This window comes from Boleophthalmus pectinirostris, unplaced genomic scaffold (genome assembly GCF_026225935.1).
Source record: "Boleophthalmus pectinirostris isolate CB_2022bp ecotype Guang Dong unplaced genomic scaffold, ASM2622593v1 HiC_scaffold_3, whole genome shotgun sequence".
Classification (NCBI taxonomy): domain Eukaryota; kingdom Metazoa; phylum Chordata; class Actinopteri; order Gobiiformes; family Gobiidae; genus Boleophthalmus; species Boleophthalmus pectinirostris.
Window position 1 is genome coordinate 32,027,144 of NW_026571299.1, and position 257,500 is coordinate 32,284,643.

The following is a 257,500-nucleotide window of genomic DNA, read 5'->3' on the forward strand; positions in this document are numbered from 1 at the left end:
GCTTTCCTAGGGGTTGTCCACTCCCATTCTCTCTACTGGGACTAGCTTAAGCTTACAACAACTACTGTAAGCTGCGTTGACTGTTTTTTCTCCACGACACTGCTCTCTTTTCCTTCATGTATATTTGGTAAGTGACCGCGTGTAGTTGAGTTTTATTTTTACGCACTGGACATCTAGATTACGTGCGTACCAACACCACACCGTCTTGGGAGAACTTTTAGCCAAACAAACGAGAAACGCAGTTGATGGTAAGATCGCCTCCACATACAAGACATTGGCAACATTTGTAACGTAATTCGTACAGTTTGGGGTGTCCAGAAAGCGTGTAGTTTGTTTGGCTAAACTTAAACCAGCGTGTTAGCATCATTAGAGAAAGTTTAAACGGCTAGTGTCTGGAAAATGGACTGGTCCGTATGAGTCATGCTTTCCAGTTCTCATCAGATTTCAACTGTGACCACTTTAATCTTTTGTGCCTTTTCAGATGTTCACCATGAACTGGCTGTATTCAATATGTAAAAGGGCCAAATTCAGGTAAGCGAAATTGTTCCCGTATTACTAGCACCGGTGGAGAAATAACAGGCGAAGAGTTTATGTAAACTAGATTGATTCCATTGAATTTGTATTATTAAATGATAATTAGGCTATATATTTGCATATCTTTTTTTAACAGAAGAATTAAAAATAGAATATTTCTGTTTTTTAATAGAATATTTTATGAATTTGCAATTTCAGGAAATATATTTGGCTACAGAATCACCATGAAATTATTATTTATTATAGATTAGGTTGTAGTAGAGTTGTTTCTTAGCAGTAAAACTAGTGGAAAGTATAGCTAGGAAAACCTTGAGTTTTTTAGACCAACTTCTAATTGCACAACAAGTTGAGATCCCTTCTTACTGTTTAACGGATTACACGTGCTATTTATCATAATTTCCTGGGAACATATTTTGTGTTAATAATTTAGCTTGTTTTTTGCAGCCACAAGAAGTGTTTGTGTTTCTTACCTTTCTTGGTCTGCGTCCTCTACTTCACTGTGTCGTCATTAAGGTAACCAAAAATCTTGTACACTAATGGTTTGAAAAATGATTCTTGTTTCTGTTCCAGATATTTGCAGAACCTGTAATTTTGTTTTATTGTTCTGTTAAGGGTAGTGATTGGAATTATTCCGATGGAGAAAATGTACCTTGAGGAGTGCAAAGATGCTCTCTATGGACAACCTCGTAGATGCTACCCTGAGTTTGCAGTAAGTGAGACCTCTGCAACACGCTTTCATTCTTCAGATTCCTTCTTAATATAATCACAAGATGCACAGTCTGCTTATCCCAACTGTGTTAGTCATAGGCTCACAAAAATAACATTAGCTCTAATAGAAGCAACGTAGGGAGTGCAGGGGTTGGTTAGGGTGACATAAGTATTCATATGGTTAGAATAGTGATATATTGCGTGTGTATCTTCTAGAATAATATAATCAATACTTGTAGCGATTTTTATCAACTTGCTGATTGTTAAAAGTCAGTGTCACCACAGTCACTGGTAAACATTCCAACCACCCCAGTGTGATCTCACTGCAAAGTATCAAAACAGGTTGGGCTTATCACAGTCTGTTTATGTCCACAACTAAATATTAAATAAATAAAATGTCTTTTCAGATCCAGAGGTGACGTCCAAACCTGCACTACGTGGAAAGCTCCAATCATTTGGGAAGGCATGTTTGAAGCATACCTTTACGACAAGGCTCATAAAAGGAAGAAGTCATCTGTGGCTGTCACTGTGTTCGCTGTTGGAAAGTGAGTAATATAGGTCAATGTTTAATTTAACCACAGGGCCTGCTGGTAAACCTTGAAACATAGAATGCATGCATACCGTATGCACATTTGTTTTTAGCTTGATTTTAAAGGAAACATACTTAAATGATGAAAACACCCCAAATTACAACCTGCGTGTAACCAAATGATCTCTAAAAAATGCACACACCTCCACCGTTTTTGTTTGCTTGTGTTTCAGATTCAAATTTGAAGTTGTGAGGCTCTGATTCCACTAGCACTGGATTACCTGTGTTTTTGTCAGTCCATGATTCGGTTAAAAATATAAAGTTAAGATTAAAAGAAGAAATAAGATCATTAGTTAAAAAGGATTTGTTACATAAAGATCTGACATTTAGCACAGCGTGTTTCTGATTACTTTCAGTAGGACAAGATGTTATCTTCTTACACGGAATGTGAACTAAATTTCTCTGACTTGCATTGCCTGTATTGTTTTACATAGATTGCTGAACAGTTTGTCTCTGTATCTCTAATAAATTCATTGTCTCATTTTAGGTACCTTGAAGCCTACCTGGAGACCTTCCTGTACTCCTCAGAACAGCACTTCATGTTGGGGCTCCCTGTCACCTACTATGTCTTCACGGACATGCCTGAAAAGGTCCCACACATTGTACTCGGCCCCAAACGGCATTTAAAAATCCTCAGTGTTCACCGTCATTCCCGCTGGCAGGATATTTCCATGATGAGAATGAAAACAATATCTGACATCATCCAGACAGAAATCCGCTACAATTTTACCCATGTTTTTTGCTTTGATGTTGATCAAAAGTTCACTGGGAGATTCGGTTCGGAGGCGCTGGGCGATTCTGTGGCTCTCATCCACGCGTACTACTACCGATTGCCCAAATCCATGTATACCTATGACCGCAATCCCAACTCAAAAGCTTACATGGAGACTGGAGATTTCTACTATCATGCTGCTGTCTTTGGAGGTACATGGAAAAACGTTAAAGCTGTTACTGATGCGTGTTACAAGGGCATCATGGAGGACAAAGAGAACAATGTAGAGGCACTATGGCATGATGAAAGCCATCTTAATAAGTATTTTTGGCTGAATAAACCAAGTAGACTGCTCTCCCCTGAATACTGCTGGGATGACAGTATTGGATACAGGACTGACATACGAGTGAAGAGGCTACTATGGGCACCTAAAGACTACGAAAACCTCAGGACAAATAATTAAATGTAAGAATGAGAAAAGTATTTTGCACTTTATGGACACTCACTGCTACTTATCAGGGGCATTGCTACTGTTTACTATTGTGTAGCTGGAAACTATCTATTAAGGGACACGAAGTGCGTAATAATGGGACATTAATGGGACAGTATATAACTTTTCCATCTGAGGGCCAGCCAACTGCTCATCACCATGGAAATGTTAGAGAATGTTCCACAACATGACATCTTCATGGGTACAAGCAGGTGAAGTAACGGGTAGGATCTGTGGTGAGGTGAGCCCGGTGACAGATGACGTAAAACTGACTTGCAAGGTCAGTAGGTGTACTGCTATACTGTGCAAGATTCCAGAGAACAATATGTTATCTTTGTGGAGACAAGCAACTGGCAGTTACGCCAGACCAGAAAAGCTACCTTTACAGGAAGTTGTGTATTTCTTCACTGTGCACTTCAAAAATATTTCACAAAAACAAAAAATGAAGAAGTAAGGTGACAAAAACATTGGTGTCTTGTCTGACAGAATACTGAATGTGCAAATTTCTGTATTTTCTGTTAAAATACAATCCAAATTATGTAACTGCTCAGTGAAGAAGTAACATTATGATAAAAAACATATTGTGCAAGTAAAACTGTCTTACTGCTCGTCTTTGGTACTGGTAAGTAACAAAGAACTGGATTATAGTAAAGCACACATTTTGGAACAGAACAATGCCTCAAAAATCTGTTACTAGTTCAGATTTTTTTAGGGGCAGGCCAAATATTTATGTTTTTTAACAGAGATTATATTTCTAATTTCTTCTTTTAAAATCAAGAATCAGTTCAAAATAAAAATGTAAGAATTTTTACTTCACTTGAAAGAAGACTGGAATTACTAAACTACAAGGTTAGCAAGTTTTGTAGAATAGACAGCAGCATCTGTCAGTGGCTAATGGTTAAATATGTTGCAAAATTCTTACAAATTCTTTATAGTTATCTCATATCGCTACATAAACATAGTCAATCTTTAGTCGAGACACTTGGCAGAAGAATAAAAAGACAAAAAAGTAAAACAAATCTAAAATGCACAGGTGCACATTGTAGCTTTTTTGGTGGAGGCTTTGTCACCCACTTGTCTCATTAAAACATTATTGCTTAACCTGGAATGTTCCACAGTATCGTACAACTGTATCTATCTTTCATGTATTCATATTACTGGTATTATTACTGCCAACACTTGGTTTGGTGGAGTCTTCATGGTAGTTTTATTCAATTTTATAAAATATCCCAGGAAAAGGAAGACTTGCTTAGTGAATCATGTGTTGCCAATTGATATTTTGCAGTGACGTCAGGCAGACGGTGTTCTACATGTATTGTATATCTCTGGTGAAATGTTCAGCAATAACCATGGTGACACAATGTAACAATAGCAAACACAGACAAAAAAGTGTTACAATTGTCAAAAAAAACAAAAACAAAGGCCTACAAAATGGATTTAAACAGCACATTTTCAGGAGCCTGTAATCATACATGGTTCTGTATGGTCAGATTGCGTTAAAACAGAGTTCAGATTAAAAGTTAACTTGAGTAACAGAGCTTCAGATAGAGTAGTATGTTCAAATAGCAACACACCCCCAGGGAATGCTGATGATACCTGCTGCAAAGTACCAATAGAAATTTACAGTAGTATAATAATGAAACATATTGTTGTTGCCAAATTGCCACAGTGGCCCTTGAGTGAAACCCAAATCCACTCTTCCTTTCAATTCCTTTCTTTGTTGCACTTATACTTGCACTGTAGTAGTACCAAGAAGTAATCTGCATAATTTATTTGCCAAATATTCTCTGCGTCTGCAACTGCATATGTGTTTGTTGAATACCTCAGGTAAAATAAACAAATGCACTGAGTCACACAATGTTGAGTTTTACAGAGATCTTTTGAAATAATTTTTGTTCCTACTTTTCTGTCCTAAATAGTGTTTTTGTTGATAACTATGTTGTGTGTGTTCAAAGGAATCATGTTTTTTTCTGTGCATATGACAAATTAGACTACTAATGGAACCAACAGTTGAAGACATACATAGCGGTATTATGTTTTATAAGTTATAGCTACATCTTAATTTCTACACAAATTGCCACTTAACCTCAGGTACTATCCCACCAAACCAAAAAATATGATAATCTGTCAAATGCACTTTAAGGATGTTTCAGTAATTTTCAATATTTGTTCTTGTTGTGGATGGTTTTAATGTCTATTATAAAAAGTGCACGGATTTAAATAAAATTGTCAGTAAAATTCACAAATAACTTGTCACTGTTGTCGAAAAAAATAGAGAGAGAGACAGAGACAGACAGAGACAGATACACTACCAGTTTGGATACACCACCTCACTCATTGTTCTTTATTTTTACAACAAATATATGAAATACGGTATATGGAATTATGTAGTAAAAAAAAGTTGAATAACTAGTAAATATTTTTTGACAAAGCATAATTTTTTAAAAAGAATAGTAGTTTTTTATCTTTGCTACATAATTCCATATATCTTACTTCATATATTTGATATATTCTGTATGTAGATAAAATGTAGAAAGTAAAAAAAAACTTGATTGAGAGGTGTGTACAAATTTTTTTGACTGGTAGCGTATTTCTCTGGGTTCTCTGCTTTTAATGATTATGTAACATGCAGCCAAATCCTCAACGCTTCATTGACCTTCTATTTCAGTTTTAACTCACTACACCACTCTGAACAAATTGGGAAGCACTGACACTGGAGCTGCTTAGAAAGAGTATCTGTGCTAAATATTGTGGGACATCTCAATATTGTATCAAATATAAAATGAAAGGGTAGAGTCTGTCTCTACTTTATACCAAATGTTTATTACTCTCCTGGAAGATGCCTAGTCAGGCATGAAGACAAGATGGGTAAGTGTAAAAAAAAGTCATACTGTGGAACACTCTAAACTAATCAGTAACATCTCCAGTGTGACAATCATTTTGATTTTGTCTCTTAAGAACAGGTGTATGAAGTGAGTTCCTATGTGCTCTATTATTGACTCTTCTGGTAAGTAAACACCCATAGATGTTTTTCTGGTGAAACAGGTTCCACTTTTTCTTGACTGCAGCCCTCCAATTCCTGTTTATCCATTCCTGAAAATATGTTTTTGATGTTACTAAACCAAAGTGAACAGAGGCAACATTAACTTATAATAAGTGAATAATTAATTACTAAATTAATTACTAAACTGGCATCAATGTAGGATTACACTGTGTCTGTTAAGTGTTATATAACAGAATTACTAAATAAGGACTATGTTAGATTTTTTATTTTGGAGCGGAGATACGCATTGCTATTAGCTGCGTGTGCCTGCTGGCGTTTGTGAGCACTCCAGAGATGGGAGAGAGATGTGCCGTGAGAGAGAGTGAGAGAGAGGGCAAAAGAGCTACAGAGACATCTCAAATCAAGTTATTATTTTAATGTTTAAGCTGCTGATACCACTGCAAAACATGGGACATTTCAGCACAGTATTGAAGTTTGACATCCTCTCAGACTAAGAAAACAGTCAGCTCAATAAAATAATAAAGACCTCTTTTTTTTTTTTTTTTTTTTTATAATTATAAAATTCTTAGGGATTGTGCAATCAAAACTGCACATAGGCTCAGGGAATGTGCAATTAAAACTACACATAGGCTTAAGGAATGTGCAATCAAAACTGCACATAGGCTGAGGGAATGTGCAATAATTAAATCTGCACATAGGCTAAGGGAATGTGCAATTAAAACTGCACGTAGGCTTAGGGAATGTGCAATAATAGAAAAGAAGAATGCAAGGACTTGCCTGTTAAGAATAGTTTAAAGGTCCTGTTGGTGCATCACTCCTGGTCACACTTGGTCTCATATTTACTTTGTTCTATGGTGTTTGTTTAAGTGCTGCTTTGTGTTGTGTTGTCCTGTTTTTTGATAAAGCATGTATCCCCTGTCCCAAGACAAATTTCTCCCATGGGAGACAATAAAGGATTATTTTATTTTATCTTAATTTTAAGGGGGGGTGCTGAAAATATTTTAGGGTCTAGATTCGCCCCTGGCTTAGATTAAGTCTAACTTCAGTAACAGAGCTTCTGACAGACTAATGCTTTCAGTTCGTTTCACACTCCCAGGGAATATTGATGACATCAGCTGCAAAGTGTCAATACTGGAGGTTTTATATTTTAAATTACAGGAAAATAAAATAGAACGGTATTTAAAAATTATGAAAATGGTTATATACAAGTTTTAAAAGAAACAAGATTTAATAAAAATAAATAAACATTTTATACATCATCTTTACAAGTACGTATACAATAGTGTTGCTGATTTTCACACATTTTCATTGCTCGCTTGCAGTCTTCCTCAGCTTGGTCATGTGACTTTGCTCTGAAACTGTCACTTATGAAACTAAAACCTGGTCTGACTTTTCCCTGAATAATTTTAGAAAGCTCTCTAGATTAGAACTAGTAAAACACCACATGGTAACATTAAACAAACTGTGTGTTTTCTGTTAAAAATTACATTCTATAGTAACTGTTAAAAATAAATAGTGCTTTTAATCAATGGGTATCACAATTAATGCGACATATCAAGCTTTTTCACAAGTAATAAAATCCAGTTCAAATTTTTAGTGAAGGACACTGGGGCATGTTGTTGCACTTTTTTCTTTCCTGTCTTTGTCTCTGAAATCGAATGATAGAAATGTATCTGTACCAAAGGAAAGCGCAATATGTCACACACACAGTTCAAAAACAGGCTTGGATGGCTGTGAAAAGATGCCATACATTTTCTTTATTATGAGAATTGTATTTTCTAGCATAGGATTTAAAATAATTGTTTGTACCAAATCTACCAAATCCTGTAAAGTGTGTTTTAGTGCTCATTTCTCTGTTGTAAAATGCATTCAGTGTGACTAGAGAAATCTGATTGTTTATAGGTGAACATTATCCATTGATTTGGGTGATGTTTGTTTTTACAAACAACTTGCCCCATTATGATTGTGACAACTTGCCTCAAAAAGTCCCCAAGTGCACTTCTCTGGGCTGTGGCTAAACTCACCTTTATCTAATCCATTGACCTGATTATTACATAAAAGTTACATTTGTTAATAAATATTTAATATGTATTTGCTACTGCTGCTTTTGAAAAACAGCTACACATGCAGGGTGAAAACTTAACCAGTGTGTCAACATGCCCCGGTCTCCCTTACTGTCATAACATAACACAAACACTTAGAAATTTGTAGGATTTCGTTTTAGTGCCATAAAAGACAATAAATTGTTTGTAAAGCAGGGGCTTTTTTTGTTTGTTTGTTTTCTTTTTAACCATTCTTGTATTTATTTTTTTATGTATTGGATGTAGACAATTGAAAATAAGTTGATTGTCTTATGAGTCAGTGGTGTTGAGGACAAAGTGACCGTTGGTCGAGGTTCAGGTTGAGATTGAGGTAGCACAGTTCACCAGGTCGAGCTAAACCAGAGCGGCGGCGACCAAGTCTCTGCACCCGACAGGAAACTACACGTTTCACACGTCACATCTGGTAACTTCAAACTGCAGCGAAGGAAATATCAAAGTGAGAAAAGCTCATTCAAAATAACTTTGTAAACATTCATTAAGTTATTTGAAATGCATCTAATGCTGAATAAATTTAAAAGGTGCACCATGTAACTTTTTGGTGGAGTGTAAGCCACCTGATTTTCTCCATGGTGATGTTGCTTTGTTGAGAATTTTACACAGTTATCTCAGGCAAGTTACTGGTCAGATATGTGGAGAGGTGACTGTGCACAGTCAGAATGGAAGTATTTGAATGTGAATATATGTACATAACCAGCACACTTTTCAGCACACTTTTTCATTTATGTTGCTTTTTGATTCTCACTGATGGAATGATGTGGACACATATGGAATTTAACAAACAAAATTAAACTCAAAATAAGTCAAAACTTATTTTAAAAAATAAAATAATGAAAATAGCCACTGTTGGGCATTTATTGGCCCTGATTTTGACTGGTAGTGTATGTATTTTTGAGAAGTTGGGTACCGACTTTTCTCAAATAAAGAAAATACATTCCAGGCAACACAACAATAACTCCACAGAAACAAGAAAGTGGATCTCTCACCAGAAATGTTGCATAAAGCACCTTTAAATCAGAATCACATTTACAACATCAACATTTTGGCATAAGACAGTATTAAAAGGTAACCTGTTTTTAAATAAAGACATTACTTAATTCCTTATCCAATTCACCCATTCATTGTTTAAATAATGTAAACAAAAGAAGAGCTGTTATGGCAGTTTTAGGTGCATTTAAAGATTAATATTGCGTAACTAAACTTTTCACAAATAAGATTATCAGATACATTTAAAAAAATGTAAAAACATGACAGAATCTCTGATCTGAAAAAGTACCTCACACATGTAAATTCTTTAACAGCTTCATTTGACCAATCCTTTGTGTTACTGGCGTCATCTATTTGCAGCATTGGGTCTGGACCTTGGTGGCCAGGAGCGCCTACCTGGAGGATCAGACTTACCTGGAGGTTTGTGCAGGAAGTTGAGTTAGTATCTTTTGAAGATCACAGGTATTCTTCAGCTCCTAATGGAAACCAAATGTGTCTAGTTTACGACATATCACAATATAATCAATAATCAAATATCAATATTTTGGAACATTTCAATGGAAATAGATAAGTTTTATACCATACTGTTTAATAATATAGGCAAAGGAACAACATTCCCATGGAAAAAGTAGGAGAAAGCTACTCCAGAACAAGTAGGAGTAAGGTTTGTGGATATGCAAGCCCACTCAGATAAAAAAAAAAAAAACAATTTAGTACAATAAAAATATCCATTGTTTCACATTGTCCACCTGTTTATATAATCAAATAAGAGCTAATTAAACACATGAATAAATTATGACAAATAAATAAATATATTTGCTCAACAGTCCTGCCCACTCTGAAGTCCACTCCGGGTCTAGAAGAAAATATTCCATTCATTTTTCCTATAGACTTTTCGGAAAATTTCACTATCAAGACTTCAAAGACATTGCGCAGGCTAACCAGCTACATGATAACTAATATCCATAACTCGGTTGCTTTAAGTCCAAAAAGCAGATTCACAATGCAAGATTCAGCGAAATTTTAATAACCTGATAGTTTATTATGTTTCAGAAACAGATTTTAAATCAAATTACTGGTTTTGTGATCATTGGTTACCACAAAGCTGATTATGCTTGAACAAGTTTTTGAACTTTTGATTTTGATTTACATTTTTTTTTCTGAAAGTTTATGGGTAAAATTAATGAGAAATGTACTTCCAGAACCGGAAATGGATGGTCACTGCTTACCTCAGCTGCTCTCAGAGACTTGATGGTCCGTAGTGAGCGTTCCATCGACATGATCTGATTGGACAAGTCGACTACTCTGTTTTGTAGTGTTCTGTTCTCTATTTCCAGAAGATCGGTCCTAAATTTGACAAAATACGACTTAAAGATATGCATGACATAGTCCTAATGTAGGTCAAATACTGACTGTTACCTATTTTGAAGTGCAAAGTGGACGTGTTTCTTATTGTTGTTGAGCTCTTCGTTCAGCTCCTGCACCAGTCGCCTCCTCTCAATAAGGAGTTTATCATTTTCCATCATTACATTCATATTGAATTCCTTTTCCTGTTAAGAGAGTTTATATTTGTGTAATTTGAGGCCAATCTGTATCCAGGGAGTATTTTGAAGTACACTATAAAATACACTTTTAGATGTAAAAGTACTAAAACCAATATTCTAAATATAAGTAGTAAGCAGTGTTTTAGACACAACTTAGGTTTCACTAATGATATTATCAGGTAAATCAAACAAACTCACAAATGTGTAAACTTATTAAATGAAAGTGAAAATTCATTAATATAATGAGTTATGTTAATAACCCATCTTTCCTCATATGTGTTAGTAGTATATGTAGTATGGATGTGTTCTTGGATTCAAGAGTGATGAAAAAAGATCTCTGTTACTATAGCAATTAACAATTCAAAACACAATGTTCTTTTGAATTGTGAAAAGTCCTCAAACAAACAGAAAGCTGTCTAGGTGCCATTTTAAGTACTTTTCTAACTACAGAATATTTAATATTGAAATGTTACTTGCTGTGGCAACAGTGATCATTTTCTCATACTCTGAAAGCCATGGATACAGTATATTGTTGTTATACAAGTATTACCATGGTTAAAGCATGTGAGCACAGGGACAACTCTCTCTCTAACTCCTCCATCTTCTCATCCCGCCATTTCATCTCATCTTTCAGTTTAAGTTTAACAGAACGCACTTTGAGTTGAAGTCTTTCCTGCATCTCCTGGTATTTCCTGAAACAGACACATTTTTAAGACACATCATAAAAATATATGAGCACTGATTTCTTCATAAAGTTAATTTTTACTTTCGTTCTTGGTCGAAGGATTTCAGAGTTTCACAGATCTCTTTCTTCAGTAATTTACACATATCTTTGGAGCATATTGAATCACAATTGTCCTGCTAAAAAGTAACATATTACATTAAAGACGCACTGTGTAACTTTTCAGGTGAAGGGTCCATCACCTGCTTGTCTCCTTGAAGATGTTATTACTCCACAAATGTTTCACAGAATGCCATTAACTATCTAGCAGTTAGCGCCACCAGACCAACTTGCACTTCAGATCTGTGGAAAATGGACCCACTCACAGAGGAAAGAAAGCAATAAAATCACATCTAACTGAATACATGCAAAACAGATTTCAGTTTTAATGTCATACTATGGAACATTCAGGGCACATAACATCTCCATGGAGAAATGCATGAAGCAGACCTTCCACCAGAAAAGTCACAGTCCAAGTATGTTTCTATAAAATAGTTTGTTTACCTTGTCTACTTCATTTTGATGGTTTTCTGGTGACTGCTGATAATTGGCTGACCCATCCAGCTGCCTGTGAATGATGTTAAATCCACAAATGATCAGATATATGAGACTGACAAAAGTTTATAAAACTTGTACACAGTGAAATGGAAGTAATTATTTTTTTCATGAATTTGATCTGATACAGTTCTGTGCTGTGTTTAAAAGCAACATTTCAATCAAAGAATATTTTTTAGATTTTATTTGTAATTATAATTGTATAAATGTATTCTTGAATTTGTATTTATGTCGCATACATTTATAGCTTTAATTTCTATAGCTGGTCTTTGCTACTGGATGAATTTGAATCTTGACATTCATGAAAAATGTGGTATGTAAAAATATATACCAGTTACCATTTAATATCAACATTTAAGACATTAATTATGTAATTGTGATGGCATTACATGTATTTAATTCTTATTCATCTATTTTTTGTAATTGGTCTTTGCATGGTTTCTTTCTGCTATGTCTTGCATGTGTGTTTGACTTACATTTCCAGGTGCTTGTTATCCCTTTGACAATTTTCCAACTCCAGCTTCAGAGCCTCTATCTAAAACACAGAAATACCCTTAAAGACTGTGAAAAACTAAATGCTTTTCATATTATAAATCATTCATACAAAGCAAAGGAGAAATTCTATACTGTCAGTTGGACAAAAGTTTTTGATCAAATACGCTTCACAGCTCATCCAAGCTGCTTCCTCAGTTCAGAACTGAACATTTTGTATTGAATATGGTGAATCTCCTCGTTTTCAAATGGATGTGACTGACAGGTAGATTAGCCAATCAGGGACATACACGGTCTGTCCGTATCGAAAAAAAATAAAGGAAAAAAATTTCGGCAGGATCAGTGAGTGAAGCACATTACATGACCAATGACCAATTTGTTTCACATGCGTCACTGAAAAATCTGATTGCCCCATCACATTTGATCACACTTGAGATGCAGCAGAAGGAGTGGGGACCAGACTGATATGAATCTGTATAAAAATACAAACGGACATTGTTCTGGACTGGCCAGGAAAGTATCGCTGTAGCCCCTACCTCTGATTCTTGTTCCAGTAATCGTTCCATCTGAGAATCAATTTGTCCTTGTAACTTTATGTTTACTTCATTGTTTCGATTCACTTCAGCTTCTAGGACCTGGATAGAGTAAGATAAAGCAACACAGTGTAACCTTATTAAAAGAGCAAGCAAGAAAATCTACATTTTTTATTCTTTTCAAATATATTTAACAAACTAAGATACTACTAACTTTACTACTCACTTTATTTAACGCTCTGGCCTCCCCAGCTTTAGCCTGCTGTTCCTCTAGAGCAATATGCAACTTCTCCACCTCTGTTTCAAGAACTGTGACCTAGAAAAGCAATACAATAGTTCAGTGTACATTCTAACAGAAAGATCAGAAAATAGTGTAATATGGGCCCTTTAATGTAGCCCTTACCTCTTCAGGCTTTGAAGGTGGGTCAGTCTGAACCTGCACTGTTTGAAACTTCTTCTGGAAAAATAATTTATGATGAGAGATATTGTGAGAAAGAAATATAGGAACATTCAGATATTTTTTTAACCACCAGCTCCCCCTTCTGTTGCGAGCCTCCCTCTGCCTCTAAGGTCTGCACTCTGTTTCGTAAACGCTGGATCTGACAGTCCAGACGGTCGTTCGTCTCTTTGGCTTTTCTCAGACCCTTCATCTCTGCAGGAAGACAGAATAACATTATATTTAGGACAAACATTTATATAGTTTCAGCCTTTAAATGTAAGCATGCTGTCTTCCTTTTCAAGATTATATGGATCCTATAATTAAATGTAGTTCAAATGTTTCATATAAATCCAATATACTGAACCAGCTCTAAATTTTTTCACATCAACCAAATACCACCTAAGTTTACATGCAAGTATTGCACATAAATAACATCAAAACTGAAACTAAACTTGGAACTGGATCTGATCAGTATATTAATATTACAAATTACAATTATACAAAACAAACTAAGGGTTACCATATTTCTTGATTTGTTCAACTTCCTGTCTCAGTTCATCCACTTCGTGCTTTGCAGCTTGCAGTTCAGGCTCTGAATTGACAAAGAATAGTTTTGCTAATATATTTTTAAATGGTTACTTTTTTCTATTTATTTTAGTTGGCATAATACTAAACACAATGCTAAATGTGATCCGTGGGTACATTTACACAATTAGGCCATGACTATGTGTAATCAAAAGTTATATTTTTTATAAAATTCGACTTTACTTGAACACAGTATCGAACACATTACAATATATTCATTAAGACAAAAATATTGGTAATTAAAATCTGAATAATTAAAGTGCCAAAACAGCAACTTAAATATAGATAGATTACTGTATTGGCTTTGTCACTATTTTGTCTCTAAACTCACAGTTGGGTATTTAGTTTTTCACAGATATGTAATCAGAAGCCAGTCAATATGTTTGTAATGGTATTTGCTCACCATAGGCCCTCTGAATCTTTTGCGCAGACTCCAGCTCATTTGTCAAACGCCGGATTTCATTGTGCGCCATGGCCAGTCGCTTGGATCCCTCCTCCAAATCTCGTTCGAGTCGATAACACTCTTTCTGGAAACTGTTTGTTTGTTCTGTCAAATGTCTAGACTCAGCCTAAAAATAAAAACACAAAAAAGTTACTAGAAAAGATAAACAACTTTGCCTCAAATATAGGTTTAATTTGTTACCTTTACATTTGACTTGCTAAATAGTTATGTTTTGAGCTAATACCCTACTTTCTGTTAGTAACATAGTTTTTACTGTCAAGTCTACTGCAAGAAATCAAGCTGGTGTGTAGATGCATTCAAATAAAAATATAGATTGCACCTTTGATGGCTATGGTGCTACTTTTGAATATGGATTTAGTCCCATCTAGTGGTCAGGTATCAGACTTGCACTTACATTTCCTCTGTTGCTGTGTGGACTAAAATAGAAAGTTGAATCAAAGTAAATTATTGTTTATACTAACATTAAGCCAAGTTTCCTTTTTAATTAGTCACTATGGAAACAGGTCTAATCTGTATTTTGACTATACATGTAATACATTAGTTATCATATGAATTCTACAGTTTACAATCTACAAAACATGAAACTAAATCCCTATAAATGTGTTTTTAGCATGTGTTCTTGAAAAAATATTAAAATATAGATTACATACTTACAGGAATAAGCAGATATTTCTGATTTTTATGGAGTCCCAAGAGCTTTTTCCAAGGGCTTTGGCTGTGGCGCAGTGCCCGCTTGTGGGTAGTCTAGAATAAGTTGATTCACACAATGAATTAACTTACAACTTTCACTATATCACTTAACCACAGTAAAGTATATTCAAACACAACCTCAAGACACTATATCAGGACTAAATCAAGGCCACAGAAAAGTTACAAATGCATCCATCCTTCAATACCGCTGGAGTTACCTGTCAGTAGAAGTGGGTGATAACAGCTGAGCTAGGTTTGTTTAGAACTACTTTAGCTGGAGGATTTTGCCTGATGTGCTTGCTATTTAACCTCAACTATTACCAGTTAATTTAACCACATCATGCTTACAAATAAGGTTTGTAAGGTCAACATAACTAGTGTAAAACTGTGACAAAGACAGACAAATAGAGCTTGAAATTATTAAACTATAATTGTACACTCACCTGTCCTGTGCTGGAGGTGCAGCTCTGTCCCCCTGTCCCATTGTGAGCAGCAGTGTTTGGCCCCCTTGAAGTCTCCAGCAGTGAGGCCCTCTCCACCAGGAGGTAAGCCACCTGTTCACTGGGGCTGCTGTGGATCAGCTCTGTCAGGCCCTGATCATACAGCATCTTAGCCACTTCACTGATCTGCAAATCTGTCCAAAAAATGTGAAAGTTTTCACTTCGAGTAAGTTTAGACTTGTCCTGATAACCTTAATAAATAATTTCATATTCCCACTCACCTTGCAGAGACACCAGCCTCTGAAGTTGCTCTCTGAGCTGGTCATTCTCCTCTTGAATCTCTTGAGCCAAAACATCTTTATGTCCAGTAAAGACCCGAATCTGCTCCAAGGATTTACGAACCTTAAACACACAAGTATAACAATAATATGATCCGAATTAAAGATACTTGATCTAAACAGAACATTAGATGACAGCTCTTACTTTGAATAGGAGTTTTTATTTCATCTTTAGTATGCATGGAATGTTGTATGTGTAAATATGCACACACAGCAAATCCTAACTTGGTTAAAGATCAGTTGAAAGAAGCCAACGCACATCCTGATTCCATGCTACAATGTTATTATTATTATTATTTTTTTTATTATTATTTCAATTGTATTATATTTTATTTTCTCTTGGACTGGAGTATTGGTGATAGACAGTTTGGTTCCTTACACATATTTGACAAATTTTTCATGATGGAGCATGTCTTTGTCTTTGTATTCTCTCTAAAATGTATTTACACTGAAAATATAAAACACAAAAAAGGAATATCTAATTGATCTAAAAAAAAATCCTCACCTCTAATATTTCTGCAGCGTATTGTGATCGTTGTGAGTCCAGTTTCCTGTTGAGACTGTTGAGGTTTCCCTGAGCGTGCTGCAGAGCCCTCCACAGATAACACAGCTGTTCATCTGCTGAGGCTCCAGGACTCAGACCCTGTTCACAAAGCCACGAGGCAATCTGAGACAGCTCCTCCTGCACTCAAAACAAAGGCCAAACAAAGATTAACTTTAAAGAGCCCAAATTATGCTATTTTCTGAGCTATGTTATAATGTTGTTTCCTCATCACAAACATACCTGGAGTTGTGTTTTGTTTCATTCACACATGTATGATAATACACAAGCCCTGTGTATTTAAGATGAATACTTCTCTCAAACAGCAAACACTGCTCCGTCTTGTGATGTCATGTTGTCATAGAGGAAGTACTTCCCTGTGTTTTTAAACTCCATACTGGAATCATATGGATAATATCTGCCTTGGAATTGCCAATTTCTATTGAACAAAAGGAGGATGTTAACTTGAAAAGTATCAGTACTTGACATCACAAGGTGGAACAGAGCATTTTGGAGATGCAGACAGGATTATTCAAATGTGTGACTGAAAACCCTCCAGATATTTTCTGAGGAGGTAACAAAATCATAACATAGCTACATATAAACTCACAACAGATCTGCAAAATATAGGACCATTCATATGTGGATGGGCAAACTGTTACACTGATAGCAACAAATTTTGTTTATGTTCTGTATAGCTTTGGGTAATTTTCAGAGTTGCACACACCTCACATCAAAATTGGGAATAAACTAAACTTGGAACTAAATTTGGACAAATCCAGGACAGGATTAGAATAGGACCAGACCAAATCTACACCAGGACTAAACCATGACAAGAAAAACTATAGATTATCAGATATCAGGGCCAGTCAGTGGTATTGTAGTAGTATAAGTATTGTAACTTTAACTGATTTCAACAACTTACTTACTATTTTACTGTATTGCACAATTCAGACAGAGTAACCCAGTCCTCTAAAATATACTTTCATTTGTTAAACGGGTTTGTGGTTGTGTTGTGAAAGCCAAGTTCTGAACAGGAGGGCGGTCCAAATTTAGAGCTGAATTTCTTAGTGTTTTGGACCACTTTTTTTTGTCTTGCTGCAATACAGAGCTGTAGTCTATCCCGTGCTTAAAAGTGTCTCTACTCTTTCTAAAATACAAATGAGCCTATGTAGTATAGTGCCGCTATCAGTTTAACTTACTACACTGTTCTCAAGCTCTGAACATGTTTTACAATAGTTGTAATTAAGAATATGGTGCGTAATGCGATTTGCCTTTGATAACTTTCAACACCCAGAACTTTAAAACTATTAACATGTACTTATTTTGGGATATTCATTTAGAACATTAGCATACCTCGGCTTGCTCCATGAGTCGTTCGTATTCTGCAACTGTGCTCACGCTTCAGCCTCCACCGTGCGTAAAAGTTGTTGTCGTTAAACATCGGTAAATAGTCAACACCATCGTAACGTCGCCTACATGTGATTCGTCTTCTTACTTCGTCAGATAAAATTGTTAAAATAGTCAGTCCCGTGTCGTACTGTGCAGGGTCAGTATTTACGAAAGTCCAAAAGTTGCTGTGCAGATTTTCCAGTCTTGCGGTTCTGGGAGTGGTGATGAACAGGGACATCTGGACTTGGTTTGGAAAGTAACGGGACGTAATCTCCAAGTTTAAAGGACTGTTGTACTGGAGGCTTTAGCAAGTCCGTTCAATACAGAAATCATTTGTTTTTAATATTACTGTTTTACGAATTGAATAAATTTATGCATAGATACCATCAACTAATGAACTACAATTTCAACATTAAGGGCAGATTTTATTTTTATTTTTTTTTAAATTAAACAAATGCTTTCAGCGTACTTTAGCACCCCATAATTTATTTTAGACCAGAGACTTGTTTCCATGCCCATCGGACTATGAAGAGGAAGGGCATCTGATACAAAAGCATCTGATACAAAAGTGGTAGTTGTGAGGTAATTTTACATATTATGGTTTGATCTTAATCTCTGTATAAGGCTGATGACTCTTCAACATTAGCATTTCAGTTTTATGCAGTACTCTGGGTCCATGGTGTTATGTCTTGTGTGGTCTGAGGTCCCCCTCCCTCGCTCTTAAAGTGGTCACTAATCTGTTTCCTGTATTCCCCTTCTCTGTACTGGCTGTTCTCTGGTGGAGGTCTGAATACCAGGCTGATAGACATGATGAATGGTACGATGTACTGACTCTGAATTCATTTTTACATAGATAGCTTTGCCAAGCATCCTCATACCACTACTACTCCACTATATAAAATTAGGGGTTGATATCAACAGAATTATTGCCTAAATTTTTGGGGAGTATTCTAATAATAATAGTCAGAAACTATTTATGCAATCCAACAAAAATGCTAGAATGTATCTGTGTTTAGCTGTTCATGAGTTTTTTACTGTTTATTAGTGGTGGAAAGTTTGCCTGGAAATCCAAAAGGATATTTCTCTGTATTTGTTATACAGCTCCATATCAGCCACTGGTACAGCGATGAGTCTGGATTCGTCCAGGCATGTGGACAATGACTGTATATTATCATTTGTCATAGGCCACTTGTAATAATAACAAACATTCAGAAATGAAGTAGTAGTAATGATTTGGCGACAGTAGCTCGATTGGTAGACTGACTTGTTCTGAAGGTTGGTGGTTCGAATCCTACTCTTGAAATAAAACACCATTGGTTGAGCGGTCAGATCCACCAACCTGTGGGTTGGTGGTGCGATTCCAGCTCCCACAGATGAATGTTGTTGTGTCCTTGGGGAAGACACTTAACCCGCTTCACCCCCAGTGTCTGCGTATGAGTGTGTGTGTATGAATGGGTGAGTGGTTCCTTGGTGTAAAGCTCTTTGAGTGCCTTGAAAATGGTATATAAAATGTGAACATTTACAAGTAACATTTATCTTTATTAATATGAACTATTCATCTACGATGAACTACTTTCTTGCGTAATGTACATACATATGCCTGTTCAAAAAAATGTCTAGTCAGTGAGTCTGAGTTTTACTTAGTCAACTTGAGTAAGAATATTTTGAAGTTACAGTGTTTTTCCTTGAGCACATGTTATAGCCTCCCAGATGTAAAATGATATGCAGTCGTAGTAAGTTGCGTATATTTGGTCAGCGCAGAGGAATGCCTGTGTTAGTTTTGATTTGGAGCAGGCCATAGATTTTCACTGGGAGAGGGAGCAGGCGGGGTGCAGGCGAGGCAGGAGAGGGGAGGAAGTGGGTGTCATGAACTCCTCCTACATCATATCTGACTGCACATTCCTGCTCCTTTTCTTCACAACTTCTCCAAGATTTAAACCCAAAACGTGTAAGAGGTTTAAGCAAGAAGAAGGAAAGAAAGGACCAGTGAGACGTTTCAGGGTGAGAACTTGCTAAATCACTTTACATCTTCTAATTAAGAAACATGGTTAAATGAGCTTAATGCAATTAACATGGCAAAACAGTATTATTAGTTGTCTATAGTGTTGAATATTTCATACTTTGTAAACCTATTTAGCAGTAGTAGTAACAGTAGTAATAGCAGTAGTCGTAGTAATAGCAGCCTCAACAGTTTTATGTAATAGTAGTAATGTCATGTAATGTCATCTATACATTATGAATGAACCATGCCTTTATTGTTACAAAACTGCAAAAAAAATTACTTGCTCTAATACATGTATATAATTTATCATGCATATTTTTAATGGCTTTTCTCCTATATTATAAATGATAGCCTGCAGTGGCTTTTAGTTGCCGGTAATGTTGTTTTATATTCCCTGGAGATCATCTTGTTTAGGTTTTGATAAATGAGCAGAGATGGCCAGCTCTGATTTTGAGACGCCTAATGATTGTAGACATAGTTTCTCATGAACATACCAAGTCCATACCATTTCACAGCCACTAAAACTAACCTGGAAAATGTTAAAGGTCCTATATTACTCAAAAAATACTTTTGTTAGCTTTAAGCCATGTTATAATGTTGTTACCTCATCAAAAACACACCTGAAGTTCTGTTTTATTTCATTTATACATGTTTGACTAACCGTTTATTATTAGTATGTCTACATCTCCAAAGCTCAAAATGCTCTGTTCCACCTTGTGATGTCATAAGCCAGTAGTTTACAAGTTAATATCTACATTTTACGTTTTGTCTAATAGAAATAGGAAAGCTGTATGGAGTTTTAAAACACAGTAGAGCACTTCCTGGTAATACAGGAAGTGACATCACAAGGTGGAACAGAGTGTTTTCAGTTTGAGAGAAGAACACAGCCAAAATATGCAGAATTTGTGTGTTAAACATGTGTGAATGAAACAAAAAGCAACTCCTGGTATGTTTTTGAAGAGGAAACAACATAAGACAAATCAGAAAATAGCATAATACGGGCCCTTTAATGTAGATGCTTTGTTATTTAATGCAATGTATGTACTATCATTTAAGACTTGTGGCATAAAACTCACTAGAAGAGGGTCTGCAATTAGGCGACTTAATTTGCAGCATAACTATGGATCAAAGTAGCAGAATACCCTGGTAGGAAAGCTCATTATGCCATTGCATAATGAGCGTGCAAGAAATCTTATTTACACCAACTCCGTCACGTCTTCCATCCGAGACCCATGCATCTCCCGCAACAGTTAGAATGCATGAAAAGCTCAAGCTAAAAGTTGAAAATGATAAATTGTTTTACTGATACTAAACACAGTGTATCATTTTTATCCAAGTATTTCATATATTTCATATATTTAACTATAACATACATGATTTGTTATTTTACAATTTGTTAATTGTAAACCGCAATATTAATCTAACTCTGCATATCAATAGAAACATGCCCATTGATTTAATTTTCAAAACTGCGGATCTGAAAAAAAAAAAAAAAAAGATAAATTGGAGTACATAGCATTGCATGTTTTGAGAATGTGATATTTTTGTTTTAACAGAACAGCACTGAACCTCCTGACCCTGTGGCAGCCATGGTCCTCCTCCTCATCTGTATCACTGTTCTGCATCTCTCCTCATTGGCCATGCTTCTCATTTCGACATTGGAAAAAGTGAGCTATAAATAAAGATAGATAGGTGCAGATAGATTTTGTAAACTTACATTTGACTTGTTTCCACAGTCCTGGTGGGTTTGGGATGACTCGGAAATTTCAGATCTCTGGTACAACTGTTTCCAAGACAACGCTACAAAAACTTGGCTGTGTGCTGCCACCAATGAGAACGGTAAATATATTATTGTAATACAGTCTTGTTGAAGTTAGTTGGGTGTCATCTTATCTTTAACACCACACTGTAGAACATTCATCTTAACGTTCTAGAAAAGTTACATAGTGTACCTTTAACATAATGAATTTGAAAATCCCACTTACAGACATTCAGACTTTTTCTCTTGGCCTGTTTTTCTAAAAGCTATAGCAATATGAATTTGACAGCTGGGTCATGTTAGCACACTTAGGTTAGATTTATTAAAAGAGATTTTTTTCCACTCAATGCTCAATCAAATCAGATAAGATTTAAATACATAACTTTTAACAGAATATCTTAAAACGTGGGTTACAGAAATTTAAGTTCAGTACCATAACAGGCAAGAGAGTAAAAAGAAAGCACCAAATTTTAAATCCAAATTTGGTCTTGTTTTGTCATACTTTTGTTACTTTTAGTTGAGCCCGTTTTGTACATTTTATATAATGTCTAAATTACCCAGTGCATTTTAACTTGACTGAACTTTCCATTGTCCACTGAGGTCATTGCTGTATCTCATACCAGATCATTACCACAACATTCAACAATATTGTCACACTTATTCCTGATATTGTACAGCTCTAATGACCGTACAATCACTCTGTGCCAGAATACATGTTTTATTTAGTCTACCCTCTCCTCCGCCCTCTCCTCCATGCCTCCCCTGCCTGTCCCATGCCCCGACCTCCTCACCCCTACTTCCCACCCCTCAGATTGGCTCCAGTCCGTGCAGGCGCTCATGGTCCTCTCAGTGGTCTTCTCGTCCATCTCTTTCCTGGTGTTTCTGGGACAGCTCTTTGCCTTGTCCAAAGGAGGACTCTTCTATTTCACCGGGTTCTGCCAAGCTTTTGCAGGTCATATTTTCGGGTTCTTTATTCTTTCAGATATATTATGGATTGTAGAATATAGCATTTCTTTACTGTTTAATTCTCAGAGTGTCTGGGTAAATGAACCTTTAAGCAAAATACTTTTCTTTAAATACAGGTAGCATATATCATACAGTGAATGTTCTGCTTACAAAGTTTGCGAATGCCATTATATCTTTGGGAAAATTGTATTCTTTCTGCTTACTCCTGTCACAATTTGTGGACTGATAAAAAAAGTACTCATGTTTTTGTAGTAATGTCCTGGGTACTACTCTAAAAGTGAACTCAAGACAAGTAATAGTTTTTTGATATCATCAATTTTTAACGACCAATGATTTTGATTCTCTAAATCATAATGTGTTTTGCTTCTTAAATATTTGAACGCTCCAATCTTTATTTATATGGGACATTTTATGGGACATTTTAATACCAAAAAATCTAAAGTCTCAAAAGTAGACAGTATCAGATGACAATGTTGAGCAATAAAAAAAAAAAAAGAAAAAAAAATGCAGAAAATTTTGATCAGTATTAAAATTATTAATATTCATATTTCCATTTTGCAGGTTTCACAGATTTTGCTGCTTGCCTGATTTTTACGTTCCACAGAAAGGAGATTTTATCCGACTCCAGAGATCCGAGCTCAGGGCGTTTTGGATACTGCTTTATTCTGGCCTGGGTCTGTGTGCCTCTGCTGCTACTGAGCGGAGTCCTCTATGTCCATCTACGCAAGAAACATTGAGACAAGACACTGTTTTACATCAAATTAGAAATACAAAATAATATTACAAGAATATAAAACCAAAACCAAAACAACACACTTGAAATTTGGCAGTAGGATTTGAACATGTAGGCTTATATTTGACCTCTGTTATTGCTGAAGAAAGCCTGAAAGAAAATCACTGCACACTAGGAATGACAAAATTTTAATATATGTGTAACATCACTTGTATTCTGTCTGGACTATTTTTTGTTTATCTTTCCTTACATTGTGTTTTTGCTTATTCATATATGTCCTATATGAGTCATGCAGTACATAATTTTAAACTGCTTTTACACATTCAGATATATTTTAAATAAAACAATATTTAAAAAGCACTCATAAATTTAGCCCTGTATATTTAAAATTTCTACGTAGTCTTTTTTATAGTAGGCTACACTTCAAGAACTGGGACATCCTTGGGCCATATGTCAGACAGCATGAAAGTAAAAGTGATAATACGTAGGGTACGATATTTACACAATATACACAGTGTTGGGGAGTAACGGATTACATGTACCGCCGTTACGTAATCAGAGTACAAATTATGAGTAACTGTATTCCGTTACAGTTACTGTTTCAATGAGTGGTAATTGGATTACAGTTACTTTGCTGAAATAAGTGGATTACAAGGCGGTATTTTCCTGTTTTCACATTTTGTGCTACATCCCATTTATTTATTTTTTTATTTCGGTAATTTCACTCATTGCTGGAAACCCAAACAGAACGCGCGCAATAAGAGCGATGTAAACGTCATGTTAAAGTTGGCGGTGTCAGTCACACAGTGGAAGCAGCAGTGCATTGGTAAAAACACATTTGTGTCTTGGAAATTCTTCTCCCGATGTGAGATATATTATATAAAAAAACAAATATAAAATCGCCTACAACTTAAATGTGAAACAGGAGCTACTGGCACTGGTGAAAACAACCTGCATAGACTCATAATATCTGCACTACTGTCCTATACTGACCTGCCACATGAGGGGACGTGCACACAAACACACACAAACACACACCTTCATCATCGTCATCAACCTGAGAACCCGCGGACCACGTCTCCTTCCGTAGTTACAGCGCGGACACCGCCGTCTCGTGCGCCGCGTGTGGACCGTGTTTTCTCGCGTAAACCGCGCTTCCTCCTGTGCGCCTCTAAACCAGAACTAACACCAGGACTAAACCAGAACTAATCCAGGACTAAACCAGGACTAAAGCAGGACTGAACCAGGTTTAAACTAGGACTAAACCACGACTAAACCAGAACTAAAGACCTGGTCTAGACCTGGTCTAAACCAGGTCTAAAATCAGGAGTAAACCAGGTCTAAAACCAGGACTAAACCAGGACTAAACCAGGTCTAAACAACATGACACCTAACAGTAGGTTGACATAATTTAAGGTGATCTCATATAAAAAAATCATTTCTCTATCAATAATATTTTTTAATCTGGTGAAGGAAAAGCTTATCTTGTTACTGTCTTTTAACAGACAAAACCTCTTATATTAAGATATCCTGGTCTTTGTTTCTCTACAGCAAACAGTTGCTTATTCATGGAGACTTGGGCTCAGACAATTTGAAGACAACAAACAAGAATTTTCAGGATGTGGTTGCTACATTCATGTCGTTTAAAAAAACATGACAATATCAAGTAATCCAAAGTAATCAGATTACGTTACTCACTTTAAGTAATTTAATGGATTACGTTACAAACTACATTTTGGGATGTGTAATCTGTAATCTGTAGGGGATTACATTTTAAAAGTAACCTTCCCAAAACACTGAATATACATGATGGTACAGTATTTATTGCGATATTTTGTGGAGGCTAACAAAATTGTGAATATGCTACTTTGTCCTTTTAAAATGCCTTGACAAGGCTTAATCCAAAGAACTAATATTTAAAAGTCCTTAGAACTGTTATTTCTTCCTGTAGTTTGTGCCAAAACGGAGCAAAGGATCACGGTCGATGTAGTTCTCTCAGTTTTTTTTTTTTTTTTTTTTTTTTTTAGGTATTGGTGCAACATAACAATGAATTTAAGAAAAGAAACTTGTGATTTGATATACTGTGATGGCCCACAGTATTACTGAGAGACTTCTGACGATATGATATCACGATATTTTGGTTATTGGTACACTCCTAAAAATAAGCATACAGTACTTCATCATTTTGTAGTCCATATTGAATTAAAACTGTCTAAAATTTGGTGGCCAGTAGGGGGCACCCAAGCTGTACTGAGAAGTTCAACAATTCCACTGATGACCTGTTAAAAGGTGAGACATATGGGAGGAAATCATGTTAAATAAAATGTTGGAGTGATTGCAACATACAATTTTTAGTAGGTAATAGTTTTCCTTTGTAGTACCTAAAGTGCAAAAAAACATAAATTCAATGACAAATAAAGCATGTTTTAATGTAATTGTAGCTAATGCTAAAGCTAAGCTAAATCATTATATAGGCTATAATGTAAACCATAATGTATCCGTTTTTTTCCCCTGTAGATTTTGTTTTTGTTTTCTTTCTTCCTGTGCAGTTTAAGTGAACAATAAATAACATGTAATTCAGAAGGTAAGTGCCCAAACTTATCACAAGTGCTGCTCTTATCACAAACTAGCAATAAAGTTTTCTCTATGACCAAATCATATAGAATTAAGCAAATAGTTTCACAGTGCAAATACTTAACAACCATTCTGAAATGTTATCAAAGAGTCCACATTAGGATCCCGGGAGAATGCCTACTCTACTGCATGTGTGGGAACCTGAAGATTAACCAAAGAGGTGTCTGGGGAGTTGGAAGTCTTGGAGCTTCTGAACCAGCCTCAGAAGACAAAGAAGGTGGATGACATTAAGAATCTCATCATTTTGCAGGTAATAGGATACTATACTGTCTGTGTTTTGTTTGTTATGCAGCGGATTATCCAACTTTGTTAAGGCTAAACCTGTTTTAACATTTGCATTCAGGTGAGGTGGGTAAAGTAGCCAAAAAGTCAAGTCAACTCAAGTAAGAATAATGCTTTTTCACAATAATATGACTCAAGTGGAAGTACAAAGTATTGGTCCAAGAAGTTACTAATGTAAAAGTTAGAATTGTCCAGGGAACTATTACTCAAGTAAGAGGAATTATTAGTAAATGTCAGGATAAAACATTAAATTTATATTTTTGAAATTAATCTAATATAAACCTGTACAAATTGTGATATTAAAGGATAGACCATGAAAATGCACTGACGTTTAAATTAATATTGTCAACATAAAGTTTTTATTTATATTGATTTACTCACAGTGGGAAGAGTAACTAAAACTTTTATTCAAGGAGAAGTACTCTAGTAATATATTTTACATTGTAAAATATATTACTCAAGTAAGAGTAGAATTATAGTGTTGAAAAACAACTTTAAAAAGTACAATTTACTTTGTACAAGTAAATGTAACTGAGTATGACCGTCCTCTGAGTGCAAATATAGAGATGGAAGATGGAAAAGATGGAAGTTTTTAGTAGTTTTATGGTAGAATTTACTGACAAAATGCAGTTGTTAAGATGAAGTTTATGGTTATTATCTCTGTAATTACTGGACCAAAATCCAGTATCTACTTGAACCAAAAATGGGCACAAAGTTCAGTGTGTTTATTTCTTACTATGCTCTAAAGTAAAGCTAACCTGAAGCCACAATATTAATATAGTAAATTTGTGGGATTAGTTACTAACAAAACCAATAGGTTCAATATTTTGAAGATATTTGAAGATATTTTCTTCAATGATTATGTAAAGCTGAATTGACTCTTGCTATGTATCTGAATTTTCCAAATCAAATTAAGCATGAATGTAACCTATTGATTTTGCAGATAATATTTTGTTTATTATAACCAGAGATGTAATTATTGAATTGGTGACTCAATATTTTTGTTGTGAATGACACTGAGTGAATGATTGTCTGTCAGTGGAGCTGTCCGCTCTGTGAGTAAGCCCTAGGGGAGTGTACATACGGCCCATAGTTGTAGTCTCACCCTCATATGTAGTCTATGTGTAATTACCGAAAGATGAGCAATACATGAATGAGCCCAAATTAGCAAACAGAAAGTCACTGAACTTTGCACTACATTGTAATTTGGCAGATGTTTTTTTCTTTTATTATTATTTTTAGGTTGCTTAGTTTGTTAAGATTATAATTTTGTTATTATTGATGTTTAATTACAGACAATTATTTACTTCTCTATATCTAAACATCATTATTAAAAACTGTGCTCACAGTTTAATCTCTTCACTTGGTAGAAAGCCAGTATTAAAAATAAGTTTCTCATTAACACTGAGATACTGACACTGAACAATCATTTAAATAGGACAAAGTCAGACCATTCCTGAATCAATATTTGAAATAGTACCAAGAACCAATAATTTACAGTATCAATGAAAATTACACACAAACAAAAAAATCTGTATTTATTTTAGAACTGAAATATGAATTTGAAATGTATTATCATAACACTTATCATAACACTCTTATCACTATCAGGTATTAATGTGATTGCTATCAATAATATGTCCAATAGAGGTCTTGAAACCAGACAGGAGACTTGTTTTTACTGCTAATGTGCTGATAAGAAAAGCTCACTTGTAACTGATGGTTTCTTGACAGTATGATGTCACTTCTGTGCCTCCGAAATGACAAAGGTGTGTCTGTAATCCACAACTAAGGTTATGGCATTTTACTATTTACTTGGACCCAACTTTTAGGTCAGAATTGCAAGGAACAAATATCAGATGAACTAGTAATTTGAATGTGAGTTAACATGGTTTACTTTACATGTACTTAAAACATAACCTGTCAAATGGACATACCTTTTTACATAAGTTTTCATGGAACTCAACACCAGGGTAGGGTTTGGCAATTCAGAGAGAAATTCTAGTTTCATTTTTTTCTGACAAGCATTATGATTGCGATTGTTTTAATAATAAAATTCTGTTCAAAATTCACATTTTTAAAAGCCCTACTGAAGAGCTGACAAAAACACTGAACTGACAAACTAATAGAAGAATCACATTTTAGAACATGTTTGTACAGGTCTAAAGTACATTACATAATCCAGAATAAGAACAGATTGTTGTTTATGTCGGACATCATTCAAATTACGATTTTGCAGCCCTATGCCAGCAAACTACAGGCCTTCACTTAGCATTGGAGACAATTTAATACATACACTTGACAACATTAGTCCTGTTGTGTTGTACGTTTGGTGACCTGTCTGTTGGGTAAATATTAGTTTTTTGTATTGTATTGTTTTTGTATTTGGTTTTACCGTTCTTAACTGCCACTCTGCCACTTACTGTTACTCCCTTTGTTAGTCTTGTTTCACATTCCTACTAACCATATACAGTGGGTCTCTTTTTTATTAAAGGTCCTATATTACATGAAGTTGATTCTTTTGAGCTTTAAGACATGTTAGAATGGTGTTACCTCCTTAAAAACATTACCCGGAGTTGTGTTTTGTTTCACACATGTTTCAGTAAACCTTTATTAATAGTCTACATCTTTACATCTCCAAAGCTCACAATGTTCTGTTCTACCTTGTGATGATGTCATGAAGCGGTGGTTTTCAAGTTAACAGCTACCTTTTACATTTTATTTAGTAGAGCTTGAAATTCCAGAGCTGAAATCAACCAAATGATTCCAGTGAAGGTGTCTGGAGTTTAAAACCACAGTGAAGCACTGTATTACCACATGACATCACAAGGTGGAACTGAGTGTTTTCTGTTTGAGAGAAGAACTCAGCCTAAATATGCAGGGTTTGTCTGAATGCATCCATACAATAACTCCAGGTATGTTTTTGACGAGGAAACAAAATTATAATATAGTGTTATGAAATTGCATTGTACCCCTATCAAAAAAACAACAACACAAAACATAATTTTCCAACATGTTTATTTATGTTATATTAGTGTATTAATTTTCAAGTTCAACTGTTAAATTTTTCAACCAGCATTATAGTTACACGTAGTAGTAGTAGTAGTAGTAGTAGTAAAAGTGAGTAGTTTTAGTAGTGGTAATTGTAATAGTAGTAGTGGTACCCTATCACTTGAGAGTTGTAGATGTATTTGAGTTTATGTAAGTGGTTGGAGTAGCACTAGCCCATAACTTGAACCAATTTAGATCAGTACTCACACAACTGCATTGTTGGGAACTTTTACTTATACTTGCACAACAGCTCAACATTAATTTTACTTGACTTCACACATACTTTAGGTCCCATTTTGAGTACTGCGTCCACCTCCAAATATAGTAGGTAAATAGCAAGTAGTAACGTTATAGCACTTGTAATGAAACTTGCCTGGGCACGTAAATACATTCAAGCACAATATAATCTAATACAAATGGGTAGGATTTTGATTATAGGAGGAACAATGTGGCTAAGAGAGTCTCTTTACAGTCACTAATCTGTCAGTCTAGAGAATGTGTGGAATCTAGAAGAAGGAGTGGAGAGTCACTCAAATGTCATAGTTGGGAGGGAACTGCTATGCACCTGTACAATCCTCATAGAGGAGGCATGCTGTCTGGCCGGTGAGTTTCACAACACTGATCGCTGAATTCTAAAGGCTTTCATTGTTTTTTTCTTTGAATATTTTTGGGGTTTTTTTGTTTTTAGAAGTCAGGAAGAAGTCTACGCTTTTGGACTTTGGACAGAAGAATTGTAATTCTTTATCAGGACAAAGCGGAGATATGGGAACATGGAAGATAAGCAAAATGTCCGCAGCTCTGCAAAAAATACATTTGTAAGGTAATGAAAGGAAGTCATATTTGCCTAACAGTGTGGTTCATGTTTGTAAATAGTATCTTATTTGTTTTACACAAATAAAAATAGCCCTTTAACCACTAGTATATTAAAATAGTCTTTTAAGCATAATACGAATTGAAAATCTAAAATCTTAAAGCCATATGGCATCCACTGTAATAATGTTGTCAAAATGAATATACAAGGCCTTTACCAGTTGGTATTTTAGTGACTGTTGGGGATCCCAGAAAGGAAGAAAGAAATCAGATATGTATGATATTATACTACACAAAATTGTGTTAGTGTGTTAGCAACTTCAACTGAAACTAGTATTTTTTAGCCAAACATATTCACACTACAACCAACTGTTGAATGGGAGATAAAATATTTCTGACGATATTTTAGATTCATGATCATTTTTTTAATGTACATTTTTGTTTATGTATATTTACTCATATGTTTATTCTTGGGTGTTCAACACTGAGGATGCTAAAACAATTAACAGATTTGCCTCTAAAGGTGAATTCTGTAACTTTTCTGATAAATAGTCCTCTATTGTGTCCCCATGGAGATAGTACTGTTTGGCTACATTGTTTTACAGTATGGAATTAAACGACAAGGAGACATGCTTCATCAGAAAGAATACAGAGTACAACTTTAATTGTAGACCCAATTCCAATCTACTGTTTTGTGGTTGAATTCTGACCTGCGAAGTGTAACATAATATTTTGTCGTCTTCTCATCATTTATTTATTTGGGTTTTTTTTGTTTTTGTTTTTTTTTACAGTGTAGCACTTTGAGTCTTGTGGGTCTTGTGATGGTGCCTGTTCAGAGACCTCCTTATATCTAATCTTGCAAAGCCAAACTTAACCATGTCAAACTCCCAGGAGCAAAGTCTTGATGAGGATGTTATCTTCCTCCCTGTGACCGAAACGTGTTCGGGCTTTTTACACTCCGAAACTGAACGCTTGGCTTTGGAGAGACTTTTAAACGCAGGACCTGAAGCGTTCTATAGCACCGTGGGATCTGAACATTCAAGCTGCTTTTTATCATCTGAAGAAGTTACTGATCTGACAAATTGGGTCCAGGACTACCACTTGACTCCACCGCCAAAGGAGGAACTTTGGGATAATGGACCAGACCTGGGTTTTGAGGGTTATTCGTCCACGTATTACCCAGTACATTCGGACCTACCCGCCCCGGGCCTGGCCCTGGGGTGGCCCGAGAGGACCCCCTGGGGACAAGAGGACAGTGTCAAAGTCTACACCAGCCCCCCAGCAGAAGGAGAGCCGTCTGTCAGAGAACTCATACGACAACATCTGCAGACAGCAACTCAAGTATGTGCTTCTGAGTGGTTTCTTTTTTAAAATTTATATTTTATTCAAATTTATATTAATTTGTATTAATAAAATTTTACAGAATAATAATAACATTTATAACGCCTCAGCACTGAACTATGGTGTAACATGGACTGTATATATAAATGGACTTAGCTAACAGTCTAGTCAGCGTGTTCCAAATAGGAAGTTCGCATTGTGGACTCCTCTGTCTCCTAATGACCCTGGCTCCCATTGACTTACATCAGAATATTGTGGCCCCTCTCTCTGTAACTGCTGCTGTGAGCCTTGTCATTTTACATTAACCCGCTATACATGACCCTGGTGTTTTTTCCCTCTGTTTTGTCAGTTAAAAAATTCTGTTCATAAAATAGAGCCTGGCTCCAAATTCACCCCTGTAACCATGAGCATTGTGAGCTTCATTTGAGTGGAGCTGAATGCTATGGGTGACGTCACACTCACTAGTCCACACTAGTCCACTTCTTTATACAGTCTATGGGGTGTAAAGGCTCATCTATCAGTTGATCTCTCACCAGGGCATGAACAGTCTTCTCTATTTTGTCTAGTGTACTGTATCCGCCCTTTTCCAAATCTTAATGAATTTGTCCACTTGCAGCCTAACACAATGCAGTCATGTTCTCCAAATTATATATACTGAGTATACTTGTTACATGGAAATGTTTTTGCTTTGTCTGGAATGTTCCACAGCATTAAACATACTTATCTCAATGCAGCTGATGCCACCAGGACAAATTACAGGTTTAGTCTGTGGTGAGATGACCCCGTTCCAGTAAAAATACATGCATCACCATCTAGCTGAATACATGCAAAATGTTTGAGTTAAATAGCATACTTTGGAACAGAGGCAAAGTTTTAACATATACAGTATTTGTACTATTTAAATGTGACCACTAACTTCTATCTAATGAAAACTTGAAACTAACTGAAATAAGTGTAGCACTGGATGATTTCGGGTTAAAAGTAGTATGTGATTTATCTAACAAATACTGTAAGCTACATTTATATTATATTGTTTAGAATCAAGACTGCTTGATTTAAACGTGTACAGGAGTATTAACAAGAACTGGAATATGAACTTCCACCCTAATCACCAAATTCATTTCATAAGAAGTTTGTTGAACTAAAGGAGCCTACAGGGTTAGCAGGTTTTGTACATAACAAATAGCAGGAAGATAATTCAATGTTCATAGTAGTCAATTAGTTTGTCATGGCTGATTGTGTTACTATTGGCAGGAATATACTGAAGCTTAGTCTGCAATAACAAGTTGAGCTTGACAGTATAAGAAAAAAAAGTATGTAAAAAAAAGTAAAGGTAGTTTCTATCTGCAGTGCCCATGCAAACCAAACCTGTCAAACCATATATTTTCCCATTCTTTTGTTTTAAAACATCACACTCCACACTTAAAGTTACTCAAATATCACTAATTACAAGCTAATATATTATTTTGATCAGTCACTCTGACACTTTTTCTTGGGTACTTCTTGAGTTCTTGTTATAACACCAGTTTCAATATATGTGCATCCTAACTGAATAACTATTTGATTTGAAGAAAGCAAATTAATACCCTTAGCCTTTCATTTAGTTTTCACTGTGATATTGAAATTGGTATTTAGTGATGTGACATTTTGAAGACTTTTGCCCATTCATGAGATGTAATATTTTGATTTGAATTGTTAATTGCTATGGGAACAGACTTAATTTTTCATGAGTCTGAAAACCGTGGATAGATGTTCCAGCTCTGTGGTATTGAAGTATAATGTTTGATGTTGTGTTGCAGATGATCGCCATAGTAACAGACAGACTGACAGACTGCACTGTGATTGGGGACCTGCACAATGCTGCCTCTCGTGGGGTCGCCGTTTACATCATTTTAAACCAGAGGTCCACTCACGAAAGCACTTTGCTCCGGCTCAGGCATCCGGTAAGCCCAGACCACTCATGCAGAGAAGTGGGGAGGTTAGCAAAAGCAAAAGCATAGATAGTACTGCTGTGGAAATAAAATTAGATCAGATTAGATTCAATGTCATACAGGTAGGGATGTAACCATAATTACTATATCAGTTTATCGTTCAGTACCTGATAGATGGAACAATAGTATTTGTCTTGGTTACTTTTTCTTTGTGCCAGTAGGGAACTTTTTTGTATTTTTCTGTACTATGATAAAATAGGAGCTGTAGAGGGTTGACTAAATAACTTTTATATTATATTGTACATTATAGAAAACTAACTACAAAAGTGTCTCATCTGTTATTTATTTATCACAGTTAATATTTTTAGAATAGTTTTTTGGGGATAACCTTGCTTTAGGGTTTTTGTGTCAATGGCATAAATTAGTTACAATATTATCATTTATTGTCTATATTTTCTTCACCAATATATCACACTTTAAAGTTTCTTATTGTGTCAGGCCTGACATAGAACAAGGATGTTATGTAACAGTTTGATATGCCAAACATGAGGTAACATGTTGTGATTCAATCAATCATTTAATCAATATCATTTTATTTATCCCCAAAGGGCAATTGAAGCACACTGAGTAGTAAAATGCAATAATAATAAAAAACTCAAACAAAGTCTCATTGCAGCTCAACAGATTGAGTTATCTGATCCATTGTTAGAACAGTTTGAGGAGAAGAGAGCCCTCAGAACAAAACTGTCATAAAATGGGATATGGGACTCCATCTGGGTCCATCAGTATAGGACCCAGAAACATGAACACTTAACACACTGTGGTAGTAGTATTGTCCATTCAAGTCTGGTCATGCTTCCATGATGACGTTGGCCATAGAACTATCTCATGGAAAATAATATATAATTATATGAATTACCAATAGATTATTTGGTGTAAGGGTATGACATGACAGCTGTCTCATTCATCACAGAGATTTAGATCTGAGTGATACCATGAAACAAGTAAATGTAAAAAAAATGAAAATAATTCTTCACAACATATTTTAAAAGATATTTAGTGAAAATCAAAGTACAAAAGTACAAAATTGAATAATACTGTTATCCACTTTACCCCAAGAACCCTAAGAAGACAATTTGCTAGCAGATGTTGGCTCAGAATGTCTCTTGATGATTAAACCTTTATTTAATCAAAGCTGTTCTGTTACTTGGTTGATATAAAGTGATTTAGTTATTTAACCAAACTGTCAAACCAGTGTATAAGTACATTCTGCTGTATTGCGTTCAGCATAATTTTAAGTTAAGATATAAGAAACACAACATTCTTTCTTTTCACTGTTACTGAGCATTAAAATATTTTCTTCAAATAATAATAAAGTATAAGTTACATTTAATTTATTCAAAGTACTACTACTAACCAGTCTGCTCCTATGAACAACACACACACTCACACCGCTTTCATACTAGGCAATGTGGGTGAAGAGTCCTAAGGACACAATGGCACTTTTGCCACTGGTGCCACACTGTGGAACACTCTCCCATCCAAACACTAACCAAGCCCTGCCTTGCTTAACTTCTGAGATCTGACGTAATCAGACATTGACAAGGAGGCTTGGCCTACTCAGGTACATTGCTACGTATCTCCTTCCTACCCACCTGCGCAAATGCACAAGCCCTGCCCACAACTGTACACACCTAGCAGCAACGTCTGTTTATCCTCTGGATAAATAAATAATCTTAACAGCTGATTCACAGCTCGGGTCAATAATCTTATGTAATCCTCACCGGCACGAAACTAGGCACAGGTTAAATCAGTCCTGGTATCTCAGCGGTGCAAATGTGGCATTTTCTCACAAAGCAATGCAGTGCACGTTACAGCTAAACAGGTTACGCAACATTCACAGCTTTCCCTTTGGTTTTAGCAGTTAAGAAAGAGAGAAGTCTGCAGGTTATGGCACATTGTAACTTCACATAGTACAACCTCTCCTGCCTTGGGGTGACAAAAAAGTTTCTAGTTTTGAATGGTTTTGAAATTACTGTAGACAAATGCAAGGAAAACAAGCACCTTCCCTCTAATTCACACAAACCTTCCAAGAGTTCTATTAAAAATGATACATGTTGGATTTTCAACTCACATAGTATTTTATTATAAACATACTGCCTATTGCCCCCCCACTATTAACCTTATAAAGCAGAACTGGGCATATTGTGGCCCGTGTGCTTGGCCTGTCTTTATTAATCTTAGATCTTTAGATCTTTATTAATTATAGCATAGTAATAGTTTACAGTAGCCTGTATTTTACCAAAAGTTTGCTTCTGAGCATTTGTTACACTGTTGATCATGCTGGCCTGGCCTTCTGCAACATGCCTTGATTGAAATAAGGTCCCGAGGAAAAATAACTGCACACCCTCTTCTAAAGATAAATACATTCAAATGAGCTATCGGTTTCATTTATGATTGAGCCACATCATATTGCTATTGAAAAAATGCATTAACCTGATCCTGTTTGTGCCCCTGACAGAACATGCAGGTGCGATTGCTCGGAGGGAAGAGTTTCTGCTCAAGGGCGGGCCGAATGGTGGTGGGAGAAATGAAAGACAAGTTTGTCCTGGTGGATTTACAGACTGTGATTCATGGCAGCTACAGGTCAGTTTAGACACGACATCACGCTTCCTTTGTTGTCTTACTCTACACTCAGCACTATACACTGAAGGGCAATGAACATTCATCATGAAACCATCAAACTATTTACTCACTCATTTATACACTAATCTTCACAGGCGGGTCAGGGGTTTAGCTCAAGGATATAACAGCAGAATCGAACAGCTGACTATACGGCTAGTGGACAAGTGCTGTACTAACCGAGCTACTGACGCTGGTGGCAGAAAATTTTAAGTGAAAAAACACATAGCACACTCAGATGGCTGATGTCCAAAAGCTTTTTTTAATTTAAATGACATTTGTCAGATCACTTCTCTTGCTTTGGACCACAGTATACAAAATGGTTGCCCAGGTGCTCATATCCTCCTCCAAGACATGGGAGGTCCCACAGTGAGGTCACCCAGTGAGATCTGAAAAATATATTTTGGTTATGATGCATGTTTGAAGCTATTAGGTTGATTAATTGTGAAAAAAGTCCAAAGTCTGGTATTTAAAAACAAATAAATATGGCAACAAGAAGTGATATGATAACAGAAACATTTTCAAATCATCTGAATTTTAAATCAGTGTTTGGTATATGACCAGACCGTTGCTGTTTCAGACTATGCTTTAAGACTATTTCTGACATAAAAGTAAAAATATATAGTTAGCAAAAATACCTGGTTGACTTTAGTACACAATGCCATTGTGGCCTCAAGTAAAACATTTCACCCTACTTTGCTCTTAAGCTGACAATCCCTTGTTCATGTTGTACAGCCTCACGTGGTCAGACGCCCACCTACACCGCCAGCTCGTCACTGTCCTCACCGGCTCTGTAATCGACTCATTTGACCAGGAATTTAGGATCCTCTTTGCTGCTTCCTCCCCTGTGCCAGAACCAAGGAGAAGTTCTGTTAGTCAAATAACCAACCATGTTAACAACTTTACGGACATGTGGTTCCCAAAACATCTCCCGTTCGTGGATGCGGAGATAATCAACCCGCCATCACCCCCTGGTGATAGCATGCTGGACTGGGATGCAATGGGGGTGGTAACAGGAGGGAGCAGTGTCCCGAACAGTCCACTAGAACAACATGAAGATGTGTTTTTGATAAACACAGATAAACAAGAACCATTGAATAATGTGATGATGGACAAAAATACCAAAGCCATGGATCCATTTTTTAGCAATAAACACATTGACGTTGGCAAAAAGAGGTAAGGAACAAAATCAAATCTGTTTATTTTATTGTAGATTTTATAAGACTGATTTACAAAAAGTGGACAAAGCTTGATTTTAAAAAAAAAGCAAATTAAAGGCCTGCCGTGTCAACAATGACAATTTAAAATATTATTAACTGCAATGCTGTTAGTATCTTTATCTTCCATTTATTTAAAGGGGCCATTTTTGACCTGTTATAATGTTGTTTCCTCATCACAAATATACCTGGAGTTGTGTTTTGCTTCATTCACACATGTTTTACACACAAACCCTGCTTATTGAAGCTGCGTTCTTCTCTCAAAACACTCTGCTCCACCTTGTGATGTCATGCGGTTATATAGGAAATACTTGGCTGCATAGGCTTCAAGAGCTTCATACACCTTCAGTAGAATCGTTTGGATAATTTTAGCCTGGATTTAGCAATCTTTACTCAACTAAAGGTAAAAGGTAGCTGTTTAACTACTACATCACAAGGTGCAGAGCATTTTGCATTTTGCGCTCTGTAAATGTAAACAGATTAATAATAAAGGAACCCTCATGCATGTGTGAATGAAACAAAATACAACTTCAGGTATGTTTTTGAGGAGGTAACATTATAACATGGCTTTAAACTCATGAGAGTCAATTTTGTGTAATATAGGACCCATAAGTAATATTTACAGCGGTCTGGTAGCCGTTTGGGCATTTCATGATATTGTATGTTACTTAGGCCAATGTACATTCAAATGTCATGTTAAAATTGGCCAACATCTAATTGACTGCATTTATTTTCTATTTTCTTCTTTCTATTTTCTATTTACAACCATTATGCATATGTAGCTTTTGGTATTCATTGTTTATGTACTTTCCAGGTTAAGTGAACCTCCACCTCCTATGTCTCCTGCACCTCCTATAAATCCTCCACCTCCTGCACCTCCTAAACCTCCTGCACCTCCTGCACCTCCTAAAACTCCTGCACCTCCTGCACCTCCTATAACTCCTGCACCTCCTGCACCTCCTAAAACTCCTGCACCTCCTATAACTCCTGCACCTCCTATAACTCCTGCAGCTTCTGCACCTCCTATAACTCCTGCACCTCCTGTACCTCCTATATCTCCTGTTACCAAATATGTCTCACAATTAATGGAATCTTACGGGTAAGTCAGACATAATTAACAAATCTTTTATTATTAATGTGGCATTGTTAAAATTTGTGCACTTCCTTTTCAGCGTAACAAAGCCTACACTGAAAGAGCGTCTTCCCAATCCAGAGATAAGAATAGAGCCATGGTAATCTCTCTGGAATATGTTAAAAACTGAGATAATATTGAAATTAATTACTCATAATAAGTTGAAATTTCTTGCAGGATAGAGCCTATGGTGGAAAAAACTGTTGCAAGACAAATTTCTCAAGAGCATACAAAATTCGATAAATACTTAAAAAGGCCTGAGAAGGAGCCAGAGCCATTACACAATGTTAATGCAGTTTCCCACATAAAAAGACGACAAGATATAAAAGAAGAAATTACTGTGAAAGAGGAAAAGAGTGACAGCAAAGATGAATCTTTTAAAATGGAAAACATGCCATCCTCAAGAGTAAGTGTTTTGAATTTTAGACAGCACAATATTAGTATAGTAAGTTAGTTATAGTAATATAAGTAGTATTAACACAAAAATATTTTGTTATGTATTTAAATAATACATTTTATTCTTGCATTTAAACAACAATCAATGTATTCTTCACACCATTTGAAGAAACAAAACAATTATCCCTACACAAAATATTGCTTTGAGGATTGAAATTATATTGATAGTCCCTATTTTTTTCTCTTTGTAGAAACCTGTGATTTTAAGGCTGCCCCACAGTGAAGACACCAGCTCTCTCAGTGACATCATGAAGAGGATGAAGCAAAAGCAGAGCACCTATGAGCAAACAAGGGAGCACACAAGGGAGCACCCAAGGGAGCAAACAAGGGAGCACCCAAGGGAGCACCCAAGGGAGCACCCAAGGGAGCACCCAAGGGAACACCCAAGGGAGCACCCAAGGGACCACCTAAGGGACCACCCAAGGGACCACCCAAGGGACCACCCAAGGGACCACACAAGGGACCACACAAGGGATCCCCCATGGGAGCGCTCCAAGACGGCCTTCTCGGAGCTAAACAGGTCCTTGATGGAGCTGAATGTTCCAGGCCAGGAGCAGGATGAGAAAACCACCCCAGTGCCTCGGTTCAGGGCAGGGGTAAGCGTACATTAAGTAACAGAGAGATGTAAGGTAACAGTTGGGTAAGTTTGGGCACAATTATACTGCCAAGTTGGAAGATTGTGGTCAATTGTAAAAGAGAAAAAATACAGAATTTTCAAAGAAGCTATAGGATTGGGATGCCTTCTCTATGCTTTCTGGTAGAGGGTCTGCACTAGCGGACACAAGGAAAACAGGTGATGCCAACAGACTGTTACTGTTGAGCCTGCTCATAGTAAGCACACATGATTTTCAAGATGTATATAGGCCTGTATAATTGTGATAAATAATTTGTAATTCAGTGAATGCAAAATAGAGGTGTTTATTGCTGTACTGTGCAACACCCAGACAAAACAATAACATTTACATGAAGACAAGTAGGTTGCAGATCCCCCAACAAAAAAGATGAAAAACACACTATGGGATTATGGACAAATAAACATAAAATTGCTCAACTGTTACCTAAAATCTGCACTCATTTGTTTTTTCATGCAACTTTTTGATGGTTAAAGATAGTGAACAGCATTTGCTTTCCTCCCTACTGTGTCTCTCCCCAGGCATTGGATGTGGAGTTGGTGACCCCGGCTTTAGCTCTTATGCAGAAGAGGAACGACTATATTCGGAGCTCCCTCTACAGGCCTCCTCTGAACTTCCAGCTCAGAGAGAGACCACGCAGCTATGCCTTCAGTCCAGACTGGAAGGGCTCCCTGTCTGAACTGGAGACAAGGAGCGAAGGACATTGAAATATACTGTTACCTTTTAAAATGTGTTTTCATGAAAATATGGTTGCTACTTTTGGTGAATGAAGTGACCCATGCAGTGTTAATACCTACTATAAAGATAAAGCATAGTAAATACTGGGATTTTATTATGGGATGTTGAAGTAGTTTATAAGCTTTATCTGTAAATAATATATATATATATATATATATATATATATATATATATATATATATATATATATATATATATATATATATATATATATATATATATATATATATATATATATATATATATATATATATACATATGGCTGCTATACTTATTTTCTATTGTTTGCCTATTTATTTTCGATATAGGCTCTTACAAACTTTCACTGAGGGAAAAAAGACATTCATTCTCATCCAGTTGATGACATAAACTGTATGTAATAATTAACTCAAATGCATAGTGTAATGTATTGGTAAATTGTAAATGAATGCATTTATTTCACTTTGAGACAGATTTAATATGCATCAAATGGTTTATTTTTGTTTCAACATCTTTAGATCAGCGGCCTGTGTTTACATGCACACCCATCTGATCATTATCTGATTTCTGGAGATTATTTGAATGTCTAGTGAAAACTTATAACTGTGTCTAATATGAGTAATCTGATTTCTTTTATTGTGATTGTTCACCTTTGAGCAGGTTTTGACAATTATGCAAAAAAATAAAAGAATAAATACAATAAAATAAAAGTGCAAACTAATGTGGCAAAGAGGCTAATGAAATTTATTTTGTGCACATAAACCTGTATCATAAATAAAATCTAATTTTGTCATCAGATTATTTTATTCTGTGTAAATATACCCATTGTTAGACTAGTATTTCTAAACAATTTATTTTACAGACACTTCAGGGGACGCCAATTGACGATAATAAAAGTGTATGTCCTTTTATAAAGAAACCATTTTATTTCTATAAACATGTTGGAAGGTTTTGTTGCCGCTAGTGGGCAGTAGGCAGTTTTCATCACCCGAAACGAAGCGAAGAAGAAACTCGGAAACACATGGCGACATCAGCTGAGCTAGAAGACTCTTTTTAATCTAAATTGTATTTACTCTTAGGGTTTGATCCAAGCCACACATACTTAATCTCTTACGGTTATTTTAAGAGAAAATCAGTGGAACATTATTTCAACATGGTTCGTGCGCAAAGGTAAGTTTGGCAATTATGGCAACAAAACTACATGGGAGTCAAGTCAAATCCACACGTGTGTTTCCATTGACTTCCTAAAATAAAAACATTAAATTAAGGTGAAGCTGTAATGGTTGTTTTGTACTGATAGAGCTAAACCCACTGGGAAACCAAAGAAAAGACCGCAATACGATGAAGACGACCCAGAGGCGTACAGAGACATGCCTGTCCCTGATAAGGTAGATTTATGTACTGACTGTATAGGCTACTGTGTGTGAACTTTTTGTTGTTATTAGCTTTGAACTGTTGTTGTTTTGCCCTATATTTTACATGTTTAATAATGATTACATGAAGTCTACCTCTAAATATACATATAGGATCTATTTTCTCCGAATACTGGGTTTTTACAGTTTTCTGTTATACGGGGAAAAATGCATTTCGGCTTATATATTGTTTCTTTTTCTAGAAATCATCCAATTACATAAAGGACAAAATTGATGAGTTTCACGATGAAAAGATTGCAGTAAGTATGCAGTACATTTAATGATATTTAATTAATAGCCTGTAGTTTTGTAATGCTGGTGGTGATTTTATGTTTGTAGAGTCTTCTGGCCCGAGGAGTGCAGATGGACAGTGAAGAAGAAGAGCTGGATGATGAGGTTGGTGAATTTGGCACTTACTATTTCATGGGAGCTTTCAGAAGCTTAAAAAGGTTTTAAGGGAAATATTCTTAAACTATTCAATAAATCATTGCCCCAAAATAGTGGGCGATATTGACAAAAAATACTATAAAGACATTTTTTTTAGGTCATTTTAATTTGAATTATTCTGTCTTAAATGTTGAGACTCAAGAATTAGAGAAACCTGAATGGGCTGTAAAATGAATCACAGAGAATTATCATTTTGTATTATTGTAGTTCTTTTGTATCTTTTCATTATACACTTATTTATTAGATATTCTAATTTTGCATATGATCTAAAATTTTGCAGGACGAGGTGATGCCTTTGGATGATTCCGAGGAGGAAGAAGATGTGGAGGAAGAAGGGACAGACATGGAGAGTGACCTGGAGGAGAAGAAAGAGGAAGGTAATGCTATGTACCTGTATGTATTTTTTGTGCACATCGAAATGAAATAATGGGCACAACATTATTGATATTTCTTTGGGTTTAGAGGTGGCCCTTCAAATTATATCTTGTATTTTTTTTCCCCTCAGATCTTCCAGATGAAATGGCTTGGGGCAAAAAGAAGAAAATGTTTTACGACTCTGACTATGTGACTACCAGTAAGCATCTTCTATTTTTATTTTTGTGATTACAGGTTTAAAACGGTGTTGATTTTAGTTGACAATAGTAATTTTATTTATTTAATGATGTTTGTTTACAGAGGGGAAAAAACCTGAAGAGTTGGAAGAAGAGGAAAAAGAGGAGGAAGAGGAAGCCATCAAAATCCAAAAACGTTTAGCTGCAAATCTGAGTGAGGAGGATTATGACTTGAACTTTTTCCAGGTAATCTTTATTACATGCAACACATACTTTTTGATGATAGTCAGTTACATTGTTTATTAAAGTGATTGTAATGTTTTAGGAGTTTGCGGTTGAAGAGAAGGACGAGGAGGGGGAAGTTAAAACAGAGGAAAAGATTGTTAAAGATTTAAAAGAGATGTCCCAAAAAGAAAAGATGAAACTGCTGAAGAAAGAGTCCCCAGAATTACTTGAACTCATTCAGGATTTCAAGAAGAAGGTGACAAAAAATAATTTATGTACCATAATAATTATTTGGCAGCAAAAAATATGACTTGCTTTAAATGTCTTTTTTTTTGTTTGTTTGTTTTTCTTTTAATTGCAGCTTACTGAATTGAAAGATGAAATACAGCCGCTTGTTCAAATGGTAACCAATGGAAAGATCCCACCAGGAAAAGTAGGTTGATTTTTATTTTTTTGAGTTATGCAAATTAAGAAAATCTTTTATGAACTCATTGTACCAAATTTGATTTCTTATTTTAAAGGGTGCAGAATACCTCAAGACAAAACAGCAGCTATATTTAAAGTGAGTCACAGATAATACTAAATGTTCCTGTTTATTTTTTGTGCTCACAACCAATTAATTTAATGTACTTTTTTGTTTTAGCTATTGCACAAATATCAGTTTCTACTTGGTATTGAAAGCAAAAAGGATACCTGCTCATAACCATCCAGTGATTGAAAGACTTCTCACCTACAGAAATGTAAGGCACTCCCTACAAAACAATAATTAACATTATTGCCAGAGTGTTCTTATAAAATTCATGTTTTCTTATTTTGCAGCTTATCAATGAACTCAGTACAGTAGATGCCCGACTTGCTCCACAGTTTCAAAAGCTGCTGGCTGGAGAGGAAAGTCTGGGCGGTCAGAAAACAGATGGCAAGAAGACTAGTAAGAAAGAAAAGGTAATATTCATGAACACTTTTTCTACCAATATTAATATTTTTTACATCATTTCTCTGTAACTGTCAATAATGTAATGCATTATAGTTCCAATTGCTTCACCTCATAATTATGTATAATTGTTGCCACGTTTAGTCATCACTCGCCCTAGACAGATTTTGACTATTTTGTTCCTAAGCAACGTTGACTCTGGCTAAAAATGCAACAAAATTAACTTAACAAAACAATATAATGCAAGAGTTGTAATGAGAAAAAATTAATAATTGCAATTTTTTCACATGTTAGTTAAATAATCCATGTCCAAAATTACCAGTACTACTTATACCGCTTTTTTTGTTGTTTCCAGAATCTTGAAGAGGTTGGCTCTGCAGACATGGAGGACTCAGACTCTGAACTGGACGAAGAAGCAGCTTTACAGTTTTACAAAGGCATCGAGCAGAGACTGAAACTCAAGAGGAAAGGCAAAACTCCAGAGACCGAGGAGTGAGTTGAGAAATGAGATAGATTTTGATATTGTTTAGAAGTTTAGCATTTAATTGTTCTAACTTTTTCTCTTTTTTTTAACAGAATGGGTGAAAATGAAGACGAGGAGGAAGATGAAGATGCCAAGAGACGAATTACTTATCAGGTAAGTTGCAAAAATTAAAATTTTAAATTTTAATCAGTAAACAGTTCCAATTTACATAGGCATTTTTACCTACCCTGCCATCTACACGTCTATTGATTGTTTAATGTCATCTGAAATCCAGCAATAGCATTTGTATATTTTGCATACAAAAATAATTTTGATAGTATACTTGACCATGTATTACACAACTAAATTCTTTCTTGTTTTAAACCTATAGATGGCCAAGAACAAGGGGCTAACTCCAAAGAGGAAGAAGATTGACCGCAATCCAAGAGTCAAACATAGAGAGAAGTTTAGACGGGCCAAGATCCGCAGAAAGGGACAGGTTTGTAGTTCCCACGGTTAAGTTAAATTTGACATTTTAAAATTTTTATTTTTAATCCTAAATTTCAATGACGTCCTACCAGGTCCGAGAAGTGCGCACTGAGGATAAGCGCTACAGTGGAGAGGCGTCTGGTATCCGCGCTGGAGTCAAGAAGAGCGTCAAACTCAAAGTCTAAAACTAAATGTAAACTGTATCAACGTTATTGTCAGTGTATTGTTAGAGTTTCAACAGGTTGTATAATAAATTCACTAAGTCTTGTTGTAGTCTTATTTATTCTATATTATCAAACATAAGATTGTTTACAGTCATAAAGATAAGGTTCTTCTCACATTTACAAGAAAGTAATCTTTAAAAAGGCATCTGTTAAGTTTATTTACTGTATGCAGTAGGAAAGGCAAAAATGTATTTAACTTACAGGTAAAGACAAGCCAAAGCCTGGGTAAAGCAAAGGGTACATAAACAAACTGGACATTTTATTAATTATGCCAGTTGCATAATATATTAATAAGAAGAAGATTGTTGAAGTCTGTTAGAAGAAAGTGGAGAGGATGTGATAGTAACAGAAATCTGTATCTCTGATTAATTCTTGTGGGCTTATCAAATTTAATGAGGTCAGAATTTAACCATTCATTTACAGATCAAAATCATCACTTTGCTCTTCATATGCCCTAAGTGCAATTGCTACTTTCACACCTGTATCTTAATCCCTTTATCCCTAGATACAATGCCTGAGTGCCATGTTCTATTTTAATTGTTGGATTAAAATCAGAAGAAGAGGTGTATCTAATAATATGGCCAGTGAATTTACATTTTATACCAACATGCAGTTCTTTTGGCCCCTCAGACTTTTTCCTGGTCTATAAATCTTTTGTGTGCCAATGTCAAGTTACTCACTATCCTCTCCTCAATCTCAATGTTGTTTTTCACATCTTCATCTGATAAAAGGAGCTCCACCTGAGTGTCCCTGGTTACCACAACGACGTACCCCCTCCGGGAGTCCAGCACATTGGCCACTACAGCCTGGTGCCTGTATGTGTCTAGGGCCCTTTTGGCTTTGTCCAGGAGAATGGAGGCGTCGGTCTCCAGTTTAAAGGAAATGACGAAAGCTTGAGGGGCCCAGTCCTTAACCAGTGGAGACAAGATCTTAGGGACCATGTTTAAACTGAGCTGTAGGAGAAGAAGATGAATGTAAATACATTGGTATGATATTTGATTATTTACTGGATCCGTGACTCTGAGGTGGGTATGTTGTACTCAGATAAAATTACTTTGATGTTGCATCACTTAAGCAGAAGTAAACAGTAGTGATTTGAACAATTACTCAAGAATAAAGCTTTAATTACTATTTTCTAAGTAGCTATGAGTAAAGTATAACATGCTGCTGAGTTTTACATACTGTATTATTTGCCATTGTAAAGACGATAGTTCTCTCTCTGGTAATAATATTGTACATTCTTTAATATTAAAATGTATTTACCTGTAGTGGCCCATTTGAAGACTGAATTTTGTGTTCAGGCATCTCTGATGCTGGGATATAGAAATCAGAAACTGCAGCAGCCAAATAAAACATGGCCTTGGAACCTGGAATAAAAAAAAAAACATTTTGGTTAATTTTGGGGTAGGATGATTGCCACCCATAGACTGTATATACAGTGTATAGACTGTATAATGTATTTATACAGTCTAAGGTGCCACCAGGTCACTACTATTTCAATTTAAACTAAATCGCAAACAAAAATAGAACTGTCAATTGGGCAAATGTTTTTAATATTGCATTTTCTTATGTAGTAGAGCCTGATCAGATGAACAGTTACAAAAACAGAAAATAAATCAAAGTAAATATGCCTTACCTATAGAGCTGAGGGCCTGTGCTGCAGCTTTGAGGAGATGCAGGTACTCTGACAGTGCGCTGAACTCTATGGGCAGAAGTAGTCTGCTTTCTTTCACTTCCTGATAACGTTTTAGCACTTTGGCAATATTGGGAAGCACCACCTGACTGACCACCACCTCCCCTCCTTGACCCCCCTTGAGCTGCAGTGCATCCAGCATGTTTATGGTTGAGAACATTCGGGTATATGGGTACAAAGAGCGGTGCCTGTGTAGGAAAATAACTGCATATCCAGCTTCTATGAAGTACTCTGCAGAAGATGCTCCTCTCCGCCCACTGCTGAAATTGTCCAGAAATCGGACAGTGCGGGACTCGAGAGGGACTTTGGTGCCCCCTGATGTTATCACAACCACCCTGCGACCCTCTGAGGCATGGTAATGGGCAAACTCAGTCATTCGTTCCTTCACTTCCTCAGCATGGGCGGGCACAGCAAACTCCTCAGCTAGTTTACCATCTATGTTTGGTTCTGCCATTGCCTAAAATCAGAAACAGTCATAAGGAAGAGGTGAGAATCAATTGTGCTAGTTATAGGTTTTGAAGGTACACTATGTAACTTTTGTGATCAAGGATATGCCACGACCATGTCTCAGAAGTGCTATTGCCTTGCACAGAATATTCTGTTCTGCAGTAATCCATTAAACTGATCTAGCTACATAAAGACAAGCAGGTGACGTCACCTGACCAAGGTTAAGATCTGCTCAGAGGCACAGCCGTTCACAGTAAGAATGCTTTCAAGGTTTTTTTTTTTTTTTTTTTTTTGCAATAGAACATGACTGAGGAAACTTCTAGGCAAAGCACCAACATCTCAGAGGAGACAAGCAGGTGGCAGACCCTCCATCAGAAAAATTACAAAGTGCACCTTTAAATAATAAATGTTTACTTCACAATAGATAGATCATATTTTCCAAGCTACCTCTTCATTGGTGAGCATATAAAAATACTGTCATAGAGTCAAGCAGTTTTGGAAAGTATGACTTAAATTCTTGCAGCAGTCTCTCTTATTTTTAGATTAAAAAAAAATTCACCATCACATTCATTTGGGCTCAAATGTTGAAACTACTGTGATAAACATTATATCACACATTTAACATTGTAAATTAGCCTTCGTTATTATTAACCAAGTGCAGAATAAAATTACACCTTAGTTCCACGATATTATATTAGATTTACATTTACAGATCCACTTTACCTTTGATTTAGTGTAGTGCAAAAACATGTGGTGAATGTAAACAAACCATGCGTATAACGTTACTCACTGATTGTCACACGTTTCCAGCAATATATCGAGATCAAATGCAATAAAAGGTAAAAAGCTGAGAACAAGTTTATCAGAATCAATCCACAAAAGCCACTACTAAGCTACTTTAGTCTCCTAAAAATTTCTGTCAAATTTTGTTCCAGTGTGTACTTCCTGGTTTTTGGACTTCTTCTGTGTTTCTGTGTCTGTGGTTCAGTGACCAAAGAGCGCCCACTAATGGTGCAACAAATAACTTACTTTTAACAAAGATTGGGTGTACTTTGTATGGATCTATTAAAATAACTTTGCTCCTAAATTCTACCTGGAAAAATACTTTCAATAAGCAAAAGAAATCAAAATAGACAAAATATGCAGTTTACACGTTATTTTTTAAAAGATTGGATATATGGTCACAAGTTCACATCACTATTTTAAATCCATATAGAAGAAGTGTTGAATAGTCCTTTGGATGTGCTTTGCTAAGGATGATTTCATAATAACCACTTCATCATTAGTATGTCTCTAAATAATAAATAAATAATAAATGTAAATTAAATACAGTTGTATTTAATGTCCACCAATAAGGGGCGCCGTTGCACTATACTATATTGATCGGGGTAAGCGACTGTTCTGCTGATAGTAGTACTGCACCCTCATCCCTCTGGACCCAAACCAATAGATCCATGACGACCTAAACTCATGCAAATATTCAACATTACAAATTATACACTTTTTGGATTTAAAAATAAATGAGATATACTAATACACACATTTTATAGGTCCTCTAGTTTGTGGTCCCACATGAATTTGTGGAATGTCCATCAGTATTTGGGTTGAATAGGTTATGTATGTATTTATTATATTTATTATATTTAGTCTATATATTTATTCACAGTAAAGTTACTTTTTGCAGAAGGCGACAAACTTTAGGAGACGCTCAGGTGAAAAATCATTAAATTGCCTACTTTATCTCTACTTAAGAATAAATCTTTTGAATTTGCACATAAACGTACACAAAAAAAGGGCTGACATACAGTCAATTTCACAGTATTTTTGAAACTTCAATATGTGTAATGTAGTTTCATACACATGAGTTATATTATGTGCAGATTCAAAATGACTTTTTAAAATTTTCCACACGGAAAATTGTTTGCATACATAAAACAGAATGAATATATTTTTTCTGGTCTTCTGAAATACTGACGGTCTAATATCAAAGTTAACCAGACTTTGGGAAGCGACCCAGAGTCCTAGTTTCTGTTGCGGCAGGGCCAGAGGTGCTGAGAGGGAAACAGAGGGAAACCTTTGGCGTGCGTCGTCCTTAGTGTATGAAAGTAGTTCCGGGCACTTAACCCAAACGAGGGAGAGTCCCGGATGTTGGCTGGGCCGCCGCCGAGAGAAAGGCGAAGTGAAGGCGGAGTGAGGCAGTGAGGAGCACGGCCACGGCACCAGCGGCACCAGCGGCAGCAGCAGCAGCAGCAGCAGCAGCAACAGCACCGCGGGAGGGCGAGCACACCGGCGAATCTGCGCGCAGCCTGGACCCTATCACCCCCGCCAGGGACACTCCAAGGAAACCTCCGCCGAGAAGCAGCTGGAATGAAGGGGAGGGGGCAAGCACTCTGAGAAAACTACCGTGAGGGATTTTTTTTACTCGGAGCCAGCGTCACGGCAGCAGCTTTCACCCAGAGTAAGTGCGCTACGCGGGCATGAAGTTGCACTAAGGGCCGTGAAATGGACGACTTTGACGGGGAAGTGAGTGCTACTGAAGTTGTGGGGATTGAGCCCCTGAAATAGGCCGTGGCGCACTGCTTTGCGCGCACTGACGGCTCTGGGGACATTTGAGCCAAGCGGTGTTTCCTTGTGCTCTGTATGTAGTCTGTGTGCGCTGGGGTTGCTGTGTAAAGTTGACAGCTGTGTTCTTGGTTAGCCTGCTAGCCCCGTGCCTGTGGAGCAACCGGTGACACCTGACAGGGCAACTTTGACAGCTAACTAGCCAGTTTTTTAGCCAGCTAACTTTAGCCGTGCGCTGGCCAGGGCTTCCCTTCTTGGATAGGACCAAGTATGAAGGTTTGTTTTGGCTTTGTAGCGTGGATATATTGACCAATCCCGCCCTTAAAGGCTATGGTTAGCTAGCTGTTTGGTATTTGAGACGTAGTGGCCAGCATGGAGTTTGTGTGTCATTTGGCTTTTCCTACGTGCGCGCTGGAGGTATTTTGACTGGCACAGCTGTTGCAGTGTGTTCGCTCGACTGTCAATCGCCCCGTTTCTCGAGCGCCTAGTAAATTCCTCTTTAAAATAACGATTCCGCCTATGCAAAAACAGAATAAGAAGGCGTGTGTGTACGACATGTGGACCGTCGGATTCAACAAGTGCTAAGCATGTTTGGTTAATTTGCTCTCGCATCATTGGTAGATTCTGGAGGTGTATGTTCCGTGCCCTGAAATGAGATGACACAAGCGGGTTTTTGTCATGAAGTATTTGCATCTCATCTTTGTTTGTACAACATATTAACAACTGAGTACTGTTAATGCTTTCGTAGTTGTGGCATTTGCAGACATTGCTCGTCACCCATACTACAGACCTAATTTGACGTACCAACTTAACGCATGGATTCAATATTATGGCACTTTTGAGTAGATTACTCCCCAGAACAACACTAGACCACGCTCGAACTCACAACATGCCCATAGCTTTAGTCAGCACCCACAATCAAAAGGTCGACCTGGTTTGGTCCTTAATCACTCATCCTTTAAATAGCTGGCATTCACTGGGCTGTCGGGATGAGGCTATTTGCTGCAACATAGCGGGCTAAAGATACTCCTGACCAATATCTATTTGTAGAGTTACTCAGTTTATAGAATATTTTAGACTGGAATGCACAATGATACAGCAAACGTAAACACGAAATAAAATTGTACATAATAATGCACATAATTGATTTTTAAAAGTCTATCTCAATTTACATGTAAAGCATTTCTTAACAGTATATTATGTTTACTTGTTAATGTCTAATGTTTTTTATATTTAACCTCCCCATAACACAATTTTTGGTCTTGACAAACCCTAATTAGTGCCTTTTTAATGTATCAAATCATATGCAATTGAACATCATTTGTACACTGTGGTTGTGTATTTTACAGTGGTGGTAACTTTTAGCTGTTTGTGGCTTCGCTGTTGAGGAATTGGCCTTGTGTGCACTGCAGCTGAGGCACCACAGATTGCATGCACAAATCTCAATCAGGGCACAATCAGTTCCTGTTTGTAGACAAGGGACATGCAGAAGTTTTATTAAAGTGGTAAATTCAAGTCGAAGTTTAAGATGTGATGACTCATTTAGTTTTGCACCTGAAAATGCCCTACACGATGTTTTATTGTGGTTTGAATAGATTAGATGATTAGATACATTTTTAATGGAATAAATTAAGGACAATTCTGTAAAAGTTAAGTAGTGTTGTCACAATATTAATTTCAAAATTGAAAATAATTAAAAGCACACTTTATTAAATCATAGTATTTTCTTTTATATTTCCATGTTGTCTTGTATCTGTGTAATCCCTCAGTTGTCCAGGTAGGTTTCATAATGGTCCATGAGCATATACTAGTCATATGCTTGAACTGTATCAGAACAAGATCATTCTAAAACTATTCAGGAAAGGTTCTTTCTATCCTGTGAGTGTGGCTTTTTTTAGTATCAATACCTGCTCAAATGAGTATCTAGTTTTGATAAAAATGAGTACCAAAAGCATTACACCTTTACTTTACTATTAGATTTTTCATTAAAACCTCCGCACTCTTTCATTGTGAGACAGGATCAGTGCCTTGGCAGAGGTCTTTGCTCTATTCATGATTCTTGTTTTCATTTTTCCTCTTTGTTGCCATTTGTATAATTTATTTTTTTGTTATTATTTAAAAACCTGCCTTTTTCACCGAGCAGTTACTTAGTGCCTCTCTTTTGTTAAACAGGGTGGTGAATGAACTAAACGGGAGCGAAGATTACACATCTGCTTATTCTCACAGAAAGCATTTACAAAGTGTGAATGGGAGGATGTGATACAGAAGTCTTTAATGGTGGTTTTTAGCCTGCAGTGCTCTTTGTGAAGTCTATTGCTTAATGTTTTCAAAGCATGACACCTTCTCTTCCAAGGTCTCCACGTGCTGAGTGTGTGTGAATGTCTGGTGGCAAATAACGTATTGTACTCTGTAGAAAATAGTTCACTTTTATATCTGTAACGCAGTGTTTACAATAAGTGCTACCACAAATCAGTTGGACCAAAGTGACGTGGTTTAACCCCTCTCTATGAAAACAAGCAAGTACAAGAAAAGTTATGTTGTTACAAAATGTATGTTGTACAGTTTGTACTCTGAAAACTTTCATTATAAATTATTGATTTAAAAATATCTATAGGATACAGCAGTAAACGGATCTAGTTTAAAGCCCCAGTATGTAATTTTCTGGTGGTGGAAAGCAAACTACATGATTCTGTGGAAATAGAAAGTTCAAACCATATTCTCTGTGGATATGTTTTAAGCCATACTGTGGAATATTATAGCCAAAGGAATGATGAATGCAGTTAACAAATCATAAAAGCTGCTTTCAAATTTCCTCAACAAACAACCAAATCTCTTGTTTTATTTTGCATAAAAACTACTAACACTGTAGTTTAGATCTGTACAAACATGTTCTATGGGTGATTCTTGTATTATCTTGTCAATTAGTTAAATTTCCAATATTATACTTTATTATACTATACCTGTCATTACTATGTCAGCAAATGACAAATCATAATTCCATTGTAATCATCATATTATCAGCAAGGCAGCGGCTGAGGGTCAAGAATGAATTTTGAGCAAACCTTTAATACCTGTGTCTCATTTTGTATTCAGCGTGTGGCCCTGTGGCGAGTCCAGTCTCTCCCAGAGCCTCTTTAATTTGTCCCTTTCTTGAAGTGATTATTCAAATGGTAGCCGTGGAGATGCAGTTATCGGACTCCTGTGGTCGTTGGGCCTGTGGCAACATGAATGTACATCGAAAAACCCTTTACCCCCTCCCACCCCCCCACTAGTCATTATACTGTGGAGTTGGATAAGGCCCAACAGGTAACAGGGCAACCAGGTTTTAGCCGAAGGGCAGGACATCATTGTTCTGAAGGGATAGCAGGTGGATCGAATTTGTGAGCATAGCAAGTTGACCTGTGATTTTGGGTGTGCTATGGTAAACCTCAGTTTTTGAAGATGTACAAGATGTCCTTTTGTGCTTTTGTGCTGGTCTTAAAATATGGAAAACCAAAACTAGTTAATTTTTCAACAGTTTGTAGTCGACCAAAGTTAGTCCTCACTTCCCAAAAGCCTTCCTAGTATCCTAATTGTTCACTGCAATGAGCCTTTTTCAGAACTTACAGAGACCAGAACAGCGTTTTGCCATCACAGTAACCCTATCAACATCTAGCATGCTAATAGCACACTAAAATGTTTTATAATTAGATGCAGACAGCATAGTCAGCAATCTTAATTTAACCATACTCTCACAATCTATCTACTGGGGCATTTTTATGAAAAGAATCAAGTACAATCCCTTTAATCATTTATTGCTAGTAGAGTAAACTATTAGTCATTTTTAAAATGCCAGAAAAAAATCAATATTTGATGAGAGTTTTTTAATTGGTCAAAGTTTGTTACTGCCAGTCTAGCCTGAGATCCCCGGGTTACGTAGAATGTGAAGCACTAAGGTGTGTGAGTAATTAGTTCGTACCATTGTTGAATAAATAATTGTGGAAAGACTGATCATACATCATTTTGGAACATCATAACTAGGCTGAGTGCTATTCAAGTCCTGCCCATGCAACTCAGTAATTCCTTAAGTCTTCAGTCTAACTAAAAAGTTGTTATAATTGTTTTATATATAACAATTGAACAGACAGACACAATAAGACTGATTGATTGCTGAGAAGTTTCTGTAACAACTGTTCAAGTGTTTTGCATTACTACTATACTGTACTCCTTTTTAATAATAAACTTGAATGGACTAAATTAGCCTAAATCTGTGGAAAATTTGTAAATGGTCATATTTTTATATAGTGCTTTCCCACCTTTAAGACACTCAAAGCACTTTAAATCAAGGAACCAGTCATCCATTCACGCACACATTCAAACACCACCATGCTCATACACTGGGGGTGATGGAAGAAATGTCATGCTCAAGGACACAATAACAGCATTCATCTGTGGTGGCTGGAATCGCACCACCAACCTGTGTGTCAGTGGATCTGACCGCTCAACCAATGATGTTTATGTCAAGAGTAGGGCTGTGTAATTAATTTTCAAATGTCTAACAGTCTTTATGAATGGACCTAAAATTGGACTAAACCAGAACATTTCTCTCTCCTCTGCTCTCTATGCTCCCTCAGTGCTGCTCCACAAAAAACCTATGTAGTATGTCAAACCTTAGCCTTGGTCTTTTTTTATTATTTTCTGCTGTGCATCTTAGTGAATGCAGATGAACCTTACAGACCTATTCATCGTCTGGAAATGCCTCCCTGATTCCAATTTGAGCTGTGTTTGGCGTCACATAGTGCTAGGCCCCTCTGCCATGTTAAGGCCTCTTTATGTGCCCGATCAGAAGGGGATAATTGCACTTAAGTGAACCTCATTTAGAGCCGGCCGGAGCAATTACTGTAAGCGCACTTCCAGGCATTCTTCTGCCTTGGCTGTCATTGATTCACGGTGTCTTCCATATCAAACCGTGAATAGGATGACATTGGTGCACCATCATGGGACTGACAGATCCTTGGACGGAGTTTAATTAGTTTTTTTCCTCCCTAGAACGAGGCACTATTTTCAGAAAATAATTAAGAATGACAAATAGAAATTAATTTATTTTGAATCATTAAAGGTGCACTGTGTAATTTTTCTGGTGGATACATCACCTGCTTGTCTCTATGGAGATCTTATTACTTTGTCTAGAAAGTTCCACAGTTTAGCATTGTGTGTCTTCATGGAGATTAGCAGGAGGCACCAACAGGCCAAGTTATAGGTCAGATCTCTGGAGAGGAGACTTGCTTTAAGTAAGGGTGTATGTTTTTCAAGGCATTTTTGAACAATAAAACACCTGTAATGAAATACATGCAAAACAGACAAGTTTAATGCCCAACTGTGTAGGGCTGGGAATCATTAAGAAGTTGCCGATATGATACATGTCTCGATACAGAGGCCATGAGACAATACATATCTTGATACAGTGAGCTTTTGATTCAATATGATAAATTTCAAGTTATTTCAATGTGGTTCAATAAAAAATATGGCTAAATCATCATGGCTGTCACACTAAAAATCTTTGTTAAACCACTTCTTGTGCAAACTTAATATGAAACACACCCATTTTAATTATCAGAATAGTGAATATGTCAAATGTGTTGCATAAATGAGTTTCCTTCCTCTAAACAAGCAACAAAACTGTAGTACTATAATCAAATAATTTTGTAAAATAAAAAAAAAATACTCTTGGCAATATATTGCGATATAAACTATACCATATGTCGATATTTTTGCACACCCCTAATACTGTGGAACATTCCAAGCTAAACAACTGCTCCATAGACAAAAGCAGATTATGGACCCCCTACCAGAAAAATTCCATAGTGCACCTTTAAAAGAATGCTGTCAGTGTGGTTGATGGTGGGAAAATACATTTCTTCAGGCAAAACTCCACTGCTCCATGCACTGTTTGTCACTTTGTCTCTGCTCTTCAGATAGGGCTGGACGATATGCCAAAAATATTCATACCACAAAGTTCACTCTTCACTGTGTTACATTCACTTGGAATATAACAGGGACTGGCCAATAAGGACGACGAGTGGGCGTACAGCTGCATTAAACAAAAGCAGTGAATCATTATATGACCAAACTAGCATATTTTAAACAGGTGTATTTGAAAATAAAGTCCTTCACTCGCTTCAACCTTTTTTGTTTTTCTGTCAAGCCCCTTTATCAAACCATAATTAAAAAAGACAATCACAACCTCATTCTCTTAGGCAGGCGTCAAGGTGGTTTAAGGTGAAAAAGGAAGCATTTCCCCAGGCGAATCCCCTGGAGCCTGAAGGAGATGTTTTATCATTAATGTTATTCTGGAGCTCAAATTTAGAGTTTTCGCTCAGCTGGGTGCTTTAATCTATTTTTTGCTGTAAATTAATGAATTTTTAAAGAGGCGCTTGCTACATACGGCTAGATGCGGGGAAAGCAACAGCCACGGTTCGGTTTTCAAATCAACTTCCATAAAACCACCCCCCCTTTCTCCTTCTCTCCTCCTTCCCTCCCTCTTTCTCTATCGTTCCCTCTCTCTTGCGAATTTAGCTTTTCATTTCTTATTCAGCGGCTTCTTTCGCTTGCCCTATACCTCATGCTATACGTCGATTGTGTTGAACTTGTGTGTACACTTGAGATTTACATACATGGATTAGTAAAGAGTTCTGATGTTTAATCCATTTGGCTTGTTGCCGTACAGATATTTTCTCATATGTGCTACTAAAGTCCTAATCTATTTATTGCTTATATTAAGGAGCTCGCAAACTAATACTAAAATTAGCAGTGCATTTTGAGAAATTCTGTCAAAATTTTGACAAAGTGAAATCATTACTATATACAGTAGTACACCCTTTTTTGTATATCACACTGCAAGTTTATGCTCTTTCATTTTTAATCATCACATCCTCTTTACAAGGGTTGTACCGGTAAGATTAGTTTAGTCCCAGTACACATATGTAAAAGCAGCTCAAAGTGAGACCACTGTGTGCTGTAATTTTAAGCGTCCTATATTACGCAAAATTGACTCTTGTGAGCATTAAGCTTCAAAAACGTACCTGGAGTTGTGTTTTTTAGGGACATAACAATAACCGAAATATTGTGATATCGTCAAAGTTCTCACAATAATATCATGGACCATCACAATATATCGAGTTACAAGTCTCTTTGCTTAAATGAAGAGTTATGGTGCAGCAATAGCTAAAAAAAAAAGACAGAGGGAACTACATAGACCACGATCCTTTGCTCCATTTCAGTGTAGACTACAAGAAGAAATAACAGTTCTAAGCACTTTTAAATCTTAGTTCTTTGGAAGAGGAAAAAGGAGCATATTAACAGTTTTGTTTTCCTCCACAAAATATTGCAATAAATATTGTACAGCTAGATGCATATCATGAAAATATCGTACAGAGAGCTTTGGATATTGTTATGTCCCTAATCGTGAGGCTCCCCACCATATCGTAAGCTTTCACACGATATCGCAACAAATATCGTACCATGAGGTTCATACCGTGAGGATATCTTATCGTGAGACTTGGATATCATTACACCTGTAGAGTTTTTTTCATTGACACATTGACTAATCTTTTATTATTAATCGATCTATGTCTCCAAAATGCTCTTTTTCAAGTTAACAGCTACTTTTTACCTTTTTGTTCAGTAGAGATTGGAAATTCCTGGACTGAAATAATCCAAATGGCTGTAGTGAAGGTGTATGGAGTTCAAAAAGACAGCGGAGCACTTCCTGTATTACCACATGACATCACAAGTGGAGTGTTTTTTGTTTGAAAGAAGAACTGCAGGGTTTGTGTGTTAAACATGTGAATGAAACAAACCACAACTCTGTGTGAGTATGTTTGTGATGAGGAAATGATATTATAACATAGATCAGAACATAGTGTAACACCGGCCCTTTTAAAGCATTTTTATCGCCCGTGAATCAGAAAGTACTGCTGGTGTGCTGTTAGCATGCTAGTTGCTGTTATCTTGCAGAAAAACATGCTTACAAACTCATCATGGTGAATCATTAGGATGCTAAGAATGAGTTAGGAAGGTGAGAAATAAGTTTGTATGGCTGCAAACTATTTAAAATGCATCTAGTTTGGTTTTTCATGTTTTTTTAAAGACTGGTATAGCGTCTCGAAACTGCTTCAAAAACGACAATCGCAATATTATCCATTTTTTAACGTCTTCCCACTTCTTCTCTCATTCTGACTAATATAGGTCCCTCTGTGTCTCTACAGGGAAACTGCTGTGTACCTAAAACTCCAGAGTTCAGAAAGTGAAGGGGAAAAATGTGCGAGGCGGGGGGTAGGTTCCTCTGACTCATACCATCCTCTTGCGGTAGCATAAAGGCCAATAAATCGTCAGAGCAGCCTGTTGAAAGTTGACTTGATCGCACGCCTGAATATTTTCATTTGTGAAAAAATAATAGTGCGGTTGCATGTGATATATGTGGTGTTTTCAAGCCATAACTTTGCCGTAGTAAATTGTAATGAGAGACTTCACTTTAAGCACTTAATGTGTTGCTTAGTGAGGAGCAGCCATAGAAATAAAGTCAAAATATGGAGCGTGATTTCACTTGTGCTAATGAGAGCTACAGTTTGTATTGCTGCTTTGGAAGTTAGAGTCAACTAAAGATATTGCAGGCTTTGACCATTTTTAACTGTTTTCCTGGATCCATGCTTGAGGAAAGACATCTGAGGCATTTTTTCTCTAAATTGTGCTTTTGATACTAAACCAAGGTTCCGATACCACAGTGAGGATAAAACAATATTTTCCTGGACAACAGAATGCAATTGAACTATTCAGGAAATATCCAATTTTGTCCAGTGTATGTGATTTGTTTATTTTTCATCTTTTATCTTTTTATACTAGCTTTACTATTGTATTGTAGCCTGTTATTTTTTTCTACAATCATTGGTAAAGTTCAACTCGGAATAAGTAGAAGTTGTATTAAAATTTATTGAATTATGTATGATTTGCATGTCCCGAGCCTGCTTCTGCCATTATATGTCATATCAGAACTAACACTGGATTTTTGATGTGACAATGACATGATATTTGTTGCTTCTATGTTGGTGTCTCATTTGTGCAAACCAAGACAGACTAACAAATTGGTCTACAAGTTGCAAACTTTTATGCAAATTAATGAAGTTTAAAGTTTATAGGCTTGCAAATCAGGCTCTTTTATTGCTAACCTACGGCTTGCAGCTATTTTTAACAACACTTAAATCACACTCGATGAGCTCCCTAACATTAAAACTGCCTAGACACTTACAATGACAAGTTACATATCAATATGACAATAGGCAGGTGAGATTACTCAGAAAAAATCTAAACTGAAAAAGTACACTAAACGTTTTCTATTTTATCTTTTTTTTTTTTTTTTTTTAGCCTCTTAAAATATATTTTTTGTTACCTGACAATGAGACTAAATCATTTAATTTAATCTAATATTTCATAGAGGGCTTAATATTTCTTATAGTGTAATGCCTCAGGAGTCCAGGAGTGGTTCAGTGTAGAGGAGGTTTCAACTGTCAACGGTCATCTGGACACTGTTTTTTGCAACAACAGTGTTCAGATGAGCGCCAAATGAAACTTTACTCTTTACTCTACTCTTATATTATAACCACAAAATTAACAACTTCTTCATAATGGATTAAATGGATGATGCCTAGTTATGCCATTATCCATTTTGAATAGATCCTTTATCACTACTTCTCTTTATTGTCACTCACATATTGTCACGTTAAATCATTACAGCTATTAATGTCTAGACTTGTCACGATAACAGATTTTGAAATTTGATATATTGCTGAGGTAAATAAGATGATAAATGATAATATTGAAACTAATTTATGCCACAAAAGCAATTCTAAATGTACAATATTATTTAAAAAATCATGAGCTGCAATAAATAAATGGAACACTTTCGTACTTTGTTTGCATCTGTAATGAATTTGAAGTTATTAATTCAACCCTTTATGGCTTAAATCTTATCATAGCCCAAAATAAAAAAAAACAAAAACGTTCCATTAGTGCAAAGAAAATGTACACACAAAATAAATAGTCACCCGCAAAAAAAATACTGTCCCAGCTTTCATATATTGAACAGTAAGGCAATATTGTAATGATCATAACAGACCTATTACCAGCCCATTGATTTTTACTTGCCATCATAACCCTGAGACATTTGACCAGCCCTGCACTGGCCAACAGGACCTTTGCCTTTTAGCTTCTCCTTTTGTTGGCGTCTGCAGACAGTGGCGGTGTGGGCTGCTCCAGAAATAGCAGCGCTCACGTAGAATTTGTCGGCTGTGTGTGATGTGGTGCGTGAGGCTCATGATCCGCTCGGGCCAAAGCCAACTTCTGCAGATGTGGTTTGGGTTGGAGCAGTGGGCTTTGATGGATCTCTTCAACTCTGATTCTTTTTTTTTTCACTCTTTCTACAAACCTCTCATCTGCTCCTCGCTGTCCTTTTGCAGATTCAGCACAAACATAGATCCCACTGACTAATTTGTCTGTTGTCAAGCCTGAAGAAAGGCTTTTGCAAGTAATTTGGGGAGTCTATACTCGTATATCTTATAGTAAGTCAATTATGGTGTAATGTCTTTAACTGGTGTTTCCCATGCAAGTTTTGTTTCTACCAAATGTTAACTGTTAATCTATTGCTGAAAAGGGGTGTAACAATATGGAAGACTCACGATATGATATCATCACGGTATGAACCTCACAAGTACAATATTTATTTCTATATTGTGGGAAAGCTCAAGATATGGTGGGCTTAAGCTATTACGATATTATACATAATAACAAGACTGACATTATAAAATGCTTTGACCATTGTCATTTGGTATAACATTTATTGTCATATTCCTATCAATGCCATTTTGAACAGCTTTGAAGTTGAAGTACAAAATCCAAGTAACAGCTAAACAATTGTAATAAAACTGTAGTCTGGCGCCTTGCAGAGTAAGTCTGACAGAAGTTGACCACATCAGCGCACACGTTTTTTTCAGTGCTTATGCAAATTAGCCATGTGACTTTAAGTTTTGTTTGTTTTACGGAAATGCACAAAGCTGCTTTAAACACATTATTACTCAATGTATATTCCAGTCCTCCTCATAGGAAATAAAAAACAAACTTAAATGCAATGGCATTTTATATTTCAGTTCCAATTTAGCCACAAACCTTTTAAACCCAACGCCGTCCACCACGGAAAATGGATGCAAATCACTCGCTATATATTCTGTGATGTATTTCGTTATTTCTTGAGTGCTGTTGTGAGGCAGTGATGTTGTAAATGCTTCACGTATAGTTTTTTTGTCTTGACTTGATTTTCTGAAGGTGTACCGCATAGTGCATTGGCAGTCTTTGCATACTATCTGTTGTTTGTCTGTCACCTTTTCTCCTTTCTCATTTCGTGTCACAACAAACCCAAAATGCTTTTAGACCTCAGACTTAAAAGCAGCTGGTACGTTCACAACAGGCGCACTGGCTGATGACGCGGCCTCAAAGGATTATGGTCCATGTAGTTAACTGTGCTTTGCGCCACCGGAGCGGACAGAAAATTCTTATTTTTGCCTAAAGACACACAGTTTAACACCGTGATGAGACCACAACGTTATTTATGGTAATTTTACTACGACAATATCATTATATCGCCAATATGGTTACACCCCTATTGCTGAGTATTTATAGAATATTTATAGTTTTGTTTTGTTTTTTTATCTCTTTTTTCAAAACTTGTGTCTGCTTCAGTGTTTAATAGTGAATGCAGGAACTCAGTGGTTAGAGCCTCTGCCAACAAACTCGAAGGTTTAGCTCCAACCTGGACTATTTATCAATGTGGTATAAAGTGAGGTCCCCAAATGGAACTTTGTCCTCTGCATTTGACTCACCTGTCAGTGCTACCAGGACAACTTCCAGATCTTGAGCTGACAGGGTTGGTTAGGACCAGTGTTGGGAGTAACGCATTATAAAAGTAATGTATTACAGTTGATTTTTGCTGTAACGCAGTAATGTAAGGCATTACAGGGGAAACATTTTTTATATTTTACTTGGTACAAATGTGAGGAACGTGCGTTACAATGCTTTTTTAACCTGGATTGAAGTGGTGGGTTTTTCTTCATAGAAATTCGCTAAAATCAGCAGCGGGCGAAAGGACCGACCCAGAACTCTACGCTGTTTAGATCTGGTTTAGACCTGGGTCACTTCTGGTTTAGACCTGGTTTACAGTCGTCCCTCGCTCTAACGCGGTTCACTTTTCACGGTCTCGCTGTTTCAGTACAGAATGTGTTCAGCTGCCAAATTTAAATACATGTTCAATCTGTATCAGTGTGATTCTGAAGTGCTGTATTTCTGCAAGTTTTCTCTCCGACAAAATCCACAACGTCGACGAAACGTTCTGCACTGACAAAGGCTCCTGCACTCGCACCCAAAAGACAGAGGACGATGCAAACCATCGCACAAAAAGTTGGACTTCTGGACACGTTGAAGGAAGGTAGAAGTTACGCGCTGTAACAGAATCTTGCACCGGGTCTTGTACCCGCAAATAGTTGCTGAAATCAGGGCTGCGAGCCCGAGCGGCAGGGTGTCCATAAAGAGCGATCGGGCGACAGCCGCTCTTACCTCCATGAGGTGTGGAGCAGAGCCGCTCCTTTCTCCTGCGGTCACCTTCGAGCCCGTCCCGACAGCGAGTCCTGTTTTAGTCCTAGTTCAGTTCTGGTTTAGTCCTCCTCTTCAGTCCTGGAATCAGTCTGAGGTTAGTCCTGTTATAGTCCTGGTTTAGTCCTGGTTCAGCTCTGGTTTAGTCCTCGTTTAGACCTGGTTTAGTCCTGGTTCAGTCCATATACAACTCAAAAGTTCAGCTTTTTTGCAGTTATTTTGGTGAGAGTAACTTAAAGTAATGCAATAGTAATGTAATGCCTTACATTTTAAATACAGTAATATTGTAATGTAACGAATTACTTTGAAATGACAGTAATAAGTAATAAATAACACATTACAGTTTTAAAGTAACTTGCCCAACAGTGGTCAGGACTACCTTATCTGGCAGTGATTAGTGGTGGTCAGAGGGGCTATTGGTGCAGATTGAATCATAAGTCTACCACCAGGGTTAATCATTTTATCTATATCATATATTTCCTCAACACAATATTATTAGTCCAGTTGACCAAATAATATTGTTTTGAGTATTTTAAAAGCTGCATAAGTAAAAACTTAATTTGGCATAGTATTTAAATGCAACATTATAAATTCTCTTTTCTACAACTTCGACTCACAAACACAGCTCCTGTCCAAACGCCTTAATCAAGCTACACCATGTTGTGAAGGGGGATGTTGAAACTTTAGAAAACTTAAAGTGGAGACCTTTCTTTCACTTTACGGACTGAAGAACTCCTATCATATTCAAAACCAGCTCCTCATGGCCCATTATGTGTGCATACGTTTTTGGACAGACTTGAATGTTGTGCCTGCTGCTACACTGTGCCATTCTCGCCACGGCTCTTCACAAACAACAAGTCTGCAGAGAATTCCCAAGAATGCTTCTCGTTACCCAGATGAGTCACACTTCCTCTGGCCCACATGCCTGTCCCTCCCTCCGGCTGCATGAATGAGAGGAGGGACAGGCCAGCGGGGCGGGGCTTTGGCCTTAAGGGGGCGCTGTCTCTGACACTTTTTTTTACAAGACTTACAAGAGTATAGTAAAAAAAAAAGATTTAGTGTGTCACCCAGCTGTGAGATGCATGACTGGCTAAAAAAATTGAATATAACTAAATTTGTTGATGTTTTATTTGCTTATTTAGACTAAATTAACAATATAAATAATGAATAATGAAGGCGCTATAACAGATTTTTACTTAAAAACGTGAAAAACAGAACTAGTTTGCTTTTCAAACTGTTTGCAATGGTCCAAAGTTATTCCTCAGTTTCCCAATGGAGTCCTAGCATCCTAATTATTCGCTGCGATGAGTAGGTGCGTTTCCAAACATTCAGAGGCCGGATCGGAGTTTGCTGTCACGGTAATGCTAACAACAAGTAGCATGCTGACTGCACACCAAAAGCCCTAAAAGTAGTTTGGATATTGTTAACAAATTACATTTTCACTACATTTCTGCATTATATTTTTGCTTGGTTAAGCTTCATATTAAACCACATACATTTTTAATTACATTACTAATTAGGGCTGGGTATCATTCAGAAGTTGCCGATACAATACATACCTTGATACAGAGGCCATGATACGATACATAACTCGATACAGTGAGCTTACGATTCGATATGATTCAATATGATATATTCCAAATCAATTCGATATGATGTAATAAAAAATAAAGGCTAAATCATGGCTGTGATACCAAAAGTCTTTGTTAAACCACTTCTTGTGTGAAGTTCATATGAAACACAAACATTTCAATCATCAGAACAGTGAAAATGTCAAATGTGTTGCATAAACGAGTTTCCCTCCACTAAACAAGCAACAAAACTGTAGTGCTGTAATAAAATTATTTCATAAAATATACCAAAAAATACTACATCTATACAGCAGCCGACTATATAGACATTGTATAATCATGTTAAACAATGCAATATATGGATATTTCAATATTTTTGCCCTCCCTTTTTACTATATTGTCTCCAAATTGAAAGGTGTGGTGTAACTGAAACAAATACTTCACCACCACCTTTTCGAAAATGAATAGCTGGGGCATTTCCCACTGAACTATAGGATTGAATTTAATGCAACTGGGCAGATGCATAACCAGTAAAGTGTAGACTCAGCATTAGTTACAGTATGCTGCCAACATTGGATCGTGCGCTTCAGTTTGCCAATAAATTTTATCTTTCCTTAGAATAAAATGATTTTGATTGCTCTGTGAAGTGTTTTTTTCCCTTTTGCTAAATGATTTTGAAAATTCACCTCGACTGACACTGGTTGAACAGGTTGGAAACAAAATACAGTTGCAATTTGAGAGTGACAGAGGAAGATGGGAGGAAAATGAATGAATGAGCTGCTCACTGTTATAAGACGTGAGATCTGTGTAACCTCAGGTGCTGTTGGGCTTGTTAACACGTTTTATTAGAGAAACGGTTGTGGGAGAATTGGATTATCCTGATGAATAGGACTGACTTTATCATTAGGCAACATCTCTCTCCGCTTTCTCTCTCTACCCCTCTCTCTTTCTTAATCTACTTTCTCTCACCCTTTCTCTTCATCCTTGTCCCTCTCTCTTTCTCTCCTCTTTCTCCCTCCTCCCCCTCCTTCTCCCCTCTCTCCCTCCTTTTTCTATCTCTCACCCAGTCTCTCTCACCCTTTTCCTCCATCCCTTCCCTCTCTCTTTCTCCCCTATCTTTTTCAATCCTCCCCCTTCTCTTTTCTCTCCTCCACTCTCTTTCTCACTCTCTCTCTCTCCCTCCACCCCTCCTTACTTCCCCCTCTCCCTTCATACCTGCTCATCTTGGTCCCGAGCCAGAATCCATGACTCACGGGAGACTCTCTGACCTACTTTTCACGTCTTCTAGGAGTGCCAGCCCAGTTTTATTATTTGTCAAACAATACCGTGAATCGAAATCTGTCAATTAAAATGTGCTTAAAAGTGCGAGGAGGCTTTCTTCTTGTATTTCAGGGGCAACTATTAAAACTCTTAATAGAGTTGTAAAAAGTAACACCTTTGGACAGTATCAAGTTTAAAGTCTAAACTTTTGAAATAGAAAAATGATGGCCTGTAGCCTAACCAAAGTTTTGGCTGGCTCAATAATGGGATACTCTCATTGGCTGTTGAGGTGTAAAGGCTTATTCATTACCAATAAAGTTTAAGTTTTGCTTGCATTTGTTTGTTATTTCAAGATAACTTTTTACTGAACTGTTACTGAAACTTAAAGAAATAGCACTCTGTGAAAATATATAGTTTGGATCTTGTTTGTTTTCAGAATTTGAAAATCAAGTCTGCCACTGTGAGATAAGTTTGGGAGCAATGCTTTGATGGCAGTAGTTGCAATAGTTGGTCTCTAAGATTACTGTTTTAAAGCTACCATTTGTGTTTAATTGGTTGACCTTGCCCTGTTTCTCAGTATTCTCACACTTCACCACTAGATGCTATCTATGTTACTTCTGTCTGATGGTGTGCCAGCTTTGGTCTGGCAGAAGTCCAGAGAGCACAGGTGAGTCTGAAGCAAGGCCAGGTGAGGGAGAATAAATTTAAGAATGATAGCTTTAAAGGTGCACAACTTTTCTGATGGAAGATACAGCAGCTGTTTGCCAATGATATGATATTCCTTTGTGTGGAATTTTCCACAGTATGGCATTAAACATATCTATCTAACAATTATTCCATTACAATTTTGTTTGTAGTTTTACTCAGAAATGAAAAACATGAATTCTTATGAACGAGTTCACTTCACCACAAATAGTCTTGGCCTCCTGTTGCCACTGTCTAGATAGAGAGATTTATGTTTAAGTTTATTGCTATACTGTGGAATTTTCTGAAGCAGTTACATCTCCATGGAGACAAGCAGGTCAAATACCTTCCAATAGAAATACAACTTCTGATGTTTTTTTTAATGTTATTTTTCAACATAACCAACAAAAGTTTTAAGTCAGCATGTCCGCCCCCTCAGTTGAATCTCTTATTATCTCATTATTTTCCATCTTATTAGTGAACTTAAGGGCCACTATCATCAGCTATCATTAAACATAACTCACTTAAGCACTGCCATAATCCTATACTATGTTCCTACTCTTCCACCCACATTCCCGCTTTATCCAGGTAGGGTGCGATTAGCTGCTCTGTGTCGACAAAGCATTACACCATGAATCAGTGAAAGTCGCCCCGAGGCCTGGTCCCTGTGTTTTGGTAATGACGCTGTGTTGACGCAACAGTGGATCCGCGTTTGCACAGTTGTACTTTAATATCATAAGGATTAGGGCTGAGTTATAAAAAGTTTGAGGACACAAGCTGTCTCTAATGCCTGGTTTGGAGATGGCTAAAAAACAGCCAGCGAGGACAAAGGGTGTGGGATACTTTTGGTGGAAATGAATGTTTATTGAATTTTTTCAGTTTTTTGATTGGTAAATGAAAGGATTGAGCAGAGTACTGTCCTATGTTGTTACCTGAACCAGGAAGTGTGCTGTTAGCTTGCTAGTAATTGATGGTAATAGGTCTGGTCTCTGAAAGTCGTAAAACACGCAATAACTGATCGTGATGAAAATAGTTCTGTTTTTAAATTTAGTTAGTGAAACTTAAGTACATCGCCATTATTAAATTGAGATAGATTAGCCTCAGTTGTCTTACTACGTGCTGTAACATTTCAGGTATAAGATGCAAGCGTTTGAACACACAACTCTTTCTCTTATTCTTGTTGCCTTATATTTGAACTAAAAACGCATAGAATTATGGAAAGCCGTGTGATCTCTGCCAGGTTTTGATTCAGAAAAGGTGTCTATTTGCTGTAATGCGCTGTAGTTCAACGACTCTGCCTGCTTTAATGGTTAATTGCGTCTTTTTGGTGGCGTTTTCTTTCATTGCCACGAGCTTCACAAGTTCAATAGCATGTCTTTTTCCTGCTCTTTTTTTTCCCCTCCTCCTTCTCCCTACAAGACTGTGAAGCTTTGATATGTCAGTTTTGTTTTAGTCTGCCGCCTCCGTCTTGACACGATTGGCCCAGACCTCACAGAGACCCCCCCGGCTGCTCGCCTCGGGGTGCGTGTCACTCGTTTATCCAACTTCCTCGACTTCCACCACCAAACTCCCTCCTCTTATTAAGATTCACAAGGCAAGTGTGAAAAGGCTTAGTACCAGGGGGTCGGGCCTGTACCGGCGGGGGGTACGGCACTGACTCTAATGACTTAATGTGCACTGTACTGATACATGGACACATTCCAACAAAGAGGAAAACTAGTACAGCTATTAACAATTTGTTTTTCATTGGGTTTGAGTAAAGTATTTAATCACAAAAGTGCCTATCAAATTAGAAGTGTATTTTTAAAGGTGCATTGTGTAGTGGAGGGTTTGTCAGATGTTTTTTTCTCTATGGAGATGTTATTTACCAAATGTTGTTACCAAATCAGACCAAGCTGCAGGTCAGATCTGCGGAGAGGCAGCCCTGCACACATGCCTGTTTTTGTAGGTATTTTTGAGCTATAAAGCCACCTGTAATTGAATAAATGTAAGGTAGAGCTGTTTAATGCCATACTGTGGAACATTCCAAGCAGAGCAATGACATATCCAGATAAACAAGCAGGTGACAGACCCCAAACCAAAAGTTACTATACCCGATTTTCAAACCAGAAAAGAAGCAAGTTGGTATTTATCTAAATTGCTAGCGTTCACTTGCCTACATTTTTCCACTTCTTTAGAACTGCTTTTTTCAGGGCGATGAAGCAAAGCTGGGGTTGACGCGCAATTTCTTCTAGTGACTCAACTGATGGAACTGTGGTAACTTAAGCTGTACCAACCTCTACTAACACAAGCCACATTCATGCATGGGTAAAGTGAGTAAAGTGTCTTGCTCAAGAACACTGTAATAGACTCATCGGGAATCGAACTCTGACCCATTTAGAACTGGTGCATGCGTTTGCATAAGGTTTGATTTCATTTGATCGGTCACTCATTTGTAAAGGTTAGCTTGGTGATTTCACATTCAAGCTTATGTGACAGTTTATGAAGTAAATGCTGAAAATTTGTCTCAGAAAGCATTTCCTTTTAACCAACACAGAAATGCGATGCAATTTCACGATCCGAGATTAAATCCTTAGTTTAACAGACCAGTAAATTGTACAGTTTTTCTTTTCGTTATGATTTAAATGTTGGCTGTTCACTCCATCCTTGTGGGGGGTGAGGTAAAGCATTTGGAGGCGATACATCTTCTCTGCATGCGCCCACAGCTCCAACTGATACTGTCTTTTTGTACAAGTCCAGTTAAAGAAGGTCTTAACTGACGCTCGGACAAAGATGCTCTTAATTGGAGAATAACAAATTATGAAGCCTTTGGTAACGCTGATTGCTGCCTGGGTTTATTCCTGATAATCCTCATTTAGTCGTCAGAAATGATTGCCTATTCCAGCGTTTTATCTTGTCTCCTCTTGAAAGAATCTTGTCACGTTTTAAAAAGGGCCCAGTGGTGGTTTCGTCGACCACCGCAATGCCATTCAATTTTTTCATTTTGTTTTATCGCAGTTTGGCTTTCACAAAAAAAAAAAAAAATTCAATACTTATTTTTATTTTTTTTACACTAATGGCACACCTACATTACTCCCTGTACAGTTGAGAGGAATTTAATGTGCTTTTCTTTAATAAATTGAAGCTTCCTGGAAAGTTTCTTGGAGTGTTTGGTGCCAGTGAACGTTCAGAGCGGGTTGGTTACATAGAACAGAAACCTGAACTAATGCTCTAATATTTTAACTAGAGATGTAGAAAATTAATCCATCGTGTGTGTATCATTTCACAATCTTTATTCTTTATCAAACATTGCTTCATAATTAATCATATTCCTAGTAATCCTGATATCTCACAGGAATTTCCTACAAGTGTACTTTGAAACTTATCTAGTGGAAGGTGCGGTTGTCTCCATAGAGATGCTACTGCTTTGCCCGGAATGTTCCATAGTAGGCTTTGTAGTAAACATTGTTCGTGGTTATGTAATTACAGGTGTTTTTGTTGCTTTCTTGCAGCGAGCAAGATCGTATCTTCTCACATCTGACGTGTAACTTGGCCTGGTGATGTCACATACTTGTTTCCATATAGTTGGATAACATTGATGCCTCACAAAAAGCAATAACATATCCTCAGAAAGAAGCAAGTTGGTGTAAAAGTTATGGTGCATATTAATGATAACTGTTTACATTTTCTTTGCATCCCACTTGAAATTTAGTAGTGCGTATTTATTTTTTCATATCAACAGATTGCCGTCTTCCGCTTTCTACAGAATGTCAAGTCACAGGCCAAAATGTATAAGACCAAACCTAATTGTCCCTGCAGCCAGTGTCTCTCCTCAGCTCCGCACATGTAAACGAACGGGGTCAGTGAGGGCAGACGATTCCACAGTGAACTCTCACACTGACAATCAGAGCCTCTTTGTGTTCCACCAAAAATCCAAACAATTTAATATTGCGTCATTTTGATCCGAAATTCAAGACTTAAAATCCGCTCCACCAATTTGTGCTGGTTCGTTCTCAATAGTTCAGATTTGCTTTAGAAGTTTGTATAGCAGCATCAACAAAACAAACCCCAACTAATAGAAACTGATGCTTGTGATTCTTAGACAAACTTTATTGATCCACAAGGGAAATTATTTGGACACAGTAGCTCACACATTATACATACAATACAATATAATAACAAAAAGCAAAAATTTTATTGGTTAAATAAATTCAAAATAAATAGCAAAAATGACAAATGGGTCAAATAAGGCATAGTTATATAAATGGATATGATTCTTGTGTATTATTAGCACCATGGATATAATGGTATGTTTTCATTTTTATATATGGGTGTATTCTAGTTTCAGGTATTAATACACATGCTTCCTTGGTGTGTCATTGTAGTTGCACATTAATCAGGAAATGATAAATGTAACAAACGCAGCACCTTCAGTCTGGAACAATGCAACTGTAGCAAAACCCAGTGGTTATATTTATCTGAGCTTTTCTAAATGACCTCATTTCAACAGGAAAGATGTTGGCAGTTTAGTTTATGGTAAGGACCACTTTTTGCATAGTTGTAGAAATTAGGAAATACTATTACATGTTTCATATTACATCTAATATGAAACATGCAATATTTTTGTTTTATTCATATTGCTTTTAAAATAGATATATTTTTCATGCAGTTTTTTTTCTCTAGCTGTTGTGTCCAGGTAGTTTCCCTCATCAATGAAGTTTGTATAATTCTACAATTTTATGTAGAATTTGATTACAGCAATCCAGTACATGTTCAGTAACAATGTTTAATCTTGCTTTCGGCCATACGATCCATTTTCTTCTTTTTTATTTCCCCAATAGGTCATCTTTCCCAAAACAGAAGAATTACCCAAACTTTCAAACCAGTATTGGCCAAGTTCTGCTTTTAAATGGTCTTATTTTTGTCGGTGAGCCTTGATATGACTCACCGCTGACTATTAAGACCAAGCAGGACTTTCCCAGTATTTCTTAACTCGGATGACTTTATCAAACATTAAGAACACTCAGAGAATCAGTTGTAACATTTGACCTTGAATTTCAACAATTTTGGAGAGTTATTGTGTCTGTAACACACTGGTCATGCGACAAAGCCCATAGGACAGTGCATCATTGTGCTTTTTAAAAAAACATTTTTTACCTTTTCCCATTTATCTGAATTCCAAAATTTTAAATTGATTGCAGTCCTCCAGAAATGGGCATGTAAATGTTTTTAACTCAAATTAGTATATTGTAGCAAGAAATTGTGACAGTGGCAGATTCCTTTTGCATGCAGTAAGATTAAGATTTTTTTTCATCCCCTCCTAGTATTTTGTGTTCATATTCTCATTATTGCATTTTTGCATATACATATGTTGGTACTATTCTGTATGCCTACATGTTTTTTCCCATTATTTTAACAAAAGTGAAAAGTGAACCCATGAGCTTTTTCTAACTGGACACTGGACACTTTCTGGACACTTGGACAGTCCAGTGTATGTGCTGCTTCTCACTGGCCGTGACTCACGTTGTAGGGCACATGACGCACCACTTTCACTCTGACTCATCTGGACAAAGCACCTCGACCCACAGCCAGTACCAAACATGGCCGCCATCATCTCTGTGGTCTGGCCTATCCTCCTGTTTTCTCTCCGCTGCAGTTAGGATTGGTGCAAGTCCAATTTAAGTGATATGAGTCAGGCCGAGAGCCGAGTTACTGTGATTCTTGACCAATAAATCCAAGGTCAGATGAGACTTGACCTGGTCGAGAAATTGAAGTCATTTTTTGTGTGGGTGTTTTCGAAGTAAAGGAGACTGGATTCCAACTTAACTTTTCCTAAATAATTTACTAAAACAATTGCCACATTCTAATGCAAAAGATATGTTTTGAGAGGTTAATAGCTGGCATCACAGTAAGGTTGAGGAGACTTATTTAGATTATGTCTGTTGCAAGTACAGGTGTAGCCACTACACTCTGACTAATACAGGAAATCTTTGAGCTGCTGGTTTGTGCTGGTTTCTCTGCTCATGCATCAGTTAAAGTAATATGTGAGAACCGTGCATGCTGGGTAAAAAAACTGCAACACTCAGAAGCCTGATTTTATGCATTGCCGCCCATTACACCATCTGAGCAAGGGGAAGACTTTGTTACAGTGCTTAATATAACAAATGTAAAATTATTTTCATTTACATCCTTTACCTGCAAAAAGTGAAACTATTGATTTTGAGTTTAATGCAATTTAATGGCAATTACGATGTCAACAACAGTCGGCAGGGTTTAAAATTCCAACCCATTACAATTTCTCAAACTCTCCATATTAAATCCACATAGCAACAGATTTCAACATTTAGCCTTATTATGGTGCATTATTATTTGCAATGATGAGAAACTGATGAGCTAACATAGATTGACAATGACATTAATTTGAAAAATGCTCGCCCATCTCGGCTCGACGGGTGTCACAGAAAATGGAGATGAATGACACAGTGGAGGAGCGCTGATTGGAGCAGGTATACGAGGAAGCGCTATGCTAGGTTGACTTTTATTCTTATTTATTCGCCTCCTCGTATAGATCTATATTTAAATAGATACAGCATGCATTCTCTTCCAGGGGAGGATCTTTTGTGGCTGCCGTAGTTCTCTGCTTGTTTGCGAGGCTTCTGTCTGGACGTTTCATGTGCTCTCTTGCGCTCCTACACAGACATGCAAATCCACTGTAATGACTGCGTGTGCTGGAGATGGGGTTAGGGAGGGGGTGATGGAGGGAGGAAGAGGAGAGGAAGAGGGAGGAGGGAGGGGGAGGATACCAGGAATTTAAAGTGGAAAAGGTGAGACGCTGCAGCAGATAGAGCACTGTGCAAGACTTTACCAGCTTTGGTAGAAGAGGGTTGTGTTACAAGTGTAGGAGATGCAAGTTTTTTCTATCAAGTTGTTCTTTAGCGTGCAAAGTACAGACAGGAAGTATCTTTTTAATTTTCCTCATTACAACCACAAGACCAAATTGCGCTGCTTTACATCTGCTTTATAGTTGCAGATAATATTGTGTCTGCATTTGACCCATTCTTCTGTGCAGCTGGAGCAAAATGTCAGGAGCAGCAGTAGGGACCCATCTCCAATTCTTAAGCCAGGTTTGTTCGGGACTACCTTAGCTGAAAGTGTGACCTATTTTGGCAGAAAGCTCAAAATGCTGTGTACCATTTTTAGCTTGTTATACTCCTTTGCTTTTAAAATTGGAGTAGATTTTTTGTCCCTATATAGTGATTATTGTAAAAACAGCACTTTGTGTCAAAATCAGACTGCGGCATGCTTTCTTTACCGAAAAAGATGTTCTAAAGATGTGTACCTAACTATGTGATTTGTTAGTCTTTCACAATTTCAAAGTCAGGTACACCCTAGCTATTTTGGTCTGTTAATAACCTGTATTTAAACTCCAATATAAAAGACATCATCATCTTTTTGTCTTGGTCTAGTGATTTACATTGGATTAATATATTCGTTTTATAATCCAGTTTAATTCCATCTTTGAGCTTTATGTAGCTGGTGTTAAAGATGCAATGACAAAGTTAAAGGTCTGTTGTGATGTGAAGTGGCTGTTAACCCCTGATCGATCAGCACAGCTCATCAGGACTCCTCAGTGCTTTACATTATTGAGCAGTGACAGGGCCCAAGCATCCCTCCATTGACCGCAGACCTAATTCTTTATGAGTGAATAAAATCACATTTGCAAAGCTATTGGAAACTTTACTGCAGAGAAATGGACTTTGCGACACACTTGATGGAGTACAGCTCTGATGCAGGGGTTTTCAGAATGCAAACCAAATATAAACTATAAAAAAACGTAGATGGCAAAATATCTAGAACAGTGTGTCCCACAGACTTTGACTAAGGAAGCTGTTGCTTGATTCATTTGTTCTTTCGTAATTGGTGATTTTGGAGTAAAAATGTCACATTTTCTTTTGTTTTTGTGCAAAAAGACTGAATAAATAATCCAAACCAGTCAAATCAAATAGAAAATATTGCTTATATAATGGTCCATGGAGATGATGCTGAGCAGGACACTTCACCAACCTTGCCTGAGTGAATGGTTGGTGGATGAAGACACTGAAAGTACAGAATGTTAGCCACATCTGTTCATCTTAAAAAAAAAAAAGGTGTTTAATGAATAATGCATACACACGGTAATTGTAAAGGGACTTGTGAGAACTGTAAAGGACCACAGCCTTTTTATTAGTATTACTTGAACAATACAGACACTTGAATGAAATGGAATTGAGGTGCATTGCAGGTATGTGGGTGGAGTACATTCTATCTAAATTAGATCCTGACCCATATGTTTTTACCTGTTTAGTATCCAGAGAAACCTATTTCTGATAAGCTCTGCAGATATTTGTGGACCGATTTGTGGGACTGATTTTGATTTATTTTACACAAATTGTTATTTAAATTAACTTAAAACTCACCCAGATCCCTTTTTACCACAAACATTTAAGAGAGCAATGTAGTCACATTTTGTGCAATTGTCTCTTTGCATGAAAGTGTTTTAAAATAAAGCTTTATGTGTACTCTGTAAACTGTCGTCTGCGTAGGTTGATGGCCACGTTGCCTCTGCAGCTGCCCTGCACCAGATTGAGAGAGGAGCCACTCTAAGACCCTCTGTTAAAAGCGCTCTTGGAGCAGGCTTTTAATGTGAATCAGAATTCTCCTGTCATGTTCACGTCAGCCCAGGTGCACCACTTTCAGAGCGACAGCTCTTTTACGTCGACCTCACTAGTGACTAGAGTGAAAATTACCTTAGTCCCTACATTCCCTCCTGTTGTGATGTTATTGCATGTTGCAATATTCCATATAGTGGTCTACAGACCTGCCCTTTCTCCAGCTGACAGTGTAGTTGTGTATTGACTTGAGATCAGTGTGGCTGCTGCTCTGTGAATAGCTCATTTACCGCTGTTTAAACCACTGTGGACTAAATGTGTCTATGATTACTGTTCACTTGAGGCCCAACAATGAAGCAATCAGCAACTATTGTGCCAGGCCTGACCTACACATGTACCAATGAAGTGCTCTGAAAGGGCTATTCTTGTGACCAATACTATTCTTTTCCACAGAATGCCACCAAGCCCCTGTAACTTCCCTCTTTGTTTTTGAGTTCCCCATTGAAAGGATCAGTTGTCCAAGAGGGAAATGGTTAGAATGCTCTCTGTTACATTCATTGTAAGTACAATCATTGAGTAGTACCTTTTACTTGAAGTAAATAATGTTCTATTTTATGTATGCATGCATGTATGCTTAATTAAGTTTCTGCATAAGGTTTGTATTGTTTTTTAAATTATACTTTTATAATCTGTCTGATTTTATAAACAGACAGCAATGGAAAATAGTTTTAAAATCCTATAAATGTACTGATGTACTTAAGTTACATACTAGTACTACTGCAACTGATGGATATATATTGGTTACTATATAGGTAGGTATATGTCCAATATTGAAAATGTTGCTAATATTTGGCACCAATATTTTTTCTAAGCTGCCATAGTCTGAAAAGAACAAACTGGGACATAGGCACACAGATTAACTAATGACTTAAAATGTAAATGGAAGAGCAATCAGACTAAAAATATGGCTCTATGTTTACACAGTCATGCAACAAATGATAGGTTTTGGATAGATGCATTTAGCTTTATTTGTAGAAGTTAATTTGTGAAGTTTTCTAGAACAGAACAGAACTTACTATGGATTTTGAAATTTTAATATTGGTATTGGTAAATATTAGTTCTCCATCCAAGCAGCAAGACATGACTCATACTTTGATGTCTACACAAGATCCACCATGCCTAAATACTACTACTGCAGACTCTACTCTTACTCAAGCCCATAGTCCAGTTTGTACTTCTTCTTTCGCTGTGTGTTTTGACAGTGACTGGAGGGAGTTCCTGGTTGGCGTGGAAGTGGGTGTGGCTGAGCGTCAGAGGAGATCCTCAGGGCATTTGAGGACACAGCGGCCTTTACTGTTTCTCAGTAACAGGTCAATGATTGTTCACAACTGCTGTCATGTGTGCTGGCCGCTATTCAAGAAAGACCAGAAAGCCAGTAGTTTTAAGAAATTGGGCTTTTATACAGTAAACCCATCTATAAAATGGGAGGAACTTGTGTAATGGGAAGTATAACAAGTAAATGATGTTTAACGGTTGTAATTCGCTGGATGTCTTTTCTCACTTTTTATCCCTATTTCATACTTCCAGTAAATCCACATGGTAAAAAACAGTATATATTGCAGTAGGGCGTGGCGATATAGCAAAAATATTTACAGATATATATTTTTGCTCTATATCTCGAAATTTGATATATGTCTTTATCTGTAGAGGAAAAATATCCCCCCAAAAACTACTGCAAAAACAAAGTGCCACATTCCACAAGGTCTTTTTTTATTGAAGTGCAAAAAGGTAGGCAGTTCATGTAGGAACAAAGTGCTTCTGCGACATAAAAAAATAAAAAAATCCCTGTATCCAAAAAATAATAATTTAACTGTAAAATAGAGGAAGAAATAATATATTTTGCCTCCTTTTCATTCAAAAATAAAACAACTCAGCTCAGGCTCATCTTTGCAGCATCTCTGTTTCTTATTTTAATAGATCCATGTTACTAACCAACGGTAAGGAACTATGAGGTATCCCACAATTCACTGCACACCTCAAACCCAACGTTTCCAAATAGCATTATACAAGTTACACATCATTAGTTATACACAAGTTATAGCAGATTCTTTATTTAAATCTTCTGCAAAAATAAACTTTAAACTTTGCGCACATTTGTTTACTTTTACAGAAATGAAACATAAAACCACATGGCTAATTCGCATAAACTATAAGCGCTGGAAAAACACAGCTCCCTCCTTGGACGAGCTGGGTTGAGCAAGCATAGCACAGAGAAGGCAAACAAGTGAGGCGGCAAAATCAGAATTAAATATAAGTATTATATTGATAAAATCCATTTCGTTTTTAAAAATATCTTGATATATTGGAATATAGTTGTTGGTTGTAGCTGTAGGGAGATTAATTCTACTTATTATAGGTAGCCAAGCTGTGAAATGGCTAGACTAACAATTTAATAAGGTACAAATTTAGACCTTAAACTCACCTTTTTAAGATAATGAAAATGTTACACTCCGATGCATTAAAGTTCTCCATGACAGACATTTTTGTTTGTATAATCTCAGCACTCTGTTGTAATCACAAAAGAAACAAATTACATCAGCCACAATTAGATTAATCACAAAATCACATCATGGCTTAAATATGTTCAGGTTTTCACATGTCGTCAATGAGATAATGACATAAGGAGAATAAAAAGGAAGTTCAACACCTCCTCCAGAGTAGAGCAACGCAAGCTACTGAGGCAGTCGGAGTAAAAGGTGCAAATGTGAAATACTAAAGTAGAGAGAGATTGTCTGATAGATTGGGCTGATATTTGCACTTTGTAACTTCTCAGACATCAACCTCAAATCTCAGTAATCTCAAGCATAACTCTTCATTTGAATAGTTAGAGGGCTCTGCACTAAAAGTGACTATACTGCTCTCTTATCCACTTGCTAATTAAACATGGTTATGGAGGAGTTTGGAGTCAATTCAGATTATATCATTTGGGGCTGATAAGCAAAATCGGCCCTGAAATAACCCATGACGATCGATCTCTATCCTAAAGTATTTGAAATTGCATTGTTTTTATTCAAAATAGAAAATCAATACCGCACTTGTCATATCCCTTTTTTTTTGTTTTTATTTTGCATGACTGATAAATAATAAAATTTTTATGGGATTGTGTCGTTTGTAGTTAGATTGGACATGAATTCATTTACAATCACAATTATCGTACAGTTCCACGTACTGCTATCTTGGTAACGATTTTAAGAAGTAACTAAAGCTACCTTCTTCCTCTGAGGATTCACACTGATTGGTTAAATCCACCTGTCACTCAATGAGGCTGACCAATAGCATGAAGGAAATGTAGTTGGCGCTTGTCCTCTGTTTTAGCATTTCTGTAACTGAAAGAAAATATGCCATGATTTATCCAGTCACAATCATTTACATGATAGTTTTTTTATATTATTTTATAGTGTTAGATTGCCCTGGGAAAGGCTCCGGTCACCTGATCCACAGTTTAAACAGGCTGTTCTTGTACTCACCTTGGAGTTTTTGGCAATTACGGCTTGTACTGTTTTACTAAGGGTGTATTTTTAGATCACGCTGAAAGAATCACTCAGATCTCCAAGTCTCCATCGCATGCTCTTCTCATTATCTTTGTAAATCCTCTTATGTGATGACTTTTGGTGCCTTTCTATAGCCGCTTTGAATCAATTTCTTTCCACAAGGTATTTTTTGGCGTATAGAGCTTAAAGCAACAATGAGTGATACTGCTACCTGCCCCCCCAAACACACCCAGATAAATAGCAACATTGTCTCCTGGAAACCAAATTAATTGAAATTATGTGGAACGGAGCAAGGTGAGACGAACAGGTACAGGCACCAGAATCTCTCCCACTCACGCGCACTCTCATTCCCAATATTTTTCCAACAATTCCACGTTTTAGTTTCTTAAGCTCTTGGATATAGAAGTATAATGACGAAATGCTAACTTTATAGTTGGAGTAATCTGAAGTATGCTTAAAGGTGCATAATGTAATATTTCTTGTGGGGGCGGTTCCTGCCATCTGCTTGTCTGCTTGTTGTTGCTTTGCTTGGATTGTTTCACAGTATGGCTTTAAAGCAGACCTATTATGCAAAATCAACTTTTTAGAGCTTTTAGCCATGTTACAGTTGTTTCCCCTCACCATTTATTCTCCCAAAGTTGTTTTTGGAGTGATTCGTGCATGTTTGAGCAATCTTTAATCTCATTCTCAATATGCCATATTGCTCAGCATTCCCATTTTCACCGCCACCGGCATACGACCACTTCTCTGTACTTACTTTGTTCTCTAGTTTTATTTTCTTAATCGGTGATACGCCCAGGATTCGGCAGCTTTCCATATAGTCATTTTGGTACAGATTAAAAAAACAAAATCTGCTGCTCGCGAGGGCTCACACTCTTTGCTCTGATGACGTTTACGACGTCAGCTCCCATTTGGCACCACAGTTTGGATCACATAAGTCAGCAGACTTGTTTCTTTTAGATTATTTTAGATGAATATTGTGATTTAAAATGTGCAAATTATAATATAATGATCAACGGGTGTCATAGAGTATAGCTATATAGCAGACACAAACAGAATACAATACAATTACAAGTTTTTTATTTTTTGTAAGTATCTTGAAAAACATGAATTTTTCCATTGAGCAAAGCTGCCTCTCCACAGATCTGACCTGTAACTTTACCTGGTGGCGCCATATGCTTGTTTCCATGGAGATATGTTCATGATTTTTGTGAAGGGTAGCAGCTGATTGAACTCAGTGTTTTGTGAAAGTGGTAAAACACTTCATGAAGGTGAACCTTTTTGCAGGTATGTGACCTTCAGATGATTGTTTTGCTTATCTGCCATCATTTGAGCACTTTACCTGACTGGAATGCTGGATTTAAAAATGTGTCTTTATTGTTTTAGTATCGATTGCCTGATCATGAATATAATCAAGTACAGTATGTTTGATAACAATGACCACATCTTCTTTTACAGTCACGTAAAAAATACAGACATTGTTATGAAAACTTATTAATCAGTATGGAAATTATATGGATGGATAAATAAATAAATAAATATCATGGTATTTTACATAAAACATTCAATTCAAAGGTTTGCTATGTGATTTAATATTATATTATAAATACATTTGAACACAGTCAATACAGTAAGCGCACCAAGTCTTCAGCTCAGCTTTAAAATAAACCACAGAATGTCAGACAAAACATGAATAATACTTTCACTTTCATGCCAAATGGTTGGACAGACTTCCTCTCATAGAACCGTTGTATTGCTTGCCACTTCCCTTTTTACCATTTTCTCTTTCTGAAATGCTCGTCTCTGTAAGCGTCTAGTACAGTAACACTGCGGTTGATGTATTGTTTTAGTGAAAACGTCAGTTAACATTCACAATAATCATATATGCAAAAGTTATGACTACGCATGAAATTTCCCTTTTGACTATTTTGTCATCACTCCCTCACAAACTCTGTCTGCTGTTGTGCAACCTCCATTATCACGTAGGAGAAAGGTTATGTATTTATGGCAGATGGGCTGACCTGAAGCAATAAATATTATCTTGTTATGTCATTGACCGCGTTTTATTACTGTCATATTTTAACTTTTTTCTGTTGATACCAAACTTTATTTTTTAATAGCAGGAAGCGGGATACGTGTAACTTGCCTGTTGTGGCTGTTGATATTTGGTAGCCATTTTTGAAACAGGGCTTGTATGTAAACCAGTGAAATAGGACACAAGAGTCAAAGAGCAGCGCTTCAACAACTTAATGATGTGGAGGCGCCCGGCTCCGTCAGGCAGTAAACCCGCTAATATGCTGTTAATTATTTCTGAGAGATTGAATATTGATTAAAACGCAAAATGGTTTTAATTATAACGCCAGCTCTAGTGCAGATGAGGAGAATTTTTAGAGGTTACGCGAGAGGAGCGGATAACGGATGTAGAAAGATACTTTGAGAATATGGGCTTAGATTTTTATATATATATATATACAGTCCCTGACAAAAGTCTTGTCGCTTATCCATTTTGTAGAAACAAAAGCTTATAACCTGACTTTAAATTAATCGATTGGTTTTAGAAATGTCTCATATGAAAGCCTACACCCTCCCAAATTATGCTCAATATACTAAAATAAATTTGCTTTACTGAAGAAAGATTGATCATTTAATGAACACAGAAAGGTCAGATTTTGACAAGACAAAAGTCCTGTCGCCTTGTCATATGATGCACCCAATCCTAGATTACAGCCTCACCTGTGGTCAGTTACTGATCAATCAATTAGTGGGTGTGTATAAAAAGAACCCCAGCACACCAGACCTTCACATCAACTGCAACTTGACCTCTGACAACATGCCTAAGATCCACCCTGAGACCAAAGAGTTAATTATCAAGAGGCTGAAGACCAGATCCACTGCTGAGGTGGTGACACCTTCAATGTGTCTCAGCGTCAAGTACAAAGAATAAGAAAAAGATCTGAAATGACTGGAGATGTTTTTGACAAGCCCAGGTCCGGCAGACCCCGCAAGACAACTGCTCGGGAGGACAGTTTGTTGATTCGAAAATCCAAGGCCCCTTTTCCACTGCAGCAGACTCCACCAGGCCTGGTCACCTCAAGTCCCTGTGTCAACCACAACAGTTTGTAGAATTCTGTCTCGAAATGGCCTCCATGGTCAAATCAGTGCACAGAAACCAGCACTAAACAAAAGGCAATAAAAAAAACGTGTGGCGTTTGCCAAGGCCCACAGCCTGCTAAAAGGATGGACACTGGAAAAGTGGCAGAAGGTGGATTTCTCAGATGAATCCTCGGTTGAATTACATCACAGCCGCCGCAAATATTGCAGGAGACCTACTGGAGCCCGCATGGATCCAAGATTCACCCAGAAAACAGTTAAGTTTGGTGGCAGAAAAATCATGGTCTGGGGTTCCATCCAGTATGGGGGTGTGCGAGACATTTGCAGGGTGGAAGGCAATATCAATAGCCTAAAATATCAAGAAGTATTAGCTGCCTCTTACATTCCCAAACATAAAAGGGGTCAAATTTTGCAGCAGGATGGTGCTCCATCGCATAATTCTATCTCGACATCAAAGTTTCTCAAGGCGAAGAAGATCAAGGTGCTCCAGGACTGGCCAGCCCAGTCACCAGACATGAACATCATTGAGCATGTCTGGGGTAGAATGAAAGAGGAAACATGGAAGACAAAACCAAAGAATCTTGATGAACTCTGGGAGGCATGTAAGACACTTTCTTTGCTATTCCTGATGACTTCATCAACAAATTGTATGAATCATTGTCAAACCACATGGATGCAGTCCTTCAAGCTCATGGAAGTCATACAAGATATTAAATATGGATCTCACAGCACCACTACTTCATTCACTGACGTTATGCAACATATTTTTGTATTTGAAGTAAATTATTTGTTAAATTTTCTGTAGGCGACAAGACTTTTGTCTTGCCAAAATCTGACCTTTCTGTGTTCATTCAATGATCAATCTTTCTTCAGTGAAGCAAATTTATTTTAGTATATTGAGCATAATTTGGGAGGGTTTTAGCTTTCATATGAGACATTTCTAAAACCAATCGATTAATTTAAAGTTATAAGCTTTTGTTTCTACAAAATGGATAAGTGACAAGACTTTTGTCAGGGACTGTGTATATATATATATGTATAGATAGATATTTTTTTAGTGCTGTAGGCTGTTACTTTGTCGATTGATCGCTCAGTGGTGTCTTAGTCGACCAAATTTTGTATTTATTGACTAATTTGTTCAAATCATAAGACATTATGAGACAACAGTAGAAGGAAGTCATGGAGGGAGTTGGCTAAAGATTCGGAAGTGAATCATGAGTTCAGTCTGCCTTTTCTGTGTTCTATATAAATAGCTGTTTTTGCATGAATCCCTGCGCAGTTGTAATATTTGGATTATAAAGATTTGAAAGCTTTAACCACGCCCCATTTTTAGCCAGCAAATTAACCGTTAAGGCAGATTCGCCGGTGACCAGACTCACATCTTCATAAAGCATGACAGAGGTATTCTGGATCTGAGGTAATTGCCACTTCATTCTTACAGTTGTGTTAGTTTAAAAGAAAAAAAAATGTATTTGTATATATTATAAAGCTTTCAAATATTTGGACATGTTCGTACACTTCCTTTTTTGTGTGTTTGTGTGTTTGACATTGGTTTGTTCCCTGCTAGCATTATCATTAAACTGAAGATGGGTGGAATCCTGACAGTACTGCTCCTATAGTTAAAGTATTTGTATCGGCATTGAAGTCATGCTTGTTCACCCAGAGTACATTCTTACTGCTGAGCTCTATAAGAACTTAATTGTACACGCTGGTTGACCGTAGCTTTCCTGTCTATAAGCTAGCTGTGTGCACTGTAGTGAGCAGCCTGCAAAATAACTCCCGAGATTACCTTCCCTGGCTGTACTTGCTTCATTGGATATTGTATTTTGTATTCATATAAATTTTGTATCTAGGAAATGCAAATAAGGAAACGTACTTGGAGATTGCCACCAGCTCGCTTGTCCTGCCTAAGTGGTCTGTTTAGGATGCAGTTCTCACAGACTGCGGCTGGCACAGACCCATGCTCTCGGGGGGAGTGTTAATGTGTACCCCCCGGCCGTGGGACAGGGGTAATTGGGTTCGCCTGCTGGATGTCAGGGCACCGGCCTCCCCCAAAACAAAGGCTAACTCCTCCTGATCAAAGCAATGATTTAGCGCAAAGACTCTCTATAGTGTTTGTGTGTGATTTTGAATGAAGCTTTGCATGCTCTTAAATGCAAGATTAAAGGCTGTGGATACAAAGAATTGTGTATGTCTTAAATAGATGCACACTCAAGATGGCAAGTTTTATACAAAGACAACAATGGCATGCATTGACTGGCTGGGGTTGGTTCCACAATCAGCTGGTTATAGGGTGAAAACTCTACCACCTGAGCCACTGTGTCGATTGTCCATGTAAACTCAAGGCAGCTTATTCAGATCTAGCCCGCCTCCACTATATTGTTTTTCTGTATACATTTTATTGATTGTCTTAGCGTAGGTTGTACATGTGATGCCCTACCCTTGACAATGCAACCTTTCCTATTTTTCAAGGCATTTTTCATTTATTTTAATAAGTGATAGTCATCCATATCATGATTTTCTTGGAGCCAAATAACATTCTTTATTTCATCACTATTGATGTAGTAAGTTAGCCTGATTCATCAGCCAGTTTTACTTCCTCGCAGCCTTAGATTTTGTTCGCTTGACGGTAGGCGGGTACTTTTTATCATTTAACCACTTGCTGCTATTTGGTCGTGACGTATGTAATGCGTTGCTAAAGGGGCTAACTGGTATATTAAGCTTTTCCCAAATCCCATAGGAAGAAGAGCAATAACATTTTTCCTCTTGATAAAATTAACCAAACATTCTCTTTGTTCCAGCTTTAAATCCTCGATCTCAGGAATCGTTGAGAACACTGAATATATCACTCTTTGCTGATTGACTGGTGCCCGAACTTGCACTTCCGGGATTTTTCGAACTGTCTATTGTATTCTGATTCCTGACTTAGTTGCTGGAGAGGAATGAAATTGAGCGGAGGCACTAGGTGGCGCCATCCTGTCTAGGAGTAAGTATCGTAACATTGCTATTAAAGGGTAACCTTTAATCCCTCCTAAGAGTTCACACTTCTGTATGATTGGTTAAATCCTCCTGTCACTCACGTAGAACCTTACAAAGCCTGACCAATCACAAAGATTTGTACAAAAAAAACAGGATTACTTCACGACTTGTATTCAGCCATATGCTCTTGCTGTATGTGTCCGTATCAGCATGTTTGCATTGTCGTGTAAGATTGAAACTATGTAAAACTGCTTTTGTCTCTGCTTCATCTGACTCCTGTGCTCCACCTCTCAGTGTAAGAAGCCCTTTGTTTAGCCCTCACTAATCAGACAGAGGAACGTCTCTTGGCTTTTGAAGGTTCAGCGGGTTTAGAGGAGCTGGAGGTTTTAGCTGCTTCTCTGTTGACGGCTCTCTCTCCTCTGCCTCACAGCCACGGCTCTGCGCCCGATTGATTGGCAGAATAATTATGGACTTGATTTGCTCTACCACAGGCGAAGTGGGATTGAGGGAGTCGGGGAGCCAAGAAAGCATGTATACAGATTTCTTTCCACTTTTTTTTTCCTGTAAAGGTGAAGTCTTGCTTGCGTACATCTTCAAGATTGAACACACATACGGTGCAGGGAAGGTTTTATTAAGGTGTGAAAATGATGTTGACTAAGAATGGTTTAATAAATATGTAATTATGTTTTTTTTGTTGATTCGCATTTGGACCAGAAATTATAATATTTTGGTTTGGATGCATTTTGTGTGTATTTAAAAGAATTCTGTACTATTGTAGGTCTTGAACTATTATACTAATTATAATAATATATAATTTTGTAGTAGATTTAGTGACGTCAACATTTCTTTTGAACTATACTTTTTTTTTTTTGCATTTGGAGTCAATTATATCAAATATTTGCCATTGTGACGTAAGGTCAGTGCCTTGGTAGAGGTTAACACCTTCTACAGTGCTATTGTGCTATCACTATTAGCTTTGTGTATTCTTGTTTTGATCATCTTCATGGCTTTTTAGAGCAGAAATCTTGCCATCCACTATAGCTGATTCATTCTTGAGAGCATACTATTTTTGTGTCCTTGCACAAGATACTTTTCCCCATTGACTCCATTTAAAATACATGGCTGATCATGTAAAGAAGGGCATCTAAACGACTGGCCAAGTCACCAGTTTGCAGTAGCAAGTCTGCAGCCCCAACCTCATGAAATACCTCTTTGATACCTGGCTAATTTACATAACATTATCCCCCTAGTATAATTGTCAATTTTCAAGCTTTTCGTGAAAATAGAAAAGAAATAAACTGCCTTGTCAAAAAAATGCTTTTGGCTGTAAAAATCTTTGACTGGCCGAAAATAAGCCAATGACTCTGAAGAATGAATGAGTAGAATGAGACACAAAAACTCAATTTGAGCCAAAAAAAATCGTAGCCACTTTTGCTATGAGTCCGGCGTTCTTATTGTTTGTGCTAGCAGACTTGATGTGGGCCATAGCTGAGCAGTGCTGAGGCGTGAGCAGCTCAGAGCAGTGGAGCGATAATTGACACGTCCTAAAACTGCGAGTAAGGACAGGGTTATTAATGCGCTCTTCCTGGGGGCGGTTTCACTGGAGCCATTAAAGCTTTAATTGAGAAGAAGACAGACATTAAAAGCTGTTGCCGTGGCACTGCTGTTACCTGCTTTTGTTTTTTAATGAAGTCGAGGCTGAGGCAGGTTCTTTGTGAGACTACTCCACCTACACCTGCAGGAGAGAGTTAGACACCTAAATTTAGATGACGATTAGTGGAGGTTTCAAAATTGTGCTAGTTGGATTATCAATATTTTGGCAAGAATTCAAGTCTATAGTTTTTTCATGATTTGTATAGTGATTGTCATTATGGATTTGTGTAATAGCCTATATGCCTCAAAGGTGAACTGTTCTGGTCTGGAGTTATTACTATGCCTGGAATGTTCTGCAGTATGACTTTTAAAGTTGCTTATGTTGCATTTATTCAATTGCTCGTGTTTTGTTGCTAAAATATTCTTGAAAAACATTCTTTTGGTGAGCAGAGCCGCATCTCCACAAATCGGAACTGTAACTTGGTCTGGTGGTGTTACTCGTTTGTTTCCATGGATACAGATTATCAGGGGCATACTGTGGAACATTCCAGGCCAAGCAATGTTCATCTCCATGGAGACGAACTGATGGCGGATCCTCCTATAGAAATAAAGACATTGTACCTTGAAACTACCATTATTTAGAGGTGTAAGAAAAAATCGATTCAGTGATATATCATGGTACTTCACTGCACAATTCTTGAATCGATTCAAAATGTATCTTTTTAAAATTTTCACAAAAATTCATTCATTGATTTTTTTTTTTCTGTTCTCTTCACTGTTCTCATGATTTAAAAATAAATATATAAATGATAGTTCATACAATTGTGTTCTCTTGAAGGTGTAGTTGACTGTATTATTAGAAGTAATTATTCATAAATCGCAATATATTATCCACTGGGGATATATTGGGATATACTGAATCGTGACATGTGAATGATGATATGCATCGTATTGTCAGACTCAAGGCAATGCACAACCTTACTGTTATTGCTGTCTGTTAAATTAGATGCTAAAATTGTACAACAAAATTATATTATAGAAATTAAAATGATTTAACACTAAAAAAAGTAAAATATTTTAGAAGATATTGACCATCACATTGTAGTTATATAATCAAAATATTATTTTGATATTTTTTTTCCATGGTCCAGATTCAAGCGCAACATTCCTAATCTCGTAAATGAATGGGATTCTCTGGTGCTATTTTCGTATATATCTTTTCAAAAATAACTCCTTAAGTAACTGCTAAAGTCCTGCGCCTCGAGGCTTGGAAAAAGTGAAGCGTCTGTGAGTGGCAGGTGAGGCAGGTTCCCACCCCTCCCTCCTCCCCCCCGCCCTCCTCTGTCTTGATCCACGCTGAAACAACCCCAAACGCGCTCTCTCCACACGCCGCTGTGGAAGGTATGACCCAGGTTTCGGTCGAGAGCCGCCTGTGCCAAACTCTTGTTGCCGGGTTACATCACTGTTGTTGTTGTGAGCGCCCGTGCCAGATCTGCAGTAGCTCTTCCCCTCCCTGCACCAATCGCACTACAGAGATCCTCGTCATAAAAGGGCTCACACACACCAGGTCTGCGCTATATCTCTCTTTCATCCAAATTTGGAATATTAAAAGGGGGTATTCTAGAGATGCATTGTAATGGCAAAATTGTTGTGCTTGCCAGTTACTTTGTAGTTCCCTCCAGTAGAGTTACTATTGAGTTTTTCAAGAGATTATAGTAATAATATAGTAATAATAAAATAATAAAAACTCATTCAGTCCTCCAAGTCTGTTTTCGATATTTCCTTCAAATTTCAAAAGATTTTAGAAATATCACTACCAAACGCATGTCACAATAACAAATTTTGAAGCATGGTATATTGCTATGGAGAAATATTATATTGAAACTGCTTAATGACATTGATTACAAAGCAAGATAATCTCAATAAACACACATTTTAATAGACACGCTCACTGAAAATCATGAGCTGCAACAAATACATAGCAGAATGAACCAATAATTACCCATAGAAACAGCTAGAATCTCCCCACTATTGCAAAGAAATTGTACACATATATTGAACACCAAAATTACTGATCCAGCTTTCATTATTGTGATAGTTATTTTATATTGATTCCCTTTTTCTGGGTCAATTTTAGTAATGTGATTTAAAGTGATTGAGGCCAGGATTTTGCTTTTCATCAAAAACACAAATTTTGCATATTATCACATAAGTAATTACTGCTGTCTGAGCTATAAAAGCTTCTGACCACACATGAAAAGTTTTAGAGCCTGTGTATTGTCCAGAAATTATTATTCGATTACTAAATTGGTTGACAATTATTTTAATAGTGTAGTGTTTTCTAATAAAAGAATAGACTTATGATGGCCTCCCATAGTTAAAATTTCTCCCACATCGTCTAAAAAAACACGAGTTAGACACCGGAATAACAAAATATCACTGTAGCTCCATACATAACATAAAAAATAACATTCATAATAAGTGACATTCAAACTTCACAAATTGTATGAAAGAAAATTATTTCTGTAGTAGTATTTGTGCCACCATACTCTGAACCAAATCTATGGGAAACGCTGATAATCAATTAGTTGCAGTGAATCGAACAACTTGTTTCGGCCCGGATTTACTCAAATCTATAAACTACTGCAAAGGGACAAAGATCAACTCCTGAAAAAACATCTGGCCCCCTTCACTCTGAAGTGATACTCTCAGTCAGGAAATGATTTGAATGTCCCTGTACAGTGAAAATGTAAATAGTCATTAGGCCCTGATGGATCTGACAGAATACCCGAGCCCTCCTCCTGTCTGCAGTTATATGTCATCCCCACTCTTTAAACCTCTCTCTCTGTAGCTAAACAGACATGCTCGAAGCCCACTGCAGTAAAAGGGGGATTAATTGGCGTAAATTGCCGATAAGTGGCGAGGAGCAGTGGTCTGGTCCCTGTCTCTGTCTTGTGTGTTATAGAAGAGAGAGAGAGTGAGTGTGTGTGAACTCAATGCCCCTCACCCCTCTCCCACAGACAACAATGAGTCTAATACCCAACGATTTCACATACGCTAGTGCTGCCGTTCGGCCGCTCAGTAATCACAGGGCAAAGTCATCATTGGTCTGCCTTTTGTTATGATCAGTTTGCATTCAGCCACTTCCTGTTTTGCCAGAGGTCGTTATGATAAACCCTTTGCATTAGGATTTTGTAGATTTTGTAGATGAGCAGATGCCCTGTTACTCCCCAATTTGAGTCAGAACCAAATTTGTGTGACTTAAAATGGCAACACAAACCAAACTACATACATCTAATACGCTGTTAAAATCTTTTAAATGTCCTGTATTACACAAAATTGACTCTTGTGAGCTTTAAGCCATGTTATAAGGCTGTTACTTCCTCAAAAATGTACCTGGAGTTGTTTTGTTTCATTCTCACATGTTTGAGTAATCCTTTATTAGTCCGTCTACATCTCCTATACTCAAAGTTCTCTGTTTCGCCTTGTGATGTCATGAGGCAATAGTTTTCATATATTTTCAGATATTTAATTCAGTAACGATGGGCAATTCCAGGCCTGAAATCATCCAAATTCAGTGAAGCTGTATGGAGTTTAAAAACACAGTGGAGCACTTTGTGTTATCACAAGGGGTTTGTGTGCTAAACACGTGTGAATGAAACAAAACACAACTCCAGGTATGTTTTTGATGAGGAAACAACATTAACATTGATCAGAAAATAGTGTAATATGTAAGTATCAGCTCAAAGATTGCGAATGTGGAGCAATTAATTGTTAATAAACCTGAGCAAACAGGTCAGGTCAGTACAGGAAAACATTGAGGTCAACTGACATAAGTGTAAAATTTGTTTGGCGCAAACTCGATTTAAACTAAAAGAATGGCGAACTAAGGCAACAACTGCAATAAATAAAGAAGAGAATGCAACAGTTAAGTAGTCTGTTTGTGTAATGAGTCATAGAAGTTCATAATTCAATCCTCACACAGCTCAAGTCTTATCATAGTACAGAAAAAGAGCTAAACTTTTCCCACTAGTATAAAGAAAAATTACACTACACATGATTAGGACTGTCACGATAACACATTTTGAAGGGTGATACATTGATGAAAATATAGATGATAAATGATAATACTGAAACTACTTTACTACTTTGCTTTACTTATTGACCCCAAAAATATAAAATTGTTGCATCCATTCTTAACAACACTATCAAGTCTTCTGCCTCCTTATTTTTCACAACTCTCAGACTACTTCACTGTATTCTCCAACACCTGCGTTATTTTCGAGAAATGGTCAGTCAAAGTTGTGATATACATAATTTTCCTGTCCTGTCTTGGCAACAAAGCTCAAATGTTTGAATTGAAAGACATTGCCGAAAAAATAACATTTATGTAGCTTCTGATTTTAACACCGTCTGTCAACCGTGCACTATTTGACATAAAGGAATGCACTGTGAAATTTGCCTGTCTGCTATTTCTTGCTCGCGTTTGTAATTCTCCGCCTTTTTAAACCTTATCTGAAATTTGGAGTTGAATGACCCTGCACTGACTGTAAATAAAGCACATTTAAGCAGCGCATTTGCCAGGAGGCAGGTGTCACGCCGGGTGAAATTTGTGCTCTCATTCCCAGAAAAAATGGTGAGACCTGTTTTGTGTACTCAGCACTAATGTATATCTGTACGGTATTTAATCATAGAAGAGCTGGTACAGGGCTGCGGCTTTTTTCTCTGATATGAACATGTGTCTACAAGAAGAAACACTCCTCAACACAACATAGGCCTGCTACTGTACGCTCCTTTTATGTGGGAGTAAACCAGTATACACAAGCTTACTACTACACATTTTTTTGTTTTTTTTGTTTTGTGTTTATACTTTCAGGTTGTGATTGCTAAATGAAGGTTGTACATAGAAATTCTGCTTCTGAATTAAAGCTGCTTCTGCTATTGTATACCTGACCAATATATGTGATATAAACAATTATTTTCAAGTTTAAAGATGCACCGTGCAACTTTTCCATCTGCTTGTTTCCATGGAGATGGATTGCTTTGTCTGGAATGGCTTTAAATGTGTCCATCTTGCGTTTACTCAGTAACATGTTTTTTATTGATGTAAAAACTTGCAAACTTTATTGTGAGTGGGCTCGCCTCTTCACAGATCTAAAGTGTGACTTGGCCCTCTGGTATCACCCGCTGTCTCTGTAGAGATGCCATACTGGGCCTGTTTACACCAGAACATTTGCAGGTAAAAATGACTAAATATTTTATTGGAAGTACCTTTTGTTTAGACGGTCATGGCGATTTTTGGGGCTTAAAACACAAAAATCTGAAACCACCCTCCAGAGTGGAAAAGTTGAATACGCTCCACCATAACGTTTCCATCTACACTGCCCAAGACGCAAAACTCTGATCAGATCTGCTCACGTCACATATGCGTGCAGAGAGCTACATGTACGGACCGCTGTTTGGTCACGCTACGCACAGCAACCTACATTCGGTTTGTCGATTAAAATTTACGGAATTGATGAAATTCTTAGTGATCAATTTTCGATTAATCAATTAATCATGCCCATCCCTAGTACAGATAGAACTTTTTTGAGTTTATTTGCCTTGCCTAGATTGCCTGTCAACCATGTTTAGTTTTTCTTGGGTTTCAACCTGATAGATTCCTTCATGCAGTCACTTGTTTAAGCCCAATGTCTTTTTTTTTTTTTTTTTTTTTCTAGAAAGTTATTTTCATTTTTGAGTATTAGTTGTTTTCAACACCGCAACTGTGAAACCTCATATTAGGGATTGGAAAGAAACCCTCGAACCTCTAAACTAGGAAGACCAGTTTTTGTCATTTAGCCTTGAAATTGATCTTAAAGAAGTGATGCAAAATTTTGGCTAAAAGACAAGGATCAAATTTTAGATAAAGGACAGGGATCAGATTTTGCAGTGTATGTTTTAATAGTGTGATTCTGTTCACAGTTCCCATTTTAAACACACCTAAGCGCATTGACATTGAGATACAACTGAAAAACAGAACCATTAAACTAATACAATAAGGCCATACATGTCAGAACATAGTAGAGATCTAAAAATAGGGTTGACTGGTTTTATACACGCTGCGCCATCATATTTTGTTTGCACTGGAAATTATGTTGCTTCATCCATTGCAGTCCTTGCGATTTGCTTATTGCGACGATTGAATTAGCAATTTCAATTTGATATATCTTCCAGCCTAGACCTATTTCCGATTTGCCAAACATCTTGCGGTTGCTTTAGTGTTTTTGGATTCTATTAACATGGCTTCCACATTTGCGACACTTCTGATGTTGTAAGGTGGTTGTTTGTCATTACGTCCGTTCTGACTCTGCACTTGCCTAATATGTAGCTGCCAACGTAATCTGAAAAGTTAGTTGGGTAATGCCGGTATGTTACGCATCTTAAAATGTTAAAAGTTCATATGACAGGTTTTTGCTAATTACTGTATTTCAGTGACATCACAGTGGGGGTGTATGTCTGTTGTGGAATGTTCATCAGTTACCATGGTGACACAATGCACACTTTAGAAAACAATGTCAAAAGGTTTTGACAATCTGTATTAAAAATTTAAATTAATAAAAAAAATTAAATTAATTAATTTAATTAAATTATAATTAATTTAAATTAATTAATTTAATTAAAAATTGTAAAACTCTGTATTAAAGGTGTTGTCAGGCATTTCTTTTTAGTCTAATCATATTTTAGTCTAACTATTTTACATTGGCATTTTCATTTTGGCCCTTTAACATTATGGTTGCTAGGTAACAGTTATGGCATTAGTCTACCTCTTCACGTCTCGTCACATCTGTTGCCCTTGTCGACCAGGAAGCAAATTTTAAACTTAACCAAAATTAAATTTAAAGCATTGTGCAAACTTTAGTAAAACGAGCCTAACCTGTCACATGCACTTTAGGAGAAGCTGATTTGGTGTTAGCACCAAGGCCCTGAGTGAGCAACTTAAAACGCAAAACACAAAACACACTGTAAGGACTGTTGGCAGCAGCAACGTTTATAAATCCTGTCAAGAACCAGGCAAATTAAGATGTTCTAAATTTCTCTTTCACAACTAAATCTTCCATTAATCCCCAGAGGATAAAGAAACGGATGTGTTGAATAGTGAACAAATTTGGCACGGCTTTCCAAATGCTTTCTGAAAACAAATTAGAGTCCAGAAAAGGGTTTAGACACAAGTTTTTCAGTTTGGCAGTGACAGTGATGAAGGCTCGTTTTTACAGCGACAGATCAAAGTCCTGTGGTGTGGTGGTCTCGCGGTGGTCTTGTAATCTTTGTATGTCTGTATGTGGTCCCAGTTTGAATGTAGTTTTGAACATAGTCCCCTGTGGTGTCATCACTCTTATCTGAGCCTCCTGCAGTGATCTCTGGTAACCAAATCCCTCCACCAATCTGAGAAATGCAAGGTATTAGCTGTCCACACTGATAATTAGGCCTCAGAGCTAAAGTAAAGTCATCGCTGACAACATGGGCGCTATGGTTTGCAGTTAACTGTTTGATCATGAGGTCTTTTTACTACCTGAATATGCTGAATGACCAGACTATTCTGTGTTTTATTTTCTTCCTGGATTGTGCAGTTAGAGTTGTGTTTTGTTTCATTTACACATGTTCTTCATGTTCTTCTGTTCCACCTTGTGATGTGAAAGGTTCTCCACTCTGTTTTTAAACTCCAGCTCCACTGAACTAAAGGTAAAAAAGGTAGCTGTTAACTACCGCATCATGACATCACAAGGTGTAACCTAGCATTTTGAGCTTTGGAGATGTAGACAGACTAATAAAGGACAGATTAATAATAAAGGAATTCTTAAAAATGTGTGAATGAAACAAAACATAACTCGGGGTATGTTTTTGAGGATGTAAGTTACATAAGAACTTTATAACTTGGCTTAAAGCTCACAATAGTCAATTTTGTGTAATATAAGCTCTGTTAAATATGCATTATGTAATGTTTCTGGACAGGGTAGGGCAGGAGAGGGAGAGACAAGCAGGTGTGCTTGCCCTCCTCCTTCTCTCCACTCTTACCTACCTCATTTCCTCTCTTCCTTTTCCTCTATCCTGCTCTTTTCTCTCCTCTCCTCACTTCCTCTCTTCTCAGTCCCTCCACAGTCCATGTTTCTCTAATTATTGCAGAGCAGCGCATTACAGAGCAGCTGGATGGTTAGGCTGAGGTCAGAGGCCTCTGCAGGAGGAGAGGCTTTCACCAGCACACTCTCTGATCACCTCTGGAGCTGAACACAGGAGATGCACATTTATACAGGAGGCACACAGAAGAGTAATGGCCATCTAATATGCTAAAATCCCTGTAGTTTAAAACTGAGCTGGAGAACGAGTCTGTACTTTATGGTGTTTTGAGTTTGCAGTGCCCCCTTACTTAAATCAACTACAGTCCTATGGTGGCCGTGGTTGGTTACAGTAAATATCTTAGTAATTACTGGGTCTGTCCACATGAGACAAAAAAGGACACAAAGTTCATGTCTTCTGTCATCATAAATAAACTTTTTTTTTTTTTAGAGTAGCTTCACAAAGTGGTGCCATTATTTAGCCCCAAAGACGTTATTGTTGTCATTTGAAAAGACGATTTCCAACCAATGTAAAAACTGTGAAAGCAAGCTGGGTCTTGCCCATCAATACAAAAACAGTATGCATTTACCAGTTGGGTTACCTGGAGTCCATCTGAGCTAATAATATTGGTAGTCCAAGTCCATATTATGCACTACAGGCATTGAGTCTGGACATGTATATTGCGTGCAGCCTATATTGTGATTCTTTTACTTCATTTTGTTTTCAAGGGAAACACTTGATTGTTTTATTTGGTTTGCCTGATTATTACATTGTGTATTCTGTAACTGTCATTCAACTGTCTATTTTGGCACCATCCTTTTTCTTATCTGATCTGGATGATCATGATCAAAGTTCAATAATGAATCATTTGTGATCTTTTCAGTTTTGCTGTCTTATCATCATAGTAAGGTTGTTTTGCATAATGAAAGATGAAAGATAAAAAAATATATATATAAACTAAATAATACATAGCAAGGATGACGTCTCTTACAGGGCTTATATTATGATTTTAGATTTTTTTATTTTATGTTATATTGTTTCTTCATCAAGAACATACCTGGAGTTGTTTTGTTTCAAACTCTGCATATTTAGGCTGAGTTCTCTTTTTCCATACACCATACACTCATTCAATTTATAAAGAAGTTTAAATGTTTAACGCTGGACAGATACATGAATTATGATATTTAGTTTGTGCTGTAGTACTTTGTTGTTCTGTTTCTGATTTGTTTGTTTCCTCTTGCTGTATTTACGAAGATGAACTGGTGTCAAGATGACGCTCTGATAAAGGAATAAAGGGTAGGCATAATAAACTTAAGCTTCAGCCTACACCTTTTCGGTCTGTGTATGTTAAATATGACTGTCTGTGAATTAATGTCAAAATATACCTGTGACCGAAATAAATAATCACATACACCTTCCATACACCTCTACACACTAGAATCATTTGATAATTTGAGCCCTGGAATTGCCATCTCTGCTGCTATGAAGTTCAAAAGTAGCTGTCAACTTGAAAACTACAGCTTCACAAGGTGGAATAGAGCATTTTGAGCTTTGAAAATGTCCAGAGACTAATTATAAAGGGTTACTCAAATATGTGTGAATGAAACAAAACACTCCACATTTCCAGGTATGTTTTTGATAAAGCAACATTACAACATTGCTTAAAGCTCACAAGAATCCATTATGCATTATTGTGTTGCATGCATCTTCCACCAGGGCCTGTGTTACTGAGCGTGGTCACATTTGAAGCGTTACAGAGAGAATGAATCACTCGGGGTGGAGGGACTGTTGGACTGTTATGGATCCACCAGATAAGACTGACTCACCTGTTATAAGATCGACCTCACATTTAGTCCCTTATCTCTCCAGGATGGGTTGGTACCTATTCAGACTGTTAACTGTTATTGATTTTTAACTTGGATCTTTAATTGGTTGTACAAGAAACAACCCAGATACATTATTTACTTAAATCTTTTTTTTTTTTTTATTGTTTGATCACTAGAATCATCAGGTTGAAATTCCAACCAGTAGTTACCCCTCACTATTAAATTGCATATTCAGTCCCCCAAATTTTTATTTTTAAGGTTATGGATTATGAATTCATTGCAGTTATTTCTTAGCAAGGTGTAGGTTGATTGCCATTTTCACTGTTAGCTGAAGTTAGGCAGAAAAAAACAATTCAAACAATTAGTGGACTTTAGCTTCCTGTTCATAGACACCATTTTGAGGACTTTTGTTAATTGAAAACATAGACTTTTTTTTTTTTTTTTTTTAAATGTAGATTACTATGGCAACAGTCAAAATTGTTCATGACTCAGAAACCCATGGATAGGAATGCACTTAAATTGACTCATCCATGGGTGCAGTGCATGCTATATGGGGTTCTTATCTTTTCAACACCATCATTTAACTACTCATTTCACGATTTTGGTGATTTGCTATCATAAAATATAACATTTCAAGTACATTTTAAAGTGATGTTCCAGCTTTCAGCCAGCTGTTGTCTGCTAAAAGAGGAGTTTGATACTAGCCTCCTCTGGTTACTACAGTGATAAATCTCTGTTGTAGTGGTATGTAAAATATTTGACCCATTGCGAGCTGTCAGGACTCTTATTTATTTTCAGAGCGGGAGCATTCTCAGGTTCCCACATGCTTTGTCATGAAAAAAAAATCCAACAACTTAGTGAGGATTCCTCTCTCTCCCTCACTCTCTGTCCCTCTCTCTTCCTCCTCCCTCCAGCTCTCCCTCTCTCACAGACTGCACCGTCATCCTACTTTGGGCTCATCTGACACGCACACAAGTTAACGCTGCAAATTCAGATCTCCTTTTCACTTATTTTTGGACTGACGGGACACTATATACATTCAGACGCACCACTAAAACCTATTACTTGATTACTCTGTTGGTAGGTTCAGAGTAGGACTGTTGTAATTGAGTATTTCAAGCATTTAAAATATGAACATTAAAGCGGGTTTATTTGCAGGGTTAAATTTGGATACTTTTGGCTTTTTCACAAACTATACAAACAGAGCCAGAAAATTAGAGGTAAGATGGGGAATGTCCCTCGCTTCAAATTGAACCTTGGCCAAGCCCTGATAGATGCTATGTAATTGAGGAGTAAGCCAGATGTATTGTAGATTGTAGAGCTGTAATTGCACAAAAATGCCTTGTATGTTGCAACTGACTCTCCTTGACTAACCTTTTCAACGTAATGTTTTTTCTGACTATTCTCTGTCAAGGAGCCAAAACCAAATCGTTTCAAATCAGGAAGAAGTGAAAGCACATCCAACCTACCACAGTTAAGCACATCAAAATGATAACAACAGACAAACTCATTCAAGAGTCACATTTCAGAATAGATCTAAACAACAGGGTTAGCAGTTTTTTCTGCAGAATAAGACCAGATATTTTGTTTGTGGATAAAACTATGGTACTATGGTCAAAATTTGCAGACTTTTAGGGTTGTGCAATATGAGGAAAAAATTGCAATAATTGATAACTGTTTTTTGATAATAACAATATTATTGCAATATATATTTTGGCACAGTAAGATCAGTTAAATTAAAACAAAAAATGTGCATGCCTTCAGTCTGATGTAGGACCTTTTTGTCAATTTTCTTTCTAACTGCAAATTTCTTCCAAGCACAGTATTATGTGTTGCAATGTATTTATCTTTGATATTTTTGCGATATATTGTGCTTCCTTAGTATCCATTCAAGTGTTGAGATTAATCTTGCAGCCTGAATTTGAAAATCAGATTTTGAAAGCAATAATGACTTCTTGCAGTGTCTGACAGTTGCAGCCTGCGCTCCCAACTTTTTTCATGATGACACTAGCTGGCTTGTTTACGGCTGCTTTTAGACCCGAAGAAGAGAGGGAGAGAAAGAGGAGAGGAAGAGGAGAAGAGAGAGGAGAAGCTGGCAGGCGCTGGAGAAAACAGAGGGGGTTTTACTGGCCTCAAGAGTCGGAATTCCTCCTGAGCTGTTCCCCCATTTGGCTGGCAGTTGTGAAAACAATTGCCTGGCATTTACTCTCCCTCTCTCTCTCTCTCAGTGCAGATGGAGTCCCAGTTATGAGTCAGCTCGGAGAGGAGAAAGTGGTGGGCTCTGGAGCGCAGGAGTTAGAAGCATTACTTCGCTCTCACATGTTGTTTTGATGGTGGCCAAGCTGTTCACAGTTGCATTAGTTGATTCCCTTATACATTATTATACACTATATACCTACTGTGTCAGAGTGAAGACAGCATACATTTTCTGTTGCGCATGAGAGCTGCTAAAATGTGTCGTACATAGCATTTATTATATTAGTATTGATGGCGAGAGCTTAGAGGACTTGTTTGCACACTGTAGCTCTGTTCCAGTTCCTGCTAATGGAAATACATACTTGCGTTTTGTCCTTGGGCAAGACCCTTCCCTTTCTTTTCATTTGGTGTCCATCGTCATTGTGTTGAATGTGTTGGCTGGAGAAATAGACATAGCTGGTTTTCATACTCCCTTGAATTCTTTCAATATGATTTTAGTTTAAAAAGATGTCATCCGATAAATTGTACTAAATCTTAAAGCTAGAATATGACATTGTGGTGGAATTTTATGGCAGGTCAGTGGCTCAGATGGTAGAGCAAGTGACAACTACAGATAACCTCTGCGTTTTGTTTTGGCCTTTTGTTTTATGTATAGGTTGAATTAGCCGCATTGGCAAATTAAAGGTTGCAATTATTTAGGTGATATGGTGTCAGAAATACAGTAAACATAAGGGTGTAAAAGAAACAAATGCATTCTCTTATAGTTTAGCAGTTCATATGTCAGTGTTCTGTGAATGTTTATGTTCTTGGATGTATTCAAAATATACACTTTGAAATGACTTTTAATACATTGATCACAAATCCAATCACAGTTTTAGTTCTTGATTCCAAAGTAGATATCTTGCCAAACTAACCGTTCTGTTTTTGCTGTTTCTAGGGTCTACCAGATGAAGATGCGTCGCTGATGTCTTGAGCTGAGGGCCCCCTGATATCTCTCTCCACATCACTTCTTCACTTTTGGTTCGCTTGCTCCACAGTCCCCCAGAGCTCCAACAACAGCAGCAGACCCTTCACCTCTCCTCCTTCACCTCCTCCACCTCTCCTCCCCGCTCCCCTCCGCCCCCGCCCGGCCGCCATCATGACATCGGAGCTGGAGAGTAGCCTGACCTCCATGGACTGGCTTCCCCAGCTGACAATGCAAGCGGCCATCCGGAAAGCAGACGCCCAGAACGCCCACGGCCCGGGCATGGGTAAGAAGAGCGCCCTGCTGGATCCCAACACCACGCTGGACCAGGAGGAAGTCCAGCAACACAAGGATGGCAAACCTCCGTACAGCTACGCCAGCCTCATCACCTTTGCCATCAATAGCTCGCCAAAGAAGAAGATGACCCTGAGCGAGATCTACCAGTGGATCTGCGATAACTTCCCGTACTACAGGGAGGCAGGCAGCGGCTGGAAGGTAAGATTAGAAACCACTTTGATAAACCGCTTATGGAGATTTTGGTGAACAATAGTTGGCATTTTTGCTTTTTGACCATAAAAAGGGCAGTTTTGTCTTTATCAGCCATATAGTTCATTTTTAAATTGAACATTTATGCACTTCAGTAATAAAAATGTGTGGCCACCATCTTGTTCAGATGAGTTATTTTTCAGATTACTAAGAATATATGGTCATCTACTGGCCTGTGTTAGGACAGTAGATAAAGTCTTGAATGACTAGTTAGCACTTCTGTTAGCAACATTGTGCTAATCAGTATGATCAAAACTGGTTAGGCCTGGACGATTTAAGAAAAAATCTAATTGCGATTTTTCTGTCAGAAATTGCAATTTCAGTTTCATTCACGATTTTTTCAAATCAAGTTTTAGTGCACATGAACATTGTGTAGAACACACCAACATTGTTTTAATTTCTTCGGTACCACTTGAACTCTGAGCAGGAGTTTAATTACTTGATGTTCACTTTTTCGGTGTTACTCGCACTTAATCATATCATTTTTAGCAGCAAACATTTATGTCATCTGACCTGCCACACACACACACACACAGCAAGAGTGGTGTAAGGTCATTACTATAAAAAGCATTGTTTTGTAATCCAAATATTCACATGCTGTCAGTTGTGCTTGCTCATACATTCCTTAACACTACACATAAAAACAATACATTTCCCAACCATAACCACAGGATGCACTAGCTACTCTTTCACAAACCTACCCCATATTGCTGTAATCACCACTGTCCCATTCCTAAAAGCCTGTCCAGTGTCCTTGGAGTGCACCAATCACCTCGCGAGTCTCTCCACTCTTCACACGAATGAAAACCGCCACAGACTGGAGTAAGTGTTAAGCCTCGGATTAATATTCACCAAAGTGGGCCCTATCTGTTCCAACACAGACTAAATAGCCCATTCACTGCCTGTATTATACATTGCAGATGCGATGATAGCAGCGCAACCATTATGCAGAAGGAGGAGATCCAGTGCTGTGTCATCATCTCAAGGAGCGCGTGATATAGGGAGATGAAGCTATGCTGATTGCCTTTTAAAGCGGGCACAGATGGAAATTGATATTACAATGAGTTTTCCAATCAGACTCCGTTTATTGGGAATGGGATCTTAGGCAGTGCTTTATTGCAGTCAGACAAGATGTATGATGGCTATTTCCTGAGGCGACAAGATCTGGCGGTTTTTGGTGCGAAGGTGTGTGTGGGGAGAGATGGAGAGATGGGGAGAGAAGGAGAGAATTGGAAGGAGAAAGGAGAGCAGGTTTTATTATAAATAGATTGATTTGGTTTCAGTGGCGGGCCGCTTTTTGTGAGGAAATGAATTGTTTTATTTCTCAAACCCATGTCTATGCTTTTACCTTTATCGTTTCTTATTTAGTTGTCAAAAGCAGACGCTCGTGTTGCACGATGTCATGTCCGCTCCCTGATAGAAGAATTTTCTACCTTTTAATATTTGTTTTCTATTTTGGATTCCACTGACTTATTCTGCCAAATTGCACCCAAATGAAGGCCTTTCCTGGTCAATTTATTGCTTAATATCGGTTCAGATAGAGATAGTTGCGGTGTATCAGGAGGTATAGGTCTTTAGATGTGTCTTGTTCTTCACTTTGTGCTTGTGTTGTGTCTTTGTGCAAGACAATGAATTGTGATTAAATTGAAATTGTGTTCTGGCTGGAAAATCATATATATTTTTTGCCATACCTCTCACTCCTTTCTTTGAACTAGTATGTAATTAGTTTACATCTAATAGAATGACGTATAACAATGGTTCTCAAACTTTTCACACCAAGTACCTCCTAAGATAATGTATGGCTTTCCATGTTTCCAAGTCATGATAATTACTATATTGACTTATCGGTCAATACACATGATGGATAATAATGATTATTATTATTATTTTTGATTGTCAGTATTTATCATGAGGACTTTTTCTTTGTACTAGTGGGGAAACTTTTTGTTTTTTTTCTGTATTATGGTTTGTTTTGAGCCATAGAGGGTAGAACTTTGACTCTAGTCTTTCATTTATTTTTTGCAACTCATGTTCATTATCAATACTGTATAGAATCGTTCTTTTGGGTGTAGCATAATGCCATAATGTAGCATAATGGCTTTCAATATTATATGTATTGTATAATATATCGTACTAAATTTGTTATTGTGACAGGCCCGTTTTCCAATTACAATCAGATCCTAACCCAGATTATATCAGGCCTAAATTGAGTCTAAACTATGGATAAGGTAGTTCTCTATAATGACAATCCCAAAGGACAAAAACATGAAATTATTACTATGTACCACAGTTTGAGAAACACTGATCTACAAATAAATTACCAATAGATACATATGAAGTTGGAAGTACACACTCTTAATAAAAAGTTAATATGCACATCAATCAAAACTATTTGATCTAAAAGTTAAAGTTGCCTTCATTCACTTAAAGTAAGCATGCAGGAGCAGCAGGTGTTAAAAATACCCTGAAAGGGAACACCACTCATATCAAAACCACATACAAAGACTTCCAGTCGCCTCCAATGATTTGTTTAGAAAACCATCCGAAACTGTCATTTTGTCAAGTCCCAAACTACAGTAACAGGAGAACAAAGTGACGCTATGGGAGTCTGTGCAAACGCCTCCAGCAAGAAAACTTTTGATATCAAATGCCTTAAGAAACTTGAATAAAAATCTCGATCTGATTTCAGAAGTCTGTACCAGATTACGCCATTGTACCTTTATTCTTGGGAGCCCCACCCTGTCACCCAGAATGAAAGTAGTGACATAGATTTAAACTAATCGAGCATCTTCAAAGCCCATTTGTATTTCCTGTGCCTTACAGAGAAATCATGTGGTTTTCACACTTAGAAATGCAAAGGGTATTTCTGCTCATGATCCAGCCAGGTCTGAAAAGTGACGATCCAAATAGAAAAACACTAATACTGAAACTGTCGAAATGCCAATCTCCAGCCACATGCACTAACGACACGTGTCCTCTGTTGTAGGATGAAAGATCAATTACTGACTAAAAACGTTGCACTTTACAAATTTTGCTTCTTCGTATAGACCGAATTGTTAACATTTTACAACAGCATTTTTAAAGGGCCTGTGCCAGATGTGTGTGTGATATGATATGCAAACTCATCTTACCCTAGTACAGATTTGTATAAACAAAGTCAAAATACATCCGCTTTGTGCTCTGTGTATCAAAATGGAAAGCATTTTATTGTCTAATAATCAGGAAGTGTACACTAGCATTCAAGTTTTAGCATTACTGTGGTGCCAAACTCGTCTCTGGTCTTTTATAGCTGTGAAAAGCACTTATAAACTCATTGCGTTGAATTATTAGACCGCTCAGACTGCAAGGTAAGTGAGGAATATCTTTGGACCACTGCAAACCATTTAAAATTGGCAATACATGGGATCCATTTGTTACTCTGATTTAAAATGCGTGTATAGTATTTGTGTGTTAGCATGTGTCTTGGTTAGCATAATTAGCTGATTGCAGATGTGCTTGGGTGAGGTGAATGTAGGTCACTGTAGTCCCCCCTCTATACCCCTCCTCTTACCCCCACTCCAGCCCCCTCTCTTACCCCCAGGAGATATGCTTTTGCCCTCTATGATAATAATACAACCAACCAGTGGAGCTGCCAGGGCTCATCCAGGCACCGGCAACGCACTCAATCGTCTCAATAAATACTCGATTAGACCTCGCTTTTAAGAAATATCAATAAGTGCTGTCAATAAAAACAGATAATTTACCAAGGTCAAAAATGTGAACGCTGCAGAGGAGTATGTGTCTCTACCTGCTGCCTCGGTGCACGCTGGGTAATTACTGAGAGCTGCTCTTAACACCCTCTGAGCACTCAGGCATTCAGTTCACCTTTAGCACAAATGTCTCAGATTGTTATGTGCGGGGACTAGCTTATGCGGTTAATGCTTTCTTTGTTTTCTGCTGTGGTGTCTTTGGGTGTCTTGAAAAGTGCTATGTAAGTGGGATGTAGGTTTATTATTAGTGCAGTCTATCCGGTCAATTTATTTTTGTTTGGGAATTGACAAAGACTTCTAAGTATCCTGTGCAAAATCAGAGTTTTGGCATTCCCAAGCCTGGATAAAAGGAGGAGGATGAGATTGGGTAGAGCATCTTGCTTTTTTGTTGTTTTTTTCTGGTAAGGTATTTCTGAAAATGAATGTATTTATGGCATCTTAAAGTAAAGTCTAAAGCTAAGACAATATTTTAAACCCTAAAGTCTCTGATTGAATACCACAGGTGTTTTTGTACAGTACATACAAATCATATTGGCCAACATGTGGTTAATGTGCAAATTCTTATTACAACCATTGATTGTGAGTTGAATAGAGTTTTACACCTTATTGAAACCTGTGAAAAACATGTGTGAAATGATCAGCATTTGAATTACATTTCTAGGGCTGGCTCGTGATAATCTTCTATTCACGTTTTTCAGATTGATATTTTGTTATGTCTTTAATTGTTAATTTCCTGAACATAAATAATACAAATTATTATTAAATACTATTTAACACAAGCCTCTTAAGTCTGGACTTTCTATATTAAATATTATTATAATATTATTGACTCTTAGAGATGACTGAATTTCAGTCTCGATTAAAATTTGATTAATGTCACAGCTCATTCTACACCAGACTTTTCCATACTAAAAAACAGGGTGATGAGCCATTAACATTTCAATCAAATAAAAATATCCCACTCATTTAAATAGCTTTGTACCGTTTGTATTAAGCACAATTTCTCCGTATGTTCACCCAGCTATATTCAAATTCCCCTAATCTTTTCAGTTTTACTATTACTCTGTTGGATGACAGCTTGGCTCTCACATCTGCTCTTGGTTGCAGAGGTCGCGTGGCATGTAGTGCCAGTCCTCTTGCTCTCTCTGTCTGGTCTTTCTCTTCCTCTCTCTTTCCTCTCTACGTGGGGCAAATGATTTGCATGCTCGTGGCCTGAAGACGCTCAGAGGAGGCAGCTGTGGTGACGGGGGCATTCCCAGTGTGCACTGTCCCGCCATGAGCCCTCCCCCTAAAGGCCAAGTGTCACTCAAAATAGCACTCATGACTTACACTACAGAACAGGGCAATATGCTTACACTACTTCTCTTTTTCTGCCAATTAAGATTGTTTATGTTCATAACTCTGTGACATTTCATTCATTAAAGGTCAGTGAAGGGCCAAGACAGTTATTTTATTGTTTATATATTTGGACAGAAATTCAAAATGCAAAAAAAAACCTTAAAATGAATAAATCAATTTTGTAGACTTTAACGTTTAGAGAAATAATAAAATTGCTACTGATTTTGTATATATTTGATTTATGGCTTAAAGGTGCTATATGTAACTTTTCTGATTGAAGGTTCACCATATTCCTCTGGTCAAGGAGATATTATTTTTGCATTATTCCGCAGTATGCTATTAAACTTCTGTCTTGCATACACTTACAGGTGTTTTTGATTGACTTAAAAATCCTTTAAAGCATGCATTCTTACTTTAAGCACGGTCGCCTCTCCATAGATCTGACCTGTAACTTGGCATGGTGGTGTCACCTGCTTGTCTTAGTGCAGATGGATATATTTAATGCTTTGCTGTGTAACATTCCAGTCAACACAATAACATCTCCATGGAGACTAGCAGGTGATGGACCATCAGTCAGAAAATTATACATGTTGGCACCTTTTAAATGCTTTCACTGTTCAGACTCAAAACTGATATAATGGTTTTATTAACTGTATGGAATGTTTTTAGGGTCTAGCAGTGAGTGGGCTTTCAAACGTGGGCAATGTTGATTTAGATTTTTCTTCCAGCTTTGGTTCACTTCTGCCTCTGTGTGTGTGTGTTCCTCTGGTTGATATTTCTTTTCAAAATGTCCAGGAACAGAACGCAGCGGTGAACACGTACGCTCTGAAATGTTGACCTCCACTAAACCTCGGAGCTCCTTGCGCTCACTCCAGGCGAAAGCAGAGAATTCCCCACGCTCCGCTCTCCTTTCCAGGTGAAGAATGCCAAAGACAGTGTGGAGCAATTCCCAACCAGTTTAAAAATGCCTGCGATGTTTTCTCTTGAACTCTACTGTAGAGGAGATTGTTGCTAGTGGCATGTTGCTTTTTTCCCCTCACCTGAGTAACAAAGAGGAAATTAGCTCAAAGAGAACGTAGGCTAGTGGTTGACTAACAACTAGAGGTGGTGAGGAAAAAGCCAAAAATGTTGTTGAGTCAAGGATATTTTTACCTCAAAATAATGTTATAGTACAAATAAAAATATTATATGATGTTTTAAATGTAAGTATTGGTGGTTTACATCTTATCAGTTAATGTGTATGTAACCATACAACATTACAGTGTCCAAATTGTGGTATTTCAAAATCAGCTGTGGCTAGAGTACAGTGGTGAAGTTCCTTCTTTGGACAGATATCAGATCAGTATAGAGGCACCAATATTGTTTCTTAGCTTAAAATTGTTCTAGTGCTTTGGTAAAAACAGTTTTGTTTTGTCTTTTTATGCTTTTGCAAAAGGTTGTCAAAATATGATGTCCATATACTTGAAAATAAATACTGATCAATACCTCATGGTTCCATTATAGAAACTACTATTCTTTGTTAAAAATAACAGACAGGAAAAACACATTTTAAGACAATCTATCCTTGTGGTATCAAAATCTTGAGTTTTGAGTATCAAGCCTTTTTATTAGGATCAAAATTAAGTTTGAAATTTTACTATCATTGCAACGCTATGTGCAAATATAAGAAAATATCACTAGTTCAAAATACACACAACTTTCACTTCTACACACAAAAATGCTCCAAACAGCTAGTTTTAAAATGAACATTACATTACACAAAACATTAGAGTAAATTCATGACCACACCCCTCTGCCAACACACATACAGTCGACTCCACTCCCATGTTGGTAATCTGCCTGAGCCCATGTAAGTCTGTGCATCTTGTTACCAGTGAAATATTGGCGAGTTTTCCTCCTGTAAACGGTCCGGTGTGCTGCTTCTGCCGAGCCTGGCCCTCTCTTTGATCTCATTATAAAATGCAAATACGCTGTACCCTAAACAGATCAAAGGTCCAACTTCCCATTGCATCTGAAGCTCCATAATAGTCGCCTGGAGCATTTTTCTATTTTTTAAGAAGCGATTTGGGTTGTGGCTGCTCGCTCCTCCGGGACATTATTTACTCTGTGGAGATAGTGTTCCTGTGACTGTAGCCACCGCTGCTGCTAACGCCAAATCACTCCAGCTCCTGTTGCCCATTTAAATAAGTTTGGTGAGGTATCAGTCCCACCCCGAGCCTGGTTTTACACAGCTCAAATCTCCAAGTGTAAAAATGACTTCTGCCTCTCCTGATACCTCCATCTACTTTCTCAGCCCCTATCATCATTACTGCGTGAAGTGAACCTTTAAATTTTAAGCTCTTTGCAGATACTGAATTTTTTATCAGTTTTTGAGAGCTGTTTCTTTGTAATCGGCACGCACTCTTGTTTAAAGTTTTAAATTGTAATCACAGCAAAGTTGCCTGACTAAACTGTGAATGGGTTGAGTGGATATTTTTAGCCACAGTGATCATTGAGTGTGCTTAAAAGCCTTTGAAAATGCATGTTTATGAGTCTTTCCTGATTACGACAAATGTAAGTCTAACATTGCTTACTAATGTTCTCAATACATTAGTCTCAAGTTTTGTAATTGTATGGACACATGACAACAAGCTGCTTAGATGATGAAAACTTAAAACATTTAAAACCTGTAATGATTTAAGTGAACCTGACAATCATCATGATCATGATTTCAGAACATGAAGTATAAAGGACTAAAATGAGTTCATACTGAATATAGATTTTGGTACAACAATGATAATAAAAAGTATAGCTATGGAATGTAATTTTCAACAAAAATTCTGTGGTTTCTTTCAGATTATCATGTGGCTTCTTAAGATCAAGACCATTCTAAAACTATTCAAGAAAGGTCCATTTGTTTTCGCATAATGTTATCTTCTTAGTATCTGTTGAGTTGTTTGAATATAGTTTTAGCATGACATAGTATAATCATATTAGCCTGCATAGATGCATTTTTAATTTCAGAACCAAAAATGTTTCATGACTTCTATTCATAAAATCTAGTCATGATTCATTTGTAGTGTTAATTTAGTAATTTTAGTTTGGAATTAGTCATATTTTTGTTGTGCTCTTTTGTTTTAATGAAACTTTCTGTGTCAATAGTCTATTAAAAACACCCCCTAATCTTCCACTACCAATCTTCAGTCCCGCTGATGGATGTTGTGTTAATTGTTCCGACCGTGCGGTGGCTGTGTGCAGGTGGGAGGGGCCCATGACTCAGTCCCGTCCCGCTGTGCTGTCGTTCCCCTGTCAGGAAGCTCCAGCTTGGCCACCCGCCCACAGCCTCACCTCGTACCCACGCGCCTGCTCCGGGAGTGGGCGAGGGCCAGCGTGGTGGGCCTGTTGGCTCTGGTACATTTTGGCAGGCTCCACTGTCCCGACTCCGAGTGAAGTGCTGACTGCAGAACAGAGAAGGCCCGCGGCAGCTGCTCTCCTCCGCAGCCCTGTGCAAGAGCATTTCAGCTTTTACTCAAACTCAAAGCGTCTTTTTGACAGCCGGCTACGACCTCACTTATGATTTTAAGCAGTCGTTAACCCTAAAGACGTCTTCTCCATCTGCTGCTCTTCACACGGAGGCTTGAGCCAGCAGACTGTGCTGAAAGCTGTTGACCATGACCGCTTGTAAACTTAGTGATAATGAAGAGAACACAGGCCAGAATCAGACCAAGATAGCAGTACAACACCGTCACTATCAGGAAAAATGTGTTTGTTTGGATTTGCAGTGGAGCCAAACTAGCATATGAAAGACTATTCAAGCCTCACTGCTCATTTCAAGGACAAAAATAGTTATAAGATGCTGAGAATGAGGTTTTCTCAAAGGATATGTTGACAAAGAAACTAAGGCTGCACAGTGCATTGCAACTGAATCAAAGTGAGTTGAGTTCAGATTCCAGTGTTCATGTAACTTTTTTGTATATCAAATTTAAGCACAATTACAATACTTAGAAGTATTGTAAATTTATTTTGTAGTCCTAAAAGAAACTGGTATATAATATTTTATATCTTAAAGGTCCTAAATTACACAAACGTAACTGTTGTGAGCTTTAAACCATGTTAAAATTTTATCTAATCTAAAACATACTCAAGAGTTTGTTTAGTTTCAGTCACACATTTTTAGTAACTTTATTATCAGTCTGTCTACATTTCCAAAACTCAAAATGCTCTGCTCGACATTGTGATGTCATGAAGTTACTAGGTCCTTTTACCTTTTATTTAGTAGACATTGGAAATTCAAATCCAAATGATTCTAGTGAACAGTATGTAGTTTAAAAACACAGTGGAGCACGTATTGCCACATTTATTTATTTAGCACAGCAAATACAGTACATAAAAACAGGTTTGACAGCTTAGAATACAAATACATATGTATAATGAGTAAAAGATATGTATGGGAGTGGTAGAAGCCAAAAGGCTTTTGAAGACACCGCTCCCAGGAGGCAAAAACATTTTTCATCATCAAAGATCATGATCAAAGATAAAAATAACAAGCCAATTTACAACATGTTTTTTACACAGTAAATTATCCCTTTAATAAAGTGAAATATGATGATTAGTAAAATATTGTGTCATCACCTTAAATTTTAATTTTAATTTGTACGTCAACAAATGACATCTGTATGTTCTGTTTGATAGGAGATATTGGCCTAAATATGCAGGGTTTGTGTGTAAAGCGTGTGAATGAAATAAAACACAACTGTGGGCATGTTTTGATGATCAAACGACATTATAGCATAGATCATAAAACAGCGCAAATATCTGTATTTATGAAGCAAGTATTTCTTTCTGATTGTTTGCACAAAATCCTCTGGTAGGCTGAAGGACTTGCCATTTCTAAGTGAAGAAGTTGAAATGAGGTCAAAAACAATAGCTGCTAACTTCAAGTTGAGATGCATCTTGTGAAGCAAACATGAGCACTGAAAAGTAGGTCTGTGGACTGGACTAGGATGGGGTACTTCCTGAATTGACACCTAATGACATCACAAGGTGAAACAGAGCATTTTCTGGTACACTGAGGTTGATGATCTAAATATACATTTTTTCTCAAATATGTATAAATGAAATACCTACAGCTATGTTTTAACAAGGTAATAGTAAAATAGAATCTTTACTGTTTACTGAGGTACAAATTCATCTTTGGCTCACCTCCACATAAAAACAGCACAAGGACAACATAAAAAGAAGTAGTATTATCCCTGGTAAAATACATTTAATGTACATTTAATGCATTATATAGATTTAAACTTCCACTGCATTCAGAATTTCCTAGACTCGGGGGACAAAAGAATAAAAAAAAAAATGACATTCAACCTTTTGTAACAGAAGTAAACATTCCCTGTCCCATCACCTTTCATGTTTGACATTTGCTTCATCATTGTCCAGCTTGAATGTCTTTGTAGCGTGCTCACTAATACCAAATCATACCACTGCAATGCCTCAAACTGATCTGTGTCTTTAATAAGTAAGCAAGGAGTTAGTGGCGTCTGCATTTATAGCTTTCCCAGAAGTCTCCATCTAAGCTGTGTCACCTTCACGGGGCATTGGACTTACCTCACTCTGGGGTCAGCGTTAAAAGTATCCGATATTATAGCAACAAGAAAAAAGGTTCCAATCTGACTTTAACCTGGAGAAATCATCAGGCACTTACCTCTGTGTTCCTCTGGAGGTGTAGGGCCAGAGGAGCAGACTCACACTCACTGTTAGAGCCAGGGAGATTTGGACCAGAATAGTGTATAGCTGCGGTTGCAATTGTGCTGAGTTTTCTCCATGACTGGCCTTTTGCTCTTTGTCATTTTCTACTTGGCTGCCTGGTGCCTGGTGGCTTTGTCTAATGCGGCATATGTAGACTGAAATATTCAACGGCGCAATATGCATTTTTCAGACTTCTGTAATTACTTTAGAAATGCTAATTTTTTTTGCAATGTATAACATTTTGAAATTTTAGTTTGGCTTTTGATTCGGTGCACACATGTGTTTGTAGTCATATACTAGGAATATCTGCTCTGTTATGGTCTTCAAAGTCTTATCCAGCTGAATATTTAAAGGCACATTGGGTAACTTTTCTGGCGGTGGGTTCATCAAATGCTTTTTTTTTTCATGTAGATGTTATTGCTTTTTCTGGAATGTTTCACAGTATGGTATTAAACCTTTCTATCTTCATGGAGACCAAACCAGACCAAGTTACAGGTCAGATCTGTGGCGAGGCAACCCCACTCAGTCAGAATGGCAGTTTTAAACCATCTGTAATTGAATAAATGTAAGTTAGAGCCATGGAACATCCTAAGCAGAGCAGTGACATATCCTTGGAAATAAGCAGATGACGGACCCCCAACCAAAAAGTTACAAAGTGCACGATTAAGTACTTTTAATTCATTGCAGTGTCATGGCTTCAATCATGGGCAAAAGCAAGAGTGATAAAAATGTGCCACCACGCCCCATAGCTTGCCCTTAAATGATCGATCTTGTCTGATCTCTGAAGCTAAGAAGGGTTGGTCTTGGTTAATACTTGGATTGGAGACCGCTGGGAATACCTGGTGCTACAATAACGCAGTTTCTCTAGAGCATACTGATGTTTTGTCTTTCGGCATGACAGTTCACCCACTTCGCCTCGTATAAAACTGGCGTGTAAGGGTAAGCAGGCTTCTTCCGTCATTCTACCATAGTCATGTCTGAACTCAATGAATAAAGCAATGTAAGGCTTCTATTTTACATTTGTAGAGAGGCTTTCAGTATTTGTTGCATGGTTTCTCATTGAGTTTTCTATGGACATTGTAAGAAATGTATAGTTATTATATGGTCATGTTAATTAGTTATTTTGATAATACACTTTCTCTTTTCAATCTCTCTATACTATTAAAAACGCCCTTATTTCAAGGCATGTTGGACGGACTGCCTCAGCCCTAGTCTCAATTAAAAACAAGCTTAAAGAAGATTAAAACATGCGCGAGTTATTGTATTTTATGTCTCTGAGACTTTTTGAAGGTAATTAATAATATTCATAATTAAGATAGTGGGCTCTCCCTGAAGAACGCTTGCCTCCTGTGAAGCCTGCAGCCAATTTATCTGCCAGCGCGGAGCCGGCACACAGCGCACGCTTCCTTTTGGAAATAAAAAGACGGGGGAAAGCTGCAGGACTAATTAGCAGAGGCTGGAGAAGGATCTTTTCAAAAAGTCTAGAGAAACATGAGCCAGAGGTCTGCAGTGAGTGAGGTAAGCTCTCCTACGAGTATACTGCACTCTGGAGGTCACGCATATCTTATCACATGTAAACGCTGCTCTGTTTGATTGACACGTGGATCAAATCTGCACGATGAGTCATTACAGTGGCAGTGTGTGTGGCCAGTGCTGCGCTTCTCTTTAACACAGTGGGCGAGGAGTTTAGCCCTGGTGGCTTTTGTGTCAATCTCCTCTAAGCTGTACTTTGCTGTTCAAGGCTTTATGAAAAATGGTGTTCAGAGCCTCAGGGAACTTGTGATGAGTATATGGTGGATATTGTGAGAAATTATGGTTAAAGTCAATGAAAACATAATGCAGTTTTTTGACTCTGTGATAATATTGTTAAAAACTGAGGGAGTATCAATCTAAAATATCGAAAGGCTCTTTCTTCAGCTTGGCCTGACACGATAACAAATTATTGCATATTGATGATAAACGATAATATTGAAACTAGCCCATGAAGCAGAATTATCCCCTAAAAAGTATTCTTAATGTACAATATTGTTAAAAGTATATATATATATGAGCAGCAATAAATAAATGACAGAATGCCACAGTTAAGTAGTTAGTTTGCATCTGTGAGTCATAGAAGTTTGTAACTTAACCTTCTACAGCTCAAATCTTAACATAATACATAAATATAACCAAGAATTTCACATTAATACAAAAAAAAAGTACCCATGATAAATATTGACACCCAAAAATGATTGTTCCATCTGTCATGTATTGCAAGTTGATGCAGTAATTATCATGACAGGGCTAACTCCATCTTACCAGCAAGATCCAATTTACTGTTGAAGTGATTAAAAAAAAGATGCAGAGGTTCAACACAGTTACAATATGCATACAAACAATAATTAAACAACATAAGTATAACAAGGTAGTACAGATTAAGAAAAACAAGTCCACACTGAGACAGACCTCTATCTGTTATTGAAATATTTGTCAGAAAAATCACATATCACATATCGTACCAACATTAAGTGTCCCTAAGTTGTACAGTCACTCTTTGCAACCACTCATATTACATCTCTGATTGGGTTGCGTTTAATCTCGCAGACTTGGTACCAGACATGGCGGCCTTGAGCTCTTGAGCCTGTCCTCCTGCTGTTTGCTGATTCGGGAGGCGTGCGCAGGGGTCAGTGGGTTGCTGTGTGAGAGCAGGACAGAGGGGGACAGTGCCACAGCCCAGTAGTGATGGATGTCCTCTCAGCTGCCCGTGCTGCCTTCACTGGTGCTGGATATTGACAGACACGGAGCGGGCGGCGCACACGGAGCCGGCGCTGAGGCTAATCGAGGGTCAGACGTGTCGCATGAATATCAGCGCTGTAATTGCTCATTTGTCAACGTCACATTTTCAAAGAGCGGCGTTTTTCCACAGCAATGATATGGAAAAGTTGCTCTAAATGACAGTATATGAAAGACAGTGATGGGATTAAAAGAGTGTGGCCACAAATGATGGTGTGGTGTCTCTTGGTAATTTGATCAGGTGGAATACATTTTGGAGATTTATCATTTCAAAGTCTTGCTTTGAGAAGATACTGTATAAATTGTGCTATAATGATTCTTGGAACGTAATCAGGAATGCATGGTCAACTTTTGACTGGTCAACTGGTGGTCAAAATGGCAGAAAGCTGAAACCCACGAATACAGTTTTTTCACCTAATGAAGGAACTTGCATCTTATGTGTTACTTTTACAGTATCTAAATATATATCTTATCTAACTGTAGAGTATGGGCAGCAATGAAAGTCTTTTTAAACTGCTCATATTATGCCATTTTCTGATCTATGTTATAAAGTTGTTTCCTCATCAAAAACATAACTGGAGTTGTTTTGTTTCATTCAGACATATTTAACACATAAACACTGCATATTTATGCTGATTTCACCCATGTGATGCCTTGTTTTTAAACTCTATACACCTTCACCAGAGTAATTTGGATGATTTTAGCCCTGGACTTGCCAATCTCTACCGACCAAAAGGTAAAAGCGGTTAACTTAAACTACTACTTCATGTCATCACAAAGTTGAACATTTTGAGATTTTTAGATATAGGGTTACTCAAACATCTGTGAATGAAACAAGGTAACAGTGCAAAGGAGAAATTAAATTCTGCCAACGTTTTTTTGCTCAGATCCTTTGAAACAGAATTTAAATTAATTGGAATTTCTCCTTTACTATGAATCCTACGTGGACTGCTGAGGGTTTTCACAGACATCACAATGTAACAACATTATAGTCAATTTAGCATAATATCGACCCTTTTAAATGAGCACTTTTTAACTTGTTTGGCTGAGACTGCTTATCTCCATGTTATTGCATTGACTGGAATGTCCCACTGTAGAGTTCCTGGTCAGATCGGTTCAAGATATTTTTAGCAAGAAAAAAGCTGCTACATGCATTGATTAGAGTTAATCTTGCATGTTCACTGCTGTGAGTAAAATCACTACACCTCACCATTGACACGCTCCTGGCTCCCTCCACATGTGCTGCTGTCCTCTCCTGTGTGTCTGTGTTTCTGCTGCTGATTACTGTCCCTCTCTGCCCCTGCCCCTCTGCCCCTGCCCCTCTCCTCCTCCGGGTACCACCAGTTAATTGCCTCTGAATTAGTCCATTAGCACTGCTGGTGTGGAGGATGAAAGGGGGCGAGGAAGGGTCTGGCCTCTTTTGACCACTGCCATGTATTATTAATGGGTCAGCAAGTCTGGCCGAGCAGCATTAACTTGGCTAACAGGTCTGCGATTTCCTTTTCACCAGTAAATTAACTCACCTGTGTGGGGAATGGATTTTCTAAAGTTTGGTTAAAGAACACGTTCTGCTATTTCTGCTGTTTGGGGTTTTTATTGTTGAAGGTCAAACTGAGTCTTTAAACTGTAGTTTGTGTGCACACAACAGTTTAGTTATTGCACATAGAAATTGTTCATTTCTGTAAATAAACAATAATTGAACCATTTTAGAAATATTGTGAATGTCCCACCCCATTTTTTTTATAGAATGCAAAGCATAAGTATTATGTATATTTATCAAATAATCAGATGTTTAGATACTAAAACACATGAACACTTAATTGACCAAAATGACCAGCAAATTCCGCTCTTTCTGGTAGCACTATATAGTTTTAATGAGGATCATTTGGTCTTAGGGCCCGGTCAAGCAGAAGTAAACAGCAAGGCCAAAAATTCAAGTTAATGCATCTGATATAAAAATATATTCAACAGATAGCATATGTACTCTAGTTTATGAAACTGTTTACCTTTTTTCTGTACTATTTTTGGTTCTAAAGTTACATACGTTTTAAACATGTATGCAACATGGAACAAAAATTATTTCCCAAATTTCAAAGACCTGCAAATCATGTAAATAAATGTATGTATTTCATCATATCTTGTGTTATTCCATCTTTGAACTGTTGATGAAGGTACATGATTTTTCAAAACAAATGTATTTAAAATGATAAAAAATTAGCTTGGAAGGACTGACATATTTTATAGAAATAGTTACCTTTCATTTTGAAGTAATATTAAAGTATTCGGAAGAAAAAAGCTGACAAATGATGCAAAATCATGCACCTTCTACTTGCTTGCACAATTTTCCCTCCGTTACTTTTCCCTCTGTTACCATGACCTTTCTTCATAAAAAATCTCATTACTCAAAAAGTAAGAGGTTTTTTAACCTAATCTTGTACCATATGGTAGAAAACTATATGAAGCAAATATTCAAACCAGTTTGTTAAGGATATGTAAGTGAGAACCAAGAGTTATTGCTGTTTGTATTTATTGCGCAAAAAGTGCTGCATATTTCATTCCCTCCGTTACTGACATGAGATTTTTATTTTTTTGTCAACAACTTGAAAGAATATCGCAGGTTTAACTTTACCCTGTTGGAGTGCTAACTCTTTCCTACATTCTGATACCTTACTTATATCAGTTGTCCCTCTAGTTTCTGAATAAGAGCTATTTGAATGTAAAAAATCTGCCTGTTTCCCTCCGTTACCGCTTGACCGGACCCCTTATCATTTATTCCAGCAGATTTTTTTTGTCATACTTGACAGTTTTGACTTCTCGCTGGTGTGAAATGTGAAATCTGGTCAGCTAATTTATGCAGGTTTAGGCGCTGTCTTTCCCCCTTCCTGCAGTCCAACTTCTTAGGACAATATCCCAGGTGTGTGAGAATGAAAAGGCCCCCTCATCCCTGTTTATAGTCCCATGGGTGTGTTTCTGTATTTCAACTGCCTCCTAAATTCAGGGATGATGGTTGTTATCCTCTCCCGATGCGCTATCTCAGTCCATAATGTAGTTCTGTCTGCTATTCAGATGTTGGTTACTTCTCAGTCCTGAGTCACAGGGACCTCAGACGCAGACACAGAGGTGCAGAGTGTGTGTGACAGTGGTCTACAGTCTGCTTACTGTGTTTGTGCTGCTCTGGAAGAAGAAAAGGTCACCACGTCTCCATTTCTCTGCTGCTCAGATGCTTCACTCAAATGGATTCTGCAGAGTCCATCTACAAAGCACTGCATTTTATATTCATGAGCCTCTTTGCATAAACTTACACAGAACAATGTAAGGTGCAGCATTGAGAAATACCATGCAATATTAGTGATAGAATTAAGGCTTAACAAAAATTAAGAATTGCCAAATTAATAATGAAACTTCTGGCTCACTTTGATTACTTTACAACATTACACTTACACACAAAGTATGACTCAAAATCACCTTTGCTCTGTTATTTTTGGACTCCTTGCTCAGCAGTCTACTTTTACCAAAACTTTGCATGGTTGTATACAGTTAACCATAATATTTATACCACAGGCAAGTTTTGAATTCAAGTTATTCTTCCCTTTTCATAATTTGTTCTGGCTGGAACTAAAGTGTGCTTAATTTAACATCATAAAATCTCCATTGGTTTAACATCAGGTTAACTGATGCTTCTTTGTGATGACACATTGCCAAGCTCTGTACTGTAGATATTGCCTGTCCACTTTTACATATAGCTTTGTTACTCATCCACATTGTTTACGAACTTGTTCTCCACTCTTCTGTTAATGTATTTCTCTTAAGTGGATAGTTGGCGCTGCCCCTTCACTGTTAGCGTCTGTAGCAGCGCCTTGCTCGTTGTTTTTGGACAGGATGGCAGGTGCTGCCCTGTCTCTGCCCCCTGTCTCTGCCCCCTGACGCAGCCCCTGTCGCACCCGTACAGCTCCAGAGCCTGTTCTACTGTCTGATAATTAAGTGGCGTCCTGACAAACGGCTTTCATCAGATCCCTCATGTGGAACTGAGAGCACGAGAAGGCTTTCAGGAGGAGAAAGCCGCGCATGTCACTTTGCCTCGCGTCTCCACGGACCAGTGCTGCTTCTGCATGAGGACGGGGACAGAGGGAGGAGAGAGAGTGGAGATGGAGGGGAATAAGAGGAAGACAGAGAGAGAGAGCGAGCGAAAGGGAATATAGAGAGGGAGAACACCGAGACAGGAAGACAGAAAGGGAGAGCTGGGACAGATAAAGTGGGAGGAGAGTGAGTGTGACAGAAGAAGAGAGAGAGAAAGCAAAAGGGACAAAACTATAGGCTAAAACTACAACATGGAGAGAGCAATAAGGATGTGAATGGAAAGGATAAAACTCAAAGACAGAGAAGGGGAGAGCTGGGGGTAAAAGGAAGTGTGATGAGAGTGAAGGAGAAGATTAACGGAGAGAGAAGAGAGGGGAAAATGAAACTGAGAGAGGGAGTGAGAGAGAGCAAAAGAGCGAAACTTGCACTAATATGAAGAGAGAAAGGAGGATAGGAAATGGAAAAGGGAGGGAGGAGAAAGATACAGGGGAGAAGGAAAGAAAGCGTGACAAAAAGCAAGCAAAGAAGGAAGAGAGAGAGCGTGAGAAGAAGAGGAAAGAGAGATTATATAGAAGGAGATGGAGAAGGAGGGAGAGAGCATCACAGTGAACCGGAGACAAGAGGGAGTCTGGATTCATTTGAGGACACAGCAACAGTGAGATGCAGAGACTCCCAAATTATCAGCACACTTTTGGAAGATGACTCCACATCAAATCAAAATCACAATTTGTACCGTTGCCATTTGCAAATCTCTGCAATTATTTAGGTAATGTGATGGTCTCCTTGGGGCATATTTTGTGTAAAAACTGCTGACCTGTAATTTCGACAAGGTATGATGTCATTCTTTTAGTTTATAGTTCAGGCTTCTCTCAAAATCTTAATCCTCTCGCACGTATCTCAAAAATTGCCAAAGATTTGCAAATTATTACTGCTAAATTGTTCAGCAAAATATCTTTTTGTATTCAGATTGTCAGTACCCCTGTGTAATTTTATTATTATCAATGCTGCCTATTAATTCTGTCTGAAGTCTGAAAATTTGGAGGAAGACTTAACATTATATGAAAAATGTCTTTATTTTTTGAATAAGGCACTAAAAGGTATCAATCCGTTTCTGAGTATAATATTCTCAAGGGTTTCTACCTGATATTTTTCCCCTTGTATTTCATATTGTAGCAGCTCTTGAGGTCAAAATAAGTTTGCTGTGTATTGTCTGCATCTGCATAAAGCGTTTTACTGTCCGGGAATTGGGGAAATGTGCAGTTGGCATGCAAATTTTTGTTAACTTTACCATCACAGCAAAACTCTGGCTGCTCTGGTGTCTGAAAGTTGTAACAAAGCCTCATGAAGTCATTGCTGTGAATAATTAGGATGCTCTGAATTCAAAGTGATTGACTGTAAAAATCAGGTACAGCACCTTTTAACTAGTACATTTCAGTTTTTAAACCAATAATTGCATGTCTTTATTGAGTTTCCTGGGCCCCTCTCCTGCCCTCTTATTCTGTGACTCTAGTGCACAGCTCTGTGTGGTATTGACAGATATTTCTTTGAGCTGCTGTGTTCTCCATCAGCGTCTCAGTCATTTCCAAAAGAGGTCAGCCCCATCTTCATTTATTTTCACTTTTCCTCTGCTTCATTGGCATTGACAAGCTGTCGAAGGTTAGACACGTTCTCAAATAATCCCCGTAATGGAATCAGGCAGTACTTTTGTGCAAATAGCAAATGTAGCGGCAACTCGAATTGTACAAAGCACTTTTGACTGTAATGTATTTTGGGTATAAGGAAGTGCGGAGAAGATGCACAAAAAATACTAATAGATTTTTTTTGTTGTCAAATGTGTGTGCCAGAAGTAAGCCTGAGTTTTGTGTTGGAAGTAGAGCTGAACGATTTGTCTAATTGTGACTTTTCTGACAAGCATTGCGATTAGATTTGCAATTTATGTTCATAGTTTAAACACATCCTGAAGAGTTGACAAAAAATTACTGAAGTATGAACAGAGCAACTAATGCAAGAATCGCATATAGAACATGTTTGTACAGAATAAGACTGGAGATTTTGTTGTTTGTGGAGGAAATGATAGTACTTTAAAAATTGCAGCCTTTGCGATTTGCTCATTCTGTCCATTTGGGAAGATGCTAAGAAATGATAGAGCCCTGTGTTGACTTTTGTGTTGTGAGACTTGACAACTTTAGAAAAACATATAATTGTGATTTGATTTTAAATTTGTGTTTTGTGTTCACATGCATTTCAGTTTACTTTTTTTTTTTGCAGTTTACAAGTTGTTGTTTTTTCACACAATAGTACGATATTTTGTTATTTTTAAATTGCAGACATTAAAATTTGATTCAGTTGCGATCAATACTCACCTATAATTCAAAATTGACGGGTTTTTCTATTAATATCGGGAACACTTAATTTTCCAACATTTAACCTTGACTATGCCTGAACTTCTTAGGTTCTTTTTAAAGACAATGCAGTAAAGTGTATTTACCTTGTTGTCACCACCAACACCGGTGACAGTTCTGAAGATGGCTTGCAGCTAGCAGCCGAAACATGTCAATAAGGTAAATACACTTTACTGCATTGTCTTTAAAAAGAACCTAAAAAGTTAAAGTATATAAGAAGACATAATGAACATCATTGGCTTGACTACGCCTGAGTTGTAATGTGGAGTTTTCCATTGTGTTCTTATTTTTCACTCCAAGGTTGATCTTCTTAAAGGAACAAAGTAGGTGCACAATGGGAACAGTGTGGGTGCATAGGAGAGATGGAGTTCAGAACATTTCTAGTGGAGTGCGAGGACTCTAACCCAGACTCTTGTGTTGAAAGGATCCTTGGAACATTCATAAACTTCTTATAATCCACAAGAGAACTATGCGGTTTTATGTTGCTCCGTGCTATTGTCTGTCTGTGATCTATAGAAGGAACCAAGCCGTATCCTTGGATCGCCTGCAGCAACTTTTTTTTTTTTTGCTGTACTCACACTGTGTTCTTGAAGTTTCTGCCCTTTTGCCATTGAGTGGTTTTGATGAATACATTGTTATTAAGTGTCTAAAATAGTTAATGTGTTGATATACAGTTTTCTTGACAAATGAGATAAAAGAAAGTGTTGTAGTAGTAAAAACAATGGCACCATGTATATTTATGAAACATTTTTAGATACTAGCAATTTTTTAAGTAACCTGATAAGTTTTGTTAAAGGATGTATTCAAAGCATTACACTATAAAACTTGTTAGTCAGAATATTATAGGATGTAATAATATTCTATTTAACAATTCCTGATGTCTATGAAGGTCTAACTTTCTTTTTGTTTCTCACTGACTGTTACAGCATAGCCTTCTCTGTCTTCATTCTAGCACTGACAAAAAATTCTTTAGTTGTATTATTTTTATTATTTCATATGTATTATGGTCTTTTACAGTTTTTAACAAATATGGGGATCATTCTTCCATCAATAAACATCAGTCGGATAAGTATTCTGCATTAAACTCAGTTCAGTTCAATGTTTGTTTGAGCAATATGCAAGTTTCTGGTACAATATGATGCAATAGTACATTTGAACTCAAAAAGAAGGAAGACGTGTAAACTCGTATGCCCCTATATACCTCTCACTGCAGAAATTAGGGAGCCACGGTCTGTGTGAATGGTCATGTATGTTAGGCACTACACTACATTCATTTGTAGTGTGAAATATGAAATGATATGGGTTTATTATAGTCAATACCAATTCTGTCGAGTAAGAACCTGACAGTGGATGTTGACTATGCTTTAATATGACCGTGATCTTGTATAATATTTTGCATTCAGCTTCTTAAATAGTCCCTTCCGTGTCAACTTTTTAGACCTATCATATCCACGTTGTCTATTACTATTTACTATACTTTAAAATCTACAGATGTTAGACAAAATGCCTAGAAATATATAAATATATTTGTACCTCTTAATTTAACTGCTTTTCCTATATACCTGGATAGACATTGTTTTAAGTGCACACATATTCATAATTGCTTATCAAGCTAATTTCTTTCTTGCATCTATTGGCTCCATTATAAAAGCAAGTCAATGAAAAATGTGTTTAATTTAGTCAAACACGCTCCATCGGGAGGGGCATGAAAAATACTATTTCCCTGTAGTGTCATCTCCCTCTGCAAGTGGCTCTGCACTTAATTACTGTAATACCTCACCTATGGTTTAGGCTTGGTTTAGTCTAGTTTAATTTGGGAGTGGTTGCATTTGGTTTAAACCCGGTTATGTCCTGGTTTAGTGCTTCAAATCAAGTCCTGGGTTTGTTTTGGTTAGGGTTTTCTGGTTTAGCTCTGGTTTTCTCTTATTAATGTGGTACTTGCTAGACCTGGTTTAGCTTTGGTTAAGTCCGTGTTTTTTTTCTACTTGTTTTATTAGTTTTGTTTGAGTACTGGTTTTGCACTGGTTTCTACCCAGTTAAAACTTTGTATAGTCCTATTGTTAATTAATTTAGCCCTGATTAATTTCATCTAGTTTTAATAAATGACACTTCATTTGTGGTTTAGATTTATAGCACTATTTTATTCTCTCACTTTGGACACCATATATTTAACCTTGGTCTGTGTTTTCCTCAGCCGGTCAGCAAACCAGTCATGTTTTATTAAGAGTACATCTCAGCAAGTAAAGATCAGAGGGCTTTAAACCTCGCCTGCCGATACTGCGCTGCTCGATGCAGGGAGGCCGATCAAACGCCTTTGAAGAGGTCTGAAATCCAGTGGAAAATCGTTAAACCTGAGTTCACTGCTCTGAGAGGGGCTCAGGAGAGGAGAGCCGTGTTTTTAATACGTGATACTGGAGCTGATACTGGACCAGAGCGAAATATCTGAAATGGTCCTGGTGTGATGTCACTCAAGTTAACATGTGGTCACCTGTCACGAATTACTGACATCGGGAAGAAGTTGAAGTTGTCAGTGATGCGGTCTAACTCATCAGGGAAATTCAAATTTTTGCTGTGCAACATTTACACGGCGGTTCTGTGTCTCAGTCAAAGGTCTTCGTGTAGTTTAAGAGGAGGACTGGTCAGGGAGGGTCAGCAGATCCTGTGTCAGGGCAGTTTGAGGAGACGAAGAGCCAAAAGTGTCTCTCCTCTGTGTCCTGCCGCATCACAGCAGCTTCCCGGAGGAGCCAGGTGAAAACAACAGAAAAGGCCTTATTCTTACTCTGCTCTAGCGTTTTGTTGATGATGAAATGGTCCATTCCCAAATATTTAAGTATTAAGTATTTTCTCTGGAAGGTCTCGAAGTATTGCCTCAGGAAGGTCTTCTGCCATATTTGCTACCACATATGGTGTAAATAGCCAGTAGCATCTCAAATATGTTTCAAATAATTATAAACTGTTGACGTGTAGTTAAATTTTCTTGGGCACTACCTGGGAAAAGTCTAAAGTTTTGTCAATTTGGACTGTTTTTTGGATAAAATAGATTGTGATTTTTCTCACTGACATTGGGAATTGCAATGAATATTTAAGCATTCTTTTCACATTTCACATTTTAAACATGTCCAGGGGTATTAACATTTGAGGGAAGACTGAAATATGACCTGCTGAACTACTAAAAGAATCTATCATGTTGGCAGAGGTTTAAACTACATGGTAAACAGGGTGAACACATGATCTAGACATATTTTGTTGTTTGCAGAGGAAATGGTTAATTAAATAATTGCAGTTTTTATTATTTGATACTTGTGACCATTCTAATTGTGATTTTGCAGCTCTGTATTGTGAATGAAGGAAAGGTTTTGTATGCTGACGGATGGTTTAGCGGTTTGTTTGCAGCACGGATTCTACCCACTGTGCTAACCTCAGTGTCATGAGACAGACAGAAAAACTGCTGAATGGCTAATTTTGTTTAATGCCATGCAAGAACAGAGTTTTTTTAATTATTATTATTATTATTATTATTATAACAACAATTAAATACTACATCCAGGTCTCTGCCCACTGCTTTGTCAATGAGCAAGCAAACAGGTATTTTAATATTGTTTAGTAGCAGTACAGTATGACTAACAATTTAAAATCAATAGCTTCCACTCTGTATGTTGGCAGTATTACAAACTATAAACATGCCAATTTAATGTCTCACCTTAGAGTTTGCATAAAATTAAACCAAGGGACCATATCTCTTAATGAAGTTTATATTACCTGTACAAGTAGAGTAATGCAGTTCTATATTCAGTGACATTGGCAGTGTTCAGGTGATGTTGTGACAGTGTGATAAAATGTGCTAAAACATCCCTAAAAAATGTATTGCACAATAAATACAAAAGAAATACCACTTCTCGATTCCCTTTTTATTCCCTTTTTGAAAGATGACACTGCTATTTTACTATGTACAATATACACAAAAGTCTTATTTTCCCTGACCACAAAACAAGATGCGATATCGTCAATGTTTTCACTTTCATTTGTGATTTACAACAACTCGCATGAATCAGGACTTAGACTTAAAACTTACATTTTCATAGATTTAAATGGATAAACATAATTTTCAATAGTAGTATTTCATTTTATTATATGATCTTATATCGATATCAAGATTTGTCAAACTTTTCAACTAAAGGTCAAAATTTGCCTTATTTATATATGCCTAATCTTTAGTTTTCAACACTGATACTCGTTCAGATATCTAGTTTCAGTACTAGTTTCAGTATCTGTTAATAGGAATTTTGTCAGTCACTTTGCAGCCTCTCTGCTGCTTAGTTTTGTCTACCTTTTCACAATTGTCCCCCTTACCTGCCTGTACCTTTTAATCTGTCCAAAGCATTTTTAAGGAGCGCAAAGCTGCCGTCCCACATGCCTTCCCACTCCCACTACAAATAGACCGAGGAGGTGCTACATTCCACAGACCCGGCGCGTCCCGGAGCTGAGCGGGGCACTGTGTTGGTGGGCATGTCACAGGGTCCTTCTGAAATAACAGCCCTAAAAATACTCCTGCGCTGGTCTACCTGAGCACTCTGATTCACTTCCATGTTGTGGGTTTAATGCTGATCTTGTAGCTGCTGCATTTCCTTAATATATTCACAGTAGACATTAGAGTTTTTAATGTCTTTGTTCTGTGTTATTGTTGGGGATGGTTTGTCAGATAGGTTTATTCTACTGTGCACATTTATGTCAAGCTGGGGAGACTTGGGAAGATTTAGATTTTCTCTTTCATAAGCTTGACCTATCTATTTAAATGAAATATTTAGTAACATTTAATAGTATTTACTAAAATTTTAAAGACATATCTAATAATTAACTGATAATAATTTATTCTTAATTACAAAAACATTGGATGTGATGTCCCTTTTATTTTGTTATAATTTGGTGTTTTGGTTCTCAAGACCATTATCCCCTCAGAAAGCAGAATCTCTCTCTGAACCTCTCATTTGGGTTGCCAGTTCAGTGCTGAAACCAGTTGGTTTAAACCCAAATTGCCTCTCTGCTCTGAATCCTCACTACTTAAACCACAGCATCTGCAGCCAATCAGGTTCTGAGCCATCACGTGAGGCATAGTCTTTCCATGTACTGAGAAAAATGTGTATGCATCCTCTATATAACGCACTGGCAATCTGGTTCAGTTGTGATTTTAATCCCTTTTTGAAACAGTAAGAGTGCAAGAGAGCAAATGAGGTACAATGAATAGTATGGTTAATAGTCATGTGTGATTAATGACATTGCTGCTTTTCCCATCATGTTTTTTGGTACATGTCTTCACTTTGACATTTCCTTGTATTCTGACAGACTTCTTTTTAATGCATTATATAATCTTTTATTTGCTTTTCTGTGGATGCCTCTACGTCAGCTTTGTAACCACAGGCCTAATTGACTTCCACGTAAGACCCAGAGATTCCAGGAGTTTCAAGATTAGCTCTGAAAAGCCATTGTTTACTTATGAGAACCAGATACAATAAGTTTGTATATGCTCCAATAAGAGAGCTCAGCTTGTGTGAACAGCGGTACATAAAGCGATTCAGACAGAGCTCGCTGCGGGGTTCCTGCCCAGCATCTACCTGCCCCCTCCCACCTCCTCCTCCTCTTATACCCCCCATCAGCGCCAGCACCCAGCACCCCCCACAGAGCGCTCCATATCCCTCCTCTCGCCTCCCACTCACCACCTACTTCCTTTCACTGGCACCGGCAACGTGTCCGAGGACCAAATGGTGCTGATCTAAGCGAGCGGGACAGCGGCGGAGGAGTGAGCGGCCCCTCCCACCCCCCACCGAGGAGCACCGCGACTCAGCATTCAGGCCGGGGGAGGTAAAGTAGGGCAGGCTGACCTCTGTGAACGCCGTGTCAGGGCTAAAGAGTGAGCTAAAGGGACAGGCCGTGTCAGAGCGGTGGTCCTCACAGCAGGACGAGGAGCAGACCCCCCACCCTCGCCTCACACACACACAAACACACGCGCACACATAGAGCAGCCAGGACCCCAGGGAGAGGAGGCACCATGCTGAGACAGATATGTACACACAGGAACGGTTATGACACAGGGCCAAATACCAGCTCCACTAGTCACATTGTAGTTCCACCTGAATTAATCACTGACCTGTCTTAAAGAGAGTCAAGATATTAGGGAACACATAGTGCTAGGTGACGCACCATTGCATTTGATACTCATGTTTTTTCTTATTTTCAGGGTTTCCACGGCAGTGATTTGATGCTATAGTACAGAATTGCTTTTATGCCAGATGCCATGCCAGTCTTAAAAGGACAGTTCGGAATTTTGGACATAGGACCTAATTTCTTAGTGAGCCAGAGTGTTGGAGGCGTGTAGAGACACTTTTTTAAATATTCCATCCAGTCCTTGTATTTGCAGATGTCGCTGGTGCTAGGCTAGTACATGTCAATGGCCATAGTTAGCCTGCCACTAAAAACAGTCTTACCCACTCCACAAAACACTTGAGGCAAAGCAATTATAACGCCAGACTGTCAATGTAAATGTCTGTGTCAGTAGAATCATTTTAGAAGTAAAACCAACCTTGCATTTGAAGGATTTATGTCTGAGCAGCAGCAGCAAATTGTATTTCCTGATAGAAAGCTTGGCAGTGGCGGACTGATATATCAGAAAATAGTCCCTCAACATGCGACGATTCAGGCGATGCAAGGTTAGTTTTATTTCCAACAATATTCTATCAACACAGACATTTACATTGACAGTCTGGCGTAATAATTGTTTTGTTTCAGGTGTTTTGTGGAGTGTGGCAGGATAACTATGGCCATTGACATGCAGTAGCCTAGCACCAGAGACCTCTGCAAATACAAGGACTGGATGGAATATTTTAAAAAGTGTCTCCACGTGTCTCCAACACTCTGGCTCACTAGGAAATAAGGCCCTATGTCCAAAATTCTGAACTGTCCCTTTAAACCCCTTTATTTTTTTATGCCACCTTTTTTCTTAACCTTTATAGCAATAGAGTGTGATTAAAAATATTATTACAGCTACATGTGTTATCAGATGTAGCCAGCCAGTCTGGGAATTGTCAATTTCCCTTTTCATTCAGTGTTGTGTAGATTAATGCCTTTTAGGAGTGTCCACATAATATAATGCTGTATGTTTTCTTGAGCATGAAATCTTGAAATAAAGCTTTTGCGTAAACCAATGAGAAACCAAGTAGGGCTGTATGCCTTTAGTCATTTGTGCAATTAGAAAGGAGAAGTTAGTGAGTGAGTTAGATGAAGGTTTGGCCATTTTTAGTGTTAATATGTAAAAAATCACATTAAACTCCTCTGTCTTTATAAAAATCTATTGTTTTGTTATACTTTTTTCTGCATAAATAGTGTTTGCATGATCTCCAGTGCAGGTGTAGTCTTGTGAGTGCAGATTCCGTCAGATACACAGATATGTAATAGTTTTGAGAGCTTTTGCCACCACCCTTTTTAGTGGATCAAGGACATGTCAACCAAGAATTTCTTTAGTCGATAAAGCCATACTTGAGATCTTCTTTTTGTTTAATAATCATATTTAGCACCAAATGGCAAGACTTGAGCTCGTAAGTATGTATGGAGTGTTGATTCTCATGACACCAGCACATTTCACCCTAAATGCTAAGCCTGTCTGTCCAGCTGTTGACATATTGTTTATATATTCAGCATTAATTGGCCCTAATTTTTCACGGACCTATCTCGTCTCACGCTGCCCAGACTTCTCCACTCAGCAAAGCTTCGCCGATTTATCAAGCACAGACGCTGTCACAGTCATCAGATTTGCTTTCTTACCCCGCTGTAAAACGGATCCAACTTTTGTCTTCCACCACAAATGACCTTATATATGTAATCTCCAATTTTGTGTCTGTTGTATCACGGGGTATGGCGTGGCCTGTCAGAAACACTGGCAGCCAAGCGTTCATTAAAAAGTAAACTTCTAATGTAGCAGCTATAGCCCCGACTGCTGAACTATATCAATGATTTAAGCTTTCTGCATGGTCGTTAATGGACAGACCCAGCGTTGACTTGCGTACAACACTTGGATGCACAAAGAGGACGAAGTGTGTGTGGCGTTGTACAGTAGCTCAAATGTTTCGTTGGCGGACATGTTTTTAAAGTAGCATAAGGATAGCGGGCTAAACTAAGAACTTTGTCACCATCCGCTATGCAGGGTCATTCAGTGCTGTTTGTTTATTCATTTGAACTCGTGTGACTCTGTGACCTGGGGAAGGCTATGTACAGCTCAGAGGACCAGGTCTGTACAACGTCTGTAGTGCTGACCATGGAGGTTTAAGGCAGGATTTCACAGATAAGCGGTTTCTATGCTGTTAAATAGTTTGGAAGTAAGTGCAGTGTTAAAGTTTTCAGTGACTTGCAGTTTTGCCAGTATGATCATAAAGAGGTCAGTGTTTCTCAACCAGGTGTACAGGGTTTTTATATCCTTAAAGGGCTCTGTTTTGTAGTGAGATTATGATTTTTGGCAATAGACTTTAATCTGTGCACTGTTTGGGCTTTTAGCATGTTCTTATTTTCTAATATGACTACATTTTGTATTTTCATAATGGCTTTATTTTGTGTATGCACTTGTGCAATGTTTTGTGTTCAAGTCCTGTTTTTTTGTTTTGCCATCAACCTGCTAATGGTACTATGGATGAATGAGCCTGGATGGCTAACTCTGGCACATACATTCTGTACTAACACATGTTGATTAATGTGTGCACTGTGCTATATTTAATACATAAACATGAACATATAACTCAAACTCAATGTTAAAATGTTACCTGAAAAACAAACCTGGACTGGAGTTTTTTTGTAGTTTTTTTTGGAATGTTTTGTTGCATTCACATGTTTGACTCACAGGGATGGGCATCATTAAGAAGTTGCCAATACGATACATACCTTGATACATTGGCCACGATACATATCTCAATATAGTGAGCTTTTGATTCGATACAATATATTTCACATAATTTTTTCGATACTGTTCAGTAAAAAAATAAATGCTAAATCATGGCTGTAATACTAAGAGTCTTCGTTAAACCACTTCTTCATATGAAACACACCCATTTTAATCCTCAACAGTGAATATGTCAAATGTGTTGCATAAACAAGTTTCCTTCCTCTAAACAAGCAACAAAACTGTAGCACTGTAACTAAATAATTTAGTAAAATAAACCAAAAAATACTCTTGGCGATATATCAATACAACAGCCCATGATATCGATACTGTATCACCGCATTAAATGATGCAATATTTCGATATTTAAATATCTTTGCACACCCCCAATATTTGAGTAATCCTTTATTATTAGTCCACAGTTCAGAATGCTCTGTTCCACCCTGTGATGTCATGAAGTATTAGTTTTCAAGTTAACAGTTAACTTTTACCTTTTGTTCATTAGAGATGGGCAGAGTTTGTGTGTTTTAAACATGTGTAAACAAACCAAAACATAACTCCAGGTATGTTTTTGATGAGGAAACTGCATTATAACATACTGTAGATCAGGAAACAGCGTAATATGGGCCCTTTACGAATGTTTAGGAATGTTTCAGGAAATATAAGAAGTAATAATTAGAACAAATATATGCATTTAAATCTCATGGCACAATACCCGAGTTTGGAGATTAGCTTTTTTTAGTTTAATTTTTAATACTGACTGTAATATTTTATGTTAAAACAGTAATGGATGCGTTAGCAATGTTTAAAATACTTTGTAATATAGCCACCATAAATTGTCTCCATATTTCACTTGTCAAAGTAGCAAACACCCAGATCGTTTTCAAACTTAATGGTGTTTGGTTCAATCATATCTCTTTATCGATTAGTGAAACATATGTAACTAGCAACCAAGCATGCGTCATACCTTTAAAATCAATATATAGATCAATAATCATTCAAGAAACGTACATTTAATACAAATCAAAACATCTCACTTTTATTCTAGACAAATCCCAAATCTTAACCGTTTCCTCATATCCATTCTGCACTGAGTTTACCTTTTGACAACAGTTTCCATAACAATAGATTGTGGTTTCGTTTACTGTGAGTCCCTATACCTTTCTTCACTCACAAAAACAGAATAATTTGACTATAGCTTCCTCCACTTTTCTGTTGGCAAACCCCGATTGCATTGGCATTTCCAAGTGATTTAAACAGAGAGATTGACAGCATTACAATGAGTCTGTCATTATAGTCCCTCCTGTGGGATAATTGCCTATAGTGTCGAACAAGCCGCTCCTGTCTTTAGCATCTCTCCCTGTCTCCCTCTCCTCTCCTCCTCTCGCTCCCTGCCTCTAGTTATGTCTATCCTCAATTCTTTTCTATCTCTCCATGTTTCTCTCTTTTCTCATCTCTATCTCACATTCTCTTCTTTCTCCATCTCTTCATCTATTTCTGTATGTCTCTCCCATTGCTGTCTTTAACTTTCACCCCGTCTCTTCTATGTTCCTTTCCTCCCTTTCTCATCACTCATAATCTCTCCCTACCTACTTTTCCTTACTCTCGTCTCTCTCCCTCTCTCTCATTCACCCTCTCTATTCCCGCTTCTCTCTCTTGGACCCGTCTTTCCCTCTCCAGCTCTCCGTTCCTCTCTTTACCTCCTCTCTTCCACTCTCCCTCTTCTCCCTCTCTCCCTTACTCTCCAGTGTGCTCATGAGAGAATCCTCCTGCCTTTTTAGTGCGGCCATCTGTCAACACCACTCCATAAAGTGGAGAGGAGCTCCGCGTGGATAGCTCTCTTCTGGCCCAGCTCCAGCTCACTACGACTGGTTAACCCTGGTTTGGAGCATCACTATATCTAAACCCGAGTGGCTACTTTCACCCACTTTTTTGTCCCTAAATCCGCACCGTCCCATCCTCTTCACTGGAGTAGCTTGTAACGAGCTAACTTTCCCCATCATCTGCATAATTTAGTTGTAGCCCCGCGCTGTATTAATTAATATCACCACCGTGTAGCTCAAACCTTCCCACCGCGGGTTCCCTCTTGGCTCCTATTTTTGGTCCACAGCTGAATCCGATCTGTTTTGTTCAACTCAAATGCCTTTCGCTGATAGACATTGATGAAATATGTTGCTACACTCTGTATAGATTGAGTTTCTACATGTTCATAAATAGTAGAATCCAGTGCTAGAAGACACTGAACCCTGCCAATATTGTTCACCAAATTCTCAGTGTATAGATTTGTTGGTGTAATCTGATTTTGATGTACGACTGCTCCTCTCATGATCCATGTCTGTTTTGTTTTTACAGAACTCGATACGGCACAATCTGTCACTGAACAAGTGTTTTCTCAAAGTGCCTCGCTCCAAAGACGACCCTGGAAAGGTGAGACGTAGTACTTTCTATTACAAGTATAATTTACATAGAGGTTAATGGTTTACTTGGTATAGATTTACGTTACTTGGTCAGTGGGTTGGAGTTAATGCTGGGTGATATGACAAAAAATTAATCACTTTTTTTTTTCCTTTCACACAGTTTTTAATTTCATTATTTTTTTTCTTTTCAAAAGAAAATGAAAATAGTTTTCAGTGTTGATTTCATGAGCACAATGAATCATTGTCATAACACTTGACACTAAAAAATAGTCACCTTTCTACCTCCAAAGTCTGAGCTCCAAACCACATGCTTTTACTGACAGAGAACTGGCTGTGGACCTCTCGATCAAAATCACCCAAGATATCACTGACAGTTAGACATAACTGAATCTCAATCTGGATTAAAAAATGATGAATTGTTGGGCAGTGATATCCTACATTACTTCTTACATTGGGTTGGCTTTAGTACATATATTTATTTGTGTCTTATAGAACCTGTGTTGTGTCTTGATAAATACACATGAATTTACCGGTATGTAAAGTAGCCATTAGTAATTTATGAGGCAAGTTTGTATGTTCTGGCATATACTAGGCCTACTACTTGATGTTACTGTGTAAGTAACAGGTGATGAAAAGAAGATGAGGAGAACTTTACAAAACTGAATGTCTCAATACATATTTTTATATTTAGACAATATCATGTCCATGTAAAGAGAAAATGTATTTAATTAGTTGAGGTTTATGTATCAGTAAAAAATGTGAAATGACTGAACACTGAACAACTGAAATTCTCTCTTACAAAGTGAAATATCTTGCCAAAGGACACAATGTAAGCATTGATTGTTGATGGGAATCAAACCACTAACCTCGATGGCGGGCTAATGCTTTACCACTGAGCCCCTGCTCCCATCACAAAGTGCTTCGTCTCACAGCCTAAATGTATTATTGGCTTCCTTTAGACAATGACAGGGGCTAATTAGATTATGGCAGGCAGCCAAGGTCTCCTGAATGTAAAGGAAGCATTGGGTTTTTATTATAGCAGCATAATTGACTATAGTGTTTGTAACAGTTCTTTGGCTGTAATCACACAATGTTTTGCCTCACACTCAATCTTAGAAAAATGTTACCTTTGAATGTGTGCCAGCTCTTAGTCTGCAAACGCATGGCATGCTCGTAATCTGCTCTAAACCTCCCACTCATAGTTCTGTCAGAGCAGCCTTTTACCAGAGACGTTTCATACAAAGTGCCATCCACTTGTTCAGCTTTAAGTGCGTATGACCGGTTAAACTACTCATGTCACTAAAACATGGTTAACTTAATTAAAAGCCTAGTTATTTTGTTAAATTTAGAATTTCAGTTCCTGGTTGGACATGAGCAGAGATATGAAAATTGCAATATTTTAAACTTTGTAAAATTGTGTAAAACTATGACAAATATTTACCACAGGCACTATCCCACCAAACCAAGTACTAATTAGAAACCCATAAAAACCTGTCTTATAGTGGTATACTTTAAACAGCAGAAGTCATTCGTCGAGTTTTCACCTTGAGCTGTGAAGGATGCTGGGACCACTGGAGCTATAATGCATCTTGTTAATGCTGTGCTCAGCTCTTCGTCACTTGTGTTTTTCCTCTGCAAAAGGACGTGCGCTCCCACATGTTAATTTGACATTTGAGTCTCAGTTGGAGCACCCACAGTTGCTTTCTTTCAGCATCATTTAGCCCACAATCTCCTGCGACATCAACCTTATAAGTAGCACATGCACTGTAGCTAGCGATGTTGGAGCCTATATTTAGACAAATGCAATGTTAGGGTGTGTGTGTGTCGCTGTGTGTGTATGTGTATGTGTGTGTGTGTGTGTGTGTGTGTGTGTGTGTATGTGTGTGTATAGGTCTATAACCATATGTAACCTAACCCAGATCTCCTCCTGTCAAGAGCATTGCTACATATGCTAAGGCAAGCGTACAAATAATTACGCACACACACACAAAAACACACATACACACAAACACACATACACACATACAGAGCAGAGGTATCGTCACGGATGGGGACTGAATGCTAATTTCATGTTTTGCTGTAATCCTCTGATATTGACACTCCTGGGAGCTGCTCTACTAAATACAAAATAATCTATTGCGGTATGGATCCTATTCCGAATGCATGGGCAACGCGCTCGCATCCTTAATGTTTAATTTGGAATTTTCCTCACTCCCTCCTCCCCCCAAGACAACTTCAAAGAGGCATTCGGCACTCTTGATATGTTGCATCAATATTGTAATGTGGCAGGAATATGAGGGATGCTGTTGGAGGAGATAGGGGATAGGGTTGGCTGTCTCCTGTTCAGATGTGAGAGATGACAGCGCAGCCAGTAAAGCACCTCAGGAAGCAAGATTACATTTAATAAGATATGTTTAATTGGCGAGACGGCTGTGCACGTTTTTGAGCAGGATGTCGACCATAGGAGTCTGTAGGGCTGGTCAATAAGTCAAGAATGTTGCTGTTTTTCGAGCAAAATATGGCACTATGGGGCTGTGCAATTAAGGGAATCTCTTTAGATATTACAAGTATTCCTCTAGTCAATTACAGCAATTATCAGAATAAGAATAAGCTTTATTATAAATGATAAAACTATATATTTTGTTGTGACTTATATGGGTGCTCATTAGGGTTGTTAAAAGTGTCAAATGTTAGATACTAATCAGTACTAAAACTAGCAGACCAATATGGATTTTTTAGAGGCCGATATGATACTGATAAAACGAGAGTTGGAGCTGCCGATATAAAGCCGATATATTTAGTGATGTAAAAATTCACTATAAATCTTCAGTTGATTATAAAACTCAGGTCTGGCTCTACTGGATTTTATATTGGGTTTATTTAGGCTACATTTATTGTTATTCTGCCTATTTACAGTCATATTTAAAAACAGTACGTCAGCCTAATGGCATTTTTGCATGACATTCTAGCCAGTAAAGAAAGTAAGTAAACTATGGCTATTAGCCTTTTGCAGTAAATGTGTGTGCACCGCGGTAATTAATTATGCGTAAATGCGGATCATTCACACCTCTGTTCACAGCTCATTTAATATCAATGCTGGTCCAGTCACATGTACAGCCACTATAGTCACTTTGTCCTTGGCCAATGTAAGAGACAAAGGCTGTTTATGTGTGGGAGCTACAACCAATGAGAAAGAATCAAAAGTAGCACATTTGCAACAATCACCTCTCATATAGGCTCCTCTCAGATTACAAGTCTTCACAAATAAGTGTCCTTTTAATCCTGACTCAAAACGATTGTCCATAAATATAATATAATCCAACATGTTGACAGCAGCTGCGTGTGTAAACAAGTGTACATGAGTGACGTGACTCTGGGGGTGCGTTCAGGGACAGTACAGCATCGCACACACAGACTAATTACTTTTCAGATAAATATTGATGCAGCGCCACATATTAGGATATTTATCTGTCTGTAAATTGGATTAAATGGACTCAATATAGAGAGTCTAAACTTTATAACGAGGTATAACATGCCCACGTGGACTATTGGCCTAAATCTTGCCGATATAGGCCGATATGTCTCCAAGTGCAATAGCAGACAACAGATATTTTGGTCGGGCACTAATCAAAACTACTACTACTTTGAGCAGATATCAATACTCAGGTCACATTCACAGGATAGAAATTAACCTTTCCAGAATAGCTTTAGAATTAACTTGGGCTGTATCGGAACAAGAATGAGCACATAGTTTTGTATACGCCCATGGACGACTATGGAACCTACCTGCACCACTGAGGGATTACAGACACATATAATATAAAGAAAGTACTGTGATTTTATGTTGAAAATCATATTTTATTGTCTAAAGAAATTGTGTTTTTATTATCATCATGGTATCGGAATCAGTACTGAATTTATTCCTTAGTATCGGAATTAAGTTTGAAATTTTATTACGGTGACAACGTACTCATTCTGCTCCTCAAAACCTGCATCCCACAGAGTAGTTTATAGCACCTTAGTATCTTTATAAATTTCTCTACAGGTAAGTGAAATGGTGATTAGATTTTTTTTTTCTCCTGTCCATAACCTGGCAACTCTAATTGAATTTATGCAATTGTATCTAGGCTTTGAAAAATAATTATCTGTATTGGAATGGCTTTGTGTATACCTTGTCCTTGGAGAAAGCGATAACCGGCAACCATCCTTTTAATTTAAGATATTTCTTTTAATATAGCTGTCTCACGTTACATTTCAAAATAGTGACAATAAAATGCCCAAACCACAAGTGTAAAACAGGTTATAAAGGGCATTCAATCGTATTGGTATAAATGCTGGATTATTTGAACTGTCTGTAAATTTGTGCTGGATTTCAACATGATGTCTACAGTAAATAAATGTTTCAGGTCAGTTCTTGATTTGAAAAGGCAAATTAAAATTACTTGTAACTTTTAAAATGCTTGTGGTCACTCTAGGTTTGGCAAAAGTTGTCTAACTGATACTTAAACTTGTATCAAAACTAGATAATTTAAGCAAGTATTGATACTGAAAAAAAAATCACATAACTGTATAATATGTGACCTTTCCACAATTTCATCTTGACAAATAACAGACGCAATTGTTTTGTGTTGAAAATGACAATATTGTCTAAAAAAAACGCTTTTAAAATGATTATTTGGGTATAAAAATTGTTTTTGAGTATTGAGTCTTTGATTCCTTTAGTATTGATATTGAGTTTTTTAAGATTTTTAGTATCGCTTTTTAATATCGTGACAACTAGAGATTGACCGTTTTGGATTTTTATCATGGGCGATCCTGATATTGATGATTAGAATACAGAGCAAACTATGGCCGATCAGCTTTGCTGATATTTTTGGGCCGATATATATAGGGCCAATTTTTTCCAGCCAGGTTTTCTAATTTAAATTTACTGCAGACTCCCCCATAAGAGAACTGTGTAGTCACATTTTGTGCAATTATCTCTTCACATAAAATGTTAATATAAAGCTTGAATTTTTAGGCAGCAGGTCAGCTAAAACAAAATATCATCCTTTGCTGGAGATTCAGGGCTGATGACAGATACATTAAAAGGTCTAAATAGCTGCTGATATATTGGTCTATGTTTAGTGACAACATTCACAAAACAGTTGTAATATCAAGAAAAATGTGATGTTAGCTGTATAGTGTCAGTCACGGATTCCTTGTATTTCACGAGTTGAATGTTCTTGAGACAACACAGCACATTGTCCAGGATTCCCCCTCTTTCCCTTCCAATAATAACTCTATATCTCTCTCTCTAAAGGGGAAGTACATGACACCTCTTCTGTTGACCTGCGAAGGCGAGCTTAAACCTCTCTTTAAATCATTCCAGCCTCCTTTGTTTTATGACCATGTGAATCTTCTTTTGTTCTGCCTTCGCCCTGTTACCGTGGACACACTCCGGCTGGCATTCTCTCCGAACATCGCCGTATACATTTGTGAATAATTCAAAGAGTTTTCATGTGTTTTTTCCCCTTGCTCCCTCTCTGGGGGTGGGTGTCGAGAATCGCACAAACTGCTCTCCCAAGAGGGTTAACTTTAAGTCTTCTTCCTCACTAATTAAAAGAAATGCCGCTCTGAATATAGTGCCTTTCTCTACCCTTATTTTGTAACACTAGCTTCGCGTTTAACCCTTGAAAACCATGCATTTCCCCACTTGCATATTATAGTTGTCCTTTTGTACTCGATATAATGAGCCGTATCTCTCTGCTTTCTTTTACTACAAGATTTTTGCTTAATTGTGCTGCGATTATTCCACCCTCTGAGGACCATGTTAATTGACCTCGAAGCCAGCATGATATTAAAAGTTATAATTTTAACCCCAAGACAAATATAGGGCAATGCTGGCTTTTTATTCCACCAGTAAAAAGCATTAATAGAAGAACTAGCTATAACAAGGGAACTGCAATGTACGCAAGACTTCATTTATAGATGGTAGTCCTCTGGTTTGCTTCTGCTGCTTGGCTTCTTATGGAAATATCAATTATTCTCACAGCTAAGGAAGTAATTTTAAAGGTCTTGATCTCACTTTCTCTTGACAATTGAGATTTTATCAGGGGTCGTATGAAATATTAAAAAGTGAATTCACAACTTACAGGCCTCAGGGTGAGAATCTAATTTTTAACAACTGCAAGCTACTGTTGGATTCGGAGAGGAGGATGAGGGGAGAAGGGATAGAGGAGGAAACAGAGGAGAGGAGCGAAGAGAGGTGACAGACCATTGAAAAATAAATTAAATGCAAAGATAAATAATGTAGCCCGGTGGTGTTGGAATTGCCTGATACGGCCTCTAAAGCAGGTCTACAGCCACTTTTTCCCCAGATTAGCCTCAATCTTAGACCCTTACCACTTGGTTTTTCCATTTTTTGTATTTTTTTTTTTTCTCACTGTTTTTTTGTAAATTGGACGGAGTGGCCCGGAGCACCCGAGGCACAGGAAATACAGCTCCAGGAAAAGCTTAGTGTTTTACCTCCAGCAGCACATCTCAGCGGACAATCATCACTAAAGCAAAAACTGCACCGACAAGACCAACGTGGAAAACTGTGTAGATATCAAAACAAGTGAAGGTTGGAATAAATGCGTCTTTATTTTTGTATGAAAATGTATCACGCTTGGACACGGCCTATAATTAAGACTAAACTACCGTAAATCATCACATTTAGAAGTTATGGTCATCCTGCCAGTAGCTCTTCACGGCCTTTTCAGATGTTCTAATAAGTGGGTGTGACTGCTTTAAGGTTAAGGTACATGTTATTGTCCCCATAGGGAAATTTGCCCCCTGCATTTGACCCATCCTTCAGGCACGGCAAGTTTATTTGTATAGCACAATTCATCCACAAAGTAATTTAGTGGTTTATAGAATAAGAAAGACATTAAAATCACAATACAAACAAATCAAAACATAAATAATCATCATAGAATTTACATTAAAAGAGAACAAGAGAGGGGAGTGTGGAATAAAAGCTTTTCAGTCATCTACGGTGCATGTTTTGGATTGGTGGTGGAAACTGAAGTTTTTGTTTTTCTTGTTAATATTGATTTTTTTAAGAATACCTTCAGGGGTACACAATATTTTTTTGTCACTAATATCAGTGACAAGGATTTTTTTTTTTCCATAAATATGCTCTAGTGATCTGAAAAAACAATATTGCACCACCCTTAGAGAATTCATGACACTCACCAAAATAGCTTTTTCAAAAAATCGGACTTTAAAATTGAGACCATTAAACTTTGGTTGATTTGACTGGTTTACATTTATTTACTTATTTACTTTAACTTGGGTTCAGTAGGTATTTTTTAGCAAAATTACATGTCATCTGAATTAAAATTTTCTATTTTTTCTGCAATTTTCCATTTGAATTCACCCATCTCCTTGTCCGTTCCTACAGGGTTCTTACTGGGCCATTGACACCAACCCAAAAGAAGACTCTCTGCCCACACGACCCAAGAAGAGGCCGCGCTCCGGAGAACGAGTGAGTATCCTCCTCTTTTACTTTTACTTTCATTTTTTTTTTTTACTACCTCATGTTGTTATTGGCAGTCAAACATCAATACTGAAAAACTGTCTTTCAAATCCATTTCGTATTTCAGTTTAGCTGCACCATATTTACCTGTTTGATCAGGTTAAGAAGGGGTGCAGCACAAAGAAGGATCACCGTGGATGGAAATTGATTTTAAGTAGTGCTAGAGCACTTTTATACAAAACAAAAAAAAAAACCTATATTGTATCAGATCGATGTCCATCACTAGTACTTCTCGTCTTAGCTGAACTGTTAATATTTCAGCCATCTTGCACACATAACACTCCTGAGCATCTTTAAATTGTGCGCTATGAATTAAATCTAAAATTTTGTGGTCAATTAATGAAATTTTAAACAACACCCCATAAATCTAATACATATTTGCCCGTAAACTCTCTTCCATCACTTCTACTTTTTCACTTTTCCTTTGTGACCTTTATCCTTTGTTCTCCTCGTCCCTCACCACATGCAGTCACAAACCCAGTAGGACTTCCTGTAAACTTTATGTAACACTCACTACCTATCCACTCTGCTTCGTTTTCCTCGTCATGAAGTTAGACTCCATATTAATAAACTATGCCTCTGGCTGCCGTTACATACATTACACACAACAGACTTTTTTATTTATTTATTTTTTTAACAGACATCAATTAATGCGTATAGCTGTGCGCGCCGCCATGGCTATTCTGAGCTCCAGCTTTCAGTCTTTAATAATGAATGAGTTTAGACCAGTGCAGCGCGGGTCCAGCGAGGGGCTCGCATTGACCTCGCCTGGGGGCATTTCTCTATACAGAAGTCTCCTGTCTGTTTCTTTAGCTTTAACTGACCACAGGCTCCAATGTAAGGAGAGTCAGAGGAGCTGGCTACACCGACATTCTAACGCAGCTATTGTCTTTATCGCGCACATGGATGCTACACACAGATGCAGCGAATCTTAACACGCTTTTCACGGACTTGCCCTCCAGCGTAAAAAAAAAAAAAAAAACACACAGTCAACTATACATCTTATGAATGCCTGGATGAGGTAAAATTGTAAAAAAAAAAAAAAAAAAGAAGAATGAATTGTTGATTTGGATTTGACAAAAAATGTATGAAAATTTGAGGGGAAAACATTTAGTAAAATTGTAGGGCAATCTGCTAAATCAGTTTCAGTGGTTGGAAAAGAATATGGTATTGTACAATAAAACTCATTATTTTTTTACAATTTTATGTCCCCAGTTTATTCCAGTTTTTGTTTATTAAATCTAAACAAGAATATACTTTCCAATGGTGACTTGAAAACAAAATATACTCGTCTACTAATCAATACAAAGACGAAGATCAAAACTACTAGATTCTCACTTGTAAATGTCCATACTGAAAAAAAAAAAATCACCTACATAACTCAAAATTCTTGAATAGTTTAAGAATGATCAATATCAGAACTGGAATGACCACAGATTTAAAAATGAAAGTAATGATACTATAATTTTTTCTTAAATTCTTTCTTGTCGTCATGGTGTTGAAATCTGTATTTGAGTATCAAGTTTGACATTTTAGCATGTGACAACAATATTGGCTACATAAAATTTGTCTCAAAAGTGTCAAATTGTGTAAAAACTGGTATTATTTCCCCTGTATACAGTATCACCTTGGCATGGCTTTGCTTTGTTGCATTACTAGTTCAGATGAAAACCTTTGCGTGAATTTAAAATGCACTCTTCTCTCATGTTTATCTAAAAATGTTTGTTTAATCGGCACCTTAAGTTACCCACAAATCCCCATCCTCAAATGTGTCTTTCTATATTGCATGTTTAGTTGTATCATGCAGCCGTAGTCATAACATAAAGGAATGTGCAGACTGTCTATTGTAGGAAGCCCCCGCCCCTCCCCCCTCGCTTCATCTGCCTACAGGCTTCCCATTAGCAGACAGTGAAATTGAGAGTTTGTGAAATCTCATTTATGTTTATCATGAATTAAAAATGGTTTTGTTGGCAGCCAATCCTCTTACAGTAAGCAGTTTGGGGCAGAGACACTTATCTGCAGTAACAGTGAAGGCAGAGGCACAGTGTTGATGCAGACTGGGGGTTTTGAAGGTGAAGCTGTCTCCTTTCTTTTAACGTGCACTTCTGATGCGACCTACATAGAGGTGTGGCACTCACACTGTATAACACTATTTATTTGATGCCCATATGCTATGCTGTGTGTTACTGTGCAAATGTATAGTAACATAATTGTGGGGCAGAGGGTTCCGTAGTGCAGATTATACATCATTTTACAATTTATTTAAAGTATTGCAAATGCAACAAATGTCATTCAGAGTGCACATTTTAAGCATAACCAGGAACATTAACTTTTTTTTTGTTAACCAGACCAGTTGGGATGTTTTCAGCTATACACAATCTTTTATTAATGTAACCCCTCTGCAGTGATTGATGGGATGTCGTGTTGTTTATGTATTCTAAGAGCAAGCAAACTCCACACTGAAACACCTCACATGGTCCAGTCCACAATCCCTGAGAGTTGCTCATACTTTAAACTCCTAAGGCTGCTGCTTAAGTGGGTTCAAGACTGAAATTACATAATATGTTTTTCAGGTTTCTTAAATATTAGGGATCTAACATTATCCAAATCTCACAGTACGATATTTATTGCGATATTTTAAAGAGGCTAATATAATTGTAAATAGAATGCTTTTTTGCTTTTAAAATACCTTGACAAGATTTTGGTGTGAATTATTTCCATCATAACCCCAAGAATTCAAGTAAAAAACATTTATCTTCATGTTGTCTGCCCTAAAATGAATCATGGGATATGTAGTTTCTGATGTTCATAAGCTGTTGCTGCTGTAAACCATGCATTTAAGCAAAGGAAATTGTAATTCGATATATTGTGACAGCCCATGATATTATTGTGAGAATTTTGACAATACAATATCACAATATTTCGGTTAATGTGACATCCCTATTAAAAATAATGTAATTTTTATTATAAGTGTAATATGACTGGAGTCTTATCGCTCAGTCATAATTTTCTATTCAAAATGTGAACTCTAAACCACATGTCAGTCATGCTTGAGTATTAATTTTTGTTTTGTTCAAATGAAGGTGATTACATATTGTTAGATATGTCCCACACAGGTGTATCGTATTTTATTATTGCCTCATACTAATTCTCTACCTCTCTATCTCTATCATCTTTCCCTCTCTCCCGCCTCCTCTCTCCCTTTCTTTCTTCCCCTCTCTGCTTCTCCCTCTTCCTCTCATTCCCACTCCCCTCTCCACTCCATCTCTCTACCCCCTCTCCCTCCTATCCCTTTCTCACTCCTCTCTCTCTCTCTCCTCCTCCCTCCTCCTCCTCCTCTTCCCTCCCTCTCTCCTCCTCCCGCCCACAGGCCTCCACTCCGTACAGCCTGGAGTCGGACTCTTTGGGGATGGAGTGTATGATCTCTGGAAGTGCCTCTCCAACGCTGGCAATCAACAGTGTGACTAACAAGGTACTAGAAACCCCCCACACACCACCACATACTCCCCTCCCCACCCCATACACACACACACACAGACTACCGCACACCTGGCTACTCACTGCCCCCTGCCCCCTCCTCCAGCACTGCCCCCTCCCTGCAGAGAGAGGCCACTGCAGCTGAGGGGAGGCGTAACACTGCAAACTCACTTACGCCTAAAGCAGCTTCCATGCAAGTAATACAAGGCAGTTTCATGCTAGCAGTAAAATAAATGTTGTAACGGCTTGTAGTTTGAAATCATTTGCAGTTCTCTTCATTGTTGGGAAAATTTGATGTACTATGGTAGCTTTCTGTTTTTTTATGGTAATTCTCTGACCCAAGAGTTAACAGTTTTTGAGCAGTAATTAGATAATATTTTAGGGTCAGTTTTAAGACAATCTTGTTGCATTCGTATATATTTTAATTTTGAGTTTGTGGCTGGTTAATAGAAAGGCTGAATGCTTATGTAGTTATTGTGGTAAACTGTTGTTAATATTAAAAGGCCCATATTACACTTTTTTCTGAGCTATGTTGTTGTGTCGTCAGCAAACATATTCCTGGAGTTGTTTTGTTTCATTCATACATGTTTAACGCACTCTGTTCCACCTTGTGATGCCATGTGGTAATACTGGAAGAGCTCTACTATGTTTTTAAACCCGATCCATCTTCACTAGAATAATTTGAATAATTTCAGCCCTGGAATTGCCAATCTCTACTGAACTAAAGGTAAAAGGAGCTGTTAATTTGAAAATTTACCTCTACATGACATCACAAGGTGGAACAGAGCATTTTGATCTTTGGAGATCTGGACAGACTAATTATCAGTGTTGTACATGAACGAGTTCAAAAGAACGCGTTCATTAAACACGTTCATTTTTCCATGAACTTTGAATTGAATGCAGCACTTTTGTAAATCAAGAACTTGACCGTGAATTTGTTCAAATTATATGAGATGAACGACGTACGGTGCGGTTTTAAGTTCAGTTTCTCTAAGACGTAAACAAATGTGTCAAAGCTGAATTAAACACATTATAATGTCAAACAGGCTGATGTGGATCTATAATGCTTATGGCTTATATGTTGTAAAGTTGTTGTAAACTGGAAGTCAGTTTGAAAAATAAGTTCAGCCTTTCATTTATATATCTTACCTAAACATAAAATGAACTGAACTTTGATCTAGTTCAAAATTAAAATTGTGAACTATGAACTATGTGAGCTGTTCACTTTGAACATGTGTAAACTGAACTTTGAACTAGTTCATGAAAATTGTGAACTTGTACAACACTGCTAATAATAAGGTGTTACTCAACCATGTGTGAATGAAACAAAAAATAACTCTGGGTATGTTTTTCAGGAGGTAACAATATTCTAAAATTACTTAAAGCTCACAAGAGTCAATTTTGTGTAATATAGGACTTTTAAAACAATTTTATAATTTCAGATTAAATTCAAGAGCCCAGGTTTAGCATTATAGCTCCATTTGGCTTTTTAATTTGCATTCATTAATGTATTGTTTTGCACCTCTTCCTCTTTGAACACTGTACCACCTGTAAAGCGTTATCCCAAACTGGTTCATTTTCCTTTCAGACACAAGTTACATTGTTCTATTCAAGCTTTCATTGGGACAAATGTGTTCACGCATGTAGGATGTGTGACACTTGTAGAGCTGTTACATTGTATGGAGCCTCACTATAAACTGAATACATAGTCAGTGAGATGAACCGATAAGGCTGGGGATTTATGACCAAGCTATTATAGTGTTACACAAGGCGAAATTGTCAATATTTGGATTAGATCATGGTTAGACTTGGCAACCTATGCTTTATATTCCGCTGTAGATAATACAAGTGGCTTTGCTCCAAGTTTTGTGTGGGGTTAAAATTACTCATGCAATTCAGAAATTCAATTACACACTTTTGGAACTGATTGAAACAATAACCATTAAAATTTGATCAATTGCATAGCTTTCTTACCCACTTCATCAGAACACAATCTTCAATCAAACACAGAGGCTTTATAATATACCACTTTATAATGAGTGCACCTTAATTGGCCTTAATAAAGCATGATTAATGAATTCATTGTGAACAAATCGTTTATTAAGAATGATTCAGGCTTAATAAATACTTAAAGAGCCTATATTACACTACTTTCTGATCTGTGTTATAATGTTGTTTGCTCATCAGCATACAAACATACCCAGAGTTTTGTTTTGTTTCATCCGTACATTTGGCACACAAGCCCTGCATATTTAGGCTGACTTCTTCTCGCAAACAGAAAACACTGTGCTCCACTGTGTTTTTAAACTCCATACAGCTTTACTAGTATTATATGGATCATTTCAGCCCTGGATTGCCACTGTCTACTATACAAAAGGTAAAAGGTAGCCAGCTGGAACAGAGCTTTTTTGGGCTTTGGAGATGTAGACAGACTAATAATGAAGGATTACCCAAATAATACTTCTTAATACGCTTAATACACTATTTGTTCATTTTGAAAAAAGTCTTTGTTCATACTTTATTAAGGCCAATTAAGTGTAGTTATTACAAAGGGCCACAAAAAAAATCTGATTCAAAGTTAAATCCTGGTTTAAGCCTACGTTTGCATTATATTACAGCTCTATCGACCACATAATTCCTCTGAACAACTTGTAAGCTTCTACACTGCAGAGCCTGTCCGCACTTTATATCTTTTTTTCCTAACGTGTTCAAGCTTAAAAACACTTGTACTTCACAGTGCAAAACTACAGGGACCCGCTAGCTGTTAGCCGTGAGTGTAGCGCTACTCTGAAATTTAAATAGGCTTTTTAACCTTAAGCTCTCATCGGCGCGCCCGGTGGGGTTGGCTCTCTGGAGGACTTTTAAACAGCGCACAAGAGTCGCTTATTCATTTGCTGCAGCAGAAAAGGCAGGTGAGGAATGACTCTGAGTTTGAGCGCGGCGGGAAAGTTATGAGGTTAAAGTCTAAAGCAATGTGCAACTGCAGAAATAACAGCATACAGCTTTAGTTTGTATAAATGAATGGAAAAGACTAAACTGGGACTAAGCAAGGCCAGGGCTGGTTAGTACTTGGATGGGAGACTCTTGAGAATACCAGATGCTGCAATGGGGGTACAACTACCTCCATTAAAAACTGTTGTTGTGTCCTCAGGCTCCTACTCTTCAGTATAGGGATAAACCAGGACTAAACCAGGACTAAACCAGGACTAAACCAGGACTAAACCAGGACTAAACCAGGACTAAACCCAGGACTAACCCAGGACTAAACCCAGGACTAAACCCAGGACTAAACCGGGGCTAAACCGGGGCTAAACCGGGGCTAAACCGGGGCTAAACCAGGGGCTAAACCAGGGGCTAATCCAGGACTAAATGTTGGTAATAGTAGACCAATGCTAAAAGTCTATTAGGCTCACTGGATCCACTGGTTTTATCTAGCTTACATTAAAGGTCCACTGTGGAATTTTTCTTACAGGGAGTCCACCACCTCAGAGACCTTATTGCTTTGTCTGTTCCACAATATGACATTAAATCAATCCATCTCACATTTACTGCATTACAGATAAAAATGCCAGCTTCTTCTCTCCATGAATGGATAAATAAGTTTAATGCTATACTGTGGAACATAGTAAGCATATCAATATGGAGACCAGCAGGTGGGGGACTCTTCACCAGAAAAGTGTATCTTTAAATAGGCCAAACTGCATGAGAAGCCTGTGCAGTATAATTTGAGTAACGTGTGTCTGTACACGCGTAGGCTCTCTGGGTGCTGTCAGTGTATCGTCTTGTTTAGAATAGTGTTACAAGTGTCTCCAGTGCGGGACAAGCGCGTTCCTGTTACAGAGTTAGAGAGGCGCATGTGTAAAGACAGATGACCCACTCCTCTTTGATTACCGCCAACAGCCTCGGCTCCTCACAGCTCCCAGGCAAATGAGCCCTAATGTACAGCTCTGAGGACAGGCCTGGACCACTGCCAGTGCATACCTCCAAACCACAAGAATGAAATGTGCGAGGAAAACAGCTAAACGGTTTTGGCTTGGTTTGTGGATAATGGTTTCATTAACATAAAGAAATATAGTCAGTGCCAACTTGAAAAGGAGCCGAGATTTGGAAGATTTATTATCTCTGTTAAAGACGTAACTTTTTTGATGGAGGGTCCGCCACCTCTGTGTGTCTGCACTAAGCAAATCTATCTCCATGGACCACCAACAGATGACGGGTACAGGTCAGAACAGTAGCGAGGCGAGCCATAATAAAACATGTCATTGAAATAAGGCACAGTGGTACGTGATAGATTTAATGACATACTGCAGAACATTACAGACAGTGGTGGAATTATTCACCAGAAAAGTTGGGATGTAACAATAACAAAAACATTGCGATATCTCACAAGTTCTCACAATAATATCATGGACCATCAAAATATATCGAATTACAAGTCTCTTTGCATAAATTAAGAGTTATGGTGCAGCAATAGCTAAAAAAAGACAGAGGGAACTACATAGACCATGATCCTTTGCTCCATTTCAGTGCAGACTACAAGAAGAAATAACAGTTCTAAGCACTTTTAAGTCTTAGTTCTTTAGATTAAGTTTTGTCAAGGCATTTTAAGAGGAAAAAGTGTCCACAAAATATCACAATAAATATCGTACCATGAGATGTATATCATGAAAATATTGTACCGAGAGATTTGGATATCGTTACATCCCTAATCATGAGCCTCCCCACCATATTGTGAACTTTCCCTCGATATCGCAATAAATATGGTAGCGTGAGGTTCATACTGTGACGATATCGTATCGTGACACTTGGATATCGTTACACCCCTATTACACAGTGCACCTTTGAGATTTTTCATCAAGTTGTTGATGAATTGATTAAATTGAATTTCATTTTTCTTTTGAGGAAAGTTTTCTTCATTATTTCTCCAGGAATTGATACATTATTATAAGTAATGTAGATTGCGAGATGAAAATAAACTTGGAGTCAGGCTAAATGGTTAAAGGTGCTATGTTACATGCTAAACACTCTGTGAACTATTTTGTTTCATTCATCACATGTTTGAGCAACCCTTTATAATTAGTCTGTACATCTCCAAAGCTCAAAATGCTTTCTTCCACCTTGCGATGTCATGAAGCGGTAGTTTTCAAGTTACAATTACAAGGTGGAACAGAGTGTTTTCTGTTTGAGAGAAGAACCCACTCTAAATATGTTGATGGGGTTTGTGTGTTAAACACGTGTGAATGAGACAAAACACAACTCCAGGTATGTTTGTGATGAGGAAACGGCATTATAACAGATCAGAAAATAGCCTAATATGGGCCATTTACATTAATAGTTGTACTGGAACGTTGTCTCTACGTAGAAGCTAGAAATGTAACTAGAAAAGGACTCGTCTCAAATGGGTAATGATAAAAAAGAAACTAAACATTTCAGCAACCATAGTGGCTATATTTACAGAAAAATAATAATGAACGAATTGCTTTATTATATTGATATGTACTATTACACTGAACTATTCCTTCAGAATATATTTAAAACAGTAGAATGTTACTTGTAGCAGTCGTATTTTGAAAGCAGTGTCGTATTTCTGCTTACATACCTTATCATAGTTGTTTTAATCTGATAAAGTTATAACTGTCGGATCACAGTAGCAGCAGACATTGGCGCTTGTTCTTGACTGTAAACATAAGTTGGCCCCGCCCCTTTAGGTGCTCCCGGCCAAGCCACAGGAATTCCCTCTGTTTTCCCCTGTCTGCTCTGCTATTCCAGCCTCGCTCCCTGTTCCCGCCTTCTCGATCTGACCAATCAGAAACAAGCAAGACGACTACTCAACATTCCTGTGAGATTAAACTTTCTGCCGTCTCTGCCTGCATATGCGTTCCCATATATGCAAATGGTTGACTGAAGCACTAGAAATTATGTTTTGGTTATGTCAGTCCTTACTGGTAATTTGGATGTGAAATTGTTTTAAGGGTTTAGGGTTAAGTAAGTGATTTTTTGGACTTTTTAGAAAGGATGATTGTTTTATAGTTTGAGAAAGACCATTTATGGTTAAACTAAACTAGAAAATTATCAGTTTATAGTACAATATGCCATACTATATACACAGCCAGGGATAGGCCTCCTAGTTCTTAGATATACATTTTTGTAAATTAGAGTATTTTATGTTTTAAGTGTTTTGAATCTTGATCTTGTTTTCATTCATATGGCTTGGGAAATTATGGAATAAACAAATGCATGAAATCTTTATAACTGAATATAAGAGTTTTTTCATTTATGTAGAGCTATATAAAACGCTGACAGTATACTTTTCCCTTCTGGATGTCTTGAGTGTTATGTAGAGAGATTGTGCTGAGCAGCGGTTGTTGTTTTTGTGGGAGACACCTGGACCAATCTGGTTTTGATTTCCTAATCCACGTCTCCTGCTCCAGATTAGGGCCCTATGTAAAGACACCCCAGGCTTTCACTTAATTCAGTCTAAGAATAGCTCCTCTTGCTAACGCCACGCAGTATTTACAGTGGAGCCAGAGCCTGTACGGTCATGCCTCTGTCTGTGCGCTTACAGTGAGAGGGGGCTGCACTCAGGGATGATATTAGGTCAAAAAGTGTTCAACACATGGAGACAGGAGTTAATGTTGTCATTATTGTAAAATTTCAAATTCTATTTTGAAAAATTTGAATGTAATATTTATTACAAAAAAAGTTGCTTTAATTATGCACTTACCTTGCACTTACTCTGCACTTACTTACGATTAGTCAAGCAATTCAGACACGTTGTCAAACTTTTTCATGGGTTTAAGCGTTGTGTTATAGGCAACATTTTGAGGACTTTTCACCATTCAAAAGATATTTTGTTTTAAATTGACTATGGCTATGATAATAGTCTTAATTTATCATTTGAAACCTATGGCTAATCGTGCATTCCAGTCGTCCTCAGAAGACAGATTTTCCGAGTTCTTACTTGTACATGACAAATGCCATTCTTGTAATTTCTACTTGAAAACTCACAGAATATTTCAGAGTAAAAGTTAGAAAATCCAACTTGGTGGCACCCTGTGTTTGGATAAGTTTGATATAAAATATTGATCGTACTTGTTATTTTTCCTTTAGTCACTGTTCACCCACTTCTGTGAACCTGCACCTGCACAGCTCTTGAGCCTCTGAAGATATAAGTGCACTGCTATGCTCTGTTAGGCTAATGCTGCTAGCGTGTACACAGAACATATTTCAACAAAAGCAGAAATTTACTCTCAAACATTGCTTTATTAACTGTTATTGTAATAATATTGTCCAGATTACTAATAAATACTGGTCATTGTTTTCCCAACTTGACAACTCAAACGGGCTGATCAATCTGATGTTAAACTTGGAGATTACATCTTTCTGAGTCCCGACCTCCGGGCGCAACTGGCATTATGTTCAGAAGAGTTGCCTAGTCATTTTCACCAGTAAAAACGCATAAATGAAAATCCACAGGTGAAACGGTGAAATGCTACGACGAAGAGGTAGGGACTTTTTAGTTGAGCTGTTTTGAACAGGAGGTCAATAGGCCCATTCTATTATTGGGCTGTTTTAGGTATAAGTATATTTTGGTTTACAGAGAATTTCGTGAGTTTTGTTAATTAATAAATACCCACCAAAATGCATATTATGACTTCTTAAATTTCTGAGCCGTGTCCTCATTTTTAAATCAAACACAGACAGATGCAGTGAAAGGATGTATAATGTTTCAGTTTCCTCTTTCATTTTGGTGTTGCTCTGTGCAGGTGGCCAGAGAGTGCTGAAATAACCACTTTGTTTTAACTGCATCCATTAATCTAGTTCTTACAAGTGATGTGCAGTGATCAGTGGGGGTTAGGAAAGCTTAGATGATGTATCGTGTGCTCTTTCACAGATTTTTCCGCGACACCATAAGGCAGTAAATAAATAAATAAACAAAAATAAATCACATGATACATTTCTTTTGTCATTGATATTAGCAGCTGCTTCTGAGAGTTAGCACTTAAATCAGTCAGAACATGACGGAGACTGACCAACAGGAGGAGCACATTATGTGTATGTGTGCATTTGTGAGCAGCAGATAGAATGATTTTGGAGAATTTTGGCAGATTGCCACATGGTCAGCACATAAAAAAAATATAAAAGCATGTGCAATAGTGTCCCATCTGGGAAAATTAGATTCTAAATGTTAGTGTTACTATTGATGAAATAAAGAATGAAGATATAGCGACAGTAGCTCAGTTGGCAGTGTTTGTCCATTGATCCAAAGGTTGGTGGTTTGAATCCCACTCTTGACATAAACATCATTGATGGAGCAGTCAGATCCACAGATGAATGCTATTGTTGTGTCCTTGGGCAAGACACTAAGCCAATCTTGCCCCCAGTTTTTGCCCCCAGTTTCCTGTGTATAAGTGAGTGTGTGACTGGTTCCTTGATTTAAAGCCTTGGAGGTGGAGAAGAATATAAAAATGTGACCAAGCTGACAAATACCAGATATACATTGCAATTGCATTCTTGGCTCATGGTTAACAATAGCTCCGTAAGTTGCCCTAATGCATTCACCTACAGTTACCAGTATTTAAACTAATTATCTGCTAGTTTTCATTGAATGTGAGGGGTGAAGATGAGATGAGACTCTAGAATATTTTTGTTGTCTTTGTAACACTGCTTTTTGGAACCACAACTTTTAAAGAAATGCAAGAAATGTAACTCGCCTGCACTTAACCCTTTTTTTGTCTAATCTAAATGTAAACACAATGAAAACAAAATCTCACAAGATGATTTTTGTCTTGTGTGCCCAATCTTGTTCCATCCCTGGTGAATATTACAGCTTCACTTCACAGATGATGACACAGCTCATTATCTAGAATGTCTTTTTCAACTTTTGAATGAATAAGTTGTACAGACGTTAGAAAACATGCAGCACATTTTGGCCCAGTACATGACGCTACTTTGTCGGTTGTATTAGACCAAGAACTACTTCCATCACACAGGTACAGTGTTTGTCAGTGTCGAGTGGGCGTTTTTACACTGGGGAGACTTGGACTAAAACCACAAGAGCTGCTTTTCAAAATGCTCACAGTTTACAGTTTGTGAGGGGAGTAAAAATAGGTTGTGGCGAGCAAGTTGGGCTTTAAAGGGCCATTTTATGACTTCATTACACATAACATTTATATTTCTTTGGCGCTGTGTTTTTGATTAGCATGAGGCTGATTTTGGAGAAGTGCTTAAGCCGTGAGTCTTAGCTGCTCATCGAGTTCCCCTTCACGCTAATGAACAGTGCTGAGTGCAGGCAGCCACGGTCGTAATGAGATTCTCTTAGTACACTTCTCTGTTCATATTTAAAACGGTGTTGCTAGGATTCATTGTGCCTTTTGCAAATCACAGAAATAAATTGTGTTTTATTTTACCGCAAAACTAGACCCAAAATGTCACTGAAACTTGGCTCAGTGTGAAAGGCGTACTGCGGACTTTGGGCATGCCCAAGCGGGGTAGTTAAATCTTCAAATGTGTTAGTTTCAGAATGATTTAAGCGGCAGTGTACCATTGTAATCGATTTCTAAGTAAGATAATATGTCTGGAAGTGCATTGGTGGCAAGTTTTTGGTAAAACGTATAGTGACTCCAAAAAGGGAAAACACAAAATGTATGTTATGCTATAAGTGGATTACTTCAGTAGCCTGTTAAAATAGCCTATGTATTTTAATTGTGCATTTTGGTTGTCATGGGGAGCTTTACAGTTTTGTTCTGTGTTCATGTGGTCCTCTGGGTGTCTGTTGTGAAAAGTTGGGATTTCGACTTGTTTGCATTCATGTTAATATAGCTATATTGTTGGTTTTCTCAAAGGCTTAACAAAATTTTGGAGAACATCATACAATTTTTACTTAAGATAGCTAAAGTTAGTTAGTACACATACACTAGTCTAAAGTTTGGACACATTATTATTTAGCCCTGAGCGCCAGAGGCTGGCAAAGGGCCTATTAGTATCACAAAGCAACACTCCTAATGGGTGGGAAGTGAAATAACACGATGTGTCTCGCTCGTAATGACCAGGACCCTTGCCATGACATAGGAATGCGCCAGAGTTTTCTGAAAATGTATAGTTTGTTGGCATACAATATTTTTTTTTATCTTATTTATCTTTCTTTATTTTCCCTAACTCACCCATTTTTCACCCAGTGAGCAATGACGAAAACTTACAAAACTTTGCCATCTGTTAAAACCCGCGCTTCTCTGACTTTTGGTTATTAAATTTTTCAGAAAATAAATAAAATGACACATCAGCCCCCAAATATGGCAAAAATGCATGCACGTACAATAATGAAATGTGACATGTAGATCATGACAGGACCAGGAAAAAATATTACACCATTGCCTTCCGCTGCACCAGGGGTCAGTTTGCTAAGCATGAGTCAGCATTTGTTTTGTAATTTTCATACTTTTACGAACTCCTCGTAGGGCGTTCACCCAAACGGGCTCAAAGTTTAGGAGTAAGTAAGGGTTAAGGGCTAGGTTAGGACAACAGCCACAGTTAGGATTAGGGTTGGGGCTATGGCTACGGTTAGGATTGGGGTTACAAGCTTAGGGTTATGGTTAGGGTTGCGGCTAGGGTTAGGGTTGTGGTTAGGAGCATTAAAGGGGTGCAGCATGTGTGGGTTGTGGCGTGGCATTGCACAGGTTCCATCATTGCCGCTTGCAGCTATATTTTTTATTTACTTTTTACTTCTTCCTACATTTTGATACATAATATATCAAGCAAGATATGTGGAATTCTAAAGCAAAGAAAAAGTTAAATAAAGCAATGGGTGGCTGAGGATTTGAATATAAAACATAAAAAACTAAGAGTTGCTACATAATTCCATGTTTTCATATATACATATGTTTTGCTTCTACATGTTTCTAATCTGTAGGAAGAAAAAAACACGTTTAATGAGATGGTGTGTCTAATCTTTTGTTTATATTTAGATGTTACATCAATAACGCTAAACAATAGTCCTCTTCGTAATATATGGATAAACCCTTAAATTTCAAACAGCTACTGTTTTCTAGATAAGTTGCCATTCATTTGCTAATGTTTGCTAGTGTTGCTAATCAGAAAGGTTGGGTGCAATCATGAGACCAGTGTAAACTGTGCTGGCCCTTCACTTGCTTTGGGTTCAAAACTTCTCCTGTTTTGTCAGCACGGAAAAATGTTCTAGTGAGCTAATTAGCGCACAGGATATGGCTACATATTTTGACATTATGTGAAGCTCCCTAAACAGATTAATTTTGTGCAACTGTTTTCACCAGCTGAACCACTGCTGCAAAAACCTGGCAAGACAATGAGGTTTAATTATTTATTTTGGTGAGCACGCCACTCACCAAACCGGTCCTGGCCTGTTGACTCTCAAATTGGAAGATGGTATTTGTATCTTACAATAACTACTTATTAGCATTGCGTTGGGAGTACAGTTTAGGTCAAGGTATACTCCCTAATATCTATTTTCTGACTCCTGCCTTTGACCCATTTTTAAATGCTGTTGGGGTAACCTGTCTGGAGCAGTAGACCCAGATCTTGAAGTAGGTTTGATCAGGTCTACTATAGCTGAAGAATTGGCCTATTGTGCATATTTTGGGCTGAAATCACAATATACACAAGAATAACTTGCAAATTCCAAAAAGACTTTGGACAAAAATGGATGCGATGTCACTTCTATTCATTTACTCATGTTTTTGGACAGTTTTAGAATCTCTGAGTGGGTATCAATTTCCTCCTTATCTGCATTGTCCCTGCGTTGCTCTCTAACTGTCTGACAGAGCAGTTTTTGGCGGGGCAGGTGGGGGTTAAATCTTGTTGGACGATAATTAAGATTGTCGTGCCGAAGTGCTCGGGCTAGTTCCTCTGGTGAGTAAAGGTCAGTGTGCGCGCCTCTGTGGCTGTCCCAGTGGAGCAGGACTGTGTGAGCAGATGTGGCTGATACAGGAAGGGGAAGAGGGGGAGTAGGGAGGGAGAGAGGGAGAGAGGGAGAGAGAAAGAGTGGAAAGGAGAGAGGAGATGCAGAGGAGGAGAGAGGAGGAGAGAGGAAGAGAGGGGAGACTTCGAAGGGGGAGAGGAGAGGGGAGACGGAGAGAGAACATGGGAGACAGAGAGAGGAGAGGACGCTGCGAATTGGGAGAAAAGAGGGGAGAAGAAGTGAGAGAGCAAAGGAGACTGTGAAAGGGGAGAGGAGACGGGTGACAGAGAGGAGGAGAGAGGAGAGAAGACTGCAAAAGGGGAGAGGAGTGGGGAGACGGAGAGAGGAGAGGAGAGACAGACAGACAGAGAGAGGAGGAGAGAGGAGAGGACAATGCGAAAGGAAGAGAGGAGGGAAGAAGAAGAAGAGAGAGGAGAGAAAACTGCAAAAGGGGAGAGAGGAGACAGACAGACAAAGAGAGAGAGAGAGAGAGGACACTGTGAAGGGGGAGAGAAGAGGTGAGAAGAAGAGAGAGGAGACTGCGAAAGGGGAGAGGAGAGGGGAGGAGACTGCAAAGGAGGAGAGGAGAGGTTAGAAAAGAGATAGGTGGGAAGAAGAGGAGAGAAGGGGGAGAGAGGACGACCTTTAGCGATGACTGGACCCTCTCCAGACACCTCTCCAGTCGAGGTAGAACACACTGAGATTGTAAATGACACATAAGTGGAGGATGTGAATAAAACTGTACTGTGAAATTATTACAAAGCATTTCTTGTCAACTATGGGGGAAGTACTGACACACAGGTTCTTAAGAAACCTCTGCTACTGTTAGTACATCTACTCCCTACTTTTATTCCTAGTAGAAGAAGCATTGTTACTCCCTACTACCACTACTGAACAATCTTTGGTACTTTGAACTAGGACTGTTTAAGCAATCAAACTTCAGTTTCAATTATGATTATTATCACTGTAATGTAATAATAAATAGTAATGTAATAATGTAATAAAAACTGTGTAATCATTTCATTGATATTATTAACATGAACCCTTACGTGCATTCAATGGGCAGATTCGAGCGATTGTACCTCTCTACTTGTAGATTATGCTCACAACAGTCTATTTCAAGATACGTCACCTGCTTTCATTTTATCTGTTTGTTCTCTTTTCTTTTAGTCCCAATCATGCCTCACCTCCCAAAGCAAATAATTGTTGGAATAATTGTGATTTCAATTATGATTTGAAGACTTTCTGACTGATTTTCTTCCTCTTTTTTTCTAAATTGAGTAGCAGTAATTTGAACTTCCTGTTACTTCCACTAATCTTAGCCTTAGAATAAAGAGCTAGAATAAAGTATTTTCTCCAAAAAATAAACAAATAACAAATTAATATGTATACTGTTACTTGCTTGTATTAAAACATGTATAGTTACTTTCCTTTTTTGGGTGTAAGGGAGAATCTACTACACACTCTCCAGTAGAGACAGCAGTCTGCTATTAGGACAAGCCAAAGCATGCAGCCATAGCAGTCATTATATTTCCATAGTGAAACAGGTAAACTCCAGACATCAACAGTGCGGCTCTGAGACATCATCTGTGAGCGATGACAGGAGCAGGAGACGTGTGAACACTAACAACCATGGAACCATATCTATATCACGGTTTCTCAATCAGTGGGATAAGTACAACCTGGGGTGGAGTAGGAATGCACCGATCCGATACTGGTATCTGATATCGGCTTCCAAATATCCGTTCAGACTATATCCTGGTTGGACATATACTTTGATGTGATAAGACTGCTCATAATTGGTCCTGAAAGTTTGAGCTTTTTAACAGCCTCAAAACATTTGGATCAGTTCAGTCTTATTTTATTTTTCTTTTAAGGAAATAAATGCTGTTTTCAGTTTCAGTGCTGGTATCTGTTAACATAAGTTACCTGCAGATACTTAAAGCTGTAGTATCGGAATGAAAAATGAAAAAGCTGGACCAGTGCATCCATATTATGCAGGCTTCTTCTGATGATACAGGAACGCATCTGCAGTTCTAGTGTTTTGTCTAAGCGTTTAAGAGTCAACCCACATTTAGCTCTCCTTTGGGTTAGTTATGGTTGGTTGGCATTGGTTTAGTCCCAGTTTTGGCCTGTTTTAGACTTGGTTTAGGTTTGATGGTACTCAGAAGACCAAATATTTTCTCAGGTAGTACTTATAGTGTGAATAGATTGGATATTGGCTATACGAATAGATTAGGATATTACTAATTTCACATTCACGGCAATATATTTCATTGCATTTAAAAGGTCCTGCCAAAAACTGGAGAAAGCAAATTTGTATATATTAGGGATGTAACAATAACCGAAATTGTGATATCGCATCGTCAAAGTTCTCAATAATATCGTGAACCATCACAATATTCCGTATTACAAGTCTCTTTGCTTAAATTAAGAGTTATGGTACAGCAAAAGCTTTAAACTACATAGACCATGATCCTTTGCTGCATTTCAGTGTAGACTACAAGAAGAAATAACAGTTCAAAGCACAAGCAAGTCTTATGTCTTTGGATTAAGTCTTGTCAAGGCATTTTAAGAGGAAAAAGTAGCATAATAAATTTTGTTAGCCTCCACAAAATATGACAATAAATATTGTACAGTGAGATCCTGAAACTGTATCCTGAAAATATCATACCGAGAGATTTCGATATTGTTGCATCCCTAATCGTGAGCTTTCCCACAATATCGCAATAAATCATCCCATGAGGTTCATACTGTGACGATATCGTATCGTGGAACTTGGGTATCATTACACCCCTAGTATATAGAAACTGTTTATGTATTCTTTTTCTTTTTTTTTTTTAATAATACCCTCGCAATCAACGTATTTAAGTATATAAGTCTTCATTATGATTTTATATTGCTTCATATTTTCAAAAATTTCAATACAGAGAATGCAAACTGAAGCAGATCTGTATTTCCCTGTTTGTGCTGTAGGTGACGCTGTACAACACCGACCAGGAGGGCAGTGACAGTCCCAGGAGCAGCCTTAACAACAGCCTCTCAGACCAGAGCCTGGCCTCAGTCAACCTCAACAGTGTGAGCAGTGTGCACAGCTATACACCGGTAAGATCCAGCACGCTCCAGACACGCCGATTTCAACAGGCCTTTAGTTTGTCATTAATATTTAGCTGTTTTTGTTTGCAGATTGGTGTTTAAGTAATTATAAACCTTGCTATATTTATCTTGACAAGATACTACAACTAAAACTATGTACTTCTGCAACTATTAAAAATGTTTAGCGATGCACATCTTCAGATAATAAAAATATCAGGGCACAGGCTCTCATAACTGTTTTTATTCGGCTACAACATACACATAAGTGCTAACAAGTTTGATGCATAAAGCCTTCTCCAGAGCATTTGAGGAAGCTATGTGTTGTTGTCGTTGTTGAATTTAGCACTCAAGACATGAAGTTGTGCAAACTTCACCTCTAGTTACTTCTGCAATTACTATTACTTCTAATAATTCTACTACTACTTTTTGCAGTTTTGTAAGTTGTTGCTTTTTTCTTTTACTTGAAACTATTTATACAACAATATTCAAAACAATATATGTGAGGTCCATAGTTGCTGGGTGTTAATCTTTTGTCTCAGAGTTGAATCTTTGTCTCAATTTAAAGTGTAAATATTATCTTTTTTTTTTTTTCTTAAACCTAATGGCACTGATTAAATATGTTTTTAAAGATTGAGCCCCATTCTCAAATGAACAAAGATAGCAGTGGCAAAACATAAGAATATAAATCTGGTTTTAATTTGTGTTGTAAAAAATAAATAAATAAATAAATTGTTAAATGCACAAATGGTTAGAATACATAAATGCTCTTCTGTGACTGAGTTCTTGTGTAAGATTTCTGCAGTCACCTTTGCAGCTCCTCAAAACAAAGCATGGACAGTGCGATGAGTGTAATTATAAGAGTGAAAGAATGCTCTCTGATTAAAAAGACAGTGACACCTGCAAAATGAACAAGCACCAATTAAACAGTGTCCGCACATGTAATTTCCTCTGTGCCCTTTATCAAACACACGCTAGCACACACACTGTTAAAGCTACAGCACGCAAAATCTGCTCTCATGTTTAACTCTCTGCTTTGTCTGCTACTACTACTGTTTCTACTACTATTACTACTAATACGTTTGACAACAGCTGATGAGAGTCTTGTTTCTTGTTGCAGCAAATAAATGTGACTATTTTCCATTTCCTATTTATTCCTATCCTAATTATTGCACTATTTTGTTATGTTATAATGTTGTTTCCTCATCACAAACATATCCAGAGTTGTGTTTCGTTTCATTCACATGTTTTACGTACAGACTCTGCATATTTAGGTTCAGTTCTTCTCTCAAACTAAAAACACTCTGTTCCACCTTGTGATGTCAAGTGGTAATACAGGAAGTCACTGTGTTTTTAAAGGGCCCATCTCATGCAAAATAACTCTTTTCACATTGTATCTTCTGCACATATACAAGCACAATTTGGGTTTTGGAACATCCATTACACAATAGTTAGGAAATCTTACTGATTTCTTGGAGACAGTCACAGACCAGGAACTATGAAAGACCAGCTATTGCTCATCCCCCCGCCCATCCTGAGTTGCACAGGCTCCGCTCTCCAAATGTGACATAGGCTCTGAGTGAGCCGCCCTTCCTCCGCCCATCTCAGGGAGGGAGGGGCAGACACCCTGATAGAGGTAGGAATTAAATTTTATGGCGATACAGCACGTTCAGCCGCATGTGTTGGACCCAGAATCAGATGAGGACTTGGAGGAGCATGAAGCGCAAGCACCGCGTCGGCATCAGCTGAACATTACTGATTGGTAAAATATTAATAAACGCTAGTAGATAAACATTATATCGCGTACACTGGAGTGTATAACAATACACTGAGAGGGGTGGGTGGGTGGGGGGTGGGTGTGAAGCGCTTTCTGCTACGTCAAACACATCATAGGTGTAGTTGGCCGCGTCATCGTTGTAGCAGGCATTAATTTGTTGGCACGTGGAAGAGTAGCAGAAACAGCAATTTGTTAAAAAAAAACGCTGAATCCATCTAAAAACCACTTCAGCGACATATACAAGGCCCACACATCTCTCTTAGATGGTAGAAAGCTCTGAAAAGTTGATTTTGCATGAGATGGGCCCCTTAGACTCCATAAGCATTTGGATGATTTCAGCCCTGGAATTGTCAATCTCTACCAGAGCTCAAAATTATCTGATCTATCTTGTGATGTCATGAAGTGGTAGTTTTCAGCTACCTTTTAGTTTAGTAGACAAGCCTATAATAAAGGATTACTCAAACATGTGTGAATGAAACGAAACACAACTCCAGGTATGTTTTTGATGAAAAGCTCAATTTTGCGTTATATTGCCCCTTTAATGATCTCTCATAGAAACAACTAGCAATATGAGAAGACCAAATTGAACTTTTATTTTACTACTCCAATTTACTTTACTACTAAGCTGCAGATATTGTCTTTGTAAGTGAATGAAACATGAACTGGACTCTCGCAAAACCCACTACTTCATCCCTTATCTCACTGTATCTCCAATCCCCCGGTGGTTTCTGAAGCAAGCCAGCCGCAGACAGCCGCAGACAGCCGTGGATAGACGCGCAGAGAAGGGTGAGGGCGGGCCAACATCACGGGACGGGGTTAAGGGCTACAGAGGAAGATGTACGCACTTCTGGAAGCTAGACAAAGAGAAGCTATGTCTCTTATGTCCTCCCACCAGATCTGCCCCTGCTTTGGTGTGGTCCTCTGCTCCAGGCGCTAGCATCGATCGGCTGGATACGCTCTCCTCTCCTCTCTCTCCAAAGCTTTCTATAAACACACACTCACTACGGCAGTCTGGGAGTTGAGCACTTCTCGCCCAGCATCATTGAAAAAGGAAGATGTTACGAGCTGAGAAAAGAAAGGAAAAATTGGACGTGACCGAAGTTGTAATGTCGGGGCAAGTTTGGCTTTGAATGGTTTTGCTGGAGGGGTGTAGGAGCTGGTACCACACGGAGAGGGCGAGGGCGTAACTTAGGCCACCCACTCACACACACAGATGAAAGGGCTGCTCATTTGTACAAAGCTCAAGTTATTGATTTTGTTTTAAATACATTTTGACTGGTCACTGGGGTATAGGCGCTGTGTCTGTTTAAGTGGCTCATTAAAAGCAGCACTATGTAAGATTTTTGGTGGAGGGTCTGCCTGGGATATTTCAGTCGCCACCTGATTGTCTCCATAGACTAGGGGTGTCAAACTCAAATTCACAGAGGGCCAAATTTAAAAACTCGGGGCCAAACTAAATATTTATTGTAAAATTTCAACAGCATCTGCATGTTTTCTCTTCATCTTAAACCTTTTCTTATTAAAATAAATGTTTAATAGTTTTGCTTAAATATTGAATCCAGAACAAGCATCATATAAAATAATATTTTAAATAATGTCTCTACAGCCTATCTGTAGCCTGCGGGCAGCTTTAATACATATTTGATATGATTTCGCGGGCCAAATATAATTATATCACAGGCCGAATTTGGCCCCCGGGCCTGAGTTTGACATGTCTGCCATAGACAATCTGCCTTACATTTATTCAATTACAGGTGATTTTATAGCTCAAAAATACTTAGAAAAACAGGCATTCTCACTAGGGATGGGCATAATTAATCGATTAATCGATAATTGATCATTAAGAATTTCATCGATTACGTTAATTTTAATCGACAAACCAAATGTAGGTTGCTGTGCGTAGTGTGACCAAACAGGTCCGTACATGTGTCTCTCTGCATCAGAAGGAGCGGGCAAACACAAACAGTGGGTTAGTCTGCAGCGTGCCGAAGCACAAATGCGTATTTAACGATGATTTGTACAAGAAATTCCACGCTTTCTGTTGCGTTCGGGACAAGTGTGAGTCTATGTGGACAGTGTATAAAGCAGGAACATATGTTTCGGTGTCCAGTGGGAAAAAGTTTTACCAGGTGAGAGTCGCGCAATGTCGATGACGAGTCCCCACCTCCCACCTCCCGTACGGTGTCCTGGTTTTGACAAACGCAAATATGGTCACAATAACCTGTATTCCACTGAGTCATGTCTTTTAATCCGACAGAAACTGACCGCATCAGCGCACAAGAGCTGTAGTTTTATCTTCGCTGAGTTTATGCAAATTAGCGATGCGGTTTTAAGTTTCGTTTCTGTGAGAGTTGCGCAAAACCTGAATTAAACACATTATAATGTCAAACGGATTGATGTGGCTCTAGAGTCGTTACGGTTTATATGTCGTAAAGTTGAATTTATTTATGCAGATTAGTAGTGCAGATAGTAATAATAATGATGATCATTTTAATATAAAAACGTTAATGATTAATCGATAATCGATCGTTAATTCTTCCGAAGATCGATTAAGAAAATTTCATCGAATGCCCATCCCTAATTCTGACTGAGCGGGGTTTTCCCTCCACAGAGCTGACCTGTAACTTGGTCTGGTTTGGTCTCTGTGATGATAAAATGATAAAAAGTTTTAATATCATACTGTGAAACATTCCAGACAAAGCAATAACATCTCCATGGAGGAACGCATTTGACGAACCCTCCACCTGAAAAGTTACACAATGCACCTTTAAAGCTATTAAAAGTGCACTCACTATAAAGTATTACAGATAATCTCAAATTGAACATTCTGTTTGATTTTCTTAATATTGAGCAGCCCTAATTGTATTTTACATATAAAATCTTGGTGAATATATTTTCTTTGTAACTGAACCCTCTCCCCTCTCCCCTCAGGTGAGCAGTCACCCAGAGCCCGTGTCCCAGCCCCTGTGTCCCAGCCTGCAGCAGCCCCCTCAGTCCCAGTACAACATGCCCGAGAGAGACAAGCAGCTCCTCTTCTCCGACTTCGAAGATCTCAGTGCCTCCTTCCGCAGCCTATACAAGTCTGTCTTTGAGCAGTCCTTCAGCCAACAAGGTGAGCGCCCTCTGGAGACACACCAGAGAGCTACTCCGATTAGCTCAGCATCTTAGACTATTCGATGCTTTCAGCCCACTGTTATATGCAACATTTTGAGGACTTATTGCCATTGAAAATATATTTTTTTTTATTAATAATTGTAAATCGCTATGGCAATGGTCCTAATTTCTCATCATTCTGAAACCCATGGATACAGTTGTAAGGCACTAATTGGGTTCAGTAAGAAATCAACAGGCATAGCAGTAGTTAATTGGACTATCCTTTGCTTTCAGAGTGAGGAAAAATTAGGACTGTTGCCATAGAAATTAACAGTTCAAAATATAATGGTCAAAACAAAATCTATCTTTGGAAAGTCCCAAAAATGGTGTGTGTAACAGAAAAAAGTGAAGAAAAATGTGACTGAATTCTGTATGGATTTTGTATTTTTCTGTCTGATCAGAATACAGGAAAAACATGTACAATTAGTGTACCATTTGAAGCCAAAACTATCCTGGTAAAATATAGAAAGAAAACATTCATTAAGTAAATATATTATTCATATTCACTATTACTTCTCACTATTAACACTATTTGGCACTATTTTCCTCATCTTATGGAAATCCCTATTACATTGTGCCATTATGAATTTAAAGTAGCAATTATGCAAAATTGACTTTTCAGAGCTGTTATAGTTGTTGCCCTTTCTCATTTACTCTCTCGAAGTTGTATTTGGAGTGCATGTTTAAGCAATCTTTAATCACTTATTATGAAGACGCCATATTGCCGATCAACCCCGCTTTCGCCGTTACCAAAATATGCCCATTGCACGTTACTTACTTCGTTCTACAATTTTATTTTTTTTTTAATCTGGGATGTATCTGTGTAACTATCCATAGGAGGTGCCAACTCTTTGTTGTGATGTCGTTTACAGCGACATCAGCTCCCATTGCACACCACAGTTTCAGAGGACATGTTTTATTCTTTTAGATGAATATTGCAATTTAAAACGTGTAAATTGTAACATAATGATCCAAAAATGACAGATTATGCCTATATAGCAGGTTCAAATGTTATGTGTGTTCTTCAAAACAAATAACAAACATACTTTACATACAGAGGGTTTTTGTGCCTTTTTGAACATAGTATTACTATTATTTTCACAGACGCGGCATTTTGAATAACAATAAATGTACAAGATTTGACAGCTTTAAAATGTATGGAACCAACCTTTTGCCTAAACCACGTTAAAGCCTGTTTTTATATAGCAAGGCAGTCTGAAAGTTCACATCTTGAATATTTTATTAAGACATCACTGAATTAATGCCCCGCTCTCTCCTCCCGACTTTATGGTTTTTGCGTAACATGAAAGCTATCTGCATCTTGTCATGTTGCAAATATCTCCTGCTATGTTGTGAGGGGAAATCTCTGCTCCAGTCTGCTCCAATCAGGTTCGCCGCAAATTTCCTTGATATAAAAATATGTAGCGGAGGAATGCGCTCGTCTCACTCCCTGCTGAACTCCAATGCATTTTTGCCTGTTATGTGATTGACTTCTAAACAAAGAGCATTTGACAAGTCTGCTAACTGTCATTTCTGCGTCCAACCTACTTTTCACCCAAATCAAATGTGTTATTTTTTTTTTTTTGCTTTTATATTTTCAAAGACTTCTTCTAGCTTTAATCTAGCATCTATTATTACCTTTTCCCCTTCGCACATAAAAGCGAAATCTCTTAGTCAGACAAGCACGAGCAATTAAAAGCGTAAATAATCAAGCCACATTTGGCCGCTGCAGACGCTAAGCTAATTCTCCCGCCTTTGATAATAGGTAATGAGCTAGCATTATTTTTCCTATGCCACGTTAATTGCTTTTCTGTATTTCCCTGGTTGGACAATGGGTTTTTCGGTGCTAGATAAGAGATGCACCCCCGTCACCCCGGCGATGAGTGTTCCGGGTAGATTGCGAGGGCTAAAAGCACTCTAGTTTAAAATGGGTTTAGTCAAAGCAGTGAAGGACAGCCTCTTGTCACAGCTCTCTTGGCCTATTCACATTATTTTAGTTTAGGAGCGGGGCCTATTCAGATGATTTTAGTTTAGGATGCAGGAGTTGAGGTTTGGAGAGGTGTGAAAAGTGAAAAGAGACAATGAAAGAGGAGAGGCGACCGCGAGGAGGAAGATGCTGCTGCTGTTACTGCTGCTGCTGCTGCTGCTGCTGAGTCATTCCCTGTTGTAACAAAATGGCAGCTGGTCTGTCTCAAGAAGCCAGGGTGTCTAGCCATGGGTTTCAGAATCATGAAAGATTTGGACAGTTGTCATAGCAATTAACTATTTGAAACAAAATATTGTATCTTTTTGAATAATGAAAATTCCCAAATAATATTAAATCTATAACAAGCTGAAACTCTTGAATAGTGAAGGATTTGAAGATGACATTAATAGGCCTGTCACGATAATTACTATATGGACTTATCATGCAATATATGAAAGTTAAATATATTTTGGGGCTTAACATTTTTGTGGGTACATCTTCTTTGCAAAAGTGGGGAAATTTTTGGTATTTTTGTTGTAATATGAAAAAATCTTTGCACTGTAGAGGGTAGAACAATAACTCCAGTTCATTCTGTTATTCATGTCTATTTAAAATCATCCTACTTTGTGGCAGTGGCATAAAATATTTTTCTGTAGTAATATATCGTGCTTCCAAATTTGTTATCGTGAAAGGCCTAATCACTTGTGTGTTTCATTGGACAGTGGTTAAGAATATTCACAACAGTTGTCTATTTGTAGCATTCATTCATGATGTGGTACTGCCAAATTACTCCACAATATTGCAAATCTGCATTATTTTATGTCCTTTTAAAATGCACTGTTCACTGTTCACATTTTGTTGTGTCATTTTATCTTCTACCAAAATTTACCTGGCCAATGATGATATACAAATCTGGTTACATTCCAATTGTTCATTCATTGTTATTTATGCAGTTTTCTTAACAGTGTGGTAAGTGGGGCATATTTCTTCTTTTATATTTCAAAATATCTTCTTTCAAAATTAACCTTACCGATAATAATAGAAATCTATAATATAAGCTGGTGTTTTTGTTTTTTTTTACTAATTTCTTTTCCATTTGGTGGCAAGTTTTTTTCAATTTGGAATGTTTGTTTTTTTGTCATTTATACAGGCCCCATTGAGAGTATCAACTTTTGCCATGAGCGCCCTGTTCAACAAAAACAAAACTATATTTACATATTAAAACATTTAAAACAAATTTTCACTATAAATGATTTTACAAAATGCAATAGTAACGCCAGTGTTCATAACCTCTTCAAATGTAACAAGAAATGTGATTTGTATTTGGACATCTCACTCACACAAGCTCAGGGTTCACTCTTCACTCTGGTCCCTAAACTCTTGTTTCTCTAGTGACATTTCCACAGTGGTAGTCAAGGTAGTCTGTGTGTTCCTCTCTGTAATTGGTGCTTTGTGGTCCTCAGGTCTCATGGGCCTCCCGTCAGACTCGTCTCAGCAGACGCACACGTCCTGCTCCTATCAGCACTCCCCCAGCGGCACCATCAGCTCCCCGAACAACCTCCCCAACAACCAACCCAACAACCACCCCAACCACCAGCACCCAGCCAGCGTGCCCCTGTCCCACCCATCACAGGCCCACCCGGGACACGCCTCCCCTCACCCACAGCACCTCCCTCAGCACTCTGGCCCTCACAACCACAACCAACACAATCAACACAATCAACACAACCAACACAGTCAACACAACCAACACAGTCAACACAATCAACATAACCAACACAATCAACACAACCAACACAACCAACACAACCATGGGCACCAGGCACACCCACAGCACCCTCAGCACACAGGGCACCCACAGCAGCACCCATCCCATGGACAGCACCCACCACAGCACACGCCGCACCCATCACAACACGCCCAACACGGACAGCACCCACAGGGCCATGGAGCGCAGCACCCGAGCCTGTCCCACCCAACCCACCCAGCCCAGCCGCAGATGGCCTGCAACACAGGTAAGTCTTGTACTGGTCTTATAGCTGGGTGTCAGAGGGCATCACTACATTCTAGACAATAATATTTATTCATATGAGCGTTAAACTATGTGATAAATCAATGCTATTACCTCAGCAAATCATACTTGGAATTGTGTTTTATTTCATTCACACATGTTTGAATAATGCATTATTAAAGCATTACTAGTCTGTCTGCATCTCCAAAGCTCAAAATGCTCTGTTCCACCTTCTGATGTCATGAAGTGGTCGTTTTCAAGTGAATAGCTACATTTTACCTTTAGTTCAGTTGAGACTGGCAATTCCAGAGTTGAAGTCTAGTGAAGGTGTATGGAGTTTATAAACACAGTGGAGCACTTCCTGTGATACTGCATGACATCACAAGGTGGAATAGAGTGTTTCCTGTTTGAGGGAAGAACCTAAATATGCAGGATTTGTGTGTTAAACGTGTTTGAACGCCCCTCAGCATAAAGTCTGAAAATCACCAATAGGAGGTATTGGTAGAGATGCTGGTGCACTAGTTTGAAGGTTGGCAGTTTATGTCCTTGAGCAAGTAGGGTTGTCAAAAGTGAAATAGTATCGAAACTAGATACTTATTGGAGCAAATATTGATACTGGGGGAAAAAAAAAAACATAAATAGAACAAAATTCTCTGAATGAAGACCACAGAGTAACCTATCATTATTTATATAAAATGAACATTCATATGATTATTGTATTGTATTGTATTGATAAGTATTGATTCTATTCCTTAGTATCAAAATCAAGTTTGAAATTTTAGTATCATGATAATACTATGGGCTAGAGACTTGAACCCTCTTGCCTGTACAAATGCACATGTTGTACTTGTCATGCTTCATCAGCTGTTCTCACAAGATGCAGAGATCCATCTTTTTTTCAAGTGAAGTGAGTCTACCATAAATGTTAACCATAGCTATTCAGGATGGATACTAATATTGTTTGGTGTTTACAAACCTAATAAAACCATCCAATCAAAGCGCTAATGCGAGAAGCCCATAATTAAGTACCAGAATTTATTAACACATTTTCTAGACCAGATACTAGCTTTGAGATACAATCTTTGGTTTAAACAATTATAAGTTTGCAAACATATTTAACCTATTTCCAATCCAAGGCCATAATTAAAAACCACTAATTGATTATGAACTACAATGTTTTTTCTAGACCATTAGATTTAAGAGAGAATCTCAGTTTACACAACTATGTCATATGTTTTTGTTAATTGCATGTGGTGGAATGTGCGTTCCCTCACCTTTTATCTATGAATCATTCTAAAACCAATAGTCTTAGTGTAATCTAGCGGGTTTTACATCACCTGCGTGTGAAGATTTATTTAGCAAACATAAAACATAACCCTTAAAGTTGTTTTTATTCAATATTTATGGGCTTAATATTTACATTATCATCTCGCTGCTAAATCATCCCCTGATTTATTATCTTCAGTGAGAACAAAGCACTGCTCTAGCCAGTGTTTCCAGGGTCACATGGCGCCTCCTAGTGGCCACAGATCGGTACTGACTTATTTAAGAGGCTGATAAAGTGTTTTATTGGGTGTTATAGTGCTATTTATTTATGTCATAAATAGTAAAGGCTTCACGGCTTTGAATAAGGTAATTCTAAGTAACTGTTTATCAGGCCCGGAGTCCCACTTTACAGCGCTTGATGGTGTGAAACAGTCACAGCGCTGCTCAAGAGTCTTGTGGGTTATTCAATGTGGAATGGACAATATATATTTTATGATGCTCTTGGATTAGCTTTATCAAAACTTACTATAAAATACTGCAGGTAACAGGCCATGTCTAGACTGTTTCACAAATCGTGGTTTATACTAGAGAACAGTGAAAATCCTACATTTACATATTTGCTACTATAATTAAAAAATAAGTTCACACAATTTTAAATATTGAAAGTTTATAGATATACCAAGAGTGCCACCTGCTTGTCTAAAAACATTTCTACATAATCTAACAATGTATGACTTTAAAGCATGAGATTTTTGAGCAAAAAAATGGTGATTTCACCGATTTTATTCTCACGTATTAATTTATTCCAGGTGGTTAAAATGCTTTGTTTTGTGTCTCCAGGTATTTTGTCGGACTGGTACCCAAATCTGGATGCACTGAAAGAAAGCTGTCGCATCGCTAGCAGCTACAACTGGGCTGACGTTGACCTTTCACCCTTCCAAGGTGCAGCTCTCGTCTACACCTTTATATGACAGCATTACAAGAAACATGCAGTTTATAAGTTATAAAGTAGTTTTGTTATTCTTTTATCTCTCAAGGCTCACTTACTGATCCTGTAGAGTGTAATAATAGCTGAGTGGCCTTGCTTTAGATTCATGCTGAAGTGTTGACACCAGACTTGATTATTGAGTATAATTAATGTGAGCTCTTTAATTAAAAACACTGGCCTCAAGTTTAATCACCAAAAGCCTCCTCTCAGCAGGTTACTATATCAGATTACTGTGTAGGACTGAAAAGTATGGCGTTTTTGAACATTATAGTAAAGGTTAGTGCCTAATGGGAAGATATTGCTGAATTTTAGCTTTGTGTATGCAAATTAAATCATTTATTAGATTTTTAGCCTGAAAACTGGGTCAGTCTCACATTTAGTGCCACAATAGCAGTGATATTATGAATAGTAATCTGATCTAGTGGGTTTGTGTGTCTTGTCAGGTCTGAGGGAGAGTATGAGACAAGCGGAGTTGAATAACTGGTCTCTGGAGCCCACACAAATCGCGGATCTCTGCTCGTCTATCAACCAGTTCTTCGCCCGTACCGGAGTTATCCAGCCACAGGGGGCAGTGCAGTCTCCCACCTGCCACGGCCCCATGCACCCCACCAAACCCAGCCAACACCTCAACACAGGTTTGACTTTTTATGTTACGTTGAACAGTTGGGCACATTTGCTAAATCTTTCTTTCAACACCGGCTACAATAGTTCTCCTTGTACAATGTAGTCGTGTAAACTTCTACACCCTATACTCTTTACAGTACATTATTCATGTACTCACTCACACACTCGGCATCTGACTAACTAAAGCCACGCTGCCAATCTGTGTTATCAGCCCCTCTGGTCACTAACAATACACACCCACACCATGTTCATACTAGGCAATGTGGGTGAAGCGTCTTTCCCAAGGGTACAACAACAGTTTCCAATAGAGCCACTGCTACCTCACTGCAGCGCCTGGTACTGAAATCACTAAGCAGGCTTGATCTTGTGTAGCATCCATGATTAGACAGGATTGTGTATTGACAACGTTATATTGTCACAACTTAAACCGAGAGCCCGTCCTTGATGCAGTCCTCCCCCTCACGGTGGTCCTACAGGAGCGTGCTGAGTGAGGCCAGGTTTCATGAGGGGACATCCCTGGCTCCTGCTCAAAGTCCTTGTTTGCACACTATTTATACAACGCTATCAAGCTGCTCTGGTCTGGCATTTCATGTAGGACATGTTTCTTTTGGCAGACCGTAGAATGTCTGTTTAGCTCCCAAAAACATGAAAAGTTCTAATTCATCGGAGCTAGAACAGCACTGCCATTGTGTCACCGGGCAAGACACCAACATGCACATCACTATTGCTGTGCAGATGACATCATAACATTCATTTAGCTTATAATGTTTAATGGAAATAGCAGGTGTGATATAATGACACCATCACCATCTTCTCTCTATATTTTCCATAAAGATACTGTTTAATAATAATCATAACAGACACAAAAGTTATTGTGTAGCGGGAGTTTTACTACTTATATTTGTGTGTGTGTGTGTTTTTAGGTAATCTCTACATGGACTCGAGACAGGGTATGACCATGATGGGCCCCCCTGGATACCCCCACATGCCCCCCATGAGCAGTGCAGGCCCTACAATGACAGGTAACTTTTAGAATTAGGCCCATATTACACGATTTCTGATCTATGTTATAATGTTTTCTCACCAAAAACATATCTGGACTTGTGTTTTGTTTCATTCACACGTAATACATAAACCCTGCATATTTAGTGCGTTCTTTTCTCAAATGAAAAACCCTCCACTTTGTGATGTCGTGTGGTAATACAGGAAGTGCTCCACTGTGTTTTTAAAATCGGTGTATCTTCACTGGAATCATTTGGATAATTTCAGCCCTGGCATTTCCCATCTCTATTAAACTAAAGGTAACCATTAACTTGAAAACTACCGCTTCATGGAACAGGGGATTTTGAGCTTTGGAGATGTAGACAGACTAATAATAAAGGATCATTTAAACATGTGTGAGTGAAACAAATCACAACTTCAGGTATGTTTCTGTGGAGTTAACTACATTCTAACATAGCTTAATTTTTTTGTAATATGGGACCTTTACACTAGCCTGATTCATCAGCCGGTTTCACTTGGTGGAAACCGTCTGACCTCACAGCATTAGAATTTGTTCGCTCAACGGTAGGCGTGTACTTTTTTTCATTTAACCAATCGCTGCTATTTGGTTGTGAAGTATGTAATGCGCCTCTAACAGGGCTAACTGGTATATTAAGCTTTTCCCAAATCCTGTAGGAAGAAGAGCAGTAATGTCCTTTCCCTTGATAAAATTCACCAAACATTCTCTTTGTTCCGGCTTTAAATCCTCGATCTCGGAAATCGTCGCCAACACAGAATGTATGGCTCTTCGCTGATTGGCTGATGCCCGAACTCGCACTTCCGGGGTTTTTTGCAAGTAGTCTAGTGTATTTCGATTCCTGACCTAGTCCCTGGAAAGAAATGAAATTGATCGGAGGCACTAGGTGACGCCAGCTTGGCTACCTTTACACTAGCTCCATTTCAAACATTTTCCTCACTATGTCAACATGTTCCTACTGAAAGTGGATGAGAGAAAAAGGCGATTGTTACTTCATATTTTCTCTTTTGCTTTTCCCAGGACACCATGCACAGATGAACCAGCAGCACATGATCCCGAGCAGAAACTTCCAGATCCACCGCATGCCAGCCGATGACATCCAGGACGACTTCGACTGGGACTCCATTGTCTAACACAGGGCCCAACGCTGGCCAAAACAAACGCATAATAAACGAGCGATGCCAGGAGGACCCCACAGCTGCGCTCAGCTCCCGACGGAAGAGGGAATGTGACGCAGGACCATGATCGGACTACGCTTTGGAGACACGTAGACTCAAGACTGTGACTTTTTTCAAACACATACCTAGGAGATGTTACTTTTGAAGACAATCATACTAGTCGGACATGTCTTGATCGCTTGTACTCGTCCCGGGACATGTTAAGACCACATTGAACCACCCAGCTCCTCGGCCGGCCCTGTCCTGTCACTAGCCAGCAGCCCTCCACATATCTCAGCTCTCCTCCCTCTCTCACCGCTCCGTAACTGTCTGTGATTTGAGCGAAAACGTGTTCCGCTTGTAACTTCTCGTGTTGACATTGGCCTCCGCTGCCTCTGTTTTTTAAAAAGATGTTTTGTTTGTTTTTATTTTATTTTAGGAAACACAGGCCGTCTCTGTGAGTAATGTGATGGTGCTTGTTGGTCACTTTTGGGGGGGAAAGGTGGATTTGGCGTATTTTAAAGGTTTACAATTTAGTCTTGATGTTTAAAAAAGGAAATGGAATAGCACAATTAGCTTGGGCACGATTTTGAATGGTGAGTGTGTGTGAGAATAGTGTCTTTTTAATGGTTTTATTATCAAGCTATCTTTTTTATTTTACTTTGTAGTCCAGTTAATATAGTTTCAGATCATTTAAATGTGCCTACAGCAATTTCAACAGCATTGCCCAGTTTATTTGTCTTGTATGCAGAGTGGGAACTTGCACATGCTGGCCACTTTATTAGGTACACTGGTGTGGCTCATCTCATACTGCGCTCTTCTATACACCTCCCTCAGATTTTTGTAAAGGTTCACTGTGTAACATTTCTGGTGGGGGGTCCATTAACTGTTTGTCTTCGATATTATTGCTTTGTCTTGCATTCTTGCTGTGAGAGGAGTCGCCGCTCCACAGATGAGACCTGGTACCATAGAAATGGGCAAGTCTAAATCTAAGTTGTAGAACATACCAGGCAAGGCAATGGTATCTCCAAAGAGAAAACTAAATGGCAAACTCTCAGAAATGTTACATAGTGAATCTTTACTATCATTTTATCCAGACATTTTCTCTTTTGTTTGAAAGTCTCTCAAACTTTCCTATTTTGGTATACAATGCTCTGTGTTTTGTTTCAGCTGAACAGCACATGTAAAATGAAACAAAATGCAAACACACGTAGAGCTCCACACAAATAACCAGTGACTACTGCTATCAGAGGTGGGTAGAGGTGGGTAGCCAATTATTTTACTCAATAATAAATAATATTATACAAGTAGAAGTGCAAAGTTGTGTTCCAAGAAAATACTTAAGTGTTAAAAAGTATGTCATTTGAAGGAAAACACATGAAACGCTGCACAAAAAAAGGATAGACCACAACAATACTCTAATACGAGTAACAGTGGTGTGTGAAAACTACTGAGAACTGCAGTTATATTAAAGTTATATCATGTTAAATAAAAGTACTTTAAATAAACACATTACCCACCTCTGATTGCAATATATAATTTACAGTGAAGGCTTACACGGTCCATGATTACATAATATTTAATGTATAAGTTGTATGTTTGTTTATCATCTACAAACTCCTGCCCGCTCTATACATACATGGGTAATTTTGGCTCTTATCACCATGTTCCAAGTGACTCATTATCTAGAAGTGTGTGTGCTGGATGAACATACAGTGTGTGTTTGTGTGTGTGTGTTTTGTAATCTTAGGGCTAAGATTGATTGCTGTAATCATCTGTATGCTATCGACGAGCACAAAAGCAGATGCACACACTGATTGAATGGAGATTTGAGATGTCCGTTTGCGAGAGAGGACAGCCTTGGGGACTATGACAATATATGAGACACTATGTTTTAAAAGCCTTTTGCACATTTAACCTTTTGTTTATGTTTGAGCAGATTGGAAGTGCTCCTCGTGTATTTTCCATATGCAGTAGTCATTCGCAGCTACAGTGGCTCCCTCTGCTGGTAACTGAGCCACTGTCTGCCGCTGAGTGTAGAGTTTTAGCTAGCCACCAACATAATTCATATACTTAGATGACAATCACACAATTTATAATTTTTTATGTGTTTTAAATTTTTTTTTTGAGAAGGCACTTTCAATTCAGCTGTTTATTGGAAATTATCGTAACATTGAGGGGTGCCTTGTTTTTAACCTTTGTTTTCATAGTTTACTTAAAGACCCTTAGTGAAACTGCCACATGTAACCAAGCAATCATTCTGTTTTATAATGTTTCTTGTTTTTTTTTTTTGTTTTTTTGTTTTTTTTGAGGGGGGGGGTTATGAGTATCAAGTGTCATTGGGCAAAGATCACAAAACCTGTGGATCTCAACAATGTTTTGTTTACGCTGCCATGGATGTAACTCCTCTTGTGCTTAGCTTTAGTGCTTGAGTAACAGGGTTTAGTAATTTGTATCAAAGTCAACTGCGCTTTTTGTCAAGAGTGAACTACTTTTGAGTGAGTGTGAGCCAAAAATTTGCAATATAATGTATGTGTCACATCCAGGAGGCACAGTGAATATAATCTATAATATAATCTGGCTAATATGTTAACTAAATATTTTTGCTTTGAAAATATTTACATTTTTCGGGGATTTCAATACGTGCAAACTGCAAAACCTTACAGTTAAACTATTTACTGCCCATCCCTGTGTCTTATGTAAAAGGCTGAGTGTATTTCAGTTATTCCCGGTAAAGATTCTGTTCTGTAACCATAAACCGTTTGTAAACTTGAGCAATTTTAACTAAACCTTCCAAGCAGAGCAAAATGACAAGTTAAAAGGGAAAACAGTTAAGGCAACGACTGGATTACAATCACAACGTTGTGTCTGTGTGTGTATACGTGTATATGTGTGCGTGTTTGTGAGTATGTCTGCTTGTGTGAATTCCTGTTAGAAGATTTCAATGAACACAAACCTGCCAGAGAGATTACCAATCCTGGGGTACAGATGAATACAGATAAAAAATGTTTGAAAAAGCCTTGTTACAATATGGGGAGAACTGCCAACAAGTACTGCTGATGGAGGCCTGTGGTATTCAGTGCTGGTGTGTTGGTGCTTGTACATAAATGTCTTTTCAATCATCCATTTTGTCCTCTTGGGGGTGGGGTCTATGGCCGGAAGGGGTGTGGCCTCTTCACCGCAGAAAAGGAGGGAAAAAGAATAGAGTATTTTGTTATTGTCCAATCAGAGGGTGACAGTTTGTATATATCTATATTGTATATATGTGATGAAAATGCTTTTGTGTGACACTACCTTTTACCTGTACTATGGTTCAACATTCAGTGTTTCAGTGTTGCTAATATATATTTGGTTTGTGTTTTTATTTTTTGATTTTGTCTCTTGTCATTTCTTGTATTTTTTTCCTCCTTTTGTCCCTTTTTTGTTCATTGCACGGTTTATTACTTTGGTCGTCCAATGAGGTGACACAGCTAACTACTCTTTGTATTTGTTTAGTGCTGTAAAATAACTCAAGTGTTATTAGACTTGTTGATACCACCGCCCGCCCCACCCCCTTCCCCCAATATGCATGAATGGCACTTAAAGAAATAAAATATGGTAACTTCACTGTGGACAAATCTCACGTCTGACCTTCATTTGCTGAGAATATGGCTGCATGATTTACAACAACGTCGTACAGTATGTTTTCTGAAGATTTCTTGGGGGGATGGTCCGATTAGTTTTTTTCTTTCGGTCAAGTATGGTACCAGTAGCCAGTATTTTTATTACTGTTCATGTAATTTAAAGAGAAAAAAAATCATGAGAAGGCCCACAAACTGAAGTAAAGTTTAAAGTTTCCAAATTATTTTCTCAAATAAAATATAATTAGTAGCACTTATGCTTATTGTGTAAACATTAGATACTTTTTAAGCTTCATTGCTACTGTTTCAAGAAAATTTAAAATACTGGTAGAAAAATATTACAATTTTACAAATGCCAGTATTAGCACAAATATATATGTAATTGGTAAATGGTCACATTTTTATACAGCGCTTTTCCACCTTCGAGGCTCTTAAAGTTCTTTACAACAAGGAACCACTCACCCATTCACACACACATTCATACACCAGTGTACACAGACACTGGGGGCGAGGTGAGTTAAGTGTCTTCCCTAAGGACACAACAACAGCATGCATCTGTGGGAGTTAGAATCACACCACCAACCTGTGGGTCAGTGGATTTGAAAGCTCAACCAATGATGTTTATGTCGAGAGCTGGATTTGAACCACCAACCAGATCAGTGGACAAATGCTCTACCAACTGAGTTAATTATAGCCTTTTTCTTTTTAATTTGAATATGACTTGTATTGAACTAACTCACAGGTGGGCCAATGGACTGGTAGCCAGGACAGTTATCTGGAGCCTCAGGGTCAAGGGTCAAATCTTGCCCAATGTAGTTTTTGTGTTAGTACAGGGAGTACCAGGATACAGATCATCTTTGGATTTGAATCAAGTCTGTTGGATTATTCATCAGTTGCACTTAGCTAATAATACTCATATCATTGATGTGCTTTCTTAAGAACATTTAGAGGATGCCAAGGTACGGTTTCCAGCTCTTGGTTCTGTACTCACACAAGCTAAATCAAATCCACTGAAACAAAGGGCATTCTGCTGGCATACTTTTAATGTACAGATAAAATATTGGACATCACCTCTCGTATACTCGAAGGATTACATAAAGCTATAGCCTAGTCCGTCTGATCCCCTAATGGCTTCAGATAAACAAATGAGACGTGAGTTGCTGAGCTGCTAAAATATGAGTAATGTCCCTGTCAAGCCTCCCCTTTTAAAAATAGACTGCCATTGGTTATACTGTACACAGTTCACTCAGTGCACCATTGGACAGCACAGGGAACAGGCAAAGTAAAAGTACTCAAAATATGATCTCATATTAAAAGCTCTGCCACAAAAGACCACAAGCCAGGTACACATTTTGGCAGTCGCAACCCCATATAAATAGAGTTGAAAATTGGACAATATTCAATTTACTTTGAGCCAAATCACAATTTATATTTGAGCACCATTCAGATTCATGCATAATTAGTATCTTTACATTGCAGAGGTAAATAACACCTTTTCCTTCTTCAGAAAGTTCACACTTAAATCCACCTCTCACTTACTTAGAGCCTTACAGAGGCTGATCAATAGAAGGAGTGAGTGGAGAAATATCCACTGAAATATCCAAAAGATTTAAAAGATTTAAAAATGTCGAACATGATCATTTCTATCCAGAACTAGACCCTAGAACTTGCTACATCACAACAAAACTCACAAATATGTATTATTTAATATTGGTCTGACCCTAACCATACTGATGTCCTTTTTTTTTTTTAAGAACACCCTTAATAACCATAAATGTCTAAAACTCTATGAATGTGAATGACATGTTTTAGGGGCTAGAGGTGACTGCTGTGTCATCTTGTGCTCTCTGTGTAGGTGGGCCTCTTACGCACACCACCAGGACATCCACAGGGTCGGACACTTAAATAGCATGTGGTCCCCGTCACATGGCAGACTATATGCACAGTGTGAGCACAGCAGTGAGGTAAAGAAAGGACTCACAGTATTCAGAGGGACAGAGAAGAAGAACACCATGTGGCCTTTGCTGCTTGTGACTCTACTCCTGAATGTCCAGCTCTTCACAGCCGCACCAATTAGTAAGATACACTTTTCTATTGTTGTTTTGAGCCTAGTTAGTTCTTTTGGTACTTGTTATAACGTAAAGCACACTATGTAACTTACATTGTGGAGGGGCCGCTGCCGTCACCTGCTTATTTTGTTTGTTTCCATGGAGATGATGTAGCTTTGCCTGGAAGGTTTCACAGTATGGCAATAAACTTATGGAGACTAGCAGGTGCCATTTGGACAAGTTACAGGTCAGATCTGTGGAGAGGCACAATGGAAAGCTTGTAACTGAATACCTCCTTCAAAGAAGAGACCACATAAATCACTTTAATGACACACTGTGGAACACAGTAAAGCAATAATCATGCAGGTGGCATACCCTCACCAGAAACATAACACAGTGTACCTTTTAAAAAACAAGTTACAAATACTTATGTTTAGTTACAATTACTTATGGTTTTCTTTTTCCATCCTTCAGTAATTTGGGAGCTACCCATGATTTCTCTTTTGACAAATCAGCCATTGTATGTCCAATTAGATAGATTTGTGCCTTCATTATGCACCAAAGTATTATTTATAAGATGAATAATTTTCAGATGTTCAAGCAAATGCTCAGTATAGAGAGGCTGGAGAATCCCAGAGGGTCTAAAACCTAATAGTCAAGTATGAAATATAAATATAAAATAAATGTTAAATATGAAATCTTTTATATATACAACTATATATTATATGACAGTGGTGCCGGAAAACCACATGGATGATTCACGTGCGCTAAATTTAAATATCTGCTTCATTCAGCACATGTTGTTCACAAACCATATGTTCATGTTACACACTTACCGTGAGAGACGTTTGGACTGCCACAGATCACTAATGTTACATAATGAGTCATCAACAGTAATGTGATCTTTGCAGACTTTCATTTTAATTCATCATTTTAAAAATCATATTTATTCTTGCACCAAAACACTTCTCTGATGTGTTTACTCAAAAGTATGTTAAAATGTTTTGTATATATAAAATACTAAAGTAAAATGTTTTTTGCAATTCATGTCTTTAAATGTTTCAAAGGTTTGTTTTGTCTTTTGGACTTTATGGTGCAACGACAAAGTTGGGCACACAGAATTAACTTTTGCTCAAGTGTTTTCAGTTTGAACTATAACTATTTCTACATGAGAAATGTTCATCTTACAGTATAAAATGACCAACTCTAATTGTGAAAACTCTTTTACAGAACAAGACCTGAAAACTGGTGAGGACATTTTCCAAGATGATGCCGATAACCTAGATCCAGTGGCTACTTCTATCAAAGAAGGAGAGGAAGCAGTAGAAGAAGCTGCTTCAGAGAATGGACCTCCAGATGATGAAGAACCTCCAAATAACACGGAAGAGGTCACTGTAGAGGATACTGCCCCAGAAGAGCCAGAAAATCCAGTTATTGTAGCTACTGACGACCAAACGAGTGAGGAAGCTGTTCAAGAACCAGAACCAATAGCTGTTGTTGAAGAATCTACCAATGATGAACCCACTTCCGACCAAGAAGAAGTCATTGTAATTGAAGAGCAAACATCTCCAGAAGATGATGCCACTGACAATGAGGATGGAACAGAGGATTCAGTAGAAGGTGTAGCCCCTGTTGATTCAGAAAATTCAGAAGAACCGGAGGTGATTGCTGTTGTGGAAGAAGAGCCCAAAGAGGAACAAGGTCAAGAAGATGCAGATGCTGTTGCTGTTGTTGAAGAAATCACAGAAGAAGAAGCTGTTCCTGAGGAGGCTGAGGTACCAGTGGTTGTTGTTGGAGCAGAGGAAGAGGAAACTCAAGAAGATGTCATAGAAACAGCTGTTGTTGCCACAGTAGATGAAGATCCAATCACTGAGGATCAAAATGAACCAGTGGTAGTTGCTGTTTTGGAGGGATCAGAAGAGGAACCCGCCCCAGAGCAAGCAGAAGGAGATATTATTCCTGTTCCAGAAGAGGAAACAACTTCAGAAGAATCACTAGAAACACCAATTGTTGCTGTAGTTGAGGATACAGAAGAAGAATCCGTCAACGAAGATCCAGTTGAACCATTGATAATCGTTGCTGTAGATGAAACTGACAAGGAATCAACTTCTGAAGATCCCGAAGGAGCTGATATTGTGATCGTAGAGGATGGCAATGAAGAAACTACATCTGAAGACCAGGAGGGAGCAGTAGTAGTCGCTGTGGTGGAAGACACGGACAACCAACCAGAACCTGAAGAAGATACAGCTGTAGTTGCTATTGCTGAAGATACCGAAGAGGAGACAACTGAGGAAGATCAACCTGTTGTTATTGCTGTTGGGAGTGATGTGGAGGAGGAGCCAGCTTCAGAAGATACAGAAGGGGTTGTTGCTGTTTTAGAAAGTACAGAAGCTGAAGAGACAAGTGAAGACCAAGCTGGAGCAGTGGTAGTTGCTGTTGATGGAGCTACTGAGGAGGAACCAACTCAAGAGGAGTCAGAAGAAACCCCTGTTGTTGCTGTTGTTGAAGATAATGAAGACGAGACCACTACGGAAGATGAACCGTTAGTAGTCGTTGTTCCAGAAAGTACTGGCGAAGACCAAGATGAAGCAGCAGAAGAGGAACCCGTTGTAGTTGCCGTGGATGCTGCAGCTGACAGTACCGAGGAGGAACCTACTTCTGAAGATACAAGTGTAGCTATTATTGCCATTTTAGAAGGTGAAAGTGAAGACACAACCACTCAGGATGGAGAATCAGTGGAAGGGGCAGATGAAGAACCAGTTGTGATTGCTGTTGTTGAGAGCACCGAGGAGGAACCCACTTCTGAAGATACAAATGAAACCACTGAGGACGAAGACGGAGCTGTCGTAGTTGGTATTGTGGAAGACGCAGACGCTGAACCCAAAGAAGATGAACCCATTATTGCCATTGTAGATGGTACAGAGGAAGAAACTACAGAAGACCAGGAAGAACCAGTTGTAGTTCCTGTTGTGGAAGATGCCGAGGAACAGCCAGAATCAGAAGACCAAACCGCTATTGTCGCCATTGTTGAAGTCACTGAGGAGGAACCCATCCCAGAGGAAACAGAGGAAGTTGTAGTTGCTGTAGTTGAAAGCACAGAAGGAGAAACAACCAGTGAAGATGGAGAGGTTGTGATTGCTGTGGTGGATGGCACAGAGGAAGCCACTGAAGAGGACACACCTGTAGAACCACAAGAACCTGAAGTGGTAGTCGTGGTTGAAGAAGAGGCAGCTGAACCCACCGTAGCTGCGAGTGATCCAATAGTTTTTATTCCTGAAGAAGTTGGTGGTGATGACAAAAACCAAGGTAAATCTACTCCAGAAGAATCCAAACAGCCCAGCCTAGAAGAGGTCCTCTTTTTTAACGTAGTTGGCGTTGAATCGCTAGCTCCTGGAGAGGCAATTGTTCAAGAGGAACCAATAGGTAAGATTACAAACAAATGCATACATGTCTTGACTCTAAAATAGTATCACAGGGATGGTCAATAGTTGTATGAGTCTGATTGAAAACGTAGTCAATATTTGGCTTCAGTAATTTAATTAATACAATTCTCAGTGCAGACTAGAGAGTTAAAATGGAAATAGAAGAGCAATTGCGTGGATGTTATGTTTACATCATGCAACACATTACTTTATATCTTTATTAGTGATCATTTTTCCAAAAGTGAAAAAATTAATTAGTGGGGCTTGCTAAAGATTTTTAAAGTGTTGATACTGATAATAATAAATATCTCTTATTGGCCACAGCAGAAAGATGTACATCAGATACTGGTACAGGCTGAAAAAATCCACATTGGACCATTTGTAGTAAAATAAGTACTTAGATGCATTTAGTGACTTTACAATTGTGGTTTCTTTCCTAGTTCTGATCAACAGAGGGGCAGTCCTGGGAGCCGCATTCTTCACTTTGGTTTGTTTTATGGCCATTGGATTTGTTGGGATAACTGTGTCCAAAAAACTGCGGTGAAATAGAGTAAGTAATTATCCTTTTTTTTAAGATTAAATTCTACTCTTTTGATTAATGCATTGTGTTTTTCTTTTAGGAAGGAAGACTTTCTCTGCTGTAAATAATGCAAGCTCTAAGAGTTTTTATGGTAATTTATTATGCCATGTTGTGTTTGGGGACCTAAAACAATTTAATGTTACAACTTTTGGAACGTTTATGGGGTTGGCTTGAAAATCATTGTTAAAAGGGTTATTATAGCGTTGTTGTAGGTTGTAAATCAATATGTGTAAATAGGCAACAGTTTGTTTACAACTGTTGGCATAATGGGCCTCTTGTTCACAGATTGTTTTTTACTATAGTTCCAACTGCCAAAAATCTATTTCAGTTGTTCTCTGTGGATTTGGAGACTGTAAAGTGGAGGCTGTGAATGCACACACTCTAAAAATAGAAAGGTTGTCTGTAAGTTGTGGCATTATATCTGCTACAAATGTAAATAGTAGTGTTTTTAAAAAGACCTGAATGATTCTTGAAAATTGGAGTGGTGTGAAGATTATTTACAGTGTGTAATGCGCATTGTTTGTAGACTTAATGAACCCAAAGCGAAAAATAATTGGCTTTTATTGTTCCACTTTTATGTGTGTCATCATAGTCACTAATGTGCATGAGATACTTTTATATTGAACTACGAAAAACCAGCTCTTATGCAAATGTCCAAGCAGATTGTATTGCTGAATTTTACAATAATTATGTCTAGTGTTAGATTTGATTAAACACCCTTTAAGTTCAGAGTAATCACATAGGCTGCAGTAGAAGTCATACTGTGCAGGTCGACCAAAGATGCCTATGGTTGTTAATGAGTCACTGGTCAGATCATTTTCCTTCCCAAGGAGAGACAGCTCCCCTATCAATCACAGCGGGGCATGCTTCTCTGCTCGCTCATATTTTTAGTAAACTGTATACGGTACACGCTGTTCTATATGTCTTCAACTCGATCAGACACAGCTACAAGACACTGCAGACTGAATGCCACATGCTTTTATTGCACATGTTGAGACTGTGTTCCAGTATATTTAAGGGGGTGTGGTGCCTTATATGTAATCTAAATCTACACTATGAACTCTAGTTATGTCCTGTAACTGTGAATAGACTCTTGTTATTTGCATAGAACCCTTGTTTTATTGAGATAAAGTCTTTGATAATACTGATGTACAGTACCTGGTATTGATGCTCAATAATGATGGGAGAGGGTGTGGTCGTCAGAGGGACAGTTGGAAACATGGAACTGGAGCTCTTTCAGCCAAAACCTGGAAAAAATAACTGAGGTTAAAAAAAAATCACTCAAATCATTTAAAAAATATCCTACAAATACACCCTTGAAATTCTATTGTATTATGAATAGAGAACAAATGCGTCTTTGCAGTTTAGAAAGATTTAAATAAAACTGATTGTCATGAGATACATACAAAATGTATAACTTAGCATGACGTTGGCATGTGTCCATCCGGTGTAAAATCTATTTAGGTAGATAGTAAAATACAAGACATGGTTTATTTATTACCAGCCTCAGTCTTAAGCTTCATCCTCCATTTGCGGTGACACAGCAGCCTCTTGTGGACTGCATCCTCCTCGACACATCTACGAACAAATGTGGGGCAGAAAATGAGCTAAATGTCAACACAGGTCCAGTTCATTACAGATTCAATTACTGTGACCCTGACTGTACACTATTATTTAAACAATTATGTAGTCTGCACTTTTTGCCACACTGAAAAAACATCTATAGAACTGTGAAAGAAAATACTATTAACTTTTATGTTTACATCATTAGAAATAAAGGGCGAGGATATGACAATATAAAAGGCTAAAATGATCAGTAAGGTTGTGCTAGTTGTTTATAGATATACAACATTTGAATGCCAGGTATCTATAATTTGTTGTATCTATAAAGTTGTAAACCCTACATTTGTGGATATTTTTTTTTCATTTTTGTCTTTTTTACTTAAACCAATCAATAATCAATTTAAAGACACATTTTTGCGCATCTTTGTTGGACTAACAAAAATGAAAAAAGCTTCTGATTATCGTTACCAGGACACTACAGACTATTGAAAGATGATCATTTTAGTCAATATTTTTTCACACCTAGGCTGTATAGAGGTTTACAGCCATGACTTGACTTCCTCGTTTGTCTATACAGTCTGTCTAGATATTGCAAAGTCAATATTGCATCATAAACTGTACAATTTTCCAACTTGTAAACTGTCCAATTAGTTTGATCCCAGCAGCAGTAGCAGTAGTGGTGGAAGGATGCGCAGATGGCAGCAGCCCACAGGCCCGTCCTGCTCAGATCTCTCACATGAGGCTGAGTGAGGGGCTTAATTGGCCTGGATCCGTATTGGCTGCAGTGTTCTGTGGTCCGGCGTGCGCGACAGAAGACACAGACCCGTATCTCGGCGCGTCTTCCTGTTCCCTAAGACCTGTTCGTAGCTATTCCCACTTTTGGCCCATCCTCGCAGTGTGTACCGAAAAGCCGTGACACGCGCTACCTCCCCCAGCACCTACTCCACACTATACGAGCCGGATGAGTTACTGAAAGCCCTAGTACGACTCCTCCTGGCTGCCTCCATCCGCCATTTTCAGCATTCAAGGCAGGTAGAGTGCCAAAAATTACCCCAGCCCCGCGGACAAATTAACAGGTAAGTGCGCGTACAAGTACCAGAAAGTGTTCTCTCGCGAAAAGACCGGAAACATCGGAGTGATAAAAAAAAAAAAAAAAAAAGCTTGCGAGCACCTTACTCCAGGAAGGCAGCAGCAGCATCGGGGAAGAGGAGAAGGGAACAGGGCAGGGATAGTGTCTTTCTGTCAGGGTAACAATAAACTATAGGCTGTTCTTGGGTGTTTCGGTGTAAGAAAAGACTATTTGTTGGGTTCTTCCGTCGGATTTGGAAGCACGCGTGACTTTTGTGCGCACGGCAACTTAAATGTCTCGGTTTGTTGTGTGAACTTCATCAAAGAGGGATGTGGCCAATTGATCCCTGGCACAACTTCACTAAAGGCGGTCTGTCCAGAAAATACGCTACAAAAGTTGGACAGTAGCCCATGTAAGTTTACGTGCTTTAAATTAATTAAAGGGGGACATGTTGTCGTTGGTCCAATATAGCCTTAAAGGGATGCGCACAACCAAAACAACAGCGGCTTCCTGAATCAGTAACTACTTGGAACGGTCACATAAGCTTTAAAGTTGCTTTTAAAGTAGTGTTTAGAAAGATAGAGTCAGTGAGTGCAATCAGACCGGCGCCCTAGACACTGACCAGCTGCTTATTGTGCTCCAACAATCAGGTCTTTGCATGTTGGGACAAAAGCAAGTGAGGAGCAGAGCATCTGTTGGATGAAGCAGCGACCTCACTTTTCTTTTAAGACACATATGCCTATGTATTGCACAGAATATAAAATCATATGTAATCCATCTTATTTATTATTTTTATTATTATTGCATCTTAAACGTTGATTAAAATCTCTTCACCTTCCTACAGACAACTTTTGGGACCTGATCCATCAGTAGAGAAACACCCATCTCACATTACATTTTACATCATCTGTCTCCATCTCATGGCATCTTCTCTCAGTGGTCATGTTTACTGCCTCTCCTGCCTCTCACAGCTCTAAATTCTATATCCTTTAAACAACAGGCTACATGTAGGTTTATTCACTGTCCTTCTATCACACGTATTCTTCCTGATGAGAAAATACCCCAGTCAATCCAGACTTGATTCTGCATGTTTCAAAGTATATTTTCTTGGCAGGTTTTCAAATGGAAATGAACCCTTGGTATTTGGTGCATTATACCAGACATATGATGTGAGGATTATTTTAGGATAATTAGGTCCCTTGTCTATCATGTGGTTCATCTTTATGTATCCCGATGGGTAATTTTAGCACACCAATTAGTTAAAATACAATAATAAAGCAGGCGTGAAGATTGGTGAGCAGTCTTTACTCAAACCTTATCATTAAGACAGTCTGTTGTGAAGATAATTATTAAATTATTTGATTATGTGTTGTTAGGCAAATGTAAATGGGTCCCTAGTTATTATAATTTAGAGTCTTAACAAGTATTGTATATCTTCTGTCCCTTGTAGTTGCCTTTTTGTGAATGGATCAGAGTGGAGGCACAGTGGAGACTTTAGATGAAGTCCCACCTCATATGTGGGCGGGGTTACCGGGCTATCTGAGTTTGGGACATTCAGCTGTCAACCAAAACCGCATAGGTGAGTAAATTTATGAGCACTGCTGCCTGTTGTTAATCAAAAGATCTACACGGTAAATAGCTGTGGGTTAGGTCTAGTAATTAATGGGTTCATCTCATCAACAAGGACACACACACGTAATCCCCAATAGGCAGTACTAAATAAAGAAACACCATGAAATGCAACAGGAAATGAAATAGGAAAAAATGGGTATGAACTTTATTCCTTCTCCAAGGACAGTATTTTTAACCCTTTATGACCTTTGAAGTAGGGATGTCAAAAATCAATACCCAGATACTAATCAATACTAAAACTAGGAGAGATACTCATTTGAAGAATCCATTGATTAATGTTTACAAAACTGTACGTTTCCTGAATAGTTTTATTTTAGAATAGTCTTAATCTATATCCAAACTTGTATAAGAATATGGTAAGTCTAAAGAAACTAAAATGAGTTTGTGTAAAAAAATAAAATAATAACATTGTATAAAAACTTGAAATTGGTGTAACTAACTACCTTGAAGGTAAATGACAAAAGCATTGGTGGATACTAGAACGTTTAGATTTGCATTGTAATTACCTGGCTGTTCTTCATTATAGAGTTGGTTTAATGATCTAAAATTCCTAGACAAAACTTAGACATAGACAAACTTTTTTGATCCACAAGGGGAATTATTTGAACACAGCAGTTCACACATCACAATATAATATAATAACAAAGAGTAAAAAATATAAATGGTAATAATAAATTCTAAATAAGTAGCAAAAAAGATAGAAAGAGTGTGAGTGAAATAAGACATAATTATATAAATGTATACAGTATGTACAAGTAAAAAAAAGTCAAATAAGTAATAAAGCTATGTATCAGCTATATACAAGAGGTCATAGGAAGACAGTGCAACTATGATATGATGATGGACAGGACATTAAGGTGAGTTGTTGTACAGTTGTAGAGTATTTTCCATTACATAAAGGTCAGTTGTTGTACAGTTGTATGCAGTATGGTATCATTGTAGTCCTGTATCTCTTACTGTTTGAGCGGAGCTGTAGGAGCCTGTTGGATAATGAGCTCCTCTGTCCCTCTAGTCTGGTGCAGTGGGTGAGTAGGAGTGTCCATGATGGAGAGTTTGTCCAGTGTCCTCCAGTGTCCCGAGACATTACGTAATACTAATGTTATGTAATGTAATATAATAATTATATGATCAGATATATAATTTTGGTTATTTTCCTATACTCAGGGGTCTGGACCACTCGGCTCATCCCCAAAGACAGAAGGTTTGGTCCGTTTGTGGGAGAGAAGAAGAAAAGGTCCCAAGTGACCAGTAATGTTTACATGTGGGAGGTAAGTCTGCACTGCCAGCTTCTTTTTCCTTAAACATATCTTCACTGAACCTAAAACAAGCTATACTGTCCCTCCCAACCTTACACATCTATAACTGGAATATATTCTCTGTAATGTTTCACTTTTACAACACAGATATGAAACTATTTACACTTTGTAGTAGTAGTAGCACCCCTGTACCTTGTATTTGTAGGTGTACTTTCCGAGTCGTGGCTGGATGTGTGTTGATGCCACCGATCCTCTGAAGGGAAACTGGCTGCGCTATGTGAACTGGGCACGCTCCAGAGAAGAGCAGAATCTGTTCCCTGTGGAAATCAACAGGGCCATATACTACAAGGCTCTGAGGGTCAGTACAACACACTGCACTGTAGTAGAACAAGTTACTGAAGAACAGCTTCTGTATTAGATATATAGCAGTGGAGACAAAACACCTTCACATCTTCTCTATTTATGAAAGTAAAGTTACATATTGTTGTTCACTGTTTATCAAAGCAGGTTAATCCACCACTGCAGACCACATAGCTTGTCTAGTGCATTTGGCAGCACCTTTGAAAAATAAGAAATTATACATAAAAAGCATAGAAAGCATATAGAAAGCATATATATATATACACTTCTAAATCTCCCAGGAAAGCACTGCACAAGCCTTCAAAACAGAACACCAATTTCTCACCTATGTTCATTGTATTTTAAACTTAATGAGACTTTTTTAGACACCTCAGACCTTATGCAGATGTTGCCCCAGTGTTCATAAGACAATTTTCCTTTTACACTGTCCTGTACCATTTATAAGCCTAGAAACACTGAAAGGAACTGTTTTAGAAGCATAAGGACTGTCCAAACTTTTTGTAGGCATTGTAACTTATTATAACCACATTTTTAGACAGCTGGGGTCATGTTGATGATGACTTTATTTTAGTGGCTGTAGTGGCACTGAATGTGTTTTTCTTTTACAGAGTACTATGGAGCTTTATAGTGACCACCTGCGCTCTGGAAGTAAATTTTCCAATAATTTTTCCCATAGACCTTTTCAAATGTTTAGAGTTCAAAGGCATTGCAGAGGCTTACCAGCTATTTGATAATTAAGATCCATAGCACTGTAGTTTTAAGCCCAAAAAGCAGATTTAAAACACAGTTACATGTGTTTCGGAAATGGCTTTCAAACTTTCATTTATTTATTTATTTTTCTAGTCTATGGGAAAAAATAAATGAGAAATTTTGTTCCGGAACCAGGAAGTGGGCGGCCACTGTTGAGCTAAAGTGATCAGTGTTGGCTGTTTAGTTTGCTGTGATGAATAAACCCCTTCAGCCAACAGTAATAAGGATGCGTTCACACTTGTCCTCAGGATTTGGACTTAGTTTGAGTGATAATGCAGATTTGGTTCGGATCCTGTTCTAGTCCTGGTTTAGTCCTGATCTAATCCAAGTTTATTCACAATTTTTATGTGGCATGTGAACACACAAAAAGTTGAGAGAAAACAATACCATTCTGCAACAGTGACTCAGGGTGATGGACAAGCGTCATAGGTTTTAAATGTACTCTGGGCCAACATTTTAACAACTTAATAATTAACTTTTAATAACTGTATGTAATAATCACTTAATAGAACAGTATAAAGTTTTGCCAGTACTTTAACTCCCACCAGATCTGAGCTGCTGCTATTATCACCATACAACACTGGGATGGGGTTGTAGACTGCCTCTTGCAGATTAGGGCGAAACTGTCAAATCCGTCGCCCCCCCGAAGACAGATGAGATGCACCGTGTCCCGAATACCGTGTCTGCCTCTGAGCAAAGCCGCGTGTGATTGGTGGCCCACCTCCTCCTCTTGTCTCATTGTTGCAGCCTATAGGGCCAGGCGAGGAGCTGCTGGTGTGGTACAGTGTGCAAGACAACCCCGAGGTAACAGCTGCAATAGAGGAAGAAAGAGCCAACAGGAAAAATTCACCCAGAGCGAAGCGAGGTGAGGCCTGCCCTTCAACTATTATGACATCTGGGCTTACTTTGGACCATTATGGTGCTTTATATTTAACCGAAACTGCGGCTAAAAGTGGGCTAGACTTATTTCTTTGTCGCTTGGTCGAAGTTACACGGCGCTAGCGAGTGTAGGAAGGCTAGTAGTGCAGGCTAATGTTGCGATGTGCTGCTGCCTACTCTCGACTTTGTTACTCGTCACTAAAGTCATCGCTACGTGGATATATAGCATCGTAAGCGTACATCTGCGTCTAATACATATTGATTTCACGTACCAGGGCTAACCAGGCATGTAAACAACTCTGAAGTGCATTTTCCTCCTCCTTTGCCAAAGGAGTTGTCGAGGATGTGACCTTCCTTGAGTTCCCAAAGCATGAAAAGCCATCCTTATGCGCGAGCCTGTGTATGTTAGATGATGGCCTAGCATGTTAGCCGACTAGCCAAGTGTCTTTTTTACACTTTCTGGACAATTAAAGCGTAATTACGGCGCAACACTCTGCTTAAATCATTATCGTAGATGTAATATACAGTTTATAAATGAATACGACTCAGTAAAGTAGTGTTGGTTTCGCGTAAACCAGTCTGCCGAGTTGTCAGACTTGATAAGGCTTAGCATTGGGCTACAAGGCTAGGTCTGCTGCACGTACCTCGGACATCTCGGTCTAATGTTGTCTATCTAACCCAAACAAAACGATAAACAGTTTATAAGGCACTTATTATTGTAATATTATCCGTATTTTATCATAACCTACATGGATAGCATGGCCTTATTACAGTCCAAAATGGGGGAAAATAACAATAATTATATTCTCTATCTAATGATGAAAATAATATACAAGAGTCGTCAAACATCAAAATAACATGCATTAAATGAATAGTTACAGATGCGTCAGGACACAGCCTGTAATAAACAGATTAACCTTTTTCACCATGAACTTTGGACATGGTGTTGCTTTGGAAAAAACTGATGGCATTTTAAAGGCCTCTTAACTCTATTTCCTTACAGCAAACCAAGCTTCACTATCTACATAAAACTAGTTTTTCATCGTAATTGAATGTAAATATTTTAAAATCCCCTTTGTTAGATGGAATTAGATCACATACTTATGTATCTGACTGTAGCAAACTTGCATCCAAAACAAGTAGGCCTAACCTAGTACTTGAGTGTTTTGTTCAGTTAATACTAAGTGTCATATAAGTTATTAAGAGATATGACATAGCTAAACATATACAAATGTCAAAGCCAACTTTTTACGTGCTATGATATAGCCTATTTTTAAGGCTAGCCATTGTTCCTTTTTCTGAAAGTATTCAATTGTAACACAATTTTCTACGGCTCAGAATGTGACTAAATTGCCATACTTTTTATTATAGGAGAAGTACACTGATACAAGCAATGCACTGTTAAAAGGTTTAACTGAGCTCCTTTATGTACCCTGTATGCAGAATGATGTAATCAAAATAATTAATTATGTAATTACTGTAAATACTCATTTCCGCAGGCTTTACATGTAATTATGTTTCCCTGACACCTTCGTTTACATTTGTATTGTGTGCTGCAGAGTGGTGCTCCCTAGTATGAATTGGGCTTTGTAGGCCAGGTCAGATGACCTTGTTGACACACTCCACCAATGATGAGGTGCCAGGGAAGCCTCTTGAGCCTGAGGCTTACACACCCAAAATAGTGTCCTGTTTATCAGACCGGCCCTGGGAGGCCATATATTTTTCATTGTTTTATATAAAATTACTAAGTAGAACAAACCCTTTATCTACACAACCTGCGTTAAAATTCCTCTTTATAGTAATAAACTATAGAGGTATCCATTTAGCTGGAGTATTTTAAGAAGCACTTGGAGCATCCTTCTTATTTTAAATGTTCCTCTTTCACCAAAATACTATATGTACCTAGCCTTGTAAGTTTGTTTTCTTGTCTGATTCTAAGTGATGTGTATTTGACTTGCAGCCAGAAGAAAGCTACTTGAGAGAGCCAGCCCGGCTGGTTTGGGTGGATTCAACAAAACGAGCACAACTGAGCCTAGTGCAAAGGAGATGTGGGATGGGGATGAAGGTATTTTTTATGCTTAGTAAAGACACACTTTATGGCATTGTGTGATTTTTTTTTTTTTTAACTATATGTATTCTTTCTTGTGTTTTGTAGGTGTCAATGAGGAGGATCAGAGGCCCTCTATAGAAATACAGGAAGCTAATGAAATTGCAAGCATGAACTACGGGGAAGTGGAGAGAGTCATGTCTGACAGAGGAAATGGACGGGAGGAGGAGGAAGAACAAATGGAGGAAGATGGTGATGAATTAGAGGAAGACGTCCAACAGAAAGATGCTCAGTATTCATTTGTGCAGGAGCAGCCTCGCCAGTCCGTGACCAGCGCTGACACCAATAAAGAAAGCCATTCGTTTAACACTGAGTCAACTCATTCAGGGCACAACGCAGACATAGATCCTGATTATGACCCTGACCTTGAGGGGGACCCCCAGGGCTCGTATCCCTGTCATCAATGTGAACGCCATTTTTCTACCAAGCAAGGACTGGAGAGGCACCTACACATCCACGCCACCTCCAACCAGCCCCCTCAAGTGTTCAAGTGTAGGTACTGCAGCAAAGCGTTTAGCTCACAGGTAGGACGGCGAAGACATGAGAGGAGACATGAAAACGGGTTTAAGAAAAAAACTGGGTCCTTGGCTGGAACTCCAAATCTATTAAGCAATGTAGCACAAACAAATGCATCAAGTTCTGATTTTACAAACTTGACTAGTCACTACACAGCCATAGGGACACAACTCACAGGGGCTGTTGTGCACAACATGGACATGCAGAAAAAAGAGGTAATTGTGGATCGGCCATTTGTTATGGATGAAAACGGGGAGTCAAAAGAACTGCATCCATGCAAATATTGTAACAAAGCATTTGGCACACACACCAATATGCGAAGACACCAACGCAGAATACACGAACGGCATTTATTACCAAAAGGGGTGCGAAGGAAAGGAATGCTACTTCAGGAGGCACAGCAACTCCCTGATGAGTCACCCAGCGCTAGTCCACCTCCGGTTTATTTGCCCAGTGCCGATACAGAGGATGAGACTGACAGGGATGACTATGCTGTTGATATTTCCAAAAACATATCTGATAATTTGAACTACTACATTGATGGTAAAATAGTCTCAACCAATGCAGCGAGTGGTTGTGATGTGATTGAAGTGGATTCTAGATCTGCTGCTCTTTTTGGTCTTGACACTGTTATAATCAGTCCAAGTCAGCTTACTCCGACACTAAAGGTAGAGCCTAGAATGAGCACAACAAAGCAAGTTTCTAATCTTGGTCAAAGTACAGGAAAAAGGAGGACTTCTACACCTCCTCTTGTCCCAAATCTAAAAGTAGAGACAGAAACTCAATCATTAACAGTTTGTCCGCCATCTTCTTCATCTTCGTCTTCCTCATCTAGCTTGTTAGTCGGAGGGCTGTTCCAACAGGACACATCCTCCTTTCAGCGCGAAAAAACTGTCTACCTTTCCCCTAAACTAAAACAACTACTTCAAACACAGGACATGCAAAAGTCCACCATCGCCGTCTTAACTGAAAGCCATAGACTAACCTCAGTCACACCCATTCAGGGGACTTCAGGTAGGTTTAAAAGACGAACCGCTTCTCCCCCTGCATCTCCACAGCTAAGCCCTCCTGGCAAAGTTGAAAAATCAGAAGTATTTAGTCCGTATTTGCTAAAGGTGCCAAAGTTAGAAAGCCAGAGCGTGTCACTAGTACCTTGCAGTATGAATGATAAAAAAGATGGAGAGCCCCTTGAAAATACCACTCAAGAGCATTCCTCATCTAATAGTGGTGGTAATACCTGCAATCAACAGCCATTAGACCTGTCAAATTCATACACTCGAAAAAGTGATAGCGGTATTAAAGTTCTTGGAGATGGTGCTCTAGATTTAAGTTGTCATCGCAAAAACAGCATCGAACCTGAATTAAAGGGAAGCCCGGGTCCTCAACCGCTAGTAAAAAAGCGAAAACCAAACACCAGCATGCTAGAAAAAGTGCTCATGAACGAATACGTAGGTCTTCCATTGCCCGGAGAGGAGAGCCCATCTGCCTTAGCCAATGTAATCCCTTCTCGCTCTCCAAATGTAACATCGGACAGTGGCAACCCCTCGCCGCCATCTTTGACCCCGGTAACGCTGAATCCATCTTCTCCCATGGGTGATGGTGTGACATCACCAACCCCGCCCCCACCTGTCCTGCCTACAATCCCCTCCCCGCCTCCCATGCCTAGCTCGCCCCTCTCGCAGCCTTCAGAGTTGACGGAATTGAGACCACTCCCCGTGCTCTCTCCAAAAATGTCCCCAAGATCTGAACAAAATGACACAGATGCTGTCACGTCAGAGGAGAAAGAAAAGAGCAAAGAAGACACTAAGAGACCAGAAATTGAAAATGGCCTCCAAGAAGAAGCATTAAAAAGTTCTCCCAGCTCACCAAATCTTTCCGTAGATCATGAACCCACCTCACAAGATGCATCTGCTGCTGTTGAAACTACAACCAGTTTGCTAAATGGAAAAATAGAAAGCAATACGGAAACTGTAGAAGAGAAATCTCCAAGTTTGGATAATGCAGATTCATCGCCTAAAGAATCTACCACGTCCTCTCCTGCTCCTGCCTCCCCCAAATCTCCCTCTCCAAAGTTAAAGATTTCCGATCACATCCAAATTAAAGAAGAGGCACAAAATGGTGTGGATGAGAATCCAGTTCCAAACCATGTGCCCGAGGATAAAGTCGATGCTAATGATGACTCCGATAAAACTGCTGAGGGGGAAAATGACTTGGATTACTGTAAGACTTTTGTGTGCAATGTTTGTGAAGAACCGTTCGACTCGATTAAAGAGCTTTCAGGACACATCGCTGTACACGCAGAGGAGTGGCCATTCAAATGTGAGTTTTGTGTTCAGCTTTTCACAGATGGCCCGGGACTTCTTGAGCACCGATCCACGCTACACGGGGTCGGTACCATTTATGTCTGCTCTGTTTGTTCGAAGGAGTTTGCGTTTCTTTGCAATCTCGAGCAGCATCAGCAGGATCTCCATCCCCAAATGACATGCACACACACTACTGTAGAAAGTGGTAAGCTCCGACCACAGAACTACACCGATCCAACCAGAGCCAAAGACGAGAGCAGCCCTTCCACACCAGCAAAAGAACAGGCAGAAGAAGTTCCTATAAATAATGAGTCAGAGAAAGAGGAGACTGATATGAACGGGAATCACACACAAAAAGAGGGGGAGGACCCCAACGAAGAGCTGTACACTACAATAAAGATCATGGCTTCGGAGGGAGGGAAGCCTAAAGGGCCTGATGTCCGATTGGGCATTAACCAGCACTACCCCAGTTTCAAACCTCCACCATTCCCCTATCACAGCCGCAGTCACGCCTCTGTAGCTTCAGCCACAAACTTTACCACTCACAACATCCCCCAGACCTTCAGCACTGCCATCCGCTGCACCAAATGTGGTAACAGCTTTGACAACATGCCCGAGCTGCACCAACACATACTGGCCTGTGCTAATGCTAGTGACAAGAAGCGATACACTCCCAAGAAGAATCCAATACCCCTCAAGCAGATTGTCAAGTCTCCAAATGGAGTGGTGTCGCCCACAGCCGCTGGAGCAGGGCAGGGGGCATTCAGGAGGATGGGCCAGCCAAAAAGACTCAACTTCAACGTAGAAACTGGTAAAATGAAAATGAATGCTCTGAGTAAGAAGAAGAACCAGCTGGTCCAAAAGGCCATATCACAGAAAAATAAATCTGCCACAAACTCAAAGACCTCTCCTGTGAAAACTGAGGAAGAGCAGGACTCTCCCAGTGCCAACATCTGCCCTCACTGCAGTCGCGAGTTCACATATGCTGCTAGCCTCTCCAAGCACTGTGTGAACTGCCCCATGAAGCCTGCGGGCAAGAAGGGCAAGAAGACAGCAGCTGAGGTGAAGAAGGAGCCGACCCCCGCGACTGACAAGAGCATGAGCTTGAGGAAGAAGAATGCAGACCCAGAGCCAGCTCAGACTGAGGCCGAGACCAAACCGCTGGGTAAGACCAGGGCACGCAGCTCCGGAGCAGCTGAACCAGAGCCCACCCCGACTATCAAAGCCAAAGGAGGACCAGGAAGACCCAAGAGACCCGCCTCCTTCCCAGAGTCTAAATCACCCCCCACAAAGAAGGCAAAGAAAGGCTCACCTCAGTCTGCCCCCGTTGCACCCGCCGACACCCCTTCCGATCCCGCACCGAAACCTGCCTCCAAGACTCAGCCCAAAGGCAAAGAGGCACCGCCCAAGAAACCAGCCGAGTCCAAGTCCCCTTCAGTGAAAAAGGAACGTTTCTCCCTCCGAAGCCGAACAGGAGGTCCCATCACCCGTAGCTCTCAGGCCACAGCCGCGTCTGCCCCGGGACAGGCCGAGGAACAAGCCAGCGAGGAGTCTAAAGACACTCAGGTGAGATAATATAAACTTTATTTCTGCTTCTACTGATCATGTTTTGACAAAATTTGGTGAAAGTTGTACTTTTGTGTTGATCTTGATGATAAAAAGGAATTACCAGTTACCAAAAATCATTAATCTTACAGCATTTGGCAGAGCGATAAGCTTATATTATCATTTCCCATTTAATCATAATAACATGGCAGGTGTTAAAATTTACTGATAATGAAAAATAAATGCTAATTTAAAGTTTGAAGTCATAAAGTAACGCCAGAAAGCAGATGCCAGCTGGAAGAGCATTTTGAGACTAATTAGCCTGAGAGAAACACATTTAATTGGTAATAGGTCAGCATCATGACAGTTTAAAAGGTTTCTGTGTTGTATCAAGTTTAGACAGTAATTAGCATTGATTAGTGTCTGCCTTCAATGTATCTGTTGTAATTTAAAACTTAACTGCAAAATTTCTGTTGACTAGTTGCAATTTAACTTCCAGATGTCAACATATAAACAATTGTGATTGTTGCAGCATAAATATTTATTAAGGCTTTTGGATTTCATAATATTACAGACACCCTAATGTTATAAATATGTAAATCTTGTGTGTTTTCCAGGAGGTGCCAGTGAAATGAGAGCCATACGGATGCATTCTTCTGGAGTTTGGTGCTTCTTCTCTGTCAAAGCTCTGGACTGACCCTGACAGCACAGAGGGGGGCAGCTGTGGCCTCATTCACTTGAAGCAAAGTGAAGTTGAACTCTACTGCCTTGCTGGATTTAAGGGAGGGATCGCTCTGCATCTTCCAGTTATCTCCTGAATCGAACTGAGCCTTGTTTTTATAGCCAGCCTGCAAAAAATTGAAAAATTACGTGTAAATGACAATGGATTCTTAATATATACAATTTGTGTCATTACTGGACCCAAAACAGTAATACTAGGGCTCTGTTATGTTTGAAAGCTGATCTATTGCAAATGGCAATCATGTATTATTTAGAATTAGGGAATCCTGTATTCTGTATTTTCCTATTTGATTGTTTAGATTCTCCGATATTTCCGGATATGTCTCTTAAAAATGCATGTGCGAAGTAGACTGTACACTAGATCAAGCGTTTTTTTGTGTTTTTTTTCTATGTCTTCTTCTCGACACTTCAGTTTGTACAATTATTTACAGTATAAATAATAATGTTCTGATTTAATTTTCTGTAGTTATTTTATTGTAGATGATGATATTGAATTTTGTTTGGCAAACAAACTTGTAAATGGCAGTAATTTACTGCAATAATTGGTCCTCAGGAACACTGTACATTAGTGCGAGGGTGAATGATGTGGGTGCTGTGTGCTCCTTTAGTTTATACAGGTCGTCTCTAGCTCTGACTCACACATCGTAGTTTGACAGCTGTTTCAGTTGTAGAATAATGGGAAGTATTCTTCCCATTAGTGGAGTTTGTCTCGACAACAATTTAAAAGTCCCTCACCTTGCCCTGTGTTTTACAGCACTTTAAACCAATCTGCCAAAATGTGTCGCCCGATCTTTTTAATTGGCTTCATTAAACAAAAGAGGAATGTATCCTGGTCTGTGGTTAGCAGACTCTGTACTTTGCACCAATTTGTGCAAATTATCCCAAACAACTCCTTATGCCTTCTGACAACATGTAATAGTTGTCAACTCCATGAGATGCGGAAGAACCTAGCCTGGTCACTCAATCGGGTTTTTAGTATTGCGCACAAACAATTTGTTTTGCCCACTTGCGGTGGAGCAATTTAACGCGACCCTTAAGTCTTAATAAGGCCTGCTAAACCAGTGCAACTTGCAAAACATGCAACCCACTACAGACACTAAGCATTAAAATGGAACTCTATTGTGGTTAAGTGGTGGAGAGTTTCAACTGTGAAGACCTCTAAATTGGACATGTTTCCAAATCATAAAAAGTACGACCAGTCAGGCAAGAAAATATAATTTGCCAATTGCCAATTATTGCGAAATGCGGCAGTAACACCTTGAAGGAAGCAGTATTTGTTTGACTATTTTACAATTACAGTAATATATTTTTGAGTCAAACTGTTTTTCCTATCCATACCCTTTTGTCTGACACTAACCTGTTGCATGGAAAGTCCACAGAACATTTGTGTAATCCCAGCAGAGACTCCTAAGCTTTTCAGAATCAAAATGTATCAAAGATGAACAAGACAAATTCTCAATGACCTCAAGGGAGATGTGGCTGTAATTGACATAATAAAACTTTTTTCAGATTGTGTAAACCTGTGAGCAATTTGATTTGTGATTTGATACATTCTTATTTTATTGAAATCATGGTATTTTGAGATGTAATTTTGACCAAGGCTCTGTTTATTTGATTGCAGACATTTATAATAAATAACCCTATAGTAATGTATTCATGGGGTTCAGCTTCTGGTTTATAGGAAGACTTTCACCAATTCAAAGAACATATTTTGTTTTGTTGTTTTTTTGTTTTAAATTGTGAATTGCTATGGCAAGTGTAAATTTTTCATCACTGAAACCCATGGATAGCAATTGCTATTCACTTATAATTGAATCACTGGACATAGGTAAAAAAAAAAATATATATATATATATATGTGTGTGTGTGTGTGTGTGTGTGTAAGCTACTTCACTGAGTGAGTCTATTTCTGGGTTTCAGATTACATAAAATTCCATAGGCCAGTAATATTTAATACAGATGAGGGGCAGCTACAAGTTGTAAAGTTTTGCTTTTTTTTAATGTATGTAGCAGGTTTAGGGTTTAGAAATGATCAGATTCATCATTTATGAATTTACATTTTGGATATTACTTCTTGAAAAAACATCTTTTATTTTATTGAGAACAGAACATTAAGGTCAAGTCAAGGTCACTGGTAGACCTTGCTGCTTATAATACAATCTCAGCTGCCTTAGGTTCTATTACATGCTTTATTGATGGTTGTACCAAAAATATTGATCCATAAATCATATTGTAAAAATGACACCTAATCCAATCCAACTTTATAGGCTAGTTCACATGAGCCCCATCAAACTTATTTCACCTTCGGGACAGAATCACAAGATCAAAATGAAACGTCAGATTTTGGTCATTATTTTAAGACTTTGACAATGCAGATCTGAGCTGATGATTTTTAAACATCTCTCTTTATAGTTAAAGGACACTGAGCCCATTTGAGTGTAATAAAGGTGTGATGATGACATAATGACATTCAAAGCAGAGCCTGTGAGTCAGTGAACGCTCATGTTGTTCAGCACAGCTCCCATCACAGATACAAACTGCCATTTCAAGTCTAACTTCCCTTTTGCTGCATTAAATAGTTTTATTAATGTACAATAAATCCTTTAAAGGGCCAATTTTTGGCTATTCTCTGATCTTGTTATAATGCTGTTTCCCCATCATAAACATACCTGGAGTTGTGTTTTGTTTCAACACAGAAACCTTGCATATTTAGGCTGAGTTCTTCTCTCAAACAGAAAACACTCTCAGTCTGTGATGTCATGTGGTGATACAGGAAGTGATCCACTGTGTTTTTAAACTTTAAACTATCTACTGAACAAAAGGTAAAAGGTAGCTGGTGACTTGAAAACTACCACTACATGACATCACAAGGTGGAGCACAGAATGAGCTTTGGAGATGCCTGACTAATAATAAAGCATTACTCAAATGTGTAAATGAAACAAAACACAGCTCCAGGTATATTTTTGAGGAGGTAACAACATTCTAACAGGGCTTACAGCTCACAAGAGTCAATTTTGCATAATATAGGCCCTTTAAGTTGTATCATGCTGAGACTGTTAATGACTATTGCATAAATCATACTGTTTAATCATACAGACTTGTATAGAATTTGGGTTTTATTTTTCATCGGGGTTGTCTGTAGTCATTATTGCACTTCTGTGTATTCTGTTTTTGCAGTATTGATGACATATATTATGTATTACTGCTGACCCTGTGAGCAGTATTAAATACACAGGATTACATTGTTACAGATAAGCTACTAAATGTGTTGTGTCCTTGTCCGTTGGGTAACAGATGTTGCTTTAGTATGGTTGTGGTGTGGGTGATTGGTGGTAGTCAAAGAGGCAGCTGTCAGTAATTGGCAGCCATGTTTTTGTCAGTTATCTCCAGGGCAGCTGTGGCTACAGTGTGGGACCAATATCAATAACTACTATGTTAGAAAGGAAAACATTTGTTGCAACAGGAGGGGCATCTAGCCTAAAAATATGATAAATCACCTTGCGTCTGCTAAGCCAAAATAAACTAGTATGCTAAGTTGAATACGCACTTTCTGTTATTTCCCTGAGCTGTATCCTTTTCATCCCAAAGCCACATGACCCAGAGTTATTCACACAGCAGAGGTTGTCCACATTGTATCCTGGCTGTGTCTCTTGTACTTGATTTTAAATGGAGTTTTAGCCCCCTGCTCTGACCGGGCGTTAGGTCTGCACTGGTGGGACGCGAGCTCTCAAGGTCTTCTCTATTTTAGTATTTCAATCCGGCGCTCATCCATCACCCTCACCTGCAATGTCCCATCAAACTTGAATAACATGTTCTTAAAGGGACAGGACGTATTTCAGGAAACTATTGAATCTGTGTGTTGTTTTTGGTGTGGCCTGTGAATAAACTGACAGTAGCATATAGGCTTAGTCAGTATTATACAAGTATTCATTCATGACTCCATCACAGACTAAACTACCCCTATAAATAACTACTTTAGTATGAGAATTACTGCAACTGCTATTATTGTTACTTCGCATGTTACTGCTATAGATGAGATAGGTGTGGTTCTCAAACATCCCAACCTGTTATTTAAGTTAAGCACTTTTTATAAACAGTAATATAAAATAAATTACTGTAATTTAAAATGACATCCCTTTCCCTTCTTTTAATAATAGCACAATAATGTTGGGGGACTAAGATTATTATATTAGATGGTTTAGAAGATACAATAGGGACAGCAGAAAAAATACTGCACTACTATTGTTTGATTGCAAAAAGTTTCTACAAAGTAAATTACCTGAATATAAGTATTTTTCAGTTGTGTATCAAAAGCAGTGTTGATTTCAGTATATTCAGTAGTAGCCATATACCTGCTACCTCTGCAACTTTTTATTTTGTATTTATGGATGCACTTCAAGTACAGTAGTCAAGGTTTTGTTTGCTATATTTTTTTTTCATTTCTAGACACAATGCTGACCATAGACGGTGTTTTATCTACATTCAGTCTCCGGTGCTGAATATTATGCATGAAAGTGAAAGTGGCAGTTGGTTTTAGCTCTATAGCACCCTCTCTTCTCGCAGTGGACAGGGCTTGTTTATTCTTTGGTGCCATGATGTGTTTTATGATCTCATATGTGTGTGTGTGTGTGTGTGTGTGTGTGTGTGGAGACAGAGGATAGGCCGAGAAGCGCTGTGCTGTGCCGTTCCTGTCAGGGTGAAAAATCTCTGCACTCTCCGGTGATTGCACTGTACAGGCCAGCCACCATTCATAAAAACGCAATTGAGTGCAGCTATAGCTCCAGCTTTGAAAATAAATACACAGATGGAAAGAGGGAGAGCCATCTTATGAGGAGAGGAATGCTGGGTGTCACTTATCGCATTTTAATTACCCACAGTCAATATTTAGTCTTGCCTGTGCCTCCATGTGGCTCGGTGGTAGGGCAGTAACACATGTACAGAACTGACCTCTATGGTGTATGTTATGGGTGGTTGGTTAAATGCTTGTGAGCTCACAGGCCAATTTTTGAAGGGACCATTCACTTCTAACTTCAGCTCATATTAAAGGTGCACTTTGCTGGTGGAGTTTCCGTCACCTACTCTTTACTTATTGCTTCTATTATTGCTTTTCCTGGAATTGTCCCTGCACTGTATGGCATTAAAGTAATCTACCAGGCTTTTATTCAATTACAGGTGTTTTCATTGCCAAAACCCTTGTAGGCTCACCTCGCAACAGATCTGAGCTGTAACTTGGCCTTGTATCCAGGAAGATTATTAAGAAAAGTTCATGCCATAGGCCAATGGAAGATTCCAGACAAAGCAATGCCACAGTGATGACTTAATGACTATTTGCACTTTACTTGTGTTACTTCATTGCATTCTCTTGTTATTCCTGACCTATTGACACTTTACAGCTGATTTCATCAACATTCCTTGGGGGTGTGAAGCTAATTGGAAGCACTGCTCTATCTGAGGCTTGTTAGACTTTAATCTGAGCTTTATTTTAACACAATCTGACCAGAAAGAGCTGACTTGATTGGAATTACTTGTAAGCTGATTTGTGCTGTTAAACAAGTCTCTCACAAATAAAATTACAGTCACAAAGTAGTATTAGCCACCTGTTTTTCAGTTAATCACTCTCACCTGAAAATCAAACACCCAAACAAGACCATGAATGCTCATATTCATCACAGTCTCCTCAAAATTTGTTATTTAAATCAAGTTGTTTTCAGACGATATTAAAACTTTTTGTCTGTTTTTGCTAATGTGTGCACTGTGTTGCCATGGTAACTGCTGCACATTCTATCAATAAAAATACATGTACAACACCCCATAACAATCCGTGTATCATTCGTTCACTCATTTTTCAAAATAAAAGCAAAAATAAGAAAAAGAAAAAAACTGCTATTTTCTTCATTATTTGTCTCCATAACCAAAATGAAAAAAACAAGTAATGATTCATTTTTTCCGTTTTCGATTCTGTGTTTAAATAAATAATGGAAAAAACGGATAACGGCCGTTTCCTGTTTCTGTGACTTAAGTCTTAAGTCTTAAACTGCGATGTCGGATTTTAGCGCCGCATACGGCCTGAACCAGGACTGAACCAGGACTGAACCAGGACTAAACCAGGACTAAACCAGGACTAAACAGGACTGAACCAGGACTAAAACAGGACTGAAACAGGACTGAACCAGGACTAAACCAAGACTAAACAGGACTGAACCAGGACTAAACCAGGACTGAACCAGGACTGAACCAGGACTGAACCAGGACTAAACAGGACTGAACCAGGACTGAGACCGGGACTGAACCAGAACTAAACAGGATTGAACCTGAGACCGGTTTAGTCCTGGTTTAGACCTGGTTTAGTCCTGGTTTAGACCTGGTTTAGTCCTGGTTTAGTTCTGGTTTAGTCCGTATGTGGCTCACAAGTTCGACATCGCAGTTTAAGTCACAGAAACAGGAAACATTATCCGTTTTTTCCATTATTAATTTAAACACAAAATCAATAACTGAAAAAACGAATTGTTATATGTCTTTTAATTTTGGTTTTGGAGACAACTAATGAAGAAAATAGTTTTGGTTTTATTTTGAAAAACGAATGAATGAATGATACACAGATTCATAATGCACCAAAATGTAAATATATTCCAGGCTTTAATAGTCTACTCTAGTTTTCATGCTGTTCACAATATGAATTAATAACCAATGTTACATGCTCCAGTAGTACTGCGTGTTTCTATTTCCAACACTTCCACATTGAATGGTATTGACTATCGCCTCTATCACATGCTCTCTATATTATTCATTTTGCACCATCTCCCTCATATACCCTCTGTGCCCTGACTTCCTTTCAAAGAGAATACCATTAAAAGTCTATGACGGAGCAGGCACGCCAGGTAACTCGGAGGTTAAAAGTACCTTGAATCTTTATTATTATTCAAGAAATGTCAGTTTTTGTTCGCCTTTCCTGAAGAAGCACTGGAAAATGTCAAATGTGAAAGTACATTTTAATGGAACTGCTCGAGAAAGCGCTGGAATAGAAGTTTAGTAAATACAGCGTTAGGTCTGCTGTCACAACTAGCCCTACTACTCATGCTCCTTCTGTTATTGCACATTCAATAGCTGGAAATGATATCGTTACCAAGGCCACTGCTGACAATACCTGCTTGCGTTTGATCTCGGAAGCTAAGCAAGACCGGGCGTGGTTAATACTCAGATGGGAGACCGCAAAGAATATCAGGTGCTGCAGTGAGGTGGCGGAAATTGTCGCTGTGTCCCCAGGCAAAACACTTCACCCATATTGCTTTGCATGAGTTTGGTGTGTGTGTTTGCAGGTGCTGGTGGCGGTCGACAGTAATGGTAAGAATACTTTGAAAATGTATTTATTTACAAAACACTGTATATCTGAATTAAAATGTATTTTGTAACATGTTCTGTGTGTTCTGGTCCAGTCGGAGTACTATGTTCTGAACACTTCGGAATAAAAGACGCTTTGGGTGTCTTGAAAGGCCCAATCCTTTATTAACACTGTTATTAAAGGGACAATTCGGAATCTTGGACATAGGGTCTCATTTTCTAGTGAGCCAGAGTACTGGAGACATGTGGAGACACTTTTTTAAAAATTCCATTCAGTCCTTGTATTTGTAGAGGTCTCTGGTGCTAGGCTAGTGCATGTCAATGGCCATAGTTAGCCTGCCACTAAAAAGAGTCTTATCCACTCCAGAAAACACTTGAAGCAAAACTATTATTATGCCAGATTGTCGATGTAAATGTCTGTGTTGATAAAATAATGTTTGAAACAAAACTAACCCTGCATCGCATGAATCGTCGCATGATGAGGGACTATTTCCTCATATATCAGTCCGCCGCTGCCAAGCTTTCTATCAGGAAGTACAACTCGCCGCTGCTGCTCAGACATAAATCCTTCAAATGCAAAGTTGGTTTTACTTTTAAATTATTCTATCGACACAGACATTTACATGGACAGTCTGGCGTAATATTAGATTTGCTTCGGGTGCTTTGTGGAGTGGGTAAGACTGTTTTTAGTGGCAGGATAACTATGGCCATTGACATGCACTAGTCTAGCACTAGTGACCTCTGCAAATAAAAGAAATGGATGGAATATTTAAAAAAGTGTCTCCACGCGTCTCCAACACTCCGGCTCACTAGGAAATGACGCCCCATGTCCAAAATTTCAAACTGTCCCTTTAAAAAGCATCAGTTAATACCGAAACAGAGAAAGGAGTGGTTACATCAATAAACTTCATTACTACTTTTATAAATCAATGTTGCTGGAAGAATAGGCCCACCCGCTGGCATTTGAAACAATCCCCAGATAAAGATTGTAATTTACAGGATGTTCAAAAAGTTCTATTTCAGCTAGTTCAGCTTTTCGAACTGCTGGACCTCACACTTAACAGTCCCATTGCCTGTCTCTTTTCTCTCTTTCTCAGCAGTAGCAGCAGCAGCAGCAGCAGCATTATAGTCTTGGCCCAGTGTTGTGAGGATGTCTGCTGAGAGGAGATGTACTTCCTGTAAAACTCACGCTGTTGTTGTTGTGCTTCAGAGGAAATGGGCCGTTAAACACAGAGCACGGAGCAGAGGGCTGATATTACAGGGTGTGGAGAGGACCTGAGCCACTGTCCAAAAGTGTTTGTGTCTCCGGAGGGGTCGCCATGACAACAGCAAGCACAAAAGATAAACGTGGATTCAATGGTCGGAGAGGTATTTAGTAACATGTGAAGTCACGTGAGTTTTTGTTATTGTGTTTCAAGTCATTTATTTTACACTCATAATAGTTATTAATTGAAAACTTGACTTTGGTTCCCCTTGACTAATACTATCTAGTCTAGTGTATTTAAAATGCATAAATTAATCTTTTGTTTTAAAATTAACGGATCACATACAAATTCTTTGATGGGTGGCTTTTGACACAGGCTTTAAGCCTAATCAAACTAGACAAATCAAACTACAAGATGGATTGACAGCCTATTGTAAGATACTAGATAAAAACATGTTATCAAGCTTTCAAACACTGCAAAGAAAATATAACTTGGAGAAAAGTTATTTCTTTAGATACTTGCAATTAAGACAATACTTATCTTCAAAGGTGGCAAAAAAGGTGGAACTAGAATCCATTGATTTAATTAATCTGGTATCGCAAACATACTCTTAGGGATGTGCATCTGTTATTTCTAAATTTTACCGTAGCCTAACAAATAGTAGGAGAAATTCAACTGACTATATTAAAAAACGATGGGAGAAAGAAATTAAACAGATATATCAACCGAACAGTGGGGAAACATACGTGAAACTGCTCACTCAACTTCTTGTTCTGCTTATTGGCGAGAATTCAGTTGGAAAATCATAATTCGTTTTTTCCATAACTCCTAAGCAACAAATGAGTTGGAACCCGAACAGCTCTTCATGTTGGAGGGCTTGTGGAGATAATGAGGCTCACCATACCCACATATTTCGGACCTGTGTGAAACTGAAAACATTTTGGAAACATGTTGGGTCAACAATTGGACAAATAGCTGGTTTTGCTATTACTCAAAATGTGATGACGCTATAGATGGGGGATATATCTGATGTTAGATATCTATTGAAAATCCATTGTGCCTGTGCAAAAAAGGCAAATACACATAAATAGCTTTAACCAGATCCACCTATGCTAGAAAACTGGTTAAAAATAATTGAAGAAACTCATAAAATGGAACATCTGACATACATGCTAAGGTTTCACGCTGATGTTTATTCTGCAAGATGGGCTAAATGGTCTAAATATCACAGTGAAGTTTAGTTAATGGCGACAAAGTGACAAAAAAATAATAATAATCTTTTGTTTTTGAACTCCAGTATTGTAGGTCAAAATGTGGAGGTTGATGGCACAGACTGTCAACCTCACTTCTGTATGTCAACCCCAGGGCAGCTGCGGCTACACTATTCACAGCCAAGTATGAAGGTAGCACTTTGAGAAACCTCAGCAAGTCTGTAAGGTTCAATACAAGAACATTATTACGGTATTATTATTACCACTTACTGCAAAAAGCTTGACCTACTGGGCTTGACGCATGAGATGAAAATTATAGGGGAGATAAAAGGGGTAAGAAGCAACTTGTGAAGAAAAGTAAATAGCATGAAAGTGGCAATAAAAACCTCTGGACTTGAAGATATATGAATGTGAATTAGGCTGCTGGTTTGCGTTAATGAATGTAATTTCTGGAACACCCTCTCATCCACTGTTACTGCGTCCTTGGGCAAGACATTTCAGTTGGTTCACATACAAAAAGTGGTCAGTTAGGTAGATAGGCATTGTAAATTCGTCGTGACAGCTCTTGGTTTATACAGCAGCAGCTTGTGGTCCCTTGTAGCTGCTTTTGTTTTGTGCCACCGTTAAAATAAACGCTGTTTCTTCTGTGTCTATTTTCTACTCCAATTTTTATCCCCAGCGAACTACTTTTTCTTCTCAAGTTAGCAGCATGGAACCACTCTCTGCTCCAGCTCAACTTTTCACTTTAGATATCTTCTTTTTCTTTGTTATTTTCCTCTGCACTGCAAAATAAAGCACCGTACTTTCCTGGCGCACCGTACAGTGGCGTCCCGGGCTCTTGAAGATGAATGGCTGCTGCGATTTGCATTGGGGTGTGGTGCCGTACCGAGGGAGAGGAGGAGAGTTACGCACGGTTAATGTGAGCGAGCCAAAGATGTAACTGCTGATGTAGCCTACTCTACTGCAAACACGGACTGCGCTCGCGGGAGGGGGCGAGGAGGGAGAGACGGAGAGAAGGAGAGAGGAGAGAAAAGAGGACGCACGCACTCGTATCATATCAGAACACTACATTACACTACACCATCGCAAAACGGAGGAGAGCGCGCCGACTTCACCTGCTCAACACTGGCTGCGTGCGACCCTCCGGCGTAGTCGTAGTCCCTTGATGCCAGCGCGCTCAGAGACTACAACGGGAGATCAGAGAGGTAGCCTACAGCGCTATTCTGGCTCTACCAAAATGCGCTTTCACGATCACACAACTTTCTCTCTAACGTGCTGACAAGCGCGGTCACACCCCCTCCCGTTATTTTAGCGCGGCGGAGTAAGAAGAAAGGTGCTATAGTGCGTTAGTGCCAGCGACATCGGGACGGTCCAAGTCGAGACCTTTGAGTAAGTAGCCTCAAATAAGTAGTTTAAAATGTGTAGTTGTGACCTTCTAGTGCTGATACGATCCGTTCTTTCGCGCAGCCATGGAGGACACGCTCACTTGCGGACACGGCACGTTCTCCCAGGTGTTCGGACGTCAGGGGCAGCTGATGCAAGCCAGTGAGTACCACAGCACGTCCGTGTGCCTTTACGCGTCAGCAAAACTCGCACACAACATCAGCACTACTCCAAAGCTGTTTATTGTTTTTATAGCAAACGTTATTCAGCACTTTTGTCGTGATTTACGCTGAGACTAAGTGAGTCCGTCCAATAGTTGTAACATTTAAAGGTGCATTGTCACTTTTCTGTGAGGCTTCCAGTTGCTTCTCTTCATGGATATGTTAATTACGCTGCCTGACTGTTCCACAGTATGGCACTAACTATTATTATCTTGATTTACTCAGTTGTTTCTATCGTTAAAGGACCCACAATGCACAATTTTTTATTTCTTAAAAAAAAAAAAAATCTACATTATAATGTTATTTCCTTGTCAGAAACATTGGCTACCTGGAGTTGTGTTTTGTTTCATTCACACATATTTAACACAAAGGTTGCATATTTAGGCTGAGTTCTTCTCTTAAGAAAACACTCTTCCACCTTGTGATGTCATGTGGTAATACAGGAAGTGCTCCACTGTGATTTTAAACTGCATACTAGAATCACGAGAATCATTTGGATAATTTCAGCCATAGAATTGCGTATCTCTACTTAACAAAAGGTAAAAGGAGCTGTTAACTACCATTAAATTACAGCTTCATGACATCACAAGGTGAAACAGAGCATTTTAAGCTTTGGAGATGTAGACAGAATTATTCAAATAGGACAAAAGGATTCCTCAAATGAATGAAACAAAACACAACTGCAGGTATGTCACAAGAGTCGATTTTGCGTAATATAAGACCTTTAAAATTCCTGCATTCTTACTGTGAGCGGGGTCGCCTCTCCACAGATCTGACCTGTAACTTGGCCTGGTAGCGTCATTTGCTTGTCACCATTAATGCCATGCTGCGGAACATTCCAGGCAATGCAATAACATCTCCATGGAGCAGGTGGCGTACCCTCCATTAGAAAAATCACATAGTGTACCTTTAATAATGAAAGCGTTTTAAAAGTAAGTAGATCGTTGTGTCAGGACTGGTGAGCATGAGGGTTAAGTTTTGTAAGAATCTGTCAGCGTTGTGTTTTCGCTGCTCAGAATTATTCATGATTTGTGCATGTATGCAAAAGTCTGTTTTTCATTAGAGATGCAGCAGGCTCTCGGAGGTGGCGTCTCTGTGACAAGTTGCTGAGGAGCAGGTTCACGCTGTAGCACAGGCTATTGGTAGATGCATAAATAAAACAGGTGGGAATTGAATACTCGTGTAAAGATACAGTATTTCAACCTGGAGGGACTCACACACAAAGAGAAAGTATTAGTAGTTTTACAGAATGAGTTATCTGTGACACTCAGACTCCGACAGAAGACATTGCGATGAAGGGCGTGGCCAGTTAGTGACATATAGGAGATGTCTTTCCCCCAGGGTCTGGACACTGGAGGTGGTAGAGGTAAAGCAGAGGAGAGTGACAGGGAGGATGAGAAGAGTGAAGAGGACGACGAGAGGATGAAGAGAGTGAAGGGGACGATGAGAAGATGAGGAGAGTGAAGGGGTTGATCAGAGGATGAGGAGAGTGAAGGACGATAAGAGAATGAGGAGAATGAAGGGGACGATGAGCGAATGAGGGGATGAGGAGAGTGAAGAGGACAAAGAGAAGATGAGGAGAATGAAGGGGACGATGAGCGAATGAGGGGATGAGGAGAGTGAAGAGGACAAAGAGAAGATGATGGGAGTGAAGGGGATGATGAGAGGATGAGATGATGAGGAGAGGAAAGGGGACAATGAGAGGATGAGGAGACTAAAGGAGATGATGAAAAGATGAGGAGGAGAGAGAAGGGGACAATGAGATGATGAGGAGAGTGAAAAGGACGGTTAGCAGATGAGGTGAGTGAAAGGGATGATAAGAGGATGAGGAGAGTGAAGGGGACGATGAGAGGATGAGGAGAGTGAAGGGGACGATGAGAAGATGAGGAGAGTGAAGGGGACGAAAAGAGGATGAGAAGCAGCCGTTCATCTGCAATAGGGGTTTAAATTGGAGCTGATTGGACGAGGAGAAGGTGTGGGGAGGAGTGGGGAGGAGTATTTGGAGTGAGGTGATGAAGGCTGAGGAGCGGGTAAACTCTGGAGAAGGTGTGAAGTGGACTGGAGCAAAGTTTGATCTTCCAGGCAGAATTTTACTACCTCCATGTGATTTTCATACTTACATACTGTGGCTGTAAGATGAATGCAGTGGACGGGAACTACCCAACATCTGACGACTGAATGTGTGACCAGTGTTTGAAGAAGCAAATGGCTTAGAATGGCAGCCACTTTTCTGTCTGCCCCAGGGCGGCTGTGGCAATGGAAACATCACCGAGTGTAGGCCTGTCACCATAACGACTGTATCAACTTATTGTTCAATATATGAAAGCTGGAACAATACATTTTGAGGCTTTTTTTGTATGTATCCTTTTTTTTGCAACAGAGATTTTGCCATTTTTATGTAATATGGTAATGTTTGAGCTGCAGAGGGTAAAATAAATAACTTCTATTGCTAATTATTTGTTCATTCTGGTAGTTATTTGTTGCAGCTCAGGCGTTTTAATGATACAGTCTAAATTAAAATGGAATTATCCTGCTTCCTTGTTAACGTTTTAGAGGCATAATTTCAATTATTTTCAATATTATCGTTTAACGCAGTATTTCTCTCTAGAAATATATTGTCCTTCAAAATCTGTGATGTGACAGGCCTAACCGGGTGTGCCCTGTGACCAAGTAATGAAGATAACTTGGTATTGTAGCAAGTAATGTAACAACCTTATACTAAATGAATTTGCTAGAAGTCTAAACCAGAGCCAGAGTTTGAGATTGAAAACCATATCTATCATGCACTACATTTGACTGGCCTGTTCGGTGTACCGTGCATAATTTACTGCCATCCGGTATCCATGCTGCAAAAGATATACGAGTTCTATCTATGTGTATTATTGATAAAAGTCCCTTACTGCTATGGTGGAAAACTGCACGGGCAACCAGTGTGTGCTTACTCATAGTCTGTCTGTCTGGCTTTTTCACTTGACCCTGACTATTGAGGATTATTGATCGTAAGGCTGGTCTAGTGTAATATTCATACATTTCTGTTGACATAGAGGGCACACATGCTAAATATTTCAGTGGAGATTTTATCAATATATGCTGCTCCATGAAGAACACAACCTTGAGATCTGCTTAAGTGAGGTGTTATTATGTAATACGCACTCTGAAATACACACTTATGCACACACACACTCACACACACACACACATGTTGGATTTACATATCTTACTGGGACATTACATTGGAGATAACCTTAACCCAGCCTGCTTCTAGCCTGCTTAAATTAAATGTAGTATATGTGTAGCTGTAGATGGGGTGATTGATTGGGCAAGAATTGAATTCACTGAGGGATTATCTGTGGCTGCCCCTGATCTTAATCACAGTCATTACTTACTTAATGCTAACTCAAACCCTAATCTTCATATATTTTAACCAATTTCTAACCTTTGAATTAGGTCAGCAAGACAGATCATAATCGACTCGACATAATTTGAGTTGCAATTATCAAATCCTAAAAGCTGCAATTATTTAGATAATAATGTTTGGTCTTTTTGTAGAGAAACTTTGTATTGTACTTATAGTTTAAACCTCCACAAAGACATTCAAAAAAGTTCACCTTTATGTCGTCTCTCAAATGTTAGTGTTCTTGGAGCTGTTTACAAAGTGCAATTGCAATACATTATTTTATATCGTGCAGCTTTACTTTAAAGGTAACCTTGTACAGTATAATGGTTTCTCACGATATTTGTGTGTTCACAAACTCACGAGAATCCATCTTGAGGTGCTCCCGCTGTATGGTTTAAATTCGTTCTGAGCAGTAGTCGGCCCAATCACAGCGCTTTTATACACATGGGGAGGTGTTTCAGGCAAGATGATGACAATCCCAGGTACCAGATCTACACGGACCAACAAAAAAAACAAACACATGGCAGCACCAGTGGACGTTGATGGTTTATGGACATCTTCCCTCTTCAGAATGACACTTGTTTTGGTTTAACCTGGTGCAAGTTGGATACATCATTTTGACAGGTTTGCCGTGATTGGCTAAATAGAAACTGGTGGGTGTGGTTTGCTCAGTCAGCTCGAGGCATTCTGCTGCAAGTCTAGACGCTTTTAGTGAGAGCTGTTCCAGTGATACACATAACAATCTGGTGTGAGGCAAGTATCTTTAAAGGTGCACTGTGTAACCTTTCTTAGGGAGGGTTCACCACATGCTAGTCTCCATGTAAATGTACTTAACGTTTCAGCCTGGCATATTTCATAGTGAGTTCAATAGTAGTTCACAGTAATTAAACTTATCTATCTCCATGGAGGCAAGCAGGTCAAGGTACACATCAGTTCTGTGGAGAGGTGGACATAATCAGACAATAAATCACCTCTAATAAAACAAAGGATGAACAGACTTTTGATGCCATACCAGGCAAAGCTATAACATGTTCCTAAGAAAAAAAAACTGGCATATCCTCCACCAGACAAGTTCCACAATGCACCTTTAAATAATGTTGTCAGTGTAGTAATTAAGTATTTATGTTTCCATTTTTGTCCCCATCGGAGAAAGGTCCCCATGGATTAAGTGTGCACATCTTTGTAGTCCCCACAGTGTGATCAATACAGTCGTACTAAACCTATAGGAGTCTCAGAAAAGAACGTGTCCGCCTCTTCTCCTTCATCTGCAGCTGATGAAGTCACGCTGGGAGAACTTTAGTCTGCTCTTTGATGCTTTGACACGACTGTGAATGCAAAGTAAGATTTCACATTGAGTTATCTAAGCTATTAAGAACCGCAGGCAGAGGCATCCTATATTCTCCCTATGTCTAGAGATACAAGACAGAAATTCAAAGTATTTCCTCAGTCTTTTTATCTTCTTATTTTAGATTCTTCCCTCTGGGGTTGCCTCCACAAATTCTGTATGTGCATTGAATTTCAAAGTATGTTATATATGTCGTAGAAGTCTTAAAGATGCTCTATGGAACTTTTCTGGTGAAGACATGCTTGTCTCCTTGGAGATGTTATTGCTTTGCTGGAAATGTTCTACAGAAATGCACACTTAAAATGCTTTAAATTAAAGGTCCTGTTTTACCTCAAAATGGACTCTTGTAACCTTTAAGCCATGTTATAATGTTTTGTAATTGTTACCTCCTCAAAAACATACCTGGAGTGATCCTTTTTATTAGTCAGTTTACATCTCCAAAGCTCAAAATGCCCTGTTAACCTTGTGATGTCATGAAGTGGTAGTTTAACAGCTACCCTTTACCTTTAATTCAGCAGAGATTGGTAATTCCACATCTGAAATGATCCAAATGACTCTAGTGACTTCATACATTTTGTATGCAGTTTAAAAACACAGTGGAGCACTTCCCGTATTACAGCATGACATCACAAGGTAGAGTGTTTTCTGTTTGAGAGAAAAACTGTGTAATTATGCAAGATGTGTGTTAAACATGTGTGAATAAAACAAAAAACACAAATGTGTTTGACAAGGAAACAACATTATAACATAGATTAGAATAGTGTGGGTAAATGATGTTATACTGTGGAACATTACAAGGCAAAACAATATCTTTTCCATGCAGACAAGCAGTTGGCACACCCCACCAGAAAAGTCACATAGTGCTGGTGGGTACAGTGTTGTACCTGAACGCATTCATATTTTGGGCGAATGTGAACTGAATGCACTGATGAATGAACTGTGAATGCGTTCATTCTGGTGTCTGTGAACGGTGAATTTAACTTTGTTCAATAGAGTTCCAGATTTCTTTAGTGTTCCAGGTGAAAACCCTTCTAAACACACCGTAAAGAGCCCTTATAATTTGGCGGAAAACACTCAATCTGGCAACAACACTAACCACCACCGTTGCATCGCCGGTTGCGTCATCGAAACAAGACAAAACACTTGGCTCTCTTCTGCGCATGGCTCCTGCAGATAGAGCTGCTGTCCTGTCTGGTACATGAAACAGTTTGATCTCTTCATACTGGACAATACACTTTTGGAGACAGAGCCAGTGGGGCAGTGGATAGAGGAAACATTCTGCTTCAGTCCTCTGGAGAAGGTAAGAGGCTTGTTTTCGTTAGTTTAGGGCAAATCTGAAAGCCTCACATGTAACTAGTGCGTAAATGAGCTCGTGGGTGCCATGGAGCTGCTCTGGTTGTTCTGCCGTGTGCTGTAAGAGCTGTGCTTTTGCCTTGTGTTCGTGTTGTGATCGTAGCCTCTTATTGTAGTTTTGCTGATATTGTTGGGGCTGGTTTTGAGCGGTGTGTCACGTTGTGTTGTTGGGGATGGGTGTGAGCGGTTTGTTACGTTGTGTTGTTAGCTGCCTGTGGCTGTGCGTTGTGCTCTGATATAGTTCAGCTATATCATATATATATATGTATATATATATATATATATATATATATATATATATATATATATATATATATATATATATATATATATATATATATATATATATATATATATATATATATATATATATATATATATATATATATATATATATATATATATATATATATATATATGTTTCTCACCTTCCACGGTGGTAGGTCTCTCTCACCCTCATTGAGTTCGGGTCCTCTACCAGAGGCCTGGGAGCTTGAGAGTTCTGCGCAGTATCTTTCTGTTCCCAGTACTGCACTTTTCTGGACTGAGATGTCCGTTGTTTTTCCCGGTATCTGTTGTAGCCACTCTTCCAGTTTGGGGGTTACAGCCCCGAGTGCTCCGATCACCACAGGCACCACTGATGCCTTTACTTTCCAGGCTCTCTCCAGCTCCTCCTTGAGCCCCTGGTATTTCTCTAGCTTCTCGTGTTCCTTTTTCCTGATATTACCATCGCTTGGTATTGCGATGTCAACCACCACGGCTCTGCTCTGTTTCTTATCCACCACCACTATGTCTGGTTGGTTCGCCATCACCATTCTGTCAGTCTGTATCTGGAAGTCCCACAGGATCTTGGCTCGTCATTCTCCACAACCTTTGGAGGTGTTTCCCACCTTGATCCTGGGGTTTCCAGCCCGTACTCTGCACAGATGTTTCTGTACACTATGCCCGCCACTTGGTTATGTCGCTCCATGTATGCTTTCCCTGCCAGCATCTTACACCCTGCAGTTATGTGCTGGACTGTCTCAGGAGCCTCTTTGCACAGTCTACACCGTGAGTCTTGTCTGTGTGGTAGATCTGGGCCTCTATTGCTCGAGTGCCCAGGGCCTGCTCCTGAGCAGCCAGGATCAGTGCCTCTGTGCTGTCCTTCAGACCAGCCCTCTCAAGCCATTGGTAGGATTTCTTGATATCAGCCACTTCAGTTATGTTCCGGTGGTACGCCCCATGTAGGGGTTTGTCCTGCCATGATGGTCCCTCCAGCACCTCTTCCTCTGGACCCCACTGTCTGAGACATTCTCTGAGCACCTCATCTGCCGGGGCCTTGTCCTTGATGTACTCAAGGAGCTTGGATGTTTCATCCTGGACAGTGGTTCCCACACTCACTAGTCCTCGGCCCCCTTCCTTCCGGCCTGCATACAGTCTCAGGGTGCTGGATTTGGGATGGAACCCTCCATGCATGGTCAGGAGCTTTCGTGTCTTAACATCTGTGGTCTGTATCTCCTCCTTTGGCCAGCTTACAATCCCTGCAGGGTATCTGATCACTGGCAGGGCGTAGCTGTTGATTGCCTGCACCTTGTTCTTGCCATTGAGCTGGCTTCTCAGGACTTGCCTTACTCTTTGCAGGTATTTGGCCGTAGCCGCTTTCCTTGTTGCCTCTTCGAGGTTGCCACTTGCTTGTGGGATACCAAGGTAACTGTCCTCAACGTCTGCTATTGTTCCCTCTGGGAGTGACACCCCCTCTGTGTGGACTACCTTCCCTCTCTTTGTCACCATCCTGCTACATTTCTCAAAGCCCGAATGACATCCCAATGTCTGTACTGTAGATCCTTGTGGTGTGGATCAGTGAGTCGATGTCTCGCTCACTCTTAGCGTACAGCTTGATGTCATCCATGTAGAGGAGGTGACTGATGGTGGCCCCGTTTCTGAGTCGGTATCCATAGCCAGTGCGGTCGATTATTTGGCTGAGAGAGGGTTCAGGCCTATGCAGAACAGTAGTGGGGACAGTGAGTCTCCTTGGTATATGCCACATTTGATGGACACATGTGCAAGTGGCTTCCCCTTGGCTTCAAGGGTGGTTTTCCACAACCGCATCGAGTTCGCAATGAACGCCCTTAGAGTCCTGTTGATATTGTACAGCTTCAAGCACTCAGTGATCCATGTGTGTGGCATTGAGTCATAGGCTTTCTTGTAATCAATCCAGGCAGTGCACAGGTTGGTCGGGTTCTGCAGTCGGCGGGTTCTGCAGTCGCGGGCGACTGTTCGGTCAACCAGGAGTTGGTGTTTGGCTCCCCTGGTGTTTTTTGCCGATACCCTTCTGTGCTGCACTCATGTATTGATTCATGTGCCCACTTATCTTAGCCGCAATGATGCCTGACATGAGCTTCCATGTTGTGGAGAGACAGGTTATTGGCCGATAGTTGGATGGGACTGCACCCTTTGAAGGATCCTTTAGGATCAGGATCGTACGCCCTTGGGTTAACCATTCAGGGTGAGTCCCATCCCTTAGCAGCTGGTTCATTTGTGCTGCCAGGCGCTCGTGGAGGGGGCAGTGAGCTTCTTTAGCCAGTACGCATGGATCATGTCAGGGCCCGGTGCGGTCCAGTTTTTCATACCTGAGACTCTTCCCTGGATGTCTGCCACTGTGATGGTGACTGGATTCTGTTCAGGGAGGTTGCTGTGGTCTTCTCTCAGATCCACCATATATATTATATATATATATATATATATATATATATATATATATATATATATATATATATATATATATATATATATATATATATATATATATATATATATACATATACACACATACATACACACACACATTGTTGTGAGATATATATGTCTAGAGTGGCGAGTGGCGTGAGCGTGAGTGAGGGACTGCGTGCGCGCCCCCGAGGCACACGCTTTTGAATGGGCCCGCGGAGCGTACAGGTGTCTGTCTGTGTTTATTTTTCAGTGTGTGAAATGAATGGTAGGGAGGCGACCGGAGCAAGTGCCAGGTTAGCTAGTGCATCACGGCAAATAAAACCACGAGTCTTGAGTGAAGAACTGACTTGTTTATTGAGCCCACGCACTCACTTGGAGGTTCCGAACAGGGAGTTAAACCCCGAGGAACGAGCGGCTGCTGCGCCTCTTTGGCCCTGAAGACGAAGACAGTTCTCCCCTGTGTCCTCTGACCACGGTCCGAGGACCGAGACAGGAACGGTTTAACAATATGCAGGCTAATGATTGGATAACAGAGCTGTGTGCTATACGGTTATGGCGAGTTCAACTTCAAGTCAAAGTACGTCCGAGGAACAGTCTTAGGGAATAAAATATCTTCTCTTCAGCGAAGCAAGAAAAGAAGCATTAAGCTGGAATGAGTGCTTCTGGCTGCGGTGAGATACTACGGCTCTTATTTTGATTCGCACCCTGGCTAATGGCGGCTAGCGACTTTATCTTAAACCTCCACACAGTAGAGCGCGAGGAGAAACCCGCCACCGGGACAGAGGACCTACCCGCTGCCGGGGCCGGTGCAGTCGCTCGCTGCTCTATCTACCTCCGCCTCTGCCCGCTTGTTTCTCGGTGTAAAAGTTTCACCTGAGCGTAGCACACGGAGGGCTTAAGTTCACCTGGTGCCCTAGTGCTAATATGGGCTGGTGTAATTTTCAGATTTAAGTGGGAAGTGAGATTAAGACGTTTTACAACCAGCTCGTGCATTCGGCTCCCGGACCTTGCGTCACGGACCTGACTGGACCAGGACTTGGACCAGTGTTTCATCTCTTCATATTGGACAAAACACTTTGGGAGACAGAACCAGTGACACAGTGGATAGAGGAAACATTCTGCATCAGTCCTCTGGAGAAGGTAAGAGGTTTGTTTTCGTTAGTTTTGGGTAAGTCTGAGGTTGGAGTCTCACAGGTAAAAAATGTTACAGTGTTAATAGTTAAATAGTGTGTAAATGAGCTGGTGGGTGCGATGGAGCTGCTCTGGTTGTTCTGCCGTGTACTGTAGGAGCGGCACTAATGCCATGTGTTCTTGTTATGACCATATCCTCTTATCATATTGTAGTTTTGCTGACGTTGTTGGGGTTGGGGTGAGCAGTGTGTTACGTTGTGTTGTTGGGGCTGGCCGTGAGCGGTGGATCAGGTTGTGCTGCTACGTAAAGTTTGCGCTTGGCTGTGTGTTGTGCTCTGACAGTTCAGCCAGTAAGACCAAAATGACTGTCTGTTTCTGGCATTCTCGTTATAACACTTTATAGCCTATATATAATACATATATTAATCATATATATTTTATAATTTTGGCCTTGGCGCCTCCCCCGAAAAATTATACCACCAGCCGCCACTGGCACTTTCTGCGCTCATGCTGCGCGTGCATCCTCTGTGCTGATGAACAAATAATCTGTCTATACTGTAGAGGTGAAAGCTGCAGCTGCTAGTGGAAATGCTGTTCCCTAAATGCTGATGTGAACCCTGGTAGGATAAGGATTCAGAATTTTATATGAAGATGAAATCTAACACATAGTCTATTGTTATATGGGCTTTGGCAGTGATATTGAATAATAATAGCTCACAGCAATGTATTAAAGAAAAAAAGAATGATGAACTAGTTTATTTTTGGAACCATGAATGAATGAATGAACTATTAACTATAAACAATTATGAACTATGAACAAACTAGTTCATTATGAAATTTGTGAACTGAACTTTGAACGAGTTCATGTAGAAAATAAACTTTCCCAACACAGCCCCTTTAGCATTCTTATATCACTGCCAAACTTTTCTTTCTCTTTTACCATCAAGGAGAAGGACTTAGCCTTGCTCCTAATTAGCTGTTTTAACATGCTTTCTACACCGACTGCACCCACTAGAGAGCAAGAGAAACCTAATCCAGCCATTCTCAATGAAAGTGAGTGATATTTAAAGATCCTGTATTACAAAAAATTGCCTCTTGTGAGCTTTAACCTGAAGTTGTGTTTTGTTTCATTCACATATGTTTGAATAATCCTGGATTATTCAAACATGAGAGATGCCTTCATCTCCAGTGTTCAAAATGCTCTGCTCCACATTGTCATGAAGCATTAGTTTTCAAGTTAACAGCTACCCTTTTCTTTTTTTTTCAGTATAGATTGGCAGTTCCAGGGCTGAAATTGTCCAAATGATTTTAGTGAAGATGTTTGGACTTTAAAAGCACAGTGAAGCACTTCCTGTATTACCGCATGACATCACAAGGGGGAAAAGAGTGTTTCCCATTTGAGAAAAGAACTCAGCCTTAATATGCAGGATTTGTGTGCTAAACATGTGTGAATAAAATAAAACACAAGTCCAGTGATGTTTGTGATGAGGAAACAGCATTATAACAGAGATCAGAAAATAGCATAATATGGGCTCTTTACCTTATTTTAATTTTCCTTCACTATAAAGCAATTTAGAAAAGAGAAAAGTTACTGACAGTACGAGGTTTTTGCTATACCAGAGGAGACATGTTGTGCAATGGCTGAAAGGAAAAGAACAGAAGTTTGTACATATAAGTGAACATTCTCAGTGGAGCCTATAGACAGTGGTGTTGACATGAAGTGTGATGAGAGGCGCTGCTGTTGCTGTTCAGAGGGTGAAGAGGAACGCTATAACACAAACTCAATACTGATAAAGCACAGAGGGCGAGCAGTAATGATTGGCTGAGGCAGAGGTGGGGCAGGCTCATGCTCTACTTGTACTATGGCTTATTAGATTCAATGAGGCACTCGGAAAGTAATTATTTGTCAACTACTTTTTTGTCGATTTTTTATTATTCACAATGAATATAAAAAGTACATGTATTTTTTCCGGTGGAGGGTCTGCCACTTTTTTTGTCTCAGTGGAAATGTTATTGTATTAGTGGGAATGTTTCACAGTATGCCATTACAGGGCCTATATTACACTATTTTCTGATCTGTGTTATAATGTTGTTTTATCTTCACATGCATGGAGTTGTGTTTTGTTTCATTCACACGTTTAACACTCAAACCCTGCGTATTTTGAGTTCTTCTCTTAAACAGAAAACACTCATGTGGTATTACAGGAAAATGCTCTACTTTTTCTTTTAAACTCCATGCGCCTTCAAAAAATCATATGGATGGTTTCAGCCCTGGAATTGGCAGTCTCTACTGAACTAAAGGTAAGGGTTGTTTTTAACTTGAAAATTACCACTACATGACATCACAAGGTGAAACAGTACATTTTGAGCTTTGTATATGTTGACAGACTAATAATAACAGATTACATAAAACGTGGAAATGAAACAAAACACAACTCCAGGTCTGTTTTAATGAGGTAACAACATTATAACATGGCTTAAAGCTCACAAGAGTCAGCTTTGCATAATATAGGACATTTAAATACAGCTACCCATGGTGATGCTACCAAGGAAGTCAGATCTGTGGAGAGTCAAGCCTTCTTACTTTCAGAAGGCATGTTTTACAAGTTATTTGAGCAATAAAAACACCTGCAGTTAAATTACTGCAAGATAGATAGAAAAGTTCTATAGCACACATTAATAAATGACTTTATTGACCCACCAAAAGGATTACAGCCATAAAGCTTAATTGCATGACATTCCCTGGGCTGGGAACAAAACACAGAGCAATTATGAAGACAAAATTAGGACATGACAAAACATACACAGTTTACCATGGTAAGACAACAAATGACCAACCAGAACTTTATTCATCTCCAACAGGCAAAATAACAAACAAAGTAACAAAGTAAAAGTCGTAAAGTACCGTAAGTAAGTGTATATTTTAAGTTTCAAGTAGATTTTAAAGTGGATACATTTTACTTTTACAGCAGGTATCTGTACTTTCTAGTCCACTACATTTTTAACAGGACTGAAAAGTAAAAGTATTTTTTATTATTGTATGAGACCTGCTGAAAAGCCTGAGGGATTTATTTTTAACAAATTCGTAGTCTGAGCAAACAAGAATATAAAAAGAAAAAACAAAACATTTACTTTCTGCTGAACCAGATTCTGCACAAATCTTTATCAAAATCACTCCATCTGAAGTTTTATTAGATCTCAAAATCTGCACAAAATACTTTTACTTTTTACTCTTTAAGTACATTTTTAAACAGGTACTTTAATACAGTCATTTTTTTCATGTGATCCTTTTACTTGAGTATTTCTTTGCTGTGATATCTGTACTTTTACTTGAGTAACAAAATTGTACTTCCACCGCTGGGGACATACTACATAACAACACATATTTTTCTATTAATACACACCAATAATAAGGTCAACACAATAACAGAACACACAGAGAATGACTTTCACTACATTTTTCCTCTGATTCCACTGCAAAGTAAATGTCAACTCTGAGGCAGCACTTTTCAAAACCAACATCAAAATCCAATCTGGCATTTGGTACATTTCCGAGTATATGCCTTAATAAGCAGCTTGTGTCCTCTGGGGTACACGACGCTGTGGTGGGCCGGCTGTCTTCACCTCACCTCCACCCAACGCTGTAATAAATAATACACTTTGTCTGAACCCATCACAGGGACCAGTGCAGCAGCTATACATAAGAGACTATATTGCTCTTCAAGTGGTTGGTAGACTCATTAAAATTCTGTTTTGTTTGGGGAAATGCTAGCAGGCTTCTTCAACACAACAAAAGGGGTTAGTTGACTGGTAATGATCTGCTGGCTTCCTATATTCTTTGTAATGGTTCAAGTTAAAGCGGCAATTTGTAACTTTTCTGAGGGTCCACTATTTTGTTGTCATGATAGCAAATTTTGAATCATGATATATCACCACAGAGAAATATTGCAATGAATGACAATGTTGAAACTACTGTACTTTATAACACAAAGCAAGATAATCCCAGTAAATTTACTTTCAAATGAGCATTGTTTAACTATTCTGGTGGAGATACTTTGAAATATTTCAGACTATAGTATTAAAATTTTCTGTTATCATAGAGACCAAACCAGGCCAAGTTACTGGTCAGATCTGTGGAGAGGCACAGTCAGAATGCCGTTTTTGCTGTTTTTCAGCAATAAAACCGCCTGTAATTGAATAAATGTAAGGTAGAGCTCTTTAATGTTATAACCTGGAACATCTGAAGCAGAGCAGTGACATATCCATAGAAACAAGAAGGTGAGTGACCCCCAACCAAAAGTTACATAATGCACCTTTAAATATACTGTCTAACAAATAAGTAGCAGTATGAACTAATAATTAGCAACAGAAGATATTTATTCTACTCTTTACAGTTAACTTAAACTTATATTATTACATGAAACTGGCAGAAATCTCTAGCCTGATTCATTAGCTGGTTTCACTTCGTAAGAAACAGTCTGACCTTGCAGTGTTAGAATTCGTTCACTCGACTGTAGGCGGGTTATTTTTTCATTTAACCAATCGCTGCTATTTGGTCGTGACGTATGTAATGCGCCGCTAACGGGGCGAAGTGGTATATTAAGCTTTTCCCAAATCCCGTAGGAAGAAGAGCAATAATGTCTTTCCCCTTGATAAAATTCAACAAACATTCTCTTTGTTCCGGCGTTAAATCCTTGATCTCGGGAATCGTTGCCAACACAGAATATATGGCTCTTCGCTGATTGGCTGGTGCTCAAACTCACACTTCTGGGGTTTTTGCAAACCATCTAGTGTATTCCGAATCCTGACCTAGTCGCTGGAGAGAAATGAAATTGATCGGAGGCACTAGGTGGTGCCAGCCTGGCTAAGAAATCTCCCCATTACTGAGGAAATCGTACATATATATGATAAATATTGAGCCTCAAAATGTATTGATACAGCTTTCATATATTGAACTATAAGTCGATCTCCATGGAAACAAGCAGGTAACACCACCAGGTCAAGTTACAGGTCAGATCTGTGGAGAGGTGACCTTATATAACATAAACGAACTAGATTTTTAATAATTAAAAATTTAATTCTCTCCAGAATATGAACTCAGCTCCAGACCACATAGTGTATTTTACTGGCATAGGACTGGCTGTAGAATATGAAAGACTCAAGGTCACTGACAATTAGGAATGACTAGAGATGCATTAGCTTTTTCAGTTCCGATACCGATTTCGATACTGTAGCTTTAAGTATCTGTCAGTTCTCGATCAACTGATACCAGTATAGAAACTGAAAACAGCATTTACTTTCGTTACACAAAAATAAAATAAAACTAAACTAATCCAAATGTTTTATGTAGTTGTTGTTTATCTCTGCAGGGTAACTACAGAACAACTTTGTAGACTTTCTGGGCCAACTACCACTAAATAGTCTTATTACATTAATTTATATGCCAAAATAGGATACTGAATGAACCGATATTTGGAAGCCGATATCCGATCCAGCAAATTTTCCCTAAAAAAGACTGAACATCGATCTCTCAGAATTGAATTATTTACACAGGCCAAGCTCAATTACTCATCTCCACATGTATATAATATAATGTTAGCTGTGTGAATTTTTCTATATAATACATGTTTGCAGTAGAGCTGAAAAAGTACATCTAAAATTACATACAAAAATCATGTGGTGTGTTGATGCTGCTAGCAGAAAAGATGCTGAATTCATGAGGATCTTGAAGTATCAGAAAGTTGGCTTGCATCGCTGTTGGGCATGGCAGTACAAAGGAGTGGTAAGAGAAGAACTGGGTGTGGAGTCTGTGTGGAGGAGAGATAGAGCTATAATATTGCACTGGATCTCCAAAAACAAACTTTGGGTGATGTATGTGACTTCAAAATGGTCAAATCAATGTTGTTTTTAGTGGTTTTTAAATTGATATAAATATGGGTGGTTCAAGATCAGCAGTGGAGGAAGTATTCAGTTTTGTTACTTAAATAAAAGTGCAGATACTGGAGCAAAAAATCCTTAAGCAAAAGTAAAAGTATCACATGAAGTAAAAGTACTAAAGTACCCATTTAAAACTGTCCTTAAGGAGGAAAAGTGAAGTTTTTGTGCAGTTTTTGTGATCTAATAACGCTTCAAATGTAGTGGTTTGATCTTAAAGAACTTTGTTTAACAGAAATATTTTTTTTCTTAGCTGTTTTTATCTGTTTATTTTTATTTGCTGAAACTATAAACATGTTAAAAATAAACCCCTGAGCCTTTTCAGCAAGTCTCAGACAAACATAAAAAACACAACTTTTCAAATCTGTTATAAAATGGATGGTGCTCGAAAGTAAAAGTAGAAGGTATCCACTTTAAAATTGACTTAAAAATGCACTATGCAACTTTTAGGTTGGATTAAACAGCTCTACTTTACATTTATTTAATTACTGGTGGTTTTATAGTTCAAACATGCCTAGAAAAACAGACATTCTGACTGTGAGCAGGGTTATTCTCCACAAATCTGACCTGTAACTTGTTCAGGTTTGTTCTCCATGAAGATAGAAAGACTTAACATCATACTGTGAAACATTCCATTCCATTCCACATTGCTTCTTGTATTTTACCCACTTGTTCTGATCTAAAGCGCCAAAGTCTTATTTAAGAAAGAGCCCCTCCTTATTCAGCTCTGTCAGGTACTTGGCTGTTTACCTGTTATAGATGATCCTGCTCAAACTACTTTTCCAGAGCGGTGGGTACTGCATTTGGCCTGTAGCGAAAAGCAAAAGAAATATATTACTGGACTTCTTACTTTCTACTATCCAAGATCAAGAGCTGCAGAGTCTATGAGATCTGAAAGTGAAAATGTACACGGGAGATGACGGTGGCGGTAATATTACTTCAAATCCGAAATCTTTATCTTAGTTGTGTTGCCTGATTTAATTTCTTCACTTTCTTCACTCTAACTTTGTGTTTGTTTCAAGATTGGTAATTACATTTCTTTCAACAAAAATGTCTTTCAGCTAAGTAGGCTTGAGTAGCACTGTTGCCATAGCAATTAACAATTCAAAAAAACTATGATATCTTCTGAAAAATTGAAAAGTCCACAGAATGGTTCTTATGAAGAGGAATCTGAAAAAGAACAGGAAAAGAAGGCAAACACTGATGACCTTTATGGTAAATGTTTTTTCAGGTTTTTCCATCTTTTTCATATCTATACTAAGACTTTAAGTATTTGCCGATATCCCATTTTAACCGATACCAGTGTAGGAATTGAAAGCGGCATTTTTTTTTCTCTCAAAATACAGTTAACTTATAACATTTATCTGATTTTGTTAGGTAACTGTTTTGTATCTTTCAAGTAACTGAACAGCTTTGCATGACTTAAAAATCAAACATTATGAGACATCATTGGCCTACATCGGTCAATAAAGAGTCCAACCAGGATATCGACTGAATCGATATCATGGAAACGATACCCATTACTGCCCATTTTTCTGGATTATCACCGATATTCAATACCGGTATCTGTATCGGTGCATCTGTAGATAATTTAAATGAAATAAAAATATGAGTCCAACATAAAATTTCCAAACAAATCTTAAATTATTTCTAACTAAATTCATCCAAACAAGTCAAAACTACTGCAGTCCAGGTAGAAATTCAAGTCGTGTAATTTATTTGTTGCAGTGTAGCTTGTATTGCTTTTCTTTTTACCAGCTTTTGCACCACTCCTGAAGTCTGTGTGCCCTCCCTGCTCCAGTGAAGCGAGGAGTGGGACATTGTAGATTTTCAGTGTGGTTCAGTCTGCTCCTCTGTGGGCTAGGGATGTCTTCATTTTCCAGCGGCTCGGTGTGATTCTGCGGTGGGCACACAGGGGTCAGTGTTCTGGATTAAGGCCAAGCTCTCCGCCCCCCCGTCCTGGGACAGCAGCCACCAAACCTAACAGCTCTGTCATAAAAGATGGACTGCCGAGATTGGGTTGTTAAAAAGAAGGGAACGTGTCCAATTGGAGTCTGGAAATCAAAGAACTTTCTACTAAAGCGATTTGGAGATATTCAGTTTTAATGTATTTTTGTAAGTTATTGTCTATATGGACTTTAGTTTGCAATAAACTTCATGTCCATGGGTTTTAAACATTTAGCACTGTTGTTGCTTATAAAGAAAAGCAACATTAAAGGTGCACTGTGTTACTTATCTAGTAGATTGTCAGGCACCTAGTCAAGCTGGTGCCACCTTGTGCCTCCGCTCAATTTTATTTCTCTCCAGTGACTAGGTCAGGAATCAGAATGCACTAGATGGCTTGCAAGAACCCCGTAAGTTGTAGACCATGCACCGGCCAATCAGCGAAGAGCTGTGAAGCCAAGTGCCTGTCTGGGTCCCTTTTGTGGTACAGCACAACAGTAAACAAAGCGGTCGAGATAAGTGTAGACGAAGCCATACATTCTGTGTTGGCAATGATTCCTGAGATCGAGGATTTAAAGCCAAAATAAAGCGAATGTTTGGTGAATTTTATCAAGGGGATGTTATTGCCCTTCTTCCTACAGGATTTGGTGTATTACATGCATCACGACCAAATAACAGCGATTGGTTAAATAAAAAAGTGCCCACCTACTGTCGAGCAAACAAATCCTAATGTTGCGAGGTCAGATGATTTCAACGAAGTGAAACCGGCTGATGAATCAGGCTATCACCCACCTGCTTGACTCTATGGAGTTACTGTTATTACTTGATTATTCTGCCCTGTGGAAATAAACTTGGTAATCACAATGGAGATAGGTTAATGGTTTAACCAAAGAATTTGGTATTTTTGAGCTATAAAACCCCTGTAAATTAAATGTAAAGCACATGTGTTTAATGCCCTAGTGTGGAACATTCCAGACAAATAAATCACAATGAAGACAACAGTGTTACTTTTACACAGTGCACCTTTAACACCATGGTAATCTTGTACCATATTAAACTAGGTCATTTTAATGTCAGTAGAACATGTACAATGTCAGTACAGTAGAACAATATCAGTACAGTAGAACAATGTCAGTACAAGTAAGTCACCGTAGGTCACCGTACAAGTAAGTATGGTAAATGTCAGGAATTAATTCACATTTATTCCTGAGCTAAATACAGGTTTGAAGGACAGTCACAACAACACATTTTGAAGTGTGACATATTGCTGAAGTAAATATAAAATATACTGTATTATACACATCATAAAATGTTCCACTTGTACAAAGAAAAGTTACACAAGATAAATATTGACCCCCCAAAACCATTGTTCCACCTATCATTTATTGAACGATAAGTAAATTTTGTAATTATCAAGACAAGCCTAGTCTAACCTTACAAGAATCAAGGAGATCTAATGTACCACAGTGCAGTTCAATATAGTTTTAAACTGTGATTGCACCATCTAAAACACTGGGGTAAAACTTCTCATTGTATCACACAGAAACCGTCTGGCTCTGGCTCGTGTCCAACTTAATAAAACCTCAAACTACTTCACCTAACGTCATCTTCTCTCCCTACTTTGCCCATTCACACATATTAAAAATCTCTCAAATATATGGCCCCTGCTGTTTTAATGCGCTTTCATGGTCAGGTTTATATATCTTTACCTTCATTATTGATCTTATTTTCCCCCCAGCACTGAAAATCTCTCCCTTGTTGTCAATATAGGCCTAATTTAGACATCTTACTCCCAGGCTAATCCTCCATATTGGATTTAGCAGCAGCCGTATACAGCAGGATTGCACTGTGTGAGTCTGTACCAGTCTGAATGACAGCCCAGGGCAAAACACAATGATTTCTACTCAACTAGATCTAATACTGGTTTTATACTGGTATTATAGTTGGTTCTGTGTTGGTAATTACATTGTATGGAACTATGTAGACTCCTCTTTGAGTTGTTTATGACAGCTTTCACATTGGTCCTCATTAGTAAACACGATCAATGAGCCGATAGCAGATAGTTAACCTCTTTAAAGCTCTTGTTAGAAAGTGAATCGATTCTCTTTGAAGCATGGCTGAGATGCTTTGATTGATTGGCAGTCCACATGGTATGGCATATTCATACCGTACTCCATACAACTGTACAACAACTCACCCTTATGTAATCGATAACCCTATGTCCTGTCAATCATCAGACCATCTTTCCACTGTTTTTCCTTGTATATAGCTGAGATATTTTTATTACTTATATTCTATTTTATTTTTACTTGTACATGTACATGTACACTACAGTACATTTATATAATCATGCCTTATTGGCATCCGTCTCTTGCTGTTTTATTGCTACTTATTTAGAATTTATTATTACCATTTATATTTTTATGCTGCATTATTATAATATTATGTGATCTGTGTGCTGCTGTGTCTAAGTAATTTTCCTTGTGTTGTGTAAAGTTTGTCTAAAGCTAAGTTTGAATATGCTGTGATCACATATTCAAAGCAAATAGTGTTATAAAACCAAACCAAGCTCAAATAAAGTCAAATGCAGATGGACAAATACAAAATAGATGAATCTTCATGTTTCATTTATGAATACTTTGTTTGACTAAAGGCAAGTGGAGTTGGACTCCATTCCATCCTGTTGTAGGAGTTTCTATTTCAGAGCTTGGAAGAACATCCATCTCAGTTTGACTTAACACTGATGATTTTCAAAACAGTATTGCATAAGATTATTGCTAAGATTTCTGCCAGTGATTGAAAAGCAACAGTAGTTTAGTGTTTAGAGCGCTCGTCCACTAACGCAAAGGTTAGAGGTTCTTTCTGCTCAGATCAAGTTCTGTTGCTGTGTCCTTAGGCAAGACACCAAGTATGAATGTGGTGTGTGAGCGATTGGTGGCGATCGAAAGAACAGATGGTGCAGATTGGCAGCTTCATTTCTGTGAGTACCCCAGAGCCCACTTAGTATGGAGTGAGTGAATAATGAGTACAGTGTAGTGCTTTAAAAGGCTTTGTCAAACCTGTAAGTGAAGTAAAAGCGCATTGGAAGTGCAAAGTTACTACTGTTACAATCACGCAATGTTTTTTTTCTGGAGTTGTTAGATCTAATAAGCCACCCCTTCATTAAAGGTCCTATATTACGTGAAATTAACTCATCTCAGTGTTGTGTTATTATGTTGCCTCCTCAAAAACATACCTAGAGTTGGGCTTTGTTTCATTCACACGTTTGAGTAATCCTGCATTCCACCTTGTGATGTTGTTTAGTGGTAGTTTTCAAGTTAACATCTACCTTTTACTTTTAGTTCAGTAGAGACTGGCTAATTCGAGTAACGAAATCATCCAAAGGATTCTAGTGAAGGTGTATGGAGTTTAAAAACACACTGGCGCACTTCCTGTATTACCACTTCACATCTCAAAACAGTGTTTTTCGTTATCAGTCTATGGCTACGTTTACCCTGAAACAAATCACCGTATCACCGTATCACCGTATCGGAAGTGATCTGCGTCCAGACACACCGTTTCTGTGTCTGCAAGCCTTCCTTATCCACACAGCTTTGAGCATATTTGTTTACATTTTACAGAACAGAAACTTAAAACCACATGGCTAATTTGCATAAACAGCGCTCAAAAAACAGCTCGCTATTGTGCGCTGATGCGGTTCAGCTTCTGTCAGATTAAAGGACACAACTCAGTGGAATATGAGTGTTCTTTCTGTGACAGAGGGGTCTTCTGCTAATGGTGAGTCTGTTCTGTGTTTCTATCGCGTTGGAGATGGTTCTTGTTAAACTTTTCAGAGATTATACACATAGACCGTATATATGAAGTAAGTGTATCAAAGTTTTCAGGTGTCCACACAGTGCTGGATCAGATCCGTACAGAGATGAATTCGTAGGATGTGGCGGCACAAGATCATTCCTTCTCTGGAGCCGTTTTCCTTTGGATTAGTGTGGACGAACACTGCATCCGCAACAAAATGACTCGAATACATACTAGCGTGGATGGGGCCTAAATATGCAGGGTTTGTGTATTAAACAAGAAAGAAAACACAACTCCAGGTATGTTTTTGCAGGAAACAACATTATAACAGATCAGAAAATAATATAAAATGGAACCTTTAATATTTTGGCCTGCAACATCTTCAAAGTGTTTTCAAAGTTTTCACATTTTCCCACTTGAACAACTTTAAGTTCCTCACTTATAGGGTATTCTAGGAGTGTATGCATAGATGACTCTCTTGACTATCAGCTGGGCCCAAACCCTGTGCCTCTTCAAATGGGACAGATGCTTAATCCACTCTTTTCACCATGTGCTTTGAAAATGGTGACGCAGCAAAATCACCGGCCAACTGCTTAGCAAACCTGCCCTGCACATTTTTAACTCCAACCTATTATAGAAAGCTACACATTTGCATTCCGAAACTCTCCTATGCCATAAAATTATTCATAACTACAAACTTTATATACAAACTTCTAAGTCCTATTTTTGCACACCGCCACCAGCGTAATCCCTCATTTAAAGAGCAGAACCCTGAGCTAACATTTGCTTTCACAGCCCAGCACCAAAGCCAATGCACTTTATTGTATCTCTGATTTATTAAACCTGAAGTGTGTGCTTGTTCCAGGCCTTGTTTCAAAGGATTGCAGGATTTTGTCGTTTCTCACACTTTGAATTTCTTTCTCTTAATCCCCTCCTCGCACTCTCTCCCTCGTCTGTCGCTTTGATAGAAAATGTTATAATACAAATGGAAAGAGAATGTGCAGAAGCTCAAACATATTGTATGTCCGATATTTTCTATGATGTTTTTTTGCGCCCATATGACCCTTTTCTCTGATCTGTTAAAGTGTTTTTTCCTCATCAAAAACATCCCTGGAGTTGTGTTGTTTGATTCACACATGTTTAACACACAAACCCTGCACATTTAGGTTGAGTTCTTCTCTCAAAGTGGAACAAAAGGTAAAAGATAAGATAATCCTTTATTGTTTCCCATGGGAGAAATTTGTCTTGAGACAGAGGATCACATGCTTTAACACAAAGACAGGACAACACAGCAACATAAACACCATGCAAACATCCACCATAGAAAAGAAATAAATAAGAGCTCAAGTATGACCACGAGTGACACACTAACAGGCCCTTTACGTCACTCTTATTAATAACTGCACACTCCTTAAGCCTATGAGCAGTTTGCACATTCCCTAAGGTGACAAAACCACTGCGTCATGACATCACAAGGTGGAACAGAGCATGTTGTGCTTTGGAGATGTAGACAGCCTAATAAAGCAAGCAAACAAAAGAAAACAATATTCCCAGTACTCCCATTTTTGATGAGGTAACAACATTATAACATGGCTAAAAGACACAAGAGCCCATTTTGTTTAATATATGACCTTTAATTAAACTCACTAACATAATTGCATTATCAATTTATTTATCTTTATCTGTCTCATGGGTACACTGGTCTGTCCCAAGCAACAATGTGGTTTGGACCAAAGGACGGTCTGTGCCTGCTTGTCTTCTGATGTTTTTTTTTTTTTTTTCCTACATAAATTGTTCCATAGTATGGCATTAAACATTTCTCTCTCTTTGTGGAAATGATAGCAGGTCAGGTTACAGGACAGATCTTAAAAGAGGCAACCCTATTCATAGAAACAGAATAATACATGTTTTTTTTTTTTTTTGTTATGTCATACTGCAACAATCTAGACATGAAGACAAACAGGTATCTTACTCTCCAGTAGAAAAGATACATGTAGCAGCTTTATGTGGGATAGCTTCATCAGCCAGTTTTCACATGATAAGTGGGCTTTGTCTATTGACTCTATATTGATTTATAATTTAGCTGACCTTATTCCAGAAATGATTTACAATATCTTGTTCAATTGACATTTCTTAATACACAGCTATAAGAATTCTCTTAAAAAGAATGATCTATTTCTTAACTAACTCCCAGTGGGTCAACAGAACTTTTCTATTTTTCAACCTTTCTCTAAAAAGAAAAAAGAAAGGTACAGAATAAGCATGGTTATGCATAGAGTTAGAGTTTTATTTCAACTGATAGAGGACATGTCCGGTCCAATCACATCTGAAATGGAAAAGTAGATTTATAGCACAGACACAGGATATGAGACTGCAGTGATAAAACATGTTCTATATAAAAGCATTGGAGCCGTGTGCTGCATCACTGAACTCAGACCTGTGCTGCTGCTGACTCCACTCTTTTACATTACTCACTGTTCTGTCCTATAAACATCTGACTATGCACCACCTCCACCTCCACACACACTGCAAACCTGCATCTGGGTTTGGTGTGGTACATCTCAAATCAAAGAAGCATTTCACTTGTTTATGTGGTAGATTCAGGATTATGTAGCACATTTAGAGGATAAGAAAGAATAGATGAATTAAACTATGGTGAATTCCCTTGTGGTTCAAAGCATTCAGCTCAGTGGATAGCAGCTTAACCTGTCTAAGTAGGGTTAAGGTACACTTTATTAGCCCTTAGTGAAATTGTCCTGCATTCGTTTGTAGTTTCAATTTGCATAATTTCTCTCTTTAGTCTTAACCTATGTTTTGCTCTGGATCCTGAGGGAGGAATTACACACTAGAAATAAACCTATATATTGGATCGATATTTGGACTTTTTAACATATTGGCTATCGGCCTTAAATCTCCAGCACAAGCCGATATTTATTTTGGTCGATCCCCCACTATCTTGTGGCCTGATCCCGTCAGATCTCAGAAGCTCAGTAGGGCCAAGCCTGGTTAGTACTTGGATTGGAGACCACTGGGAAAATCAGGTGCCACGGTGGGGTGCCATTTGTGTCCTTAAGCAAGGCACTTCATCCACATTGCCTAGTATGAAAGTGGTGTGTGCATAACTGATGGTGGTGGTCAGAGGAGCCAATGGCGCAGATTAGAGTGAATGAATAATGAACTGTAAAGCGTCTTTGTGACATGTCTGTGAAAAGTGCTAAAAAAAAAAGAAATAAAAACTTACTTATCTAAAAACAAACACAAAGCTTTATTTTAACATTTCAATAAGAAGAGAAAAATGCAGAGTCCGATTATGGATTTGTGGTAAAAAAAAAAAAAAAAAAACTTGTGGAAAATAATAAAAAATCTGCCCTGCATTTCGACTCAAAAATATCGTCAGAGCTTATCTAACATTGATTGCTCTGGATTCTGAATTGGTATCGGTATCGGCATAGAGATTGGCACGCCTGTTTGTAAACCTAACCCTAATCCTGACTTAAACCTGAAATAAACCTTTCTCAAAAATGAACGTAAAGAGGTAGCTGTATGGCATGAACCGCGTGGGAAAATAAAATTGTGCATGCAATTTTATATCCCTTTCACCATTCACCACAGATCAAATCGTCGTTTTTGAGTTGCTAATTTCTATGGCAACAGTGCTCATTTGAAAACCCACAGATACACTCGCGTTCACTCACCACAGGCGATTTACATTCAAAAATTCTTGGCCAGTCATTTGGAGCAGCATAGATCAAAGACTTAACCATTAAAAAAGCGTATATTTTTACTTTGACATCTCAGCACGACAGTAAATATGTTGTTTATGCAGTAGTCCCTCTTCAGATCGGCTCCTCCGCGCGCTCTGCCTGCTCGGGCCCTGTGTACATTTGCATCAGTATTTAGTGCGGAGCTCATGGGGTGATGAAATATTGTCTGACTCCGGCTGTTTAACATGCAGGACACAGGCACGCACATCAGAATGACAGAGAGAGAGACTGTGAGAGTGTCAGAGCTCAAATGAACCACTATTCATCCACACTGACTCCTCTCACAAAACATGGACAATTACTGCATATACTTACCCACTGGCTACTCGCAGTACTCAAGGACACACTGGTCACGTGTCTGCCAAGATCACTGAGGCATAACTTAGAGCAATTATAATCTGATATAATTGTGATTTAAATTCTTGCTCTTTTCAATTATAAACATGTAATCAAATATGCAATTCATTAATGTTTTGTTCAGAATTATACGTGTGCTCGTTCTGGCCTGAGAAACAAATGTTAAACTTTTAAAGAGGCCATATTACACTATTTTCTGATCTCTTTCCTCATCAAAATTATAGGATACCTAGAGTTGTGTTCTCTTTCATTCACACACGTTTAACACACAAATCCTGCTTATTTAGATTGAGCTATTCTACATTCTGGTAATACAACAAGTGCTCCACTGTGCTTTTAAACTTAATACACCTTCACTGGAATCATTTGGATGATTTTATACCTGGAATTGACTATCTCTACTGAACAAAAAGTTAAGAAGTAGCCGTTATTAATCACCACCCGGAGCATTTCGAGTTTTAGAGATGTAGACAAACTAATAATAAAGCATGTGAGAATGAAACAAAATGAACTGCAAGTTTGCTTTTGAAGAGGTAACAACATTATAACATTGCTTAATGCTTACAAAGGTCAATTTAATCCAATACAGGACCTTTAAACAAGTTTCACAAATGCTAAATCATTAAAAATAATAAAAATTACACAGTACATTAGGTCTATACTTTCTGTTAAAGTAACAGTCTGGAATTTTGGACATAGGACCTCATTTCCTAGTAAGCCAGAGTGTTGGAGATGTGTGGAGACACTTTTAAAAATATTCCATCCAGTCCTTGTATTTGCAGAGGTCACTGGTGCTAGACTAGTGCATGTCAATGGCCATAGTTATCCTGCCATTAAAAACAGTCTTACCCACTCCACAAAACACCCGAAGCAAATCTATTATTACACCAGACTGTCAATGTGAATGTCTCGTCGCATGTTGAGGGACTATTTTCTCATATATCAGTCCGCCGCTGCCAAGCTTTCTATCAGGAAGTACAACTTGCTGCTGCTCAGACATAAATACTTCAAATGCAAGGTTGGTTTTACTTATAAAATTATTCTATTGACAGAGACATTCACATCGACAGTTTGGTGTTATAATGGTTTTGCCTCGGGTGTTTTGTGGAGTGGGTAAAGCTGTTTTTAATGGCAGGCTAACTGTGGCCATTGACATGCGCTAGCCTAGCACCAGCGACCTCTGCAAATACACAAACTGGATGGAATATTTAAAAAAGTGTCTCCACACGTCTCCAACACTCTGGCACACTAGGAAATGAAGTCCTATGTCCAATATTCCAGATGGTCCCTTTGATCCCTCCTTGGTCCCTCCTATTCTTTTTCTACTTTTCTTAACGCTTGTCATCATCTGTCTGTCGTTGCTGACAGCCTTACCAACTGGTAAGACTGGTGTTTGAATGGGTGTGTTAATGGGTGAATGGTTCCTTGATGTAAAGCAATTTGAACGCCTTGAAGCTGAAAAAGCGCTGTATAAATATGTGACCATCTTTGTCTCCTAAACCTTGCTAACTTATCCTATAAATGCACACATTCCCCACCAACATTTCAGCTTTGTACCTCTCATTCACTACATCACTGCAGCAGAAGAGAGTTAGAGCAGTTTTCCAAAATAAATCTGTCAAAATCTCGCTTCACTGGCAGATGTTATAAGGTTATTGTAATTAATTAAGTATTCATTGAGACTCACAAAATAAGTTAAGTGAAGACAGTTGCAAAATGTTGGTATTTTCACATTTAAAACTCACCATTAACTTTGCATATAGTTGCACAAACAAATAATTATTAATCATTCTCAAAATTGACACGTAACTGGGACTAAACTCAGAATTTAATGTGGACTAAAGCAGGACCAAACCCAGTCTACATCAGGATTAAAATAGGCTCATACCAGGATCATAATAGTGTCAGTGCACCCATAGGCACCGAGCTGCTTTAAGAACTAGAATATAAGTACAGGAGTTGAAGCAGCTACCTTGACTTCTCTTCAAGGTCACACACACCACATTATATATACTGCTATACTCACTCCATGTCCTTTCTTACTTTAAACAGGAATCTGTCCCAGTTTTCAGTCCAGGTGAGCAGTTCTTACATCTATAGCTCAGTCAATACCTGCTCAGTGTGGACTTCAGTTCACACTTGTCAAATTAAACAGCAGAAATACATGAGACATTTTATAATAACAGTATGAGTGATAGCAATTCATAAACAGGCCCAATAATTTTGATATTTTCAGCAGAATAGTGTGCCAATGCAGCTTGTAGTAAGTGACTAAAATGACTATAATACAGAATTTTGGCAATAAAAAGATGTAAAGAAAAATAAAGACTTTTTTTTGTTTATTTGTATTACATATCTTTTTGAACTTTCAGCTATATATTTTTATTATTATTTTTTGGTCTTTTTTAGTGGAGGACCTGCTGTTTGCTTGTCTCCACTGAAGTGTTATTGCTTTGCTTTGAAATGTTCCAGATTATGGCATTAAACTTACAGTATCTCCATTTCCATAAGGACAAGCAGGTTACTCCACCAGGCCTAGGAACAGGTCAGATCCGTAGAGAGGCGACCCCTTTCTTGTAAGAATAATCCAGGTTTTTCCATTTTAACGGCATGAAAACATAGACAACTGAATAAATGCAAGATAAATACGTTTAATGCCATACTGGTGAACATTATTGATAACATATACTGCACCTTCAAACTACACAGAAGACCTCAGTTACTATTAAGACTAAGAAATCACAGTTAGAGTCAAATCCAAAACAGAAAATACTAGTAAGCAAGTAAGTATCTAAATAATTATATTACTGCATATCTCTAAAACCACAACAAAGTAGCTCATATCGTTCTGTATCTTCAAGTCTTTATACTTCATTAATCACGATCCAAAACACTAAACACATTATAATTCCCGCACTCAAAGTCAAACCCTGTTGCTTTGTTGTTTTGGAGCCAAGTTGTCTCCATAGATTATCCTTCTGTTCACATAAATGTTTGATGTCTCCCTATGTGTGTTGGGACCAGGCCTGAGCTCACGGATAACAGGCCCATAGATCAGAGTCACCGCACTGTCACCTGTCACTGCCTGTGCTGCTCCTGTCTGCTCCTGTCTCCGCTGCCCCTGTCGTTATGAGGAGTGCAGTGTGAATCATAAGTCTGTCAGCTCCGCTCCGCTCGCTCCTTACACACACACGGGCGCACAACCATACACGTTGGGTTTTCATCCTTTTTAGGGACATTGCGTTGACATACATTCATTTCCTGGAGACTGATCGGAACCGTAACCATAGTCACTACGTAAACCCTGAGCTGAATCTGTATTTTTAGCTCATATATGAAGTTTAAACCATGCTATTGATCCAATATCCATCCATTTTCTTCTGCTTATCTGGTGGGGGGGTAGCAATCTAAGCTAAGACTCCCAGACTTCCTTCACTCCTGGCTCCTCTTAATGTGGAGGAGAAGCGGCTCTACTCCGAGCTCCTAACGTGTGACTGAGCTCCTCACCCTATCTCTAAGCGAGTGCCCAGCCACCCTGCGGAGGAAACTCATTTTGACCGCTTGTATCCACGATCTCATCCTTTTGGTCATTACCCAAAGCTCATGACCATAGGTGAGGGTAGGAACGTAGATTGACCGGTAAATTGAGAGCTTTGCCTTTCAGCTCAGCTCTCTTTTGATCTAATAATAAAGGATATATGTAATGGGGATCTAATTTTTGTCTCCATACGGGAGGCAGGTCGCTGTGAATATAGTGCATATAAAGATTTTAGGAATGTGATAAATACCCGCCCATCTAACAATACTTTTTGGTAGCTATCTATTTTATAATCATTATCTAGCCAGAATAATATTAAAACATTTCGATTACATAAAATTTATGTTTCATTCATTCATTTTCATAGGCAATCATTTTCAGTCATAAAAATCTATTATTTAAAAGAAAGACAGAAGAAGTCCATCTTTCATTTTCATTTCAGTAGTGGAAGCACCTTAACAATTTTTTGTATCATAGTGAAACTTTTAACCAGAAGTCAGAACACAGCTTTGAACATTTTTGATTGGAAAGCTGCTTTTTTGATACAAGGGCTTAAAACTTTCTTATGCAGATACTGTGAACAATAACAATTTACTAGCAAGGACCATGCCACAACAATGGAATACGATAATGATGTTTATTGATGGCGGATAGATGTGATGGCCGAGGGGAGACTCAAATCCAATCCAAAATGGTCACCCAGCTGAATCTGGACCACCCCCTCCTTGAAGATGACGTGTTTGGACTGGAGGATGGGCGAAAGACACGGGTGAGAGGGAGTGGGTCAAGAGAGTTGACATGGATGGTGTTGTTGGGATAGGCCTTATGAATAGGGCTTCTGGGTAATTGAAGGCGAGGTTGAGATAAGCTGTGGTTGGCTGTAGAGGAGGTTGAGGCGTGGTCCAGCTCCTGAATCTTAGTTAATCACATAAGTCCATCTATAGTTACAACCCCCCAAAAGTAAATTTTGTTTGCATTAGTTTGATTGTCTGTGTGTACTGTGATTGGACAGTTATGGTAAACCAAATTCATTCAGGGAGTTATTATTTTATATACACTACCATTTGAACATTTGGACACACCTTCTCATTCAGTGTTTTTTATTTATTTTAAATACTTTTTCCATTTTTGTACACACAGACATCAAATATACGAATTTAGAAAAATATTTAGTAGAGTTTTCTTTACTACAAACTCCATATATTTTATTTCATATATTTGATGTCTTCTGTAAAATGTCAAAAGTATTAAAATTAAATAAATAAATAAAAACTGAATAGTAGTATATAACATTTCAAAGCAGTATATATACATTCTACGTCTTAGAATATTTTGTAAAACCCAACTACCCAGAAGCCCCAGCTTACAAGAGAGGATCCTGACACAGTAATAAAATCCATCAATATTTATGGTACAACCTTACCCTAACCTTGAGCTCTTATTTCTTCTATAAACTTGTACTAGAAGTCAACCAGTGAACCTTACTCTGACATATCACTGCCCTGGCCTCGCATCAGTTCCATTTTATAATAATTTCCATTTTCCACCTTTATGTTTGAAATGCAGAGTCGGCTATGGAGCATTCAAACATGGTGTCCTCTTCTGCCTCTGTAATGACTGAGAATGTATTTGCCTTTGAACCCCTGTGCTTGTTTACCTGCTCCCCAAACCTGTTAATAAATGATAGCTCCATGCCTGCAGTTTGAACTCATTTACTCTCCCAAAACCTCTTCTGAGATTTGAATAGCGAGCATCAAAGCTATCAGGAACTGTCACCGAGCTCAGAGGGGAGTTTTGAAGTCCGTCTATTAAAACCCAATGTCTCCAGACCTGTCATTGTGAAGTGCTGTGGCCCATTTTGATCCCTGTTGAGTAGAAGTGTGTATTTGCTGCTGCATACAGTGTCCTAATTGGCTGTCTCGTCCACTTTCCTGTCTCTAAATATGCAGCATTCACCGCAAAAAGATTGGGAAAAGATAAAGCCACAGTATGTTATATTTCAGCCAATAAATACATGCAAATAAAAGACGTTATTTTGTTATGGGTCTTTGCATTGCACAAAAATACCTTGGAAAAACCTGTGTCCATACTGTGAGCAGGCTTCCCCTCACTGACCTGACTTTCCATTTCATCATTATTGAACATTAATGAGGATATTTTTTTGTTGACTGAGTGAGTGAGTTCTCTCTGAACAATTAGTATTACTCAAGTTTTAAACAATGAAAAACAATCATTGAAGCAGCAATAAAAGGATCCATAAGTCGCCTATTTGGACATTAAATGTAGCCCATTTCTTTTCCTTTTCAATATTCAATTAAAACAGCAATACTGGAACAAAATAGTTTGTAGAACTGTATATTCTAGATCTACATGCAGATTGTAACAAGAAAAAAATCTCTTGTGACCCACCTGAGGGTTACGACTCAGTCTTTCAGAAACAGTGCTTTAATAAATATGCATTTCTACAGTGAGCTGGGTCGCCTCTCCACAGGGATAAACGTACTTTGAGATATTCCACCTGAAAGCGTATGTAGTACACCTTTAAGTTCAATGTCTATTTTCAAGTTTTAAGTGCAGAAATAACTAGCCAAAACTACTCACGTATTTTCAACTTCGATGGATTTTTCTTTTCACAGTGTTCTCATTCAGATGTTGTGTTTAAGTCTGACACGCCTGTACTAACAAGTTGTATTTACTCTGCCTTTATCCCAGAGCAGCAGCCAGCATCTGTACAGTCTCCAACCCCTCTTCTGTCTCGCAGTCTGAGGATCCATGGAGCAGATCTTATGCTTTGTGACTCTTTTACTGGACCTTATATGTGTGCAGTGTCTGAAACTTTATAACTATTCCCTAGCTTCCCAAAAGCATCGTCCCAAAGAAACTATTTAACTTTGAAGTTCTACCAGACTTGAACCTATGCCAGGTTTAAAATTAGGGCTAAACCAGGTCAAAGTACAGTTAAGTTGTGAATTAGGTATAACTCAAAGAACAAAACACAAGACTTAAATTGCAGATTAGTAAGTAAGTACGTAAGTTATCATTGTATTTATACAGTGCCTTTCAAGACACCCAAAGTGCTTTACAGTTTATTATTCATTCACTCCACACTCGGTGATGGCAACATGGTACTGTTGTAATCACAGCTGCCCTGGGGCAGACTGATGGAAGTGAAGCTGCCAATCTGCCATCGCATCCGACCACCACCAACACTCATGCACACTCCACTTTCTTACTAGACAATGTAGGTGAAGTGATTTGCCTTCAGATACAACAACCACTGATGCCCCACTGTAGCACCTGGGATTCCTGGTGGTCTCCTATCCAAGGACCCTGCTTAGCTTCTGCGATCTGACGAGATCAGACTTGACAAGCTTTTACTTTTGCATACTGTACACTGTACCCACACCACAGTTTGAGAGCTGTAGTTGTAATCTAGTGTCAATTCTTTATTCTGAATGAGTGGACTTGAGTGGAATTAAACTTAGTTCCCAGCAATTGAACTGAGAAAAACATACCACACAGAATGTACATATAATTAATGGAGAGGAAATACTGTAAGTTTGGGTGTCTTTAGATCCCATGTATGCTTTATAATAACTACACTTTATTTACACTTTAAATATGGTGCAAGTTTAGTTAGCTTTTAGTTGCATCATATTATTATTACTATGATTAAAAAGCCAAATGTGTGTGGACATGAATTATTATACTATGTGATAATGCTGATGCCTCGGAGTTGTGTTTTGTTTCATTCGCACGTGTTTGAGTAACCCTTTATTATTAGTCTGTTTACTCTCCAAATCTCAAAATGCTCTGCTCCCCCTGTCATGCAGTGTTAGTTTTGAGGATAACAGCTACCTTTTACTTTAACTTCAGTAGCAATTGGCAATTCCAGGGCTGAAATTATCCAGATGATTCTATTAAAGCTGTATTGAGTTTAAAAACACAGTGGAGCACTTCTTGCATCACCACATGCCATCACAAGGTGGAACAAGAAAGAAGAACATAGGGTTTGTATGTTAAACATGAATGAAACAAAACACAACTCTAAGTATGTTTGTGATGAGGATCCATTATAACACAGATCAGAAAATGGCCTAATATGGGCCCTTTAATGTGTCCTCTAAATTTAGCTGATGAAATGCTATAGTTTGTTTAACCTCATTAACATGTAAAATGCACATAGATTGTTTCATTTGCTAAAGGTTGTACTTGTCATTACAAAGTAGCTCTCTTTAAACGGCTCTCATTTGCCTTCCTCACTGAAGCGGAACGCGCCCTTGACCTTTGACCTATTGAGTGTGCTCTCTTGTGTCGTCCTTTTAGTCTCTTCACACACCATTACACGTGTTACAGATGTGTTATAGAGGACTGCTCTCTGTGTGAAGGAGCTGCATGTGTGCTAGACCTGAGAAAATCAAATCTCAGGATATGTTGTGCTCTGTCTGGGAAGGAAACTTTTCACCAATAAAAGTCTTTTTGGCAACATCTGTACTATTTATGTCAATTTAAAGGTCCTATAAAGCGCAAAATTTACTCTTGTGAGCTTTAAGCCATGTTATAATGTTGTTACGTCATCAAAAAACATACCTTGTGTTTTGATTCATTCACACATCTTTGAGTAATCCTGGATAAATACAAGATAATAACTGTCTACATCTCCAAAGACAAAATGCTCTGCTCCACCTTGTGATGTCACGAACGGGTAGTTTTCAAGTTAACAGTTACCTTTTACCTTTAGTGGAGATTGACAAATCCAGGGATGAAATTGTCCAAATGATTCTGGTGAAGGTGTTTGGAGTTTAAAATCACAGTGGAGCACTTCATGCATTACCACATGACCAAGGTGAGACATTATATTTTCTGTTTTGAGAAAATAACAAATTACTCATGCAGGGTTTGTGTGTTAAACATGTGTGAATGAAACAGAACAATTCCAGGTATGTTTTTGATGAGGAAACAATATTATAACAGATCAGATCAGAAAATAGTGTAATATGGGCCCTTTAAAGGTAAAAATATGACCTTTGTGGTGTAGAGTATGGTCACTTTGTTGTCTCCATAAAGATGTTAGTGCTTTCCCATTATGTTTCATGGTATTTACTGAGTTACTGGTGTTTTTCTGGTGTTTGGTGTTTAAATAAAGACGTTAAAAACATGCATTCTTACAAAGAGTGGACTCGCTGCTCCATATACCCGATGTGTAAGTTTGTCTGGTGCTTGTCTGCATAGAGATAGATGAGTTTAATGCAAAGCTGTCAAATAGGCTTTTCCTGGAATAGCATTTCCATGCACTCAAGCAGGCGGGTCTGAGCTAAATATTTAATATGTATGGATGTGTTTTAAAAGTATTAAAAATAACATGATTGAGATTATTATTTCTTTGTGTTGAGAGGAAAAGAACCACCTAAAACCTACAAACTACAATCACACAATCTATATATTTATTACTTGCGTACCTCCGAGCTGCCAGATGGGGGCAGTGTTGCTGTGGGCACGATTCAAGTCCCTCTGCTGCTCCCACACTAGAGACTGGAGGAGTGAGATTAAAGGAATGGTCATGACACGCGCTGGTTCTGTACAAAATGTTTCAGCAGGATGACAGCAGGATGTACGTGATATTTAAAGAGCTAATTTATCTTGGGCCAAATACCTGCTCTCCCATCTGGCATATGGCACTTTAGACTAATATTATTGAAATACACTATTACTGAAAGTCTAGCTTCTATTTCTGGGTGTCAGATGACATCACAACATTCCAGGCTCATTATATTTGAAGCAGACCTATTAAAATCAACTTTCCAGAGCTTTTTATCATGTTATAGTTGTTTTGCTTTCTCACTGACCCTCTCAGAGTTGTTTTTGGAGTGATTTGTGCATGTTTGAGCCATTTTCAAGATACCACACTGCTGATCAACCTCTGTTTTCACCTCCACTGGCACATGCCCACTGATTTGTACTTTGTTCTCCAATTTTGTTTTTGTGTCATTTTGTTACTCGTGATGTTTAGAGCAATGTCGGCTTTAGGGATGGGCATGATTACATCGATTACGTTCATTTTTAATCAACAAACCGAATGTAGGTTGCTGTGCGTAGAGACGAAGCTGCGTCTGACAGAGCAAACACTGGAGTTGCGGCCTCACAGTCCCACGTGTCAGCTCTGGCACACCTCCTTGGAGATCACTATACTACTCAACATGTGCGTTTACTTGCACATCTGTATCCCGGTTACTGAAACTTAAAGAGTTGCACTAAACCTGCACATGTATGATCTCTGAAATCATGAACCATCTCACCATCATCATCATCATCATCAACATCCCTCTGTCACAGAAGGAACACTCATATTCCACTGAGTCATGTCCTTTAGTCCGACAGAAGCTGAACCGCGCAGCGCACCAGAGCTATTTTTTTTCTTGCTTAGTTTATGCAAATTAGCCATGCGCGTTTTAAGTTTCGTTTCTGTAAAACGTAAACAAATGTGTGCAAAGCTGCATTAAACACATGATAATGTCAAACGGGCTGAAGTGACTCTATAGTGGCTGTGGTTTATATGTTGTAAAGTTGAGTTTATTTATGCAGATTAGTAATAGTAATAAAGATGATACTTAAAAAAAAAAAAAACGTTAATAATTTATCGAAAATCGATCGTTAACTCTCCCGACGATCGATTAAGAAAATTTCTTCGAATGCCCATCCCTAGTCAGCTCGCAATGGACACTGTAGTGTTCTAACACGGAAATCAGCGAACTTGATTGATTTATTAATTTGTTTTCGATGAATATTGTGATTTAACATTCCTCTAAAGTGTCGTAGATTATAACATTTTAATATATAGCAGGCTTGAGCACATGCAAGGGTGACAAAAACATACATAGTTAAACTGCACATGGATCTTTGTTGTATTATAGTGAGTTTATTAGTCTTGTCATGGATAGAAATAATTACGTTAAACATTTGGGAATATACTCATACTGTTTGGATAGTTCATGGTAAAATACATCAATTGAAAAAGTCTGTCTCTTGCCCCCCATTTGGGAGTATGACATCATCTCAAAACTACCAATTTCTTTTACACGAAGCAACATCTGTGAGTCGTGACTTCATTTCACTGACAATAACATTCCCATGTGGACACTGTAAGATAACTCGTTTTGTTTTCTATTCAATTAGCACTGCGCTACGGCAAAACAGACAGGCCAAATTACAGCATGTTTGTATGTGACAGGCTCAAGGGAACAAGGTTAATTCAGTGAAGTTTTTCCCTGTCAGTACCAAAGTAAATAAAAGGTTGGAGAGAAGAGACACAAAGCAGAGAGCGGTGCTGGCTCTAGTTTCATTGTGGTTGGTTCCTCCAGGCTGCCCTCAGGTCTGTGGCTCCCATGGATTTTTCACTTTCAATCAGCTTTGAAAACGGCAAAAGAGACACTAGTTATAAGGATGAATAGGCCTTGTAGAGTGAAAAATGAAAGTGCACTGTGTAACTTTCTGGTGGAGGGTCTGTCACTTGCTGCTTTCCATGGAGATGTCATTGCTTTGCCTGGAATGTTCAGCTTTATGGCATTTCACTTCTAGCAGTCCTCTTGGTTTAGGCTACATTTATATGATGACAGTCTGAACTGAAGACGTAAATGTGGTGTAGCGGCTTCACTTTTCATTATGCATTTAGACAAGCGTGTTCGGGAGGAAATCTGCTTGCATACGGTAACGCAAAAGTGTGTGGAATTGGATTGGGTATGCATGCCAGGCGGCTAGGTGATGATGCTAAGTGGTGATGTATGTGACGTAAACGCATACACGATGTGAGTAGATCTGACCCGAGTTTTGCGTCTTGGGCAGTGTAGACGGAAACACTACGATGGAGCATATTCAACTTTTCCACTCTGGAGGGTGGTTTCAGATTTTTGTGTTTTTAAGCCTCAAAACGATAGCCAGGCTGGTGCCACGTAGTGCCTCCGCTCAATTTCATTTCTCTCCAGTAACTAGATGAGGAATCAAAATACACTAGATGGTATGCAAAAACCCCGGAAGTGCGAGTTTGTGCACCAGCCAATCAGCGAAAAGCCATATATTCTGTGTTGTCAACGATTCCTGAGATTGAGGATTTAAAGCACGAATAAAGAGAATGTTTGGTGAATTTCATCCAGGAGAAAGACGTTGCTGCTCTTCTTCCTACGGGATTTGAGAAAAGCTTAATATACCAGTTAGCCCCATTGGCGGCGCATTACATACGTCATGACCAAAATAGCAGCGATTGGTTAAATTATAAAAAAAAACACCTACCATCAAGTGAACAAATTCTAACACTGTGAGGTCAGACAGTTTCTACGAAGTGAAACAAAGTGAAACCGGCTGATGAATCAAGCTACCAAAACGCCATCACCATCTAAACGTAAGACATTTCCGATAAAATATTTTGTCGTTTTTACTCGCAAGCGTTCTCGTGTAAACAGGCCCTTAATCGCTTACAGATACAATGATGACTTCTACTCATTTGAATCTAATGGTTTTGCATTGCCTTGAATGTTAATTGAATGACAATAAACCTGAATAAAGAACAGATAGGTTTAATGCTATACTGTGGAATATTCCAGTCAAAGCAATAACATCTTCATACCAACAGTAGCTCATTTCATGCAGTGTTTCTCCTCTGATGCAAAGGTTGTCGGTTTGAATCCCGCTTTTGACATAAACATCATTGGTTGAGCGGTCAGATCGCACCACCAACTTAAGCTTGAAGTTGGCGGTGCGATTCCAGCTCAAAGATGATTACTGTCATTGTGTCCTTGGGCAAGACACATAACCCACCCCCCCAGTGTATGTGTACACTGGTGTATGAATGTGTTTGAGTGCTTTGAAGGAGGAAAAGTGCTATAAAAATATGCGCATTGCCATTTTGTCAGACAAGCAGGCAACAGCCATCCCACCAGAAAAGTTACATAGTGCTGCTTTAAATTAGATTCTTTTGCAATTCCATCCAGCTGCTCAGTGTATTTTGTTGGGCATAGGGAAGGACCACCAACAATAGAAGCTTAACGGCCATTATCTTTTTCTTGATGAATAACTCCACATATTTCCTTCCATTTGAATACAGTAATTTCTCACAAATGCATTTCTATAAAGGTAAACCCATTTTTCTCATAATGCATTTTTTCCAGCTTCATCCATAAAAGTATGTGGTGTGTGCAAACAAAGCCCCCATCTGCTGCTAGTGCCGGAGGGAGAGATCACACGCTTTTGGAGACAGGATGAATGACACTGGCAATGCAAACCACTGGCTGCTAACATGTGAACGTGTGTCAGACAGAGGAGAGAGACAGGCATACTAAACAGAGGAGAGGAAAAACAGATCGACACGTGCTGCATGGTGAAAATATGTGTGTGTTTGGGTGGAGAATTTGGGTGTTATTTCAGAGGAGACATTCTAAACCGCATTATGGTAATTCCCTGGATGTGGCTTTTTGTATGGATGAACGATATGAACGAAAAATATCAAATTGCTTTTTTTTGTTTTAATTTATGTTTTAGAAATAGGATTCTGTTCAAAGTTTACAGGAACATGTCCAGAAGAATTGGCCACATGAATATGAACTGACAAATTAATACAAGAAAAACATATAAGAACGGGTTTGTTTGTATTTTGTAAATATAGAATAATAATGATAGACCATATAAAGAAGTGGACTAAGTGAGTGTGACGTCACCCACAGCATTCAGTCAAATGAAGCTCACGAAGCGAGCAGATATACGGGCAGATTTGGAGTTGCATATTAAGAAAAGGAATTTATTTATGGACAAAATAGCAAAATGAAACACCAGCATCATGTAGAGCGGGGTAATACAAACATTTTAAGAGCAAAATGATGAATCTCATTGCAGCAGTTACAAAGAGAGGTGCGACGTTTTTTCAGTGTAAAGTAAATTGGGGCCAGAGTCGATGGAGCCAGAAGCGCCCCAATGTACACTTCCTGTTTGGAATGTGGCTATGTCCATGTATATATGCAGTCTATAGATCAAAGTTGACCAAATAACTGAAATATGAACTGACAAACTAATACAAGAATCACATTTCAAAAGGTGTTTGTGTAGCTCTATCACAGGGTTAACATTTTGTATACAAAATGACACAGGAAATTTTGTTGTTTGTGCAGGAAATTACGTTGATGCTTCAAAAATTGCAGCCTTCATGATTTGCCAGTTGCGTTCACTCAAATTACTATTTCGATTGGATTGTGTCCTGCAGCACTACATTTCCGTATAACTATAATTAGACAATACAGCTCAGGATAGAAAGCTAAATTGAACCAGCGAGACATGCCAAACTCCCATAGACATGCATTTGCAAAAACTTCAGTATTTAACATCTTAAAATCTCCCTTGTGCTCCACTATGTTTTTAAACTCCATACACCCTCACTAGTAGAGTCATTTGAATAATTTCTGCCCTGGAACTGACAATTTTACAGAACAAAAAGAGGTATTAACTTGAAAACTACTTCATGACATCACAAGGTGGAACAGAGCATTTTGAACTTTGGAGTATAAACAGACTAATAATAAAGGATTACTCAAACATGTGAATGAAACAAAACACAATTTCAGATAGATTTTGAGGAGGTACCAACATTCTAACATGACTTAAAGCTCACAAGAGTCCATTTTCTGTAATATTGGACCTTTAAGTTAGTGACAGTGAAGAAGACGTTTGTTTTGGGTGAATTATAGCCTTCTCCACAGTCAAACAGTAAATTGGCTGGTAGTGCTGACACATTCGAAGAGAGGGACGCGTTTGTTTTTGTGTAAAGTAAACAGAACTCAGCTGTAATTGATCCTTGCAAATCTCCTGAGAAGACCACATAGTCAAAAACCTGAAGTCGCCATCACACAAACTGTCACTTGTATATTGGTAAAGAAATGTTTAAATGCAGAGAAAATGAATTGTGATTTGAATGTCTTTCTTGTTCTGAAAAGCACTTTGAATTACTTTGTGTATGAATTGTGCTGTACAAATGAACTTGTCTTGCCTTATCTTCTGGAGTCTATGCACAATAAGATAATCCCTCAACTATAGATTGTCCTGTCCAAATCCTGCTCGAGATCTGGGTCCCATGGTTGGTGAACTAAGGACGCCCACTGCTCCTGACAGGTTGCCCCAGTGGCATTGAGGGATGGGTCAAATGCAACGGGGCTTATTACATTTTTTATTAAAGTTTTAAAGTACACAGTATTTGCCACAAAAGCTTAATCAGCTGTCAAGATAACTAAAGTTTGATTGTAAAATAACTGTCTGTATTGTACATGCTAGGTGCCATAGGAAAGTTTGTCCTCTACATTTGACCCATCGTTCAATGCCAATAGGCCCAGCGGAAACCCATCCACACACAGAGAGAAACCATAGACTACGTAAATAAGTGAACTAAGGGTCAAATGAAGCTCACGGCTTATTCTTATTATTATTACACACTGATTTGCGTGTGATGTGGCAGTCACATGACTTAATGTTTTGGAGGCCATACTGGAGGTCAAGATTGGGTTTGATCCGGAAGGTGTTTTTCAGTTACTACAATATAATCATGGCGATATTTAATCAGCGCAAACAACATAAAACTGTACAAAATTGCCAGCTTGTTAGATCAGCCGTCATTAGAAAGATTTAATGCTAAAGTCATCCTCCTGGGATCCCTAATTCTGACACTCGCTATGTGCCCAACCTCCAATATCCAGATATTTATAAGTACTTAATTCATTCAACATCGTCCTACACCAAACAAGAAATGAAAAGTTACAAGGGGTTAGAGGATTATAAATATGTTGTAGCGGGATGCGTGCGATCTTTTTTGATCACCAAGCCATCACATCTGTTCCTGATAATAGGGTAAGTAGAATGGGGGTTAGAAAATCAGAGCCGTAGCTACCCTGGGCAGTGGAAATTGAGTGGGGGATTCCATGTCGGTGAAAGTGAGGACTGGGTCGGGCGGGATTTTGTGCCGCTGAAAGTGAAAACTGCACAGCACATCCTTATTTCATCTTACACAAATACTACATACAATACACATATACATTGGTTCAGATACATAGTTTGACCTCCAATATGGCGGCGTAAACAACAGGTCACGTGCTTTTGTGACGTAGACGCAAAACCTTAACTGAGGCAAATTTTTATTAGGAATCGGAATTGATTTACAGAAAAAAATAGCTAAATAAAAACACCAGTATCATGTAGTGCAGGTTAATACGAACAATACAAAGTGAAATGGAGTGTGTGGAGCCGGAAGTGCCTCCATCCTCATTTCTTATTTGGAACGGTGCTGCTAGTGAGTTTGTTATGTCCATTTATATATAAAGTCTATGGGAGAAACATGCAAACTCTGACCAAGGAATCAAACCCGGAAACTTGTTGCTGTGAGGCGAGAGTGCTAGCCAATCCGCCACCCTGATGCCAATGAAAAAAATGTAAAATCATGAGCTACGTTCAGATTTTAACACTAAACACATACGAAAATCATAATATGTCTTTTTTAATGTTCTCCTGAATGATGTTAAGAGCTCAAACAGAGCTACGGAACTACAAAACCAGTTCTCCAGCACAATATAAATGACTTTTTAAATGACTTTCCTCAAAGACAACACTTCATTTAAATATTTTCCTCATCACACGTCATTATGCCTTGTTTACGACTCCTCCGTTGCTCATTTTCAAAACTCCCATGGCTGCGTTACATATTATTTCAAACATTACCACAGAAGCATCGCCCCCATTGGACCGCCTGCATTCTGAGTGACTGTGGCTTGTATGGCGCTAACAGAATGTCCCCTTGCCTGATTACAGCTTTTGTTGTCGTAGCATTGGATCAGTGGGCAGACACAAAGATGGTAATGACATGTCCGGCATATTCAGACATTGCACCTGTGTGGAGGAGGCAGCCCCATCAAAAACAATGTACCTCTGATTCTAATCACTGTATTTTGCTTCAATAATGGAGAATTTTTCAGTCAGTGTGGGAGTTCAAGTGCCAGAGGAAGTACCAGGCTTAAAAGTTTGTCATTCTAGAAAGTTATAGAGAGGAATGTTTTTAGGAATTAAAGGGGCTATATTACACAAAGTTGACTCTTGTGAGGTTTGTCATGTTATAATGTTGTTACCTCCTCAAAAACACACCTGGAAGTTGTGTTTTGTTTCATTTACACACGTTTGAGTAACCCTGCATTATTAGTCTGTCTACATCGCCATTGATGAAAATGCACTGTTCCACCTTGTGATGTCATGAGTGGTAGTTTTCAAGTTAAAGGGACAGTCCAAAATTTTGAACATAGGACCTCATTTCCTAGTGAGCCAGAGTGTTGGAGACGTGTGGAGACACTTTTTAAATATTCCATCCAGTCCTTGTATTTGCAGAGGTCGCTGGTGCTAGACTAGCGCATGCCAATGGCCATAGTTATCCTGCCACTAAAAACAGTCTTACCCACTCCACAAAGCACCCGAAACAAAACTATTATTGTGCCAGACTATCAAAGTAAATGTCTGTGTTGATAGAATAATGTTTGAAATAAAACTAACCTTCCATCGCATGAATCGTCATATGTTGAGGGACTATTTTCTCATATATCAGTCCGCTGCTGCCAAGCTTTCTATCAGGACGTACAACTCGCTGCTGCTGCTCGGACATAAATCCTTCAAATGCAAGGTTGGTTTTGCTTCTAAAATTATTCTATTAACACAGACATTCACATCGACAGTCTGGCGTAATAATAGATTTGCTTTGGGTGTTTTGTGGAGTGGGTAAGTTTTTAGTGTCAGGCTAACTATGGCCATTGACATGCACTAGCCTAGCACCAGTGACCTCTGCAAATACAAGGACTGGATGGAATATTTAAAAAGTGTCTCCACACGTCTCCAACACTCTGGCTCATTAGGAAATGAGGTCATATGTCCAAAATTCTGGACTGTCCCTTTAACAGCGTTTATCTTTTGTTCTTCAGTGGAACATTTCCTGTATGGTTTTTGTTTGAGAGAAGAACACAGTCTAAATATGCAGGGTTTGTGTGTTAAAGGTGCACTGTGTAACTTTTTAATTGGGGGTCTGCCACCTTCTTGTTTCTAAGGATGTTTCATTGCTCGGCTTAGAATGACATTAAATAGATCTATCTTACATTTGTTCAATTACATGTGGGTTTATTCTTCAAAAATACAGGCATTCTGACTGTGAGCGCGGTTGCCTCTCCGTTGATCTAACTTGGTAACTTGGTCTCCATGAAGATAGAAAGGTTTAATGCCATACTGTGAAACATTCCGGACAAAGCAATAACATTTCCACCTTTAAACAAAACAAGCAAAACAAAAGGTGTGTTTTTGATGAGGAAACAACATTAACATCCCACCTTATAGATCAGCAAATAGTGCAATAAAAGGCCTTTAAAGAAACAATGTCTTCCTTGAGTTGGGTCATGGTTAAAAATAAAATAGAACAAACTGCACAGTGACATTTGCAGTGTGCTGACAGATGTGTTCTATTCACCAAACTCATATAATTAAATGGTTTGAAGTTCACAGGGACATACTGTGCATTCAAGTAGGATTTTTGAAATACCAATGGACACATTTATCTTGGCGTTTCTTTTATTTCTTTTTTAAAATGTATGTAAAAGTGACTTCTTGCAATGATAAGTGAATGAAAAATGAGAAGCCTTCTTCATTGCCAATTGCTAAAAAATAAGCATGTTAAGCTAATTGTATGCACTTATTTTGTTGTCGAGAACCCTCCAAAAGTTGCCCTTTTCAGCAGATTATTAGTTTTTAGGAATGTCACAATATCAGTTTTTAGTTTTGCAAATACTGTGAGAAGAATAATTTCACAATTATTTCACACTGTTGACCCTGTGCCCAAAAAGTGGAATTATTAATACACTTTTAATCAAATTTTCAAATCCATTACATGAGCGGCAGTTGGTGTGGAGTGTTTTCTAATGATCCAAAGGTTGGGGGTACGAATCCCGCTCTTGACATAAATGTCATTGGTTGAGCAGTCAGACTGACTCAAAGGGAGGTTCCAGCTTCCACAGACAAATGCTCTCATTGTGTTCTTGGGCTCTATGTAACTTTTTGGTGGGGGGTTCGCCACCTGCTGATGTCATTGCTCTGCCTGGAATGTTCCATGCACATTAAACAGCAGAATTTCCACCTGGATCTGTGTACCATTTGTTCTTTTGAATTTCAATTAAGAATGAAAAACAGTAAAAGGGGAAAACAGTTTTTTGATTAGTGTTTATTTGAAATAAACTTTAGAATTAGATTTAGACACAGACAAACTTTATTGATCCACAAGGAAAATCATTTGGACACAGTAGCTCGCACACCACAGTATAATAACAAAGAGTAAAAAATATAAATGGTAAATTCTAAAAAAGATAGCAAGAGACAGGAATCAAAATCAATTTTAAATTAAATATTAGAAATAGAGGTTGAAATGTGTGTTTTTTTTTGTTTTGGTTTGTTTTGGTTTTTTTGGACACTTAAACGGAAAAATTAAATAAACTGTTTTCCCATTTTCTTGTTTTCTGTTGAATTGAAAATCAAAAGAATAAATGGCACACGGACCCACGTGCTCCCCACATATTTGCTTAATGGAGACCCAGGACCTAGAGGAACAGGCATTCTGAGCAGGGTTGCCTCTCCATAAACCTGACCTGTAACTTGGTCTGGTTTGATCTTCACGAAGATAGAATGGCTTAATACCATACAGTGAAATATTGCAGACAAAACAATAACATTTCCATGGAGAAAATAATTTGATGGACCCTCCACCAGAAAAGTTACACAATGCACCTTTAACCCACTTTCCCCAACTGTCTGCGTACATTGATGTATGAATATGTGTGTGAATGGTGAATGGTTCCCTGAAGTAAAGCTCTTTGTGTGCCTTAAAGGTTAAAATACGCGATATAAAATGTAACCATTTAACATTTACTTTACACTTCCTCTGTTATGGGACCAGCTTTAGGAAATCTAGCTTACAGAATGATAAAGTTAATGTGATATATACAGTCACTTTTGAAGGACAGATTGAATTTAAACTAATTAATTTCCTTCTAAAATCCTCACAATGACATTTTTAATAGTGTTTTATAATTTTGTGAGCTGAGGTAGTTTGTATAAATAGTGAAAATAATTGACAGTTTTTCTTGTTGAATTTACACAAACATCTTCATTACCATGACAGCTGTCAATCACAAGTCCACACCCCCACCTCCTTTTTCTACCGCACTGATTGATTTGTAATGAAACATCTCTGAGAAGAACGAGTCAGGTACTTTGTGCAGATGGTTCCTGGCAGCTTCAGGGCATTTCTTACATGCTGAAATAGTCATGTTAAGCACATACTTCTGAATAGCTCAACTTCCTTCTTTACCTGACATTTTGACACATCTCGCCTGCAGCAGCAAAATTTTAACTTCTCAAGGGGCTCTCTTCTCTTGCTCTTGTACGTGATTTGATCAGTAATGACTACATGGTTGGACAGTAATTTTATGTTTTATTTGTCAAACTTTTTTATTTAGATGTCACCAGTCTTTCTTTTTCCAGTAGCAAACTACTCTCCTTTCATATTTCAGGCTTATAATTTGCGAGCTGTCAAATCAGGCGTGTCACTGGAATAGAACAGTTTTCCCAATCACAGTGATTTCAAGTAGCAATCAGTTATACAAATCGTTTTCTGAGATTGTTCTACATTTTTCCATTTTTTGCTCATCACATTCGTCACTAGGGATGTCGTTGGTACATTTGGATTGCTAAAGGTGCACTGTGCACCTGCTTGTCTCCATGGAGATGTAATTGCTTTGGAATGTTACACAATATGGCATTAAACTTTAAAGGTCACAAAATTGACTCTTGTGAACTTTAAGCCATATTTAGAATTGATTTTAAGATTTTATTATTTGTTTTTAAAGCTTTGAATGAACTGGCCCCACAGTACATCTCGGATCTCATCCAAATTTACACCCCTGCACGTGCTCTGAGGTAGGGCTGGGCGATATTTATCAAAAAATATATCTCGATATATTTTGCTATATCTCGATATACGATATATATCTCGATATATGTTCAAGAAAAAATAACCCCCTAAAACTGAAAACTGCAAAAACAAATCTGCCAAATTCCACAAGGTCCTTTTTTTTAAACTGAAGTAAGAGGTCGACAGTTCATATAGGAACATTTAAGATTACAAAAAACCCTAATTACATAAATAATAATTTAACTGTAAAATAAAAGAAATGATACATATTTCCTTCTTTTCATTCATAAATAAAACAACTCAACACAAGTTCATCTTTGCATTAACTCTGTTATCCAGACCAGAACCAGAACCATGAGCTCATTTAGCAGAAGAAGCTCAGGATGTTCCTTATTTCAATAGATCCATGTTCCTATCCAGCAGTAAGGAGCACTGAGGTTTAATTCCACAATCCACTGCAGATCAAACCAAACGTTTCCAAACACTGTTGTACAAGTGACACTGCAGCAGATTATTAATTAAAATATTCTGCATAAATAAACTTTACATTTTACAGAAACGAAACTTAAGCGCATGGCTCATTTGCATAGACAGTGCACTTCTCATGCAGCTCAGCTCGTTTAGCTTCTTTCGGGCTAAAGGACGCGACTCGGTGGAATATGAGGATGTGCTGCTGATGGTTTTGTCTGTAAATGGTGGAAAAGGTTCGTGGTGCTTGAAGCTTTTCACTGGCACCAACTTTCGGTGTTCACTGCGATAGTGAGGAGTGAAGGAGACACGAGCGAACAAAATCAGGGAGGCGGGGGCGCCTGGAGGCGAGAGAAGGTAAACAAGCGAAGCGGCGAAATCAGAACTGAATATAAGCATTATATCGATATATACGATATGTCAGAATTCATATCGAGTTTAAAAACTATCTTGATATATTTAAAATATCGATATATCGCCCACCCCTACTCTGAGCTCCGAGGGCCAGTTCCAGCTTCCAGGGGGGGACAGGGCCTTCTCTGTGGCCGACCTCAAAACTCTGGAAAGCTCTGCCCCCCCACGTCCGAACAGCCCCCACAGTGGAGTGTTTTAAGTCACGTCTTAAGAGCCACTTTTATTCTCTGTCTTAACGTGGCGTGAGTTGTGTGGTCCTCTGTGTCTTTTAAATTAATAAATGAATACATAAATATTTTTTTATTTAATAATAAAATAATAATTATTTTTTATAAATAATGTATTTATTATTAATTTATTATTTTTTTTTGTTTTTATCTATTTTATGTTTTGTTTTTTTTTAAAGTAAAATGTTTTACATTGCTATGTGAAGCACTTTGAAAACTGTTTTGTTTATAAAATGTGCTATACAAATTATTTATTATTTGTCTCCAAAGCTCAGTGTTCCACCTTGTGATGTCATGAAGCGGAGGTTTTCATGTTAACAGCTACATTTGACTTTTAATTTAGTAGAGATCAACAATTCCAGGGCTGAAATTATCCAAATTATTCTAATGAAGATGTATGCAGTTTAAAAACACAGAGGAGCACTTCCTGTATTACCACAGGACATCACAAGGTGGAACAGAGTGCTTTTAGTTTTAGAGAAGAATTTTGTTATGATGTGGAAACAACATTAAAACAGAAAACAGTATAATATGGGCTCTTTAAACTGTGGCACCCAAGCAAATTAATTCAGCAGTACAAACACCTGTAATTGAATGAATGCAAGATAGACAGCTTCAGTGCCATACTGTGGAACATTCCAAAGCATCAACATCTTCATCAAAACAAGGAGAAATGTTTACTTTTATGTATCCAGCCTCCACTGCTGTTTTGCAATTGTGTATTTTTTGCTTAGAAATCTTCAAATTGCATCAATAACAGTAAAAGTCAAACTGAAACAAATGAATAGCCTTTTGTAATATTCAAGGTGACTAAAGTGCTTTTCAATGAAACCAAATAAATTGTAAAATCTGAAAAAAAACACAGAAAAACAATCAAATAAATCTGTAGAAATTTGGATTTAATTTTCTGCTTTTGTCACAAACATTTTAGCTTGTGATCTTGAAGTGCCTCTCCACGGTTATATCGCTCATAAACTTCAGGGCCTGTCTCCTGTGCACCATCAGTTCACATTTGGAGACTCGTAAATGTTTCAGTGTATGGCTTTAAGGCTGATCTCCCACTCTCCTCGAACTCACCTCTCATCTGCCAACTCTCCAACCACTGCCTGAGCTTAATGTTAATGTATACCCATTTCCTCTCACAGAAATACAGCCTTTTAGAAGCTATAATCACATCGACTACAGGGCACTACTTAAAGAGAAGACTAAAGAAAGCTGTGGTAAGGAGGACATATATTTAAGGTAATTTTCTATTAGACCAAACTGACCTTACCCGGCAGGAGTACAATATCCTTAAAAAAAAACTCTACTTGAAAAACGTAAATGAACAATTAATGGTAATTGGTCCCATTTTTATATTTTCTACCTTCAAGGCACTCAAAGCATGTTATATCAAGGAACCTCCTATTCATACAATTCATACACCATTGTACGCAGACACTGGGTGCAAGGTAGGTTAAGTGTCTTGTCCAAGGACACAACGGCAGCATTCGTCTGTGGGAGCTGGAATTGCATCAACCTTTGGATCCGTGGACAAACACCTAACCAACTGAGCTACCTCTGGGTGCACTATGTAATCTTTGAAGTGTTTTACAGGGGTGCTTTCCCACAGATCTTACCTGTAAGTTGGCTTGGTGGTGTCTCATTTCAAAATGGAAATAGTTAAAGGACCAATATTATGCTATTTTCTGATCTATATTATAATGTTGTTTTGGTTCATTCACACATGTTTAACACACATATTATGTACATTTCTTCTATCAAACTGAAAACGCATGTGGTAATACACGTGCTCCACAGTGTTTTTAAACTCTGTAAGGCAAGGCAAGGCAAGTTTATTTTACAGCACAATTCGTAGACAAAGTAATTCAAAGTGCTTTACAGAATAAGAAATACATTAAAATCATAATAAAAACAAATCAAAACATAAATAATCATGAAGATTAAAATTAAAAAGAGAGACATAAATTGGAGAGAAGAGTGCGGAATGAAAACCTTTCAGTTATATGCACAGTCAAACAGAAATGTTTTGAGCCTGGATTTAAACAGCGTCACAGAAGAGTCTGTCTCACATGTTCAGACTGTTCCAGGTTTTAGCTGCATGAACCTGAAACTCTGACTCCCCTTGTTTAGTTCTGACTCTGGGCACCAGCAGGAGGCCGGTCCCTGAGGTCCTCAGAGTGCGAGATGGTTCATATGACACTAACATGTCACAGATGGACTTTGGTGCTCGGCCATGGAGAGACTTGTACACAAGCAGAGCTGCTTTAAAGTCTATTCTCTGAGGCACAGGAAGCCAGTGCAGAGACCTGAGCACAGGACTTATGTGCTCGTACTTCCTAGTTCGAGTAAGGACCCGAGCTGCAGCATTCTGGATGTTCTGCAGCGTCTCACAGCTCGTTTGGAGAGACCAGTGAGCAGAACATTACAGTATCTAACCTACTGGAGACAAACGCATGGATAAGTTTCTCCAAGTCTGATTTAGACAGTAAACCTTTGATTTTTGCTATGTTTTTTAGATGGTAAAAGGCTGCAGATGTTATTGATTTGATGTGGCTGTTAAAGTTCAAATCTGAGTCCATTATTACCCCTAGATTTCTTGCCTGATTTGAAGGTTTTAGAGAGAGAGACTGAAGGTGAATGCTGACACTGTCCCTTTGTTTCTGTGGACCAAACACTATGACTTCAGTCTTGTCAGAGTTTAGCTGGAGAAAGATGTTTTGCATCCACACACTGATCTGTTGGATGCAGTGACACCTTCACTAGAATCATTCAGATAATGTTAGCACTGGAATTGCCCATCTCTACTAAACTAAAGGGAAAAGGAACTGTTAAATTGAAAACTACTGCTTCATGACATCACAAGGTGGATCAGAGCATTTTAAGCTTTGGAGACTAATAAAGGATTACTCAAACATGTGTAAATGAAACAAAACAACAACTATGTTTTTGATGATGTAACATTATAACATGGCTTAAAGCTCTCAAGAGTCAGTTTGGCGGAATATATGTCGGAGTCAATACTGTGGTTAAAAATCATAATTCAAATAGCGTAGCCCATTCTACTATTTCTACCTTTTATGATTGAAAACAAATCTTTCCATGTTAACCCAATACGCAAAGATGCAAAAAACCCAAGGCACTCGGTGGTTAAAATAAAATGCTTTCATTAATTTACGGCATGTCTTAATGGACAACTTATAAAGTCTATGGTTTGCCTCAGGGGACAAACAGACTTCTGAGTGAAATGTGTGAGTTAAATACAGGAAACCCACCACCTGAAATACACAAGATGACAGTGTTAGAACCATTGGAAAAATATATACAAAACATATATACAAAAAATACCAACTCCAGTATAAAAACAGTTCTAAAGACACAGAGAAGTCCAAATCTTCACTGAGCCCAGGATATTTTGTTGCCTGTAATTTATAAATCCAGAAAGTTTCACGTTGTTATAAGTTTTTCAATACGGTTTCCTTTTCGCAAAGAGTCTGGTATATGATCAATTCCATGGGTCTGCAGATTAGTTGGATTGCTATTATGAAAGTCCAAAAAGTGTCTGGCCATAGGATAGTTTGTGTTGCCTGTACAGATAGCATATTTATTCTCAGCGGTCTTGCAG

General features: G+C 38.3%; 9 protein-coding genes and 1 long non-coding RNA gene across 29 annotated transcripts in view; 7 read left to right on the top strand and 3 right to left on the bottom strand.

Moving 5' to 3' along the window:
* LOC110168737 (alpha-1,3-galactosyltransferase 2-like) overlaps positions 1 to 4,450 on the top strand; it is a 7,052-nt gene extending 2,602 nt beyond the window's left edge. The window contains exons 1-6 of one of the 5 annotated variants that reach the window (XM_055160795.1): positions 6 to 127; positions 482 to 531; positions 979 to 1,047; positions 1,147 to 1,243; positions 1,650 to 1,787; positions 2,319 to 4,450. In XM_055160795.1, coding sequence (XP_055016770.1) covers positions 1,200 to 1,243; positions 1,650 to 1,787; positions 2,319 to 3,006 — 870 coding nt within the window. In that variant the 5' untranslated portion in view covers positions 6 to 127; positions 482 to 531; positions 979 to 1,047; positions 1,147 to 1,199 and the 3' untranslated portion in view covers positions 3,007 to 4,450. Of the gene's footprint in view, positions 1 to 5; positions 532 to 978; positions 1,048 to 1,146; positions 1,244 to 1,649; positions 1,788 to 2,318 lie in introns of those variants that run through there. The other 4 variants (XM_055160796.1, XM_055160794.1, XM_055160797.1 and 1 more) reach the window with 4 other exon arrangements.
* A 2,041-nt stretch (positions 4,451 to 6,491) lies between these two features.
* si:dkey-264d12.5 (coiled-coil domain-containing protein 30) lies at positions 6,492 to 17,980 on the bottom strand. The gene is made up of 19 exons (XM_055160982.1): positions 17,821 to 17,980; positions 16,429 to 16,605; positions 15,867 to 15,987; positions 15,589 to 15,779; positions 15,110 to 15,199; positions 14,396 to 14,561; positions 13,928 to 13,999; positions 13,499 to 13,620; positions 13,372 to 13,425; positions 13,195 to 13,284; positions 12,972 to 13,070; positions 12,420 to 12,478; positions 11,893 to 11,956; positions 11,434 to 11,525; positions 11,218 to 11,359; positions 10,543 to 10,673; positions 10,353 to 10,470; positions 9,538 to 9,599; positions 6,492 to 8,553 (listed from the first exon to the last, which is right to left on the bottom strand). Exons 1-19 carry the CDS (start codon positions 17,833 to 17,835, stop codon positions 8,460 to 8,462), a joined length of 1,959 nt encoding a protein of 652 aa, XP_055016957.1. The 5' UTR covers positions 17,836 to 17,980; the 3' UTR covers positions 6,492 to 8,459.
* Positions 17,981 to 19,794: 1,814 nt separating this feature from the next.
* On the top strand, positions 19,795 to 23,536 carry LOC110168666 (epithelial membrane protein 3-like). Its single transcript, XM_020934142.2, has 5 exons — positions 19,795 to 19,857; positions 21,415 to 21,525; positions 21,595 to 21,697; positions 22,429 to 22,569; positions 23,145 to 23,536. Exons 2-5 carry the CDS (start codon positions 21,448 to 21,450, stop codon positions 23,318 to 23,320), a joined length of 498 nt encoding a protein of 165 aa, XP_020789801.1. The 5' UTR covers positions 19,795 to 19,857; positions 21,415 to 21,447; the 3' UTR covers positions 23,321 to 23,536.
* Positions 23,537 to 29,856: 6,320 nt separating this feature from the next.
* fam83e (family with sequence similarity 83 member E) lies at positions 29,857 to 40,307 on the top strand. Its single transcript, XM_020934227.2, has 11 exons — positions 29,857 to 29,886; positions 29,972 to 30,103; positions 30,885 to 31,434; positions 33,234 to 33,377; positions 35,887 to 36,011; positions 36,783 to 37,223; positions 38,079 to 38,363; positions 38,437 to 38,496; positions 38,574 to 38,802; positions 39,044 to 39,448; positions 40,006 to 40,307. Exons 3-11 carry the CDS (start codon positions 30,970 to 30,972, stop codon positions 40,189 to 40,191), a joined length of 2,340 nt encoding a protein of 779 aa, XP_020789886.2. The 5' UTR covers positions 29,857 to 29,886; positions 29,972 to 30,103; positions 30,885 to 30,969; the 3' UTR covers positions 40,192 to 40,307.
* Positions 40,308 to 41,180: 873 nt separating this feature from the next.
* Positions 41,181 to 44,986, top strand: utp3 (UTP3 small subunit processome component). Its single transcript, XM_020934228.2, has 16 exons — positions 41,181 to 41,371; positions 41,502 to 41,589; positions 41,817 to 41,873; positions 41,953 to 42,009; positions 42,341 to 42,437; positions 42,566 to 42,634; positions 42,736 to 42,857; positions 42,937 to 43,092; positions 43,198 to 43,269; positions 43,358 to 43,398; positions 43,480 to 43,576; positions 43,656 to 43,778; positions 44,123 to 44,259; positions 44,344 to 44,404; positions 44,622 to 44,729; positions 44,812 to 44,986. Exons 1-16 carry the CDS (start codon positions 41,355 to 41,357, stop codon positions 44,902 to 44,904), a joined length of 1,395 nt encoding a protein of 464 aa, XP_020789887.2. The 5' UTR covers positions 41,181 to 41,354; the 3' UTR covers positions 44,905 to 44,986.
* On the bottom strand, positions 44,983 to 48,051 carry ppcs (phosphopantothenoylcysteine synthetase). The gene is made up of 4 exons (XM_020934122.2): positions 47,874 to 48,051; positions 46,580 to 47,093; positions 46,207 to 46,310; positions 44,983 to 45,896 (listed from the first exon to the last, which is right to left on the bottom strand). Exons 2-4 carry the CDS (start codon positions 47,088 to 47,090, stop codon positions 45,570 to 45,572), a joined length of 942 nt encoding a protein of 313 aa, XP_020789781.1. The 5' UTR covers positions 47,091 to 47,093; positions 47,874 to 48,051; the 3' UTR covers positions 44,983 to 45,569.
* A 1,194-nt stretch (positions 48,052 to 49,245) lies between these two features.
* foxj3 (forkhead box J3) lies at positions 49,246 to 174,358 on the top strand. Of its 5 annotated transcripts, XM_055160132.1 has the most exons (13): positions 49,246 to 49,541; positions 57,892 to 57,958; positions 98,747 to 99,268; positions 130,654 to 130,728; positions 138,145 to 138,228; positions 141,650 to 141,751; positions 156,665 to 156,793; positions 161,490 to 161,670; positions 165,141 to 165,692; positions 167,795 to 167,896; positions 168,386 to 168,577; positions 169,490 to 169,588; positions 170,605 to 174,358. In XM_055160132.1, the coding sequence occupies exons 3-13, from the start codon at positions 98,948 to 98,950 to the stop codon at positions 170,715 to 170,717; spliced, it is 1,950 nt and encodes a 649-aa protein (XP_055016107.1). In that variant the 5' UTR covers positions 49,246 to 49,541; positions 57,892 to 57,958; positions 98,747 to 98,947; the 3' UTR covers positions 170,718 to 174,358. The 5 variants fall into 5 exon arrangements, with proteins under 5 accessions (XP_055016107.1, XP_055016105.1, XP_055016104.1 ...); XM_055160130.1 differs by lacking the exon at positions 57,892 to 57,958 and having other exon boundaries at positions 49,246 to 49,606; XM_055160129.1 differs by lacking the exon at positions 57,892 to 57,958.
* Positions 174,359 to 176,418: 2,060 nt separating this feature from the next.
* LOC129411013 (uncharacterized) lies at positions 176,419 to 183,316 on the bottom strand. Of its 2 annotated transcripts, none has more exons than XR_008633095.1 (4): positions 183,146 to 183,316; positions 181,913 to 181,989; positions 181,570 to 181,658; positions 176,419 to 176,663 (listed from the first exon to the last, which is right to left on the bottom strand). It is a non-coding gene; the product is annotated as an uncharacterized LOC129411013 (long non-coding RNA). The 2 variants fall into 2 exon arrangements; XR_008633094.1 differs by lacking the exon at positions 183,146 to 183,316 and adding an exon at positions 182,596 to 182,799.
* On the top strand, positions 182,905 to 196,785 carry prdm2b (PR domain containing 2, with ZNF domain b). The gene is made up of 8 exons (XM_020934023.2): positions 182,905 to 183,050; positions 184,494 to 184,622; positions 185,840 to 185,943; positions 186,137 to 186,289; positions 187,789 to 187,906; positions 189,881 to 189,985; positions 190,076 to 194,412; positions 195,009 to 196,785. Exons 2-8 carry the CDS (start codon positions 184,508 to 184,510, stop codon positions 195,024 to 195,026), a joined length of 4,950 nt encoding a protein of 1,649 aa, XP_020789682.2. The 5' UTR covers positions 182,905 to 183,050; positions 184,494 to 184,507; the 3' UTR covers positions 195,027 to 196,785.
* A 6,904-nt stretch (positions 196,786 to 203,689) lies between these two features.
* The window catches only part of LOC110168616 (kazrin-like), a 218,572-nt gene continuing 164,761 nt past the window's right edge, over positions 203,690 to 257,500 (top strand). For 3 of the 11 annotated variants that reach the window (XM_055160709.1, XM_055160713.1, XM_055160720.1), the window contains exons 1-2: positions 203,696 to 206,276; positions 206,355 to 206,432. In XM_055160709.1, the coding sequence (XP_055016684.1) occupies positions 206,357 to 206,432 (76 nt within the window). In that variant the 5' untranslated portion in view covers positions 203,696 to 206,276; positions 206,355 to 206,356. Of the gene's footprint in view, positions 206,277 to 206,354; positions 206,433 to 212,314; positions 212,534 to 257,500 lie in introns of those variants that run through there. The other 8 variants (XM_055160717.1, XM_055160715.1, XM_055160716.1 and 5 more) reach the window with 6 other exon arrangements.

What these genes read in the sequence shown, in the direction of transcription:
- utp3 (XM_020934228.2), top strand. An exon ending in AAGAAGAGCTGGATGATGAG is followed by an intron (nt 42,010 to 42,340) that starts GTTGGTGAATTT and finishes AAAATTTTGCAG; the next exon opens with GACGAGGTGATGCCTTTGGA. An exon ending in AAAACTCCAGAGACCGAGGA is followed by an intron (nt 44,260 to 44,343) that starts GTGAGTTGAGAA and finishes TTTTTTTAACAG; the next exon opens with AATGGGTGAAAATGAAGACG.
- LOC110168666 (XM_020934142.2), top strand. Translation starts at nt 21,448, where the DNA reads ATGGTCCTCCTCCTCATCTGTATCACTGTTCTGCATCTCTCCTCATTG. An exon ending in TGCTGCCACCAATGAGAACG is followed by an intron (nt 21,698 to 22,428) that starts GTAAATATATTA and finishes CCCACCCCTCAG; the next exon opens with ATTGGCTCCAGTCCGTGCAG. An exon ending in GTTCTGCCAAGCTTTTGCAG is followed by an intron (nt 22,570 to 23,144) that starts GTCATATTTTCG and finishes TCCATTTTGCAG; the next exon opens with GTTTCACAGATTTTGCTGCT.
- prdm2b (XM_020934023.2), top strand. Translation starts at nt 184,508, where the DNA reads ATGGATCAGAGTGGAGGCACAGTGGAGACTTTAGATGAAGTCCCACCT. An exon ending in TGTCAACCAAAACCGCATAG is followed by an intron (nt 184,623 to 185,839) that starts GTGAGTAAATTT and finishes TCCTATACTCAG; the next exon opens with GGGTCTGGACCACTCGGCTC. An exon ending in TATACTACAAGGCTCTGAGG is followed by an intron (nt 186,290 to 187,788) that starts GTCAGTACAACA and finishes TCATTGTTGCAG; the next exon opens with CCTATAGGGCCAGGCGAGGA.
- si:dkey-264d12.5 (XM_055160982.1), bottom strand. An exon ending in AGGCCAGAGCGTTAAATAAA is followed by an intron (nt 13,071 to 13,194) that starts GTGAGTAGTAAA and finishes TACTCTATCCAG; the next exon opens with GTCCTAGAAGCTGAAGTGAA. An exon ending in TCCTTCGACCAAGAACGAAA is followed by an intron (nt 11,360 to 11,433) that starts GTAAAAATTAAC and finishes TGTCTGTTTCAG; the next exon opens with GAAATACCAGGAGATGCAGG.
- fam83e (XM_020934227.2), top strand. Translation starts at nt 30,970, where the DNA reads ATGTCAAACTCCCAGGAGCAAAGTCTTGATGAGGATGTTATCTTCCTC. An exon ending in ATCTGCAGACAGCAACTCAA is followed by an intron (nt 31,435 to 33,233) that starts GTATGTGCTTCT and finishes GTTGTGTTGCAG; the next exon opens with ATGATCGCCATAGTAACAGA. An exon ending in ATTGACGTTGGCAAAAAGAG is followed by an intron (nt 37,224 to 38,078) that starts GTAAGGAACAAA and finishes TGTACTTTCCAG; the next exon opens with GTTAAGTGAACCTCCACCTC.
- foxj3 (XM_055160130.1), top strand. Translation starts at nt 98,948, where the DNA reads ATGACATCGGAGCTGGAGAGTAGCCTGACCTCCATGGACTGGCTTCCC. An exon ending in AGGCAGGCAGCGGCTGGAAG is followed by an intron (nt 99,269 to 130,653) that starts GTAAGATTAGAA and finishes TTGTTTTTACAG; the next exon opens with AACTCGATACGGCACAATCT. An exon ending in CCAAAGACGACCCTGGAAAG is followed by an intron (nt 130,729 to 138,144) that starts GTGAGACGTAGT and finishes CCGTTCCTACAG; the next exon opens with GGTTCTTACTGGGCCATTGA.
- ppcs (XM_020934122.2), bottom strand. Translation starts at nt 47,090, where the DNA reads ATGGCAGAACCAAACATAGATGGTAAACTAGCTGAGGAGTTTGCTGTG. An exon ending in ACAGGCCCTCAGCTCTATAG is followed by an intron (nt 46,311 to 46,579) that starts GTAAGGCATATT and finishes TTTTTATTCCAG; the next exon opens with GTTCCAAGGCCATGTTTTAT. An exon ending in CTTCAAATGGGCCACTACAG is followed by an intron (nt 45,897 to 46,206) that starts GTAAATACATTT and finishes CTTCTCCTACAG; the next exon opens with CTCAGTTTAAACATGGTCCC.